The sequence below is a fragment of the Acomys minous genome (assembly GCF_964271855.1).
Source record: "Acomys minous genome assembly, chromosome: 2".
In the NCBI taxonomy this organism is placed as follows: Eukaryota; Metazoa; Chordata; class Mammalia; order Rodentia; family Muridae; genus Acomys; species Acomys minous.
Window position 1 is genome coordinate 27,916,924 of NC_140484.1, and position 288,358 is coordinate 28,205,281.

The window sequence follows — 288,358 nt, forward strand, 5'->3', positions numbered from 1 at the left end:
TGTGTGTGTGTGTGTGTGTGTAGTGTGTACACATGTTCATAAGTAGTTAAGAAGAGGGAGCTAAATTCCCAGCATCTAGATTTAGAGGCAGTTGTGAGCTACTTGATGTGGATGCTGGGAATAACAACAGTCCAAGTCAGAGAGAGGTAAAAGGGAGAAGCCAGGACACTGACTGAATATGACTTAGGACATAGAAGCTTTTGACTAAATGTCCAGGGGGAAAATCTAGAACACACTGGGGAATACGGAGTAGGGAACCTGGGGAGAAACTATGACAAATGAGGAGAGATCACAGAAGGAATAAAAGAAGTTCATGGCTTTGCTGAAAGAAAGGTATAATAGGAAACAAAAGATTTGGGTGGTAGGCCTTAGGGAAACAGTCACATTTAAGAAAAAAATATGAAAGTATGAGGATATAGTCCAGACAATATTATTACTAGGAAGAAGAAATGGAAAGTGTAGGAGGATGGGAAGGAAGAATTTCAAGAAAGTCCTGTTATTGGCTGTTGCAGAGAGTTTCAGGAGACCAGAGCAGAGTAAGCCTTTGAAACTTGAGACAGATATTTCCTAAGAATGACAAGAGTTTGCAAGAAATTAAGTTAATATGCTGGGCGAGTGAATATGGCATAGATACTGTGATGGCCGCACTGCGTCTGCTCACCATTCTCTCATTCTGGTAGCTTTAATTGGTTATTGGGAGGGAGAGAGAACAAGGCATCTGGCAGTTGAGATAGTGATCTGCTAAATTCTGTTTAAAGGGATGAGCTAAGCAATGTGTTCCTCATGTGTGCTCCCAGAAGGTACAGACATCTGACCAAGCCCCTTCCTCACAGATGTTGAAGGAACATGACAGCAAGAACTTGGGCAGCCATCGTGCCCAAAGATGGGAGCTTTGCGTTAAAGACAATAATGGTACAGAAAATACATGGGTCCCTAATAGTTTGGGATTGTCAAACAATCTTTGGGTTGTTCAATTCCAACTGATGGGAAAGTACATTTCCACAATAACATCTTACCATTACAACAGCCAGAACCTCAATTTCAATTAATGTGCTCGGTAGAGTCCCAGCAAGGCCATAATTTAGGTAATTTACTCAGGCCAGGACAAATATCAACTTCTTTTTGTAAGTGGATAAAATTAGAGGGGCAGATTTTACTAGCTGATTTGTGGGAAATGATATGGCACTGGCTAGTTTTATGCCAAGTTGACACAAGCTAGATCATCGAAGAGGAGTGGGAGAATGTGTCTGTAGGATCAGGCTGTAGGGAAGCCTGTAGGGCATTTTCTTAATTAGTTATTAATGAGGGAGGGATCAGCCTATTGTGGGTGGGGCCACCCCTGAGCTGTTGGTCTTGGGTTCTATAAGAATGCAGGCTGAGCAAGCTGTGAAGAATTAACCAGAAAGGCAGCACCCCTCCCTGGTCTCTGCATCAGCTCCTTTCTCAAGGTCCATGCCCTATTTGAATTCTTGCTGACATCCTTCAATGGTGGGCTACAAAGTGTAAGCTAAATAAACCTGTCTGGATCCAAGTTGCTTTTGATTTTGGTGTTTTTCATCCTGGCATCCTTACTACGACAGAAGCTGGTACCACAATCATGGAGCATCAATATGACTGGCCCAACCATGTTGGTTTGGGGAGGATTGTGGGAAGACCTTGGAACTTTGAGATAGAAAGTAATTGAGTGTTGAGAGCTCAGTGCTCTGTCCTCTAGGAGCTTGAATTTTGAGAGCAACGTAGATAGTGGAGGCCTGGCTTGGGAAGTTTCAGAGAGAAGTAAAGAATCTTCCAGGCCTTTAGTGTGAAGAATTTGTGGTGTCTGGTCAGCTGGAGGTGATGAATCAGCTGTGTTTATCAAGAGACCAGACCCACTAAAGTAGAACCTTTAATCAGCTGTGATTAAGGGGAGAGCAGCATCATTGCGGTGCTATTTTCTGCAAATCTTGAGTTAACGCCCAGAAGCTGTCTTCCAGAAGTGGCCGTAGTTGTACCTTGTGCTGGAAGCCCAGCTTGGGAGTGTAAGACTCACCCATTTGGTACTGGCTTTGAAGACATGAAGGGGTCATGGAGGGCAGCTGAGGGTTAGCGTTGTGAGATAGGGATGGAGTCCCTGAAGAGAGCCCAGAAGAGGTTATTGGCGAAAGTACAGGCCAGCTGCAGCAAAAGAAGCCAGTATTTTGGAGATGTTTGTGCGATGTCTTGGACTTAGGAAGCAATCTGTGTGAGCTACAGCATGTGGAGCCAGAACAAAAAGCCCTTTGGAGGAGCTCAGAAGATCGTGAGTAGATTCCAGACATTGGACATTACGTTATTTACACAGTTGGAGCTCTATTTTGCTTCGGTTTGATTGTGACTGTTCCCTGGTTCTTCCTTCTTGAAATAAGAAAACATTTAACTTATATTTGGTTTTATAGGAACCCATAGTTGAGAGACTTTGGTTTTAAAAGACACTTTGTTTTTGTTTGTTTGTTTGAACTTTTTTTTTTTTTACTTAAACGGCCTTTAATGAATGTTGTGTATCAGAGGCCTCTACTCCTGCATCTCCTCAGTCATTTCCTCCTCGTATTTGCCCTTCTCCTTTCCTACTTGTTGAGACTTTCAAGGATCTTCTTACAGTCTTCATCCAGCTTTAGCTGGTGATGATCACCTTACTGGAGTGGATGTCCACATGGATGGTAGTGCCATCAGCCTTTTCTCGCTGCACTCGCTCAGGGTAGATGACATATTTCTTCCTGTACACCTGGACCACTTTGCCAATCTGCTGGCCTTTGTAGTGTCCTCAGACAACCTGAACTTCATCATCCTGTCCAATGGGCATAGACTGAACATTATACTTCTCTCTCGGCTCTTGGCAAAGAGGGGAAGACATGGTCTTCCTCTGAATGTGCAAAGATGCATTGAAATGGTGGTCCTTGCTTCAGTCAGAAGCCATGAAGGGATTGAACTTCATTTTGGCTCCTGCAATCCAGTGATGGCCACAGAAGGACAGAGGTTGAGAGACTTAATTTTTAAAGTGTTCGAATTTATAAAACTGTGGGGCTGTTTAAGTTTGTAAACCGTTTTACATTGTGGTGTCAATATTAATGTGTGATCTAGGGGTTGAACAAGAAAGGAAAGGTTATGGCTTAATAGTCATGTGTTTGTGTGTCAGGATGACAGGAGGCTGTGCTGGCTAGCTTTACATCAAATTGGCAGAGGATAGAGTCATTGGAGAGGAGGGAACCTCAAATGAGAAAATGACTCTGTATGATAAGGCTGCAGGCACACCTGTAGGGCGTTTTCTTAATTAGTGATTGGTGTGGGAGGGTCCAGCCCGTTGTAGGTGGGGCCACCCCTTGGTTGGTGGTCCTGGCTTCTATTAGAAAGCTGGCTGAGCAAGCCATGAAGGGCAAGGCAGTAAGCAGCACCCCTCCACAGCCTCTGCATCAGTTTTTGCCTCCAGGTTCCTGTTCTGTTTGATTTTCTGCCCTGACATCCTTCAGTGATGGACTACAATGTGGAAATATAAGCCAAATAAACCCTTTCCTCCTCAACTTGCTTTTGGTCATGGTGTTTCACCATAGTGCTAGTAACTCTAAGACAGATATGGTGATATGTTTTGAACTCTGTATCTAGTATAAGCTTAATTGAGTTCCTCCCAAAGAAGAAAGTAAGGTCTTGCATCTGACCACCTCTCTGAGTGCAGTTTAATTTAGAAAGAAGGTCATCCTGGATATAATTTGTCTAAACGATGTTATAGTAGAGAAGGGTGCACTCCTAATCCAATAACCTGGTGTGTGCATAAAATAATGCCTTTCAAACAAATGCATGTGAGGAAAGGGAGGTATGACATTGAAGGCAGATGTCACAAGGATGTCTCTGTAGGCAAAGGAAGCAGAGATGCGGGCAAATCAGCACAGAGAAGGAGAGAGGTATGGAGCAGACTCTCTCCCAGTTTCTTAAGAGAAACTCTCCCTGATAACACTGATCTTAGACTTCCAGACACTGAAGCTGTGAGACAGTGCAAGCCACATACTCCACAGTGCTTTGCTATAACAGTCACAGCAGTAGACAACAACACAGGCCAGTGGGTTGATTTTCTCCTCTTTGAGAAGCAGCCAAAAGAGATTCTTGGGTGCCTCCCTATTTAAACAGTCTAAGAATTTGTTCATTATCCTACCCCCATAAGATGGACATTTAATATCAACTGATATTATATAATATTGTTAATCTATAAGGGCTGCTTATCACTGTGGAGAGCTTTAGTAAAACCCAAATATAATTTACATATCAAGAGAAGTCAAACAAATCTGTTGGACTGCAGCAGTAGCTAAAGTTTTTAGAGAAAGAAATTGAAATATTTTTGGAATTGATTTTATATGAGCAATGGATAAGACTATGAATATCTATTATGTACATTAATAAGATAGCAAAATCAGGGCAAATATAAGATGCCTAGTTGCTATTGAAGCCAGCTGGTCTCTTTCTTCCATCTTATAAAGATTAGTCACCTCTAAAGCAGTCAGGAAAAATGTCAGTTTATCTTTCCATTTACCTGGAGGCAAGCCAGAAACAAATCCCGATGAACTTAATGCATTTGGAATGGCCTGATTTTAAACGAAGGTGGAGATGGTGCGCCCTTATTTAGAAGATGCTACAAATAGTGTGACAGTACACATCTTTTCCTCCTTCAGTAACTCACGTCATGTTTAAAGTGAGCATTTTCAGTTTCAGGAAATGCTTTCAGGAATGGAGAAGGCGGTAGAAGCCCCATTGAAGAGAAATCTTCCAATCTTCAAGGGCACTTTAATTTGTTTTTTGGGGGTTAAGTAAGTAACATCTCAGTGACCATCTTTGGCATAGAATTTAGTGGAGTCCTGAAGGCAATAATGTAGTCCTTCTTGTTGGGAGACACAACAACAATCAGAAGAACCTAATGTTCTCCCTCATTCTTTCTGCTTCACCATGGAACCAGCAGAGCTGCATGAGAGCCCAGGCAAGAATTCAACGTTAGACTACTAGCACCTCGTGTTTCTTAGAAATTGTCTTATTATAGAAAATTTTAAACATGCTCTATCAGAAAGAAAATTGATGTGATGGCAACCTGCTTACCTCACCATGCCGCTTTAGAAATTTTATACTTTTTTTTTTTTATCTTGTTCCCTTTCTTTCCCATTTTCAGGGGGTGGAGAGAGGTTGACCTAAATATTTCTCTTGAAAATAGATAATAGGTTTTTCCTAACAAAGACTTTTTTGCATCACTTAACAACAAGGTCACTTTCATTTCTGACAAATTCAACGACTCCTTAATTCCATCTAATGCATAGTTTATGGTTAAATGTCTCCGAGTGTCTAAAGGATGTCTTTTTTTTTTTTTTGTACTGACTCTGTTTAATCAGTCCATTCTAATTCTGTGTTCAGCATTTTTATTTGCCTCTTATGTTGACCTTGTGATAAAACAGTTCTCACATCATTTTTCACTCCTTTACCTGTCACAAAAATCGTGTTGCCCAGTAGATTTTGATTATATTATGATCAATTCTTTCCTCACGGTTTAATTGTCATTCTGTCTTTAGTATTTGTAGAAAACAAACGTTTCCTTCCTTCCTTCTTTTGTGTGTGTATACCTGTGTGTCATGTACATGCAGTGTGTATGCATGTTCATGTATGTGGGTGCATGCTTGTGCACATAGTTCAAAGCCAGAGGTTGACCTCAGGTGTCCTTTATTACTCTTCACTTTATTTCTTGAGATATGGTCATTTGATGAGCTGGACCTTGAGGATTCTGATAGCCTGGGTACCAGCTGCCCTGGAAAATCCTCCGGAGCTAGGACTATGGGCAGGCTGCCATGCTTACTTGACTGTTATATGGGTTCTGTTGATCTGAAATGTGATCCTTATGCTGGCATGGCAGACAAAGCCTTCATCATGTGAGCCATCCCCAGTCCCTTAGCTGTGTATTTAGTCTTTCTTTCATACAGGATCTCACCCTGACCTTGAGTTTACTATATAGCCAAGGATAACCTTGAATCTGTGAGCCTTTTATGGCTACCACCCATGATATTACAGATGGGTGCCATGACAGCGCACCTGATTTAAATAGTAGTTGTAGCTTCATTTTGATTAGATCAAGTTACATAAAAGTAACTTTTATTCTCCTTGCACAATTGTTGTCTGGGAGGCATACTGCCTCCTACTAACCTAGGCCTAGTCCTGGAAGATTCTAGCCTCTGTATAATCTAACCTAGGCCTGGAATGTTTTAACCTCCGAGACTTAACTGCTTAATAAGATCACCTTTACTTGTTCTTTCTGAGCTCTGGGCTCGCTCGTTCAACTCAGCTGTTCTGGCTCAAACTTTTCTCTCAGCTGATTTATTTAATCTGGCTTTTTTTCTCTGCCCGGTATTGCTCTGCTTGGTCTCAGACTAACTCAGCAATCTGCTCTGATCTTCTGGCTTCTTATTTTTGGCTCATTCCATCTTCACCTAAGTTCTCTCTCTGTACCCCATCTCTCTATTACTGTTCTGGTAAAGCTGTCTCCTCTATCTGAAAAAAACCTGCCTCTTAAGTAGCTTCCCTTTTCCTCTCTCTTCTCATGAGAGTTGGGCGAATCCTATTCTGTCAAATCTTCTCTAATTCATGTCCTTTTCTGCAACTCAATTAGACATCACTTTTAAACATTGGCGCTTTCTTCTACAAACTAACTTTACCTTTGTTTGGGATTAAAGGCATGTATCACGATGACACCTAGCTCTAAGCTTTTCTTTACCTGATACTTGCCCTATACCAGGCTGGCCTTGAACTCAGATCTGTTTGCCTCTATCTCCTGGATTAAAGGCATGTTTGTATTCCAGCTGGATCACACAGACCTACAAGATCTTTGGATGTGATCTCTTGCCAGAAGAGCCATGTTCAAAATTAACATTCCTCTACAAGGTTAATTTTATTTCTTTTTGCCAAGAAGACTTTCTTGGTAAGCGTTGTTTATTTTCTATTTCATGAATCCAGAGACACACAGCATCCGTTTTCTCACTTCAGCAATGATTGACACTATATTCAGGAGCTGTCAGTTTGATCCATCTCTTTTAAAGATCTCTGTGAACCATAGAGTCAGACACGTCTCCAAAAATGGTTTGGTTCTGTCTCCTGGGAAAAGCAATTTAGAAATCACTATTTGTGGGGTACTCACCAGAGAAGACTGCTCAGACATGGGTTTAAGCTAATAGAAAGTCTTTATCAGCCAGCCAGTGACTACAAATCCCAGTGTAATTCCAATCCTTTTTCAGAGTGAACTTTTACACACAAAATCCTAGGAAAAAAAAAAAGATGCCAATCCAGGTAGAAGAAGCGTATAAAACTCCAAATGAACAGAACCAGAAAGTAAGATCTTATAAATATTATAGTTAAAATACTAAGAACACAGAGTAAACAGGGGAAGACGATGTATTTAGTCATGATGTGCTGGGGTGGGGATGGGGCTCCCCTTTTCTGAGGAGTAGGGAAGGGGGGACGGGGGAAGAAGGAAGGAGAGTGGGACCAGGAGGAGAGGAAAGAGTGGGCTATGAGTGGGATGAAAAACAAACAAACAAACAAACAAACAAACAAACACTTTTTAAGCAAAAAGCTCAAAAAACAAAAGTCAAGTCACTTATAAGGGCAGGCCCATCAGAATGATACCTTCTCTCATGCCTAAAAGTCAAAGCATACTGACTGGCATCCCTGTGCATGGTGGTGGACTTCCCTTTTCTCCATCTGAGACTGGGTCAGATCAACCAATTCTGCTCTCCGGGCTGAGGTGCCTGGCTTGTGCCCACACTGTCTTGGTTTCAAAGTAACTACTTCAGCTCCCATGTAGCTGGCTTCATCTTTCATCTTGTGACAGTCCTGAGTGAGCATCTATGGGTCGTTACCAGGCAAGAGGACAGCAGGATTGATGGTAGCGGCTTTCTCAAACTGGACTCAAGGATGGATCAGGGGTATGGCCTGGGACTGAGTCACACAGGGTCTAGACAGCCAGAGTTCTCCTTCTCCACAGAGGAGACCCTCTGGTGTGGAGTGCTGTGAGTATAAGATTGTTACCCAGGGTTAACTTGCTTTTTCCCTCATTAAACTGTCAGTAGCTGCCATAGCTCTTAGACAGGCAGGACCATCATTTCAACAGGTATGTCCCATTTCTTTGACCCCAAAGTTTAGGTTAAAACTCCTTTTGTCTTTTGTTTAGTCTCAGATTAGGGGCTTAGTGCCCTCTGACCCTTAGCTGATGTGTACAGGCCTTGCTATTTCTACAAACTTGAGTACCTGTTAAGGTCCAGAGGAAGCCTCACAAATCATTCAGACACCAGCCTCAGTTAGATATGGATGGTTTCTTGAACTCAGCACCCCAAGACTTACCATGCTTAGGGGTAGAGTGGCCTCAAGAGCCGAATTATGACAACCAATTTTCTTTAGGGACAGTTTATAAAGGCAAAAACTATAGTTAGCTCACATGAGGGGCTGGTGGAGGGAGACGGTAGACCAGGGTAGCCACCTTTGACTTAAACTGTTTTGGTAACTAGACAAAACAGTTCTCACTGACCTTTAGTTTGATTGGTCCCAAGTGGAGCTTATGCTTACAGCAGCTGAGCTTATGGTTTGGGGAATCTCCAGGAGCAGCAAGACCAAAGGGTATGCTGAACATAAACGTAACTTTTGGTTAACCTGACCTTACACAGAGAGCGTTTCCCTGTATCAGCAACAAGCTGAGAAGATGTGACCATTAGGTCTAAAACAATAATGGCTATAGTTATGTCAAAAGAACCAGACCTCAGTATTACCCAGAGGCAGCAGTATCTTGCTGCACCTGTCTCTCAGATCTCAAACTCTCAAACCTGTCTCTTAGTCTTTGGAACTGGGATGTGAAGGATGATGGTAGCCAGCCTGCTTGGAGCCTGCTTTTGCCTCCCCTCACCTGGTAGGCCAGACAGGTATTGTGAGTTAAAAAAATTGGGCTTTCTTAGCGGACATTCTGGAGCCTACTCTGCAACTCTGTCAGCAGTTGCTCAGAAACCATGTTCCAAGGAAATCTCTGATAGAAGGGCAGGAAGTCAGCATTTAGTATATTTAAATCATGGGCAAACTAGCTCATGTAAGTTGCCTGCTTTCACCTGCCACTGGGGATTGACTCACCTCTGCCAGTGGGAGGCTGAGGAATGCATCTTTCAGGTCCAAGACAGGGTAGGCCTGTTTCTCTGGAAAAATCACACGCACGAGAACCAGAGGCCCCAGGTTTCTTCATAGGCAGGAAAGGAATATTCCAGGGTGACTGGAAGGCCACCAGGATACCTGTCTCTTCAAGCCAGGCAATATGGGCTACAATTTCTTCTTTTGTTTCTAGGGTCATTGGGTTATTGATTAAGCTACCTCTGGACGGAGGTAACTGAACTAGTTAGTTGAATAATTATAGGAGCTTGATGTTGGGAGAGTTCGGGGGCAGGGGGTGTTTTCTTCTGACAGAGGGTAAGACACTAAAATCTTGCTGGATATCTGTTAAGTCTAACTGTTTCTCTTCATCAGAGAAGGTGATGGTCTTGTTCCAGTCAGTTCTCTGTTGTTAAACACTCGTTAAAGCTCCCTCCAGCAACTGGGATCTACTTATACCTTTACATTTTTTAACTTAGAAAATATATATCTGGGGCCAACTAGTGACAAAGGAAATCTTTTTAAGAGCTATCTTTCATCTCTTAAAAAGGGCCTAGTGAAAGCTGTTTAAACTTTCATTGGTCAGTGTTGGATAGAAGGGAAAATCTTTTGTCCCACCTGTGTTGTCTGGCTGTGATCTCCTTGCCCAGTCCAAGGGTGGTGGTTGTTGCTTTTGTTTGTTTTGATTGCCCCCCCTCCCAAGAAAATGGTGAGTTTTACTGACCCTTGGCTAAAAGGAAGACAAAAATCATAAATGAGTAAGGATTGGAACTTTCTCTTTTCCCTCAGGCTCAGCCCAGGGGAATTTCCCCTTTCCCTGATGCTGTCTAGGGTAGAGCAGAGGAAATGCTTCCCTGAGGGAACTATTTTTCCCTCTATGTGTGCATTCTGCTTACATGGTCATGGGCCCTGGATGAGAGGCCTGGCCTTTCCCCTCCTCCACACAGGGACCAACCCTGACCCATGAGCAGGAGCCAAACAACAAATGAACAAGCACTCCTGCCCCTGGAGTAGGACAGGTGGAGGTTTTGTAGGTTTCTCTGGGTGACCTGGCATAGCCAAAAGGATTCAGGTCCCACACAGGATGTGGCATAGATCGTAAGCCAGGGGGTTCTCACACTGGAGAAAGCCACTGGTCACTGCAGGGAAACAGAGCTGACAGAAACACAGTAAAGACAACCAGTCGTGTCCACCACACATTCATACATCTGAACAGACAGAAGGACCCAGTAACATCTCGTGTAGATCCCAGATACTGGATTAGTAGCTGTGTCCAGCCTCTCCAGCATCCAAACAGAAGGTGCCTTAATTAGACTTACGTCCGGAGGTGACAGACCTTTCTAATTTGTTTCCTTTTGGGGTGGAGGTGTCAGACCCCTCTGAAGTGTTAGGCAGTGATTGATCAAAGGGAGCCCTGGGGACCTGGAACATCCCAAGTTGTGCCCTCTAAGTGTCCCCTAACCAGCACACTCTTCCTTGCTCCAAATCTCAAGGTCTAGTCTCTGGGACTTTGATGGGACCTCCAGAAAAATTTCCTTTCTCATTGTGAGCTTTTAAGCACGCGCGCGCGCGCACGCGCACACGCACACACACACCATCTTTTAAGTTGACACACTTCAGTTAACAAGAACAGTTAGAAGTGGAACTACAGAAGCTAAAGAGCAAGGTTAGTGCATCTTGAGACTTTCCCAGAACTGTGGACTTCGATGGGTTGTCCTTTGTTTTGGCAGGTGGTGCTGTCTATCACTGAGTTTTACAGCCTGCCTCCATCATGGAGTAAGTTGTGCTAAGGTCTGGGGCCATGTTACATTTGGAGACAGGATGCCTAGTTAGTGCTCCTGGCTTATATTGCTTCATGGTCTTGTCGGTGGAGATAACCTGGACCTGGGCATATTTTACAAAGAAGGAAATAGGAAGAACATTCTGATGTTTCAACTGCAGCTAAAATGTCTCTGAATTTTATACTTGTATTAATTTTACACTGGAAACCTTAATTCCTTAAAGCATTAACATTTTTGCTCATGGTGAAAAAAAAATCAAATTTTTACTAATCATGAACTACTGTGTTGGTTAGCTTTTGTCAACTCAATGTAAACTAGAGTCACCTGGGAAGAGAGACCCAAAGTTGAGGAATTGCCTCCCATCAGACTGGACTGTATGCGTGTCTGCAGGGCATTTTCTTTTTTTTTTTTTAAATTTAAACACATTTTTTTATTGAAAAATAAAATAATTCATGTTATAGCTCATTTGCTATCCCATCCCATGCATCCTCCCATTCCTCCCTCCCTCCAGCTTTCACCCCATTCCCCTTCCTTATGACTGTTACTGAGGGGGACCTCCTCCACCTGAATATGATGCTAGGGTACCAAGTCTCTTCTTGGTAGTCTGCTATCCTTCCTCTGAGTGCCATCGGGCCTCCCCATCAAGGGGACATGGCCAAATATGGGACACATGAGTTCATGTGAAAGCCAGTCCCCAGTCTCCACTTAACTGTGGAGAATGTTCTGTCTCTTGGCTAGATCTGGGTAGGTCTTGATTGATGATTGGTGTGGGATTCTTGATTGATTATTGATGTGGGAGGGCCGGTCTCACTGTTGGTGGGGACATCTCCGGGGCCTGAGTGCTGTAAGAGAGCAAGCTGAGCAGAAGGAGAAAGGAAAGCATGAAATAAAGCCCATGGTCTCAGCTTCATTTCCTGCTCCAACTTCCTCTAAGCCAGATAAACTCTTTTCTCCCTCAAGTTGCTTTTGGTTGATATTTTATCACAGCAGACACTAACCTTCTCTGTCATTGTACTTGGGTTTGGAATAAAAGTAAGACAATTTTATCTGCTTTTAAGTTCTAAAATATTTTTAAAATCACCTTTGCTTCCTAGTGCCTACTGGGTTTCACTGTTTGCTTTCAGAAATACAGTGATGGAGATCAGCCTGGCATTGCTAGCTAAAATAAACACTCTTGGAAGTTGCTATTTGTCAGAAATAAACCTAGAACAATGACATTGTTCTGTTTTGTGTGGTGTATGTGTGTGTGTGTGTGTGTGTGTGTGTGTGTGTGTGTGTGTGTCTGTCTGTCTGTCTGTCTTTGTTTACAGTATTTGTTAATTATTGGTTAGAGTGTTGTATTCACCTTATAGACAGTATTTAGTAAATCTACAGCCCTGCTTCTTTTCCTGTACTTTCTTAGACCACAGGTGTGCACAGGATTGCCTGATCTGACTTCATGAAGTTCAATTCTGAAACGATCTGGGTGTGGTAGTTCTCATTAATTTTATCATTTCATTTCATTTTTTATTTCTGGCAAAGATCTTCTGTGATTTTTCTCTGTTTACCTTTACATATTGATATATTTACTCTTGCTGTCCTTGCTAATTTTGAAGAAATTGTTTTTCTAGGTCATCTTATTTAGATTGTTATTTTTAACAATAGGTTGTATACAGAATGCTATACCTATACCTATATATTTTAGGTATTTTTTTTTTTAGTTTGTCAATTATTTACATTTGTCGTCTCCTCCAGGTTGCCTGATCTTTTCAGTACTGATGCTGCTGTCCCCTTACCATTTAGCCTAGGGTTCCCTGCTTAGAGGATGGCTTTACCACTCAGGCTAAAGTAGCTCCCTCTCCTTTTTGTCTCTTGTCTATGCTGACTCTCTTCCTGTCAATTCTCTCTCCTGATGTTCACCCATGGAATCCTCTTGTATTTTGGTTGTGAGCCTAGCCTTTAAGGACTGAGCCATCTGTCTAGCCCAAGTCCTCTACTATGTCCATTGTTCCGGCCCCATTGCCTAAATATGACCTAACCTGTAGCTATTTCTGCCACATAACTATTAAAATGAATAAAAACCCAAGTCTTTTTTTTTAATGTATCTAGAACCAGGTAGCAGGTTTTTGGAAAGCAGAATCTGCTGCAGTTCTGTTCCATCTTTGGCACTTTTTCTGTAGGAACACTTTATGTAAGAGCTCTATAGCTTCTTCATAGTTTGCCATGTAAAGGTGGGTAAACCTTTTTTTAAAGGTGTTAAGAATCATTATATAAACTCTATTTTATTGAATTATTTTATTTTACTTTATTAAATATCTTATTAATTTATTCATATCACATCTCAATGGTTAGCCCATCCCTGTATCCTCCCATTCCTCCCTCCCTGCTGCTTCCCCCCCCAGTCCCCTCCCCTATGTCTGTGACTGAGTGGGATCTCCTCCCCCTGTATATGTTCATAGGGTATCAAGTCTCTTCTTGGTAACCTGCTATCCTTCCTCTGAGTGCCCCCAGGCCTCCCCATCAAGGGGACATGGTCAAAAATTGGGCCCACAGTTTGCATGAAAGTCAGACCCCACTCTCCACTTAAAGGTGGAGAATGTCCTGTCCATTGGCTAGATCTGGGTAGAGGTTCAAGGTTTACTGCCTATATTGTCCTTGGATGGTGCCATAGTTTGAGCAGGACCCCTGGACCCAGATCTGCATGTCATAATGTTCTTCTTGTAGGTTTCAAGGACCCTTTGAATCCTTCTATTTCCCCATTCTCCAATGCTTCTCTCATCTAAAGTTCCAATAGGATATCCTCCCCTTTGACCCACTTTCCTGATAAGTGAAGACTTTCATGAGACATGCCCCTTGGGTTAGTGTCTCGATAAAAGTGAATATATACCATTTGGCTCTTTTTGCTTCTGGATGAACTTACTCATTATGATAATTTCTAGTTCAATCCATTTGTCCAAAAATTTCGGGAATTCCTTGTTTTTAATAGCTGAGTAGTATTCCACAGTGTAAATGTACTACAGTTTCTTTATCCATTCTTCTACTGAGGGACACTTAGGCTCTTTCCATCTTCTGGCTATTATGAATAAGGCAGCTATGAACATGGTTGAGCATATGTCCCTGTTGTGTGGTGGAGCATTTTCTGGGTATATTCCAAGGAGTGGAATAGCTGGGTCTTGAGGAAGCTTTATTCCCAGTTTTCTGAGAAATCACCATATAGATTTCCAAAGTGGTTGTACAAGTTTGCATTCCCACCAGCAATTAAGGAGTGTTCCTCTTTCTCCACATCCTTGCCAGCATGTGGTGTCACTTGAATTTTTGATCTTAGCCATTCTGATGGGTGTAAGATGAAATCTCAAAGTCTTTTTTATTTGCATTTCTCTGATGACTAAAGATGTTGAGCATTTCTTTAAGTGTTTTTCAGCCATTTGATATTCCTCTGTTGAGAATTCTCTGTTTAGTTCTGAGCCCCATTTCTCAATTGGGTTATTTGATTTGGTGGTGTTTAATTTCTTGAGTTCTTTATATATTTTGGATATTAGACCTTTGTCAGATGAAGGGTTGGTGAAGATCTTTTCCCAGTCTGTAGGCTGTCACTTTGTTCTGTTGTCAGTGTCTCCTGCCTTACAGAAGCTTCTCAGCCTCATGAGGTCCCATTTATTAATTGTTGCCCTTAAGGCCTGGGCTGTTGGTGTACTGTTCAGGAAGTTGTCTCCTGTGCCAATGTGGTCCAGGATCTTCCCCACTTTTTCCTCTGATTTAATGTCTCTGGTTTTCTGTTGAGGTCTTTAATCCACTTGGACTTGAGTTTTGTACAGGGTGACAAATATGGGTCTAATTGCATTTTTCTACATGTAGACATCCAGTTAGACTGGCACTATTTGTTGAGCATGCTATCCTTTTTTCATTGACTAGACTTGGCTTCTTTGTCAAAAATCAAGTGACCAAATGTGTGTGGTCTCATCTCTGGGTCTTCAGTTCGCTTCCATTGTTTCTCCAGCCTATTGCTATGCCAGTACCATGCTGTCTTAATTACTGTTACTGTATAGTACAGCTTGAGATTGGGTATAGAGATTCCTCTGGAGGATCTTTTATTGCATAGGATTGTTTTTGCTATTCTGGGCTTTTTGTTTCTTCATATGAAGTTGAGAATTGATCTTTCAATGTCTTCAAGATATTTTGTAGGTATTTTGATAGAGATTGCATTGAATCTGTAAATTGCTTTTGGTAAGATGGCCATTTTTACTATGTTGATTCTCCTGATCCATGAACAAGGTAGATCCCTCCATCTTCTGATGTCATCTTCAATCTCTTTCTTCAGAGATTTAAAGTTTTTCTCAAATAAGTCCTTCACTTGCTTGGTTAGAGTTACTCCTAGATATTTTATATTGCTTGTGGCTATCATGAAGGGTGTAGTTTTCCTAATTTCTTCCTCTGCATGTTTGTCATTTGTATATAGGAAAGCTACTGGTTTTTTTGAGTTAATTTTGTATCCAGCCAATTTGCTGAAGGTGTTTATCAGCTGTAGGAGTTCTCTGGTGGAATTTTTGGGGTCACGTATATATATTATCATATCATCTGCAAATAGGGATGATTTGACTTCTTCCTTTCCCATTTGGATCCCCTTGGTCTTCTTTTGATGTCTTATTGCTCTGGTTAGAACTTCAAGAACTATATTGAAGAGATATGGAGAAAGTGGGCAGCCTTGTCTGGTCCCTGATTTTAGAGGGATTTCCTTGAGTATCTCTCCATTTAATTTGATGTTGGCTATTGGCTTGCTGTATGTAGCCTTTATTATATTTAGGTATGTAAGGCAGGTAAACCTTATGTCTAGGCTTTGTTGGTTTTGAGGTTGAATTGGTGTCATTCCAGTGCGTCACCCCTCATGGCGGGCTAGATCTATGAATAGGCGAGGCAGCATATCTCCAGAGGTGCAAAATATGTGAAAATAAGTCAGGAGCCTAGAGAACATGGATGCTCAGCAAGTTGTCTGCCATGTGTGATAAAACTAGACACAAGGCTCAGATGGCTCTAGTGGTGACTAAGTCTTTGGACCCTAAACCCCAGGGTCTGTGGCTAGCTCCCGAGAGAACTGCAGGGCCTCTAGTGTAGCTCTGACCTGAGTTTAGCCTGCTTTCTTAACCTCGAATGATGGCTGGGATGGAAATTAAATGGAGAAGAAACAGTCTTCATGAGAACCATATTTCCCCATTAAGTATTGTTAAGTATATGGAAAGAAATTAGACAAAATTTAGTTTTATTTAATAATCTTCTATAAGTATGAGTAAGTATAAAATTATTAATACATCAAAAAAAAACACCACAAGCCAGAAAGAATCAAATAATAACAATTATTTAAAAGGATGCATGAGTCTGTACTGCTGAAATTAAATCACCATTCCTAATCTGATGATGGTTCTAGTTGCTCTGTGTATTTTGAGTCTGCCCCTCTATGGTGGGTTGTCATTACTCACTTCTAACAATTAATCTTCCATTTGTTCTTTTGCAAAACTCACATTTGAGCAGACATGGTGGCATCCGTTCTTCTTTACAGGACACAGAATATCAGTTACATAAAAGCTCGTCTTGCTTCCTGTGATGATGGACTGGGACGCAGATGCTTAAGATGAAATAAACTCGTTCCTCCTCCAACTTGCTCTTGGTTGTGGTCTTCATCACAGCACTAGAAGCCCTAACTAAGACATAAGCCACTTGTTAAGCTTTGGATGGTTCTTAACTGCTCCGAGTTTTGTCTAGGATGTGACCTTGCAAGTCTGTGAACTCTAAGACAGGGATTGCAAATAGGTTTCATCTCCCATGTTTTGTTGACTGACATACAGTAGTAGCTGCTTGAAGAAGTATTATCAGAAGGCCTGTGAGATAGTGTTTGCGTCTGTGGGAAAATGGCTGTGATTGGAGAACACTGTTTCACATGGGCAAGGTCTGAGTTAGTGGCCAAGCCATGAGCTATGTCCTTCTCTATCCACAGCATTGTGTGAATAACCTCCTTTTTAAGACATGATTTTAATGGTGCATGATTAGGATACATTTTTCTAACAATTTTAAAATCTTATTAAATAATACAATTTTATTAAATTATATCTAATAATTTAAAATCTAAACATTTTAAAAATAAAAAAATTATTTTTGCTAAGCTTTTTTCCTCCCTGGGACATTATTTAAGTTACAAATGCTGGTTTTCAAATGGGTCAGATAAACAAATAGAATTTCCAGGAGGGACAGAAAATCATTCATTGTACAACTTGATCCCTGTTGTACTCCAACAAAACAAACAGCTTTCCCGGAGGTAGGCAGCAGACACCTCTGCTCTGGAGAAGAGGGCAGAGAAAAGAACATTCACCCTAGGATGCATGCCATCGCTCAATCTAATTTTCCTTTTGTTGGATCTGCAGCGCCATCTACTGAGCCAGAAAGAAGTGTACAGAGGCTTTGACTTGTGTGTGATGGTGGGGTGGGGGGGGGAAGGGGCAGGGCGGGATGCTGGAGGAAATCTTTGCTTTTTATTGAAAAGCATGTATTTTCATCCCATAATTTAGATTATTTGCAAGGCAATGTTTTGATTGAACCATTCTGAGAAGGTCTCACTGCTATTTTTAATTCAGTATAAAATATGCTGTCAATGTAAATTAAATTGTTTTGTTCTTTTCTTAGAATTAGTGTTCTTTAAAAAAAAAAAAGGTTAAAAACTGAAAAGCCCCCACTTCTGATGTCTTTCAAATTACAGAATTAAAACACATCATTTGAACTCCATTTAGGAGGCGATAAAGTCTGCATGAAAGGAAGGAGGTAAGCAATACTTGTTAAGTTTTATTCCAAGCTGGCATTCCCTTGCATTGTTGATCTCTCTCTCTCTCTCTCTCTCTCTCTCTCTCTCTCTCTCTCTCTCTCTCTCTCTCTCACACACACACACACACACACACACATACACACACACACACATATACACACACACACACACAGAGAGATAGACAGACAGAGAAAGAGAGAGACAGAGAGAGAAAGAACGAGAGAGAGAGAGAGAGAGAGAGAGAGAGGGAGAGAGAGAGAGAGAGAGAACTCCATGGTCCAAGAACTCTAAGAATCACATTCTACTGGTTTTGAGAAACTTCAGGCAAGACATCTTAGTGGCTATTTCTACTTCAATGTCTCTTAAATGTAGCTGGATTACAATGATTTTTTAAAGAGCACCTCCAACCCTTGTCTCTCCCACGACAGGTAGCAGGTGATGTGCTCTGTACAGGTACCCTGGTCTATACCTCATGGCAGCCTCCTGATTTTATCTCCACTTCACAAGAGAGGGAACTGAGTTGAGTGAGTGGAAAGCCACTGTGTGAAAGGTGCAGTTAGAAAATGTAGGCTATGATCACTTCCCCCTGGTGGGACGGCCTTGCCAGACCACAGGGGAAGAGGACGTAGACAGTCTTGGTGTGACTTGATAAGCTGGAGTGGATGGGAAGGAGGACTCCCTTTTTCTGAGGAATAGAGGAGGGGAGAGAGAGGGAGGATGGGACTGGGAAGAGAGGAGGGATGGGGCTATGACAAGGATATAAAGTGAATAAAAAACAAACAAATAAAAATTTAAAAAGGTGATTAATTGCAAAAGAAGAAGAAGAAGAAGAAGAAGAAGAAGAAGAAGAAGAAGAAGAAGAAGAAGAAGGAAAGAAAGAAAAGAAAAAGAAAAAGAAAAAGAAAAAGAAAAAGAAAAAAGAAAAGAAAGAAAAAAAGAAAAGAAAATGTAGGCTAGGATAAAAGAGAAGGCATGTCTGGTTTGTAAGACCACGATGCTCCTGTCATGGTCCCATCATGCTGCGCAGCTGCTCAGTGGGTCATTTCAGTTTTTCTTAGCTGAAGACAAGGTCTGCTTGACCAGGAGTCATGTGAGACCCATGCTCTGCTGGCCTTTCCCTGGAGGGACAACTCAAGAGCTCATGCTGCAGAAACAAGCAACTTCATCATGGATGTGGGAAATTGTGTGTCCTACCCGTGAAGGATGAAATAAGGTGGCTTATGCCTCACCCCTCAGCTGTCCGTCAAAGTCAACCCTCTGTCTGTCTGTCTCTCCCTCCCTCTTCCTCTCTCTTCTCCTCTTTCCCCCCCTCTCCTTATCTCTTTCCCCCTCGCTTTGCCCCCCTCTCTCCTGCTCTTCATCCCTCTCTCCATCCCCCTCTCTCTTTTCTCTCTCTTACTGTTCTTTCCCCATTTTCCTTCTTAGAAAAAAAATTCCTGTAGTGCCGGGGATGAACCCAGGGCCTTGTGCACGCTGGGCAGTCACTCTACCCCTTGTGTGCATCCCTAGGCTTTCTGGGAGATTCTGAATAACGTATAAGATGTATTTCCTACGATCCCTCCCCAGGTCTATACAAGGCTCCGGGTTTCTTAGTTATGAAAGTGAGATTTAATTTACCAAGATTCCATTTTCAAACTTTCTCTTCTAAAGAGAGCACAGGTTTTGCATTTTGTCAGTAAGAAACAGATACAAAATAACAGATAATCCCAGAAAGACTGCCTGGATGCCTGACCCATGATGTAGAATATATTTTCAGGACTGCCTCAGCTCTGTCTGCTTTCCCACAGCCAGAGATAAGCTGTCTATCCCAGTGGCTCTCCGGTTTTCCCACTTGCCTTTCAGCTTTTCCTCAACCAACTTTATTTTACATTATTCCTCTTTGGACTTTGATACGACTTGGTAGCTGCTGCTCAACTCTTGCTACCTTTGTAGGAAGTTTCCCCAAATGTCTTCTGACAAACTGAATTGTTGCAGCTGTTGCCTCCTCTGGGGCATCTTTCCAGGTTGGCAATGAACTACTCAGTAGCCAGGCTGCCAGCTGTGCGCTGGACAAGCTGCGTCTCTCATTCCATGTGGGCTGGGGTTCTCCTTACAAGTGGGTGGAGGAGGAGCCAGTCATTTCTTATTATGTTGTCCACTTTCTCTGATCACTTCTGCCCTCTGCATGTGTTTTTCAAGAATTAATTGCCAATATGGGTGTAGAAAAAAAAACTAAGTAGTGTGCATTGAAGATAGTTTTCTGGGTCCAGAATTGTGTCTAAATCCATGAATAATGGTAGACCTAGCCAGACAGGAGATGGCTTTTGACCAGTCTACTGATTATGTGCAAGGATTTAGATGTGGCGAACCCCAAGCCCGGCTTCAAGACAAAGTATTTAATTATACTGAGATATTCTCTCTCATTATCTTCCATTTTAAACCATCCTAAATTACATTAAGTATTTCTTTATCAAATTAAACATAGGACTTTAAGAATAATGTAATCTTCCTTAATGACCTCGGGGCTATCACTGTGGCCATTAATTATTACTCCAGGATACATAGGACAAAACCTTTGGAATTTAAAAGCTTTCAGATGTCTTGTCTCCTAGCTAATTGGTATTACTTACCCATTCAAGATTGTTTACACACACACACACACACACACACACACACACACACACACACACAGTGTGCATGCGTGTGCTTTAAATATTAGAATTTTTTTCCCTTTCTGTTGTCAGCTCTTGAAGCAATGTGTTCATTTGTACTTTCCCAATTTGAAGCATGGAGTCCCACTGGTAATTGCACACCTTCTAGGAAGTAAGGCAAAGGGCGTTTGACCACAGTTGAAGTCTGAAGGGTCTTGCCTGGAATTGAGCAGTATTTCAAGGGTGGACTTCTGACCATGGGCTCCAGCCCTAAGTAGCTCTTTCCTTTTGCCATCATTTTAATCTTCCTGGGACTCACTTCTACATTGACAAAACAGAAACTTGGAACTGGGGTATTGCAGTCCCAGAGTGGTACATGTTGCATGATATCAGTTTCGTTGACAATTTTAATATGCAGGCTTAGCAAAATAGATTAGCAAACTAGTTAGCCTCCACACCACTTCCTGTTTCTTTGTATTGGTGTGCGATACTATTGGCTTGCAGCACTGTGATGTATGGGTAAAACTAATAAGGAAGGTTCCTCTTCCCCACTTGCTATCCAGTGGATAAACCCTTGATAGTATTGGTTGCTTTTCTCCAGTTGACTGAAATCTTATCAAAGAGATGAAAAGACAAAAGATCTATTTGAAAGCATCTAAGCGTCATTAGCTAAACAGGCCACTGGATGTCACACTTGGTCTAAGTTTCCATAAAGAAACTCTCCTGCACACAATAGGGCTTTGGCAGTTAGAGGCCATGTACATAGTCTTCAGTCAGAGCAGAGTTGACCCCGTTGTATCCTGTACTCTGAATCCTGATGCGATGCCCCTTCATTTGTGTGACCCACCTTAAAGCTCCAGTGTGGGAGCCCTTCATCTCATTTTACAAAGAGAGTGCTTGAGCACCTGACACCGGTCACACTTTGATGAGGAAGTAGGTGAGGCCAGAAGTGAGGCTGGGACTAGGACTCTGGCTACTTGACCTTACAGTCAGTCCAAGTGTATGAAATAAAGCGTTGCAGAGAAGCATTGAGATCATGCACTATTAAGAACTTTCTAGCAGGAGCGAGAGAAATTGTTCAGAGTTTACGAGCCTGTACTGCTCCTCCAGAGGGACTGGAGCCTGGTTTTTGGCACCCATGTCAGGCAGCTTACAACCACCTAGAGCTACAGACGCAGGAGTTTCCAACACCTCTGACCTCTTTGGATACCAGCAATTACGTGTACCTAGCTCCCTCCACATAATTAAAAATATTAATAAGTAAATCTTTAAAAATAAATCTCTAAGATGCTTTGGTGAGGAAGAAGTGTCTAGATAAAGAAACAGATGCTATTACAAAGAAAGAGGAGGAACGAGCTGAGTGTAGTGGTGCACGTCTGTAATCCCAGCACTCGAGAGGCAGAGGCAGGCAAATCTCTGTGAGTTCAAGGCCAGCCTGGTCTACAAAGCAAGCCCAGGACAGCCAAGGCTACACAGAGAAGCCCTGTCTCCAAAAAGACACATGCACACGTGCGCACGCGCGCACACACACACAAAGAAAGAAAGAAAGAAAGAAAGAAAGAAAGAAAGAAAGAAAAAGGAGGAGCATAAACAAATGCCAAACAGTGCAGGGAAGAAAGGCAAGGTAAATGCAGCACAGCCTTGGGACTCCATGGGGAATGAAGGGAGTCATCCAAAAGTAATATTTTGACTTTATCTAACTTTATTTTTGCAAATTTTTATTATTTCATTTTATTCCTCTTCTTGCATTTATCTAGTTTGTTTATGAGTTTTTTTTTTTTTGACTATAGGGAAACCATTTCATTTTGCTTTCATTTCTGATTCTGTACTCTGCCCTTTTCTAATATTTTTATATTATTTTCTCTGTTTTTATTTAATGCTTCTTCTCCTCCACTTTTCACTTTTCCCAGTTCCCTTCCTTTATCTTACTTGTTTATTATTTCTACACTTAGTCTAAATAATAAACTTCACAGCATACTTTACATTATTTCACTATTTTTTGTTTATATCATTGGTGCTACTTGTAGTTTTTTTTTTAATTCCAGACTATTTCTATATCTTGTATGGCCTTTTCTGTAATGAATAGTACTAGGGATTGGATTCTGGTCATTACAAAGGTACCCACGTTAACATGGATGAGATACTCCCAAACTAATAGATATACAAATTGCAATGTGGAAACCCAAGAAACACGAATGAGCAAGGCCACATGCCATAGAGAAGGAAGCTGATGAAGGTACTCTAATATCAGATGAAGTAGGCTTCAAACCAAATTAGAAAAGGCAAAGACACTGTAGACTAATAAAAAGAACAATTCATCAAGATAAAACAATTATAAAAGTGTGTACAGAGAATGTTTGGGCTCTCAATTTTATAACATATAGTAATGAGCATAAACAGCCATATAAGTCCAGATGTGATACAAGTGGGGCATTTCAAGACTCAACTCTTATCCTTAGATAACTCATATTAGCATAAAAAATTAATGAACAAATTGCAGAGGTAAAATATGCCATTGATCAAATGGACTTGACATGTAATATCCAACCGATACAGAACATGCATTATTCTTAATAGTCCACTCACCTTCTCAAAACTCACATTCTTGGCCATAAAAGTAAGTGCAATCAAATACAAGAGTTAAAATAAATTTTTGTATCATATTTTTTCACCATAGAATAAGACTCAAATTGAAAGACAAAGCACAGAAACTATGACCTGTTGGCTTCATTTCAGTGGTGCAAGAATGGTTTGATATACCCAAATGAATGCATAAAACAGAATAAACTTAAAAGCAGGACTCAAACAGCCATTTCAATTAATCCACAAAATGACATTTGACAAAGTTCAGCATTCCTTCAGAATAAAAGCCCTGAAGGAAATAGGAGTAGAAAGAACATAATCTCAATGTAGGAAATGCTATGTATGACAAATTGATAGCCAATATTATATTAAATGGGAAAAACAGAATACAGTTTCTCTAAAATCAGATGAGACAAGTATGCCTACTCCCTCTGCTGTTGTTGAAAATCGGGTTTGATGCCTTATCTGGATGAATATGAAAAGAAGAATAGACCACAGGAATACAAATAGAAAAAGAAGCCATCAAATTATCCATTTCCAAGGGACATGATTGTATACTGAAAGTCCAAAGACCACCCACAGTCTCTCAGATTTGATAAACACTTTCAGCAAAGTAAGAAAATATAAAAACAGAACTTAGAAAAATACCAATAATGAACCTGACAAGAAAGAAATAGGAGAGTGCCATCAAATTCTCAACAGCATCCCCTTCCCAAAAAAACCCCTAGAAATAAACCTAACCAGAGGGGTGAGAGGCTGCTACACTGAACTCTTATAATACTGAAGGCACTAGAAGACAGAACTGCCACACTCATGGATCTGTAGAAGTAATACTACAATTGTATTGCAATAATACAACCTATATCAAAATTTCAACAGCATTCCTTACAAAACTAGAAAAATAAGCTCAAAGTTCACATGGAAGCACAAAAAGCTCCAAGTGGCCAAAGCAATCCTAGGCAGAGAAAGCAATTAAAGAGAACGATGAGAGCTGATCTCAAACCATCTCAAATAAGCAGAGTAACAAAGCCATCATGGCATGAGCATGAGAGAGACAGATGGGCCAATACAGTAGAAGAAAGGACCCAGAGGTACAGATAACTCACACAGCTATAATAACACAATGTTTGGCAAAGGTGTCAAAAGCATACACTGGAAAAAGATAACCCCTTTATCAACTAGTGCTGGATAAAGTAGACATCCACATCCTCCACAGAGATTAATTCTAAATGAACCTGAGAGAGAGAGAGGGAGAGGGAGAGGGAGAGGGAGAGGGAGAGGGAGAGGGAGAGGGAGAGGGAGAGGGAGAGAGAGAGAGAGAGAGAGAGAGAGAGAGAGAGAGAGAGAGAGAGAGAGCAAAACCCTTAGAGATCCAGGTAGAGGCATAGACTTTCTCAAAAGGTATCTAGCAGCACAGGAAATAATCCCAAGGATTAACAATTAGGAACATATGAAATTAAAAGATTTCTGCATAGCAAAGGAAGCCCCAAACAGAGGGAAGGGACACTGTACAGAAAGGGGACTATCTTTGCCAAGAATCCGTTTGATGGGCATTATTAAAGAACTCCTGATACTAAATACCACACCCATGATGTTTTCTCTGATTGATAGATATTCTGATGCAGTGAACAGACAGTTCTCAGGAGGGAGAATACAAATGATGAGTAATATTTGGAAAATGTGTCCTAAATTCTTAGCCATCAGGGAAATACAGATTAGAACTGTCTTGAGATCCCATCTCACTCAAAATGTCTATCACCAAGAAAGGCAAATAAATGAATGCCTTCAAAAAATATGGCAAAAGAAGCACCCCTATTCACTGCTTGTGTGAGTGTGAACTGGTACAACCACTGTTCTTCACTCCAGCCCCAGCTTGGGAGTTTCATCTCTTGGATATTTTGTTGCATCAACTTGGTTGGGATTCAGACTGTGGTTGGACACTGGAATGATTTCCAAGGCCCTTAGCAGAGACACATCAGCCTAACGAGGAAGTCTACCAGCTCTTAGAGGAAATCAGTAAGACAAAGCATGGGTCATGATTTATCCCAGCTCTTGTAAGAAAAAGGAAGCCAAGAGTTCCGTCTAAGAACTAGTCAGTTGTAATATGACTACATGTATGTGTGTGCATGTTCTCATACACAATTAAATCAGTGTGTGTGTGTGTGTGTGTGTGTGTGTGTGTGTGTGTGTGTGTACATGCTGCTCTCTCTTAAGTCGTCTCTGTTTTCTCTCTCTTCTCAGGTGAGTGGGGCATATCCTATTTTTGTCAAATCTTTCTCTGATTTGTCACTTTGCCTACCTCTCAATTAGACATCACTTTCAACATGGGTGCTTCTCTCTACAAAGTAACTTTACCTTCATTGTTTGGGATTAAAGGTGTGTACTAACCACATGTCATCATTCCAGCCAGATCACACAGACCTAGAAGGACTTTGGATATGATCAGAGACACCATGTTGCTGGGTTAAAATTCTTCTATACCATTTATTGCAGTTTTCTCTTCCAACCAATGGGAGAGATAAGCTGCGGTCAGTTAACTCAGACCATGAGCCTGAACTCGACATGTTCTCATAGGGAAAGACCCCTACCAAGTGTTATTTGTAGAGGTTTGTAATAGTCACAACATTTATTTATTTTGTGCACACCATACCAGGCAGTATGGTGAGTATGTAATTTCAGCTAACCCTATTTTTTGACTTATCTCCCATCTGTGAGGATGAATGAAAATAAATATCACCAGGAGTCATCCTTTTTGTTATTCTAGAGAGGTTGAAATTTAAAAGGCGGTCTTCATAACCTCTGAGAGGGCCAAGATCTCTGTCCCCATAAGCGCTCTTATTCCTCATGAGAAGTCCTATCATGTTTGGGGCATGGACATATGTTTGGGTGATGCAACTCACTTTACAACTGTTCTGAATGTTATTGGCTCTACTTGGATCAGGATTTCAATTCCCTGTGCTCTTGGTTCCTTATGTTTATTTTTTCTTTCTTTCCTTAGCAGCATCCTGGCTCTGGGGCCATCCATCCCTCACACTGCTTCTCTATGATGCTTTGTCTCAATTATTTTTGTTTTTGTTTTTACTCCTTCTAGCAGCCATGCCTAACTTTTGACATTGTAGATAAGCCATTGTCATTGTTTACAAACTTCCTGATGGAGAACCACACAATTGAGTGAGTCTCTCTCTCTCTCTCTCTCTCTCTCTCTCTCTCTCTGACACACACACACACACACACACACACACACACACACACACACACACAGAGAGAGAGAGAGAGAGAGAGAGAGAGAGAGAGAGAGAGAGAGACAGAGACAGAGAACAAGAGCAACAACAAACCATAATGCCATAAGTAGGTTTATGTTTTGGTTGGCCTTCATTCCTAGGTATTCTGCATGTGGCCTGTGGGCCTCGGGTAGGACACACCTGTCAGCCCACTGTAAATTATATTAACTACTAAAACTTTTGGTAAAACACAACCAGAAAGTTTCATTTTTGGCCCATACTTATACAGAAGCAAAGATAGATGGATGAACTTGCTGAGAAAAAGGGGGAATATGGTGAGAATAGAAGCAAATCATTACCTAAAATATTTGGCTAGTCACACAAGTGAAAGCATCTGTATTTAGTTTTGGAGAGCAGCACTTTGATTATTGGCTGCAGAAAGGTTTTACTTTTTAAAATAAACTGTCCGTAAGTAGTTTTTCAGTGATAACTTTAGCTTTCTGGGAGTAAAACCAAAAGCGCTCTCTCTCTCTCTCTCTCTCTCTCTCTCTCTCTCTCTCTCTGTGACTCAATTGTGTGTCTTCTGGAAATTTGTAAATGACAATGGCATGTTGAAGTGTCAAGGCTTGGACAGGAATGGTATAAGGAAATAAAAGGGAGGGTAATTCATAATTCATAGTGAAGAAAAAGCACTGTGGATAAACAGGGAGAGGAATGTGATTACAGAAAGCCTTGGGAGGCACTCCTTGAGCGTCATATTGTATGTATGTATGTATGTATGTATGCATGTATGTATGTATGTATGTATGCATGCATGTATGTATGTATGTATGTATGCATGTATGTATGTATGTATGTATTTAGAGACAGGGCCTCTCACTGACTGAGTCAGCTAAGCTGGCCAGCCAGTGACCCCCAGGGATCCATTCTATTTTTGTCTCCTCGGTGTCAGGGTTACAAAGGAGAATCTCATCTGGCTATGTTTTGTGGTTTGGGCATCAAACTCAGATCTTCCTTTGTAAACAATAAGCACTTTACTGACTGCTGTCTCCACAGCCTAGAATATGACGATTTGCTGTACCCCTATTAGGTGTTATACTGATCCATTCATAGTGACTATGTGAAGGGCTGAGATATAAAGGATTTTGAGGTTATTACAAAGATCAACAGAGACCAACTGAGTCAATTTCAATGTTTGCCAAAGGGCAGGGGAGGGGCCTGGCTGCCAGTTTGTACCCTGTTGCTATGCCTGGTGTATTGATTCATTTTGCTTCCTGTTAGGGACATACAAATGAGAAGGAAGTTTAGCATACCAAAGTAGTAGGCATTGTGATAATAACATGTTCACTTTAGGGACCTTAAAACAGTACTGACCCAGCAGAGGAGTGGAGGCACACACCTTTAATACCAGCACTCCTGAGATAGAAGCAGGCAAATCTCCGAGTTTGAGGCCAGCCTGGTCTACAGAGGGAGTTCCTGGACAGCCAAGGCTACACAGAGAAACTTTGTTTCAAAAACTAATAAAAAACAAACGAAGAAACAAACAAACAAATGATAGTATTGACCTGGCCACCACTGTCATCACATGGTTGGATAGTTATTTTTGGTCATAGTTTCTCAAGTCTCAGTCAAGTATTAAGAACATCCAGTCTACTGCACAATCTGCAAAGGAATCCTGAGCTCTTGGCTCAGCCATGACCCATTTTCCACTGAGACTCAATAGATTTTTATACGTTTTCTTAGGGGAGGGTTCTTTCCTCTTTGGTGGAACTTTTCTGGATCTTAAGTGGTTGCTGCTGTGAAGTGCTCAGAAAAAGGAAACGTGACTGTTTTCACTAGCCCTGGCTAGTCTCTCTTTCCCTCCTGTCTGCCTTCCCTTTTTTCTCTCTCTTTTTACATCCCCGCGGTCTGGTAGGCCAGGTGGTGTTGAGAACATGAAGTAGAAACTTGTCAAGCAGCTTGGAGCAGAAACCCAAGAAGCATTGTTCCATTCTTGCCATTGGCTGGCAGCTGGAAATGTCCTTGGTTCTGCCTGGAGTGCAGAGGGCGCTCTGGTTCCTTTACCTTTCTTTTCCTAAGTGGTCAGTAAGCCTTGTCTGGAAACATGAGCATATGACTGACACCTCAGTCCTGATGCTAATTCATTCTGGTGAACAGCTTTCAAATTGCACCTCTGAATGTCCGTGGTTGAAATGAGTTAAGTATACGCCCCAATTTTAGGGTCTCAGTTTTTGAGGGGGTTAGGAAGCCAGACAGGCATTATATTATACTACTTGAACGAAAAGACTCATTTGGGGGCGGGGTCAACTTTGGCTTATACCTCCCGTTTCCCCTGTAACGTTAGAAAGGAAAGCCCTTCCTTAGGACTTAAAGTATGATATAAAAAGGTGGAGGTGGAAGTATCTGAACTTGCTTGGTGTCCATTCGGGCAAAACTACTTCTGTCTGGTTAAAAGGATAGAATTCAAGTTCCACCTCTGGTTCACGGGAGCCCTGACATTCTCAGCTACTCAAAGCATCCCATACAATTGTCTTCTCCTTCTAAAGAGTTAATCTACCTGGGGCTGTTAATCACATGACCAAGACTTCACCCCCCAGGAAAAGTATTTCCTCTGAAGACTGAAAGGTAGAGGGGGGGACTGGTCACCCCAGGAGGCGATAACGTGCTTATCCTTCCTCCCAAAGTGCCTCCCTCAGGTTAGACAGAGTCAGAGCTTCCACCAGGGAGCCCTTCTTGTTTCCTGAGACCTCACTTGGAACAGTGTAAAAATAACTTTTCCCTTTCTCTTTTCTATCTCCCTTCCTTTCAGTGACTGCCCCTGGCACTCTGGCTTTTCTCACTCTTTCTCTAAAGCCCCATCTCCTCTGCATGGTGACCTCCACCGGTCATTTGCCTGTTTTCTTGAACTAACTCAAAAGATAGGACCTTCTCTCTTTCTTCTCCCCGTCTTCCGTCTACCGTCTGGTGTCAGCTAAGATTTATGGCTTTCCTGCCCTGTTGTTTTCTCTCAAACTCTAACACATTTGTCACTGAGCCCCTTTCTGAGTCCATTTTACTAAAGAGACTAAAAGTCTTCAATTTCCTCAGTAATAACAGGAAACATTTTAGGCCTTGTTGTCCATATATGATTGTTTAGCCACAAATTCTTGCTTTTTATCTTTTTCCTAGATAGTTTTGTGTGTGTGGGGGTAGGTGACTTGTTAAAAGCAAAGAAAACACTAACCAACCAACCAACCAACCAAATAACCAATCAACCATCCCAAAACCCAGCCCCCAAACAAACCAACCAACCCAACAAAACAAAACATTTTTCATTAAGCCCTTTACAAGGAAGTACCATTTGTGGCTGAGGGATTAATGAACAGGATTTATTCCCAGGGGACAATTTACTGGTGAATTTTCCTTTTCACCAAGGAACAGCAGATACCCCCAGGCAAACGCTGACTTCAGTGAACACTAGTCTGTCTGAGGTCTCTTTCTCTTTATTTTTAGTTTCCGGGTATTTCTTTCACTTTCCTGTTGGCTGGGAAATGACATAGACTTCCAGAACGTGTGCTATAAGAAAGTGACATAAACACAGAGTGCTGAGAACTAACCAAGTGCATGTTACAATTAATTATGCGCCATTTATATTTGGGATGCTTATTGAAACAAACAAACAAAGTTTTAGTTTTCAGGAAAGAAAAACATTAGCAACCCATGTTGATAATTTCTAAAACTTTATTACGGAACTGAAAAACTCAATTAAAACCACACCACTATCCTGAAATCCCACAAAATTGCACCATCTCTCATTTCATTTGATTTATGATTCTAAGATGATTGGTGTATTTGTATTTCCCAAAGCAGTGACCCTTTTCCCAATAAGAGAATGATATAATCTTAATTAATATAGTTAGGTCATATAGTTCTATAAAACATTGTACTCAAAGTACAAAAATAAATGCTTTTTGCACATTGTTTAATACTGTTTTTAACATATATCTTTCTTTTGGTACTTTAGATAAATCCATATAAATAATAATAAAAAGAAAAGGAGGAAGAATGTTAATACATTGGAACTGGAAGTAGTTTGCTTAAAACTTTTTTTCATTAAAAGATAAAATGAGAGATAATAATATCAGGCTATATAGTGGTCACAAAAATTGCTTTAAAAAAAAGAAATTTCTTTGAAAGAATAGCACTAAAAATACCAGTGGTTAAATAGTTAAAACAAGATAATGACGACTGATTTAAATGGCCATATTCACAGTTTGAACTTCCAAATATCTCTTAGGAACCATAATAGAAAATAACAAGTTTCAAAATAAAATTGTGTATTTTTGAAAGATACAAAGGCTGCGCCGCAAAATCACTGCCAAAACACAGAGATATGGCTAAAGCTCATTAAATAGACTTTTGAATTTTACAAACACAAACATATTTAATGAATTGAAATACTTAATGACCAAAACGTTTTCAAGTAAATAAGCCTGTTGTGGACTCATCAACTTAAATCACGGTGCACGTTCCTTATGCCCATAGTTTAAAGCTTCTGAGTAACTAAACCTTCGTTTTCTATTTTTGTGTAGTTCTTGGTATTTTTCTGGGTAGAAATACTTAAAAATTCATTTGACTTTAAAAACCATCATCGCTTATGTTGGGTGGTAATGGTGTAAATGTTAGGGTTAGGGTGGAACTGGTGTATTTTATGTTCAATTTTGAAGAGTGCAGACAGAATTTGTCCATTGTGGAGAGGAGCAGAAATATGCACGTGTGTATTCCTTGTTTCTGGAGTAACAGTGGGCACATAGTAAACAAAGAACAGTAGGCAAAGACATGCTCTGTCATGCATGAACAGGGCGGGCTAATCAATAAAGCTAGTAAAATTCTCAACATTAATAAAGGCGATAAATGAAAGGCAAGAATTTCATGACAGGGATCATAATCTGTTGATGCCATTTTTCCACTAGGAAGTGACGAAAGCCTTGCTGAGGAGACTGTGAAGAGTTTGGGTGAGGAAGGTGAAGAGCAACAGGAAGTTGCACGCAGAGGGAATTGTGTTTGGTGACATTCATAAAACAGAAAGGAAAGGGCAGAGTGGAAACATTTACATGAGACATTCTCTCTAGTTTGAGGTATCACCATCTTAACTGAAGGAAGGAGGGAACCAACAAGAGCTCCGAGGCTCTCCTGATGCTCTATGATTCTAGCTAGGGCAAGCAAACATCCCAAGAGCCATATTTAATCTTGTCTCCTGTCCAGTTTCTAAGGGCCGCTTCTTGATGTGCCCTCTTCTGTTAAACAAGGCATAAGAGAGGATAGAGCAAGCCAGGCTCTTCCTTTTGGTTTTTCTCTCAAAATGGAGAAATGTCTATTGGAAGAGGCAGTGTAATGTTCTAGATTTTACTCCAGACACATTTTGTCAATGCCATTTGGCTGCTCTGCTGACTTTAAGTATTTCTAGGAAGAACTAAGACCCATTCAGGGGAGAAACAGAGAAGTGGATTAGGATTCAGAAGGCCAGAGGGTGCTAGTGCTAATTTACTAAATCTAAAATAGCCAGAATGCAAAGCTAACCTTTTTTTTGACAATTGATCTTTTCAAAGATTGTTTTTGAGGCACATGTGGTCATTTAAGCCTGTGATCCCAGCACTTGAGGGGAAGGGAGAGGAGGATGCTAAAGAATCTTATGCTAGCTTGAGACATAGGGAGAGTCTGTCTTTAAAAAAATAATTCTATCCAGTGTATCAAAACTAACTTTATTTTGCATCAATATACAAAATTCTATACCAATGAATTAAAAATAACCTTATTTGTAAGTAACAATTACAGCCTTAAGTTGAGGAGTAGATTGAATAATCTATGTTTTGTTCTATCCTCCCTCTATATTTCTATATCCCCCTTTATTTCTTATCTTATCTCCTTACCTACAAAAGAAAGACAAATGAAAAGAGAGATATCCCTGAGTCCAACCTAGTTTTCTTTCTGTATAAGACCAATAATAACTTATAACCAACTCCCAATCAAAATAAGTATCTATAGCCCAAGAGAGCAAACAGAAACCCCCTTAGGGAAAATGGGGTATTGTTTCTTAAGGTTTCTTCAGGCTAATTTAGGGCAAATAAACCTTTGAAGGGGCCCAAATAAAATTGGGTAAAATGGTTAAATAAGCCAGGAATAGCATTTGTGGTCTAATTTCTAAATGTTGAGAAATTCCAGGCTTAGTAGGAGTCCTGTGTGGGACAGTCTGCTGAACCAATTGATATCAAAAGCTTTCTACAAAGCTGTCCTGTTCTGACAGGTAATGGCAACTGAAGTGCCTGGGCCTGGAACATGAAACTCTGCCAAGACAGGGTAAGCAAGTCCTCAATAGTTCCCACCTCGAAAATATGTCTGTCAGTTATATTGGACCAGAATGTTGAAGATGATGCTTCAAAGTTATAAAGAGTTTTGGGTGACTGTTTAGGCAGTAAACTGTCTCAGCCATTTTTTTAATTTTGGAGGTCGCTAATCTGCATTTCTGGTTCACTCAGGTAAATTAAGTTTTATTTCTTCTCAAGTCTCTGATGGGGTTGAAGACCAGATAGTTTAGTCTTATAATTAAACTTAGTTGGTGAGGGGTTATGATGTTTTTAGACCTAGATAGATATTTTAAGTTAATAGAGATGAGATATGATATATATGGATTTTCATTCAGAATTTTAGATTCAACAAGATAGGAAAGATGTTTCTTTCTTTTTTTTATGGTGAAAAAAGTGTGTATTTAGAATTAGTCAGCTGGACTCAGTTTAGATGATCCCAATCTTGTTGGCAACGTCCAGAGCATCATAATCAGGAGGCAGTTGAACATGCGCCTTCTTCTCTCCATCAGGCCTTATCAGGATATTAACTTTGGCCACATCAGTGTCGTAGTTTCTTCACAGCCTGATTGATCTGGTGTTTGTTAGTCTTGACATCCACAATGAACACTAGTGTGTTATTGTCCTCTATTTTCTTCATGGCTGACTCGGTGGTCAGGGGGAATTTGATGATGGCATAGTGGTCAAGCTTGTTCCTCCTGAGTGTGCTCTTTCGAGGGTCTTTGTGCTGCCTCTGGAGCCGCAGGGTCTTGGGCCACCAGAAGGTGGGTTACATGTGGATCTTCTTCTTCTTGTGGCTGTGGACGCCCTTCAGCACTGCCTTCTTAGCTTTTAAGGCTGTTGCTTTGGCTTCAGCTTAGGGTGGGGCAGGAGCTTCCTTCTTTGCTTTCGGCGCCATGTTGGCAAAAAGGATTGCCCATTGGAAAGATGTTTATTTCAACTTTGCCAAATACAAATAGCCAAATCACTAGGAATGTAACAGTTATATAATTCCTGATTGTTTCATGGTTCTTCCTGCTATATGTAGTTTATTTTATTTATGTGCAATAACATAAATATATATGTTAAAATATAATAATAACATAAAAAGAAAGGAAGGAAGAAAAAGAAAAGGAAAGAGAAAAACAAACAAACAAGCAAAAACCTAAATAAAACTCAATAACAACACCTCTACCTCAAATGACAACTCATTTGCTCCCTAGATTCAAACTCATTACAGCAAAACTTGGCTTGCCATGGTAGCAATACACTGATACTGTCTATGACATGTTGTAATGGAATTCAAAGACTTATCTATATATTACTAAAACAAATAAAATTTCAGTGCCACCCTTCCAGAAGGAAGAAGAGGAGAGGAGGAGGAGAAGGAGGAGGAGGAGAAGCAGTTGTATCCATCTACTCAGTAGTGTAAAAATCAGCCCCAGGAAGGCAGATGTCACAAATAGTTGTGTTTTCTCTCAAAATTGAGCATGTGTTGTCCCACTGACAATTTTCTTGACACTTGCATTCTTGTGTGTGTGTGTGGGTGGGTGCGTGTGTGTGTGGGCGTGTTGTTTGGATATATATTGTTGATCTCTTTAATGAGTGATGATGGTATTATCTGTACTAAGCACTTGTCTTCTCCTTTTAAATGGACCTCAATCTTCTACTGCATTTGTACCTCTCTTCTATCTTGAGAAAACATGTAGTGTGCCCTTGCTATTTATAGTTGAAGATTTTAAAGGAATGCAAAACTTTTGCAGGTAGAATTTTGAATGCTTTTTCAGGCTGAGGAGAAATTTACCTGCCCAGAGGATATTTGCATGCCAATGTAATTACTTTCTCAGAGCAAAACAAAAACAAAAACAAAAACAAAAACAAAAAAACCAGATCTGTTGTGAGTGTAAATTTGGATATAAGAATTACTTTAAGGAACATTTAACATTTTTTTCTCTTTAGAGTTTGGATTAAGAATTAGCTTGAAGCTAATATGAATTTCATTTAAACTCAGATTGTGTGTGATATGCTATAGCAACAACTATATGAATATTTGTGTTAACTAAGACAATGTATATGCATTTTGCATTTGGTGGAAGTTGAATTATAAAGGAAAGAATGAAAAAGTAAGACTGGGATCTATAAAGATCCTAACAGTCCCCACACCAAGCTATATATTCAAATGATCAGGAATGTTCACAGAACACTGACATCAGGCCTCACTCCGAGATCCTCTAATGTACTTGGCACGTGACCTTGGCCTTAGCTTATTGAAAGTTCTAGATATGATGCCAGGTTTGGGCGTTCCTGTGCTCAGGAACACAATAATCAGAGATAAAAAGCCAGAAAACCCAGAGCCATCCAGAGTTTCAGCTAGAGGTTCTCAGCTTTAGATGCTCTGCTGGAATTGCTAGAGCCTGAAGGTTATGGGCATCAGCTGTGATTGATGTTTCCCTGACTTTGATTGGAGTCTGGCCAGATTTTAGATTCCAGAATCCCACAAAGGAGGTGACAGTATTTTTTGCACCCCTGGGTTTGTTTTTAATTGAATTCTACAGACTTTCACAAGAACCAAAGGTTCTGTTTGTTTGTTTGTTTTCCCCTTAAATGGGAATTCCAGTGCTGTTTCTCCTAAATCACTAATAAGGCCAGGTCATATTCCATACTGGACTTTCGACTCTCTATTTTGGACATGCCTAATTTGAATGAGAGCATCATGTCTTTTTAATCTCCATTTCTGGATGTAGTGCTCCCCGCCCTCCCCACCCCCCAGCCCAATCACCATCAAATGTTCTAAATACCCAGGAACATTTTGGCAAGTAACAATCTCTGAACTCTGAAGCAATGGTCTCTAAGCAACCACGATGGTGTAAGGCTTTCCTGGAGTAGTTTCACTATAAAAGGATTCAGCCATGGAAAAGCCACCTACACATATTGAGAGAAAATCAAAAGAAGGGAAGGGCAGTGATTCTTGGTAGATTAATATGAAGTGGGTAGAAAATTTTAAGGTAACCTCAGATTAATAATACTACTTGGAGGTACGTGTGGTGTTGTGTATCAACAACTCCAGCCCGGTGGTAGGAGAGGCAGGCGGATCACAAATTTGAGGCCGGCCTGGGATACACAGTGAGACACAAGCCAAACAAGATCACTTTTCTCCATGAAATGTGTTTTTGGCCAAATTTTTGATTATGACAATATCATAGTGATTTTATGTAGATCTGATTAACTTTACAGTGTTTGAGATCAGCAAAACTGAGTCTGAGGCAATGGCAAATTAATATGGACAAGTCTGAATTTCCAGACAAGAAAACATCTTTTTTTTACTCCAGTACTCAGTGCTGGCACGGTTTCTGTGATTTGGAGATGCCCGGGTGGAGTAGGAATTCTGAAGGAAAACAGTGGCTTAAAGGATTGAATAAATATGGGCCCTCCTTGGATTTGTCTCAGGCATATTGGAAACACATCATATTGATTTCTAGGAGGTCTCCAGAGGCTGAAGGGACAGGAAGATGCTGATCTGTGACAGATGGATAGGATGGACATTTCAGACCGAAAGTGATAATGGAATCTATAGCGTTTCAGACCATTTTCATCAGCTCAGCCTGGGATCATACTCCACACTTCAGGTGATGCTGAAGGCCTCTTACAAAACCCCCAGCCTTCCTTTGGTCTCTTGATTCTGGGAGTGATGGAGTAGCTGTGAACTAGAGACTGAGGCAGCTGTGCCTTGCTACTGCCTGCCCAGTTGTGCCTCGCCCCAGCTCAGGGCCGATTTGTCAGGGTTTTATCTCCTTCCCCGGGTGCTCAGGATCCTGGAAAGAACAACCTTTGCTCTTCAGATTTAGGTTAAGCAAGAGGCTTCTTAACCTTTGATTTGGCTGAAGAATAATATTCACATTTCATGAGTAATACAAAGAGTAAGTCATGTAGTCTCAGGAAAGGCATTGCTTTGGGGGAAGGTATGACAGGATCATAGGAGATCTGGTTAGAGGGTTGTATCTTCTACAGAGCATTCTGTAAGGCTTATTCTTAGAAGAAAGGGGTCTTCAGAAGGCTCCATATGCATCCCCTCGGGTGCTCACTGCAAAAGTAGGGTAGACTTCATAGGTTGCATATGCTGCTAGGTCTTGTCCAAGTGTTACTGCTTGCTTGAGCTGGGCTGCAGACACAGGGGCGGTGGCACTGGGGACAGCATACCCTGGAGGAGGAGGCAGAGAAAATTTCATGAAAGGAATTCAGGTGTCCTCCCCCTTTTTGGCACATACAAAGTTTTCTTTTAGCAATGCGAAGAATTAGCATAATTTTTTAAAAAACAAATGAGCATATATGATGAAAGTATGCTCTGAGGAGACAGTATGTGGAATTAGTTGTGTTGAGTCAAATTGGTGGTTTTGTTTTATTGGTCTGTTTTGGGTTTTTCTTTTTCTTTTTTTCCTTTTTAGGTTTTTGAGACAGGGACTCTCTAGTCCTTGCTAGCTATCCTGGGGCTATATGTAGACCAGGCTGGCCTGGGCCTCATAAGGATCCTCCTGCCTCTGCCTCTGCCTCTAGAGTAACTGGGACTAAAGGAAAGCCCCACACTACCCAGCTGGAATAACACTGGAAGCATGAATATGACATTCTTCAGAAGGAATCAACTTCCTACACCAGGCTTACGTCATGCTAGCACACAGAGACACTGCAGAGGTGGTCCAAACAGAGAGGTACCTTCTGCTGCCAGCTTGCAACAAAAACATCCCCAGAGGTGCATCCGCAGGACTGCGGATGTGAGGCAGGCTGTTGAGGAGGGGCATGGTAGTGCTGGGGTCTGTAGATTGTTCTACAAAACAGTATGTTGGCCTAAAACCTCAGGCTTAAAAAAATTAAAAGTTTCAAGGCGTGGTGGGTGGTCCATGGCTTTAACCCCAGCATAGCAGGGAAGAGGAGACAGCAGCGGGAAGATCTTTGTGAGTTCGAGGCAGTCTGGTCGTCAAAGAGTTCTAGTACAGCCGGGACTATAAAGAAAGAGAGATTCTGTCTCAAAAATAATTAAAAATTAAAACCTTCTTTCACACAAGAAAGAATAAACAGAGACAGATATTCTAATAGAGGTGAGATTGTACTGTTTTAGAGAGTCTTAATGTATCACTATAAAAACAAGTGATTTTTTTTAAAAAAAGGAGACATATTTTGTTAAAACCTGCAGTCTGGATTATTTTCTTTATCTGTTACAAATCCATGAAATGGATTCCTCATCAAATGCTGCTACTGAAGGCAGTAGGACCCTGAAAATTAAACTTTCGGTTTGCTTTTAAGAAGAGATATAAATTATACAGTAAAAGTAAAAACCCTGTTGTAATGTTACAGTACCAGTTTTAAAAGTTCAGTGACTAATGGGGATAGCTTTGATGAATACATGGAGACCAGCAAAGGCCATTTAGGCAGTGAAAAAGATAGCTTTTTAATTAAAAGCTAAGCATCCTTTTCGTGGCACTCTGGGCCTTCTCACTTTCTCTGAAGCTCTTCTTGCCCTGTGGCTGTCTGTGGACTTTCATTGCAAACAGCTTGTTTTGCCTTACTTTTCTTCCTCTTCACCATTTCCCTTTTGGCAGCTGTTGAGATTTACAGCTTGCTTATCTATCTATCTATCTATCTATCTATCTATCTATCTATCTATCTATCATCTATCTAACTATCATCCACCTATCATCTGTCTGTCTGTAGTGAGAATTTTGTAAATTTGGTTTCCTTAAAAAGCACAGAAATGAGACAGGCATTGGTGGTGCATGCCTTTAATCCCAGCACTTGGGAGGCAGAGAGAGGCAGATCTCTATGAGTTCGAAGCTAGCCTGGTCTACAAAGCGAGTCCAGGATAGTCAAAGCTATACAGAGAAACCCTGTCTTGAAAAACCAAAAACAAACAAACAAACAAACAAACAAAAAACCCAACCAAACAAAAACAAAACAAAACAAAAAAACAAACAAAAACCAAAAACACCCCCCCCCTCCACAGAAATGTTACGGGAATATGTTTTCATTTTAATCCCAGTTTTGGGGATATGGGCTGTTTCACAGCAGCTGACTATGATTTGATCAAGTAGGACCATGGTTTTACTCACCGCAGATAGTTTCTGCAGATAGAGTGTGTGAGATATTTGGAATTATGGGAAGTTTTCAGAGGATATATAAATGCTAGAACCCTGGCACATAAATGTGTGGCTGGTTGGTGGTTGGATGCTATTGGTTGCAGCTGGCTGCAGCCAAGTGATTGTGTTCTGATGGCGAAGTTCAAACATTCCCCAGGAAGCTTGACACCCCTAATCAGTTTGACGTAGTCTGACTGTAATGATGCTCCTTTTCCCTTCTATCCCATTTTCTCTCCTGTCTAGTGTTAAGGTGTTGAAAGGGATCAAATAAAGGGGTAGAAAAGGGTGGAAGAGAGAAAGGGTCATTGCGGGGTAATATAAAGTGTGCTGAGCACCTCAGTGCTCATAGCAAGAGCTCAGTGAAATACCAGCTCACAACAGTACCAAAGTCTCTTAATGAGAGCGGAAACCAAACCACACCAACCTAGACATAGGAGCATTCAAGGTCTCACAGCTGCTCAAAGCAGAGGCAGTCGCCAAGTAGCTTAGGCTGCTCTGACTCAGTTTCCCCATCTCTTTTCCTTCTGCACAGGGGCACAGGTCAGAATTACTGTACTTGAGAGTTCTACAAAGAAGGGTATCCCCAGACAGTCTGCAGCCTGTAGTTTTTGGCACAGCTGATTCCCCCTGGCCGAGTACCTGGGAACACAGCGGCAGATGCAGTGGTGGCCGCCGTAGTCCCAGTGTCACCTCCTTCTGTGGGAATGCCTAGTGTCTGCAGAATGTGCTCCGCGGCATACGTCTTCGCTTCGTCCACATAGGCACTTAGCTTTGGAGGTGTGAAAGGGTGACTGGAAAGAATGGTCACTCATGTTAATTATTCAGAAAATTTGTACCCAGTCAGATGAAAACCCAAAGCCATTTTTTTAGCTGGTAAAGATGAGCTGACCTTGGCATTTTGTATAGGGCATTTATTTCTATTTGCCGTAAGAAGTTCTTGCATGTAAGGATACGCGGGAGTACTTGTAAATTGGTCTAGTACCTTGGCAGCTGATGGCATTCCTGGGGAACATGTATAATTTTTACTACAGGACTCTTCTAGGGTAAACATGGTTCCTAAAATATATAAGTGCAGCCTGGAGGTAAAATCCGGAAGGTGACATCTACTAAAGATCAGCTCTTAGATACAAAATTTAAAAGGTAGGACAGACGGTTATGCAGTAAAGTGCTGGTTTCACATGGGTCCCACTGCAGAAAGGAACCAGTTATAGTCCTCTGTTCCATTTTGATCTCTAAACATCTCCCCTATTCATTAGTCAGTTACCCAGAAAGTCTTCACTCTGTATGAAACATTGGGGCTCTTAGATGCCAGTCTGTTTACCAGCTGAGCACCTTGCCTTTTCATCTAATTGCAAAGGAGCAGGTGGCAGACTTGAGGATGTCATTTGAGTGATGATCAAATACACTTAACACAGGCTAATCTTATCTAAAAGCTCTGTAACCAGGAGCTCAGAGAAGGTACCCACATTGCAGGATTCTGGCTGGCCAGCGCTGGGATAGTTACTTTGTATAGGAATAGCTGTCTTTGGTCTTGTCCAATGGCCGAATGCAGCTGGTACACTGGTTGTCCCCAGTTATTTTTCTGGCAGATCTCTTCTAATATCTACAAGAGAAAAAAAATGATTTCTCCCTCAAATGTCACATTTGCATTACTTCTCAGCTTTTAGGTTCTGAGCTCTGAACTTCAGTTTCAATGGTTAGAAGAGAGAAAATGTCACATGGTTTAATGACTCATAAAATTTAAGTTGAACCCAATCTGAACTCCATTTAAACTGTGAACATTTATTATAGTCCATAAAATCAGTTTCACACCATTTACTCTAGTAGTTCCACTTTAGTCCATTAATATATATTATATAAAATACATTATATATATATAAAACTAAGAGCTTAACTTCATAATATTTATGTGTACTTATTCCAGTTTTTAGGAAATTGTGGCCCTATGTGGGTGGATTTGCCTGTTACCTCCGCTCAAGCCCTTGTTCATAGTGGCTTAAGGCACAGATAACCTGAGGATGTACCTTTGCTTCTTTCCACTTGACATAGGTCTTTTTTTTAACTGCACAATTTTTAAAAATCAGGGGGCCTTATGGCCCTCACCTTATCTTATATGTTTTTATTTTATGCATATGAGGGTTTTGCCTGCATGTATGTGCATCATATGTGCATGGTGCCCTCAGAGGCTAATGGAGGGCATCCGTCTGGAACCAGAGCCATTGTATGGCTTTTTGGAACCTGACATGTGTCGTCCACAAGAGCAGCAAGTGTTCTTAACCACTGAGCCATCTTTCCAGCCCTTGGGGCAGTATATGGTAATAAACACTGATAGGTATTTACAGTGGTGATTTATTTACTTATTTATTTATTGGCAATGTGCTTTGTTTAGCTATTTTCATGACAATCTGTTTTTATCATCCATCCATGAGTTTACTTTTTACTGTTTAATTACTGTAAGCTGAATCTTTTCTGAAAAGAGTCATGGTTACTTTGCCCTAAAGCTGGTTTTAGCAGTGCTGACGTCCTGACCCTCCATTCACACAGCAAATTCAGTGTCTGTGTCAGACAGGGCTTAATGCCAAGAGAAGAATGATGCAACAGAGCAAGGCCCTCCGGATAGCTGGAGCCTCTTAGCTCACTGCTCTCATGTCAGCCCAGCTGCTGTCTCTCATGACACTTTCCTATTTATTAATTTGAATATTGAGCTTATTTTTCCCATTATTAAAATGTGCTTAGGGACTGGAGAGATAGCTCAGAGGTTAAGAGCACTGGCTGCTCTCTTCCAAAGGTCCTGAGTCTAATTTCCAGCAACCACATGATGGCTTAGACCCATGAGATCTGCTGCCCTCTTCTGGAGTGTAGGTGTGCTTGCAAGCAGAACACTATATACATAATAAAATAAAAACTTTTTAGTGCTTAGTAGCCTCTTCTGTCACTTATAAAGCAAGTTTTGAGGTTCCTGAGCAAGATCAGTTAGCTTTTGCTAGAAGATAGGCTCTCTGCCCACTTACGCCAATTGAGCAAACACACTGAGGAGAGTGCCCTCTGCAGCTGCTGCTTGATCAGGGCACTTCTTGAGCCCTGTCTACTGGTTGGAGATTCCTCCCTCTCCTGTGGGGGTTAGTTTCCAGCCACATTGGCTGAAGTGGCATGGCCTTCAAATTTTCAACTATAGTTGTAGGAATTCAGAGACATAATAGTTAACTATTTCTCATTATAACCAGCCTCTCACTGGAGTTTAATGAGTAAGCCAGGAGTTTTGCTCAGAATGACTGTTTTCACCATGGCAGTTACCTGACTTCATTGTAATTATCTCTTTATGTGTCAGTATTATCCCACTGGGTTGCCATCTGATTTATGATTGCAAGGAGTTTTGTTGTATTCAATTTTATATCTCTAGTGTCTAACAAACAGGCTACCCTAGCGAAGCTCAATAAATGTTACTTTTTAAACAAATGATTCCTGTTTACCAGTGCAATAGACAGTCTTTTGTTAATTTTTTTCTGATAGCCTGCATAGAATTTGAAGAAAACTTACTTAAAAATATATAAAAGAAAAACACTGACAATACCCTGCTCCCATTCTCAGGTCAAGCTTTTAGATGTCATATTTACCCTTTAGTTGAAATCCTGAGGAACTTTTTCCCCCCTCAAGTCGGAGGTCTACCTACCCCCTGAGAGCAGGGATATTTCCCTTAGAATCTACAGACTGTCCCGCACCACTCAGCCGAAGTGGCTTCAGAGGGAGCAGCTCGTGACACATACTAATGGGATAGGATAACTTAGGCTTAACAGGAACTCAGTGTGTTTCGTTTTAATTAATTTCTAACATGGTATTTAGTTTCCCTACTTGAACAATCTCTAGAACTTTCAACTTCGACTAAAAAACAAAACAAAACAAAACAGAAACAAACAAACAAACAAACAAAAAACCCAAAGCCACACAGAAACACAGACTATAAGTGAATAGCAGCAAATAGCAGTTACCATCATGACCCGGGTACCATCGTAACACTGCCCAGTAAAGAGCATTGTGGAAGGCTTTATATGGCGGATGGCATTTTATACTGAAGGATTTACCTAGATTCCAGGTGGAATGTTTCTCTCTCTCTCTCTCTCTCTCTCTCTCTCTCTCTCTCTCTCTCTTCTTTCTCTCCCTGTCTCTCTTCTTTTTTTTTTTTTTTGAGATTATAATATAATTACAGTATTTCTCTTTCCTTTTCCTCCTGCCAAGACCTCCTATATGCTCCTCCCCACTGGTCTTCAAGTTTATGGCCTCTTTTCATTAACTGTTATATTGTACATGCAATATATATATATATAAATAACCTCTTTTGTCTGTATGATGTTACTTGTATGTGTGTATATTTTCAGTGCTGACCACTTGACACTGGATAACTAACAGGCGTCCTCTTCCCTGGGAAAGCTGCCTTTCCTGCTCTCAGCTTTACTCAGTTGCGTATAGTTCTTTGTGGAGATTGCAGTCTAGAGGACTTTTATCCATCTTGCCATTTTGGCATTTCTATTCGTGTTGCTCTTTTAATGCCATATTTCCAAGAAAAGTCCTAACAGCCTACTTAAGGTTCCCGGCTACTAAGTCCCCTTCTTTTCAGTTGCCAAGCACCTACTTTAATAGGAGTTTATTCTGAGCTGGGGTTTTTGCCTCATTTTATTTTCATCTATCATTTTTGGTTTACATTCTTTTTCAGGATTTTGTTTGTTTTTCATTTTGCTGGATTGTGAGGAAACACAATGAAGGTCCTTTTATAGTGCCAGAATGGTGGCTCCTCTGAGTATGTTAAGCTGATGTCACAGAACAGTAGCCCAAGTAAGGATCAACTGAAGCCATCTGAGCAATGGTCCCTGGCCCAGCTTAATTACCGCTGGTGTGATTTTACCTACCTGAGGAGCAAGTTTCATTCCTTGCGGTTTTAAAGAGACAGTATTCATGGGGGTGAGCTCCATCCCAGGCAGAAGGTCATAGAGTTTGTCTTCTCGCTTGTCTCCTTTGACCTGGTATCCACGCCCCAGGCCTGTGTATGCCAAATACCCACGGCCGCCCAGGCCTCTCACTCCCGCAGCCCCTACAGGGACATTCATGTAAATTTCTAGGAATGTAAGAAGGCATTAAACTGAATCAAACCACCAGAAAATCACCCTGAATCTTACTGTAATGGAAAAGTTAGCCCAAGTCACATTAATTACTGCCCTGAGGAAGGACGGATAACCTAAGATTCAAATGTAATGAAACTCAACATCAGCTAAGGCTCACTGTAGACTCTCTCCTTCTGAAAGCTCCTTTGCAAAGAAGTTGCCTTCATGGAGATGGATAAGTGCACAGGAACTTAAAAATTTGTCAGAGAGAAAAGTATTTTTTGTTACTCTTTTGTTAATGTTTTTGTACATTCACTAAGGTTCAGTATGTACTTATTAAAACATCCCAACATAATATGACCATTTGAATTATTGTTAAGCCTGGGATAGAGACTGTTACAGTGAATGCCACTCTGCCCGTAAGCCAGAAATGAATTTGATTATCATATCCCTGGTGAGTCATCAGAAAACCATTTAGAAAACATTTTTTTTTAAGTCTACCACTCTCTCTTACGCACTGTTGACATGAGACTTAAGTTTCTGTTGAGTTTCATAGATAGATTCCTTTTGATTTTTTCTTTGCTGTATTGCTGTGTTGATTTCCTATTGATGACATAAAGGAATAAACCATTGAGTTGATCACTTTCCACCCATAGATATTATTCATTGATTGCATTTTTGTTAATGCTATTTATTATTTTCCCTTGGAATGGAGTTTGCTTTTTTCTACATCACAACTGGTTGGTAACACGTAAGATATATGGATTAATTAATGATGTGTTTTATATGTATGCATAATTTTTCAATTACATAATTTGTTATAACATACAGACATAAAATCTTGATTATTACTTTTACATTGCAATTTTCATAGGAGTAGTTGTATTGTGAGCATAGACCTTTTAAGGCCATTGAAGAGGTCTTAAGATGCTCATTTCATTTTAATCCCTGAAAAATAATGCAATATAGTAAGGTAATTGTTTCCAAAATAATCTGGGTAGGCCTATTCTAAGTGATACTCAAGAGTGTATTTAAATACATCATTTTTCATTATTTTCCAGATTGCTGTCATGTGGGGAAAACAGGATTGGGGTTCAGATGATGTTAACTACAACCAAGAAAAGCTTCAGTAAAAGACACCACAAGGCAGAGACAAACTAGCTTCATATATGCTATTGAATTTACTGAGCTCAGAAATCTGCTCAAACAGAGAATTTGTGTAGGGTTTAAACATAATATATAGTCTGACAGTGAGATCAAATTCGTTTTTCTACCTTTAATTTATTTGGTTTCCTGTATACTAAAGAAAACCATTAATTTTATTAGTAGTTTGGCTTTTTCAAAGTTATCACACATAGCCAGAGGTGATACACATCTGCCTTAGAGCACTCAGGAGGTAGAGGCAGACATTGGGAGTTCTTGACCAGCATGGAATCAGGCTGGTGATAAGCCCCTGTCACCAACATACAAACAAACAATGGGCACAGCAGAGGTATAGCACACAATTCTGGGAAAGAATTTAAATGACAATGCCTCATGTGAGGTGATTTCCTTTGGGTCAGGCTGTTCTCCCTGGGAAGTTCTATAAACAGCATAACCAGTCACATATTAATATCATATGCTGGTCTGATAAGGAGGAAGAAGCAGTGGTTATAGAGCTGGGTTGTATTCTGTGCATATCTTATGGATCTAATTTGTATACTGGGCTCATTCACACCATGTTCTGACAAGTATTTTTTTAATAACCAGTTGTAATGTGAAAAAAAAAAATAGATTCCTATAAAACAAGAGATACATTTGATTTTAAACAAAGTTTTCTAGTCTTTTTCTCCCACTGAATCCATCCAATCTGTCTAAGGCCACTGAACTACAGTTTATCAATTATTTGAAATTTAGGAATTATATAGAGAGAACTAACTAGTGTTACCTCTGACAGAAGGGGCTCGGATGAGAGCCCTGTTGCTGAGATGTCCTTTGGTAGCTGGGAAATGAAGGCTTGGAATGGCTGCATACGCTTGCGGGGTATAGAAGACAGGAGCTCCAAGGTAGGCTGTGGTAGGGTCATAAATGTGGCCCAGAGGGTAGGCGTATTCGCCTTGCAGCATGGTGTTTCTGCCACCTGTGCCCCGGGTGTACCTAACGTAACTGTCCTTGTCCACTGGCTTGGCCAAGGTCACTTCAATTGGAGAGCCGTCCAGCATCTGTTGTAGAGAGCAAGGAAAAGCCAAGCTGAGAAGGCGTTCTGACATGTCATACAACATGTCTGCTGTTTGCTTTATGTTTGCTACCGACTTGCAATTCTTAATGTTTTGGTCTCTTAGCAGGTTCATGCTTCTGCGTCAGCTGACTGTTCTCTGAGTGGTCTCGTTGATAACTGCACAACATGCCAACAATGTCATGTTGGCTACTGAATGTATAGTACAGAGACAGTCACAGAGACATAAAATCATGCAGTGTTTTCTACTAAGTGTGGCACATGTGTTAAAAATTATGTGAGTATAAGAAGTTCAGACGAGCCAGGCATGGTGGTGCATGCCTGTAATGCCAGCACTCAGACCAGGCCAGCCTGGTCTACAAGCGAGTCTAAGACAGCCAAGGCTACACAGAGAAACCCTGTCTCAGGAAAAACCAAACCAAACCAAAACCAAAAAGCAAAAATGGAAATTGGAGAGCATTATGGGTGAAATATGAATTACCCAGCACAATAAAATGCAAGTGACGGAAACGAATAGAGAAACCTTATCATGTATCAACATCTTGGTGAGGAAGTTCTGCCAGGCCTCTCCCAATGGCTCCTTAGAACAGCTATGCAATAGGTATTTCCTGGGGAGGGAGAGGACCGTATGTAGACCCTACTCAAGGAAGAGGAATCTGGTAGATAGTTTCACTGTCCACATAAAGCAAATGTTTGCTCTGCTGAGAAGTTGGGAGCTACTAAACAGGGATGGCAGGGATTGAGATACAGCTGTGAGGGAGACCGAGAGCTCTCAAGTCAGGTACCATTTAAAACATGCCTTTAAAAATTATTACAGTGGCCAGGCAAGTGGCATGCACATTTAATTCCAGCTCTAGGGAGGGAACCAGAAGGATCTCTGTGAGTTTGAGGCCAGCTTGATCTATAAAGTGAGTTCCTAGACAGCCAGGACTACAAAAAGATGCTCTCCTTGTCTTAAAAATCCAAAGTAATTAACTTAGTTAATTGATTAACTTTCAGCAAGAAAGAAAAAGTAAAGAGTTATTACAATATGAGGGTGGAAAGCCTGGGTGTGAAGGTTAGGGAATAATTCTCTGTCTATCATGTAAGTTCTGTGGATTAAAATTGGACCATCAGATTCGGTACAAGTACCGTCAAGCCATCTTAGTAAACACCCTGCGCCTTTTCACTGGTCTCCTTAAATTTTAACATGATCGTTATCTTACAAAAGATCTCCTAAGTCTAACTTTGTCTAATAAATAAAAATACCAATAGGTATTTTAAGTAGCCTAGGAAAACTTATTTTTTATACTATGCTTAAACATAGCAGTTAATAGTATATATTTGTAACATAAAATGCATATTCAGCTTCATATTTGTAAACATTGTTATGAAAATGTCTAGGTACAAATAATAACAGCTTCCTGACTGGATACAATGTGACTAGCTGCCCCACTCTTCTGTCACTGCCTTGAGCTACTTTAGGAGAAAGTAGTTCATTCAAGTACAAAAGCAATTTAAAATTTTTCATGGAGAAGTATTTTTAAGTACTTGTGTTTGTTAATATTTTTTTCTGTAGATTCACAAAAGTTAAGTGTGTGCTTATTAAAATATCCCAACATAATGTGACCTCTTGATTACAGTTAGTCTTGGCATAGAGACTGTTACAGTGAATGCCATTCTTCCTGTCAGCAAGTCAGAAAAAAAAATTGACTACCTCATCCCCGTGCCTTTCCCATCTCTTCTTAAACTTTGAGCCAAAATAAAGTCTCCCTTCCTTATAAATTTTGGTAATAACGTGAACACTTTTCCACTAGAATTATTCCGGTGTGTTATTTAGCATTGGGTTAGATGGCTGGGTTTTCTCAGTAGAGACATGTACATCTAGGCATGCTTAATACGAGAAAGTTAACTTGAAAATTGCTTTTGAAGTAGTAACATAACAATCAATGTTGTATGATAGTAACATAACAATCAATGAAGAAATAAAGTTTTGGTCAGAGGGTCCATTTTACCATGAATTGACTTTATAGTTTTCTTTTTCTACTTCAGAGTCACCACTTTCTTCCTTCCCTACAGGACTCAGGAATGTTGAAGGTCCCTTAGGCTGCCTATATCCCAGGTTTCCCTGTGTCTGAAGCAACCTCTTCTGGGAAACCTTGCCCTTGTTCTCCAGATCCAGGCCCCACCAATGTCCAGCCCGCACTCTGGGGGGGGGGGTTATTCATATAGAGTTCCTCATCAGGGATCCTGGGACCTCTGCATTGCCATTGGATTTGGCCAAGGAGAAACCCTGCATATGAGGATAAGGAATGAGACAAGGGTTATTTTGGGTATGTTTTCCCAGCTCCCTCCCTGAGTGGTCATCTTGGACCAGTGTAGTCCTTGATCAGAGACCTTTCAGATAAGACCCAGAGGCTTTAGGATAGAGCGATTCTAGCTCAATGTTCCTTTGAAAGGAACCTGCTCTCCACAGCTCGGTCTCATTTTAGTTTTCAATCAACTCTCCAGAGCTCCTTCTCTTGTGACTTTACTGCCAGAAATCTATGAGCTCTAGCCTCTGACACTGTATTTTTGAGTCTACCTTACCCATGTTTCTGGAGTAAATTCCTTGCTACCCATCGTCTGCTGGAACCTGGATTGATAGAAGGCTCAATGGACAGAGCAGTCTCCCGTGCCTTGTGCTCTAATGCAACTTGCTGTTCTCAGATTCTCTCTTGATAGTCTCACATCCTGCCATTAAGACAGACTCTCCAGGCCATAGTTTACCTTTTGAAAGTATATCCAATTCTCATAGGTTCTTCCCCATAGAATCTTATTATCTGTGATGGTTTCTGAATGTTGATGACTCACTTCTCATCATTTGACCTTTCTACTTTTAAGCGCCTTCTAATACCACTCAACTGACTACTTTGCAAGGTGCTTGTGGCGCTGACTTAGTTCTCTCGACTCTCAGCTCTTTGACAAGCGTCTTTGCTTTGATTAACTTTGCATCATGGACATTACCAGCAGGTCAGTGGCCCATAGACAAGGTTCAGTGCTTATTTGATTGGTGCAAATACCACATAGGTTTCTGTAAACAAATAAACAGTAGGAATACAGAAGTTGATTTTTCTTCAGACTCTACTCTTGGCAAAGAGAAGAGTTCTAAGCCTCTGTGTTGGGAAGCTCAAATACTGACATCAGAATGACAGATATCTTGACATTTTTCTCACTAATGATCTTTAAATTACTGCATTATAAGCTACAATAATTAGAGATAGTTGGAACTTGAGGGATGCGGTGGCTTGAATGAGAATGTCCCCCATAGGCTCACATGTTTTTGTGCTTAGTCCCCAGTTGAGGAACTGTTGAGAAGGATTAGAAGGATTGGAGATGTGGCTTTGTTCGAGTAGGTGTGTCGCTGGGGGTGGGCTTTGGGGTTCTAAAAGCCTTCACCAGGCCCAGTGTCTCTCTTTGCCTGATGCCCACAAATCAGGATGTTAAGCTCTCAGGAACTCTGCCTGCCTGCCTGCTGCATGTTTTATGTCTTGATATAATGGACTTGCCTCTAAAACTGTAAACAAGACCCCAACTAAATGTTTTCTTACATAAGAGCTGCCTTTGTCACGGTGCTTCTTCACAGCTAGAGAATATTAGCAAGGGCATGGAGAAAATACCTTGAAAAACTTTAATCCCTTTGCAAGAAAAGTGAGGTCAGTGATTTGGTGAAGTCAGAAAAAAAAAAAAGCATTAGGATTTGTTTTACCTAGCCACCTCTTTGCTCTCCATATATTTTTCTGTTATTTCTGTCTTATGCATCCCCCCCAAAGGACTGCAGCTTCTGTGCCAGCAATGGGGAAAGGTGGGGGTAACACAGACTGTGGAGATCACTCTTTGGTACAGCACGCCTGTGGCATGCTGAGACGGATTTTGTACATATTTTCTTTTCTTCTACATTACCTTGCCATTTAAAGCTTTCATGGCTTCAATTGCATCTTCTCTGTTGCTGAAATGCACAAAAGCATAGTCTCGGATCTTCTTCACACGTTCCACAGCACCTGTAGATATAACGACAGCAGCACCATTAGCAACCTTGAGACAATGATGGGGCTAGCTTCCATGGTGTAAGCATCTGGTGAGGCTCTTTTGTGTGTCCAGGTTTAGAATTCTGTATAGTCAACATAAGCTTTTGCTTGCCATGAAAATAGTTATAATCTAATTTATTATAAGTTATCATAACATGAATTGTGTTTTCTATTTCCTATATTATAAGAAATTTAAGAGTAAGAATGGCATCTTAGTAAGAAGGTATAAAATATAAAAGGTAAGAACTATAAAAGATAATAATACTCTATAGAAGATAAAGTGTTATTAAATTGACTTGAACTCAATTAGGGTTACCTTATAAACATATATTTAACTCATTTACTTCAAAAGACTGTTCTGTCTGGGAGTTTCAAAGTGAGGTATGGGAGTAAGAAAGTGCAAGTGGAGCTAGAGCAAGGTGGTAGGAACAGGGGACTAGTACACACAACCAGGAGAGGAACATCTATCAACTGGCTGCTGAAGTCTTCCCAAGACTGTTGTGGAGAAGAAACAATGCTGTGCAATAATTCACGGATGTGGGAGAAAGCACAGTTTCCCAGCATATCCCTATTGGTCAAATTTCACCCCGGGAGTATTAGCTATGCCCCTGACCCCCGAGTCTGGGTTAGTGTAACTACTTGGGATGCTTGTTCCCATGTCCTGTGGTGAAGCATTCATCCAAGTCTGCTGGAAAGAGAAGGAAACTCTGGTCACACAGATAGCCAATGTCACAGTCATCTGCTGTAGTGTCTGGGACCCATCCTTTACAGCTCAGTGCTATTTTTCTTAGCTCTAAGATCACACAAAGCACAACATTTCAAGGTCATTTGCTGGTAAGTGATCATGATGTCAGTGTAGTCTGATCCTGCACACTGTAGAAGCCTGAGGTAAACAGTAACTCATGACCATTAGAGATGTCACACTCAGTCCCCTGAAACTACCCTATTTTACTTTCTCTATAAGAAAATTGGAATTAGGGGAGATTTTTAGGAATGTGGTCTGCTAATGTCTGTTTAATTAATTTGATTTTACTTTTGTGTAAATATAAGGAGGCTATGGCAGAGGGGGATTTATATTTCACACAGGACACAGCTAAGGTCTAGAATCTCATGTCCTATACCCTTAATTAATTCCTTTATTTTAAAAAATGTTGCTTCTGAAAGACCATCTGAAATCCCAGGTAATTTCGGCTTGTAGTATGGAAAGGTTGAAAATAAGTTAGATATCTACTAATTCTAACTTGTTTCTTCATACAGATGAGTTTATGGACATGCACAAGGATTTTCTTTAAAGACATCAGTATTTTGCTACTGTAGAAATAAGAAAGTAAAACAAGACACATTTTCTCAGAAATGATTAACTTTGATATATTTATAGAAACTTCATTGAGTCTTTAAAGAGCTCAGAATATACTTATGCATTCACATGGAAGTATCCAAACCCTATTGTCTGCTTCTAAAATGTATAACAACATAAAATATGAGTGTCTATTTTAAATATCTCAACCCACATATAAGTACACACAAACTCAAGTACCTCTATCCAGAGATACTGTGGAAAGGTGTATACCAAACTGATAAAAAAATAGTTACTTTGCGACGGAAGAGAAATCTTGGGGGGAATAAAAATATTTTATATATTTATTGTATTTTTAATTACATGGTCATGTGTGTATGTGTTTGTGTGGTTGTATGCATGTGAGTGCAAAACCTGTGGTGGCCAGCAGATGGTGTTAGAGCCCATGGAGATCCAGTTACAGGCAGATGAGAATCAGCTCACATGGATATTAGCAACTGAATTGGGGTCTCCTGCAAGAACAGTGCACGCTTTTATTACTGAATCATCTCTTCAGCCCCAAGAATGAAAACTTTTTTTTTTCTTTTTCAAGACAGAGTTTCTCTGTACAGCTTTGGATGTCCTGGACTCACTTTGTAGACCAGGCTGGCCTCAAACTCACAGTGATTGGCCTGACTCTGCCTCCCTGAGTGCTGGGATTATAGGTGTGTACCACTGTGCCCAGCTAACGTTAGCCAAGTTAGTTTAGTTTGTTGTGTAAAAACATCCAGAAGGCAGCCTACCTTATGTTTATGTAGAAAGACTGCTGTACATATAGATGGTATCATGTGAAAAAAAAGTTGTTGCACAAAGATGCTTATTGTTATCTTTTAAACATCCTGTTGCTCACTCAGTTTTCTAAGCAAAACTTTTCTTTAGTTGATGGTTAAGTGGAAACTTGTTTCTCTACCTCTGAGTACTCTGGTTATCTTCCAGCTCTCATTAACCTGGCATCTTTTTGAGAGGCTGGTTTTTCTTCATTTGTCCCTAGTTCTCAGAGTCAATGTGATATAACACAATTCTCAGGATGACTAGGAAGTGGAGAAAATCCTTTCCCTATCAGACTTCAGTTGTTCTCTCAGACTCAGGGTCACTAAAGCATTTAGAGCTCACATTCTACCACATGGTTCAATGACAGTGAATTACCTTCCTTTGGAACAATGGGAAACATGTAATCTAAGGATAATTTTTTTATTTTAATTGCAGTAGTTTTCTTTTCCCTCCCCTTAGTATCTAGCTCTTAGCTTCTTATGACAATAATTATACAGAACAAAATTATCTGGCCAGACTCAAAAATATAAATAAATAAAGGCATGTGAGCCTATGAAGCAGAGGGCATATAATTAGCAGAGCCTTTAGGCCAGTATCCCCATTCCTTGAGTGCTGGATGGAGTGATGACCATGAGCCCATTCCACACCTTGTCTTGGGAAATGAGAACTACAGAATCATCTGGGATGCCCTCCATACCTCCACTCCACTCTGCTCTTCTGATCGATAGTTTCCCAAGAGAAAATGTTTGTTTTAGCTGTACAAAATAGCATCTTCACTTACCTCTTACCTAGTGCCAAGGATACAAGAACTAGTGAACATACACAGTACCAACGTATTGTCAATTTCCATATACCCTGTCACTCATATTAGTTATGCAGCATTTACATTGATTTGAGTGTTCTGAAATTTTTGCTATATTGAAATCATTCTGCTTTCTTTTCTGGGCAGTAATAATCAGACGCATATACTCATGGAAAGCTTCATTTATGAACATCTGAGCATAGAGAGTAAATTAGAAAATAAGGGTTTGAGTAATACAACATGGATTTCTCCTGTCTAGGTACTACCTAGGTACAACCCTACTTGGAGACCAAACAAGACCCAGTCAGGGTTCAAATGATATACAGAGTCAGATTTTCAATGAATACTCAGGTTTCTTCAGAAAACCCAATACCTTGAAAAGAAAAATTTAATATTATTTTTCTCTTTCCATAACATTTTCTAATATAGCCTCGATACACTAGACCCTTGTGCTGGAGTAAATTTGTGGCTTTAATTTTCTTTTCTCCATAGGGCAGATAGCTGCTAGCTCTTTATATTCTTTAGCCGAAGGTGAAAATAAGGAAAATATAGTAGTGGCTGGAGACATGGGAGGACGTTGGGGGAGAAGAAAGGGCAAGGGACAGAAGGGACATGTTGGCATTCATTATTTACTTACAGTTTCTGTTGTACTAAAGTCTAGGCATATCTACCTTAAATATGCAGACCGGACTGGTCATCATTCACTATAAAAAAGAATCAGTCTTTTGGCAGTCTCATTCCAACCTCTTTCAAAACAGAAGCACCGTTTTAATTGGGTGGGAAAATAGGTATTATTCACTCTGGGAAAAACAATCCCCACCCCAGAACGCACGAAACATACACACATGCGTACAAGTTCCTATCCACGCACAACCCCATCGGTCTTCAGCAGTCATCTACGTGTGACCCCTCTTAAACACGGCTTTTCTCTGCGTTCCAAGAGGAGGAGGATTTAGCTATTACTTCTCCGTAAATGCCTTCCACACACACAGCTCACATCTGTTAGTTCCTCCTGCAGTGGGTGGCATGTTGGAGCTGCTGAGGGAGCAGCAGCTGCATGAATGAATGAATGCATGGAAAGAGGATGGACGCGTGCGTGGGTTTGTGAAGCTGTTAAATCTGGGGCCTGCCAGCTGCTAGCTGTGCAACTATCTTACTGCTCTGGGCTCTGTTTTTCGAGTTATAGGAAATAATAGACACCAAGAAGGAACCTCTGTGGTAGAGTTATTGTGATGAATAAACGGCATGTGATGTGAACACGCCCACTCTAATTCTAGCGGGGTTTTTTTTTTTTCAGTTTCTGTAGTAGCTATGGATTCACAGCTGTTGGTATGTAGCCACACCATGATACTAAATGTCAGGGAAGGCAGAGTTCTTGAAGCTGAAGGAAGATAAATGTTTGAGTAATCTTTATGAGGAAAAAAAAAATGGTACCCCTACCAATTAGCTGTAGAGTAAACCATACACTTATCGACCTGTTATACACGTACCATCATATCCACTTACAGTTGGAAACAGACAGTCTAAGACTGTGAATATTATCAGGAGGCTTAACATGACAGCACCGTGGCCTGTGCTTGTCAGCATCCTATAGAACTTGCCAGAAATGCAAGAAACTCTCAGTTGTGGGAAGATGTTTCCATGATAAACACAGTTGGTGTGACTGAGTACATTCTCAGACATACAAATGGAAATGACTGCAGATGCTTTTGGTTGCCCCCAGGACAAGTTGCTATAGCCGGCATGGGGTAGGCATAGACCTTGCATGTTGCTCAATATTCTGAAATCTATCAAGGATAATTTGCTCCATAATGTCATTAGCAAAGAGGTTGGGAAATCTTGTATTAGAGGTAGGACCTCAAACCTCCAATAAGAACCAAGCGTCATTAACATAGTAAATGTTTACTTAGTTCTTAGTCTGAGGGTCTGGGGACAGAGAGAGGCTAAATGAAGGAAGAAGAACTCAAAGAATTTTGTTTAGCAGAGGCAGTGTGTATTTATTAAATAACTATCCGGGTCAATATAAATCATACTATTCCTAAATGCTATAGGGCCACATGTCTCTTTTGGATCCCCAAAATGAGGAAATCACTGAACAATACACAACCAATTAGGAGAAAGGGCTAAATAAAAGCTATTCTCTTCAACATTGTGGTTAATGGCCTCCGTCACAAGTGCTTTCAAAGTACGTTTTGAAGAAGCAATTGCGCATGCGTCCTACCTGGTTTAATACTGTTGAATTCCTTTTCAATCATCTCCTCTGAGGTAGACAGCATGAGGTTCCTTACATACAGGATTTTCACTGAAGACATAGTGTCTTCATCAACTTCGACCTCAGGCTCTGCCCAGTCTACTGCGATAGGATGTCCCCACAACTGAATTCTTCCTGTTGACAATGAGGATCAGAAGACTGATTAATTATTTAGAGATCATCACAGCGTCTCAGCCCACGCTGATGGACTTTTAAACGGAACTGACCCTTAAGGGCTTAAATGACTAAGACCACTGAAAAAGATTATTATTGATTTTAAGACATTCAAATGATGCAAGAGTTGGACAGAAGAGACTTCCGTGTGTGACCAATGGCTTATGATAATGATTGAATGTAGAGAGAGGTAGGATGTGGTTTGAAATGGAGCAGAAGTGAGGAAGCGGTGGGCACATCTGACTCTCAGGACAGCTTTTTACAAGGGTGGGGGAGGGGCGGGGGATAGATTTTTAAGGTGAGATAATGAAAGGGGGAGAAAGGCAAAAAGTGGATTTAGGGTTTAGACACAAAGTCTGACTCCATGAACATTAAGAGGTCGCTTGGATGGCATCTGCTGTAGTTGGAATGTGTTGTCTCGTAGGCAGACACCACCACCCACACACACAAATGAATGGGGTGGGTGTGGCCAAGCATTCTTCTGTTCTCAGTCCCTCATACTTGATCCAGGATTTAGACCAACTGTGTCCCTTCCACATCCTCTGTCTGAATATAGGCAATGTGGGAACCCAGAGAGAATGTCTTTTTAAAAATCCCAGTTCAGAGAAGACATAGGAAAAAGTTGATGGTAAGAAATTTAACTTGCCAGGTGGTGGTGGCACACGCCTTTAATCCCAGCACTCGGGAGGCAGAGGCAGGCAGATTGCTGTGAGTTCAAGGCCAGCCTGGTCTACAAAGTGACTCCAGGACAGCCAACGCAGAGAAACCCTGTCTCGAAAAACAAAAACAAAAAAACAAAACAAAACAAAACAAACAAAACAAAAAAAATTAATTCATCTTAAAAGAATAGTTGTTGCCTGAATCAGTACATGTTCCTGAACCCCTACAGTCGTAATCAACTGGTTGTTTCCTCACTATTCTGAGTGTTTCCCATGAGCCCCTCAGTTCTTTCTTATTGTGACCTTGTAGAAAGATGCACAACACCCAGTTTTACAGTTTCAAAGTGGGCCACTTAACAGTAATTCCCTTTTCCTACTTCTTGCCCCTCTGAGTTTTGCCACTCCACAGCCACATCCCTGGAGGTTCTGTGTTGAAGTGATAGGATAAAGATGAGAAATAAACTCAATTTCCAAACTGTATGGAAAATCTGGTTTTTTTTTTTTTTTTGAAGCAAGCTGTACCTTGTAGGGAGCACAGACCTCAACGGAACAAAATCAGGAGTTATTAGTGTTGGGAAGGATTATTTGTGCAATTATTACACAGGGAAAACAAATATCCATCCTTTTATTCCTTAAAAAATCAATCATAGTCTTTGACAGAGGTGCCCACAGCATACAAACAGAAAGCATCGTTTCTTTAATAAATAGCACTTGGGGGGCGGGGGCATCGGCATCAGGCATAGCGGTACTTGTGAGGCAGAGGCAGGAGGAGCTCAAGTTTGAGGTCAGGTTGGGCTAAACAACAAGACTTTTAAAAAAGTACTGGGTAAAGTGACTTTCCTAATCCACATGTAGAAATCAAAGCCTTATTCTAAACCACATAAAAACAGCAGCTGCAAAGACAACCCAACAGTTACGAGTGAATGCTGCTTCCCTGAAATGACCTGTTTTTAATTCTGAAAACCTACAGAATAGCTCACAATTGTCTGTTAACTCCAGTTCCAGGGGATCCAGCACTCTCGTCCAGTGTCCACAGACAACAGGCACCCATTTGATGCACAGTAGTGGAAAAATAACTGAGTACAATGGCAAAATATTAAGTCTAGGTCATGGAGAGGCTAAGGATGGTCCTTCTCTTTGATTCAGAAGATTTGGCCACTGGATAATATGATATGGGAAAGCTTTGACATAGAGAAGCATCCATCACTTTAAGAGATTCAGCAGTTTCCAAATCTAACAGTCTTTCTCAAGCTTGGAAGCTATTGTCTAAATGCTGAAAGGTTATTTAGAGGACTAACTCTACTGCCATTTTGTTTTGTGCTTAAGATTGTATGCAGGAATTCAGGGACCAAAAATAAACTGACAAACCGATTGATACCTAATTGTTGACAAAGGTGACAAAGACATGTGGTGGCAGCAGAGGCAGGTAGGGGAGTTGGGGGTTGGGAGGCTCAGGGGGAATCAGGGGGGCTCAGGGGGAATCAGGGGGGCTCAGGGGGAATCAGGGGGGGGCTCAGGGGGAATCAGGGGGCTCAGGGGGAATCAGGGGGGCTCAGGGGGAATCGGGGGGGGGCTCAGGGGGATAGGGGATAAAGAGAGAAAACCTGTTCAACAAGTGACAATGGAAAAACTGGATATTCACATGAATAAAATTAGATCAGTGTCTTTCTTCTTGTCCAAAATAATCAACTCAAAGTGGATCAAAGACCTTAATTTAAAAGCTGAAAGCGCTAGTGGAAAGTATAGGGAATACATTCAAAATGCACGTGTAGGCAAGAGCTCTCTGAACAGACCTCCAGTGGCTCGGGAACTGGCCTAAGAACCAGCAAATGGGACCCCAGGATATTGAGAGGTTTCTGCATGGTGAAAGACACCATTGCTAGAGTGAACATAGCAGCCCACAGGCTGGTCAAAATCTTCACCAGCTATACTTCAGCAAGATGCGTAGTACTCTGAACTTGTAAAAAAAGCTGCAAAAATTAAATACTCTTCCAAACTGTCATTCAACAAAAGTGCTAATGAGTGAACAATTCTCAAAAGACAAAAGAACAAAAAACCCCAAATTAGCCCATAAGTATTTTTAAAAGGGTTCAACATCCCTAGGACTGCAATATGTATATTATAATTACTTTGAAGGATGACTGAAATGGCAAATATCAATAAATCCGACAGTAAACTCTGGCAAGCATGTGGGAAAGAGGAATCCTTATCCATTGCTGATGGGATACAAACTGGAAATTACAGAAATCACAGTGACAGCTTCTAAGAATTAAAGAGAGAACTATCATGTTATCCAGCCATATCACTCCTAGGCATCTACCAAAAGGACTCCACAGTCCACTGGACACATGGCTGTGTCTACTGCTGCTCTATTTATGATATCAAGGAACAAGACCCAGCCGAGAGGTCCACCAACAGATGATTGGACAGTCAGAGTATGGGATTTTATTCAGGTCTAAGGAAAAATAAAATTAGGGGATTTTCAGAACAACAGATGGATCTGTTTGCTCCTTAGCTTTGGCCAACTTGACAGGGACTAGACAAGTCTTGGAGAAGGGTATGACAATTAAAAGAACTGCCTCCATCACACTGGCTGGTGGATGTGTCTGAAGAGCGTTTTCTTGATTGCTAGTTGATGGAGCAGGGCCTAGTGCCCTGTGGGTTGGGATGCCATCCCTGGGCATGTGGTTCTAGGTTATATAAAAGAGGTAGATGGATGTGAGCCAGCAAGCCGGCTAGAAAATAGGACCTCTGAGGTCCCTGCTTCTATTTCTGCCTCCAGGATTCTGAGTTTGATGGACTGTGGAGCCTTTAAACCAAATGAACCCTTTCCTACTCCAGTTGATTTTGGTCAGTATTTTATTACCGCAACAGAAAAACAATCTGGAATATATGATATTAAAGAGGAGGACGCCTGCCTCTGCCTCCCAAGAGTTGGGATTACAGGTGTGCACTACCGTGCCCAGCTAAACCGCGACCTCTCAATATTTGCTTGCACTAGTCTGATCCAGGCGCCGTTGTTGGGTTATTAAATTAATGTACTGATGCTTGGTGCTCACATGTGTTGTTGGCGTGCCTAAGCAGAGCTGCTGAGGAAGAACGTTTATGTTTCTTATCTCCAATTAGAAGGAAATATTTGAAACTGAGAAATGCATTGAAAGCATGCCTGTCCGATGTCCTTGGGATGGTGTGTGTCTACACTGTGAAAGGTAACAGCCCAGTTTAACTAGATTGTGAGCATAAGCTATATGCAACTGTATATCTGTGATGGATTTGCTTAATTACTCTATAGGATTGCTGTCGATCAAAGCTCTCCTGATGCACAGATGTGTAACTTTCCAAAGCAGGTCTGTAAAAACTTTGGGGAACTGAATCAATTGTGAGGAAAAACAAGCAAGATGAAGAGCTTAAAGGCAGCCCAACAGGGAGGCTCAATCAGTGCATGCACGGGGCTGCTGTCTGTATGGAGTCCTGCTCAGGAGCTAAGTGTACCTGGGAGGAGCCTCCTCCTAGCCATTGCGGCTGCGCGATGACTCTCGTATTCCACAAAGGCGAAGCCCCGGTTTTTGGTTTTGTCTGCAGCGCTTGGGTAGACGATGACGTCAACAACTCCTTCTGTGACCTTTTTCATCTCCGATAAGATTTCTTCTCTCTTTTTGGTTTTGGGGATTCCTCCCACAAACAACCGGCAGTTGTCCACACTGGCACAGACGCCTAGGAGACGGCCATTCCTAAGAGAGGAAAAAGCAGTTTTCATACGTGAGACTCCATGTGCATTGGAGGGCAGTGGCAGAAGGTGCAAACGTGTAACACTTTCAAAGACAGTGTGGTTTCTCTAGAGAGGTCAGAAGATGTTGCGATATAGACTGCTACCTCTCTGCCTTTTCTTTTGTGGTCACAGGGCCTTGCCATGTGCTACAGAGATTCCACCACTGACTATATAAACAGTCCTGAACCTCTGAACTTCTTAAGAAAGAAAAATAGATTAAAAAGCTGGCTGGTACCTGGGCTCTTTAGGCTGGATGTGCGTTCACGCCTTGCCATCCGTTCTTTGCACTTCCGGATGTCCCAGCACCAAGGCAGCTATACCGGGCCCAGCTCCTCACTTCACCCACTTACCCTGTGCTACTGGAGTTTGCTGTTTTTCATGATTTGTGTAGATTATCACTAAGCCGGGAAGCTCTTCTGATATGATTACCATTACAAATGCACCCCTCCCTAAAAACAAAATTACAAAGAGCCAGCAAGATGGCTGAGTGTGTAAAGTTCCTTGTTAGTAAGCCTGGTCATCTGAATTCTGTCTCTAGACTCACACGGTGGGAGGCTAGAACGAATTCCCACAGGCTGTCCTTTGACCCCCACACTCATGGTGGGTATGTACACACACAAAACAAAGTGAAATTGAAATAGTCTCTTGTCTGTAAAAGATTTTCTTACGTTATCTTATTCATCCCATACAAAAGAGCCTGCAAGATGAGCAAAACAGATATTATTTCTATTTTATAGGCAATGAACTTGAGATTCCAAGAAATTAAGTGATTTGGTTACAGTCTTATTGATTCTGAGGGGTGCAACTGGCCCTGGGACCTCCATTTACTCTATGTTGCGGAGTTGCCTATTAGTAAGATGAAGGATGCCCTCATGGGTATGTACATAACTGTTGACTAAACAGTGCCCCTCTTGGATAGAGCCTAACAAACAGAGGTGAGGCCCTAACCGTAGGTATGAAGATGGGCACTATCAGTTAAAACCTCATCAAGCTGGAAATGAGCAGTGTCTCCCATCTCCACTGAGATGACATTTGCCTGTGCCTGGTCATGGCCTCATTATGAACCATAGTATATTATCCTTGGCTCTTTTAAGGTGCTTTTCCATTTTTACAGTTATGCATATTTTGCCCACATGTATGTATGTGTTTGGGAACCAAGTCATCTGTAAGAGTGGCGTGTGCCCTTAACTTCTGAGCCATCTCTCCAGGCCAACACCCCTGGTTCTTGACCAGTTAGTGCCAATAAACAATTGTCAGGTCATCCAAAATGTGTTCTCCTTTCTAAATGTCGCTTAAGAGTGGGCAGTGTTCTTCCCGAGAAACTAGTAAACGGAAGATGGACTTTCCCACTGAAGGAGGCTCTACAGCCACTACCAATAGTAGCAAAGAAGAACAGTTAGCATTAGGAGCACTTCGCATTACACTGCTCAGGTTTATTCATTTTTTAAGAATATAAGAATCAGTATGTTAGTTCATTGTGTTTTTAAAAATGTGTAGAAAATCTGGAAAGACTATCAAATATCAACATAGTATTTTAGGCACTAGGCTTATGGATGAATAGTTTAAATTGTTGTACCATTTAAAAAAATATTTCCTATATGTTAAATATTAGGCATTGTCAAGCTCATCTTACTCTTGCAATGTTTCCCAAGAAGGCTTCCTGTTGTTTGTTTGTTTGATTACTCCATCCTATTTTATTTCGTCAGGAGCTCATGCATCTCAGGCTGCTTCCAAACTCACCATTTGTCCAGCTATGGCCTTGAACTCCTAACCTTCCTCCTCCCTTTCTCAAGGGCTGAAAGTGCAATTGTATACCGCCATCCTGGCTTATATGATTCCTGGATCAAAACCCAGGCTTTGTGCACTCTGCCAAAGGAGTCCCACCTCCAGCCCCCAGCTACGTGCATTTTACATTTTACTTAGGAAAGCACAAATACTTCTCTCACTTCTTTAGAGACCGTTTTATTTTTGATGGTTAGTGGGCTGCTCTGGTATCAGTTGCTATCAGGAGAGAGTCTAGAGTTTCTAAATGCATATGGCTGGTCAACATCCTTTCCCAGAATTGCCTGGAGACAAAATACCATTTCTCACAAGCTAAGGACATGACTTTAATGTCTCCAGAAGCCAAGCATTTAGAGGATGCTCCGTGAATATTTGATGGGGAGGAAGATGATGTGATAACTGTGGGTCTTTTCTGGGTAATAGCCTCATCCATCCCCTGAGAAATGGTGGCTGACAGCAAAGTAAAGGTTATTGTTCCTTTCTGGAAGAAAGGCTTTCTCTCTGGCAGACTGACAAAGGCAGAGTCGAGGTTGTGAAGGTAGCTCTGCGGTCTCTTCCTGACTGGTTCACGTTGAACTTATCTTACCCCATAATTTGTAAAGGTTCTCTGTGCCTTTACCTTGCTTCCGGCTTCCAATAGGAGATTGGCCTGTGATCGTGGCCACTTTTTTTTTTTCAAATTCTGTATCACACTTTCTCCTTTCCTCCCTGTCCCCCATCATTCCCACAAGTGCCAGTCAACTTTCAGAGAGAGCACCTGCTCCTTCGAAGCACAGAGATTTAAGTACCTTATCTTTGTTACTTTGATGACACTCTGTGAGATAGGAGTAATTTCATCTGTTTTATAGAAAAGACAGTGAGATTTACTGAGGAGACTGTTAATGAAGTCATCCTGGTGGCATAATGATATTTTTCATACCTTCTATATTTTCAATAGCATTGGCAGGACCAGTATTTAATGATGGGTTGAATAGATACAGCTAGCTGTCAGCCTCCTACAAAGCCAGTTCTACGTACATTTCAAGTTAAAAGGTACTTTGGGATAGCCCTTACTGATACTGTGTCTATGTTTCATAGACTGGGGGATGGGGAATCTTCCCATTCCTGAAACCACATAACTAGGATCTATAGCCACAGTACATAAATTCTGCTGCCTTAATCTAGCAGAATGCTTTTTAAAATGGTATAATTTTTAAAACATATTTTTAATTTATTGTATTTTTAAATTAATGTATCCACTTTACATCCAGGTCATAGCCCCCTCCCTCCTCTCCTCCCAGTCCTATCTGCCTCCTCCCTCCCTCCTTAGGAAAAGGAAACCCCCTCCCCCCTCATACACCCCTCCCCCCCCCCCCCCCCCCCCCCGCCGCTCCCTACCTACCCCATCTCATCAAGTTACACCAGGACTGAGTTAATTCTCCTCCCCTGTGGCCTGGCAAGGCAGTCCCACCAGGGGGAAGTGATTGAAAAGCAGGCAACAGAGTCTATATCAGAGACAGCCCCTGCTCCCCTTACTGGTGGACCCACATGAAGCCAGGGCTGCTCATAGGCTACATCTTTGTAAAGGCCTAGGTCCAGCCCATGCATTGTCTTTTGTTGGTGTTTCAGACTCCGCAGGCTCCTCTGGGCCCTGGTTAGCTGTCTCTGTTGGTCTCCTTGTGGAGCTCCTGTCACCTCTAGGTCCTTTTATTCTTCCCCCGACTTTTCCATTAGACTCCTTATGCTTTGTCCAATGTTTGGCTATGAGTCTCAGCATCTGTTAAAACTTATTTTTTTTAAAAAAAATTATTTATTTAATTTTATATTTATGTGTGAATACCTGCACATGTGTATGTGTACCATATCTGTACCTGGTGCCTGAGACGCAATAAGATGAGGTCAGAGTTCTTGAAACCGGAGTGACAGACAGCTGTTATTCTTAGTGTGGATGCTGGGAACTGAACCTAGGTCCTCTGCAAGAGCTTCAGGTGTTCTTAACCTCTGAACTATCTCTTCAGCCCCGTATATGTTTTTGTTTGTGATTTCATTATTATAAAGTGATTTTTTAATAGCTGTAATGTTAACAGAGCAAGGTAAATTATAGTTTTTGCAATGCCCTTTCCAAGTTTGCCAGTGTATATTGTTTTTGTATGATATTTCCAGCATCTCTGCATGATGTGATCAAGTGCAAGGATAAAAGTTATGTTCTAAGAAGTCAAAAGTTTTACCAAAGGAAAATGCCCCCAGATTTTCTGATTGCGAATCCAGTCTTACACATACCACACAGATACTTTTAGGTCTACAGAAGCATGTGTGTAGGAGAAGGCCTGTTTGTGCTTCCTCCAAGACTGTTCTAGAACCCAACCTTGAGACTGACCATCTTAGGCCGCAAAGTTGCCGCACCCAGTCATTCTTCATGTAGCTAACGAGTTTAAGAAAAATGAGCTAGTTGTTAATTGCTTCACAGGATTATGAGGATGTTTTGTGACATATGTATTCTTTATAAGAAGTAGGGACCTCTTCAGTGCCCATGACACCTGCTACTAGGAGTCACCTTCCTATCCTCCCTGGAGACCACCCTGTTGTGGGTCTCCAGCTTGCCACAGAGAAGGCCCTGCCCAAGGTTTCCCTTCTCTGTGCAAGCCTTCCGTCCTCCCGCCCCTGCTCTCCCCAGGCCCGATACTGACCTTCATTTCTCTCTGTGCTCCCTCTCTTACCCTGTTCACTCTCTTTAACTAGTTCCACTGTCTGTTCTATTTCCACTTCTGAGTGAAATTTTTTTCTTTTCTTTTATTAATTAAACATCTTTTTTACACATACATTTATATTATTACATATATACACAATAAACTACCTATAGCAACAAGAACCATGATACAACCAGGAACTATATAAATGTTACATTCTTAGTGTTTTGGCTATTTGTATTTGACAGCCTTGCAGAAAACATCTTTCCTATCTTGGTGCGTCTAAAATTCTGAGTGTAGATTACTCCATGACAGTTTGTCATTACCAATTTAATACATCTATCTAGACCTAAAAGCATCTTAACCCCTAAACAACTGAGCTTCATTGTAAAACTAAGCTACCTGGTCTTCAACTTCATCAGGGACTTGAGAAAGAATAAATTTGATTACCTAACCATTTCCCCAATTTTATTTGGGCCCCTACTAGGTATTATTCATCTTCAGTCAGCCAGAAGAAGCCTTAAGAGAATGATACCCCAATTCCTTTAAGGGTGGTTGGGTAAGTTTTTGTTTGCTTTCTTGGGATATAGAGGGTTATTATCAATGGGAGTTGGTTACAAGTTATTACTGGTCCTAGTTAGAAAGAAAACAATATTAGACTCAGTGATGTCTCTCTTTTCCCTTATCTTACATTCTTAGGTTTGGAGATAAAGGTTGAAAAGAAAGAAGGGGGAATATAGAAATATATAGGGAAGGTAGAACAAAAAGTAGATTAGTGAATCTACTCCTCAATTTAACACCTCAATTGTCACTCACAAGGTTATTTTTAATTATGAGTAAAATTTAGATGTCCTCCCTTGGGTCCTCCCTGTTACCTTCTTTGGATCTGTGAATTGTAGTATGGAACTAGACACGACTCCTAGTGGAGGGAGGGGAACACCAACCCACCCACAAAAACTTCCACCCAAAACTTACCCTTCCTACAAGATATTTCAGGACTAAAAATAAAGCAGAGATTGAGGAAATGTCCAATTAGTGCCTGCCCCAACCTGAGATCTGCCCCATGGGAGACAGCCAACCCTTGACACAATTAACAATACTCTGCTGTGCTATGCCTAGCATGGCTGTCCTCTGAGTGGCTCTACCCAGCAGCTAATGGAAACAGAGGCAGAGACCCACTCCTAACATGGGGTGGAGTGCAGAGTCATGTGGAAGAGTCGGCAGAATAGTAAAACTCAGAGCGGACAGGAACTCCACAAGAAGACCAACAGAGCCAACTAACCAGGGCGCAGGGGAGCCTGTGGAGGCTGAAGCTCCAACAAAGGACAATGCATGGGCTGGACCTAGGCCCCCTACACAGATGTAACTGAAGGGCGGCTTGGTCCTCATATCAGTCCCTTACTAAGGGGTATAGGGCCTGAACTCTGATGACTGCTTTTAGGTCACTTTCCCCTAGCGATGCTACCTCTGACAAGCCATGGAAAAAGAGGATGTTCTCAGTCCTGATGCAAGGTGACATGCTGGGGTGGGTGGGTAGTGGGGATTCCCCTCCTCTGAGTAGTAGAGGAAGGGAGCTAGGGGAAGCAGGGAGTGACAGAGGGACTAGGAGGAGAGGAGGGAGGGGGCTATGACCAGGATGTAAAGTGAATAATTAGTAAAAATTTTAAAAAGAAAAAAAAATAGAAGTAGGGACAATACTAGAGAGGAGGCCACTCTGTCAGTGTTCATCAAGTGAAGATTCTGTCAATTTTAAGGTCCATCCTCATTACAGAAAAGGGATAAATGTGGTAACTTTTGTCATCTGTTGGCCACTATGTTCTAAACACTGCATTAAGTTTTCAAGACTCTTTGAATTATCTCTTCGGTTAAGCCTGGGAAATGGAGAGATGGGTCAGTATTTGAAGCAAGAAGCAAGTATTGTTCTTTCAAATGACCCAATTTGATTCCCAGGATCCTTGTAGGTCAGCTCACAACTATCTGTAAGTCCAGCCACAGGAGAACAGATGCCATCCTCTGGACTATTCAGACACACACACACACACACACACACACACACACACACACACACACACCCCTATACATAGGCATGCACAAACACACACATATTTAAAAACAAAGTAAAGTAAACCTTAAATGCAATTGAGGTACAAGGAAGCAACTGCTTGCTGACCCTCAAGTGAAGCTTGGTTGACCCAAAGATGTTGTTCCACTGCTGTGACTGGTGAAAGGATTTATGGCAGGTTTTTTCTCAAGTGATGGTTTCAGAAAGGCAATCTTATAAAAACAGATTGATGAGCATACATCCTCAGTTATGTCCCGGAGCCCCCCTGGAGTCTCATGGTTTTAAACGCTATAGAAATGTTATAACTACGACCCTTCTCCTTCCTCCACTCTCATACAGTTGCCCTATATCTTGCCTGAGGGGTCTGATTTTCACCTCTAAGGCCAAATGAATACCTCAACTAGAACACTTCATATGCTTCCTTCTCTCCCCTAGTCTCTCTAGCCCAACAGCACGTCCCCTCTCACAGATACCTGGACCCGAATCCCGTGTTATTTCCCCTAATTCTGGATGCAATCACATGTTAAACATGATATCTAGTCATTGCGTTTCCCCTGCTCCACCTTCCACGTATGTCTAGTTCTTAACTCTTTTGTTACTTTTTCTTGAATCACTGTCATTCCTTGTATAGATCTAGACTGTGCCTCAGCCTCCAACACGTCTTCTCTCTTTCAGCCCCTGCTCTACATAGTTCACCATGTGCAGCAGCCATAACAATGCTTTAAAACACATCAGGCCAATTAAGAATCTCTTCCAGATATAAGTGAGTATATACCATTTGAGTCTTTCTGCTTCTTTAGCCCAAGGGGCATGTCCCACGAAAGCCTTCACTTACCAGGAAACTGAGACAGAGGGGAGGACATTCTAGTGGGACTCTAGATGAGAGAAGCATGGGAGAATGGCAAAGTAGAAGGATCCAGAGGGTCCTAGAAGGCAGATAGGCAGATTTGGGCACAGGGGTCCCGCTCAAACTAAGGCACCAGCCAAGGACAATACAGGCGGTAAACCTTAAACCCCTACCCAGATCTAGACAATCGACAGAACACTCTCCACAGTAGAGTGGAGAGTGGGATATTACTTTCTCACATACTCTGGTGCCTCACCTTTGACCATGTCCCCTGGAGGGGGAGACCTGGTGGCACTCAGAGAAAGGACAGCAGGTTACCAAGAAGAGACTTGATACCCTATGAACATATACAGGGGGAGGTAATCCCCCTCAGGAACAGTCATAGGGGAGGGGAATAAGGGGAAAATGGGAGGGAGGGAAGAATGGGAGGATACAAGGAATGGGATAACCATTGAGATGTAACAAGAATAAATTAATAAAGTAAAAAACAAAAGAATCTCTTCCAATTCTAGGTCTTTATATAGTAAGTTCTGGAACTTCGGCAGGATGCTATTCACCATTTTTCTTTTTTCCTTCTGGATTTCCCCCCTGTCTTTCAAACACACCAAACAATAGGAACTTGGTACTTGCTCCTTGTTGCCTTTTTTTTTCCTTTGAATAACATTGTTTGGGTCTGCAGCATTCTTGGCTGAATTTTTCATCCAAAATGTCAGATTAAATTTTTTTTCTCATAGAGTATTTTCTTAAAACCACCACAGTAAAGTAGCACTCTCTCCATGCAACCTGACCTGTCCTTGGCTTTATGTTTTCAAGTTATTTATTTAACCTGTTATATATGTGCTCTGTGGGAACAGAGGACAACTTGATATATTTCATATATCTTGAATATTCAGTAATATCAATGACATTAGTTAATTGATAAATTTTATCACTTTCTATTCTCTTCTTCTTCTTCTTCTTCTTCTTCTTCTTCTTCTTCTTCTTCTTCTTCTTCTTCTTCTTCTTCTTCTTCTTCCTGTCTCTGTTTCTCTCTGGGGTACCCTTTCCCCTTTTCTTCTCTCCCCATGCTCATTTAATAAACTCTTCTACAACATAAAAATAAAATAAAATAAATTTTATCTCTGTAAACTTTAGTGCCTCATATAGTAATGAGGTTTAAAAAATGTATAACCTGATCATTTTTACCAAAGATCTAACATTTTATTCCTAGTTTGGCTAGCTTATGCACATACTTTGTTGTGATAGAAAAGAGGTGCAGGTGCATTTTGGACTCTGTTTGAAATAGTGGGTGAGGAACTTACCGGATTTCATAATTATTAAGCTGCTTGATTGCATTCTTGGCTTCCTGCTTGTTTGAGAATGTTACAAATGCATAGCCTCTGTTGTTGCCATTAAAATCCATCATCATCCTCATTTCATAAATTTTACCAATCTGTAATGAATACAAACAGACCATTACTATTCACATATTTATACTCCCAGAATGTATATATGCGCGAGCGCGCACGCACACACACACACACACACACACACACACACACACACACACACACACCCCACAATGCTTGCTGAACTGCCTCCTGCCATGTTTGGCATTTGTATCCATGAGGAATGGTTTGCATACTTTTATGCTGGCTTCAGATTAATTATCTAACTCCTGGGAAAAGCCAAGTTAAATACAGAAAATAAAGACAAATGGCATCTCAACCTCAGCTAACAAAATGTGCTTTTGGCCAAGCAAATGACCTTTTGTCATACAACTATCTGGAGATTTATGTAATGTCTTGGGGCCCCAAAAATGCATTTGTCATCAGAAGTAGCATTTCCTGATAGATTTGCCCATGCCTTCTGAGCTGTCTTCTAACGTCTCCGTGCTTTGACCTTTACTTGGTTATACTCTGTCACTGACATTTAAAACAGGAAACAAGGATGCTCATTTAGGACCTTGCTAAACTAACTTCCTGGCTGTCTTTTTCCCACTGCTGTTATGTCAGAATGAATAGAGCGTGTTTCGTAGGTGGTATGAGGAGCATTCTCATTTTATCAGTCTCTCTATTGAAAATGAATGCTGGCCTCACTACAACTCACAGAGGACCAGAACCTCATAGCAAAAGAGCACTTGGTCTTCATCCATCCTGCTTGACCCTAGTCACCTTCTGTACTCCAACTATCTTGACTAATACAGACCAAGCAGTTTATTGCCCCCAGCTTTTGTAAGCAGGGTGGTCCAAATATGTACAATAGGTGGTAAGAAAGGCCCATTGAGCCTGCACGGTACTTTAGTGCTTGGCTGCTCTCTGCTCGGCCATACTCTACCAAACTCCAAAGAACTCACTGAGGAGCATCTATTTCTTCTCAGGGAAAAAGCGAGCATGGTTTTTCACCTGTTCCATGTGTCTCCCATTCTCAGGGTTTTTGGTGTGTCAGCTGGGTTTCTATGCATAAAATCAGTGGCTCTGATTTAGAGGTTGCACATGGTAACACTTGATTTTGTCTTTTAGGGGGAGAGCCAAAATCTTATACTAAATGTGCTAGCTGGAAAAATATACCTGGAAAAGTATTACAAATTAACTTTCAGATTGTGTCCTTTCTATAACTTTGAGTTAATATCTACATCTACTGGGTTTCTTAGTAATCGTATAAGGACATTGATTAACCATGTCCTTATGTGGTAAGTAACTGTGTCTTACATGAACTGCTATATAAATTAATATTAAGATGTCAAATTGGAGCAATATCCTCCCATTGGCAGATTGCTACACTGTTCTGCATTGTTAGACACATTGGATTTGCAGTGATTCAGTTGCCAGTGGAGAGATTGAAGGAAGAGATATGAATTTGACAGTTGTCAGCAATGGTCATTCAAGCTGTCAGTTCAACAGGACAAAGGGCTGGGCAAAGGCAGTAGTAATAAGGGGACAGTCACCAATGGATGAGAAGATCTTAAGACTGTCCCCATTTGATGTGTGGGACTTGGAAGAGAATCATCAACTGGCCACTGGGGAGAAGGCGCAATGAGTAAAGTGCTTGCCGTGCAAGCCAGATGCAGGAGCACACATCTGTAACCCCAGGGCTCCTACAGTGAGAGTCTGAGACAGGAGAGATATGGAAGCTCATGAGCCCACTGCCCTTGTATATACATAGTGAACAATAAGAGACCCTGACTCAAACTAAATAGAAGGTGAAGACAGACACTGATGCTGTCCTCTTACCTCCACACAGGTGCTGTGTTGCCTTTGTCCACACTCACATGCATGAACATAAATGTGCCCACATTGTACACACACACTGTACACAGAGGTTTAATAAAAGGTGAAAAATAATAATAATAATAAAACAAACTGAAGAGCATGATAATTTCCTCCTGAAAGAAATTAAATTTGGACTTACTTTTTCACACAATGGTATGAGTTCATCCTCAAAAAGGTCCCGGGGAAGTTTTCCAATAAAAATCTCGCAGCCCCTTTCTGGAGGTGTAGCATCCCAGCCTGGTGGAGGACCACCATATTTTCTTTGTCCATTTTCCTGTGTGTCCAGGGAGGATGGTGTATAAGGGAGAGAAGAAAACCACAAAATCTTTATTTTCTTATTTTTGAAAAATAAGTTTAGCTAAGGACTATTTTAGGAACTATTTGACATAATAAGTAATAATAGTTGACCACCCAGAAGACAAAAGGTAAAGACCCGTCGCAGCACTTCTGCTTCAAAGGCTTGCTCAAGATAAACATGGCTGACCCTTGTGAAGGGCTGAAGAAGTTACTCAAGGATGCCCTCCCATGACTTCTCATCAATTACCACGTCTCAGAGTGAGAGCATGCACCATGAGACGGAGGAATGACTCAGAACCCACCACAAGGCTAGGGAGGGAGCCCAAACCTGTAGTGCTGCGTCTCTTCTTTTGTTTTAATAATTTATTATTTTTTGTCATTTCATTTTCCTGTGGTAGAACACCTAACTGCATCCCAGTCTCTTAGCAACTATGCAATTAGTTTGTCCTACTGTTGTACAAATAGGATCTGACAATAACTGAGGTCTGGGCCCTGATTTAACATCAAGGTTGTGTGCAGTGGCAACACTCTTAGAAGTAGAGTGTTTTGGCTCCGTTTATTCCTCACTAGAGCAGGACTTTAGGTAAATGACAACCTCTCAGCACCTTAGTTTTCTCATGTGCAAACTGCGGGCAACAGCAGCCTGTGGCCAGAGAGCAACCTTCATTTAATAGACAAGTCTTGGCTCTTGGCCCATAATCGGTGCTCAGCTGTTATTAATTCCTTTCTTTCCTCCTTGCCTAAGCCAAGCCAAGCAATGTAGAGACCCTCTAAATAGAAAAACATCAAGATTAACACTTGGAAATGTGAACTGGCTAATTTGGGAGATAGCTGCTGAAGGACTTAAGTCTGTTTTCCAAGTTGACAGGATGGTAGGCTATGTCTGCTAGTGGTGCCTCCTTACATGAGGAGCAACGGTGTCCTCGGTCCAAATAGAACTTACTTCCCTATGTCTCTCTTGAAGTAATGGATGTTCTTTTTGGAGAGGAGTGACACTGGCATTTTCCTCCAGTGCCAGGGGTTCCTCCAGGGGATAAGACCAATGTTTGAACACAATCCGCGCGACTTGCCTGCTGCAGTTCATTTGCGGGGGGAGGATACACAGGCACAGTGCACTCCAGCACAGCTAGAACTCTAGACCATCACATTTTACTGTGACTCTTAAAGGGGCCAAATGTTGCCATTCATCCCAAAAGTCACCATTAATACATTGGGCAATTTTGTGCCAGGATGCATGTAACAAACGTAATATACAGAGTAGAAAGAAAAACACCCCAGTTTTTCTACCCATCCTCAAAAGTAATTGCTGGCAGAAACTTTAGTCTCCCTTTCCCAGTGTTTCCTATTTATACTTTAAAAAGGTATGTTTTAGGGTAAGGACATTGCTTTTTGAGGTGTTTGCAGTATATTATTTAAAATAAAAAAAATAAAGCAGTTTGGAATGTCACTTTTAGTCTCTGTCTATACCAACTTCAGTCTTTTTTCTGTCCGAGTTTGCTCTAACACTCTAATCACAGTATTAAAAGATGCCTGTGATCAGGCTCACCTTTTTATTCTTAGCAATTTATGTGATGCTGCTTTAAATAATAGGACAAAAGGGTGCATTGCCTTGGTTACTTTTTTGCTTCAGGCAGTTGGGCAGATCTCATTGTATTAAACCTTTACAGCTTTGCCTACAGAGTGCTCCTCTAATTACTCACCCTACATTCTTTCCCTAGCAGCAAAACTTGGGTATCACTAACAAACTAGACAAATGACATAGTTCATCTTTCTCGTAAAGCAACAGAAAAGCATATGGCCGCCCTGAGTGCTGTATCTTTATACCTCAGCCAAGAGTTTTCTAAATGTATCAATTTGACATTGGTGAACATGGCCAAAGTTTTAATTTCTGCTTTTCTAACTAACATGTTGGAGATCAACTCCTGCATGCCACATAGTGTTCTGGCCTCAGAGCTGTGTCGTGGCCCAGGAGTCATCGATGTTCCATTTTACAGAAGACACAAGGTCAGTGAGATTATTATGTAGAGACTTCAGGGTCTGAACACAGGAAGTCAGCCTGAGCTCGTCAGCTTAAGACCTGTGTGTTATGGCATGGATGTTGGAAAGCCTAGGGACTTAGAACCAACACAGGCATCAAACCCAACATATAAAAATGTCCTGCCATTAAGCAGAGCGTGCCCCACTTCACTTAAAGCTCTTTCCAGCTCTTAGTTATTCAATAACACAGGTTTCAGGGAGAACATATCTCACCCTGATTGTATACAGAAGGGCATATTACTGATGCTACTCATCATTCCCTGGACCAAACCCTGCCATTTGGGTGATGGCTTTCCCTTTTACATTTTTTCCTCTGCATTTCAGACATTTACAACACCCGACTACTTATTGGAACACACAACATAAATTCGGCCAATATTTTAACCCCTCTGGTTGAGAAAATCAAATCCATGTTCCATAATAACAAAGGGGGCTCTTCTGGAATCTTCGATTTTTTTTTGTGTGTGAGAGTTTCCTTTGATTTGAAAAATAAACAGGCAGCGAGCAGATTGACCTTTTGAAGTCTCATTTCTATTGTCTTGGTAGCTGTAGTTGCTAAAAACAAGCGATGTATATTCTATGGCCATGAGAGTTCCATTTGCTTATGTGGTTCCGAAGTTTATTAATTGTGTTTTTGTGGTTTCTATAAACACATGAAAAAAAATGCCCAATAATAGTCTTGGGGATTGCAGAGTCCAACCAGTTTAGAGATGCCCTGAAGTTTCCGCCCTGGGAACCACCCACCAGGCCTGGAATGCACAAACAGGACAGGTCCACAGCAATTTGAAACAGGCACTGGGCATTAGTCACAGGGTCAGAATAGCTGTCCATTACTCCAAACGGACAGTGGGCTGATATTTCAGGCCCTATTTTTATAGTTGAGGAGTTTAAAATAGGTAAAGCCAGACTAGAACTGAGCTGTTCCCTTCTAGCTGGTATCCTCAGGGCCCCTTTCCTCAGCAACCCAAACATATTCATAGCTTAGAAAAGCAGACTAAAAAGTGAGAGGATGTTTTACTAAACTCTGGGAGTTTCAGCCTTTCTTTATAATCAGGTTTGCAAAAATCTTTTCTGTCTCTACACACACACACACACACACACACACACACACATAAATAGGCAGAAAGGTTTTAACTCTCTAATTAAAAACTAAAGATTTAATTCTAGCTAGAACGCTGTTTTTGTTTTGTGTGTTGCATGTTCAGGCTGCCTAGGAACTCAGTCTATGTCAGGAGTGTTTGGAATTTCCTCCTCCACAGATATTTCAAGATCTTCATGATGAAATTATGCTTACCATCTATCCCCCTGACCTTGGATAAAACCAGATCACTTTGTGTAATAGATCATCCTGGGCTTAGAATTAATGCTGAAAGTAAACTGTTTATTTTGTCCACCACTCATCATTGGTACATTTGGAAAAAAAAAAACAACACACTTCTGGGGGTTTAAAAAAAAAAAAAGTAAGCTACTTGCTTTTCTAGCTTCCCTTGCAAGTAGGACAGCTGTGATTTTAATAGTAATGATTGAGGTCTGGTACAAAATTTTAATAGTATGACTTTTAATAACATTTCAAACTTCTGTATTGAACACTTGGTGATGGCGGGTACATTTGCTTATCACCATAGGTCTGTGGTGTGCTTTTGGGTTTTTATCCAGAAGAGTTTTTCTTTAACCTGGTTATCAAAATCCAAACATTCAGCAGCAGCTAGGGGGTGGATCCTTGTGAAATGTAAATATACTCACATTTGAGCAACACTAAATGAATTCAATATCTTAACTATCTATGTATCTATCTATGTACCTATGTATCTATGTATCGTATCTCTCTCTATCATCTATCTATCTATCTATCTATCTATCTATCTATCTATCTATCATCCTTTTCTCTATATATCATCAATAATAATAAAAATGAAAAAGAGATTAGGAGAGAGAGAGAGAGTTGGGGATAAGGATATGAGAGAAATTGGAGCAAGGAAAGAAAAGGGTAGAAATTATGTCAATATAGTAACATTTATGAATTTCTCAAAAAATTTCAATTCTTAAATTTTAAGATACAGTTACTTTTTAAACAAGTTTTTTTTTTTCTGTTTAACTAGCCCAAATTACCTTGTACAGAAAGCAATGGCAACACAGCATTGGTTCACTGTAATTGAGTCAGGCACTATGTGAGTGCTTCAAACGGATTAGCTCACATAAGCCGCCCCACTTGGGAAGATGGGGAATCCAAGGCACAGAATGCACCTGTACTCATGTGCATAGTATTAGTGGCAGAGACACAAGTGTATCCTAGGGCTGTGCTTTTAATCACAGCATTATTTTCCATGGCTCATACATTATTAACCCATATAAATTCATTTTATAGGAGGAAACAGCGTTCAGAAACTTTTTTTTTATATAACTCTCAATGTTGGTGCTACCCTTATTAGTTATTTTCTTATAATCCATGCAAGGTATATGCTATATTTATGTGAAATATTATCTGCCTGAGGACTATTGGAGGTCTACTGCTTGGTAAATAGTCCCATCTTCATTTTAAGTTATTGGTAGCATCATAAGGAAGAAGACAGTTTTTAAAAAATCAAATTGACACTTTTAACAAAACCTCTTGATACTTCTTTACCTTTGAGTAGCATGTGTTGCAAGTTTCTCAGGTAATCAATATCTCAATATTTGAAGCATTCAAAAGCAATCTTTCTTTAAAAAACAAAACAAAGCAAAACACTTGTACCTTATAAAATTTTTGTCCATCCACAAGGATACTAAATTCAAGAATAAATTCAGAAACCAGAAAACATCTTCTGATTGTGTATGTTTGTTTCTGCCTAAGAGAACATGTAAAATGCTAACTGGTTTCTGAGAGCTGCTTGTATCTTGTAAAGCAATTTGCATTATGATGGGCAGCGAATCTTGCGTTTCCCTCTTGAGTCCTGGGGTTTGCTGTCTGTGGTCTGGACATGTGTCTTGATGTATTGCTCCAACATCTGAACGCTTCTTGGATTTTAGATATGAATTGGTGAAGGACTTTGCCAATGCAGTTGGGATGTGTTTTGGCCTTTTACATTGTGTTATTTAGCCAGGAGCCTCAGCTTGTTAAACGGCAGGTAGTGATTTTCATGTGGGGTTGTGTCAATAGACAAGGAGTCCTGAAAATTTTCATATCAACGAAAAGTTTCTCAACATTCAACAACTGAAAATGAATCCAAAATCAAATGCATGATGAGTTGTAGGTGTTTCTGGGAGCGCGCGCTTGTGCTGCACCCCGAAACCTCGCTGCAGCCTTGGTTGTAAACACAGCGTGCGCGTTGTCCCCGTGTGCACGCCATCACACTGCCCAATGCCAGCCAGTGAGTGAGTGCTGCCTAATGCACCAGGGCTCAAATTCAGAACTGTCATATGTTACAAGTTATAGTGGTTTTTACTTCCATGGAACAGTTTCTGGTTTGATGGAAACAAAATGGCTTAATTGTGGGAAATAACAATGTTTTCTTTAGGTTTCTTACCTCATCTCTTAGGATGTAGGCTTTTTGGTTTGTTTGTTTGTTTGTTTTTCAAGCAGGGTTTCACAGAGATCTGCCTGCTTCTGCCTCCCTGAGTGTTGGGAATACAGTCGTGTGCCACCACGTCTGGCTAGCACATATGTGTTAAATTAGTATATCTTTGGATTTTATATTGTTACGGTGTTTGACTTCCCAAGTTTTTGTTTGAGTTACTGACTTGAGTTTCATAAAATACTCATTAGATGGATTTTGACTTGCTTTTGGGACACAATTTCCAACAATTCTTGAAATGGCTGACCTCTGCTATTTTTGTACTACGTGTGTATATGATGAGGTATTCTCAACATTGGTGATTACAACATCATAATATCAGTAAGTTTTGAAAACTTTAATGATGTTCTGTGCATTTCAGTACCAAATGTGCAGCCAAAACTTAATTTTTTATGCAAAGCAAGCACATCTGCCCAGAGTGTCAAGTTGCTTTCATTTTTGATCAGTGTTAAAGCTATGTATATCAAAGGATATTTTTGAAATAAATTTGTTTTTGACTTATTGCCAATACATATTTGGTTCATATACCTATTTTTATAAACCCACATACCCAAGGATTCATAAAAGCTTACTAGGCAAAAAGGGGGTTGTGAATAGAAAAAAATTTAAAGACTCTTAAGTAGGTATAACTTTTTAAATCAACTACTGTAATAGCAGCTGAAGATCTAGTTAGATGACATGAACTGCTCATGGGCACCGTAAGGAAGACTGGGATTAGATAATTGGTCTTCTGTCTGTCCCTAGTTCAACCCATGCCAAGGGCTGTCTCATTTAACGCAGATAGCATTAGTTGTTCAAGACTTCCATAGAGTCTTCATTCTTTTTATCACACCCTTGTGAATTCAGTTCTCGGAAAGCTGAGGGATTTGAGGAGGCTGTGCTCAGTCTTTCTTGATTTTAATATCTTCATTTACTAAGGAGTGGCCTTTACTAGGTGATTGTAGTGGTCTTGTGGGAGTGTCAGGATGCTTTTGAAAAGGATCCTGAGTTTTAACACCATATTGGAATGTGTGAAAAATGCTCACAGAATGAGTGTAAGTTAGTCAATGGAAACCTTATGTGCACTATTCTTATAGTCTAACAAAAAAATCAGTGCATTTCCAGTTTCACATACATATCTATTCTGCTAATTACAAAATGACTTTCTTTGAATTGTCCCATTTTTGATATGTAAAGAAAATTATGCACTTAGATACATACACACACACACACATATTCACCGTAAATCAAGATAATTATAAAGACATTTACAAAACAAAAATCATGGTCGCCTTATTGGTTGACACCACTATCTACCTAAAGAAAGCTCAAATCATTTGTCCTGCTCTCTCTGAAAGATTAGCAGGGCCAAAGGATTAAGACACAACCACAACCTTCCTTATCACAAAGCTGAGTGAATTGAAAATGGAATAATTTTACCTCATACTGTGACAGCATTTCATGTAACACCAACCTCCAGCTTTTAGAAAATTAATGAAATTGCATGAAAGCAGAGTCCAAAGTTAAAACTCCTGTCTGTACCTCTGCACATTTGGATCATGAAGCTCACACTAATAAGCTGATGAAACAGACACCTCTGTTCTGTCCAGTCTGAGGGAAGGCACTGCAGTGCATAACTTGTGATGATGTTGGTCCTTCTGTTTGTGATCTCTTGGGCTAAGTTTCCCATTAGAGTATTTGAGGGACATTTCATCGCTGTTTGAAAACAGTTACAGGAGCATGTGCATTTCCAGGTATGATGAAGTTCCCTCAGATGTTGGACCCACTCACAGAGGTGCTCACAGAATTGTTCCTTCATCTGGAGGGTTCCACACCCCATCATAGCATCTCTATCTAGAAGAAGCAAGCCTCTGTCTAGGCTTTAAACTAAAATCGGCCTTTGAGTGCCTGAAGGGAGAAGCATGCAGAAGCTCATGCCTCTAAAACTTTGGCTCATCCTGCTCTGCACTCATAGAACTGACACACATGATCTCAGCTCTTGGAGAGCCCAGGAAAGGAGGAACCGGCGAGAACAGGCAGTAACAGAGCAAGGTCCAGAAGCTCTGCGTCACCACGGAGTCCACTCTCTCTCTCTCTGCCTTTAGGATTTATGTGCAGTGATGGAAAAGTCTGATTTTGCCACCTGCCTCTTTCTGAGCCAGGGTAGGTGAAGGCTGCTAGTGACCTCTGTAGTCCCCATGCTGTCCACGGCTATTACCGCACTATTTGCAGCCTTTTGTCAGATTGGACTCTTTGTCATTATTTGATGACCTTTGTCTTCTTTTACAGTTGTGACTTCATGGGTGACTTCATGGTGCCTATGCAACTTCTTGCATCTTCTTTGTCATAACTGCATGACTATCTTCCTGCTGTGTTGCTTTCAGCTCATAAACAGCTCTCAGGTGACCTGACTGCTGGTAAGAAGCATAGCGCTGGGTCTTGGGGTGTTCCATCCAGTCTGTCTTTTAATTCAAGATTTCAGTCCACTTATATCCAAGTAATTATTGGGTTTTAAAGACTTATTACCTCCATTTAGTTGCTCTGTAAATTATTTATTCCTTCCTTCTTTTACTGTCCTCCGCTTGGTTAAGTGAATTTTTCTCTGGTAGTGTATTTTCATCTCTGTTTTTAAATATATCTGTAATGAGGGCTTTAAGAAGAGATTAATTTTAACTTTATGTGTGCTCCTTAAATACCTTATGTCTATATATGGGTCTTCTGCTGTATGCATGTCTATGGATCATGTTTGTGCCTGGTATCCAAGGCCAGAGATGGGCACTGGATCCTCCTAAACTGGAGTTACAGATGCTTGTTATCCACCATTTGGGTGCTAGGAACCAAGCCCTAGTACTCTTAACCACTGAGTCATCACCTCTCCAGCTCCCCGTAATGAGTTTTTGTGTTTAGCAAGAGGCTCATAACAACAATTGTATAGATTTAACAGATTATTTTAAACCAATAACTATGATCATGTTTTTTAAAAAGTAATTGTTGATGTTACAAGTCACACCTTTGTGCAACACGTCTCTCATTGATCATATTAGGTCTCTAATTACTATCAGTAGGACTATTATTATTTTGTAGAGCTGGAGGTAGAATCCGAGGCCTTGCAAAGGTTAGACAAATAGTCTCACTCTGAGCTTCTTGTGTGTTCCTATTGTTATATTTAGAAATAATTTCATCTTTTATTCTTCACACTGAAGATATAAAGGATTTACTGTGATGCCCAAATCTTCTGTGTCATGTGACAGAATTGGGAAGAGGAAGCATTGACAGGGAGCATTTCTTCTATCAGATGGGCCTGTGGGTGTGTCTGTGGGGCATTCTCTTGACTGCTCACTGACTGCAGGAGGGCTCAGCTCACTGTGAGTTACCTATCCCTAGGTATGGGGAACTGTCTGTATAAAAAAAAAGCAGCTGAGCCTGAGAGCCAGCTCATATGCGTGCATGCATGCGTGTGTGTGTGTGTGTGTGTGTGTGTGTGTGTGTGTGTGTGTGTATTTTCTTAATATTATTTGCAAGCAAGAATAAAAGCATATAATTCCATTGAAACCCTCTTAATCAGGCAGCCTGCATGTAAAGTTTAAGGGTGAGAATTAAAGACAATTGTTACAGTAACCAGGCTCAGTCCTGGTTTACAGGAAGTGAGACTGGGCTCACATCATTTTAAACATGGCTATCTTTGGAAGAAAGGTCTTCTTCACCTCCTAAGGGGTGTTAGGCATTTGACAAATGTTTTGGTTAAGGTGTGGCTCCTCTTTCAGGGATGCTGGTATCTTCTTGAGAGCCTTGCTTGCTCCTCATCTTCTAAATCTCAGCTTCAGCGGCATGTTGTCTGAAGAAGGTCACCTGCCATTCTGTCATGCAGCCTGGCTTATGAATCAAACCCAAGGCACTTAGGACTAGTTTTTGTCACTGCTTTGTTGTTGTTGTTGTTTGTTTGTTTGTCTTGTTTTGGTGATTGCTTTCCAAGGAGAATAATCTTCACAAAGGTAGAAATTACACTTCTCTTTGTCAATCAACACATTATTAAATGGAGAGATAAAGGCTTCTTGTATGAATGGAGGAAATAAAGAAGATTACATCTGTTTCCCAGGACAGATGGCTTGCTGGGTGTCTATTTAACACATCAAAGCAGACCTGGCCACCAGGTTCTCCCAACATCCCTCAGTCCCTACCAGTTACAGGGTATGGCTGGCATACCCTGCCCCCCTACCTTAATTGTCACCAGCCCAGGGACTGGGCTGCCCTTCCCCCAGTGGCTCTTTCCTATGTAGTCTGGCCACTTTGGATATTCCAGTCTTTTACCCTTTTACTGTTTTAGCTTCTTGGCCCTGGACCACCTCTCTTGGTAGGTCCCTGGCTCTTCTCTTGCTCCCCAGCCCCCTTATGGTCTGGTTTAGTCTGCCAGCCATGTTCAGCCTGTACTCTTCTCTCTGCCTGCTTTCTCCCTTACATCCACAATAAAAATCACCATGCTCTAGGAGTTGTCATGTCCTCCTTTCTTTTTCATTCACTACGGTCTTTGGGAACATAATTTCCTATGTTGGAAACTTCCTTAAGATGTATGGATTAGCTTCTGGAACAGGCTTCCAGATTAAGATCGGCATTTGAGATCAGTTTCTGTTAAAGGACAGATAACTGACAGTTTAGGTGTTGTAACAAAATTTTAACCCTTTGAAGTGTAAAACCCGTTTGCACCCAATATTGAGTCTCTGTACAGTCTATAGCCATACTTGGCAGATATATCTGGGGCAGTTGTCTAATTGGGAAGAGAAGTGCTAGACTCTATCAATATAAAACAAATATTAAACATAGAGACTTGCCCAGTGACTCCATGTGCCCATTAGCTAGATGAGTTAGTGAAATTTCCTCTATGAAAATTGCCCAATTTTCCTAACTGAGCAATTATTGTAGTTTTTTTCTACTTTATGATATTTTCCACTCAAATAATCTACAGTTACTGTAGAAATATTGTTTTTTAAGAGGCATGAAAAAGTATCCTTAATTAGAGAGACTATTTTATTTTCCAGTTTTAAAATCATATATAGTTTCTTAACATGTTATTTGAAACATTCATGTTTTAAAACTGTGTTGCAGTGTAGACGCTTTTTTTCATGTCATATGATTTTTTCCCTTTGACTCTCAAACCAATATTTGCTGGCTTTAGAAATCTAGGAAGAGTAATTAGGAGTGGAAAAAAAGAAAAAGAAAAGGAAAACCACTCAATAACCTCACCACCCAGATGCAAAAGCAGTTTACATCTTAACACTGCAGCACACTTTACAAATATTTCCACATCACATAGCACTGCTATGCAGCTTAAAGTTGAACTCATTAGCTTTCTATAATCTTTTAGAAGTAATATTTATTTAAATCTTTGTGTTCTAAGGATGTTGCATTGAGTCTCTTTCTCCAAATTACTTTGATAAGAATGTTCAGGCACAAATATGCAAGTATATTCAGTTATATAAAAAGATGTAACAACTTATGCTTTTAATTCTCATAAGCACATGCTGTTGCATCAGTTGCCACATTAAAGCCTAGCTTGTGTTATTAAGTAACTTTGGAAATTCTATTTTTGAAAGCTGTGTTTGTCCTGCTGGTGATAAGAAAGCACAGATCTGTCACCTCCATGGTTTGAATTTGATTCCACCCTGGAAAGACCCAGAAAGGCAAATCCTTCAAATCAGAACTTAACTAACATCTTAATTTTTGTCCAGAGATGATTATTTTTTTAACTGATGCTGTCTTTTGTCTTTTCTCTATCAGTCACTCCTTGACTCCAGCATAGGAATGCAGAAGTATTAGCAAGACTTAGGAGACTTCCCTGAATCATTGGACCTGAGGCTTTGTCTTAATGCACAGGTCTACTCCTAAACAGTCCAATTAGGTGTCCATATGTACACTGAGCTGATACCAATCACAAAGTCCAGGTTAATGGTGTTGGGTGGACTTTACTGACATCAGGGGAATTTAAGGTCTCCAACAATTAGTTTTGCTTGCTGAATGCAATGGCTATGGACTCATAGTTTATTTAATCATTTCCTTACTTTCCTCTACTTAGGTTTGTGATAACAAGGCACTCAATGCTGTTTTAGATAGACTTTTACACACCTCTTTTATAGTATATACTATTAGTGAGGTGGACGTCCCTTTTGTGCCTTAAGGTTGACTAACAGATTTGAGAAGGTTTAAATGCTTTTCCATTGCCACTTCCTCTGAATAAATGTTTCAGGCCTGAGGAGAGATAAAAATAAAAAGAACTGATATAAAATCACCTTTGATTTCATAATATCTATGTAAGTATTTGTTTAAAAAGTAAGAAAAATATTTTTTCTTAATAAAGACCATCTTTACAGCTAACTATGTCTGAAGACATGTGAAAAACCCAGTTACATTAAATATATTTCTTTTGTAGACTAAATAATTTAGAATTTTCTCTGATTATTTTAGTGTAGTAAAATTTAGATATTTAAATATTTAAATTATTCATTAATTTTAGAGGTTAAAAATATTTACTGTTTACTGATTCTAAAATAACCCAGCTTTTAGTTAGTACTGAAGCAGATATCTCAGGTGTCTCCCTGAGTTGACTTAATGAAACTTTAAAAAGCCAACTATGAAACTTATGAAATATTTTAAAAAATAACTAGCACTCTTCATTGGGATGAAACATATCAAAACTTGAGGCATTATATCATGTATAACAATACATTTATTATATATAGAATTAGTATATGAGGAGCAAAGTTATGTTTTAAGTTTTAATTACTGTTCTTAAGAGATCCATGAAACAAAAAGGCCTCTAACCTGTAAGCCCCTTACCCAAGGACAGATAAGCCCTAGAACGCTGGAGGATGTTGTTTGTGGCAGGTGACAAGCCATGCTTTTTTTCCACAAGTTTATTTGACTCAACTGCATTGGATGTGCTTGATTGGATGCAGGCGGGAGGTACATAGGCAGGAAACACCCCAGGATGTATGCTTGTCCCTGATTGGAAATTTGGTCTCTCCTCATGGGTTTGCCTCTTCTTAAGCCTCTGCAAAAAAATGACTCGTGGCCATTTTCTGGGAACCCATGAGTCAACCTGCCATGAGTCCACTATCTCGGCCAGTATTTAATTAAAGCTTGTTTCAGCTTTGGCTCAAAATTGTAGTTGTCTTATTCTTTCCTGGTGGGATTAGCATAACATAGGACAGTTCCACAATCTACCAGTAGATAGCTAATAAGAGCAAGATGTGACAAATAGTATCATTACTCATATGTAACATTTGTACTTGTAATGGTAGGTAGATTTGAGGTCCCTGGAAATGTGCATGCATGAAAACCGATTGTTGGTGGATTTAAATATGTTGTCTACTACAAAATGGGGTTTTTACGTATCTAACACTAGCTTGTTCCTTAATATTAGCATATATTAACTAAGAGAAGTTATCCCAATGACAGTGATAATATGCAAATAATTCCTAATAATTAGGCTTTTTTGGTGGCCTTTGTGTTTGTTTTTCCCCAAAGAGCCAACATGGATAGAAGGTATTGTTATATACCTCAGACTGGACAAGCTGGAATAGTTAGGCTGACAAAGTGTTACCTTCTTGGAAGCAACATCTTGAAGTCTCCCTCATCTGCAGGGATCTCTCTGGAAGCCAAGGTTGTTATTCCTGAGGTTTTTTCCTCTACCAAACCGTAAAACATTAGCTAAGTTCACCTTCACTAAGAACTGGGGATCCTAGCTGCTTTTACATATTCTAAAACATTCTTTCAAAACTGTAATAGTCTCTATGACTGTGGATAATGGTTCTATTTTCAAGACATAAATTAAAGGTGAGTGGATAATCTAGGTAGAAAGAGCTGTACCTACAAGGTCACCTTCAGAGCTGAAGTATTCTCTTCTTTTCTGTGAAAGCCATCTCTATGAGAGCTGTACAGGGGATGATGGCTTTTTGCCTCAAGGGACTCGGTGATTTCAAGACTCCGGATTCCTCACTGAGCCTCAGCAGACATCACAAGAAGTTCCTACCTGGACCAAGCTATATCCTGTGCGCTGGACCAGTGCGCGGAGTGCCGCCTCCTTCTGGGTGCCGCTCAATCCATCCCCGGATTTGTGATTTGATTCCATTGAGAGTGATTATCAGCAAAAAATCAGGTTAATTAGGGTTGCTCACTGAAACCAAATTTAAGATAAATTAAGTAAATTACTACAGCCAAGTCCACATTTGCCCTTCGTGTGAAGAGCATCCTTAGGAGAGGCCTGTAAAGGAATCATGAAAGTCATAGCTGCTAACTGCCACGTTCAAACAAGGCTGGCCAATTGCTTGTTTTTAATCGTGTTTTTATAATTATATATAATTTTTCAATGTTAAAGCTTTAGAAATGAAAACTGAATAGTATCCACTCTCTAATTAGAACATAGCCCACTCTTTTCTCAGTTCAGTTACCTTAAGATATCACTAAATATACAAACAAATTAGTTCATGTCAATTAAAAGGATGTGGCAAGAGACGGCTTAGCAGGTAACGGTGCTTGGTGCTCAAGCATGAAGACCTGAGGTAGGAAGGAAAAAGTCTGGGATTGTCCTCCATTCATCTATTCTGTGTTTCCTCAGACACTTGTCTATTTATTCTATGAACAAACAAGACTGGTTAAGGGATTTTTAAACTCATTTGTGCGCACACACACACACACACACACACACACACACACACACACACACATTTCTCACATTTTTACATATATAAAGTCACATATATAAAAATTTAGAATAAATGTTTCAGTTTTCAAAAGTGTTATTTTTAAAAATACTTAAATTAATCAACTTTGGTGTGTGTGTGTGTGTGTGTGTGTGTGTGTGTGTGTACACACACATTCATGATGCTCACAGAAGTCAGAGGACAGTTGGAGAAGGCAGTTCTCTTCTTCTACCATGTCGGTCCTGGGGATTGAACTGAGGAAGTTAGCCTTGGCAACAAGTGCCTTTACCCACTGAGCCATCTCATCAATCCAAATGTTTTGCTCTTGTTTTTAATCTTTATTTTCTATCTTGGTTAGAAAATAAGTGTCTTTTACATGATAGTGATGGTTTGAATAATATGGCAACTCAGGTTAGGTAATGTAGCTTTACTGCCATAGTTGAAGAAGTACTGTTTCTATGGATACTAAAGCACAGGTAAATTGATGCCCGTGCTCAGTTTACAATCTTTATCAGTTTGTGGATACAGTTGTAGAAATTGCTATGAAGTAATTTTAAACATAGATAAAACTATAAGAACCATTTTTGAAGACTTACAAAAAAACTATTGCAAGAGTTATAGCATTTGTCTAATGCTAGTGTTTTTTGTTTGTTTGTTTGCAAATGTTATTAAATTTACTAAAAGTCATTAAAGTTGCTGTTTAATCAGAAAGCTCTCAGGTTCTCCCAGTGTGCCCAGCTTCTCCTGGAGGGCAAGCAAGGACATCAGGGATCTGATAAGGTTATTTTTATGTCCCTTAATAGCTTTGAAGGCAAAGTCTCCAGTTTGTTGGCCAAGCTGTAGTTTGTTCTTTGCTGAACTTCATCATTTCCATCAAAAAGGTAATAGTTCATGGCTACGTGGTGAGTTCGTCTTTTGCAAAATCTACTTTGAGTTTGGGTTAATAATTAGTAAAGGTTATTAAAGAAAATTTTGACATTGGAAAGGCCTTTCAGTTCAATTCACATACACTGTGAAGTTCTGAGAAGTCCTTTACAATATCTGAATCTTAAATCACTGTCAATCAGTACATCAAAATGAAACTTACAATTTGCAACTAAAGGCACTTCAGAGATTTGGTGTGTTTTCCAGTGGCATAGCACTTGATTAACATGTATGAAGTCCTAGATTTAAACACCAGAACTCCCCCCCAAAAAACCCTCAACCCAACCCACAATAAAACAAAACAAAAAAGAAAGACAAAGGAAGTATAGAGCTGAGGACATTTGTGGAAGAAGACACAGAGGCACAGTTATGCAGCACTGATTCTCACAGTGACTTTAGCTATCCTAAGAGATAAACTGAATGACAGTTAGACAGATATCCAATTCTGAACTCCAAGGGAGAGCTCCCGCTGGAAGACACCGACCTGGAGCCAGTGTATGACAGATGTTCAGTCTTGAGGCTGCATGAGCTCCTGTAAGGACTGGGTAGGGTGTGGATCTAAGGTGGGTCTCCAGGTAACCCCAACTTCTAGGAGCCAAGAGATAAGGAAGATCCAGCAAAGTAGGCCTGGATGGAACAGCGGAAGGATAAAAGAACCAGGAACTGAGGTTGTTCAGAAGCTAAGAGTTCTGGGAATGGGGGAGGTCAGCTACCCAAGATCCCACTAAGCTGGCAGAGGCCCAAGCCAGAACACAGACAGGGAAAAGTCATTATAGTTTCCCCCTTTTTTCTTTTTCTGCTTATCTCTTTAACTGTCTCAAGTGAAGCAATGGTGTTCTCTCTGGGTACTCTCTGGGTGTTATGAGAATAACATACTGACACGACTTTGGAAACGCTCCTGGCTTGTCGTGCCAACTAGACTATCTTTAGGCATAGCTTCATAGCATCCATCAGAGGAGGCAGAAGAGGCCATGGAATCAACAGGCACCTGTATTTTAAATTCCCAAGTTCTGCCTTGAAAACTTATGTTGAACCTGTATGGGCAAAGAGAAGAGTGAGGTAAAAATAGAAGTTGATGGAAGAAGGTCACAGACAGCACTACAGGGAAGGATCATACATTTACATGTTCACTGTGAACATCAGGCTTTCTAATCTGTGAACTGTAGTTAAGAAACAGGCTGTGGACACGCTGCTATAGTGGAGATGAATAAGAAAACACTTCTAATGTGTTTTGTTTAGGTCTAGATTATGCTAATAAGTCATAATGGAGGGCAGCTACGACATCCTGGGACAAGAGAATAATTTCAGAAAGGCCTTATCTTAGTTGACTTTCAAAGTTGCTGTGATAAACACCGTGACGAAAAACAATTTAGGAGAGAAACTCAACTTACAGGTCCATTGCTTAGTGAGTTCAGGGCAAGAACTCAAGCAGAAACAATGGGAGAATGCTGTTTCCTGGCTTGCCCACTGCATCCTGCTTAGCTAGCTGTGGTCCACTTGCTTAGGGATGGTACTGCCCATAGTGGACTGGCCCCTCTTGTATCAGTGAGCAGACAAGAAAGTACCACATATACACACCCACAGAACGATCTGGGCTGATGGAGGCAAGTCTTCCAATGAGGTTTCCCTCTTCTCAGGGTTCTAGGTTGTGTCAAGGTACAGTAAAAACTAAACTAGACAGACTCCCTTGACAGTATCCATTTGAAAAATATGAAAAGAGAGCATGATTTAAAATGTCAAAGACTTTCACTAGCACTGCCTAGCTCCCACTTAACAGTCTCTGATCAATGTCTCTACGTTCCCCATTTTTCCTTCACAATGAAGCTCTTAGCTCAAATGAATACTGTCCACTGAACTTAACTATATAAAAATGGACTCTTTGATCCAAGTGTGGTGGTCATATCTGTAACTCAAGACTATCAGGGAAGGTGCAGCAGGAGAATAGCAAGTTCAAGGCTAGCTTGGGTTACGTAAGGAGAGCCCATGTTAAAAGAAAAAGGAAGTGCCCCCTTTTATTCCTCTGCTTCCATACCAGCAGAAGGTCTTTGTGCCTCAATGTCTTTCTATATAAAATTAGGGTAATCGTATATCTTACTTTATAGTTCTGAGGATTAGACATTAAAGTAAACATCAAATATTCAAAATGGTCCCTGGCATTAATACCTGCTCAGTGTGGGTTATTATATCTCTACACAACTCCACGTGGTAGATACTGTCCCATGTCATCAGTATGGCACACACTGTTTAATACCACATCCTGGGTCCCCTTTCCCCATCCTTCACATGCCCTTCCCTTAACACTGAATGCTTCCGTAGGTCTCCAAGCTCATTGTTTACGCAGTCCCAAGCTGTGTCTTCTAAGTTCACTGTTAGGCTTCATTGATTCCATCGAGATTTGGACAAGAGCTGTCTACTCTATGATGCTTCCTTTGACAACCTCCCTGGGTAACATTAGATGCCGCCTCCTCAGTGTTCTCAGGAGAGCGTGTACAGCTCTATACAGCCAAACACAGTGCTGTAATGTTCCCCTGACTCTCATTCTCACCGAACTGTAAGCTTGCTAAACGGAAAGCCTATCTTGTACTGGTAGTTGGCCCCAAAGGCTTGATGTTATGCCAACTTCTCAGCAGACGCATACGGAATAAACAGAAGATTCAGGGTCAACAATTTTATAGATTACTGTGACTTGTACTCAATCAGAAGTAAAATGAACATATAAATCAAATGTCCTAGTACTCATTATTTCTAATTATTTCCAGTAGCTTTCTGTAGTCCTACCCTCGAATAAACTTGTTTTATGCGAGAAATTGATCTTTGATGCTTTCTGCACAATGTTATATTTATGAGACAGACAAACAAAGCTTTCTCAAGTGAAACGTTATTAAAACTAGAGCTTGGATGGGCATGTTTTCTCTTCCATGCATTTATGGTTTTGCTTTGGCAGTATCCATTTCCATTTGAGCCGCTAGGACGTAGAAGTTGTGGTTCAAGATTTCTGCTTCCCTCAAACGTGGGGGAGGATTGGACTATGCCTCTTATCACCTAGCTGCTTAATACAGTTCAGCCAGAGTTCACTGCTGGGAGGGGTCAGGTCTATTTGCTGACCCCGAGGTCTCTGGTGTCAGTGGGCCTTGGGTCAGGGAAGGCAGAAGGGGAGAGGAGGAAAAGAAGCAAAGGTACGGTGGAGAATATTATGACTTTTCCAAATCTAACCCATCAGGTGTGGAGACACACGATGCTCTGCAGTTATACCTCTGCCTATCGCAGAAAAGAGAAAATACATTTACTTGATGGTAAAGATTTGGTGCCACAGAGAGTTACAAGTTATAAAGGAAAATCAGGATGGGCTTGAAAGTGGGGATCTTTCCTTGTATTTTGTTGTCCTGGTAGAGCCTACACTGGTGGCCAGGGAGGCAGAAGAAATGGGGGAGCGAACTTTACTTTTGTTGCTTAAGTCTCTCAAAATGTAAATTGGGCAAGATATGAAAAAAAAAAAGTTGGAAAAGTACATGAGAGGGAATCGTGTTTAAAAAGCAAAGATCAAGAACTTAGAAAGTAAAAGAAGAAATTACAGGCAGAGAATGAAGAGGAGAGGCAGACAGTAGAAGTCAGTGGGCAGCTTGATTAAGAGGTAAATGAGACAGCTATCCTCAATGTTAATGAAGAGTTCAACAAATACTGATTTTTTTTCTATGCATTCCCATCTTGGGCAATTTAGAATTTGAAAAGAGTAGTTCTGTCATTATAATTACATGTCACCTACTTATTTGATACTTTGGAAGAGGTTGGACAAGAAAGCTAAATGGGGGAAAAAGACTGTTAGACTTGGTCAGTGGTGGAGAAGAGTCCTTCTCTTTCAGTAGGAAGCTCAGGGCTGTGGTGGCACCAGACCCTATGTGCATTTGAAGTTGTTGAAGGCTTCACTTGCTCTTTGGATGTCTCTAAGCCATATCTGTCTTTCTCTAATATTGTATTGTGATCCAGACTTGCACGATATAAGTGAGGCATACATTACCCTTAGGCAACACATCCAAATGGTTTTAACAAGGAATTCTGCCCTTTAAGGTATCTCCTCGGAATTTCAGAGTTCCAGAGTGTGGAGAAATGAAGGGTTTGTGGTAAAAGACTGTGCATGCTCTCGGTGATGCAAAGTAAATATCATCTTGCATTGTTCATAAAAGAAATATAAATTAGTTCCAAAGTTCAGCTTAGAAAAATGCTTATAAGCTGGATGTGGTGGTGCATGCCTTTAATCCCAGCACTTGAGAAGCAGAGGCAAGTGGATTGCTGTGAGTTTGAGGCCAGCCTGGTCTACAGAGCGAGTCCAGGACAGCCAAGACTACACAGAGAGACCCTGTCTCAAACAAACAAACAAACAAGCTTACAAATGAAAGCAATAGTCCATTTGAGCATGCATCATGAAACACAAGACAATTAATAGAGAATACACATAATCACACATTGCAAAAGGTTGCTGTAGTGATTACATGGACTAAAGAAATAAAAGCCATGCAGAGAGAGAGAGAGAGAGAGAGAGAGAGAGAGAGAGAGAGAGAGAGAGAGAGAGAGAGAGAGAATGGGGGTGCTGGGGAAGGAAAGAGAAGGAGAAAAATGATGTCGTTATATTTTAAATTAAAAAAAACCCTAAAAGCCATTTAAAAAATGTCCTTATGTGTCACCTTTTTATTTAAAAGTATGTCAGTAATTTAATTAATCAGAACCATCTTCCTGTTTTTAAGGTGCCAGTTAAAATACGATGCATTAATTTGGACCTAGATAATCTTGAAATAAAGACATAAAAGATGTTTTTAGTGACTGTGTTAATTGCACTTGTAACTAACAAAACCTTCTCAGTAGTGAATTCAGTATTGTTTGAGAAGAACGCAATGGCACTTCAATGTCTGATCTTCCACCATGATTTTAACTTTCTGAATACTGGTTTTTCTTTTTAAAAATATGGTATAAGATTATTGGTACCTTATTGAAAATCATAAAAACAAAATAACAACAACAAAATGATTGAACAGATAGGGTAGTGACTGGCATTTTGAGAGATGCTTATCTGATATTCTTTTTATGTTCTCTAAATTCTGCTTTGGTTGACTCAGGCACGTTTTGGGATGCTTTCATTGAGTGGTGTCCATGCCAGCCATTGTCTAGTGTTGGAGAGATGCAACTCTGAATGCATAATGCTGAGTTCCTTCAACAACTAATATACTATGATTTGTCCTTGTTCCAGGCAAGTCTGTAAGGCCACATGAATGTGTTTTTCAACTCTCACGGAGCTTGTGAGGAAGCTTAGGCATTGCCCGGTGACAGGAGATATTTAAATGAATAGTGGTAAAATTCAGGTTGATAGTCTAGAAAAAGGAGTCACTACTGAGGTATATTTATTTTAGAATATAATAGAAAGATAGCCTATAAAAAACAGTGTGTGGCCAAATATCATTTATGTTAATTTTATACTTATAGGTTTTTGCTTATAAAAGGCTAACTGGTTAAACTGGGTGGTAGATAAATGATTACTTTTTATTTTATTCATTTCTGCTTATTTGCTTTTTTTGATTTCTATGATATATGAGTTCTAAAACTTAAAATATAAAAATTCAAATTATGTTACCATGTAAATACTTGGAGAAAGAGAATTCTCATTACAATAGTAGGTCAAAAATCCTAACTTGAAAAAAATGTACAAAAAACAGAAATCACTGAAAATAAGCACTCAATGGAAGAAGGCAAGGAAGAATCATGGTGGTTAAACAGGGAAAAAGATAAAAGTAGAATTAATAAAGCAACATTCTACAGATTAGACACTAAGGGTAAGAGATGATAGGAAAGATGAGTCTACTTGAGGACTGCTGGCCGTCACCACCAGGTAAGAGAAATGAATTCTTAAAACGAGAGAGAATCCATAACCACAAGCCAGAGACTTCTCACAAATGAGAATCTATCTAAAAGTAATCTGAAAAATATAGATGCAATGGGCATTTACTTAGAAAAGTATGATTTTTTTGACAAAATTGTTCCAAGGGTAAATTAAGGTTTTATATAACCTAATAATTGTTTACTTGCACTGAAAAACATTCAATGTCTTTCCCCCCAAATAATCAGAAGCAGGTAGTTTAATTAGGCATATTCCATACACTATTAAAGACATTGGCCCTGGAGAGATGGATCAGGGGTTAAGAATGTTTGCCACTCTCAGGAAAAGATTATAGTTAGTTTCCTGTCATTCATGTCAGGATGCTCACAACTCTAGCAAGATCCAATGCCCTTTTGCGGGTGTGGATGCACACACACACACACACACACACACACACACACACACACACATGATAAATAAATAAATAAATGTGAATGTAGAAGAAGAGAAAAAATAACTTTTTAGTATAGAAAGCCAAAGAGCGAAACATTGTGGAAATTTATAAAATTATCTGTGGATATATTGCATCTCTGATATAAACCATAAAATATATAATAAAACAGAAAATTAATAGAAAAAATATATATGAGTTTAGGTGTGAACTGACAGCACAGCACTGAGATTACAAGACAGCATCATTATAAAATACAGATTACTAAACATTAGGGGTTCTGTGAATTTAGCTCTCTTCAGTAATGAAAACAAGTAAACAAATGGTACTGAATAAAATGATACCTGTTTAACTACATTAGTTTAAAGATAATGAAGCTGTTCACGAGTTAGGAATAGAACCCAATATCCTTGTGTTGATGAAGACACAGCAAATGTGTCACATTGGAGCAGTGCAGCTGTTCATGCCTACTCAGAATAAGTAATTCAGTCCAAGGAAACTATTTTACACCTAATCAAAGAATACTGCATGAGTAAGTATAAATGCTCTCTAAGAGAAATGAACAAGATGCAAGGAGAAAAACCAGACCAGTAAAGGGAAATAATAGGAATAAACATGAGAAGAAATGACTGACATCATATTTAAAAAATGATAAAATTCAACAGAAAATTAGGGCTGTTTAAGTAAAAAGTTTATTAATGAATGAAATTGTCCTTCAACGTTTTAAATACATTGTTATTTCAATTTAGATTCCATTATTTTGAAATTTGAGAAATCGTTCCCATAATTCTTCTGGCAATAAAAGAAAACCAAAGCAAAACCATGTGATGAATGGCACATAATGTAGTGAACACATGGAATGCTCCGGGGCCAGCCTAACCAATAGTAAGAAATTAAACAATCCTAGGAACAGGAAACTGATGTTACAGAATCAAAATCCTTAATCCATAGCTGTGCTGAGATTAGTATTTGCCAATAGATATTATTTTAGATCACAGAGAGGTCATGGCTAATTTGAGTAAGTAATATAGTTGGACTATCACCTAGTAACCTATGTCCAAGTTGTAAGAGGATTAAAGAGATAACCTTTCAAGGCATTACATAACTGCTAGAACACAGGGGAATATTCCCATACTCTTGTGGCATGGAAGGTCTTTCAAAGTAAGTGTAAAAATCCACAATAAAAAGACTGGCATAAAACCACATAAAAATCGCAGGTGCATGTAATTGCAATGTCACCTTAGCAGAGACTAAAATAAAATGATTGACATATAAATAATAGGTGAGAATGACATCTGTAAAATACAAAGATTACTTTTAAATCATTAACAGAGAAACTCACAAACCAGTGGACAGATGAACAAAGGGCAAAATGGGTCAAAGAAATAAAGATTTTTTTTTTTGGTTCTTTTGAGACAGGGTTTCTCTTTATAGTTCAGGCTATCCTGGAACTCACTCTGCAGACGAGGCTAACTTGGAACTTATAGAGATTCGCCTGCCTCAGCCTCCCTAGTGCTGGGATTAAGATGTGCACCACCAGCTTACACATGGTAATCATAAGAATAGTAAACAAGGTCAACATGTATTACATGCTAAGTTTCATATTCAAACAAGATTTACTTTATCCTCATAAGAATTCTGTCAAGCAGCTGTTAGCATTTCTGATTAGTGTAGAAGGGAGAAAGCCCAGGAAGAGAGAAGTTAGTTGACATGCCCAAGATGCCAAATAACTTCTGACAAATAATCTGAATCTAAAACACATGAGTGAAGGTTGAAGAGACTGTAGATCTACCTGGCTTCCTTCAGAGTACTGTGGTGAAGAACACAGGATACAATAGCAAGCCAGAAAGGGTGATGCTGCCAGTCAGCCTTCTCCTCCCCAGGGACATGTGGGCTCATTCAACTAGAGCATCGTACAGTTCCGTGTCTGGTCTGGACTGGAGATATGCTATTGCACTAATTCTGTCGAGTAGGCCTAGTAGATTGTGTGATAGTGCACATGGACCAGGTCCTGACTTCCTTTGTCTATGGTCCAATGTGAACACATGGTCATTGTCAGCCTTCTGTTATACCCTGGTCAGTTCTCATCCAAACTCTCCAGCAGGGGGCAGCACTTTCACAGATTGGCCCAGGGCATAACATTTGACAGGATGAAATATGGTTTGTGTATATTTTTATTATTTAATTTGAATTAAAGCACTAATTTCTTTCCATGGATCTTTACCTCTGCTAGACTATAGAAAGTCAGACAGATGGGAGTCAGCTATGGACCAAATGCTTTGATGTGGTAGTGTGATGTTGGGTCACTGACACCACAGGAGCTTTGAATGACACCAACCATGATTGCTTGGGGAGTGGGGTCTTGTCTTCTGTCAGTTGTAATTCCTCTTCCTTACCCTGTCTGTTGCTCTTATTCTTGACCCAGCTCCTCTGCTGATTGTCAGGGCTAAGAAGTTGCTGACGTCATCTAAGGTTTTTGGAGAGCAATGCTGATAGGCACAAGTTTCTAAAGAGACTTAGTTTTGCAAAGATGTTTTGGCCATTAATACTTTGATTATTGCTTGCTAATGCTTAAAAATACATACACCATGTGATTTGGAATCATTTGGTGTCTTACCTACAGTAACTTGAGCTAGCAAAACTAAGATACCGAGAAACTGCACAGTAATAAAATATCTACAGAGAAAAATAACTATATCGAGGGAGGTGGGAAACCACTGAAGCTGTTAACCTAGAGTTTATTGTAGGTAAGGTAAGTTAAGGTATATAAATGTAGGTTCATTGGAAGCAGCTTTTGGCTGTCATGTAAGGGAGAAGAGAGAGAGAGAGAGAGAGGGAAAAAAAAAAGCAAGAGCAATAAAATGTCCAGATTATATAGTGAAGGGGAGGAAAGCTCTGTCCTGAAAAGTTTAGGGTAGAGGGCAGGCTATGTCGGCCATGTCCTCCAGCAGATAGAGACCGAGGAGTGCTGGGAGAACCTGCGTCTGGAGCACACCATTTCAGCCTTTTGAAAACGGATAAGGGGTGAAGTAATTAATCATCCTTGACTGCTTGTTGCTGACAGTAAGGCGGTAACAGGGAGTTATTAACGGTGTTCTTAAGGGTTAGAATTCACAACACCATATGATTCACGCATAAGTAAAAACATGCATTTTCTTTATGTGTTTATGTTACTTATCTATTTTCCTGCAATGATCACAATTTCATTATTTCCACAGCCAAATAATAATCAGTTTTGCATATCCCAGACACATTTTTTCTGTTTTTACATAATTTTACCCTTCTGGTACATGATATTAAAATCCAGAGTATCTCATCTGACATTGCTTATTATTCATTCTTATCATGACATCATTCTTGATTGACTTATACTTGAAGGCTAAAGTTCTGCCACTTGACACTTTCCAAACTTGGGTCAAGTTGTGAGTTTGGGTCATAGATGCCTTCTTCACAGAGGTACAGTGGGGGTTCACCAGGCTAGGGAGAATATACAGCATGGAGCTTGGCAAAGGACACTCAGTGTTTACTTGACTTTCCCCCTTTATCTTTCTAGTGAGGGGGCTCTTTCACCCTAAAAATCAGTAATATTGTAACTGAATAATGTGCTTAACAATGTACTAGGTGTGAGAAACAAAAGAGAGAATAGAATAATTTTTCTTCCTTTAGGAAAACACCAGTTTGCCATACATAGTTAATAGGGAAACAGTTTTTAGGAAAATAAGAGACTTTGGGGAAAAGAGTGATTATTTTATCGCAGGTTGAAAACTTTGAGATAGATTCATAACTTCTTTGATTTTAGGGATAAAGTCATCCTTGCATACAACATTGCACTTAGAAAAAAATGAGCTTGTATGAGGAGGTGGTGGCACATGTCATCACATGAATTCTCAATGTGTGAGTTGTTATAATAACCCCAACTTCTTCAAGGGTGAGTGCAGCATCCAGATCCAACAGGGAAGTTGGTACCCACATATCATTTGCAAGAGGAGCATCAGCCCTGTGTATTTGTTTGCAAGAATGGTCAGATGCTATATCATTCAGAGCTAGGAATGGAGTGAAGATTTCTCAAACAGTGTTTAGGACTATTGGAACAAGGCAAACTGCTGGAATTCTCATGACAGAACGGCAGCATTGTGTCCCCCATAGAAGGAAGCATTTCCTTGCGGTCCCTTGGTGGATGCTGGCCTGTAATTCTTTCTGTGCAGTCCTGATGCTCCACTTGCACACCCTCATCCCTGCTCCCTATCTTCTACATTCCATTTTCTCTTCTGGGCCATGCTCTTCATGGAGTGCCTATGCTTGTGCTGATGGGGGCAGGGTAAGGTATTTAATGCCTATATTATTTTTTTTTTATCAGCGCTATAGTAGATGACCAATAGTCTTCTTAAACAATCACCTGAAGTTTTATAAGTGGCTTTGACTGCTGAGCACTTTTCTTTTCCTTGTTGTGACTAGGTCAGTAGCAAAGCCTGAGAGCTTGTGCTCTGGTGTAAAGATTTGTCTTTTTACTTTGCTTGCTTTAATAATTACCCAAGATCCTTCATGTCCAAAAAATAAGGAAGTCGTGTCAGCGGTAGAGACTATTTATCTCTTGAGAGAACTGCCACAGAACTGGGGGGAGGTGGTGCCAAGCTCACATTTGCAAACTGGGGATAAGGATTTTGTAAATTTCTCAGCCTCCTTATTTTACCCTAAAAACTACTCTCAATCTTTCTTCTCATGGCTTGTCTCTGGAGACCGTTTTCTTCCATCAAAGCATTGTGTTCTCAGCATGGAAACGTGATAAGAATTACAGCTGTGCTATCTAAGATTGGCTCACACTTGCTAGTATTGTCTTAAGCAGTTCACACATAAATTCTGTTCTCCTTTGCAAAACAACTTTGATCTTAGTAGAAGTTAAGTAATTGGCCTGAAGTCCGTTGGTTGGACCAGGGTATGAATCTAGGGATTCTCACTCTAGAATTTTCTGTTTTACCATAATATTTTCCTCTGCCATGTCAATGCCATGTATTATTGGACTATAACTAAACTTCAGAATTATGAGATAATGAATTATTATTATTAATGGAACATGTTTAATTTTATGTATTATTTCTGAAAGGCAAATAAGAATAAGTTTGTAGACATTATAGGTTTTTAAAATTTAAGCTATGTGTTTCTGGGTATTTGCCTGCATGTATATTTGCACACTAGGTAAGTGTCTGGTACCCACATAGGCCAGAAGAAGGTGTTGGATCTCCTAGAACCAACGTTTCAGGTGATTGTGAGCAGATGTGTGGGTGTTGGAAATTGAACCTGGGTTCTTAGGAAGAACAGCCAGTGCTCTTAACTGAGCCAGTTTTCTAGCACCATTACAGCTTTTTGACATATATTGTGTATATGTTTATATTAGTGTGTACAAGGTGGGCATATGTTATGGCATGTGTGTGGAGTCAGAGGATGATTATCAGGAGTCTGTTTTGTTCTGCTACCTTGACGGGTGTGGGCATCAAATTCAGGTGATCAGTCCAGCCCAGAAATATTCTTACCAGCCCCATTATAGGGTTTTCCCTATAGGCTGTCGTAAAGGACTACATGATAGCATTCTCAGGGTGACTCCAGTTCAGGCCACTGCACATGCAACATGTGTTTGTTACAGTGAAGGAGTGAGGGACACACGGGGGCCACTGTCTAGCATATGTGACTGACACAAAGTCATAATTGCTTAATAAGTTAACTCTTCACACAGACACGTGCTTCGAGTCTGTCGTTCCACTATCCCCACCTTGTCTTCTCTCCTATCCAGCTTTCTCTTTCCTAATTAGCATTCCTGCATAGATTTGTCAGGCTTATTTCTGTTTGGGTTTTGAATGGGAGAACAACGTATACTCTGCCTCCCAACTAATTTGTCTCTCCAGAAATCATTTGGAGGAAAATTCATTCTTATGCTAAGTGCATCATTTTCTATTCAGGTTGGTGAAGCTCCTACCTGGGAGCATTTGAGTCTCCATTTAAAGTCCCAGAGGAAGGTGATCTCATCCAGGACTCCCTGATACACATGACCCAGTTATTCTTCCTGCTGGGAGAAGGATGTGTTTCCTAGGAGGTAGCTACTATGTCATCTTCTTCCAGACACTACCAACATTTGGATGTGAGGGAGCTAAGTCCTTTATGAACACTGCTTCATGTTTTCAGTGATGCCTCTGTGGCTGGTCCTGCCACTGTGATAACAGTTACACACACACACACACACACACACACACACACACACACACACACACACACCTTTCTATTGTGAGCTGAACCTCATAGCTCCTAAGTTACAAGTAAGTCTCCTTTAATCGTTTCTGTCTATCAACCCGATCATAGAGAGGAAGATGAGACAGTAATAAATCCTCTTAACACTGGAGGACATGTGAGCCTGCCTCCTAGAATTTGCAGAGAATCAGGCTGAATCAGAGATGTGTATAGTAGGAGGTAACACAAAGCAATGGCCCTCTAGAAGGCTGGTGCTTTGTATTTTGATCCTTACTGTTTTTAAAAAGACGTTTTCTATTCTTGAGAGATTCACTTAGCTTTCCTCTTGTCAAAAGAGCTCAATTTCTTCCCCATTCCAAGCTGCAATACTTCTCAGAACTGTCCATCTGCTCTTGGTTTGCAAGCTGCTGCATGAGATGTGTTCTCGTTTCTTCATGTGCCTAAGCCTTAGTCTCTCTACTGGAAAACTGATAGAGTAATAATATCCATTTTACAGAGGATTAATCTGGTGCACTGAAGTGCTTGCATGTGGGAGAGCCATGGGAGAATGTTAAGGTTAAGTTATTAATATCACTATTCTCATAATTACAGCTTGCCACGTCTAGTTAGTTAGGAGTTAAATGTCTGCATCCTGTGGGGAGTGTGTGCGTGGGTGCTATTAAATGGCTCCAGATAAGAGGATTAGAAGATTCTTCTGCCAACACTGTTCATTCCCTGTGGTATCGGATTTAAATTCCTGACTTCCGGAACAAATAATCAGAAGCAATAGGGTTTTAGTACATCTAATAAGCTTGTTTGCTTCATGCTAATGGCCCCAACTGAGTAGATAGTGCTATGCAGAAACTCAGTAAAACAGCAAAAGGGAAGATTACTAACACTGCTAGACACAGAAAACAGTTCATCTGTCTGTGATGCTTTGCGCTCACCCAACAGTCTGCTAGAAGCTTTTATGATTGTCTACATCTTCATTTTCCCCTTTGCATTGTTCCACAGTAACTGAACTGTTCAGTTTGTTTTGTGACCACTTTCCTCTGAGGCCTCTGTGGTCCTGGCTTTTCACCTCAACATGTCCTTGCTCTATTGTTTTATTTAGCCTCTAACCAATTGATATTTTAGTTGATATCTACTAGACTAACTTAAGACCTATGAATCAGTACTATTCTGCATAAATAGAGAAGCGAAATTTCCTTTAACTACCTTGAACCCATGGAATGATCAATTATGACTCCTTTACCTTAAGCTCAAACATACTAAAGTGAACATGAAGAAATTTACCATTAAACTCATTTAAATTCTTCTATTTGAAATATTTTAAAAATATTTACTTGTTACTGGTGCTTGCATTGATATTCAACAACAATGCTGTCCCATGTGGGATACTTTTTTCAGGAAGTGTTGGTTAGGAGGCACACCCCCTCCCCCCCAGAAGTCTCTTCAAACAGTACAGGTTCCTGTCTTTCATCTTGGTTGCCCACCAGAACTAGGTGATAAGACTGTTTCTGGTGACACCATACACATTGGTCGTAAGATACAGAATGATCAAGCTGGAACTACCTAGATGCTTCACTTCTGGTATTTAGCTTGAAGGTGCCAGATGCTCCTACTTAGACTACTGGGGAAGGAAATACAGAAATGGTCTTACTCAACTGTCTACTTAATGAACCACTATACCAATCTATAAAGAAAAATATGCTCACATATACAACAGTGACATGACTCTTGTAGGGGTAACCAAACACTTTCAAGATGTATTAGAGGCCTGCTCTACCAGACAGAACTCAGGCATGGTACTATAAATTTGGTTAAAAACAAAACCAACACTGTCGTGACTAGAAAGGGTGTAGATTGTAGGGGCAAACTTACTGGTGATCTTTAGCTAAATAGACACAGTGCCAAACTGTCTTCTACACATGTATGTCTATACACATAGACAAATGATACTCTTGGTCCTACAGGGAGAAACCTCTCTTTGAGTAGCAGTGAAATAAGAGACTCATGACTACTCAAGATTTTGAGAATAACAGGTTGAAGGCCCTTCCCTAGACAATACGTTTTTATCACTCCCTCTATGGCTCAGGTATCATGGTTGAAGAAAGCCCGGGAAGAATATAGGAGCCAGAAGATAGGGAGAATAACTGCAAAATGCCATTCTCTAGAAATGACATGGCCATTGAAATCATGAATTCACAGGAACTACAGTCATTTGTATTGGGCCTTCATAAGACAGGCCCTACAAATAACCAGTAATAGATGGGGAAGAGGCTCACACAGGGCCCCGCTCCTTACTTCCGAACTGATATATCCTGGGAAAGTGGGGACCATTGTTTTCAGTCGTGTACCCATTGCTGAGACCACTAGGTGCCAATAGTTATTTCCAAACTCACTGTTATAAAAACAGCCCAGGTCAAGCTCAGTGGGTCACAAATAAAACAAAGTGACTTAAGTGTGACAAAAAGATTATCAGGACAATGGTGAGAGAGACAAGAGGCAGGTAGGGACAGTGAGGGGGTTGGAGAAATGATAGTTAATGCAAGAGATGTTTGGGGAAAAATAGCAGAACTTATTTTACAAGCTTCACATATACATATATTCATATAAAATGTCAAGTTGGAGTTACTCTACATAGAGGATGATGTTCTTCCAGAAGCCACATACTTTAAAAACAAACAAACAAACAAAACCATTTATTGCTAGGTAATATACCATCCATTGAGTTGTTAGATATCCCAGAGACTTCACAAACAATATAGGCTATTACCATTGCTCTTGGTTGCCCATCACAAATGGATAGGAAGGCTTTTCTGCTGAAGACATCACACACATTATTCACAAAACATGGAGAAATCACACTAATACTGACTAGGAGGCTCCCTCCCATCTAAAATGCTTTCATAGTACTGGAAGGTGCTATGCAGTCTACTAGAGGAAAAAGTCATCCATGGAAGATGAGAAACCTGTGAACTACATTAATGTCTGGCATGATAAGACATGGTACAATAGTGGCACAAATGTTATGGGTGTAACCAGTCACTTTCTGATTGGAGTTAAGGCTTGTCCCACAGAATGAAACTCATGGTTGGTACTACATAGCTGGCCAAGAACCCATGATTAGAAAACTCATAGACCTCAGGGTTAAATCCGACACTATTATTTTGCTAAACTGACAGAGTATCAAACTTACCTCTAAATTCGTATCTTTCTACCCATTGATTAGTGCAGTTCTCAAACTTCACCAGAAAACCTCATTGTTTTGTAGTGAGTGGACAATAGTTAACATAGAAACTCACATCTGGTCAAAATACAGAGAATATGCAAACATACAGTTGCATCTACAGTTGAGACATTTATATCACAATAACCCCTTGTAATTTGGGGGCCATTCTAGAAGAGGGGACAGAAAAATTCTAAGAGTAGAAAGTTAAAATGAACTGGAATGAAACACTGGCATAATAGGCCGCTGAACTCCTGAACTCACAGCATTTGAGGCCGCCTGTATAAAACATGCAGAAGACCTGCAAAAGATCAAGCCAGCCAATGCTCTAATATGGAGTGGGAAGGGGTTCGTGAGCCTCCCACCCTTAATAAAGAAACTACGGACAGTTGATGGCTTTTTTTGAGAATCAGGTTCTTTGTTTTTGTTTTTAAAGAATGTGATTTCAGAGGATGAGGTATCTCCTCAAAGATGGAATCTTCAGTGTATGACAGGAAAGTGAACTGAAAGATCAGCAATAAGAGTGTCTAACAATGGCCATCTTACCAAAAGCAACCGACAGATTCAATGTAATGCTCATCAAAATATCAACACAAGTTTTTATAGACCTTGAAAGAATAATTCTAAACTTTATATGGAAAAGCAAAACAAAACAACAACAACAACAACAACAACAACAAACAGAATAGATAAAGCAATCCTATATAATAATAGAAATTCAAGCTATATTACAAAGCAATAGTAATAAAAACTACATGATACTGGTATAGAAGTAGACTGGTCTATCAATGGATTCTAAATGGAGATATAGAAATAAACCCACACACTTATGGGCACTTGCTTTTTGACAAAGCAGCCAAAACAATGGGAAAAAGACAGCATCTTCAACAAATGGTGCTGGTCTAATTGGATGTCTACATGTAGAAAAATGCAAATAGATCTACCCTGGAGAAAACCCAAGTCCAAGTGGATCAAAGGCCTCAACATAAAACCAAATATACTAAACCTATTAAAAGAGAAAGTGGGGAAGAGCCTTGGACTCATTGGCACAGGAGAAAACTTCCGGAACAGGACACCAATATCTCAGACCCTAAGATCAATCATTAATAAATAGGACCTCATGAAACTGAAAAGCTTCTGCAAAGCAAAGGACATTGTCAATAGAATGAAGTGGCAGCCTATTCTTTGGGAAAAGATCTTCACCAATCTGACAAAGGGCTATCCAAATATATAAAAAGAACTCAACAATTAAACAGCAATAAGCAAAATAACCAAATTGAAAAATGGGGCACAGAGCTAAACAGAATTCTCAACAGAGGCATCTCAAATGGCCAAAAAGCATTTAAAGAAACCCTCAACATCCTTAGTCATCAAAGAAATGCAAATCAAAACAACTCTGAGACCTAAGTCAGAATAGGCTTTTTGTGGGGGATATGAGGGGGATTCTAGCTGAGTCTTCTAGTAGCAGTGGCTGTGGAAACTGAAGAGGTACCCTCTAAGTAGACAAGACTCCTAGTAGAGGGAAGAGAACACCAACCCACCAGCAAAAACTTTTAGCCAAAACTTACCCTGCCTATAAGAAGTACAGGGGTAAAGGTAGAACAGATAGAGCAGAGATTGAGGAAATGTCCAACCAATGCCTGTCCCATCTCAAGACCCACCCCCTGAGGAAGAGCTAACCCCTGACACTAGTAATGATTTTCTGCTGTGCTTGCAGACAGGAGCCTATCAGAGTTGTCCTCTGAGAGGCTCCACCCAGCAGTGGTTTGAAACAGATGCCGAGACTCACAGCCAAACATTGAGCAAAGCATAGGGAGTCTAGCATAAAAGTGGGGGTGGGGTGGGAGGAAGGATAAAAGGGCTTAGAGGTGACAAAAGCTCCACAAGAAGACCAACAGAGATAAGTAGCCAGGGTCCAGAGGGGTCTGTGGAGTCTGAAGGACCAACCAAGCACCATATATGGATTGGACATGGTCCTCCACATAAATGTAGCCTATGGGTCAGGCTTCATGTGGACTGTCTCTGACATGGACACTGTTGCCTGATTTTTGATCACTTCTCCCTGACAGGACTGCCTTCCCAGGCCACAGGGAAAGAGGACAAGCTCAGTCCTGATGTGAGTTGATGAGCTGAGGTGTGTGGGTAGGGGAGCTCCCCTTTTCTGAGGAATGGGGGAGAGGGGATGGAGAACGGAGGGTGGGGCTGGGAGGAGAGGGGGGCTACAACCAGGATGTAAAGTAAATAAATAAATAAATAAAATTAAAAAAGAATGTGACTTCTTAGAAGACAGGGCATCTCCTGAAAGATAGGATCTTCTATGTATGACAGGAAAGCTGAACCCATGAAATACCAGAAATATGGGTGTCTAACAAGACCAGAAAATAACAACACCAATTGACATCCCTATGTGGGATAGGAAGTCTCAGAAGGCCCCATCCCTAGATGATGGGCTACAGGCAATTAATGGAAAATGAGAGAGATAGAATCAATCTTCTCTAGGGATCAAATGCCTGATATGTCATCCAATTCAAAGTGATTAAACACATGTATATATGAGCAGCAATAAAGGAGCTCAGGAGCGTGTGTGTGTGTGTGTGTGTGTGTGTGTGTGTGTGTGTGTGTGTGTGTGTGTAACCGTATTAATTATGGAATAAGAAGTCATGACTTTGACAGGAAGTTAGAGGGACATGGGAATGAGTGGGAAAAAAGGATAGAGAAGAGAAATGTGAATAGAGTGTTTGTGAAATTCTCAAATATATATGAATAAACACATAAATAAAAGTATAGAAAAGGAGTATGGCCTCTGATAGGTCAACCATGGTCCTGTGCCTCATACCCCCATATGTATGGATAGCACAAATTTGATTTGATAGGTTATTAGTTATTAAACTAAAGAGAAGGACATGAAGGTGAGGGTCATGAAAAAGTAGGAGTGGATCTTGGGGAAGCTGGGGGTAAATCTGATAAAAATATAGTGTATAAAAATTTCAAAGAATGAACATAAATATTTTTCAAAAGAGGGGGTGGATTGAAAGCACCCTTACTTACGTATATTTACATATTAAATTGTCAAAGAACAGTTTAATCAATAAAAATTATTTATTATCATCATTAATAATAATACTATTATTCTGATTGTTGTATGCATGCATGTATGTGATACATGGGTATGAGTGTTAGTATGTACATGCCAGAGGAGAAATTTGGAGAGTTAGTACTTGCTTTTCATCATGTATTTTGGGAATTGAACTTGGGATTCAGCTTACACAGTTAGTACTTTTACCCACTGAAGTATCTTTGTGTGGCCTTGAAATACATTTATAAACTAGAATGTGCTATGACCGTGAGGCACTAGGGTGTGTAATTCCTATACTCAGTCCTAGCATTCTTCAAATCAATTGAGCATCCCAACCAATACTTATTTCCTAATTGTTGGAGGAAGTGAATCGTTACTACCAAATTGAAAATGGGAATCATATAGAATTTTAATGGTATTTTCTTATTTAGACATCGTCTTGTTAGAGTGTCATGTGTTAATTTTCATTTGACATATTATTTACTCAGGCAGGACACTCTGTAAGTACAGGGAGTTATCATATCTTTCTGACTCTTTCCCCCCCTCAATATTGCTCTTGGAACAAGCAAGCCTGGAACATGTCACATGATTGTGAGTCTTGATACACATAAAATTTCCTCCATAAGTCCACAGAGAAAAAGCTTAGCTTAGATGTCTTTCAAAACGTCAAATTAGAGGGCTGAGGATGTCAGCATACTTTAATGAAAACAATGATTTTTGCAAAAGTAAACATATGTGGACCTCTGATTTTGTGGCTTCTCTATCCATAGATCAGCTAACCACAGATTAAAAATATTTGAAAGGAACTCTTCTGTATTGAACACAAACAGACATTTATCTTGAATAATATATAAACAACACAGCATGAAACTATGTTAATAGTGTTTACAGTATTCAAGGGACAGGAAGTAGCCCAGACGTGGCTTGGAGTGTGTGAAAGGATGTGTGGACATTACATGCACACCGCACTGTTTTTACAATGACGACTCAAGTATATGAGGATTTGAGTATTACAAAAGTCCTGAGCCCAATCCCCTCATACTGTTTATCGGGTTGTGACTATATATTAGCCTTTTATTTGAATTCATCAACACAAGACTTTGGTGTATTAACTTAAAATGGTCAGTCCTGAATTTATTTATATAAATATCATATGGTGTGAGTAGATTGTATTTATATATTTAGGAATATTTATCTTTTATCTATCATCAATCTATTATCTGTCTATCATCTATCTATCTATCTATCTATCTATCTATCTATCTATCTACCTATCTATCATCTGTCCACCTAAGCTATCAATTGTCTTATCTCCATCTGCCTCCTCTCTCTCTCTCTCTCTCTCTCTCTCTCTCTCTCTCTCTCTCTCCACACACACACACACACACACACACACACACACACACTACCACCACCACCACCACCACCACTACCTTCACCGCCACCACCACCACCACCACCACCTAAAGATTTAGAGGCCATGTATTTGAGAAAGAGCAGTGTGAGGTTTTTGAAAAGTGCTGGGAGGAGGAAAGAGAAGGGGAAAATGGTGTGATTAAAAAAAAAGTCACAAATAAGGTTATTTTTAATTCATTGGTATAGAATTTTTTATATTGATGCAAATCATGGCCATGTCAAATACTAGTCTAATTTTATCACAAGAATATATATCCTAGGTCTAACAGATATAATTCTACAGATATATAAGGTAAAATAGTTAACTAAAGTCTTCAAAAGCCCCAGAGACCTACAGAATATGCCATTTAAAGATTTTTTCTTATTATTCTAAAGATTCTTTGACAAAAAGACAAGTTAACTCCTGGCAACACCCAGCCTGCTTCAAAGAGGATGGTGAGCATCAAAGAACCTCTTTATGGAGATGGCTTCAAATATGGCAAACCAGCCACTGGGAAAAATGTCCTCATTTCTGCCACAGACAGAATTCTGTCTAAAAATGGGCAAACTTTGATGCAGGCAGAGTCGATGGCCAAACTCTACCAAGACAGGGTAAGCAAGTCCTCAATTGTTCCTGCCCCCCAAATATGTTTTTCAGATATATTGATCCAGAAGGCCAAAGATGATGCTCCAATGGTGTAGAGAATGTTGGGTGACTCTTCAGGCAGTAAGTTGTTTCAGGCATTTTTTTAAATTTTGGAAGCTGCAAACCTGCACTTCCAGTTCACTCAGGCAATTAAGTTTTATTCCTTCTCAAGTCTCTGATGGGGTTGAAGACCAGATAGTTTAGTCTTACAATTAAGCTTAATTGGTTACGGGTTAAGATGTTTTTGGATCAAGATAGATGTTTTAACTCAATAGAGATGAGATATGATAGATATTGATTTTCATTCAGAAATTAGACCCAACAAGATAGGCAAGATATTTACTTCAAAATTGCCAAATACAAATAGCCAAATCACTATGAATGTAACCTTTATATAATTCCTGATTGTCTTGTGGTTCTTCCTGCTGTGTGTAGTTTACTTTATTCATGTGTGATAATATAAACGTATATGTTAAAAAGAAGCATAATTAAAAAATAAAATAAATACAGTTCTAAATAATGTCAAAAGCTCATAGACTGGTTGGAATAGGGTTGATGGCTTAAAATGATAAATCAACTTTCCTGATCCACTTGGCAGTAAATATTTGTTAATGATAACTGACTAGATTTGCAGTTTTCAGCTAAGGAGCAGATGGGATTTAGATGTTGAGTATGCACTGTCACTGCCGGCCTGAGGATTCTTTCCCAACTGCCTTCCTGGGGGGAGTTTGGACTGTTAGAGTTGCACTTGAGTGAAACCTAGTTACTGTGTCTATGGATAAGATAAAGCGATGTTGATCCTCTGCCAATCAATACTGTCTTGTTTGAACTTACTGAGTCATGTACAGGCACATGTGGTAATGGAAGCCATTGGGCAATAGCGCCCAGAGTATTACCCAGCATCGTGAGGGGTGCCAGTGTTTTCAGATGGTTACTGAAAAAGGTTTTAAACCAGCTGTCTGTGTACAAAACTAACATACACAGTGCCAGAGCCTGAAACTGTGGGTGTCAATAAAAACAGCTTGTTTTCAGTAGTAGTTTTGAAAAATAGTCTCTAACATAAAAGTGATGCTGTTTGTAGTTGTGTGTGTGTGTGTGTGTGTGTGTGTGTGTGTGTGTGTGTGTGTGTGTAGTGTATGTGTGTGTAGGTTCTGAAGAAGTGCAATGGCTTTTGTAAATAATGGATTTCTTTAGCTATATAATTTTCTATTCTGATGGAATTGTTTTGAGAAAGATAGTAGGTGGTAAGTTTGGATGTTTTTTTTTCCTGCAAAGATTGTTATAAGTGGGGAAATGGTAGAAGGGGAGCAACGGACTGCTAAACCCCAGAGCTCTGCTTAGCTGTCTTTATAACATTCTGCTGGTGGATCGCTGAGGATTTCCCAGCTGAGGATTCTGAGATCTCGGGAAGTCAAATAATGTGTACAGTTTCATAAGCCAGGGAGGCTTGGGGTCCGTGTTCCAGCCTGATTGTGTCTGTAGCAGAGCCTGGCACCCTTGCTATGATTTGTTTGAAAGCCTCTAACCTGGGCATGGCTTTGTTTGGTGAAAGATGATCAAAGTAAGTGATTTCTTAGAGGGTTTGACTGAGATCAACCCAAGTGCAATGATTTTGGTTGATCTGGTCATCAGAAATACCAGACATGGGCTATAGAGGTAATTTACTCTCAGCCTATAGCCTAAGGAGTATAAATTTAGAGGAGGTGTTGATAGACAAATGCTCCTGGGAGATGAAGTCCTTAAAGTAAGGTGAGAAAGCTGCACTACCTTCTGTGGCCAGTCACAATGATAAATGCTCATGTGCATATAGTAAATCTCAGTGGCTGACAACAGTGCACACATGCGCTCTGCAATTAGACCACCTGGCTGGGCACCCTGGCTCTGCCACTTCCCTTTAACATTGAGCCCCTTAAACAGTTTGTCTGCACCTCAGTCTAATAACAGTATGATACGTAGTAGCACACTATAATAATAGTTTTGGCTTCACGTGGATGTTCTAAGAATGACATGAGATTAAATTCATAGCGCGTGCTTAGAAATGCACTTGGTAATCTAATACTTAACAAATACTATCATTGTATTGGAGAGCATCCAAATGGTAAGAAGACCTGCTTTCCATTCCCTTACTCGGTTCGTTGGATTGACTATGGAGACACGAGTTTTTGACCCTATCACGTTCCCTAGGTGCAGAGCAGGTAATGTTGATACCTGAAACATCACAGATTAACTTGTCTAGTTAAAAATGGCTACTCATGATTTTGTGTCCATTATTCCGTTCTATGAATGTCACTTCGAACAACTTATTTCCAGCCAACTGTTATGTCTCTTTCCCTTATATTTAACGCATAGCAAATTGGAACAGCAAGATGTATGCATTTCTTAAGATGGCAAGTGCTAATATTATTCCAGAAAACATGGCCTTAAAAATAAACAAGAAGTGTCAACTTCCCTGCCTTAGCTGGAGGACCCCTAATTGTTTGGGGGGGGGGGAAGTAAGAGATTTCACTTTTATTTCCAAATCCCTTTTCCTCTGTCTGCATGCTGATCAGCACTTTAGTGTTTCAAGCTAGACCAACTCATGTTGATTCTCCTAAATACAACCGGGGTGAAAATTTACTAATATTTGGCTGATAAAACATCAGTCTCCTGGGATGTACAAATGATTTCTCAGTTTTCATCTCCTTGGAGACCCGCACCTCTAACCTGCACCAGTACAGAGCCATGTTTAACGGGGACGCTCACTGGCCATTGCTCTGCTGGTAACGAAGCAACAGCATTCAGCCAGAGAGTTTAGGTTTGTGATAGAACAGAAAATATTCCCTGATATATTTCCACCTTTAGAACCATCATGTTTTGGTTTTTAGCTATCTTTTAGGGGTGAGAAAAATGGCAATGCGAAAATATGTGCACTGTGCTGTTTGCTCAGTCTGTGACAGCAATCTAATGAGTAAACAGCTCAAGGTTGGGATTTAACACACTTAAAACCAGTCACATTTCTTTAAAAAATGTTTTCTTTTCTTGGTAGATTCAAAAAACAAATAGCTTAGGGCATTATTTTGGTTAGCGGGCGAATGGCAGAAGAAATAGCCAGGAATTCGTCCTGATGTCTTTTTTAGGGTGGTGGCACACAGAAACTAACTGAGTAAGTGCTATTTAAAGTGTAGAGGAGTTAGAACTGATACACAGAACTCATCTGCTGGAGATGATAAACTGTGTCTTTTGTTAGTTACGTTTCTGTTTCCAGGTCCTAGGACCCAGGACAGACAGGGAAATGCAGTTTTTCCTGCTACCTAGCTGGAGATAGGGTTTGCAGCAGCACAGGAGCCCCAGAGCCCCACTTGTGGACCGACAGTGATGACTCCACTTTGCACAGGTTTTGGAAACACACCGGATCAAGGGGGTACATCATGGCATTCACCTCAGCTTGCGATTACAAGCTCATCCGTTTTGCTTTTCATCTGGTTTCATCAGGATTAAAAAAAACAAACGACAATTCTCTGGGTTAGGCTCAGGGATAGTAAAGTGCACAAGCTGTTTTCATGCATTCTAACAGATACAACAACACAGAATTGAAAGAAAATACAAAAAGCATGGGCCATACCTGGGTAATTTCTGAGGTTCCCCACCCGGAAAAGGTTCCTTGATTATGGCAAATCCAGCATGCCACTTTGGTTATATTCTAATCATTGTATCAAACTCCAAAGGTTCAGTGGCTTTAGGTTTGGTTTACAATTCCCTGGAGTTAAACTTTAACTCACCCTGTCTCTTGCTTCCATGCAGCCCTTTGACCAGGTAACTGGGTCACTATGGCCTAAAGAGAAGCTACAAAAGCTGTTTTCCTGTCTTGTTTACAAAAGGAAAATGTATTTCGTGTTACAACCATTGGGGTCAATGCTATTTTGAACCTAGCTTATGGATCTAAATGTAAATGTTGAATTCATTCCGTTTTAGGTAACTAAGCTAACTTTATCTATTTAGCTATGTCAAAGTGGTATAATGGGCAAGGTAATTTAGGAGGATATTTCATTGTGTCATATTCTTTCTATTACTGTTTTACATGGATGTAAGCGTCGAGTTTTAGGTCAAGTATGCAGATAAATACTGGCTTTCAAACGGAAAGAACAAAAGCATTTATATAACCAAGTAGCTGAATTCAGGCCAGATCAGGTTGGGCAAACATTTCACTTGGTAGAAGCTGCTTGTTTGGATTTGAAGAGGTGCTTGCTCTTATGTAAGAGCCATTGCTGTTGTTCATTGCTTGAAATCTCAGTAGTAACTGTGCTTCTTAAAGCATAGATAACATGAATTTTTAAAAATCTAAAGTCTATAGTTAAATTATCCAACACAATCACGGACCTATACAAGAAACCTTAAAGGATCTTAAAAAAAATCTATTTACAACTTAAAAGGAACCCAAACCCCCTACTTTTGAGTGGATTTTGGTGTAAGGCTCCTAACACAGGCTGTGAAACTAATATTAAAGAATGTTTCTCCTTGGCTTCAGGTCAAGTAAGAGGAGTCTAATTTCCCAGGAACTAACTTAGGCCATTTTTTATCTACAGAAAAATGCGAAACAAGCCAGGGATGACAGCAATGAAGCATTCTATGTTTAGAGAGCAGCGGAGAGTCAGATCTATTGCAATGTTTGTTCTGCCTACAGCTTTAGTTACTCCAGCACGAAGCCTTGATTGACTTATGTTTTTTCCAATCAGTACATACCTGCTCTGACAGAAACACTTTGAGAATTATTGATGTGCCCTGGAACTGTGCTCACGGTGTGACAACTAAAGGTAGCAGTCACTGCTTTCATGTACAGGCATTCATAGCTACAAGCTTCTGCTGGTTTCTTCTAGGGAATGGGTCCTCTCACCAACAACCTATTGGTTTCCTCTGGAGAAGCTCAGTCTGGGCTTATTTGGCTCCCCACGGAGTGAGGAATCCTTGCTTGGAGTCTAAGCCAACAAAGCATTCCTGAGAAGGTAAGATGCAAGGTCCTGGCAGCAGGGAGTTCCTGGGATGTGACAAGTGAGGATTTAAAAAAGGAAAGCAAGGCCCCTTAGATAGTTGGTGGAGATGGCAAAAATACAATGAGAGATAGATAGATAGATAGATAGATAGATAGATAGATAGATAGATAGACAGATAGATAGATCTGGGATTCTTCCTTTTCTATTATAGCAAATTTATCCTCTGTAATTTTTTTTTAACTTTATTTATTCACTCTACATCCTAATCATGGCTCCCTCCCACCTCTCCTCCTGATTTCACCCTCCCTCCCTGTCCCCCCCTAGACTGCCTCTCCTACTCCTCAGAGAAGGGGACCCCCTATGCACCCCCAATGTATCAAGTAGCTTCAGGACTGAGAGCACCCTCTTGTCCTGTGGCCTGGTAAGGCAGCCTCACCAGGGGAAAGTGATCTAAAAGCAAGCAACAGAGTCCACGTCAGGGACAGCCTCTGCTGTCCTGAACAGAACACTAATAGCTCAGGCTCTAAGATCAACAATTAATAAATGGGACCTTACAAAATTGAAAAGCTTCTTTAAGGCAAAGGACACTGTCAATAGAACAAAATGGCAGCCTACAGATTGGGAAAAGATCTTTACCAACCCTGAATCTGACAAAGGGCTGATATCCAAAATATATAAAGAACTCAAGAAATTAAACACCAACAAGGCAAATAATCCAATTAAAAAATGGGGGTACAGAACTAAACAGAGAATTCTCAACAGAGGAATCTTGAATGGCCGCGAAGCACTTAAAGAAATATTCAACATCATTAGCCATTTGGGATTATTCCTGAACAACCCCCTTTTAGTTGAAAGTATCTCAAGTGAGTTTAAAATGCACTCCCATAGCTAACTCCTGGAATGTCACCACTTAGCCATTCCTCCTGACTGTGCACTGAGTGGGAGCTGTGACTTGCTGTTACTACACAGCATCTCTGGAGAGTTCCCTATGAGGCACCACTAGCAAGAAATCCAAATCTAAAATTCCAAGTATGGTCTCTTCTGGAACACGTGCCACTTTTAGCAGCCATTAGGTGTATCCAAGAGGAACCCGTGTGAGTTAGGGATGACCAATTTTAGTTACCCTCCCAGTTCTGTTTGCTGTAACAGAACACCACACAGTGGGCTGCTTCAATAGCTCTCACTTTCTCAGGGGTCGAGAGGCTAGAATTCCAGAGTCAGGCACCAAACAGGGTCTCTTTTCCTAGTTATGTCCGTACCTAACTTTTCTTGGTATGTGGCCATGAAAAGAGAGATTAAAAATATTTTTAAATTACTTTTTTTTTGGGGGGGTCTATGTGTGTATGTAGTCATATGCATGCCGCAGTGTGAATGTGGAGGTCAGAGGACAACTTACAGGCACTGATTCTCTTTCTACCACGTGCGTTATGGAGATCGAACACGGGTAGTCAGGTGTGTTGGCAGGTGCCTTAACTAGCTGAAGGCCTTTTTCTAATAAGGACATTCATACTGTCCTCATGACCTGCTCTACTCTAGTTACCTTCAAAAAAACCTATTTCCAAATGCCATCATATTGATGGCTAGTATTTTAATATGAATCTTAGAAAGAAAGAAAGCATTCCATCTATGACAGTTTCACATAAAAAAATCTATTGTCCTAGAGAAATCTCTACATTTCAAGGGGCAGGATATGCTCATGTCAAACCATAATCCATATGTTATTCGTAAGGGTCAGTGACAATCATGAATTTGATAGCATTGTTAGGTTATTGGTATTTATTTTTCAAACTGTTTTATTATAACAGTAGGGATTTGTTGACCAGAAGTAGAGTGACAAAGATCTAAGCAACCTCTTTTATGAAAACGGATCTGCAGTCCTTGGACAAAGAGTCCACCAGAGCAGAACAGGATCAACTCATCACCTGGTTTCCATCGGTCTAACCGTGTTTAGACAAGAGCAACACTTGTCTTTATTTTGTAAGAACAGGCACCGCGCCCAGAAAAAGACACATTTCCTACTACTTCCTCCTACAAATTACTTGAGCCTTACTTTTTCTTAGGAGCTTTTGTGATATGATAACTGTTTCAAGTGAGAGGTGGTGGTCTGGGGAGATGGCTCCACTTGGCACAACCTAGAATCTGAGGGATTGTCAAGATCAGCCTGTCCCATGGTCGTGTCTCTGTGGGATTGTCTTGACTGCTCTCATTGATGCTCACTAAGACCCACCCTGGCAGTGGGTGGCAACATGCCCTAGTTTGAAGCTGTGGGCTGTGTAAGAATAGAGAAAGCGAGCTGAGCACCAAGCACGCATGCGCTCATGTCTCTTGCTCTTGACAGAGTGATGTAACTAGCTGTTCAGACTTTTTGCTGTCTTGACTTCCCTGCTATGATGGGTGGTAACCTGGAATGGTGAGCTAAAATAAACGCGTTTTCCCCTACCCTAAGCTGACTCTTAACAGGTCACAGCAACAGAAATCAGGCAATGCTCTTTCAGTTGTCTTAGACTTATTTTATTCATGCATGTATTCAAATCCTTCATGTTCTGGATTTTTAGAGATGAAAGCATCAAAGATCAGTCAGAGGGGAGGTGACAGGTAACGAATGACAGCTGAGGTGAAAGTGGTCACATTAGGCATGAAATACGTGAGGTTTGGTAAAATGTGGAGGTGCTGAGGCATAAAAAGGACATGGGAACCGAGGAAGGATGCTTGGGACCTTTGAGAAGAACGCCCCAGTTGCTGGAGGATGATGTCGGCTGACATGGTGATGCTCCCAAAGGAAGGGTCTCACAGAGGAGTTCTGAATTGGATACGTTCCTTATGCGGTGGCTGTCCTCAGTCACTCATGCGGCAGTTACTTGGCACATGTTTTTTAATCCTGCTCTCACTCTCTGCTTACATTTAGACTAAAAATCATTGGTATTTTCCCCCACTGGCAAAAAACAAAGCATAGAGCTGTGGAAAAATCTGAAAAAAAAAAACAAAAACCGAAAACCCAAAGATTACCAACTATTAATATAAGAAATTTTCTTCCCTGCCAGCAGCCCCTTTCTCACTCTCCCACGACAATGAAATCTTTCTTCATTGATGTCAGCTTTCTAGGAACCTGACATTCGGTTTCTGAATGTGTGAAAGATGGGTGTGGGTATATAATTAACTGGAAGCAAGCATTATAAAGAATGGGAGTGCTGTGTCAGATATACTCTGCAGGGCAGGAACTTGGTTAATTTCCTTGGTTACTACACAGAAAGGTCACAGAATTAGACTTGGACTCCAGCCCAGGCCATATCACTTAGGGGCCTGCAGAATATTTCTGCTCCTTGGAGCCTCAGCGTCTTGGCTTTATGAGGAAAATGTCTCCATCTTCCTCACAGATTACTGGCCATAATTAGTCAAATGGATTCAGATAGGTGCCTGCAACTCGAAAGGAGCATAATACAAGGATAGAATAGAATAAATTCGTAGCAGGCTTTATCTGTGCTCCCTGCCAGGCTTTGTCAATGCGACCTCTGTGACTTTGAGGATTTGTGCTTGCTCTGTGGAAACTTATAACGGTTCAGATGAAAAGTCTCCATGCTATTTTGAATGTCTGCAAGACTTCGGGAGATAACCGTTTGGTTCGGTGGGTGAGAATCTGTCGGCTGGCAGAGTGGTTGGGAACAGGATTTTAGAACTTTGAAAAAGTTTTGGTTTTGTAGCTACAGCCATCTAGTGTTCAGTTGACTAAGCCCACACCCACTCTGCTCTGCATACACAACTCTACCTGCATTTAGCTTGCCCGGAATAGCGGAATAACATTTCACTGTCACAAAACTGAGGAGTAAATAAGAATTTATACGACGTCTATAGTCCATGTAGAAATCATGGCAATAAGGGGGAGCTCTGGGGATTCTGAGGGCCCATTTTAAACACAAGTTGGAAATCTTGTCCTTGTCAGTCACTGCTTATTAAGTCACTCCTCTGGCTAACAAATGCAGAGGTTTTGATATCACCCATGTTAAAGAATACTTATTGCCTTTAGGCAATCTTTATTGTTAATTTTTCAAAAGAACCAAACCAGGTGGTAGATGCACCCGCCAGCACTCAGGAGGCAGAGGAAAGTGGATCTCTGTGACTTCAAGGCCAGCTTGGTCTATAGAGTGAGTTCCAGGACAGCAAGGACTACATAGAGAGACTCTGTCTCAAAAACCAAAACAAACCAAAACAAACAAACAAACAAAAATTTTAAGTGTGTGTATGTGTATGCATGTGCTGTAGCATGTATGTGCTGTGGCATGTATGTACTGTGGCATGTATGTACTGTGGCATGTATGTGCTATGGTGTGTATGTACTGTGGCATGTATGTGCTATGGCATGTATGTGCTGTGGCATGTATGTGCTGTGGCATGTATGTGCTGTGGCATGTATGTACTGTGGCATGTATGTGCTGTGGCATGTATGTACTGTGGCATGTATGTGCTATGGCATGTATGTGCTGTGGCCTGCATGTGGAGGTCAGAGAACAAGTTTTGGAATTGAGTTCTCTCCTTCTGCTATGGGATCCAGAGCCTGAACTCAGGGAATGCGGCCTGCTCAGCAAGCGCTTCTATCTGCTGAGCTGTCTAGCTAGTCCTTGTGTCACTTAAAAAAAATGTAGTATTTTAAGAGCTCAATGAGCTCCAATATAGATACTGAGCCTTGTAAAATAAACAACTTTAGAACAAATCTAGTTAACAAATCTGTTATTTTCATCTAGTAATATTAGCAAATATGGGTCCCTTGGCATTTAATCTATGTACTGCTTTAATCTCTGTCTCTGTCTCTGCTTCTGTCTCTCTCTCTCTCTCTCTCTCTCTCTCTCTCTCTCTCACAGACACACACATATATTTGTGTTTGATTTTCTTATTAGTTTTTTAGTCTCCCTAATACTGGGTTGTACTATGACATTTTTAGGCAGACATATCATTGCTCTCTTTACTGTAAAGAAAATAAGCCCACAGGAGAGCATTCCTTGGGTTTCAGGGAAATTCTTGGGGAGAGGTTGTCACATACTCTTCCTCCTGCTTGCGATGTCATCTCTTTCTTTGACTTGATTTTAGTGAATTTTGTCAAAAAGAGATGCATTGTTTTAAAATGGTAGGGAACACGGAGAAGCCAAGTCTCAGCACAGTCATATCACATTGGGTCAACGAGACATTAAACAACATCCAACAGTGAGCCTGGGAGATTAAAAAGGAGCTATAGAAATTCCCATTGGCAAACGGCTTCACAGCCATTGTGATGTTGTAGTTCGATGCTTCATGGAGTTGAGGACACAGTGGTGTAATAAGCTGAACTCACCAGTCTAAAGTAGAACCCCACGGTTATTGAATACTACATAGAAAACTTGGTTATGATAAAAGCAACAGAGACAATTTCTTAGACTGCTTTCTGCCATTATTTTACTACTGCTTTCTACTTGATTACCAGAGGCCACATGGACAACAGCCTCAGACTGGCCCTTTTGGAGGCTTTCTGTAGGAGATGGCAGCTCCAGATGTGTTTGTCAACCTTCTATCACTGTGACCAAAAGCCCCACAGAACCAACTTTTTCAAATAATAGGTTTATTTTGATTCATGGTTTCAAAGGATTCAGCCCATGATCATTTGTCCCTGTTGCTTTGGGTTCATGGTGGCACAATATATCCCAATGGCAGTGCAAGGCAGAGAGCACAATTGAAACAAAGGGAGAGAGGAGGAACAAAGGCCCCATGTCCCCTCTGAGGGTACATGCAAGTGACACAACTTACTTTTGCTGGATATCTTTTCCGTAGACTCTATATCATCTCTTCACCTTTTTTGCATAAATATACCAATATTGCCGCATGCTGGGGACAATGTACACCTTTGAACATTTTCAGATATAGACCCTAGCACCTCAACAGCCTTTCTCATGGGACAAGATGAGATGGCAGAAGAGGAAGAAGCAATGATCCTGATGCTATCAAGGTCTCTCTCTCTCTCTCTCTCTCTCTCTCTCTCTCTCTCTCTCTCTCTCTCTCTCTCTCTCTCTGTGTGTGTGTGTATGCACACGTGCGTGCAGTTGCGTGTGTGTGTATGCACATGTGCGTGCAGTTGCGTGTGTGTGTGTGTGTGTGTGTGTGTATAGTGATTTTTTTAAATAGAAAAATGCCTAAACAAGGCTAATATAAATGCAGTATATTTTCATAGCTATACAATGTACATGTGTTAAACACTGTGTAGACAGACACTTTTAATGAAACCTAATGCCATGTGTTGGCACAGAGTTTAGTCCAGAAAGGCGGCTGTGGACAGCTCCCTACATGCCTTTGCCGGTCTATATATGGGGTCAAGAATGCAGTGAGAGTCATTGGCTGCAGAGTATACCTGCTGCACCATGACTGGAGCAGAGACTTTTGAGGATTCAATAGACGGACTTTTCCTTTCCCATTCTCCTCAGGGGGAGGCATGGCTAAGTATACTGTTTCTTTACCCTCATTTTTTTTTCTCCTGGTCCTCATCAATCTCCTACTTACATTGTTGTTCTCCTGAACTAAGCATCACAAGAACACAGCTTGGCTCAATGCACAGCCAAGTCCTGCCTGACTTTAGGAGTAAATGGCATCAGAACCGTTGGCCTCTGTTTACCCATTGTCTGCTACCACCCAGCTGTCATCATCCCCTTCATCACCTATTTCCTTCCTGGCAGTAAAAACCCATGGCTGCTTCTTTCTAAGACCACTGGTTCTAGCATCTCTTTGCATCTAGGCTTACACACCAGGTAGAATTAGAGATACAGGAAGTGTTTTCACTTTGATCATCAAAACAGGAGATTTGGTCTGCAGGAAGAGAGAGAGAAAAAAAAAACCCTTTAGAAACATCATCAGTTTGTGGAAATTGGGTCACAGAAAAAAGCTAAATAATCGGAACTAACCGAAGGTTCAATTTGGAATAGGACATGAAAAGACACGAATAAGCAACCTTAAATTTGGCTTCAGACCTTAAACCTTGTGCTCACACTTAGATCACACTGGGATGCTGTGGGCAGTGCCAAGGCTAAGTGCCTGGGGAGGAGAGCGAGGCACATTGACTGATGACTGAGCATTTTGACCTCTTAGGCAAGATTTCTTGATTATTTCCATTCTACATCCTCTACTTCCTGGTGAAATACTAATGAAATTATTCAAACTGCACGCGTGTGCGTGCGCGCGCGCGCGCACACACACACACACACACCCTTTTGTGATGCTAGGAACTGGCATGGGCCAGGTAAGTTCCCTACCATTGAGCTTTACACCTTTCAGATTTTCAAAGTTTGATGTATAATATCTGTGGTTCTAAAATAGAATATTTCAGGATTAATTGATGGAATTATAGAAAGTAAAGAATCTATTGTCTGGCATATAAGTGTACTATGGATGTTACCTAGACTATTGAAGAAAAAACATGATTTATTGGATATGGTTTCCTTATCCAGAAGAAAAATTGTCAGTAAAAAAGGTGTACTGGATAGTTGACACAAGCTGGGGTCACCCGAGAAGCAGGAACCTCAATTTAAATTTAAAAATGTCTCCATCAGATCCTGCTGTAAGTGATTTTCTTAATCTGTGATTGGAGGAGGGCCCAGCCCATTGCGGGTGGGGCCATCCCTGGGCTGGTGGTCCTAGGTTCTATAAGAGGGCAAACTGAGCAAGCCATGGAGAGCAAGCCACTAAGCAGCACCCCTCCATTGCCTTTAGTTCCTACCCTGAGTTCCTGTCCTGACATCCTTTGTGATGAACAGTGATATGGAAGTGTAAGCCAAATAAACCCTTTGCTCTCCAACTTGCTTTTGGTCATGATGTTTTGTTGCAGCAATAAAAACCCTAACTAAAACAGGAAGAAAAGTGAGATCACTTTATCCTGTTATTTAACAGAACTTAAAAGAGACATGATATCTCACATATTACATGTAAGCTACAACAAACCACAAATTAAAATGTGCTTAGCACAGAGGGTAGCACTCCTTTGTCTTATCCTGCTGTGGGACAGTTGGAGAGGAAGGCAGCTTAAGGTTGAGAGTATCTCCCAGGTTGGATTGGATTTGGCCAACTATAACACTTCCGGGTTTTCACTGTTAGAAATCTCTTGGCCTGGCTGCACAGGTTCCTCCTGATGTATTAACTCCACATGGTACAGCAATGTGGGCAGATGGATCCAGCTCACTATACAGTCAAGTCCAGTGCTGTGCACTAGCTTGGAAAATGAGCTCTGCCTTAAGGGCGGGTCCTACGGATTGGTTTGCTGCAAGGGAATGCACACACAATTCAGTGAGACCTACTTTGTGCCCTTTGTCTGAGTTCCAACATCTGACTAAGGACTTCATGGCACAGGCGGGTTCCTGTTTTTCCTTTTATTTATTTATTTTTTCCTTAAAAGAAAAATACATTTAGCAAAGAATCAGGACTTTCTTTGAACTTTATATATTCTATGTATCTGTGGCTAAGGATGGACTTCAATGAATGATTTTATCTCATTAAGGCCATGATCAGTGCCAGACAAAATGAGAAATAATTCTCGGTCATGCAAAGAAAGAAGAAGAATTAGAAAGATTGCAGCCTATGTCTGAGTTCTGGCAGGGCTGGTCCTTGGTAAATGAGAGTGGGGTGGGGTTTATCTCTATTCAGGCTGCTGTGAAGACAGCACAGGAGGGATGGGTACTCTGCAGTGGTTTGCTGCTATGCTGAGCACAGATACTGTTCTCCCATGTTGTTTTCCTTTACGGCCTGGGCGGCACCTTGAAGGGCGCTCAGTGTTAGAGGTCTTACATCACTTCCTAGCCAGCAGCCTTGTTGAGTCTACTCCAATGAATGATTGTTGTAGATGGATCTCCTTATCAGAAAGGCTTAGAAATAACAGTAATCCAAATAGCACCCACCTCCTCTGTATTCTACTAAAGAAATGAGTGATTAATAACTTATCTCAGTGTCTTAGTTACTTTTCAATTGCTGAGGAAAACACCATGACCAAGGCAACTTATAAAGGAAAGACTTACATTTGCGACTTGTGGTTCCAAAGGGTTAGAGGCCATGACTACGGTGGGAGCGCGGCAGCAGTGGGAGTGTGGCAGCAGTGGGAGCGCGGCAGCAGTGGGAGAGTGGCAGCAGTGGGAGTGTGGCAGCAGTGGGAGCGTGGCAGCAGTGGGAGGGTGGCAGCAGTGGGTGTGCGGCAGCAGTGGGAGTGTGGCAGCAGTGGGAGTGTGGCAGCAGTGGGAGGGTGGCAGCAGTGGGAGTGTGGCAGCAGTGGGAGAGTGGCAGCAGTGGGAGTGTGGCAGCAGTGGGAGCGTGGCAGCAGTGGGAGGGTGGCAGCAGTGGGTGTGCGGCAGCAGTGGGAGTGTGGCAGCAGTGGGAGTGTGGCAGCAGTGGGAGTGTGGCAGCAGTGGGAGAGTGGCAGCAGTGGGAGCACGGCAGCAGTGGGAGCGCGGCAGCAGTGGGAGAGTGGCAGCAGTGGGAGTGTGGCAGCAGTGGGAGTGTGGCAGCAGTGGGAGCGCGGCAGCAGTGGGAGAGTGGCAGCAGTGGGAGTGTGGCAGCAGTGGGAGTGTGGCAGCAGTGGGAGTGTGGCAGCAGTGGGAGCGCGGCAGCAGTGGGAGCGTGGCAGCAGTGGGAGCGCGGCAGCAGTGGGAGTGTGGCAGCAGTGGGAGGGTGGCAGCAGTGGGAGAGTGGAAGCAGTGGAAGCGCGGCAGCAGTGGGAGGGTGGCAGCAGTGGGAGAGTGGCAGCAGTGGGAGCGCGGCAGCAGTGGGAGAGTGGCAGCAGTGGGAGCGCGGCAGCAGTGGGAGCGCGGCAGCAGTGGGAGAGTGGCAGCAGTGGGAGTGTGGCAGCAGTGGGAGTGTGGCAGCAGTGGGAGTGTGGCAGCAGTGGGAGTGTGGCAGCAGTGGGAGTGTGGCAGCAGTGGGAGAGTGGCAGCAGTGGGAGCACGGCAGCAGTGGGAGCGCGGCAGCAGTGGGAGAGTGGCAGCAGTGGGAGTGTGGCAGCAGTGGGAGTGTGGCAGCAGTGGGAGGGTGGCAGCAGTGGGAGAGTGGAAGCAGTGGAAGCGCGGCAGCAGTGGGAGGGTGGCAGCAGTGGGAGAGTGGCAGCAGTGGGAGCGCGGCAGCAGTGGGAGAGTGGCAGCAGTGGGAGGGTGGCAGCAGTGGGAGAGTGGAAGCAGTGGAAGCGCGGCAGCAGTGGGAGGGTGGCAGCAGTGGGAGAGTGGCAGCAGTGGGAGCGCGGCAGCAGTGGGAGTGTGGCAGCAGTGGGAGGGTGGCAGCAGTGGGAGAGTGGAAGCAGTGGAAGCGCGGCAGCAGTGGGAGGGTGGCAGCAGTGGGAGAGTGGCAGCAGTGGGAGCGCGGCAGCAGTGGGAGAGTGGCAGCAGTGGGAGCGCGGCAGCAGTAGGTGTGTGGCAGCAGTGGGAGCGCGGCAGCAGTGGGAGAGTGGCAGCAGTGGGAGCGCGGCAGCAGTGGGAGCGCGGCAGCAGTGGGAGTGTGGCAGCAGTGGGAGTGTGGCAGCAGTGGGAGGGTGGCAGCAGTGGGAGGGTGGCAGCAGTGGGAGAGTGGCAGCAGTGGGAGTGTGGCAGCATTGGGAGAGTGGCAGCAGTGGGAGTGTGGCAGCAGTGGGAGTGTGGCAGCAGTGGGTGTGTGGCAGCAGTGGGAGAGTGGCAGCAGTGGGAGTGTGGCAGCATTGGGAGAGTAGCAGCAGTGGGAGTGTGGCAGCAGTGGGAGTGTGGCAGCAGTGGGTGTGTGGCAGCAGTGGGAGTGTGGCAGCAGTGGGTGTGTGGCAGCAGTGGGAGAGTGGCAGCAGTGGGAGCGCGGCAGCAGTGGGAGTGTGGCAGCAGTGGGAGGGTGGCAGCAGTGGGAGAGTGGCAGCAGTGGGAGTGTGGCAGCAGTGGGTGTGTGGCAGCAGTGGTAGCATGGCAGCAGACAGGCATGACAACGGAGCCATCGCTGAGAGCTTTATCCACAAGCAAGAGACAGAGGACTAATTGGAAATGGCTTGGGCTTTTGGGATCTCAAAGCTTGCACTCAGTTACAACACACCTCCTCCAACAAGGCCAGACCTCCTAGTCCTTGCCTAACAGTTTCAACTGGGGAGCAAGTTTTCAGACAAATGAGCCAATAGAGATGGTTCTTCTTCTAACCACTGCTGGGATGCTGTTTCAGTCTGCCTACTTGTGATGTCATCGCTTACCTGGCATGGGAAAGTGACCCAGCCCAGGGCCATATAAAAGAACAGACCCTCCAGGGGGCCTCTCTCTTACCCCTCTACTCTCTCTACTGTCTCTTCTTCTTACTGTCCCTGTCTCTGTCTCTGTCTCTCTCTGGGCTACCCTCCCCCTTTCCTTCTCCCCCATGCTCACTTAATAAACCTCATATAATATAATATCTGTTGCCTGCCATCTTATTATCTTATCACCTTATTTACTTTTTAATAATCATAATAACCACTACACCTAGTTGCTATCTTTTTTTTTTTGTATTGTTTTTACTATTGTCTGTTTTACTGAAGACGACATCAACGTGACAGTGTCAGTTTTGTTTGATTCTTTTCTCACCTATACTTCGGGGCTAGTAAAGGAAGAGGAACATAGGGAAGTGATGGGGGATGGTGGATCTGAAGTGGTGAGGGATGGTGGATCTGAAGTGATGGGGATGGTGGATCTGAAGTGGTGGGGGATGGTGGATCTGAAGTGATGGGGGATGTTAGATCTGAAGTGGTGGGGATGGTGCATCCTAAGTGATGGGGGATGGTGGATCTGAAGTGGTGGGGGATGGTGGATCTGAAGTGATGGGGGATGTTAGATCTGAAGTGATGGGGATGGTGGATCTGAAGTGATGGGGGATGGTGGATCTGAAGTGATGATGGGGGATGGTGGATCTGAAGTGATGGGGATGGTGGATCTGAAGTGATGGAGATGGTGGATCTGAAGTGGTGGGGGATGGTGGATCTGAAGTGATGGGGATGGTGGATCTGAAGTGGTGGGGGATGGTGGATCTGAAGTAATGGGGGATGGTGGATCAGAAGTGATGATGGGGGTGGTGGATCTGAAGTAATGGGGGATGGTGCATCTGAAGTGATGGGGGATGGTGGATCTGAAGTGGTGGGGATGGTGGGTCTGAAGTGATGGGGGATGGTGGATCTGAAGTGGTGGGGATGGTGGATCTGAAGTGATGGGGATGGTGGATCTGAAGTGATGGGGGATGGTGGATCTGAAGTGATGGGGGATGGTGGATCTGAAGTGATGATGGGGATGGTGGATCTGAAGTGATGGGGGATGTTAGATCTGAAGTGATGGGGATGGTGGATCTGAAGTGGTGGGGATGGTGGATCTGAAGTGATGGGGATGGTGGATCTGAAGTGATGGGGGATGGTGGATCTGAAGTGATGGGGATGGTGGATCTGAAGTGGTGGGGATGGTGGATCTGAAGTGATGGGGATGGTGGATCTGAAGTGATGGGGATGGTGGATCTGAAGTGATGATGGGGATGGTGGATCTGAAGTGATGGGGGATGGTGGATCTGAAGTGGTGGGGGATGGTGCATCTGAAGTGGTGGGGATGGTGGATCTGAAGTGGTGGGGGATGGTGGATCTGAAGTAATGGGGGGATGGTGGATCTGAAGTGATGGGGATGGTGGATCTGAAGTGGTGGGGGATGGTGGATCTGAAGTAATGGGGGATGGTGCATCTGAAGTGATGGGGGATGGTGGATCTGAAGTGGTGGGGGATGGTGGATCTGAAGTGATGGGGGATGGTGGATCTGAAGTGGTGGGGGATGGTGGATCTGAAGTGGTAGGAGATGGTGGATCTGAAGTGGTGGGGGATGGTGGATCTGAAGTGATGGGGGATGGTGGATCTGAAGTGGTGGGGGATGGTGGATCTGAAGTGGTAGGGGATGGTGGATCTGAAGTGGTGGGGGATGGTGGATCTGAAGTGGTGGGGGATGGTGGATCTGAAGTGGTGGGGGATGGTGGATCTGAAGTGGTGGGGGATGGTGGATCTGAAGTGGTGGGGGATGGTGGATCTGAAGTGGTAGGAGATGGTGGATCTGAAGTGGTGGGGATGGTGGATCTGAAGTGATGGGGATGGTGGATCTGAAGTGATGGGGATGGTGGATCTGAAGTGATGATGGGGATGGTGGATCTGAAGTGATGGGGGATGGTGGATCTGAAGTGGTGGGGGATGGTGGATCTGAAGTGGTGGGGATGGTGGATCTGAAGTGGTGGGGGATGGTGGATCTGAAGTAATGGGGGGATGGTGGATCTGAAGTGATGGGGATGGTGGATCTGAAGTGGTGGGGGATGGTGGATCTGAAGTAATGGGGGATGGTGCATCTGAAGTGATGGGGGATGGTGGATCTGAAGTGGTGGGGGATGGTGGATCTGAAGTGATGGGGGATGGTGGATCTGAAGTGGTGGGGGATGGTGGATCTGAAGTGGTAGGAGATGGTGGATCTGAAGTGGTGGGGGATGGTGGATCTGAAGTGATGGGGGATGGTGGATCTGAAGTGGTGGGGGATGGTGGATCTGAAGTGGTAGGGGATGGTGGATCTGAAGTGGTGGGGGATGGTGGATCTGAAGTGGTGGGGGATGGTGGATCTGAAGTGGTGGGGGATGGTGGATCTGAAGTGGTGGGGGATGGTGGATCTGAAGTGGTGGGGGATGGTGGATCTGAAGTGGTAGGAGATGGTGGATCTGAAGTTGTGGGGGATGGTGGATCTGAAGTGGTGGGGGATGGTGGATCTGAAGTGGTGGGGGATGGTGGATCTGAAGTGGTGGGGGATGGTGGATCTGAAGTGATGGGGGATGGTGGATCTGAAGTGATGATGGGGGATGGTGGATCTGAAGTGATGGGGATGGTGGATCTGAAGTGATGGGGATGGTGGATCTGAAGTGGTGGAGGATGGTGGATCTGAAGTGATGGGGATGGTGGATCTGAAGTGGTGGGGGATGGTGGATCTGAAGTAATGGGGGATGGTGGATCAGAAGTGATGATGGGGGTGGTGGATCTGAAGTAATGAGGGATGGTGCATCTGAAGTGATGGGGGATGGTGGATCTGAAGTGGTGGGGATGGTGGGTCTGAAGTGATGGGGGATGGTGGATCTGAAGTGGTGGGGATGGTGGATCTGAAGTGATGGGGATGGTGGATCTGAAGTGATGGGGGATGGTGGATCTGAAGTGATGGGGGATGGTGGATCTGAAGTGATGATGGGGATGGTGGATCTGAAGTGATGGGGGATGTTAGATCTGAAGTGATGGGGATGGTGGATCTGAAGTGGTGGGGATGGTGGATCTGAAGTGATGGGGATGGTGGATGTGAAGTGATGGGGGATGGTGGATCTGAAGTGATGGGGATGGTGGATCTGAAGTGGTGGGGATGGTGGATCTGAAGTGATGGGGATGGTGGATCTGAAGTGATGGGGATGGTGGATCTGAAGTGATGATGGGGATGGTGGATCTGAAGTGATGGGGGATGGTGGATCTGAAGTGGTGGGGGATGGTGCATCTGAAGTGGTGGGGATGGTGGATCTGAAGTGGTGGGGGATGGTGGATCTGAAGTAATGGGGGGATGGTGGATCTGAAGTGATGGGGATGGTGGATCTGAAGTGGTGGGGGATGGTGGATCTGAAGTAATGGGGGATGGTGCATCTGAAGTGATGGGGGATGGTGGATCTGAAGTGGTGGGGGATGGTGGATCTGAAGTGATGGGGGATGGTGGATCTGAAGTGGTGGGGGATGGTGGATCTGAAGTGGTAGGAGATGGTGGATCTGAAGTGGTGGGGGATGGTGGATCTGAAGTGATGGGGGATGGTGGATCTGAAGTGGTGGGGGATGGTGGATCTGAAGTGGTAGGGGATGGTGGATCTGAAGTGGTGGGGGATGGTGGATCTGAAGTGGTGGGGGATGGTGGATCTGAAGTGGTGGGGGATGGTGGATCTGAAGTGGTGGGGGATGGTGGATCTGAAGTGGTGGGGGATGGTGGATCTGACGTGGTAGGAGATGGTGGATCTGAAGTGGTGGGGGATGGTGGATCTGAAGTGATGGGGGATGGTGGATCTGAAGTGGTGGGGGATGGTGGATCTGAAATGATGGGGGATGGTGGATCTGAAGTGGTGGGGATGGTGCATCTGAAGTGGTGGGGATGGTGGATCTGAGGTGGTGGGGGATGGTGGATCTGAAGTGATGGGGGATGGTGGATCTGAAGTGGTAGGGGATGGTGGATCTGAAGTGGTGGGGGATGGTGCATCTGAAGTGATGGGGGATGGTGGATCTGAAGTGGTAGGGGATGGTGGATCTGAAGTGGTGGGGGATGGTGGATCTGAAGTGGTGGGGATGGTGGATCTGAAGTGGTGGGGGATGGTGGATCTGAAGTGGTGGGGGATGGTGGATCTGAAGTGATGGGGATGGTGGATCTGAAGTGGTGGGGATGGTGGATCTGAAGTGGTGGGGGATGGTGGATCTGAAGTGGTGGGGATGGTAGATCTGAAGTGATGGGGGAGGGTGGATCTGAAGTGATGGGGGATGGTGGATCTGAAGTGGTTGGGATGGTGGATCTGAAGTGATGGGGGATGGTGCATCTGAAGTGATGGGGGATGGTGGATCTGAAGTGATGGGGGATGGTGGATCTGAAGTGGTGGGGGATGGTGGATCTGAAGTGATGGGGGATGGTGCATCTGAAGTGATGGGGGATGGTGGATCTGAAGTGATGGGGGATGGTGGATCTGAAGTGGTGGGGGATGGTGGATCTGAAGTGATGGGGGATGGTGGATCTGAAGTGGTGGGGATGGTGGATCTGAAGTGGTGGGGATGGTGGATCTGAAGTGGTGGGGGATGGTGGATCTGAAGTGGTGGGGGATGGTGGATCTGAAGTGATGGGGGATGGTGGATCTGAAGTGGTGGGGGATGGTGGATATGAAGTGGTGGGGGATGGTGGATCTGAAGTGATGGGGGATGGTGGATCTGAAGTGGTGGGGGATGGTGGATATGAAGTGGTGGGGGATGGTGGATATGAAATGGTGGGGGATGGTGGATCTGAAGTGGTGGGGATGGTGGATCTGAAGTGGTGGGGGATGGAGGATCCGAAGTGATGGGGGATGGTGGATCTGAAGTGGTGGGGGATGGTGGATCTGAAGTGATGGGGGATGGTGGATCTGAAGTGGTGGGGGAGGGTGGATCTGAAGTGGTGGGGGATGGTGGATCTGAAGTGGTGGGGCATGGTGGATCTGAAGTGGTGGGGGATGGTGCATCTGAAGTGGTGGGGGATGGTGCATCTGAAGAGATGGGGGATGGTGGATCTGAAGTGATGGGGGATGGTGGATCTAAAGTGGTGGGGGATGGAGGATCCGAAGTGATGGGGGATGGTGGATCTGAAGTGATGATGGGGGATGGTGGATCTGAAGTGGTGGGGGATGGTGGATCTGAAGTGATGGAGAATGGTGGATCTGAAATGATGGGGGATGTTGGATCTGAAGTGATGGGGGATGGTGGATCTGAAGTGGTGGGGGATGGTGGATCTGAAGTGATGGGGGATGGTGGATCTGAAGTGGTGGGGGATGGTGGATCTGAAGTGGTGGGGGATGGTGGATCTGAAGTGGTGGGGGATGGTGGATCTGAAGTGATGGGGGATGGAGGATCCGAAGTGATGGGGGATGGTGTAGCTGAAGTGGTGGGGGATGGTGGATCTGAAGTGATGGGGATGGTGGATCTGAAGTGATGGGGGATGGTGGATCTGAAGTGATGGGGGATGGTGGATCTGAAGTGGTGGGGGATGGTGGATATGAAGTGGTGGGGGATGGTGGATCTGAAGTGGTGGGGATGGTGGATCTGAAGTGGTGGGGGATGGAGGATCCGAAGTGATGGGGGATGGTGTAGCTGAAGTGGTGGGGGATGGTGGATCTGAAGTGGTGGGGGATGGTGGATCTGAAGTGGTGGGGGATGGTGGATCTGAATTGATGGGGATGGTGGATCTGAAGTGGTGGGGATGGTGGATCTGAAGTGGTGGGGGATGGAGTAGCTGAAGTGGTGGGGGATGGTGGATCTGAAGTGGTGGGGGATGGTGGATCTGAAGTGGTGGGGGATGGTGGATCTGAAGTGGTGGGGGAGGGTAGATCTGAAGTGGTGGGGGATGGTGGATCTGAAGTGGTGGGGATGGTGGATCTGAAGTGGTGGGGGATGGAGGATCCGAAGTGATGGGGGATGGTGTAGCTGAAGTGGTGGGGGATGGTGGATCTGAAGTGATGGGGGATGGTGGATCTGAAGTGATGGGGGATGGTGGATCTGAAGTGGTGGGGGATGGTGGATCTGAAGTGGTGGGGGATGGTGGATCTGAAGTGGTGGGGGATGGTGGATCTGAAGTGATGGGGGATGGAGGATCCGAAGTGATGGGGGATGGTGTAGCTGAAGTGGTGGGGGATGGTGGATCTGAAGTGATGGGGATGGTGGATCTGAAGTGATGGGGGAGGGTGGATCTGAAGTGATGGGGGATGGTGGATCTGAAGTGATGGGGGATGGTGGATCTGAAGTGGTGGGGGATGGTGGATATGAAGTGGTGGGGGATGGTGGATCTGAAGTGGTGGGGGATGGTGGATCTGAATTGATGGGGATGGTGGATCTGAAGTGGTGGGGGATGGTGCATCTGAAGTGATGGGGATGGTGGATCTGAAGTGGTGGGGGATGGTGGATCTGAAGTGATGATGGGGGATGGTGGATCTGAAGTGGTGGGGGATGGTGGATCTGAAGTGGTGGGGGATGGTGGATCTGAAGTGATGGGGGATGGTGGATCTGAAGTGGTGGGGGATGGTGCATCTGAAGTGATGATGGGGGATGGTGGATCTGAAGTGGTGGGGGATGGTGGATCTGAAGTGGTAGGGATGGTGGATATGAAGTGGTGGGGGATGGTGGATCTGAAGTGATGGGGATGGTGGATCTGAAGTGATGGGCGATGGTGGATCTGAAGTGGTGGGGGATGGTGCATCTGAAGTGGTGGGGGATGGTGGATCTGAAGTGGTTGGGATGGTGGATCTGAAGTGGTGGGGGATGGTGGATCTGAAGTGGTGGGGGATGGTGGATCTGAAGTGAGGGGGGATGGTGGATCTGAAGTGATGGGGGATGGTGCATCTGAAGTGGTGGGGGATGGTGGATCTGAAGTGGTGGGGGATGGTGCATCTGAAGTGGTGGGGGATGGTGGATCTGAAGTGATGGGGGATGGTGCATCTGAAGTGGTGGGGGATGGTGGATCTGAAGTGATGGGGGATGGTGCATCTGAAGTGGTGGGGGATGGTGGATCTGAAGTGGTGGGGGATGGTGCATCTGAAGTGGTGGGGGATGGTGGATCTGAAGTGATGGGCGATGGTGGATCTGAAGTGGTGGGCGATGGTGGATCTGAAGTGGTGGGGGATGGTGGATCTGAAGTGGTGGGGGATGGTGGATCTGAAGTAATGGGGGATGGTGGATCAGAAGTGATGATGGGGGTGGTGGATCTGAAGTAATGGGGGATGGTGCATCTGAAGTGATGGGGGATGGTGGATCTGAAGTGGTGGGGATGGTGGGTCTGAAGTGATGGGGGATGGTGGATCTGAAGTGGTGGGGATGGTGGATCTGAAGTGATGGGGATGGTGGATCTGAAGTGATGGGGGATGGTGGATCTGAAGTGATGGGGGATGGTGGATCTGAAGTGATGATGGGGATGGTGGATCTGAAGTGATGGGGGATGTTAGATCTGAAGTGATGGGGATGGTGGATCTGAAGTGGTGGGGATGGTGGATCTGAAGTGATGGGGATGGTGGATCTGAAGTGATGGGGGATGGTGGATCTGAAGTGATGGGGATGGTGGATCTGAAGTGGTGGGGATGGTGGATCTGAAGTGATGGGGATGGTGGATCTGAAGTGATGGGGATGGTGGATCTGAAGTGATGATGGGGATGGTGGATCTGAAGTGATGGGGGATGGTGGATCTGAAGTGGTGGGGGATGGTGCATCTGAAGTGGTGGGGATGGTGGATCTGAAGTGGTGGGGGATGGTGGATCTGAAGTAATGGGGGGATGGTGGATCTGAAGTGATGGGGATGGTGGATCTGAAGTGGTGGGGGATGGTGGATCTGAAGTAATGGGGGATGGTGCATCTGAAGTGATGGGGGATGGTGGATCTGAAGTGGTGGGGGATGGTGGATCTGAAGTGATGGGGGATGGTGGATCTGAAGTGGTGGGGGATGGTGGATCTGAAGTGGTAGGAGATGGTGGATCTGAAGTGGTGGGGGATGGTGGATCTGAAGTGATGGGGGATGGTGGATCTGAAGTGGTGGGGGATGGTGGATCTGAAGTGGTAGGGGATGGTGGATCTGAAGTGGTGGGGGATGGTGGATCTGAAGTGGTGGGGGATGGTGGATCTGAAGTGGTGGGGGATGGTGGATCTGAAGTGGTGGGGGATGGTGGATCTGAAGTGGTGGGGGATGGTGGATCTGACGTGGTAGGAGATGGTGGATCTGAAGTGGTGGGGGATGGTGGATCTGAAGTGATGGGGGATGGTGGATCTGAAGTGGTGGGGGATGGTGGATCTGAAATGATGGGGGATGGTGGATCTGAAGTGGTGGGGATGGTGCATCTGAAGTGGTGGGGATGGTGGATCTGAAGTGGTGGGGGATGGTGGATCTGAAGTGATGGGGGATGGTGGATCTGAAGTGGTAGGGGATGGTGGATCTGAAGTGGTGGGGGATGGTGCATCTGAAGTGATGGGGGATGGTGGATCTGAAGTGGTAGGGGATGGTGGATCTGAAGTGGTGGGGGATGGTGGATCTGAAGTGGTGGGGATGGTGGATCTGAAGTGGTGGGGGATGGTGGATCTGAAGTGGTGGGGGATGGTGGATCTGAAGTGATGGGGATGGTGGATCTGAAGTGGTGGGGATGGTGGATCTGAAGTGGTGGGGGATGGTGGATCTGAAGTGGTGGGGATGGTAGATCTGAAGTGATGGGGGAGGGTGGATCTGAAGTGATGGGGGATGGTGGATCTGAAGTGGTTGGGATGGTGGATCTGAAGTGATGGGGGATGGTGCATCTGAAGTGATGGGGGATGGTGGATCTGAAGTGATGGGGGATGGTGGATCTGAAGTGGTGGGGGATGGTGGATCTGAAGTGATGGGGGATGGTGCATCTGAAGTGATGGGGGATGGTGGATCTGAAGTGATGGGGGATGGTGGATCTGAAGTGGTGGGGGATGGTGGATCTGAAGTGATGGGGGATGGTGGATCTGAAGTGGTGGGGATGGTGGATCTGAAGTGGTGGGGATGGTGGATCTGAAGTGGTGGGGGATGGTGGATCTGAAGTGGTGGGGGATGGTGGATCTGAAGTGATGGGGGATGGTGGATCTGAAGTGGTGGGGGATGGTGGATATGAAGTGGTGGGGGATGGTGGATCTGAAGTGATGGGGGATGGTGGATCTGAAGTGGTGGGGGATGGTGGATATGAAGTGGTGGGGGATGGTGGATATGAAATGGTGGGGGATGGTGGATCTGAAGTGGTTGGGTTGGTGGATCTGAAGTGGTGGGGGATGGAGGATCCGAAGTGATGGGGGATGGTGGATCTGAAGTGGTGGGGGATGGTGGATCTGAAGTGATGGGGGATGGTGGATCTGAAGTGGTGGGGGAGGGTGGATCTGAAGTGGTGGGGGATGGTGGATCTGAAGTGGTGGGGCATGGTGGATCTGAAGTGGTGGGGGATGGTGCATCTGAAGTGGTGGGGGATGGTGCATCTGAAGAGATGGGGGATGGTGGATCTGAAGTGATGGGGGATGGTGGATCTAAAGTGGTGGGGGATGGAGGATCCGAAGTGATGGGGGATGGTGGATCTGAAGTGATGATGGGGGATGGTGGATCTGAAGTGGTGGGGGATGGTGGATCTGAAGTGATGGAGAATGGTGGATCTGAAATGATGGGGGATGTTGGATCTGAAGTGATGGGGGATGGTGGATCTGAAGTGGTGGGGGATGGTGGATCTGAAGTGATGGGGGATGGTGGATCTGAAGTGGTGGGGGATGGTGGATCTGAAGTGGTGGGGGATGGTGGATCTGAAGTGGTGGGGGATGGTGGATCTGAAGTGATGGGGGATGGAGGATCCGAAGTGATGGGGGATGGTGTAGCTGAAGTGGTGGGGGATGGTGGATCTGAAGTGATGGGGATGGTGGATCTGAAGTGATGGGGGATGGTGGATCTGAAGTGATGGGGGATGGTGGATCTGAAGTGGTGGGGGATGGTGGATATGAAGTGGTGGGGGATGGTGGATCTGAAGTGGTGGGGATGGTGGATCTGAAGTGGTGGGGGATGGAGGATCCGAAGTGATGGGGGATGGTGTAGCTGAAGTGGTGGGGGATGGTGGATCTGAAGTGGTGGGGGATGGTGGATCTGAAGTGGTGGGGGATGGTGGATCTGAATTGATGGGGATGGTGGATCTGAAGTGGTGGGGATGGTGGATCTGAAGTGGTGGGGGATGGAGGATCCGAAGTGATGGGGGATGGTGTAGCTGAAGTGGTGGGGGATGGTGGATCTGAAGTGGTGGGGGATGGTGGATCTGAAGTGGTGGGGGATGGTGGATCTGAAGTGGTGGGGGAGGGTAGATCTGAAGTGGTGGGGGATGGTGGATCTGAAGTGGTGGGGATGGTGGATCTGAAGTGGTGGGGGATGGAGGATCCGAAGTGATGGGGGATGGTGTAGCTGAAGTGGTGGGGGATGGTGGATCTGAAGTGATGGGGGATGGTGGATCTGAAGTGATGGGGGATGGTGGATCTGAAGTGGTGGGGGATGGTGGATCTGAAGTGGTGGGGGATGGTGGATCTGAAGTGGTGGGGGATGGTGGATCTGAAGTGATGGGGGATGGAGGATCCGAAGTGATGGGGGATGGTGTAGCTGAAGTGGTGGGGGATGGTGGATCTGAAGTGATGGGGATGGTGGATCTGAAGTGATGGGGGAGGGTGGATCTGAAGTGATGGGGGATGGTGGATCTGAAGTGATGGGGGATGGTGGATCTGAAGTGGTGGGGGATGGTGGATATGAAGTGGTGGGGGATGGTGGATCTGAAGTGGTGGGGGATGGTGGATCTGAATTGATGGGGATGGTGGATCTGAAGTGGTGGGGGATGGTGCATCTGAAGTGATGGGGATGGTGGATCTGAAGTGGTGGGGGATGGTGGATCTGAAGTGATGATGGGGGATGGTGGATCTGAAGTGGTGGGGGATGGTGGATCTGAAGTGGTGGGGGATGGTGGATCTGAAGTGATGGGGGATGGTGGATCTGAAGTGGTGGGGGATGGTGCATCTGAAGTGATGATGGGGGATGGTGGATCTGAAGTGGTGGGGGATGGTGGATCTGAAGTGGTAGGGATGGTGGATATGAAGTGGTGGGGGATGGTGGATCTGAAGTGATGGGGATGGTGGATCTGAAGTGATGGGCGATGGTGGATCTGAAGTGGTGGGGGATGGTGCATCTGAAGTGGTGGGGGATGGTGGATCTGAAGTGGTTGGGATGGTGGATCTGAAGTGGTGGGGGATGGTGGATCTGAAGTGGTGGGGGATGGTGGATCTGAAGTGATGGGGGATGGTGGATCTGAAGTGATGGGGGATGGTGCATCTGAAGTGGTGGGGGATGGTGGATCTGAAGTGGTGGGGGATGGTGCATCTGAAGTGGTGGGGGATGGTGGATCTGAAGTGATGGGGGATGGTGCATCTGAAGTGGTGGGGGATGGTGGATCTGAAGTGATGGGGGATGGTGCATCTGAAGTGGTGGGGGATGGTGGATCTGAAGTGGTGGGGGATGGTGCATCTGAAGTGGTGGGGGATGGTGGATCTGAAGTGATGGGCGATGGTGGATCTGAAGTGGTGGGCGATGGTGGATCTGAAGTGGTGGGGGATGGTGGATCTTAAGTGGTGGGGGATGGTGGATCTGAAGTGATGCGGATGGTGGATCTGAAGTGATGGGGATGGTGGATCTGAAGTGATGGGGGATGGTGGATCTGAAGTGATGATGGGGATGGTGGATCTGAAGTGGTGGGGGATGGTGGATCTGAAGTGATGGGGGATGGTGGATCTAAAGTGGTGGGGGAGGGTGGATCTGAAGTGGTGGGGGATGGTGGATCTGAAGTGGTGGGGGATGGTGGATCTGAAGTGGTGGGGGATGGTGGATCTGAAGTGATGGGGATGGTGGATCTGAAGTGATGGGGATGGTGGATCTGAAGTGATGGGGGATGGTGGATCTGAAGTGATGATGGGGATGGTGGATCTGAAGTGGTGGGGGATGGTGGATCTGAAGTGATGGGGGATGGTGGATCTAAAGTGGTGGGGGAGGGTGGATCTGAAGTGGTGGGGGATGGTGGATATGAAGTGGTGGGGGAGGGTGGATCTGAAGTGGTGGGGGATGGTGGATCTGAAGTGGTGGGGGATGGTGGATCTGAAGTGGTGGGGGATGGTGGATCTGAAGTGGTGGGGGATGGTGGATCTGAAGTGGTGGGGGAGGGTGGATCTGAAGTGGTGGGGGATGGTGGATCTGAAGTGGTGGGGGATGGTGGATCTGAAGTGGTGGGGGATGGTGGATCTGAAGTGGTGGGGGATGGTGGATCTGAAGTGGTGGGGGAGGGTGGATCTGAAGTGGTGGGGGATGGTGGACCTGAAGTGGTGGGGGATGGTGGATCTGAAGTGGTGGGGGATGGTGGATCTGAAGTGGTGGGGGATGGTGGATCTGAAGTGGTGGGGGATGGTGGATCTGAAGTGGTGGGGGATGGTGGATCTGAAGTGGTGGGGGATGGTGGATCTGAAGTGGTGGGGGATGGTGGATCTGAAGTGGTGGGGGATGGTGGATCTGAAGTGGTAGGGATGGTGGACCTGAAGTGGTGGGGGATGGTGGATCTGAAGTGATGATGGGGGATGGTGGATCTGAAGTGGTGGGAAATGGTGGATCTGAAGTGGTGGGGGATGGTGGATCTGAAGTGGTGGGGGATGGTGGATATGAAGTGGTGGGGGATGGTGGATCTGAAGTGATGGGGATGGTGGATTTGAAGTGGTGGGGGATGGTGGATCCGAAGTGATGGGGATGGTGGATCTGAAGTGGTGGGGGATGGTGCATCTGAAGTGATGGGGATGGTGGATCTGATGTGGTAGGGATGGTGGATCTGAAGTGATGGGGATGGTGGATCTGAAGTGGTGGGGGATGGTGGATCTGAAGTGATGATGGGGGATGGTGGATCTGAAGTGATGGGGGATGGTGGATCTGAAGTGATAGGGGATGGTGGATCTGAAGTGGTAGGGATGGTGGATCTGAAGTGATGGGGATGGTGGATCTGAAGTGGTGGGGGATGGTGGATCTGAAGTGAAGATGGGGGATGGTGGATCTGAAGTGGTGGGGGATGGTGGATCTGAAGTGATGGGGATGGAGGATCCGAAGTGATGGGGGATGGTGTAGCTGAAGTGGTGGGGGATGGTGGATCTGAAGTGGTGGGAAATGGTGGATCTGAAGTGGTGGGGGATGGTGGATCTGAAGTGGTGGGGGATGGTGGATATGAAGTGGTGGGGGATGGTGGATCTGAAGTGATGGGGATGGTGGATCTGAAGTGGTGGGGGATGGTGGATCTGAAGTGATGATGGGGGATGGTGGATCTGAAGTGGTGGGGGATGGTGGATCTGAAGTGGTGGGGGATGGTGGATATGAAGTGGTGGGGGATGGTGGATCTGAAGTGATGGGGATGGTGGATCTGAAGTGGTGGGGGATGGTGGATCTGAAGTGATGATGGGGGATGGTGGATCTGAAGTGATGGGGAATGGTGGATCTGAAGTGATGATGGGGGATGGGGGATCTGAAGTGGTGGGGGATGGTGGATCTGAAGTGGTAGGGATGGTGGATCTGAAGTGGTGGGGGATGGTAGATCTGAAGTGGTGGGGGAGGGTAGATCTGAAGTGGTGGGGGATGGTGCATCTGAAGTGGTGGGGGATGGTGGATCTGAAGTGGTGGGGGATGGTGGATCTGAAGTGATGGGGATGGTGGATCTGAAGTGATGGGCGATGGTGGATCTGAAGTGGTGGCGGATGGTGGATCTGAAGTGGTGGGGAATGGTGGATCTGAAGTGATGGGGGATGGTGGATCTGAAGTGGTGGGGGATGGTGGATCTGAAGTGATGGGGATGGTGGATCTGAAGTGGTGGGGGATGGTGGATCTGAAGTGATGGGGGATGGTGGATCTGAAGTGGTGGGGGATGGTGGATCTGAAGTGATGGTGGAAGGTGGATCTGAAGTGATGGGGGATGGTGGATCTGAAGTGATGGGGGATGGTGGATCTGAAGTGATGGTGGATGGTGGATCTGAAGTGATGGTGGAAGGTGGATCTGAAGTGGTGGGGGATGGTGGATCTGAAGTGATGGTGGAAGGTGGATCTGAAGTGGTGGGGGATGGTGGATCTGAAGTGATGGGGATGGTGGATCTGAAGTGATGGGGGATGGTGGATCTGAAGTGATGGTGGATGGTGGATCTGAAGTGATGGGGGTTGGTGGATCTGAAGTGATGGTGGATGGTGGATCTGAAGTGGTGGGGGATGGTAGATCTGAAGTGATGGGGATGGTGGATCTGAAGTGATGGGGATGGTGGATCTGAAGTGATGGGGATGGTGGATCTGAAGTGATGGGGGATGGTGGATCTGAAGTGATGGGGGATGGTGGATCTGAAGTGATGGGGGTTGGTGGATCTGAAGTGATGGGGGATGGTGTATCTGAAGTGGTGGGGGATGGTGGATCTGAAGTGATAGGGGATGGCGTATCTGAAGTGATGGGGATGGTGGATCTGAAGTGATGGGGGATGGTGTATCTGAAGTGATGGGGATGGTGGATCTGAAGTGATGGGGGATGTTGTATCTGAAGTGATGGTGGATGGTGGATCTGAAGTGATGGGGGATGGTGGATCTGAAATGATGGGGGATGGTGGATCTGAAGTGATAGGGGATGGTGTATCTGAAGTGATGGTGGATGGTGGATCTGAAGTGATGGGGGATGGTGGATCTGAAGTGATGGGGGATGTTGTATCTGAAGTGATGGTGGATGGTGGATCTGAAGTGATGGGGGATGGTGGATCTGAAGTGATGGGGGTTGGTGGATCTGAAGTGATGGGGGATGGTGGATCTGAGCAGATAAGAAGTGATAGAATCAAGAAGAGAAACACAGGAGACAGAGAGGAGAGGGCAGAGCGCGGTGTGGCTCCAGCATGGAAGTCATGTGAGGCTGCAGGGGCAGCTGCTGGAGGTCCTGAGTTTGCACTTTTCTAACCAGCTCTCAGGTGGTGTCAAAGCTACGTGGGAGAAAGTGCTGATCACCATCATCACTACAGTAAGGCTAGGACAACGGCATCTGTTAGAGCAAGCTTACGAGGTGAGTAGGACGCATACCAAAGTCACAGAACTGCCGAGAAGGATGAGAAGAAATAGAGAAGTTAGCAGCTCGAGGGACCAGAAGAACTGGGATTCAGTGAGTATCAACAGAGCCAGAGAGACCAAGATTTATGTGTGACAGTGCAGACCCGGAGTGCTGAGATTCTCCAGGGAGAATATTATGAATTCTTATTTAGATGGAGGAAAAATGACACCTCTGGTGTTGATTTCAACATGATTAAACTTCACATTTCAAACGAGAAATTGTGTCTCATTTAACCTAAATCCTACATGCCCTGGCACCTCCTGAGGGCTTCAGGACTTTTTGGCAAGCCGTATCACAGATCAAAGAGTTTTTAGCACTGAGCACTGCTTTTTGTAAAGAACCAATTATGCCTGTCAAATAAAAAACATATCAGTGACCAAGTATCCAACCCTTCATTATAGGAATACACACACACACACACACACACACACACACACACACACAGACAGACACATACAAGCGTGTATGCACACATACATACACACATGCATGTACACACGTGTGTACATACAACACACATGCACGTTTACACAGTTTAGGAGACAGTGGTAGGTAGCACTTGTTTAGAATTCAGTAAGATTTCATTTTCATATTATGGATTCCATTTTTTGCAAGGTTGTGTTTGGACTGCAACATCAGTGTCTTAATATTACCCAGTAAAGATGGGAAGAGAATAAATTAGGTTTTCGGCCTTAGGCCACTGCTATATACTATTATTAATGATTTTAATGACAGAAGATCAGCAATTAAACTTGCAAAGCTATCAGAAATTATATCTTATGGAAAGATTCTAAATTCAGGTTATACATAAGGAACTGCTGAAGTGGCTGATTTATTCACTCAGTAAGTATTTTATTAGCTGATTATCCATCATATACAAGTGAATCAAGCAGATTCAATTCATACCTGGTGTGTCTTTTATGTAAAAGGTTCCCTTTTAGACACTGGGTAGAACATGGAGGCAGACATCTGAGTACCATCTTTACAGTACTTAAAGGCCTGTGTAAATGCTTAAGGCAGGTGCCTCAATAATTAAAGTAAGCCATGGGAGTATATATCCTACTAGAGAGCAAATAGGAGGCCAAGGAAGCCCTCAGGAAGTGAGGCTTTTTATCAGCCTGATTTATGGACCTGACTTTGAAATTCAGTAATTTCATCAAAATGTAAAATAGATACAAAATCTGACCCTGCTGTCACACAAAAGTTTTACTGCATCCATATGTTGATCAAAGTTCTATGGATCTTGAAATATCTTCTGTGTTTTAGTTCCATTTCAATGGCAAAGTGAACAATTAGCATCATTGTAAAACTTTGTTTTGTCCTAAATGAAACTCAAGTGTGAGCCATTTTATTAGCAGAGTTTGGAATAACACAACTGTTCATTAATAAAAATGCTGCTGGAGTTATTTTACAATGGAATATAAAGCTTCTAAGAATAGCAAGAAATATCTATGAACATGTGCCTCTGAAATATTAGGTGACAAAGATTAAGTGCAGAAAGCTCTAAAATATGTTGCTATTTATTTTCAATAGACACAGTAAATCTCTCTGCAGTTGGTAGTACTGGTTTTTTTGTTTGTTTTTCTAGGAGGGTTGGAGCACATACTTTATGGCTTAAATGTTTACCATGTGCGTTTATAACACTAAATAGTAAGTTAAAATGTAGCAACATCAGCCAAAACAGAGTAAATGAAGTCCATCTTTCCAAGAAGACTGCGTGGACATCTGTTTGGCTGTTGCATAAAGTAGAGGAATTTTAATCCAGAAACATGGCTGGTATGGAAAGGGATCACATTTAAAGACCTTCTAGGTCTATGTGTTCCTGCTGGAATGCAGACACACCCTGGATTACAGGATGATCTGGCTGGAATACAGGCACGCCCTTAGGATACATAATCCCAAACAAAGTGGTGAAGTAGAGGAAGAGTTGACCGAATGAGTCAGAGATAGGATGTGCCCAACTCTCATGAGATCAGGACAGGAAAGAGAGGCTACTTAAGAGCAATGCAGAGAGAGTAGTTATAGGAAGAGGAAGAAGAGGAGGAGGAGGGTGTGTGTGTGTGTGTGTGTGTGTGTGTGTGTGTGTGTAGGAGGTTTTAGTGGGAAAGCTTTATAGAGACAGATTGTAGAAAGAATAAGATAGAGATAGGTAAAGACAGAATAAGCCGCTAGGGGAAAGGAACCAGATTAGATCATATTGCCAAAGTTAGTATGAGGTCAAGCAGAGCAATTCAGTCAGAAACCCAGAGAAACCAGATTGAATCAGTCAGCTAGGAGAAGTTTTTGGGCCAGAGCAGCTGAGCTGAACCAGCCAGCGGGAGTGAATTCATTCAGCAGTAAGTGGGGCGGGGGGGGGGGGGGGGGAGCTGAAACATCCTAGGCATATGTTAGCAGATGAAGGCTGGACTTTGAAGCCTTCTAGGTTTGGGTTACAGAAGATTAAGTTGTACAGAGGCTGGAAGCTTCCAGGCCTAGGTCTAGTTAGAACAGAGAAAGAAATAATTTGGGCTCAGCCCAAGCTGTGTATTTGTATAGCTCGGGTAGGGCTCTTGTCTTAACCCCTCACAACATTTACAGCGTAACAAAGACTTGAGTCTGGAGTTCTTTCACGGGGACTTCAGGGCACCTTGGAGCATAAGGCCCTTGTTAGTGTCTGCACTTAGCAAATGGTAACCAGATAGAACCAGCGGCAGCAGGCTGCTTCTGCATTGAAGACTGTGGCCCCTCAGGAGACACATAACTGGGATGGCAGTGTAGTACAGACAACAAGATGAGGTAGAAAAAGTGTCATGTGACAGAGAAGAACTCACTGAAGCCACAAATACACTAGCTATAGAGGCAAGTTACAGAGGAAAGAGCCACAGAGATTGTGTGGAAATATGATAAATTTAATCAGGAAAGCAGTTATGTGTTTTGTTACTGGTAACATGTGTAAACTGGCTTGTAAAATTCCACTAACATATAGAAAGCTCCTGTCAAATAAAAGAACCCTTTATTATTCCATTAAAAAACTAATGTTATTCTGGTATAATTGACAAATAACTCGTGTATACATTTAAGGCATATAGCTTGAGATTTCAATATGTGTGAGTATCGAAAATGCTGTAATAGAGCAAATCAATGGCACTATTACTCCACATGTCGTCCATTTTCTCTTGTGTTGTTATTAGAACTTCTAATCTTTGCCTTAGCAGATTTCGAGTATGCAACACACTGTCATGTGGCCCTGCTGCTCTGTAGCACCATCTGGGTTTCAAACTGTGCTTACTAAGTACACAGCACTGAGGTAATTCTCGGTGCAACTGAAGAACGTTTTAATGAATTGGGTTTTACTTAATTTTTTTTTATGTTGGTCTATTTTTATTACTGTCTTTTAAAACTGAACTATAGTGATTATACCTTCTTATGGGATTTAAGGTGACACTTTGATACATGTACACAATGTGTGATGATGAGTGCAGAATAACTGTCATATCTGTCTCCTGAGATGTGCATCATCCCTTTGTGTTGAGACCATTTGAACCCCTATTAGGAATCTTTTGAAATACTGTTGACATATTCTTATACTCCTTAAACTCTCCTCTCCACCCCATGCCATGATCCTTCTAGGCTCTTGTTTATTATCTGTGTCTTTGAGATCAACTTGGCTTCCACATGTAAGAGAGAGTGTGCCATGCCTACTTTCGGGATCTGGCTCATTTCACTTAGCACAGTGTCTCCCAGTGATATCTATATAAACCATGTACATCTCATGGCTCTATAAACCTTCTCCTTCTTGATGCATCTGTGCAGAAGAGTGTATCTCATGTACTCAAGGGGCATAAGAGATATCATCATATTTTTTAAAAAAAATTCTTATTTACCAAGGTATGAGGCAAAGATAATCACTGGACCATAAGAAATGACCTTGGTCACTGTTCCTCTCCTCCTCCCATCCCTACCTGACACCCTCTCAGCTCTTGTGCCCAGCTATTCTGGGTTGGCTGCCCTGTGTCTGGCTCCTGAAACACATGAACTGATCTCCATCATAGCATTCATTGATCCGTCTTACAAATGTGCTCACTTGTTTCCCTTCTACCAGGCTGTTACTTAATTTGAGGCTAAGAACTATGTGCTTTTATTTGTATCATTATTCTAGATCACAGGCATTGAATTCCAATCAGAAGATCCCAGAACAATATTCCAGGTGTGACAAAAGTTTTCCTCCTCATCAGTGTAGTGCTGCTATTTCAGAAGCATGGAGTGGAACTAGGTCCTTTCAATATTTTCTGGTTGTTCTCAGCCTGTTGTGTCCTTAGCAAGATTCAGGAATGGCAGGCATGGTTTTAAAGACGTTCATAGGAGGCGATCTTGCTTTCTTTGCTGGACTCTCTTATAGTCTTTCTTTATGTTCACATTGTATGCCACTACTATCTCTGACAGTAATTGGAAGCACAAGCCACCATTCACAAAGTTTAGATGTGAAAAACAGACTGGGCTGAGCTTGTTTCACACACCACCCCCCCTCCCAGAGCAGTAGACTTACAGTAGCTGACTACACCAGAGATGTGAAAAGAGGTCAGTGACAAATTTAGGTTCTGATTAAATCAGGTAGCCTGGGAGGCAGCCAGCACATCAGGACAGCAGAAGGAGAGGGGACAGAAGGGCAGGGAGGACATGTTTCCTTCTAACCCTCTCTGCAGGAACTGTCTGTTCATCATTGCTGCATAAGCGCATGCACACTTGAGTAGTTTGGAGCACTTTAAAATGTATTCCAGCTAGTCAGCAGGTAGTAATGCTGAACCTATATCAGACAGTCCAAGAATCATTTCTAGGATTGTTTTTTTCTCATCTTAATGCCTTCACAAAGCAGCCAGGTTTTCCTACAGCTTGAAGTTCCATGGGCTGAGACACCAAAGATCTTGAGTAAGTATGCTTTTGAAGGGTCCTTAACACTGGGGAGTTTTCTTAGGACGAAGTGGGCCACTATATAACACAATGTCTGGAGCCAATTTATGAAGTCCAGAGATAAAGGGTACCTGTCACTGTGGCTCATTTTCTTAGGCTTAGATGAAGTAATTGTTCTCTTACCCTCTGGGATTTGACCCCATCTTCTCCAATGTATGCCTCAGGGCTTACTTACAGCTTATACGGTCTGTGGACAAGATGGAGGTTGGAGTCAATAAGCATCATGACCATCTTCTGGGCAGAGCACTGGAAACCCTGCAAATTATTAGACTCTCACACGTCACGTGGAATCCACAGTGGCTAGAGTGTGCTCGGTAGCCCTGCTGGTTTTGGCTCTCATTTTCCACGGCAGGTGTGATAATTTGAAAGAAAAATGTTCCCCCATCATCCCAAGTGTCTGAACACTTGGTCTCCACTTGGTGGCGCTGTTTGGGAAGGCCAAAGACTTCTTAGGTATGTAGCCTGCCTGGAGGAAATATGTCACCAGGATGGGCTGTGGGAATTCATAGCCTCATACCACTTCCAGTTTGCTCTTTCTGCATATGATTGTGTATGATCTTAGCTTTCTGCTTCAGCTGCCTGCCATCATGCCTTCCCCACTATTATGGAATCTCTGGAACCGTAAGCCAATTACCTTTTTCCGTAAGTAATGTTTGGTCGTGGCGTTTTATTACCGCAGCAGAAAGTAACTAACACAGCGAAGTATGAGCCACTCACAGCCCCCATCGCAGACCTCTTTCCTCAGTATCACTAGGGGACGGACTTTCCCATCTTTTGCTCTTCCCCTCTGCCCACTGCTTCTTCTCTGGTATCTCTCTCACCCAAGGTGGACCATGGTGGGAGGCAACACTGAGGAACAGGGTCATATCCCAGGTGTCACTAGCATTATAGTTGGAACTTGTTCTTTCCTCTGAAGATCACCATTCTCTTCGAATGCTTCTTCGAACTCCATTATCAAATGCCTCCACCCGCAACCCTTTCTTTCTAGGCCCTCCAAGAGCTTGGTCAGGAAGATGGACAGTTGATTTGTTGTAGGGATGAGCTTTTCCTTGCAATGCAAATGTGAACCTGACTGCTTGGTTATTCTTCCCTTCGTAGGTTAATTATATTTGTATAAGCTTCAAACTTCGGCAGTTACTTCTCAGAAACACAGATGCAGAGACAATAGAATAAATGAAGGAAAGGCAACTTAGCTTGAACATTTTCAAATATGTTTGGGTCAGTGTAAAACTAACTTTATTTTCCTGGCTTTATTGTTTTCTGGGAGGCTTACTGTCTCCTTCTGCTAACCTAGGCCTAATCCTGGAAGCTTCTAGCCTCCGGGACAATCTAAGCTACGTCTAGAATGTTTTAGCCTCCGAGACTTACTTAATAAGCTCACCCTTACTTGTTCTTTTTGAGCTCTGGACTGGTTGGTTTAACTCAGCTGTTTTGGCTCAAACTCTTCTCCCAGCTGACTTATTCAATCTGGCTTCTCCCTCAGCCTGGAATTGCTCTGCTTGGCCTCAACTTAACTCAGCAATCTGCTCTAATCTTCTGGCTTGTTCCATTTTCACCTGAGTTCCCGCTCTGCAACCCATCTCTCTATTACTGTCCTGGTAAAAATGCCTCCTCTCACTGAAAAACTACCTCTGAAGTAGCTTCCCTTTCCTGTCTCTTCTTCTGAGAGTTGAACAGATCCTATTCTGCCAAATCATCTCTGATTTGTCACCTTTTCTGCAACTCAATTAGACATCACTTTTAAACATGGCGTGCTTCCTTCTACAAACTAGTTTTACCTTCCTTTAGGATGAAAGGCATGTCTGCACCTAAGCTTTTCTTTACCATATACTTGCTCTATACCAGGCTGGCCTTGAACTCAGATCTGTTTGCCTCTGTCTCCTGGATTAAAGGCATGTTTGTATTCCAGGCGGATCACACAGACCTCGATCTTTGGATGTGATCGCTTGCCAGCTGGATCACATAGACCTAGAAGGACGTTGAATGTGATCTTTTGCCAGAACAGCCATGCTCTGCGTTAACATTCTTCTACAGGTCAGTATATCTGTGGACCCAGATTTTGCCTTGGCCTTCAACCCAATTGTCATGGCTCTAATTCCTGTGCCATGAGGAACAGGCTGCCTCATCCATCCTCTCTCAATGACGTATTCAAGCAGGGCAATACATTTTCATTTTAGTAATGACATTAACATTTTAACATAAAATTTAAAGGTGAAATAACAGATAATTTGTCTGGATTGAGCATGGTAATTGTTATATGCCATGATTTGGAAATCTACAGAACAGCATCTACCAAAGTTGACTGTGTAGAAGTATCTTGCCGAGAATTTGTTGAGACATGAGGTCCAGGACCCATGCCCTGTACAGTTGGTGCTTGATGATGCTGAGGTGGGGACCAATAATGTACATTTAGTATAGCAGGTGCTCCCAGTGGTGGGCCACCTTAACCAGTGCTGATGTAATAGCTCTTAGGGCAGTAGCTCTACAGCCTGACTAGAAAACTGGATCATGGTTAATAATACAGGTCACTGGGTCTCTCTGGGGAATGTGATTCTGTATTCCCTGGAGGAACCTGCAAATATATATTAGCCCAGGTAATTTCTTATTGTAACTCTGGGTTCATAGTCTCACTTTATATTGTTCTATTTTCCTGTTGATTTTGTTTATTTGAGGACTTAAATTTTTTTTTTTAGTTTCTTGGTTTTTCACTTTTTTAAATATATACAAATAGTTTACTTTTTCTTGCATTTAAATTTAAGTACTGATTCCTGGTTTTAATGATAATCTTTTTTTCCTTATATTTTGCTCACATTTTTTTCTTACCAAAAAGCTCTAGCTACACTTAACTTGCTATCCTGGCTTGGATAAGCTTTTGTCTGTATTTTTCTTTTACTTTTGTGACTTGTTTTGAAAGTTATGGCAGGAAATGTGGGAACTCAGAGATAAGGAATCAACTCCACCACAAATTGGAAAGATTTCATTTTTGCCAATTGTGCAGGTGTCACTCTCCACAAAGGTCATATTCTACTCAGTTTTAGTTCTCAAACACACATGCCTCACTAAATACAAACCAGAAGTACCTCTGAAGTATAATCATTGCTTTTTCTGAAATGTGGTGTGGGGCAAGGGAGCAAGGATGAGAGCACTTTCTAAAGTCGTGAATGACTGCTTGTTCTAAAGTCTTTAGCTGGCCTATGCATATACAAGGGGTAGCCAAGAAATTCAATCCTGCTCCATAGAGGTTGGAGTTGGTTTCCCCCAGCACCTCCAAAGACATAATTTCCTCCTTGGATGGCACCAGGGGTATCGGATGTGCTTATACGTTCTTTGTGAATACCAGCTGCCATTTGAATTTATTTTCCAAATCTGCATGACATCTGAAGTCTTGACACATTTCTTCAGAGTCACCATTTTGAATCTATACACAATCTGGTTTCTTAGTTGTGACCACGGGCTCTAAATCAAAACTAGAAAAAGATAATTTGAGATATGTTGGGAACAGGCTTCAGAAACTACTGGGAAACTGGAGAAGAAGGACCAGGAAGATGAGACACTGAAGGATTCGTGTCTGGGTTCCCCCTGCAGAGATGGTTGAGTTAGGAATCCAGGACTGCTCTAGCAGCTTTTCCATGGTGACTTTAGAACAACCTTCCTCAGCACTGAGATCTCAAGGTCTGTACAAGAGCATCCTGTTACCCGGTTATTAGCCCCCGTCTTCGATTTTCAGAGAGTGGAAAATGATGAACGGTTTATATATTTTTAGAGAGGATATTAAATTGACAGACAACTGTTGTAGATGTCCCTTCTTCCAACTGAGGTGTAGAGGCAAGAGATGACTGATGCCTATCTCCTTCTATGCTTTTCTTGCTATACTGTTCCAGCTTCTCACTAGTCTATTCTAAAGGCCAACTTCTTGAAGTTCACTTTATAAAATCACCTCTCTGTTGATTCTAAAGTTGTTTTCATCTTGAAGCTTTGACTGCTCCATCTAAAGCCAAAAAAAAGTCTTACAGGTAGTGGGTTCACTCTATAAGAATAAACATGTTTGCCTACAAATAATAGAATTCCACAATAAATATAATTTTTATGAAATGACTTCTGGGGTTGTAGTTTAGTAGTTAAAAATGTGAAGATTCTAGGCACCTAGAAGATGGCTCAGTTAGTAAAGTATTTGCTGTGCAATCACAAGGACCCTGGCTGTAGATTCCTACTACTCAAACAAAAAGCAGTGTGAGGTGGGTGGACACAGGATGATCCTGGGAGTCTCCTGGCCAGCCAGCCCAACCAAGTTGGTGAGCTGCAGGGAGAAACTCTGTCTCAAAAAATAAGGGAAGAATAATATAAAGAGGCATCCAAGGTCAACCTCTGGCCTTCATGCATTTATACTCAGTCATAACACACATACAGACACGCACACACACACTCACTCACACACATACATACTCACATGCACAACACACATGCACATAAATAGATACTCACATGCACAACACACACCATACACATATACTTACACACATAGACACACTTACACACTCATAGCACACTCACACAATACACATGCACATGCTCACATATATAAATACACACTCAAACACACTTACACAAAACACACACACACACACACACACACACACACACACACACACACACACCAGGACTTTGGCCTAGAGTCTATATAATTTGACCTAGAGTCTACTTGCAGAATGGCATTTATAACACTAGGCATGAAAATCTCCAAAGACACATAGTAGAGAATGTATTTTCAGTCCTCAAGTAAACCTTTCCAGAAAGGCCTCAGGTAGAATAACTAATTTTCATTTGTTAAGACTGGCAAATGGTTCAGGTGCCAAAAGTCCTAGCTGGACAGGATGCTGTGAATGGTTGTTCCTATTTTCATTATGAAAGATAAGCCACAGCATTGGCGGGGGTTGGGGAGGAGGTAGAAAATGACTCCTCATAACCAATAATGTTTTTTTTTGACATCTAACTTAGTACTTCACTGTGAAGGAAGCTGAGCCAGACAAAAGTCAGGCACTTGTAGAAATCACAGGTTTGGTCAATGACAGATTCAGCAATGGCACCAATGGAGCCTGCTTGTATGCTGTTCACGACCTAAGATGCAGTTTATTTCTCTTTACTCAAAAGCTTGTTTGAAGGAAAAGATTCCTTTTCAAGTTTTCCATTTGTCAAGCCAATTACTATAAAATGAGGTTGCGATATAATCTCATAGACTTGTTGAAATTTGTGGGATAGTTGAGGATTTCATAAGGGATTTTAACCATGGGACAAATATATTTTATACCTTCTGTGGCAGAGTTTTGGGGCACTGTATTGCGTACAAGTAAGAAATTTATCCACCTAGAGGACTTTTCGCCCATTAATTGTTAATATTTTGTGAGACAAGGCTGGTCTAATCTTGTCAGTTGAAGAGGGGACCATCTAGAGCCCTTGGCTCCTCTCCACATGCATGTGAAGAGCGTCTGTAAGCACTCTCCCCCTCTGCCTACTTGTCTCTAGGATACTCAATGTTCCGGGTACAAAGTACTGGGCAGATGGGGCCCGCATGAGCACCTCTTACCATGATTGCTCTCTAAGTGGGCAGTCATGGTGCTATGCTGGTCACGAGCAGATGTGTGTGAATTTCGTTTGGTTTCAGTAGCCATTCAATTCTGACAGCTGAGGATCTAAACAGAAGGTGAATAAAAGACACGTGGGAGGCAAGCAAGTGACATAAAATGGATATGAGCTGAGCAAACACAATAATTGAAGTGGAAAGGGGAAAGGCTGCCATACTTTATAAGGGTTTCACATATTTTATGGTATGGACACACAGAGGATTTGATTGGCTACGGATGCTTCATTCACAAGTGGTATCTAAAGACGCTGGCCTTATCATTGTGGGGAGTAGATGAGTGGTCCCCAGGGAAGGCTAGGAAGGGGTACTGAAAGAAGTTGATTATGGAGCACAACGGATAATCAGCTTAGAGAACAATTTTGATGACTATGGTTAATAATATTCAAAATAGCTTAATGCTTTTGCTACCAAGAAATGATAAATATGTAAAGCGGTGGGTGTTTTACATGTTCTGATATGAATATTACGTACCACAGTCTCTCTCTCTATATATATGTATAACCGAGTGACAAGAAAAGATATTTTACTTCCTTTCCCTTATTCACAGACATTTACATTTTTTCTTTCATCCAGAACCCATATAGATGTCCCTGTACATTTGGGTGCCTTGGTATTCTCTGGGCTTGGATAAATGAACCTAGAAAAAAAGGCCTTGACTATGCTGTGCCTGTGCACTGGTCACTCAGAAGATTGTATGGCTTTGCTTGAAGAGAGTAGTGGAACCAATCAAACTCTGGTTTACACTCAACTCTCCAATTTTCTTCCTTGTTCCTATTTGGAAAGAGGAACCAAGTTTGGCACTAGCTGGTGATGAGCAGGGGGTTGGAATTTTATGATGTGCACTTTGGATGTTGGCTACATTGAGCCTTGTGTAAGGTGAGTTAGAAAAGTCAGCACAGAGAGGAAAAATCTGCTAAGCTCAGAAGGAGGGACTAGAACCCCAAGAGAGAGAATGGGAGAAATGGACAGTTGCTTTTGAGGAACTTAATTTCTAAGGACAATGCCGCTGCTACAGGCTGGGGAAATGTCTTCAGTGAAATGCTTGCTTTACAAGCATGAGGGCCTGGACTTGGATTTCCAAAGCTCATATAAAATCTGAATACAGAGCATGTGCAGCTGTAACCCCAGTGGGGGGGAGGGTAGGCAGACACAGGGGATCCTGGGAGCTTGCTGGCCAGACTCACCCAACTGGTAAGCTCCGTGTTTAGTGAGAGACCTTGCCTCAAAAGCTAAGGTGGAGAGAAAAACTGAGGAAACATCTGATGTTGACTTTAGGCCTCCTGCACACAAACCTGTACAACGTGCGTGTAGCCACATGCATGGACACACACCACATGTCCACACACCTGACACTGCTGCTCATTTATTCTTTTTCTTCCATTGGTCCAGGAACTACTTATATTCCTCTCATTAATCCTAGTTTTTAGCCATGTTGCTGTCCCTTGTAACTATGAGAAACACAGTTCATGAGGGTTAAGATACTTGGTCACATGTCCCCATGAAAGGGGAGGCCTGGTGGCACTCAGAGGAAGGGTAGTAGGCTATGAAGAAGAGACTTGATACACTATGAGCATATACAGAGGGAGGAGGTCTCCCTCAGTCACAGTCATAGGGGAGAGGAGTAGGGGAAAAATGGGAGGGAGGGAGGAATGGGAGGATACAAGGGATGGGATAACAATTTAGATGTAATATGAATAAATTAATAAAATATATTTTAAAAAAAGATACTTGGACATTGAAGGTGATTGATGCAGATTCCTGTCCTATACTAAATTATATCCTCTTTCAGAGTCCTTTTGATAGAGAGATTCTGTGGAAAGTGGCAGTCCTGACTTCTTATATGTACTCGGCAGGAGTATATTCTTAGTCTGTAGAGACAGGGGAACTATGGGTAGAGGGAAGTAGAGGGAATTGGGTAGCCAGTCATGTCTTCATTCACATAGACGTTACTTTTTTTAAAAATTATTTTCATTTTGTGTGTGTAGGTGTTTTGCATTCATGTATTGTTGTAGACCCAGTCTGCAAAGGCCAGAAAAACAGGCCAGTCTCCTTCGAACTGAAGTTATAGACAGTTGTTAAAATGCCATGTGGGTACTGGGAACCAAACCTGGGTCTTCTGAGAGAGTAGTCAGTGCTCTTAACCACTGAGCCATCTCCAAGCCCTAGATGTTCCTTATTTCTAAGTTATATTATAGAAAAAAGGCTCTGGAGGGAACAAGGTACAGGAAGGAGAAATCAGGGTGGTAGGTTCTAAGAGTCAATGACAGTGATGTCATCATTCTGGGCAAAAGGGAACTTAGACTATAAACTGTTGTCTTGAAAACATGAGTAGAGTCAGTGAGCCTAATAGTGATTTACCTCTAGCAAATGCTCCAGAATTTTCAAATAACTAATTGAAAATAGAAAAAAATAATGAATTGGGTCTCTTTACCATTGACATGTCACAGGAAGTCCTCAAAGACCTTTAAATAGAAAAAAAATTGGAAGCTTTCTCATGCTGTCTTAGTGACATATCATGACCAAGGCCACATTTTAAACGTTTACATTTGGGGGCCTGCTTATAGCTTTAGAGGGTGAGCTAGTGATCATCATGGTGTGGAGTATAGCATCAAGCAGCCAGACAGGCACGGCTTTAGGGCAGTGACTGAGAGTTTATACCCTGAGACATAGACAAGGGACTGAGAGCGAGCTAGACAGGTCTTGCATGAGCCTTTAAGACCTCAAAGTCTACCCCTAGTGACACACCTCTAACGAGGTCATGCCTCTTAATTCTGCCCGGACAGTCCTGCTAAGTGTGGTCAGAGCATTCAAGCATATGAACTTATGAGGGACCTGTTCTCAGTCAAACCACCAAACACGTCTTCTCCTCCTCTTTTTTATAACTGGAGTTTGAACATCAAGAGAGAACTTTATAAAATGTTAAACTACGGGCCAAGGAGGACTTTCCACGTAAACAGCTTTTTCCTAACCTTTAAATAACCAAAAAGACTTGAGTGTGACTTGAATTTCTGCTACCTTTAGTGTGTAGAGAAGGCCAAGTGGCCCCCAAGACAGGATAAGTCTGAATTGTCCTGGATGTGGCATAATGATGTGTATTTTTTAAAAAAGCTATTGTATCCTCTGCTTATAAAACCTTTAATCTAGGCTGAGAACAGAAGCAACAAGTTTTAGTAGTATTATTAGCTGCCCAGTGCAATCATATGTTCTAAAATTATGATTCTAAAATTACTAGTACAGAATTTAGGACACTGTTTAGATTTCAGGTCAGTGCTCCCTCCCTCCCTGGTTTAGAAAATCTTCTTTAAGAAGTAGCAGCAGCCCAGATTCTGTATGAAGAAGACAATTTTGAATGGGTTCAAGCATCAGTGCATGAAGAATGAGTTCTGCCTCTTAAAAAAAAAAAAGATACAGTTTAGTCCATCTAAAGGTTATTCTTATCTGTTTGTTGGGTGTCAGTCATTTCAGGAATGTGCATTTAAAATGGCATGAGGGGACATACAAAGGAAGAAACAGACGCTGTAACACCTTAGCCCAACTAAGCTGATAGCTGGCAACCTTCCATGTGACTGCAGACTGATACACTATTAAAATATATTTTGACATCCAAAACAGAATATATTTTATACATTTATAGAGTTTCATTTATTTCCTCAAGGACTTTGCATTTCAAAAGCCTTTCTGGGCTGGAGGTGTTGCATAGAGGTGTGAAAGAGGGAAGATGTCAAGGAAGATTAAATGTATGTAACAAAGTGGTCTTAGGAAATCCCCAGTAATTATAGAATCACAAACTCCTTGAAAATTCTGGGGAATTTTCTCTGTTCCTCCTACCCCCAACCATAGAATCCTGGGATTTTTTTTTAAGGTTATAGAATCTGTGATGCCAGAAGAAGACAGAGTTGCAAAGTGTTTCAGGGTGACAAGTAGATGTGAGAGGAAAGGTACCAACATCAGAGGCGTGGACTGCTTCATCTTAATACACTCACTCTGATGCGATGATGCCTAGTTCAGCCACTTGGGAGTTCCCCAGCATGAGTGACCATTGATTAGGTAGCAACAAGGCTGTCCCTGACTATGCCAGTCTTTCAGTTATAACTTTCCTGCTAAAGTCAGGACTTTCTGACGACTGGGCCACAAACCTTCTATTTTAGGATTTCATTTTAAACTCTTCATTTACCTGTAAATCTGCTTGTGGACATCCTTGCTTCCTGTGAGTTTATTCAAATGAAGATGGCTATATTAATCCTGGGATGTTAACATTTAAATACACACACAGGAACCGGGAAAGCTGTTGAAGCAGTGACAGAATGCTTGCTCTTGGGTGCATGTATGCACTCACGACACGACAACTATCCTGATGACTTCTGAGGCTCAGTGGCTCCTGGTTTGGCTTCCTTTAATGGAGAAGAGCTGATACAGGGGGAAAGGAAGTATGCATACGCATCATGTAAGCCCCCATTTTAGTAGGCTTCCATAAACTAACCCTATCATTCCTCAAGACACCGTGAAGGGAAAAAACAGGGATGCTTGGCTTAGGGATGAAGACAATTGGGGCCTCAGGGAGCTAAATACTTTATTAAAATGAATGTGGCTTAGCAGTGGGAGAGCTGTCACATAAACCCAGGTGTGCTTCGTGTTTCTTCACTCATCCGTTCACTGCCTCTCTCATTCCTTCATAGACTCATCACATGGTGGGGGCCAAGGGTCACAGCAGCGCATAAGAAGACAAGAGTTTAGCCTCATGAACTTACATTAGTGAGGGAGGCAGATAATAACAACAGTGATAAGAAAATTATACAGGGCTTTATGTGATACACTACTATCAGGAGTCAGGATTTTGTTCCAAGTATTATGGGAAATTGGTGTTTGGAACCAAGGATGACACAATCTTGTTTCTAGTTAAAAAAAAAAAAAGGCGTAGGGAAAACTCTGTATAGAGAACAAAGATGGCCTTAGTCATGAGGCAATTGCTATAAATAGTGGAGGGGACTCTCGTGGACGAGGCTTGGAGCATGACGAGAAGTGGTGAGCTTCAAGATCGGCTATTGCTCACACATGGCATTGCTCTCATTACTTTACTAGCCTCCATGACAGAGGCTTCTCTATCTTCAGACCCAACGAAGAAGATGAAGGTGGGTAATCGACACACAGCTCCAGCGGGTGGGCTGGGGGCAGGAAAACCTTAACTGAGTACCATATAGAGGTTCAGAACTCACATGTCCCCTGATGGTTGTCTTATCCTCATTGTCTTTATTATTAACCGGAAATGGATAGCTAATTGCCATACCCTTGACTTAAGACTTTGAGAACAATTTTTAGATTTGCCCTTTGTGTAATTTTAGTTTCCAACTCTGTTTTAAGGCTTGGAAACATAAGCCTTTCTCGGTGCTGCTATTTCAAAACAGACCAAGATAGGACTTAGATCAGACCTTTCCCAGCACCAGGGAATCCGAGCTAGTCATTGTTGGCCTGAGAATGAAATGTGCTCATTAACCAAGAAAATTGGAAAGTAGGCAGCACTTTCCATTAGTGTGCTGCTTTCTGAAGCATTAATGGACCTTGCCACTGCTCCAGAAACTATTAATAATTCTCCCCTTGGTGCCTACTACAATACTAGTGATACACTGTGAGTAAAGCATGTGATTGATTTTCAAAAAAAATTATTCAGAAGGTAGATTGATAGGTATAATACTAATCAAAGTTATTTTAACTCTTAATATTAGAAACTGACGTAGCAGAAACAAATACCCAAGTTTTTACACAATTGGCTTTTGTATTTCGTTATTCAGTCACTCATGTGCTTATTTTTCCACCGCTAGGGCTGGAACCCTAGGTCTCATGCACGCCTATCGTGTGCTCTACTTTTGAACCATACCAGCAGCTCATACAATACAGCAGTGTTTTATATAACTGATGGGATTAAACTCTGCAGCTGGATCTTGGGGATCACAAGACTCAGAAACGAGAAAACTGTCAGGACCACAGGTATGTTTTTCCTCCTCCCTTCATCCAAGCTTTGCCTCTCAGCTCTGCCAAGTCCTCTACTATGGACTCAGGCTACAGGCTTTGGCTGTGACTATGTTACAGTTTGCTTTTCCCTCAATAAGTAGCAAACAGTTAATGTGATCAATTTGTTCCATTTGTCTGGAATAGCCTTGTTTTTGGCATCGCTAAGTCTGGTCATGCTAAGTGCTGTACAATTGTGTGTAATGTGGATTTTTCAGAGTACAAATTCAAGCTCAGAGGAACTGGGCCTTGGAAAGATCCAAACTAAGTGCTAATATATATACTTTATCTTGGCTATCACAGTCTTGTCTAGCTGTTGCTGTTTTTGTTAGGAATATGTAGGCAAAAAATCACATCTTCTATGAGGTCGCTTCCACATTATTATTATTATTATTATTTATTATTATTATTATTATTATTATTATTATTATTATTATTATTATTACTATTATGCCATCTCTATTGCAACAGACACAGTCCCCACTAAACAAGACAGTAGTCTCCCCTGCCTCCTTCAGTCCTTGAGAAAAGGTTTTACTGTGTAGCTCAAGCTGGTATTGAAAAATGTGTTTCTTCCGGCATAGCCTCTCAGGTGCTGGGATTACTCGGTGTCTGTCACTATGCTCAGCTGTTTTCCACTCTAGTAAAGGGATGGCGGATTTAAATCTGACACTACATGGTTTTGCGTCCATTACTTGGTCACTGAAGAGGAAGCTCTGGGATGTGACCAGCAATTTCCCATTCTATTCTCAGCTTTGTGATCTCAGACAAATGAAATTATCGTCAGTCTCCAGCGTTGCCTAGTTGCCACCTCACTCACCATCATTACGCAGAGATTCGTTTCTGTTTATTTGGAAGGTGGAAGATGAGACTAGTGGCCTTTTGTCTTTGTCCTCTACAGAATACACCCCCCCCCCCCATCTAAAGGTGTTAAGGCTCATTGTCATTGTTACAAGGCACAGAGATCACTGAGTTAAAAAACAATCGTGTATACATTTTTCCTTCTTATTTAATTCTTACTGTCACATATATACGTACACATGAATATATAACTACAATGTGCCAAGCCCATTACGTGCTGCTCATACATATGCATATGGTTTTAAGGCTGACCTCTTGGTAATAGGTAACCAATTAGTGCGTTATCCTGGAGGAGACTGATTGTCCCTCCCACAAGAGTCATTGTCCCACATCTCAGGAGTTACCCGCAGCTCTTGATCTAGGCGTGTGGTCTTATTGGTTCACACCTTGGCTGGCGTCGTCAAAGTTCAGGTCTTGTTTAGGCTACTATAGTAGTGAGATTTCATTGGTGTAGCTTCCTTGTTCTATATAGAAGACACATTCTCAGCAGATGTCTTGGGACTGTGGCTTGTAGAATCCTCCTGTCCCTTCCTCTATGATGTTCCCTAAGCTTCTGGTGTAAAGTCTGTGAGGAGGAGCATCCCACAGTCATTCTCTGCATTTTGACCCCTTGGGACTTTCTGTAATGACCTCATGTTGCTGGAAACAAGCAAGCTTCTTGGATGAGGGACAGGAGGTAGGGGAAACATTTATAATACTATTAGGAATTGTACTGATTTAGGAAAGTGACACAAGTAGGTTCTGATTTAGGTTTCACAGTCTCACCAAACATGGCTAGTTGGCTATGTCTACAGTACCAGGCATGAATTCCCTCCTATTTGAGTAGGTCTTAAGTCCTTTTAGACAGCTCTTGCTCTCTGGCGGATACCTTGCCATGCTGGACTTTGCTGTGATCCACAGACTTTACAGCTTGCTAGGGCTATTGCTCACTTTTCTCCTCTCCCAGTTAGACACCATCTTCCGGTACTATGGGAGCTAGTCCTCATGAAGGAGGCTGCTAGGTCAGTGATAGCTCAATTCCTTCAAGTCCTGTGACCTAAGTGTATAATGTGTTCAATGATATGGTGTTACCTTTAAACTCTCGTAGGCAGCCAAGGGCAAGAGAAATTGCCTATATTGTTTGGGCCCTTTCTTGGGCTCCCATGATCAAGAGCTTGAGATTCTCAGGCTTGGAACTGTGGTTTTTGTGAGATAGTCTGTGACTTTTTGAGGGAGCATTATTACCAACTTTACTTAAACTAAACATGTATTGGTTATGTATGTAAATACATATGTTATATATATCTATGTGTTTGTATGTATAACCATGTATATATACATATACTTAAAGTTATGTATAATTTTGAAAACATGAAATAATATTATTTCTTGTGCATTTTCCAAACATCTTTAGTGGTTTTTTTTTATCTCTCCTCCTTCTTCTCCTTCTGTAATGCCTTCCTTCCCTTCTTAATTAAAGCTCCTCTCCCAATTTTCCCAATCCTCCCTTCACAGTAACTGTGTCCTGCTATTTCCTTACCTAGAGCTGCCGTCCCCTCTGCCTGAGTGGTCATCTCTTATTTTCCCAGTTCCTGTGGTTGCTCCAGGTTATATCCTAACCTCTAAAGATTGAGCTCTAGGATTTACAACTAAAATAATATGGTGTTTGTCTTTCTGGGTCTGCAGCACCTTGCTAAATGCAATATTTCCTATTCATTTACCTGAAAATTGCATGATTTCTTTGTGTGTCTGTGTCTCTCTCTGTGTGTGTGTGTGTGTGTGTGTGTGTGTGTGTGTGAATAGAATTTCACTCTGTGTATACACACAGCTTCGTTATCAGCAGAAGAGCATTTAATTTGTTTTTGTTTTGATTTCCTAGCTACAAGATCATTTCATTTTATGTGACCCTGTACCTGAAGACTGAGATGCCGGTAGTTTTCTTTCTTGTTTTTCTCACTTTTATACTATCAGGAAATATAATCAATGGGGAATCTGGTTTTGTTCATGGCCTTCTTTCGGTGTCACCTTGTCCTTCTGAAACACAGATACAGTACGCCTCACACCGTCTGTGTGAACACAGCGCAGACGCCGTGAGATACAAACCACTGCAAAGGCTCGCATGCCAGTCATTCTCACTAGGGTGAATAAATAATTAGGACCCAGGAGGCGAGAACAGGTACTTTTTTTCCACAATGATGCTATTTATTTAAACTTTTTGGACAGAAATTTTAGACACCCCTAGTTGATAATAGAACTACATAGACAAATACAGACCGTACATAATTTTGATACAGTTTTATTCAAACCCAACACTTCTATTCACTTATATTTTATCTGTGACTGTTTTTATCCCATGAATCCCTGTATTATATCAGCCTAGAAAACCTGAATTTTTATCTGATCCTTTATAGGAAAATTTCACCTATTATATATTGAATATACATATATATATATATATATATATATATATATATATATATATATAGGATAAACCAGAATTATTCAATGGTTCTTGAGGATTTACTCTATGTGAGGCATAGTGTTATGCACCTCTACATCAATTTTACATTGATTAATTTGATTTCTCTCTCCTTTTGCAATCTTGAGCCTAGCCGTCATAAACAAACCCTCATCCTGTAAGAGGGCCATGCAGCCCTCAAAGGGGTCAGGCCTTTGCATGTCACTTTTATCTTCTGAATGTCTTTCTGTTTCTTTAGAAAACTCATCTTTCAATATATACCCCTCGTGATAGCTTTCTCCACTCTTGTCAAAGACAACATTGTTTCTTCATTTTGCCTTCTAGGACAAGCAAAGTGCCAAGGAACATGCTGGTCCCTCATGTCTCTGAGTTTTCCCAGTGGCTGACAGGAAGACTCAGACATTTATTCAAAAACATTGACTGAATGTTGTCCCAGGAGTATGAGATTATGCACTCCCTTGGTTTCCTTACTGAAGTGCTTGATCCTATGGTACCAGAGAAAAGCCTTGACATAGGTATAGACATCTGGGGTAGGAAGTTCAAGGCCTAGGTGTGCTACCTGAGTGTGGGGCAAGTCAATAACATCTACAGTTCTGTTAAATAGCACATTTGTAACAATAAGTTCATAAATGGGGAATTATACAGGTCATTGTGATATATATATACATCTCTCTCTCTGTGTGTGTGTATGTGTGTGTGTGTGTGTGTGTGTGTGTGTATGAATGCTTTGCCTGCATGTATGTATGTCATAACCCTGGATTGTCCTTTCTTATCAGACAGGGTGATTAATCTGCCAGAACTGCACAGTCCATATTGTCATCACCTTCAGATCTCTGTCTGAATGTCACCTCCTCAAAGAGACCAGCCCCATCTACTCTCTAGTGCAGCACCTTTACTTATTTGTCCTTCTGCTTTCCAAAGTTATATGTTTGTTTGTTTCAGTGCATGTACATGCAATTTCATATCTTTCTGCATCTCCTATTAGAACCTAGGTTTTAAGAGGACAGATTCTTTGTTAGGTTTGGGGCCTAGGTCTCCAGCATGCAAGATAGTGCTTGGTACATTGTAGGCACTTGATAAGCATTTCCTCAGTAAACGAGAGAAATAATAGTCATTTGTAGTAACTGTTAAGTTAAATTAAAGGCTGATTCATTACTTAATGGTGGAATTTGAAAGAAATCTCCTTCCTTCTAAGTGAATCTTGATGCAGAGTCTACAGAACTTTAAGGAATAGATTTACAGCTTTAACACAGTTTCATACTCTTGCTTGTCCCATGGGAAAGGACAGGGGACTCCCTAGCAGAAGTAAAGACTTCTAGTGTAGGTGCTGTGGAGGCTGCAGGTAGAATACTTGTCCCAGCAGGCTATGCGTCTGTTTCATGTCTCAGCTGGTGACAGGGGAGCAGACCACAGTGTCAGCAATTGCCACAAAAATGTTTCCAACTACAAATGAATGTGTGACTTGCCTTCCTTAGAAGGAGAAACTGGAGCTCTTTCCTGGAGGCCATTGTAGGTAGAAGGTGCCTCTTCCCCAGCAGCCTAGAATGCAAGTTCTAACTAAACTTTCTCTTAGAATCCATCAGAATTCTCCCAAGGTGTCCAGCTTTGTAAGAGCACTTTAAACATTACATGTGTATTTAAAATGTTTAAAGTGTTTAAAATGACTGCATTACAACTGAAGTTCAAATACCTTTTCTTAACAGATTTAACTAATTATCATGGTAACCTGTTTATTAAAATAGATACCCTTAATATAAGGTAGGTGTTTGCTCAAGGTAGCTTAAGTTCTACACAAAGATAAGTTCCCCCTCTGAATTCCCCACCCAGATGTAGTGCACTGGATAGATCAATATTAATTTGTAGAACCAGATTCCATCTAATTCACTCATTCTATATCTATCTATCTATCTATCTATCTATCTATCTATCTATCTATTGCCTACTTATCTTCTATCTATTTTATATGGGGCCTCAATATGTGGCCCAAGATAACCGCAAACTATTGACAATCCTCCTGTCTCAGCATTCAGAGTTCTGTGATTACATGCTTATGTTATCATGACTACTCCTCATTTTGTTAAGCAACCCTTGTGTTTGATCTGGATTTTCCCAGCATGCACAGTGCCTTAGTGAGCATTCTTATACATATTATTCTTCCAAGTGTCTTAGGGTAATTCTATAAGAGTCATTAAAAGGGAATCATCAATAGTGGAATGGCCAGATGGAAGATTCGTCTTATAAGAATTTGTGCTTCACTAACAAGTTTTCACTACCAGTGCATGGAAGTCCTCCATATATTGGATGCTAGATGCTTGCCTATCCTATGTGAAGACTTACTTAGGAATTTGTATTTCTAGTAATGACTGAGGTTAAAATGAATTCATGGGTTAGTTATATTTCTCTCTTGTGTGTGAGTTGCTTGCTCAGATACTTGTGTTTTTCTGCTTGTTCCTTTTTGGTGGCTGTAGTTATTTACTTGATGTTCGTTAGTTCCTCTGAACAGTGGTTCTTAACCTTCCTAATGCCGTGACCCTTTAATACAGCTCCTCGTGTTCTGCTGACCCCCAACCATAACAGTATTTTTGTTATTATCTTATAATTGTAATTTTGCTACTGTTATGAATCATAATGTAAATATCTGATATGCAGGATTTCTGATATGCGATCCCTATGAAAGGGTCATTTGATCCCCAAAGGGATCAAAACCCACAGGTTGAGAACCACTGCTCCAAAAGCACACTGAAGAGAGATTTTAAAGAAATCCTCATTCTCATATGATGACGATGCTGCTGCTGCTGCTGCTGCTGCTGCTGCTGCTGCTGCTGCTGGCAACAATAGTAGTAGCAGCAGTTATAGAAAGCACAAGTGCTTTGTTCTATTTATTCTTGGACATTTCTAAATGGTTTTTCAGTTTTCTAATAGTGATTTCATATTTAGGTTCAAAAGCCAAAGATCCCTTTGTGAGCAGAGTTATAAGCATTCATAAAGTCCCAGGAGTAAAAAAAGAAACAAAACAGAATGTCCAGTGTCCTACGTAAGGGCAACTTCCTGACATGATGTGTGGACAAGGCCCTATTATTTGTCAGAGCTCTTCTGGTGCTCCCGTTCCTTCTCAGTTGTCAAACTGTGTTTCGAAGTATGAAAACATCTCTTGTTATTATACCAAACAGTAGGGCCATCTTCTTATCTGAGAAGTGTGTCCTCTTCAGACTTTGGGAGCCTGTAGTCAACTGTGTGGCTCTTCATGGATGCTTGAACTCTGACACAATGGCTTTGCACATGCTTTAGCTATAGCATGACTTAAAACATGATTTTTAAAAAATATTTTCATTTTTTCAGGGAACTCTATAGCAAGGAGAGTTTAGTTCTTATTTTTACTTCTGAAACTTTCACATTTTACCCCTGATATGATGAAGAATCACAACCTCTGTGATTAACTTTTCTAAGTGGGATTTATTTTATTTTGAAGAGATCATTATGCACTAACTAGCAATATAGCCTTTAAGTTTAGGAACTAACTAGCAATATAGACTTTAAGCTTCACAGTGGCGATTTCAAATGCTTTTCCATAGGGCAGTTGAAGAAGGATTAATGTTTAATCCTTAATCCTATATGGTTAAGGTTATGAAACTAATGTTAGAAGGAATTAAAATAATTTTTATTATAAAGTTTCAAAACTATGAACAACCCATTTTTAGGTTATCAAGCTTTAAAAAATAAAGTGATAGCACCTTCCTTCAGTTTTCACCTCATATTACAATTATATCTTTTTCCATCTGGCATTAAATGTCCAAGGAGCTCCCCTGGTTTTTTTGTTTGTTTTAAATCAGTAACCCATCCCCCAACATGATACTCTAGCAGACTCATGTTGGGAACTGACTAGTTTCCAAATTCGGTTTATTTTCCTATATATAGATGTACATGAGGTCATTATTATTAAATTATGTATTACAGACTTTTAGCTCCCATCAATCACCCAAGTCTAAAACAAGAACTTGGCTTTTGTTCTGGTGTAGGTAGGAGACCTTTACAGAAGTGATGACTTGTCTCTTAAAAGAATGCTTGTATTACTGAAATATACATTTTTAATGGTATAACAGAGAGGAAGCCAGCTGTATAGGCTATGTCAAACTCAAATATATTTAAGACATGAAAGTAAAACAAATGTGTAGAGTTAATATATCATTAGATCGTATGTTAATGTATATGAAACCATGTGTTTTTGATGATAGGTAATTTTACCCTAAAATATTGAATTTTAATCACATAATCACATTACTACATCATCTTCCCCAAAGCACTGGCTTTCAAGTGTTTCCAGAATTCCCCACTAAATTGCACACCCCATTTGATATTGCTCATTCCACTTGATAAACTGTGATATGGTGCCTACCATTAAGCTGGTCAGTGGTGGCACATGCCTTTAATACCAGCACTGTGGAGGCAGAGGCAGGATCCCTGTGAGTTTGAGGCCAGCCTGGTCTACAGAGTTAGTTCGAGGACAACCAAGACTACGCAGAGAGAAACCCTGTCTCAACAAACACAAACACACTAAAAAACAAAACAAAACTTGTAATTTATGCTGGTAGGCATTGTCTTAAACACATATGACATGGCTACAAATATTAATTGTGCACTATGTGACTACTTGTCTACCAAACTACACATACCTCATTTCAGCTTTTATAACAATCCTTTAAGTAGGAGCTATTAGAAGTACTTCCCAGGGAGACTGAGGCATGGGGACCTAATGGTACCATAGCCTAAGTAATGTACACAAGAGGATGGTGGGGCTGGCTGGGTAGTTTGAGAATCCACACCATTAACAGTGCTCATCTTGACAGGTCAGTCATCATAGGCAGCTGGTTTTCACCATCTTTAATGGTGTCATTTGCTGCTATTCCTTCCATAAGAACCTACATTTTTGAGTTAATCGATTGATTCTCCCTCCCCGCCCCACACCAAGCAAGCAAAAATGAAAAAAAAAACAAAACCAAAAACCAACTAACCAGAGAGAAAGAATGATAAAAGTGTTTGGAGACCAGTAGCCAGCATGCTTTGCTGTGCCCTCTTCATGTTTAAAGTCCTTTGTGCATTTTGAAATATCACCCATCTTCTAAAAAGAAATGGCATTTTCATTCTAGCCAATATGTTTCTCCACTTTTCATCACATCCGGAAAAGTCACCGCTTTCTGAACTTTAACTCTCAAATTCTTTAACAGAGAGAAAATAGTCTCTCCCCCTTGCCAAACGAAAGTAATAACTAAGAAACCAACAGCTAAGACAAAATTGAAAATGGAAGAAAATTGTTCTGCCTTCAATTCACTTCTCAAAGCCCGAGTCCTTGGTTGAGATATATAATGAGCTTACTCTACAGGAAGAAATGAAATATTATTTTACCAAACTTAATGTGTTGTCCACATAGAACACATTCCATCCGCTGAAAGAATTCTATTGAGCCTGGTGACAAGAACATCTTTAAAAATAGGCAGGTGGTGATTATTTATGTGAGGGTCCTTCTACAGTCAAGTTTAATCACTTTCTTCTGAGCTGTCACTGAACACTTTTGCTGTCTTACTTCTTTTTATATTCCCAACAATAACATTAGAAAACTGGTGGAAATAAGCAGAAGGAGAAGCCAACGGAGCTCTTAAAAAACACATATAAAAAGACATAGCTGGAGGTAAAAGGAAAACAGGATTAATCATATAAGCTACAAACACATTTTACCAGGTGACACAAGGTGCTAAAGATTTTGTTCTTTGTTCTTAGAACTTATTTTGCTATAAGAAAGAAGAGGAACTGGGAACGTGTCTGATGTCTGTATCACCCCAAATCTGTCTTATATATGACGCATTAGTTTGTTGATTTTGTGGATGAAATTACTCTTGACTTTGACTACGTAGCATTCTATGCCAAGGAAGCAGACAGGGGCGGCTGCAGTCATTGATCCACTGTTTTTGATTAGTTCATTTTGTTGGGTTCTTACCAAGACTTACATCACTGTGCAAATCACACAACTTTCTGGAAGAAGCAGCGGCCTGCTGATCACGACAGATCCTCAAACATCTTCCTAACAGTCTATGGACTAAAGTACAAGTAAACACTAGGCCATGTAAGATGTGCAAGTTCATGCCTGGAGTAAACCTTAGTGTTCATTTACTAAACCTATTCATTTTACAAAGATAGCACAAAATATGATGCTTTTTTTTAAAAAAAGGTCTTATTTTAGTTAAAAAAATTTTATTATTTGACAGTTTCATACATGGACATAATGAATTTCAGTCATTTTTACCTCCTACTACCATCTTTTAGCCACTCTCCCTGTCCTGCAACACTTCTTCGGCAGAAGCCCCCCCCTCCACCCCCCTTCTGGTGTTAAGTATTTCTTTTGTGTGATCTACTGAGTTTAATTTGGATTGCTTGCATGAGCTTGGCTGGAAAGTTGTTTGCTACAATGTGGGCAACTTATGAGTGGCTTCCCTATGGAAGACAGTGATGACCTTTAACCCAGGCTCCATTAACTACCAAGAGGCCCTCAGACAAGATGGACCTCATAAGCCCTATTCCCTCTCATGATGGAATATTGGTCAACCCCATCTCATTCAAGGCTGTGTGCGAATCCACAGCTACAATGAGTTCACCAGTACAATGGCCATGGCAGGTCCAGAAAGCAATCTTGGCAACGGACTTCCCTACCCTCTGCCTCTTCCATAACGGAAGCGAGAGACAGAGAGGTAGAGATTTCTGAATGAATCTTTGCTTTTTGGACAAAAACTACAATGAGAAGTTGGTCCCAATGTGTCCAGAGACCCCAGCCTCACTCGTGAGCCCTAGCATCAGGGCCCATTCCTCAGTGTGCCTTCAGACCTTTCATAATGAGGATGCATTTATTGGCTCTTTTCTCTTTCTCTCAAATCATTATGGCTGCTGGCTGCACTGCCTTCCCCACAGTCTTTTCTCTAGTTGACAACTACTCCACTTTGTACATTTACTACTGAAATAGAGCTTTCCCAAGCAGATCTTCATGTCCCCAGGTTATACACCACTCCCATTTGCTTTCTTGATGCCCATGTTTTATTTGGCTGTTTGTTACCTATTACTTTCTCTCTGCTGTTCTGTCAGCCCACGGAGGGAGGGCTTTGCCTCCATGTAATTTTTCTCTGTTCTACCCCTGCATAGCACCTACACAGACCATATTCAGTCTGGTGGTCAATGAAGGTGTGCTGTTGATGGCTATGCTTATCTTTATGAAGCTGTGTCAGGTAAAGCTGTGGCTTATGGGTAAGGGAACTGCCAGAAGACATCAAAGGATTTTCCACTGGGAAGACAAACTTGAATGTTTTTGGTTTAGCCCCATTTCCTGGCTGGCTGCCAGTCTGGGGTCTGGAGAGCTAAGTTTCACCACAAATGGGACCATATACATGTGTGTTCTGTGGTAAGGATGTAGCTAGATTTGACTTCTCAAGAGCTCTCAGTCTCTTTTAAAAGACGTATTTGTTTTGTTCCAATTGCCTCTAGAATTGTAAATTGGAATACTTGAAACTCTTAAAAACATCTTACATTCTTAACACTAGATGGTGTGGTAGAGTTATCATACTAGCTGAAGTAGTGGGATAGAGCTTGAAGCAGATGCAAGAACTACGCCATTCATTTTACAGCCATCTGACGCTATCATGAGAGTAGTGTTGCTTGTAAAAAGATAGTGTAGGAAAGGACAGAGGTGGAAGTTGCTCAGTATCACTGCACAGAATAGGCATTGCTACTTAGGATAGATTTTCTTGAGATATGTTAGTGCACATTCATAAGTACTGGCTGCTAGGAGGACATATTTTTGAAAAATACCCAATAAGTAGCAAAATATATATTTTACCTAAAATTATACATTTTTATGATCATAAATTATAATTTTACCCAAAATAGATTTACTTAATCAATTTTAACTAGTTTATTATTACAGCTTTAGTTTGTGTTTGAGTTGTGCTGTTAAAACATTATTTAAATCACAATCATCAATAGCAATACTTTTTATACTTTTTCAATTGTTTATTTAAAATTTTTAATGTTGAAGAACACAAGCATTTGAAATGTGGACACTAGCACTTCCAAATTAGCTGAAGAATAATTTAGCTAGGTTTTTTTTTCAACTGCATAAATTTCACAAGTGGCCAATTTTTTCAACATTTAAACCAACATTGAATGTTCTCATTCACTTGATAATTTTTTAGTATAAGAAGGAAAAATTTATATTGCATTGTATACTTTTGCAGTTTTTTACACTTATAATTATTAATGAGATACTCATTATTTTTATTTTAGCATTTATTCTTTATTTCTGAGTTGGATGTTTGAGTGACATATTGGCCACTCCTTTGTGGTAGCTATCAAAGGTCCTATTGAATTCAAGACCTTAACCTTTTGTGTCTTTTGTGTTACAAAAATTTAAACAGTTTTTATGTTAATTGCTGATTACTATTTGCTATTTTCCTTGTATGTGCACTGTGACTTTGATGGGCTTCTCAGCCTCTAGAACTTGGAAAGTAGATGTTTAGAAATTACTTCATCTGTATTTTGTTCTAATGGCCCAAATGGACCTTGACATTCCTCAATGGGAAATCCTATCATTTCTGCAGTCCTATTCCTAAGAGTTGACCAGTGGTAATTTCTGATACATTTAGTCATCCACCTACCCATCCATCCATCCATCCATCCATCCATCCATGCATTTATCCCTCCATCCAAAACATATTCTTCAATACTTTGCAGGCACCAGACTCTGGAGATATATAATAGTAAATGGATAAACATGAACCTAGCTGATATACATAAATATTCAAGCTTGCAGAGGAAGTATATGCAAACATAAACCCATAATAATTGTATATCTCATGTTGCCTTTCCAAAGACACGACTGTGAACCCATGAAAATGTATAGCAAAGGATGCTGACAGAGACAGCCACTGGTAAAAGGTCAATCCTGACCATCGATAGAAGCTATCAGGAAGCAAATATTGTGGAGAGCTCTTCATGCCAGGGATGGGCTCACTGAAAGGAGTTGTAGGCAGAAGACTCTTGCGTACCCAAGGCTTTGAAAAGAGGCCAAGATAGATAGGTAGAACAAAAGAACACCATGCAAAATGAAGGTGAGGTGGACAGTGCTGGCTTAAACATGTGGGGCCACAGGAAAGGTGCTTTCTCAATTCAAGGACGATTGGAGAACATGGTGGGTTTTAAGGGAAAAAAAAAGCATCATGAGGGCAGACTTTCATAAACCTCACTAGTATTGTAGTGTTGGGAATGGATTGAAGAGGGACCAAAGTAGGAAAGGGGTAGGGTGTGGCTAGCGATAGAGAACCAGGGGAATAAGAGCTGCAGTGTGAAGTAGGGCTACAGCTGTAAAAGTAGGGAATACGGCTTTAAAACAGGCTGAGAAAGTGACACAGTAAGAAGGTGCTTTTAAAAGGGAATGGAAGTAAAAGGCTCTGTCGCTGGCAGGTTCTTCGTTAGTTAGTTCATGGCTTTTTGCAACTGAATGGACGTGAAAAGCCCTGCACCAAGGAAGCATGTTCTAGAACACAGGCATGCCTGAGGCAGAATGATAAGTTAAGTATAGAGCATCTGCCCCCGAGATGCCTCTGAGACATAAATGTGGACATGTCGAGCTGGCAGTGAGATTCAGACCTGGATTCCAAAGGAGAGATGCAGGCAGGAGCTAGTATGTCTGAAAAGCCATTGGCCCATGCCTGCAAAAACCACACCCAGGAACTGCAGCAGTGGAGGTGGCAGAGATTATAAGGAGGGAGAACGTTTGAGGAAAAGCACAAGGCCTGGCCATCAGCCTCAAGGAAACTCCAGTTTCCATTAATGCCTGGTCCGAGGGACATGAGCTTGAAAACGAGCACAAGGCACAGCCACAGAGGTGGTAGGACATTAGGAGGTTGTAGTAACCCAGGTCCAAGGGTAACTGCATCCTGTTGCTGTGACCACACAACCCAGATCACTGCTACCGGACAAGGACCAGGCATTTGATGTAAGTCCAGCTATCCTACAGGCTAGCGAGAAGCGCATGAGGCTTGCTGACACAAATATTCTTCCCAGCACCAGTTCTTCAGTGGATGGAGGGTGAAGAAATAAGCTGCATCTTCTCCCTTGGAGATGCTGAGTTCCAGACTTATGGAAGAAGAATGTCCTTAGGAAGGAGAGCAGATACCAGCGGCATGTCCTCCACCCCCAGGCAGAGGAAAGAGGGAAGAGCACCCCCAAGTCCCTGCTGCTCAGGGTGGAGGCGGAGGGGGACAACCTGGAGTGCAGGGCTATTTTGCATTCTAAACAAGCTATCATTCTCTGAATGATCTTTCCCTCCCGTGTAAAAGCCAAACTGCAGGCCTGTTTATAAGTTTGTATAAACACAGGTCCTTGATGAGCAGTCTCTCTGTTCTTACTTGGGTGTTCATTCTCCCAAGAAAACTAATTGCGGTAGCAACCTAAGAGTCTTGCAACTTAAGCTGCTGCCGGCTTGCTCTCTCTGTTTAGATTCTCCCAAGGGCTTTTGTTTTCCCAAGCTTACTTCACATGGATTTCATCCTCTCAGCCTCTACCAGCCTCGTTCTGATTATGTCCACATGTATTGTGTTGATTCTTTTATGTACAAGCTCCAGTAAAACTCAGAGACCGTGACCCACTGGCTCTGGAGTCCTGCTACATTTAAAGGAACATGGGCTGTTGCAATCTTATCTCTTTTAATAGGACCCAAACACTTCAGACCCCACCCTCTTGAATTCTCCAGCAAGGCCGAGCTCTGGACAGACTTCACCTAATCTCAACAGGCTGTGGCAACACCAGAGCATTACCAGAAGGGCTAGGGACCAAAGACTTTGTACCTGTTGGCTCATCCGAATCATTAATAGTCTTTTCTGATTTAAAGATGCCCAAGTTCAGACTGCAAATTTTGTGGTTGTCTAGTTTAATCTTGCTTCCTGTTCCCAGGATGTTCCAGCCACCTTTCCCCAGTGTCAATTTCTTTTTCTTCTCTCTCTCTCTCTCTCTCTCTCTCTCTCTCTCTCTCTCTCCCTCTCTCTCTTTTTTGCCAAGCACATTGAGTTTATTTAAGGAAAAGTCTTGATTATTGTTACTATTGAATCAATTTTTCTTTTGACAATAAACATGAAAACAATAATAAACCCTTAACTTGTAGAAATTAGACTTAAAAAAAAAAAAGAAAGGCCTCATGTGCTTTTATTTCCTGCTTCAGTTTTCTTCTTGTTTGTGTCATTAATTGCAGAACACAGTTTTATTTAAAGTGGCAGATTAAAAGTAAGTATAAGTTTTTTAAAAAGTACTTAGTCCCACTTTACTACTTATTGCTTTATTACTGATTATAACTATATCTAAAAGCACATACTCTTACAAAGAAATTTTTACATTCTTAACTTTTCTATCTTTCAATTGTTTCAGAGGCATGATTGTGAATATATTCTCTTACTAGGAAACAAGAATTCATTCTGACACCACAAAATGGACAAAGGTAAACACAGCATAATAACGAAAGCAATTAATGGGCTATAGCAGGGTTGCCATGTTTCTTTCAATGTTCTGCCTATGGCACTGCTAACAATTTCACAGTTGAATTGAATTTACTTTGTATGCTCTCTTACTGGACTCTTTCCTGTCACTGGTCAGAGCTGATTGTCTCTCTTCTATGAAATTCTATATTCCATCTGCTTCTAAGCTCTGCTTTCAAGGTACGCACAGCTCCTGCATTACATCCTCTGTGTGGTATTCACATCCTATGGAGAGGACAAGTCTCTGATAGTGCGTTATCTTGAAGGAATTCACTCTATTGTTCTTGCTGTCCTCTGAGTCAGGAAAGGGGAGGAGAGCTGGGAACCCCTACATGGTAGTACCTTTTATCTCCTCACATTCCTGTATTAGCCAAATCATTATCTTTGTTTCTGTAGCAAAAAAAAAAAAATCAATAGGTTATTAGTCATCTTAGAGAACAAGCCCTTTAGTCAATCCCTAAAGCATGGCCTCTCTTCGTTTCCTGGATTTACTGAATGGGGGGAGAGTGAAGGCTTAGAGCCAGGGTGCCTAGTGGGAGCGCTACTTTAACCCCGTACACACTTTGTCTTCTTGACCCAAATCTCAACCTCGGGGTGTCTTAACCATGAGGAACACAGCATCAGAACACATGTCACTCATGGGACTTCAGCACAGTGTATGAAGCATGTGCTTCATTAGTATTCTCTGTTTCTCATGTATGAAGTTTTTAAAAACTCTCTTCAGGGAGTGGAAGGAAATCTCAGCAGCTAAGAGCACTGGCTACTCTTGTAGAGAACGGAGGTTAGATTTCCAGTATTCATATGGCAGCTTGCAACTTTCTATAACTCTAGACCCCGGTGATGCAACGTCCTCTTCTGGCCTCCGTGTGGCCCACAGGCATACATGCAGGCAAAATATCCATACACATAAAACTAATAAATAATTATTTTAATCTTCAAATACCATAGCTGGTGCATTCCTTGTTTATTGCTTTCCTGGAAGGCAAATGCAGGCTTCCCAACATGGAGTGGCATAGAAGGCTCATAACTCGGTAATAACAGTTCGATAGATAGTTGCCATGACTAGAAGTCGGCTACCACTAACAAAATGCATATTTTCTGTTCTTTTCTTTTAGGATTTGTTTATTTACTGTCTGGTTAAGTTGTTTTAGGCTATATTTTTTTGGTATGTGTGTATGAGTGTTTTGTCTGCATGTACACATGTGCCTGCTGCTTGTGGAGTTCAGAGAAGCAATGTGTGACCACTTAATATGTAAAAAACGTATTAAGGACTTTGATGATGATTACTTTATCATTTACTTAACACATGAAATTTTTAAACATTTTGGATGGTGATATCAGAGAAAAATAGTAAAATGCCTCATCCTTCTGAGAGCATCAAACAATTAAACATGGTCTGTGTATTAGTAGATCCTTGAAGTCTCATTACTTGAAAGACTTTAGTTGGAAAATCATGAGTTCAAGGCCAGGGTTGGCTACAAAGTGAATTGAAGGTCAGCTTGGGTTACATAGAGAGACCTTGTCTCAATACAAACACACACACACACACACACACACACACACACACACACACACACACCACATGCACACACATTAAATAGCTTCAGAATTTCTATCTAAAAATAAAGTTTGGCATCCCAGGATGAAACCATGAGTCCTCTCAAGTGTTCCCTGCTCCAGACTTGAGCAGTTTTCAGAGTCAGCTCATTACGGGCAGATGGTTTTATTATCAGACCACTTGATTTTGTACTAAGGGAGTCTTATTTTAAAAATAAGTCTTTGTATATAGTTTGTCAGTCCATAGAGACTGTGGTTGTCATAAAACATCTGAGTGGAAAAGTTGTATCAGAAGGAAACTCGAGCAACTTTCTCATAAAACTCGTCTGCCTCACACGAGCTCCAAAGACCTGGCATTGTTGCTGTCAGTGTCTGTTTCTTCTCTAGGAGAAGAGAGAGAATAAAATGGCCTTGGAAAGTATGTGTGTGTGTGTGTGTGTGTGTGTGTGTGTGTTTTCAGATAACCATCATTTTTCTCTTAAAATTTTTATAATAAACAATTTGTTCTATTTCAATGAAAAATTTCCCTGCATTATACTTGTAAGCTATTTGAAAGACTTCAAGTGGCTACTTAGAGCATTTTATTTCCCACCGACTTCTTCAGTTGGTATAATTAACACATTATCACAGAGCATAGCATCATGACCTGTAAAGTTTGCATATAATGTATCTATAGTATTGGCCCCACTTATAGTCCTTTTCACAAAGCCCTGTGATAGGCAGGCTCTCTGTTTAATGTCTGTGTATTAGTGACTTTTCTTGCTATGACAAAAACACCATAGCCAAAGCAATGTATAGAAGAAAGAGTTTATTTTAGCATATAGTTTGGGGGGACATAATGGTATGGGATCCATGGCAACAAGGATCTGGAATGGAAACCTGAAAGATCACATTTTAAACTGAAAACAAGAACGGGCAGCAAATGGGCAATGAAGTTGACTGCCCACCCCCAGTGATGCACATGTTCCTGTAAGGCGGCAATTCCCATAGCCTCCCCAAACAGTACCACTCACTTGGTACCACATATTCAAATGCCCAAGCCTACTGGGGAATTTTTATTCAAACCACTTCAACCTGATAATTAATGTCTTAACTACAGTTGCCTGGATATCCCTAAAGGAGAGAATTTTGGCTAGGAGAAAAGTATGAGGCCAGGCTGGCCTTGAACTTACAGAGATCCACCTGCCTCTCTCCCCCTGAGTGCAGGGCTTACAGGCATGCACCACTGCGCCCAGCTCTTTCTAGATTTTTATGTTAATCTTATCTGATTTTGTCTTGTCTCTGTTTTACCCTCCTATGCCATCACCTGTGATCTGAATTTCTCTTGTGTTCCAAATTCTGTCATTTCACACCTGTTCTTCTTCCTTCTCTCTCCTTATGCTTTTCCTGAATTGCTACCATGCAGCCCACTCAGGGGCCATCAGTTTTTCTGGTGGCTCTTAAGTCTCTCTCAATTTCTTCATAAGATCTGGTCCTATGTTCCTCTTCATCTGCTCAGACACATCAACCTGAGGCCTAACCACAAGCATTGCAAAGTTGATATGTCTAAAATGAAAGTCGCCCACACTAGATTATGCAAATGTATTCATCTTCCAGGATCTCTTGATTTCAAATCAAGAAAATCTACCAATGCCATCCCCAATTCTAAATGTGTCAGAGACTCTCCATGACCTAGCCCAAAACCACTCCTGGCTTTTTACTTGATGGGAGTGGTTTGATTTTATTTGGAGCATCTGTGTGTCCAGTTGGAGAAGAGGTTGTGGACTGAATGTCTAAATGTTGGCAATCCCACTTGTTTTTTTTAGATGTTAGCTTGCCCCACGTTCTGCACTGACAAATGGCCATTTGGTTCACTTTTAGCTCATGAGAAGTAATGCAATATCATTCTGTGGCCTCTTGGGGAGCGGGTTCCTTTTTGATGACATTGGAATCATTTTGTCCCTGTTCCCTTTTGTTTTCTTCTCTGCCATGTAAGAACTTGATGCTTGGAGTATGGCAGATAGCTTTTTGCTGTGGAAAAAAGTCTTAGGATGAAAGCCACTATGGTGTGACATGGTGTGAAGTGAAGGCAGTGGCCAGCGGGCGGACTCCAGAAGGCCGCTGGAAGGACAAGAGCATCCAGACGATAGAGAAAAATGCCAGAAGATGCATGACATTGCATCAACTTTCCCCTAAGCAGTTATATTTCTCTGACTTGATTAGTGCTACTGCCAGCTGTGGCTGGAGAAACTCCTTTCTGCAGTGGTTAGCAGAAACTGCAGAAACTCATAACTGGTGACAGTGTTCGGAAAAAGCAACTGTTCAACTCCCAGCCACAAGCGAGACACCTGTGGCAAGCCCTCCAAGACTCATAAAACACTGTGGAAAATGGGCAGAAAGGATGGAAGAGCCAGAGGATGCTGTGGAGTTCTGTGGGATGCTAGCTTCCAGGGATGACATGACCATTGCATTCTTGAGCTCACAGCAGTTGTCATTGTCTTTTTGAGACCTGCATAAGATTGTGCCCATCAGTATGCTGTCATGGAGCAAGCAGGGACCTTCATGGACCCACCTCTCATGGAGGATCTCTAGACAGCTAACAGCTGCTGAGGAGGGAGAAAGATTTGAATTGCCAAGTAACCCATGCTCAGGTAAGCAACCTCTCACCACCTATGATCCTGTAAGTAACCCTGATAAAACTCACTGGGTCATCAGGAAAAAGAAAACAATGACCTTGAAGCAGAAGGGAAAGGATTGGGGAAGAAAAGAAGGATCTTTGGAAGTAGGAAGGGAATGAGGAATGGCAATGAGAAATTTTTCTCTTTTTCAACTTGACTAGTGTTTTCAATGGATCAAAGTGGAAATCTTTTCTTGACTTTAATTCTCCAGAGGACCCAAAGAAAACCACACACACACACACACACACACACACACACACACACACACACACACACACACACACCCCAAACAAACAAAACAAAACAACAAAAAAATAAGAAACAGAATCTATACAGCCTGAATGTGAATGCACTGAGGTTGTGACTAAGGTGATAATGTGATTTGTTAATTGGGAGATGAACTTCAAAGATGCTTTGAGAGGCTCATTAAGTTGTGGGCCACAGTGGGATGGGAGGGTTAAGACTGGTTCAACTGAGTCTTGTACTAGTCATTGTCAAGCAACCAGTGAGGAGGAGGATGTTGTTCACTAAATCAGCATATTTCAGGCCTCCTGGGTGGTGTTGTCAAAAGCAGCAGACATAGTTGCTACTGTGAGTGTACTATATTGTTTCAAGATCCAGTGAAATAGACTGAATTGCATTAATTAATATACTTTGGTAATGTGTACCACCCTTTTTATGCCCTTGGCCCTCGAGGCAGCCATACTCACTGCGCTGGAGTCACCAATACATGTTTTTCAGGATGGACCCTAGCTTTTAGACATAGAAAGCAAGACCTGCTTATCTTTCATTCTCCACCCATGACACTTCTTTGCGACATTAATCTGCATATATTGTGGAATACTCGAGCCTTTTGTTATTCTTTGCTCAGTTCTCTCCGCACTCTCCAGTCTTCACATGGCTAGTGTCTATTCAACCCTACAGTCTCACCTTTTTTTTTTTTCATGAAATAGAATCCCTAGAGCCATATACTGAAAGCTCCTTGCTGATTTCTTAAAGCATTAGTTATTCAGGCAGTGAAGGAAGATACAGACTTAGTTATTTTGGTCACAGAGCATCTTTGTTCATGTTGTATCACTCTTTAAGTTATTCAATAATTTGTTTCATGATGAGTTTACTAAACGGCTCCCATAACTGCTCATCCTCCTGGGAATCATCCAGGGCCTGGCTAGGGAACAAATGTCACCACAGTCTTTGTAATGAACCTCTTCTCCTTCCCCATGGCCTATAAGCACATGTTATCGATCCCTCTAGGCCTCCTGTCTTTCTCTTAGTCCCACACAAGGAGAGGGCCAAGAAAACCAACAGGTCTTGACTATCAGGTCCACTCTGAGTTTCAAGCTCTAGTGGATCTCAGAGACATTTTGGAAACACCTGCCATAAGAAATTTTACCCACTTCTAACATTTGGTTTGTTTGTTTGTAGGCAGGGTCTGTCTAGGTAGCCTTAGCTCCCCTGGAACTTGCTAAGTAAACCAGGCTGGCCTTGAACTCAAAGACCTACCTGCCTCAAAACTCCCAGCTGTTCTAACAGGACTCCCTCTTCTTTGATATCCAGGGAAGAAGAGACTCAAAATAAAGGAAATGGCTGTTGTGGGGGTTGAGGTGAGAGGCTCAGTATAATAGAAACAGATAGCACAGAGAAAAAAGACGCTTAAATATTTACCCAGGTAATGAGTAGATGGGAAATTTTTTAAATTCATTATTGTGCAGCACAGTCAATGGGGACCTTTTGAATTCTGAGTACGAATTCAGCATGGTGTCAAGGACAGGGAAGAAAACAGAAACAACAGGTGTCTTAAAGAATGTGTGCGTTCCAAAACCTTTGCACACTAAGCAATTGAAAAGAAAAAACCTTCAAGCACTCTGAGAATAAGTATTGTCTGAGGCTTTGAGAGGCCCTCACTTGCCTGGCGTGTTTCTGCTTTGCTGTGAGAGGTGGAAAAGAAATGAGTTAACTCTGCAAGTCAGACTCCCTACCACCTTTCTGGCACTAATGAGACTAGCATTCCAGCCATTCATTTCAAGTGTTAACAACTATAAATATAATTAAGCCTTTTGAGAAATATTATGTGACAAGCATCAGGTTTTTCTTCCTCATTGCCCCTGAGCTGTAAAATTAAGAACTACCATAGCCCTATCATTACAGGAAGGCTTTCAAGGACTGCTGAGAACATCTGTCTTACTCTCTGCTTTTTAATCCCCCACCCCCAACCTCTAAGCTTTCAGTGGATTTGCTAACTGGCATGAGCTAAAGAGAGATCCAAGCCCCTCTGGGGAGCTAAGTAATTACCCTTGTTATTCTGACTCCAGCCATCGCTTCTGCACCTTTGTGCAGACAACAAATTGATGTGCGAAGGCTTCAGCTCCCAAACTGGAAACGTCTCCAGGAGGAACAGTTTGAATGGAGAAGACAGACTTCGCATTTTTAATGACCCACTTGGGATTCCTAGAAATGCCAGTCATGAAATGATTGTGTGTGTGTGTGATGTCACTTCGGCACCAGGACTTGGACAGAACACAGCATTGTAGTTTAGTCACTCTGCACACACATGGTCACAGTGCAAACTTTACTGTGCTCCATGCTAAGATGCTGCCCACTAAGCTCTTCTTTGCATCCAAGTTTCACCAGATGAATGACCTCCAAGTGAATAATACACATTCAAGTAAAAGATGGGAGTATTGCCTCTTATGTCTCCCTTTCAGCCAGTTTTATAACACCATGTTCCTCAAACCCATCTGCTTCTCTCCGTCTTCACGAGCATGACTCTCATTAAGATCTTAGTGGTGTCTTGACAGGAGGGAGCAAAAGGGTCCACCAAGGTGTCAAGCTTCTGCAACTTGGTGAATCCCATCCGTTCTTTTTGGCAGAGTTCTCTCAAACACATCTTTCATTAATATCCTTTTAATGGACACTCTGAACGTGTACATACATTAAAATACAGTTATTACTAGTTGAAGACTTCTGTGACTTTGATGAGCCTACAAAGCCATTACCATGGCCAGAATAGAGACCCATTAATCTCATTTTCTAGTCTTGCCTCACACTGCTGCTTTGCCAGACCTGGTCCTGGGCTGCCGCTTAGCTGTGTTTCTCTTGGGGAATTTTTGCATTTCCGTCAAAGTCGTGTAAATGGAAAAGGGCAGCAATGGCATTTTTACTCGTACATCTTTTGATAATAATAACATATGAGATTCATCTATGCTGCTGAGTGAGTCAATATGACCCATTCCTTTTATCACTTGAGTAACCACCCACTTTATGCATCTATCCACTGACCTCCTGGTAAACATGTAAGTTGTTCCAGGCATGGCTGATTAGGAATTCTACCAGACTATAAACACTCATATGAAAATTAGTTTCGTATGAATTTATTCTATAGGGTAAATATCTAGGAGTGGGGCTGGTGTGTCATATGGTAACTATATGTAATTGCCAAGTTCTTTTCATAGTACCAGTCTTCATTCCGCCATCAACGTATGTATGCATTACATCAATCCACATCTTAACCGTCATTCAGTATTGTTTGGTTTGTTTTTAGTTGTGGAATATTCACTTCTCATGATATTCTGTAATTTAAAAACATGAGTGTTAGTTAACTACCAGAATATCTCATTTTAGACAATAAGAGGATAAGAAAGAAGATAAAAGTATTTATGCATGTAGAGGCATTACATATGGACACACTTGGACATTTCATAGTCATATAAAGCAAAGGTAGGTATGCCATTAACAATCCTAGTTCCTGCAATTAGTCCCACAGTTGTAGCTGTTGTCTACATAGCAACTAGCTCATTATATGTTCCACATTCCATTTGCTCACAGCATGTACTTCAGCTAATTATAGTTCCAAACCAAAAAGAAGCAGATTTTCATTCATGGAGGGCCTGGGCTGTGCCTACTTTGCATTGACATTAATCAGGAGATACTCTACAAGAAAGAGACACCATATAAACATTCCCATACCAGATAGACCCCTCCTTGCTTATGTTTTTAGTAGCATCCTAATTTCCCCTGTGTAATTAGAAATTGCTCCTGTCAGTACTGTCGCTTTTTCCTCTTTGTATTGATCTAGAAGTACGAGGAATCCATCATGCCTAGTTATGATAAGTGACGTTCATTCTTCCTTCTCTTTCTCCTCCTTTTCTTCTTATCTCCTCCTACAATCCATCTGTATTATTACCCAGGCTGTCCCCAAAACTCCTTATGTAGCCTGGGGTGGCATCAATCTCATAATTCTTCTGCACCAGACTCTTGAGTGCTGGTATTGCTGGTGTTCACCCTCACATTGGGCCCAAAGGCTCAACTTAATTTCAATATGACTGCTGCTTTCAAGTGAAATCAGTGCACGTTATGGAATTAAGACCTTTAGACCCGTAGAGAATATGCTTGCAAGGACAGGAAGAAAAGCATTTGGCACTATATCACTGAGGGTCATAGGAAGTGCTCATGGTTATTGACTGGCTCTTAGGTCTTCATATATTGGATGTCAACTCAAACTATTTAAAGCCTTCTGGAGATCTTTGTCCTAGCCCTGGAAATTCCCACTTAGTTGGCATTGGAAGTGATTTTTTACAAAGCCACTCCAAGGCCTTTGAGATGGCTCAGTTGGTAAAGGCTTTTGATGCATGGTCATACCAGCCTGATGACCTGAGCCGAGTCACTGGAATTTGCACAAAGGTGCAAGGAGAGAACAGACACCACATCATTGTCTTTTGACCTCTATATGCATGCTGTGGCATGGACATGTGTATGTGCCCATATGCACACGTTTTTTCTTTTTTTAAAAGCTACTCCACTGATCTGACAACACTAAATGGCTTTGGATGATGGTTATAGTCACAGCAATAAATCCCACAAGCATGAGCCACACATTCACAAGGCACATGTGCTTTCTCAGAAAGAGCACCTTCATCCAAAGAGAAATGTGCAAGATACTATGCTGATGGAGATGGAGATGTACTCCTTAAGGCCATAGATGGTTATTTTGGGAGGATGTGGAGAATGCAAATCCAAACTGGGCATGTGTCCCAATAGACCACAGTTCTGTGCTTCTCATAATAGCAATGGCTCTCATATCATTACCTTGCCATTATGTAGCTGTCCCATCAACTCAGGGAAAGGTACTAAATTGAAGACTTTATGGGGGCTTCACTGCTGCTAATTTGGCCAAGCAGAAGTAGGACTAGCCAGACCAACCCTGGTGAGTGCAAGTAGCTGGGATTCAGATTAAACTGAATGAATGGGGTGTCCCCAGCATAGCACTGGACCCAGAAGATGAAAATGTGACTGTCAAGAGCCCAGCCTCAGGACCCTCACCCTTCTTAAGATTTGCCTCTTCTTGTATTCTGACTCCATCTGGCTTTTCTTGCTGATTATCTGATATTCTTATTCCACAGTATGGAGATGGACATGACACTTTCCTAGGATTTCCACTCACATCCACAGAAAACTTGCACCTTGTACCAAGATGCAATCTTTCCTTTCTTCCTTTCTCTTTAATTTTCTTCCTTCTTTTCTTCTTCTTCATTTTCTTCTTCTTTCTTCTCTTCTTCTTCCTCTTCCCCCTCCTCCTCCTCCTCCTCCTCCTCCTCCTCCTCCTCCTCCTCTTCTTCTTCTTCTTCTTCTTCTTCTTCTTCTTCTTCTTCTTCTTCTTCTTCTTCCTTTTGCAAGACAGGGTCTCAATATGTAGTTCTGGCTGTACTCAAACTCACTATGTGGACTAGGCTGGCCTCAAACTCACAGAGATCCACCTGCCTTTCCCTCCCAAGTGCTGGGATTAAGTAGTTGTGTGCCACCATTTCTGGTTCTAAGATACAGTCTCCAACTATAACCACAAGTCTGGCACTAGAACTTTGTCTTAACTACTTCACATCCCCACTCTGAACAATCAAATCTAGACCAGCAAAACAGGTCCTTGTATATCAACAGAGAAAGAAGAGACTGAAAGCTATTGTAGCAGCAGAGAGAACATGATGGGTATAGGTGCATGCCATTTGTAGAGGAAGAGGCTAGTGCAGACAGATTGATAGCTTTCCATGACAGAAATCAGTCAGATGCTACTTGAAAATGCTGAGTGTAAGACTCAAGTTTTAATGCTCAGAACATATTATCTCAATGAGGAAATGTACTCAGAGTACCTTCACAGCTGCCTGGCGTATTATGTCAGCATGCCCTGCATCTGCTGTCCCCAGAGTAAAACCTTGCTGAAACATTGCTTGATGTCCTCCTGCCTCATCTGCTGTCCACAGTGGTTGTGAGTGTTTGATGAGGTTAAATAACAAATAGTGTCAGGCTGCTAGAAACTTGGGGCAGCACTCACTCAGTTCAGGCTCCCCTCTGACCTCCGTTCCGTGCTCCACACGTGCGTCTAAACCCTCATTGGGTGGATCTATGATTAATTCGTCAAGGGCATCTTGAAAGCAGTGTCTATTCTATAAAACTGCCTCGGTTTCCCGAGTTTTACCTTCCTGTGGCCACTCATCCACCCCATCAATCCAGTGTAGTCCAGAGGGCTGATCCAACATCTCTCTGTGTCTTTCTTCTCATAGCCAAGTTATCGCTTTGTGGACTCATCTTCCCACTCGGATCTCAAGCTGGTGTGACCATCATGTCTTTTCTGGAGTATGGCAATTGTATTTTATGCTGTTGTTCTGTTTCCTTCTCCCTCTCCGTCATATCCTCAGAGGAACAGTCAGAACAATCACTGCCAAACTCATGGATTTTTTTTTTCCGGTATCAAGATTTCTGAGAAGCTCACCTGTAGACGTGCCAATGAACAAATGCCCTGCTACTTTTCCCAATAAAAGATTAGAATCAATCTGGATTATTGCCAATCTTCATTTTCTTTTTCTGTAGTAAATTAGATTAGGTGTATTCCGTTCTGTAGGATAAGGTATGCCAGTGGCATTTTGTCAAAATAAGCATTTCTTGGAAAATAAAAACAGACCTTGCCTTACACTGTAGTATAATCTATTGCCATCTGAATTGTTCTGATAAGTAGGGCTTTAGTTTCAAAAATAATTAGGATGGTTATAAAAGTAGAAATTGTTTTATCTTTCATCAAGCAGCTATTAACCTATAAACATGAGACAATATTTGTATATTTTAGATAGAATAGATACATGGTAATTGAATATCATTTTAAACATACAAGCTTTCAAAGCACAAGGGTATTTAGGTATCTTTAGTTTTGTAAAAAAAATCACTATTGTAGCTAGTTTTACTATACTAGGAAGAAAAAGCAGGCAAAGCATTTGCTTTCTATTTTCTTGGATTTAAACTCACATTTTAAGATGGCACCGTACCTTCTCACAGGATCCATACTTATTACATAAAGAAAATGGACACTCTATAGTGGAGAAACCTTGAAATTATTTGTTTTATCACATGGTCAAAGTAATATCACTATTAATGAAACTAATTGACACCAGAGGTTTCCCAATATTATGGACTGAGACAAACAGCATCTTTGACTCATGTAAGAGGTATAAACCTGACCCCAGTCCTGAAGAGACATCAGACAGGACCAAATTGTCTGGCCTGTGTCCTTTAAAAAATCCCAGGTCATGAAACACAGTAATAAGTGAGGAACCATTCCAGATTAAAGGAAATTTAACTAGATACAGCTCATGGCCTAGGACCTTTTATTCATTTAAAGGACTTAATTGGACAGATGAAAAGCAAAGACTGAGGTTTATAACTTAGGTAATGGTACTGCTTTAATATTAGTATGATATGATTGTGTGATATGGATTATGACTATCCCAATAATGTAGACATCTTTAGGGAACCCAAACTAATCTATTCAGAGTTATTGTATATACTTAACTTTATTTCAAACCATGAGGGATAAAATACATCAGTGTATATATGTACACATGCATCATACATATATACACTGAGACAGCATACATAAGCAAATATAACAACATATATCATTCAGCTAATCTGCATAAAGGATACATGGAGATCTTTGCATCTACTACTCTTATAATTATACTTTAAGTATACATTTATGTCAAAGAATTGAAGAAAAATAGACTATCTTTGTTACAATATTATAGACTTTTAGAAACGTCATCTCTTTAAATTAAGATCTCCTCGGGTACCTGAGAAATGTTTCTTCTTGCAAACAATCAGTCTTTTTCTTCTGCCCTTCTTTAGTCAAACATTGTCTTTCATTAGAGACGTTAATGAGAGGCTCCTCTTTACCCAAGCCTGAATAAAAGGGAAGGGACTTTCTTTTGCTATTTGTGTGGTTTAACATGATTTATACAGTCCTTTGCATACCGATTTTATTTTTTGCCTTAGTAGTTGTATCTACAGAAAGCTAGGATTCCATTTGACTTTCGCATGGACAATTTATATTTATTTAATTTGTGGGGTTTTTTTTTTTGACAGTACTTGTATGCATCCCCTCCACTTCCACGGGTCATTTTCTAAGAGTGAAGAATAAGCATGTAAGTAGTGGCATTGTGCCTTCCTCCTGTTGACAGTAGATCTAGAAGAAGCCACACCCAGGCCAAGTTAGGTAGCCACAGAGAAATGGCTCAGCTGAAGGCAGATGATAAGCATATTACTGAACTATGAGCAATCAATCTGATTTAAAAGTTTGTATCAGTGAATCCTGGTGGCTTAGGTTTATAATTTCGGCTACTTTGAAGGCAAAGGCAGAAGCATCACAAGTTCAAAGGCTACAGTGTGTGAGTCCCTGAGACCCTAGCTTACAATAAGAATTAGTAAGAAGTTCGGGGATAAAGTGCTGGTCTGACATGGATGAATGCCAGGATTTGATTCCCACTTTAAAAAACAAAACAAAGCACCCACACCTGACTTTCAAGACTCCGATTCCATTTGTTGATGAGGGTTGAGAAAAACCATGAGCTCTGAGACCAGATTGGCTTGAATTTCAGTCACATCTCTGCTTTTCCCTGGTCTAAACGGCCCAGGAATGGTCCTCAGGCTCTTACGCTCAGCTTCCTCACTGGGAAATGAAGATTATTCCTAACTTAAAACATCTTGGAAAAAACACTGTTGGCAAATCACCTCATGTCAACTTTTCATTAAACAATGTGTACACAGTCGCCGAGAGTGCCATTGGCTTGCCTGTGTCAATAAGAATTTCAAAATCTCTAGCAACCATTAACAAAACCCAAAGATGTAAAACTGGCTTGGATGCCCATGAACAGATGAACAGAGAAAGTTAATGTTATGTGATATGATATGATGTGGGGTGTGTGTGTGCGTGTGTGTGTGTGCGTGTGCATGTGCGTGTGCGTGTGCGTGTGCGTGTGCGTGTGTGTGTGTGTGTGTGTGTGTGAGAGAGAGAGAGAGAGAGAGAGAGAGAGAGAGAGAGAGAGAGAGAGAGGGAGGATGATTACTTAGGTTTATGAAGGGGACTGATAGGAGAGGCCTAGCAATGGAGGGTAGTGGGCAGATAACACATACAGCTATGTGTGACATATAGCTATGAAAATATCATGACAAAGCCTATTATCTTTGTATGCTAAGTTAAGAAACTCATTAAGATATATATATATATATATATATATATATATATATATATTTAATTCTCTGCAAGATTCACAAATTGGATTCGTTGGGAGCTCTGCACATTACACCTTTGATTTATTGAAAATCTGGGCTCTTAGTGGGGTGTCTGTGTATTACCTACAAGTGTTTTAAAGCTCTTCTGCTTTGTAGGAATTTACAGAACCCCGCAGGTTGTGATTTTTCCCTCCTGGCACAGGGCTCTTCTAGCCCTAAGTTGGTTTTGTTTAGGCCTCCTTAGGAATAAAATGGCACAGAGCATGGGCTGTGTGTGTTGAGACACTAAAGGACAAGGGGAGGTCTGTGTAGAGACTCTATCTCACATGTTTCCTCTGTCCTCCCACTTTGAACATGACCTTCAGTTGTCAGGATTAACTCTAACAGTTTTCTTTGGCTGTGGAACCTAATTCTAATGAGTGAAAGGCTGTAGGACTTATCACAGATGAGGTGGTGAGCCTTTTGCAGAAACGTTCCTCCAAATAGACACTGTGGTTTAATATATCTGTGGCACCTAACAGCTGTGTGTCACTCCTAGAAAATTTAGCCCCCCAATAGAGATTACTTGTCACAGGATACAAGGTGTGTGTGTGGGTGGATGGATGAGTGGGTGGGAAGTCTGAGGTTTAAATTACATATATAAACATTTATATAGACATGAAATACTATGGTCACGAACAGTGATGTGGTGTTATACACAATTTGTACATTGAGAGCTGATTTTTTTGGGGGGGGAGGGGGCAACATTATTTCCAAGGAGAAGTTTCTTTTCACACATGAGTTTGAATAGTTTCAATATATTGTCTTAAACCAATCTTCAGTGATGCTTATGGTTATTCTTCATTTCCTAAGTTCACATTAGGCTGCTCAAAAATGACAGCAAGCACTGGAGAGACTGTGGCTTCCTCCCTCATAGGACAACGTATGGCTTTTTAAAAAGAGATACATTATTTTTATGTACGTGCATCTGTGTGTGTACTCTCCTTACGTGAGTGCCCACGGAGGCCAGACGAGAGAGTCAGATTCTGTGGACCTGGAATTGCAGGTTGTGAGCCTCCCAACATAGATGCTAGGAGCCAAACCCAGGTCCTCTCCAACACCACGGAGCACTCTTCTTCACTGTTGAGCCATATCTCTAGCCCAAGTTTACAGTCTTTAAGGGAAATTAAAACATTCCATGTGAAAACCTCATGCCTTTGAAGACACGCTTCCTTTCCATGGATTACAGATGCCAGATTGCAAATGTTGAAGGTCTTGGATGGGAGAATGGAGGCAGTGCTTACGTAGGAAGACGAGTATTGAGGAACAGAAAGGAAGATGATTACATAAGCAAAGAGTAGAGGCTGGTTCAATTCTTGGCATGTAAACTTTGTACATGTTGTATGCTACACACTCCATGTGATATTTTTAAATTATTAAACTGTTTTAGAGCAACTTCGGATTCATAGCAAATTAGGGAGGGGCTGACGTACACCTCATTAAGTTTCTGTATAAGCTTTTTTACACATCTAGGTTCTCCCTCCCTAAGAGACATCCCTGCTGGAGCTGGGCATTTGGTCTACTTGTTGGACCTACACAGATGCATCTTCGTCTATCATCAAAGCCTATGATTTATGTTAGGATTCAATCTATGTGTGTTCATCCAGTTAATTTTGACAGACGTGTATGGCAAACATTTGCACTTTTAGTCTCTTTACGGAAGAGTTTCATTGCTCCCAGAATTCATCTGTTCATCATCTCTCACCTCCTTCCTGTTTAACTTCTAGCCACCACTGGCCTCATTTTTGCGTTTTCAGAATGTAATGGATTTGGAGTCATAGAGTGTGTAACATGTCTAGATTGACTTATTTTATTTCCTAAGATGTGTTTCAGCTTCCCCTACATGTTTTTTTTTCTTTTGTGACTCAGTTGCTCTTCTCCTTTAGTCTTTTTTTTTTTTAAACCAGTTTATTAACAATTGGGGTTGTTAGCATAACTTGAGCTTATTTTGAAATGTAAGGTAATGAGGCTGGGGAGTTAGTTGTGTGTCATTTCTGTTCTCTCCAGAGTCTACTGTGCACACTCATGGTTATCTGGCTGGTTCCTTCCTTCCTTCTCCTTCCCTGCTTCACCCCAGACAGGGTCTTATGTAGCCCCAGCTAGCATCAGTACCCCGCCTCTCCCTCCCACCCTCCCCCCACCTCCCCCACACCATGTAGCTGAGGATGACTTAGACTCTTTTGATCTTCTCACCTTTGGCTCCTTAGTGCCGGGATCACAGGTATGTGCCACCCTGCACCTAAGTGCGCACAGCACTGGGAATGGAAGCCAGGGCACTCTTCGCACCAAGCTGCAGCTACAGTTTCTGTTGGCTTTGTTGTTGTTCCCCCCCCCCCTTTTTCTCTCTCTCTTTTTTTTTTTTGCTCCTTTAGTCTTGATAATAATTCATTGTCTGGCTGTCCTATGGCTTTACTTCTGCTGAGAGGGACACTGTTCACGTCAAAAAATCTGGACGCATCTGTGTACATATTTTTGAGTATGTTTTATTGTTCAATACATTTGAGTCACTGGGGAGATGCGAGGTTATTGGCGCATGTGTTTGCTTTCTATGGCTATGCTGACTCCATCACTTTTCCTGGATAGCTAAATAATTTTATATTGCTATCAACACTGAACAAGAGTTTCCTTTGCCTTCCAGCTCTGAAACTATTTGAAGTGGTCAATGTTTGGGACCTTGGCCATCTTGGTAGATGTGTAGTTGTAAATCACATGATTATGGTTGGTCAGTGGTGGTGGGAATGGAAGGCCTTGCATGTGCTAGGCAAATGCTTTGCTGCTGAGTCATCCCCAGTATTTGTTGTTTTGTTCTGAAATTCCCTGATGGTCCATGGTGTTGAAAGGCTTTTTATCATGAGTGTTTGCTGTTCTTGCGTTTTTTTTTTTTTTTTTTTTTTTTTTTTTTTTTTTTTTTTTAGTTAGCTGTCTCTTCAGACTTTTGTTCATTTATCTGTGAGGTTACTCATTTTCTTATTGTTGAAGTCTAAGAGGTTTGTATAAGTTTTGACTAGCTGTGGTGGCACTCTTTAATCCCAGCCCTTGGGAGGCAGGGGCAGGGAGATCTCTGTGAGTTCAAGGGCAGCCTGATCTACAGAGAAAGTTCTAGGCCAGCCAGGGCTACATAGTGAGACATGGTCTCCAGAAAAGAAAATTTGCATAGTTGCATATTACTGACAAAAGTCATTTGGCAAATATGTGTCTTGAATTGTTTTAATAGTCTGTGGCTGTCATCCTATCCTCTTTATCAGAGCACATGTTTTTGATTTTAATGGAATTTAGCTCATCAGTTATTTGTCTTATCTATTTTGCTGTTGGGTCCAAAAGGCCACAAAATACCCATGATCACTTAGATTTTTTCTTGACGTTAATATTCTAGGCATTGTGTAGCTTTACATTTTACATCATTATGTAATCTCATTGGTTGTTCTGCCCTCAGCTTCCTAAGTGCTGAGATTACAGGTATGTAACTCTGCTTTTACAGCTTCCATAAAAGCTTTGTGGTTTTCCGTACATAACTCGTTTCATATTCTGTTACACCTGGAATCATTAAGCTCTGGAGGGGGCTGATGTAAACGATGCCATGTCTTTACTTTGCATTCTACTTATTCATTGCTCGTATCTCAAAGAATGCTTGGTTTTCCTTTCAAATGAACTTGTATCCTGCAACCTTGCTGTAACTGGCAAGTGACTTCCATTTAACTCCAGAAGTGTTGTTAGTTTGAATTTTCTGCCCTGATTACTGTGTCATTTGTGAACAAGAACTTTTGTTTCTCCTCGGCAATTAAGATACTCTAAGCCTAGCCAGGGCTTCTACTTGTGATCGCAAGACTGGCTACAAGGGTATCTTTCCCTCTTCTTAATGTTAGCAGGAAAGTTTTACGTTTACCTTAATTAAACTTATATAATATTAGTAATAAATACTTTGTAATTATTCTCTATCAAGTTGAGGATGTATGCTGTTCTTTACTGAGGTTGTTTTTGTTTTCTTTTTCTTTTGGATTTCATCAAATGCTATATTTATAGCCATTGACTTATTCTTGTGACTTCCCCACCTTTAGCTTGGTAATGTGATAGATTATATTAAATGATTTTTGAATGCTAGACCAGCCATACATAACTAGATGTGGTATATCATTGATTTTACATGCTGCTGTATTTGATTTTTTACTTTTCTGAGGATTTTCACATGTGCGTTATTGAGGAATATTGTTGTATAGTTTTCTTTTCCTGTAAAGTTTTTGTTTGGTTTGGGTATTAGGGTAATACTAACCTCATAAAATGAGACAGGAAGTGTCTCATCTGTTGCTATCATCTGGAAAAGTTTGTAGAAAACAAATGTGATTTACTTTTTAACTGATATTATAACTCACTACTGAACCCACCTGGCCCACTCTTTTTTAGTTTGGGACAATTACTATTGACTCATTTTTTTTTTAAAGTAGATAAATGTCACTGTGACTACAATGCTTGTTCAATGCAAAGACATCTTAGATAAATACTCATTGAGTATGTACCTCTTTCTTAGCTTTTAAAGTGGCATACATGTGGAGGAAACTGTACTCGACGTTTGTGGTTGACTCTTCTACACTAATCTAGTATAGAGTAATCTAAGGCCCTTATGTTCATCCCATCCATCCTGCCAAGGTAGGTTTAGGTAGTAATGTGACCCAGCTCAGGCCAAGGAGGCATGAGAAAGCTACTGCTCATTTGGTTAGTGAGAAGTTGTCTTTTATTAGGGGGAAAAATAGGTAAGCAGAGAGGGCCTGTCCTTGTCCTTGGAATGCTCTTATTCAGGTATGAGTCACAATTGCTGTGACCTTCGTCTGGCCATGAGCAAGGTGAATGTTAGGTTGAAACTGATGCTGAGGAAAACAGGATGATGTGTTAGTAAAATATAGGCATTTGGGATTATCAGGGGTACCAGTATGCAAGGCAGAACCTCAGCCCGTCCTTCTCCTGGGCATCAAATTATGCAATGCAGCAATATTTCTCATATTGTTTATAGTAAAATAATGCCATGGTCATGTTTCAGGTATTTTATTTAAACAGTTAAGCTTGTGTCGGAACGCACATCTCTCTCGTTCTTTCCCTATGTTTTAATACTGCCTCTCATGTATAAATAGGAAACAGAATAAATGCAATTGACCACCATTATCTGTCTGCATATGCAGATGGTGCTCTAGCTATGTCTATTTCTCACCTACAAAATCATTCCACTTCTCCTAGTTGGGACTTAGGTTTCTAATGCCTTCTTAAGAGATGTGTGTGAGCAAGATGGAGAGGGCACACCTAAATCTAAGCCATTTATGCTTCCAAAAGGACATGTAACAATGTGAGTGGCACCAGATCCCCAAAACATGAAGCATAGGTACCAGGCATAGTCTTTGGGTATGAATTCGTTGTCTATACTAGTTATGTTTGCTGTTGTTGTCAAAATAGCCACCAGAGACAACTCAGAGAAGAAAAGGTTTACTTTGGCTTCTGGTTTCAGAAGTTTTCCCGTTGCAGCAAGGAAGGTGTGGCCACTCATTTCATCACTGCAGAAGCAGGTGGCATGGAGACAGTCAGGAAGCAGGACGCAGACCAGAATCGGGGTGCGATGACCTTCAAAGGTCTGCCCAGTCACCTGCCGCTGCTACCCAACTCCACAGCCTTCAAAACAGTTCCAGATGCTGGGATAGAGCAATCAAAACACAAAGGGAGGTAAGGGCGGACTGGAAGACATTTAAGATTCAAATCGTGGGCTGGAGAGATGGCTCAGCCGTTAAGAGCACTGACTACTCTTCCAGAGGTCATGAGTTCAATTCCCAGCAACCACATGGTGGCTCACAACCATCTATAATGTGATCTGATACATACTGTATACATAATAAATAAATCTTTAAAAAAAAAAAGATTCAAATCACAACCCAGGAGAAGGGAAAGGATGAGATTTAAGTCAAAGGTACTGAGATGAGATCATCCTCAGCTATGTTAGATACTAAATACAACTTTGCCTTCTCCTTACAATAGAAGACACAGGCACAACTAACGGAAGAGAACCTTGTAGGAGCACAGCAGAGACTGGAGCCATGCAGTCCCAGACAAAAGGAAACTTGAAGCCACCCAGACGTAGAATGGTCAACCTGTTTATTCAAGACAAGCTAGATGTTCTTAAGCAATTATGAAATACCACTTCCCTGCCCATAAGCCCTGGAATGGGACAGTCCTTTGAGTTACTTAGCCCCTCCACCCTTTCCAGCATAATATTTTTATTAATTATTTGGAATTCATTCAATGCATCCCAATCATACTTGCTTCCTAATTCTTTAGTGACGATGCTTTTCCAACAAATGACTGCGGAATACTTGCAAATTATCTAAGTGTTGTCAAAATGAGGTGGTAACTGTTTCCAGAGGTCAAGAGTAAGTACTATTGAAAATATGAAGTTGGTAATTTTTGTTGTTGCTACTCTAATTTCTGTTGATGCTGGCATTTAGTGGGTGGGGCCTGACATGCTAAATAGTCTATGTTCATGCTGATGTTAACGGCTATTGGGATTTGTTTCTAGTCATAACAAATATTTTGTTCACATCTCTTGGTCAGATTTCTTTGTGGGTGATGTGTGTACTAGAATTTCTTTAGGAAAATCAATCACTTACAAATTTTTATTTCTGAACAATATAAATTAAGCTATTTTCTGTTGTAACTTGGACACAGAGGGGATGAGGGAGGGAGACAGAAGGGAGAGAGAGAGAGAGAGAGAGAGAGAGAGAGAGAGAGAGAGAGAGAGAGAGAGAAAGAGAGGCATGCATGTACACATTGTATATAACTAACAAAAATCACAAGGTAATAGAATTGTTTTCTTTGTGTTATGTAACTGATCTGTTCTGTGAAATACAACTCATAACTTAATAATTGATTTTTAAAACTTATGGCTACCTTTACTGGGAAAAGCCAACCTCTAGAGTACATGACAGTAGAGAAATCACTCAGTCAAGATTATCTTTAAATGTAATGTTTTTAGAAGCACTAAACTATTTTCAAAGTTGTTATATTAACTTTCACCTGTGAAGAACAGGTAAAAGAATTTATAGTTTCATATACTTCCATTTAAATATTCAGAAAATATATATGTGTGTATCATATTATATGCAAATTTTAACATTTCAAAATTTAAAATTAATTAAGGCAACAGTTTCTAGTTTTACTAGTTGTTTTTAATGCAGCTGACTTTAAAATCATCCCATAACATTTCATTGTAAATGTAGGCTATATACTTTTGACTCTGTTGCTGACTGTAACTGTACTTTAAAGACTTTGGATAACTTTTTAACGAATCATTTATTAGAATCTTGAACAAATCAGTTTCCAGTTGTGTTTTAGGAGATATTCCAAGTGTTAGTATTACTGGGTCAAAGGCAATGACTGTGTTTATGGTTTTAGTTACATTTTTATATTGTTTGTCAAAAATTTGTATCTATCTAACTTTTGGTGAATCTAAGTTCTATTTTTTTCCTGAGTAAAATAAAACTTTACCGAACATACAATCTCAGACATTCATGTTCTGTTTATTAAACATGACTCTTAAATAGATTTCAAAATGTGTTTTCCATTCTCCATATTTAGAACTGTAAATGTAAACAGAAGTAAGGAAAGAATTTTCCTCCTTAACACTGTATTAATTCATTTCACTTTAATAGTTGTTTGCCTCACTGCAGAACGAAAATAACACTGTACTAGAAGTGTTAGGTTAAAAGAAGGCCTAACTTTTAATTTTATCCCTCATCCGTCATGCGACCATTAGCAAGTCATTTAACCTCCCTGATCCTCCCTGAATATATCAGTGGCTCTGCCTCCCTGTCTCACAAAATAACCCAGGAGAGATCGAGTCATAAGTGTTAAATTCAGTCAAGCGAAGCAATTAAAATCACAAATTACTACAGAACAATGTCACATCTACCCAGCTCATCTGCTATCAGAATATCAAACTTGTGGCACAATAGATTGAAAAGATAACATTAAAGGAAGAAATGGTAACAAATTCCCGAACCACATCCACATCTGCACCACATCCAGGAGAGATCATGAGTTCAGGGATCAGCAATAGGGTCTGGCTTGGTATGCCTCTAAAGCTCCTAGGTGACTGAAGTGTGCAGCTGGGGTTGACATCTTCCTACAACCATGCGTCCCCATGATAGTCATTAGCCACTGGGATTACATGCATTGAAATTCAAGCTGGTGAACTCACATTAAAACGTCTTTCTGCAGTCACAGCAGGCATGCTCCGACTGTTCACTTGACACTTGCTGTTAGGTTGCTAGACAGCAGAAAGCTCTATCATCTTTACAGAAAGTCTCTGCCCTGAATCCATGTGACATGGATGGAAAAGGAAAAAAACGAATGGCGGCTGAGACGTCCAATGCCCTGGTTTGTTCCTTTTACCTATGAGATGTATGCTGCGGACCCAATGTGTGTTGATCAATGTGCTTGGTTACTGTGCCTGGTTCAGCTGATACCCTCCTGACATTTGTCATGTCGATGAATACTTATTTTAAAAAGTAAACATTTTATGAAAAAAAAATGAGGCATCACCATCATTTGCCTTAGAAATAAAGAAACATTTTCTGCAGCTGTTCAGTGTAGATTTCTCACAGTAAGATCCAGTTGTGATGACCTTTGATTCTCTTACACAGATGATTCCAGCTAAGCCAGCTGGGGAAAATGGCTCAGTGAGAAAAGTGCTTACTGTGAAAGTATAGGCTCTTGAGTTTGGTAAAGCTGAGTGAGTGCCAGGTGCCAGAAACCCCAGTTCTGGAGAGGCAGACACTAGAAGATCCCTGGAGCTCATTGGCCAGGCATCCTAGCCTGACTGGTGGGTTCATCACAATGCTTATGTTATGTGTCCACATACGTGACCCCGAGGTACCAGATGAGTGGTGAGGTATTCTCTATATATGGCTGAGATTTACACTTGAGTTGCTAGGCTAAGTAAACCAACCTGCCCCCGAGAATGTGAGTGGTCCTCATCCAGTAGATAGAAAAAAAAAAAGGCTGAATACTTGGCAATCTGGCCCATCTGCCGGAGACGAGGATCTCCCAACAACTGGAGTGGGGGCCCTCTCTGATTCTGATGCCTTCCTTTAAATCCTTTTCCCCTAACTGGCTGCCTTGTCTGGCTTCAGTGGGTAAGGATGCACCTAGTACTACAGTGACTTAATGTGCTAGGATGGGTTGGTACCCATGGAGACCTCCCACTTCTCTGAAGAGAAGGAGAGGGGAGAATGGGGGAAGAGGTGTGTGAGGTGGTACTGGGAGTGGGGGGCTGCTATCAGGATGTAAAGTGAATAAATAAATAATTAATGAATAATAAAAGAAGGTGATAGATCACGTGGAACTATATTGGCAGCTGTCAGCTGCCATATTGGTGCTGGGAACCATACTCAGGTTGTCTGGAAGACCAGCAGTGCTCTTAACCACTGAGCTACCTCTTCAGCTCTCTGAGTTGTCTTCAACATTAGCTAGTGATGAGGGCCATTTTAAGGATTAATTAAAACTGTTCTACACATTAACTTTTGTAAAGTTGCAGGGTCTATAGTATCTACTGAAAGAATCACTTCTGGGCCAGGATTTTAAGGTACAAATGGCTTAGGCTCGAAACCTGACTCCATGTCTGTGGACTACATCTTTCTTAATTTGTAGTTTCTTTACTGGACATGACACGGGGAGACAGCTTAGTTCGTACATTGCTTGCTGTACAAACATGAGACCTGAATCTGCAGCTTCAGAGCCCACATACAAAGCAGGATACAGAGGGACATGTCTATGATCCTGGTATTGAGAGAACAGAAACAGGCAATCTGGCTGAATCTCTGAAGTGTAAGCTTAGTAAAAGACCCTATCTTAAAAAACAATGTGGAGACACTTCACATTGACCTTTGGCCACACATGTAGGCATAGTGTGTGCACGTGCACAAGCACTTCTTAGACACACACACACACACACACACACACACACATGAACAGATGCATAATCTAGTTCATGTGGCCATTGGAATGACAATATGAGAGCATAAGTCTCTGAGTCCAAAACTAAGTAGATGGCAGCTTTGATTGTAATGTTAACAAGAAAGATGTTTGGCACCAAAATAAATAAATAAATAACACCATGAGAATTTATTTACTATTAGAAAGATGTTAAAGAAAATCCTGGGGAACATACCCTTGCTTTGGTAGATTTTTTTTGGTGTGTGTGTGTGTGTGTGTATGTGTGTGTGTGTGTGTCTGTCTGTCTGTCTGTCTGTCTCTGCCCCCCCTTCTCTGTCTCCCTCTCTGTCTCTCTCCCTCTCTGTCTCTCTCTGTCTCTGTCTCTGTCTCTGTCTCTCTCTCTCTCTCTCTCTCTCTCTCTCTCTCTCTCTCTCTCTCTCTCTCTCTCTTTGTGTGTGTGTGTGTCTGTCTGTGTGTGTGTGTGTGTGAAGCTTATAGTTTCTCTTGTGTCATTTTCTCTTTATATACATTTCAGTGACTCTAAAAGTTTCAGTTACTTTAGGAATAAAAACCACAGGCCTAAGCCATGTTTTCAAGGACTTCTTGCAGGCAGATTACATTGCTGGTTGTTCCTTAAACTCATTCTGTGTAATTTTCCTGCAGCCTTTTCAGAATGTCCTTTCCACCAAAGGCTCCTAGTCTCCCGATTTCAAAGACATTGCTCGTGTCTTTGTGTCTGTGTCCTGTGAGTATCAAAGCTCCTGGTTCTTTGATACTCAGCTCAAAGTCTTCTACACTGAGGAGCTTTGCCTGAGTCCCAGTCAAGCTGCACGCCATCGCTGCAGTCTTAGAGTCTTATAATTCTCTTATTCCCTACCCCTTCCTAGGCTCTAGCAGATAAGACTCAGACCAAAGTTTCCTTTGAAAACGTTTTTTAGATGTGTTTAGTTGATGTGCTTGAGTGTTTCATTTGCATGTGTCTATGTGCACTGTGTGCATGCCTGGTGTGTCTGAAGGTCAGAAAGGTTTGAGCAATCAGCTGGAGGTAGAGTCATTGATGGTTGTGAGTCATCACATGGGTTCTGAGAACCAAACCCTGGTCCGCTGTAGGAGCAGCTAGTGCTCTTAACCACTGAGCCATCTATCTCTCTACCCCAGTTCTTGAAGACTGAATCAGGAGATAGGCTGTGTGGCTAACACCAGTCTGCTCCACCCACACCTTTGGGCTGTAGAGGTTTGGTTACTGATTAACCCTTTGTGGGCCTGATACTTTCCCCCCATTAGAACAAATGCTTGTCACCACGAGCCTGGGAGGTACTTTAACAAACAAAAACTCATCTGTACCAGTTTGCCAGGCCCTTCTAGACATGAATCTCAGCATCAGTGAGAGTTCTGTTCCCTGATGAATGAGCTCTGCTCAGTTGATATCACCTGGTCATGGCTGGATGGTAAGTGTCCTTAGGATACACTTTGTGTTCCCAGTTCTTGGGGCACAATGGGAATGGCTTGAAATAACAGTATCTGATACTTAACAAATGGGAGGCAATTCCCAGTATTTTCCATTCACTGGCTTGTTCAATCATTGGTAAAGTTCTGCAAGCAGATATTACTGCTGTTCCAGCATGTGAGCCACCATTTCCTTCTGGTACTCTGCTTCCATTCTCAGCCTTTTATCACCCACCATCAGCCTCCAGAGACTGGCACACAAGAACCATTACAGGGCTCCCTTCCCTGTGGTTTATAAAGGTTTGCCCATAGGGAATTCTTGGCAGGAGATCAGGGTGAGAAAAAGTATAGGGATGGGAGCTGAGCTAAGCTTTTTCCCAGCCCTTCAATGTGCTTTGCATCTTTCAGACTGGGACCCTCTTGGGTTCGTAATAGCGAGCTATTTATAGGTGCAGTGTCCTTCACTGTGTGTCCTGGTTCCCTGCACTAAGTCCTGTCCTTTGTAAATAATCAGTTTGGTTAAACCCTGATCTAACTACAACACTTTGAGTAAGTCATCCTTATCTCTCTGGTGACCTGAAGGCCGAGCGTGGTCCAGAAATCCAATGAGGATAAGCAAAGTGCTCAAGATCAGAATGCTGAGACGAAGATAAGTGGATCTGTTGCTAAGCCCGTTGCCTTAACTTAACATTGTGCACACACAGGAAAGGCCACACTGGGTGGTACAGTGCATGATGAGTAAGCACATTGCTATTGTAGTCACAGAGGTCGGGGATTCAAAAACTGGCTCCACAAGCTGGCTCCAGAATAACCTAGAGTAAGTTATGGTACCTTCTAAAGATTCACCTCCTAAATCTGAGAGATGGGGATGCCACCTAGCTTAGAATGATTATAAGGTTAAATTTCATGATCAAATTTACATACAATGAATGCTAGCATAATATCTTGGACACAATGAATGCTTCTTAATTATGAAAGATATATTAAGGGTATGTTTTAGAACTTTAAGAGAACACAAAGGAGTTTCGCACATAGCATTCAAGACTCAGGCTCATGAATGCACAGTAAGTCATAGCTTGTATCACATTTATCACATTTGGTTGTATCACTCTGACCAAGCCAATGGGAGAGGGTATTTTCCAATACAGCATGGACATGGGAAGGGATTGATTATAGACCTTTCTGCAAATGACCTGCCAGAAGAACTTGCCTCAGGATGCTTATGATAAATAGTAGAAGAAGGAAAATAATAGCATACAGGATGTTAGAACAGGCATCTCTTCAATGCAAGTGGTTGTTTGTTTGTTTGTTTGTTTGTTTTTCTGCACTGTATTCATTTTCTTGCCCTGGCTCTGGTCACTGCATTGAGTATACACAAACATCCTCCAGGTGGTGTGGTCTCAGAGAAGAAACCAAAGCCAGCAGGCTTTATCACAAGCCTCCTTGCTTGCTGGTAGTTCAGGTGGTGATAGCCACTGCTTCCTGGAGTGGCCTGCTTTGCCATTCGAGTAGAATTAGACAGGAAGGGGAGAGGAAGGGAACGCGTGTTGCCTTCTGATTGTCCCTCTTAAAAACAGTTTATGTTTTCAGTAGACAGCTGAAAACAGTTTTAGTACAGAGTTTGTACTATGTAAATACTTGTTAAGAAATGGACAGTGAGTCTGAACTTTGAGCTCTGTAGGGGGATGGGCGACGCAGAATAAATAATGAGTACCTTTTAAGGATGCAAATATTCCAAGTGTCAATCTAATCTATGGTGAAGTTTGTGACTACAAGGCATGCCTGTATTTCTTACTCACTATCAAAGCTGCTGATGAATTTAGAATCTTCAAGCATAGTACAGAAGACTAGGGATGCAGGTAAGCTGGTAGAGTGCTTGTCTAACAGGTATGATGCCTTCCTTTTTGTCCCGTGCACTACACACAATTGGGTGTGGTGGCACAAATCAGGGACACCAACATTCAGAGGCAGAAAGATCAGAAATGTGAGGTCCTTGTTAGCTGTACAGTGAGTTTGAGGTGAGAGTGATCTACATAAAAAAAAAGACAGTGTCTTAAAAAGTGTATGAATGAATAAACAAGCATAATATAGAAAAATTCTCTGCTACCTAGGTAAAGCACAAAAGGAAAGGCTTTCATGTTACTGTCCCCTGGAGGTTTCTATCTTCATAATTCAGTACTACCATCCAATGTTCATTATGGGATGAAACCGAAAAGGAATGGTTTCAATTCATTAGTCGCATTAATTATTTAGTGCTCTTGACAATATCATATTAGTAAACTACTATTTTTATTTAGCAATGTAAATTTAATATATTGGCTACATTTTAAATTATGACTAGTCCCCCTCTATGGACATGGCCAATTAGTTTCTGCTGTGTAACAAACCACTCCCAAACCAAGTGGCTTAAACCAACAGCTATTATGTTTGTAACTCTGTGGGTCATCAACTTGAGCTCAGCTGCTCTGGGCTGCATCTCAGTTGCCAGTGGCACTGATGGGGTTCACTCACATGTTTACAGCCACCTAGGGGCTGGTGATCTTGTGCTCATGGCTGGCTGCTGCCTCTGCCTGTTGGCAAAGACAATGGAGCTAACTGGGTCATGTCCCACTTACCATTCAACAGGCCAAGATGGCCTGGTTCTCCACGTGGTGATCACAGTTTTCTTCATGGCAGTGAAAATGACTGAGTCCCAAATGTATGAATACTCTTAAAGGCTCAGCTCTTTCACACTTGCTAATGTTTCCCTGACATTATACATTAAGACCAAATTATTAATGGATACATTAAGACCCAGTCATGATGCTGGACAATTTCTCCAAAGCATGCCTATAAAGAAGGAAGTTATGGTAGATGCTTTCTAATCTATCACAGGGGTGCATTTCCAAAATGGCAGTGTATGGTCGTTATTTTACTATTTTGTACACTTATGTTCACATCATGTTCCTGAAAGGACTTACTATTATGATTCTACTTAGAAGCTGCATGAGGCACGGTGGCTTACACTTATCATCCCAGGACTTGGGAGGCTAAGATAGGAGGACAAACAAGTTCGAGTCCAGCCTGATATGAACAATGATTCCATGACCTGTTTAGACTACAGGAAAAGACTTTATTTTAAAAAATAAAAATAAAAAATAAGAAAAGGAAAAAATCTACTTAGAAAATATATTGAAAAATTCAATGTTACTTCAATTAAATATAATGTACAATTGCTACTTTGATATCATCACTACTTGTAACATTTTATTTTCATAATGGCTGAATGATAAAGGTACAACTGTCATTCCTTCTTATATAATGAGTTGAAGACTCAAAGAAGATGTGGGGCTCCCCTGTATTACAATATCTGAGTTGTGATACATTTAGGGCATTCTAAGGATGTTATGTGTATTTATTAATAGCATCTACTCATAGCATAGGATTATATGGATATTATAATATTACTTAATAATGAGAACAAGAAGTTGCTTTATTTTTTAATACTTTTATTTTATTACACATGTATAAATCAGACTACATACAACAGGGAGAACCATGTGACAATCATGAGAATAATGAGTTCTATACATGTTACATTCATAGTGACTTAGCCATCAGCATTCATCTAGTTTGAAGTAAGTGTCTTTTCTGTCTTGTTGGGTCTAAATTTCCGAATGAGATTCAATATCTATCCTATCTCAACTCTAATAGCTTAACTTCTTTATCTTGATCTAAAACGATCTTGTCCCCTAACCAGCTAAACTTGGTTATAAAACTACACTATCTTGTCTTCAATGCCCCTCAGAGACTTGAGAAGGAATAAAACGTAAATTCCTGAGTGAACCAGCAGTGTGGGTTAGCAGCTTCCAAAATGTACAAATTGATTTAAAACAGTTTACTGCTTGACCAGTCACTCAATACACTTTATAACGTTGGAGCCTCATCTTCAGCTTTCTGGCCTAATATTTCTGCCAGACTTGTTCGCAGGGCAGGGACTATTGAGACTTGCTTATCCTGACTTGGCAGAGTGTGGCCGTCGACTCTGCCTGCATCTAAGTTGTCCATTTTTAGGCAGATTCTGCTTGTGGCAGGAACGAGGACATTTTGCCCAGTGGTTATTTTGCCACCTTTGAAGCCATGTCCATGAGGAGGCTCTTTGATGTTCATCATCTTCTTTGAGGTCAGCTGAGTGTTGTCAGGAGTTAACTTGTCTTGTCGAAGAAATTTAGGATTGTAAGAACAACTTTAAATACCATATTCTGTGTGTCTCTGAGACTTTTGAAGACCTTATTCCACTATTTTGCCTCATGTATCGATAGAGTCGTATCGATCTGTTAGACTTAGGATATATATTCTTGTGTTAAAATCTACCAAGTATTTGACATGCCCATGTTTTTTTATCAATATATTAAATTCTATAGCAATGACTTAGACATAACCTTCATTATAAGTAACAATTAAGGCCTTGAGCTAAGGAGTAGGTTCAATCATCTAGCTTTTGTTCTCTCCTCCCTCTATGTTCCTAAATCTCCCTTTCTTTCTTTTTGGGTCTCATCTCCTTGCCTCTGTATGCAAGATAAAGACAAAGAGAACATTCTATGTTGCTCCTAATTTTTTCTCTGTATAAGACCAATAATGACTTATGACCACCTCCGGATGAGAATAAGCATTTGTAGATCAAGGGAGCATACAGCAACCTATAAACCCCCCCCTCTTTGAGGGAATGGGGCATCATTCTCTTAAGGTTTCTTCAGGTTCAGTTGAGGCACATAATACTTTGGAGTGGGCCCCCCAAAATTTGAGAGAATGGTTAAGCAATCTAGTGATTGCATTTGTGGTTCAGTTTCTAAATGTTGAGAGATTCCAGGCTTAGTAGGAGATTGAAATAGTGGTCCTAATTGGATCAGAAGTTTTCTACAATGTTGTCCAGGAAGTTGTCCAACTCTCATGTGTAAAAGGAACAGAATCATCCGGGACTGGAACTAGGAAGATGCAAGATGTCAGTGTCCATCATGCTGGGAGGAATGATTCCTGTCAGGTCTGATCCAGCTGGTTATTTTGTTCTGAAAACATAATTTCTCATGAGTATTATACAGTTCTAACATTATAATTGTATGAGGCGTGCCGGATGCACAGAACAATTAAAGCTAGTTTTCTGGTCATCGTATGGGTCGATGTAAGGCATTTACAAATAAGAAGTTGCTTTATTTTAAAAGTCAAACCATGTATTGCAATAAAACTAAGAACTCTCTAATATTAGATTTCCCATCACAAACATCTCTGTAATTGGTTCTCTATTTTACTTTAACTGGAATTGATTGCAAATGCAATGTAAACTCTAGTTTTCAGAGAAGTCATATAATTTTACTCACTACTAAATAAATCAAAACTTTTAAGCACCATCCATTAAGCTATGTCATTAAGTCTGAAAATACATTACCAAAAACACTAAATGACTGGCTAAACTCTCCTTTTTCTTCGAGGACTGTAAGTTGAAATCTTTATCAAGTCTCTGTGGAAGTCAGTACTTATTTTTACTTAAAGCAAATGACTTTATTTGAAAGAAAAAGTTAAATTATATATTGAATATGTAGCATATTTGCAATAGTCATGTTAAGATTAAAAAAGTAGAACTGAAAATCCTGTGTAAATGAATCTTTATTTTTTAATTTATTTTTATGTATATGAGTGCTCTATCTACATGTACACCTGCATGCCAGGAGAGGGGATTAGAGTGTATAGATGGTTGTGAGCCACCATGTGGTTGCTGGGAATTGAACTCAGAACCTCTGGAAGAGCAAACGGTGCTCTTAACCACTGAGCCATCTCTCCAGCCCCGCAAGTGAATCTTTAAAGGATGTTGTCCTTGTTAGTCACCTTGCCGTCTTGACATACCTAGGAAGAGGAACCTCAACTGAAGAAATGCCTGAATTGGATTGACCGGTAGGTAGCTCTGTGGTGCCTTTTTTTTTTTCCTTGATTACAGGTTGAAGTGGGAGGGCCTAACCTACTGTGGGCGGTGCCACCCCTGGTGCAGCTTGCTCAGGCTGAGCCAATAAGTAGTGCTCTTCCATGCTCCCTAGTTTAGTTCCTGTCTTCCGGTTACTTTGGCTCCCTGTGACAGTGGACGGTGGCCTGTAAACCAAGGAAACCCTTTCTTCCCGAAGTTACTTCTGGCCATGGTGTTATCACAGCAATAGAAAATGAACGAGAAAAGGCAGCTTAGGAAAATGAGAGGCAGGTTCACACTAGACTTCGCGATATCCTTTCATATTCTCAAAGTTTAAGAAAATGTAAATGGCCACATGAAGTCATTTCCAGCAACACTCACCTCCAGGCTCAATAGGAATGGCTTATTAATTTTTTTGCTGCACTAGTCTCTGACAATGAACTTGAAATCAAAGTGTAAGGACCAGAATTGTCCAGTACAGTTTCCCGAGACCCCGATGGACAGGAGTGGCAGGGAAGGTGGGAATAGGCTGCTCTGACAGGAGTATATTGTTTTTCATTTCATTCTAAGGGCTGTGGTTCTGTCCTTTTAAGGGTACAGTGTGGCATAAACTACTTTTTTTCTGTGTCCACGTGTTTACTGTAAGCACGTATAAAGATTTGAAAACTCAGATAAAACGATGTTTTGTGCTATTCCAAAGAAGGAGTTATTTCGACGGTTAACTCTTAACATCCATGTGTCTACAAAAAATCTCAATCCAACTTACTTTCTATCTGCTCGGTGGCTATTGTCACTTGGTGCTGTCTGGAGATACTTTGGGTTGTAGTCATTGAAGATGAGAGACGCAACTGGCGACCAGTGAGTAGAGCCCACCCACAACAGCCCCACGGCGTACAGGACAGCCTCTCACAACAGTCAAGTGGCTCAAAATATCAGTCCTTGTGAGGTTGATCAAATTTTGATTTATATTGATTTTGTTACACTAGTTTCAACTGATTAAATAATGTAGTCACTGGTACATATATATGGCTCTCTCAAAGAATGTTAGGATATTTTCGTGTGTGAAGGAAATTAAATTAAACAACATTTAAAATTCATTAAGCTGCCTGCTTCCCACGTAGGCACCCATTCGGCAGCCCACGGTATTAATGAAAACTAGTAAACACAGATGCTAACACGTCTCTGGGTAATAGATAGTGCCGAGGCAGGAAAAAACAAAACAAAACACCGTCACTTGCCCCATGAAAATGTGTGTGTAGAATAGCTTGAGGATGAAGGACAAAGAAGGAAAACATTTCAGCTCTATTAAAATACTCTTCATTAGTAAAGCTTAGCCAATTTGTGATATTTGTATACTAAAAAAAAGAAGTTCCACAATTATTCCTCAATATCTATGACTTGGTATCTTGGCTGCAGTTACACTTTGAGGACTCTGATTGTATGGGTTACATGGGTCTTGGTTATTGTACCAAATACCTAGGATCATCAGCTTAGAAAGAGGGAAGGTTTATTCTGGCTCATGGGTTTGGGGGTGTCTGTCCATACTATCCCATCCTGGGATAAGGCAGGATATCATGGTCTGAGGGTCTGGAAGAAGAATCATGGAAGCTTCTGGTAGTGGTGATTGCAGAACTGTAAGTTGCATTTATTGCCACTGAGCAGTACGCTGAAAAGTGGATTAAATGGCAAATTTCATGTTACGTATGTTTTACTGTAGCTAAAAGAAGCAGAAAACATGATGCAGGTAAGAATATCGTACTTGAACAAACAGATATACATTATGTTAAAAAGTCACATAGCTCTCTTTTCTGTTTTAGTTTCATACTGTTTCGATCAGAGTGACATTGTAGTAAAGTGCAAAATAAAGGACTACAGTAAATTCCCCACCTCCCAAAAAAGGCACAGCTCTTTTCCTTAATTGGTTATCATCAGTCACCACTTCTATCATGCTATTTTTATATCAACTATGTTTCAACATAGCTATGGTTCGCTTTCCACGCTACATGATCTTTTCATTAACTGGTTTTCTTATTACTCATAATATTGGCTTAATTACTATGACCCTGTAGCACTCTTTACAGTTTTCAGGACAAGAGTTCCATTTTTTGTTGTTTTTCAAATATTTTTCACAATTCTGTAATGTCTATCTCGTGTAAATTTTAAAATTGATTCACTTCTACTTCTGAAGCTAAAACTATATTTAACTCACACGTAAATCTACCTGAGAAGAAGCAAACTTCTCAGGAAATTTTTATTACACTATTTTTAGATTATAATTATAGAGAAATTAATTTTTCACATGAAAAATACTCTTATTGGTAAAACTGTTTTATATTTTTTCATGATTACAACCTTTCTCTAATTACCCATCACTCGTGGATGTAAGTGTTCTTTTTTCCATTGTAGCAACTGAATGCTACTGTAATGTTACATGCTCACAATGTATCAACTGTTTAGTTCTATTATATCTTTATTTGTAAAAGAATTTAATTCTGTGAGATAAGATGAACTCTCTCTTCCCTGCAGGCAGAGCACTGGGCATTTAGGTCTTTATACACTTTCCTATCAAGCAAACATGCAGATTTAAATGTAAAAGCTTAGCTGTGTCATGGAATCTTTTGCTCTAAGCATAATATAATTATTTCAACCTAATTTTCATGGAGAGTAGATTTTTGCATCCAAGAGCAAGCAGCTTTTATAGGAGAAAAAAAGATCCAACAAGACTATAGGACCACATTGTTGATTCCATAGATAACACTTGGTTGTTTCCACATACGTTCCCGGACCACTCCACATGCTATCTACCCTGGCCATTTCTCAGTTATGGCATTTGGTTAAATCAAGGTCTCAGCAGATGAACTATTTGGTAGTTGGAAGGCATCTGGACTCACTGACAACATGTCTGGCCTTGCTCCACCCACACCAACCCCACCATCTCACTGGCCCTGCCTGCCAAAGAAGATACACAGGGAAGCTTCACCTCAGAGGGTTATGAAAGGTTTTGGTAAACTGTAAATTATAGAAATTCAGCTATTTCCTTGTTTAGCAAAATATATATATGTATATATATAAAATTGTTTGTTTAACAAAGGTGACCATGTGCCCAATAGTCTTTCTGTTGCCTTAGGATTTCTGTGACTTGCTTTTGCAAGTAAAGTTTTAGAAAACTAAGGCACTGCCCCAGCCCACCATGTGCACACACACAGTGGCAAAGAAGCACACACATAGTCTGTTGCTTTTCTGTGCCCCTCCTCTGTAATGACATAGCACTTGGGGAATCCGCATCGCATCTGCTTTATTGCAGTCATTTGCTTGCGGATCTGAGTTCCCTAGCACTGAGTGACACCCGCACCTTCTTGCAATCTCAAGAGTTCACTGAGGTCAGAGGCTCTGCTTTTCTCACCTCAGCCCCTCCCACGTCAAGCAGAACATCTATGAGCTATAGAACAGTGACCAGTAAGTAGTCTGTGGGATGAATGAAGCCAAACACTTCTGCTCAGGTACCACTAATATTTATTTTAAGTTTAAGTTATTTACTTCAAGGCAAGAATGTGTGAGTCCCATAATACTGATAATAAAAGAGATTGTTTAGCACAAGTGATCCCTCTCCTGTATCTTTCCTAGAATGCTAATTTGACATTTGCTTGGAAGATAGATCGGTCTGACTGTGGGGGGGCAGAAGCTGCAGGTCCTCGATGGAGAACCATCAGCTCTCAGAAACCGTGACATTTACAATACTTCTGTGTCCCCCTGCTTCTGTGCTTCACATGAAAGCCTCCGAAGGCTGTGGGTGGAGGCATTTAAAGGAAGAACGCTAGCTGATACACTCAAATTAGAGAAAGGAGTTATGAGAGGTTTATAGTCACCAAAATATGCATACATGAATACACACACGTGCCAGGGCACACAAAATTCACCAGCACCACTTTATGTCACCCTAAGGTATCCCGGGTAGAATTTCTTGCTGATGATTTTAGCTGCAGTCTGAGTCATGTCTGCTTGCCTGTACTGTAAAGTGATCTCTCTTTATTAGATGGAGTCTTGAATGGAGGGGTGGTGGGGACCGTGCCTTCTGAGCTCAATATTCTGTCTCTCTGCCACCTCTCTACTCTCTGCAGACTGTGTGTGTACGGGGTGGGGGTGGGGTGACGAGGATGCCCCGAGAGGGAGCAGAGTGCTGATGCAATGTTTTTTTTTCTCCTCCTTGTAGAGGCTTTTCATTAGAACTGGTATAAGGTCTAAACATTATTATGGGAAACTTCCAAAGTTTTCTTACTTTCTCACTTGCAGACTGAGAAACATCAATATGACACTTGGAAGCACGAGCTCTGAATATGGAAGTTCTTGCATCTCCAGAGAAATCATGGTGCTGGGGGACTATTTTTGGTAGATGTAAAGGTAAGTTACAAATTACTTTTACAGTGAATGTGTAGATATTCTGGCAAAATTATTTACAAACAAACATAACCTCAGTGAACTTGGAAGGATGGATAGATAAACAGTTGAAGAGGTGTGCAGTCAGATTAGAGATAAAGATAATTTTTTTGAGATAAACATAATTTTGATAGTTATAAAAATTGAGAGACTATCATGATAGAAGGAGCCTTATGCTTATCAATGGGTTGTTAAGTTTTATGTGTGGAAACTATTCATTTGAACTAGCCTATGTTGAGCATAGATTGGAGGTCTCCATTAAGAAAAAGCAGGTGAGGAGGATTAGAGAGTAGGGCTTTTTCTTTTCTCAGTTCCTGAAAAATATACACAGCTTGTAACATTTGGCTTGTATTCTTAAAGTATCAAACTCTTCCGAAGTTATTACGTGTACTCAGTGGAATAAGAAGTACCTCACATATTTAAAGTCAAAGAAAAGACTATAAATAAAGTTGAGGTGAAGAAGGGCCCCATAGTCTTTAAATGCAACAATGTCCCTGTCTTCTCAAGGATATGGATGGTGTGACATGCTGCATTTGACTAGCAGTCCTGAAAATCAGGACACAATAGTGCTTAGGTAGGTAACAGGCTGGCATCTGGGCAAGATATTGGATGTTTTGTCTGCATGGATGCAAGCTCAATACTAATGTGCATGTGCGTAACTAGAAAATTTCATGAGGGATTCGCAACTCAGTATCAGTGAGCAACTGCCTCTCTCAAGCGGGATAAAAGGGACCTCCGCCTGTCATTAGATATCCTTTGTGCTTTCAGAATTTTATATTGTTTGTAAACATATTCTACTAAGGCCGGGCATGGTGGTATACACATGTAATCCAAACACTTGGGGAAGCAGAGGCAGGCAGATTGTTGTGAGTTCGAGGCCACCCTAGTTTACAAATTGAGTCCAAGACAGCCAAGGCTATACAGAGAAGTCCTGTCTCAAAAGGCAAACAAACAAACAAACAAACAAACATTTTCTACTAAGAAGAATTTTTTTTTACAAGTTCCAAGCAAGTGAGTCTGTTTTTTTCTCATTAAAAAAAAATTCCAAATCAATTCAAATCAAAAGAACCCAGAAAAAAAAAATTTGTGTTCTCCTCTCTCCCACTTTTCTCAAATAATTGACATTAGTATTGGAATCTGGAAAATCATTATGTGGAAGGTTTTTTTTTTATTACTGTATGTTACTACTATGGCACACTAAATTCATGAACCAGGATTATATTCAAATATGTTCTAGATCTCGTATGAGAAATAAAAATACTACACAAGATGCTTATTGACATTTTACAGCTAAGACAGCTAAGACTTGGTGCGTTACTAATTGGCACCTGATTATGGAGTTAATCCACCACAAAGTCAATTAGAGCAATACCTCTACTTCGTAGTTATTCAAACTAATGTATGGCCTCAGTTCTTCCTGAATCCCATGGCTGGCAGGATTTACACATTAGTTACAATAATATACAACATTAAACATAAATGCAATTTATAGAAGAGAGTTTGACATGTTCAAAAGGTCATTTGTACTGCCCCCAATATGCTTTAATCAGTTGATAATTTATAGTAACATTTTATGAACTCAAGTATCCATTTGTAATAAAATAGTGCCTCAGAAAATGACACTTTTGGGAATCCAGGCTCTAAGGCTGGAAAAGGCACTTCTTAAATTTGTAATGGATGTCTTCTTTTAATTGATGGTTGAATCATTTAGTAGTTTTATCTCATCACTTAAAAAAAAATACCATAAAATTTGAGACTTACAATAGTATCCACTGATGATCTCACAGGTCTGAAAGTGACAAGTCCCGGCACAGCATGACAGGGTTCTTTGCTTGTCACCTCAGATGGCTGACATTCCATGTCATTCCTGGTATATTCTCATGGTGAGGCCCGAGCCTCTTCTCAGCTCATGAAGTTGTGGCAGGAACCACTAGTTTGTGGTTTTAGGATTATGCTGACTATTTGCTGCATTCCTTTCCATGTGTCTGCTCCATTTTCCAAGTTCACAACGAAAAATTTACTTTGAATCGAACTACTCTCCGTTACACTTGAATCCCTGTTTGAGAAATTGGATTAGACCAGGCTCGGCTCACCCAAATAATTGTCTTATCTTAAAGGCAAAAGGCTTGTGATGTCAATCATAGCTCTAACGTCCCATCACAGCTTTGTTTTGATTATTTTTAAATTAAGTAAGTGAGGAACGCCATGTGTGCTGCAGGGCTATGGAGGGGAAGTCTTGGGAATACGAGCAGTGACACGATCATTTAATCCAGGGGTTCTCCACCTGTGGGCCATGACCCCAAAGGGGTAGCGTATCAGACATCCTGTGTGTCAGGTATTTACATGGTGACTCATAACAGTACCAACAAAATAATTTTATGTTTGGGGTTACCGCGACATGAGGAAGTGTATTAAAGGGTCGCAGAATTGGGAAGGTTGAGAACCACTGACAGCTGTCCCTACCTCCGACACTCCCACATTTGAGCATTCTCTTAGGGGAATTAAAGCAAAGGACACAGAGCATGGCACTTTATTCACGTGAGTTACATTTAAGTGGTAAATGACAAGTTGCTTTGAGGACTAGGTAAAGAGCCGTTAGTGTCTCCCTACACACCCTTTATAGTTTGGATTCTTAAGCCTCATGGGGATAAAATTATTATCTTACAGAATTTGATCTCTGCAAATGATTGAACATCACAGTTTCCTGTTTGAGTTTTACATTTCAATATTTCTAAGAGGCTTTATTTTTAAAACATATGCACAGATATGGTATATAAAAAAAGACAATGGCCCCTCTGTTCTAGGCAGCTGAACAAGATGACTGTTTTTACAATAAAAAGACCACATTGCAAAAATGATTTATGTACACTTTTCTGCAGGGGAAGATTTTTTTTTTTACAAATCATAACTATTATTATTCTTTACATAAATTGAATAAATGTAATGTTATAAATTTAGAAGGTTTTAAATTTAAGCCGACGTGTTCAATGTGTTCTTTTAAATAAAGATGTTGGTGTGTGTGTAGACATAATAAGCTTGTGTGGTTGAATAAGAGATGACAACATTTCTTGGTCACTGGAACATGGCTGGTTCAAGAAAGAAAAAAAATGCTAAAGGCAAAATTCAGTAAAATACAGAACAAACTGAAACTAATCAGCTTCTAAATATCAAAAAAGTATGTTTTGCTCCTTATGGGGCAAGACATACTTGACCTAACCCTTCTCTCAAAATTCTAAGCCTGGGTAAAGTTGTAGGATGGATATTAGGTACAATGTCAGACTAATAATAGGTAACTATAGACCTCCTGGGGTGTAGGAAGGAGAAACAGACCCTTCGTCTTTTCTCCCTTCCTTCCTTCCTTCCTTCCTTCCTTCCTTCCTTCCTTCCTTCCTTCCTTTCTTTTGTATAAACAAGGAGAGTTAATCTGAGAATGTTGGGGCCTTTCATAAGCACCCAACTTGAACAATGACTGAACAGAAGCATGTATGTGGATCTTTTTATTTGAATGTGTCATTTGTTTTGGCTTACCAATGGTGTTGTAAGAAAATTCTTTTACAAATGCTTCTGTTTTTACCAGCATGAGAAGTGTTTTGATGTAGTGGTGTAGAAAAAAGACAGATAGTGTATAGACACTAACCCACTAACACTGCCCTTTACAAAGGTGGGACCCCTGCCTTGATGTTCACTTCCTCAACTGTCCTTTACAGCCTAGTGTGGCCACTCTTACTGACTTCACAAACCTGTACCTGATCATTTCCTTTGGTTTAGACCCCCTACAACAGGTAGCAAGATTTGTGTTTCTCCAGGGATGGGTTCCTTTGTCTCAACTGAGACTAATAGAATATTTGGGGGATGTTTAAATTATCATTGGATTTATTTTCTAGAAGACAGTGGCACTAAAAGTGGACTCACTTTTTGTCACTCTTAAAATTGTAAATATGTAATAATGTCTCTTGTGATATTAACACAGATTAAAAGATAGGCATCCCATTAGAACTATTTTAGTTTCTTTAGAAAATTTTCTATACAAAAGAGATAAAGGGATGGGAGAGACAAACCACAGCTATAACTTTTGACAGTAGATATTTCTTTTAGTTAAAACATTTGGAATTGTATATGAAATGTAAATCTCATCTTAAAGTGACATAAGGAAAACATCTTCAGTAAGACAACTGATGGCTAGAATACTGGATCCTAGCAGTGCCTCTGGGTTCCTATGAGATTTTAAGCTTAGCACATTCCCACAAACAAAGGCATTTTAGTTTTGTTTCTCCTTGTGTTCACAGAGATGCATACACATACACTGCTATATATTTCACAGGAAAGCAGGCTGCATTGGGATTCATATGGTTTGCAGCAAATCTAGACAATGCCAGCGAGACAAATCTGGGTAAACATCAGCAAATCTGTCCCTAAAATGGCATGGAGTGTGAGTGGTTAGCTCTTAGAGTCATCATGGGGATTAACGTAGACGGGCTTAGCTCTGTGCTGCACATATTAAAAACATGGAGGGCTAGAGAGATGCCTCATCTCTCCGTAGCTTAGGTACCTACTACTCTTCCAGAGGACCTGAGTTCAGTCTCCAGCTCCCCTGTCAGGTGGCTGACAACCACCTTTAACTCCAGCTTCTGGGGGATCCCTGCTTCAGGCATCCCTAGCTACTCACGCACGTGCACACACCCCTACACACAGACACAAAATTAAAAACAAGATAAATCTTTCAAACTGCTCCACATCCTTGCTATCATTATCCAGTGCCTACAAGAGATAAACTTAATCTCCACCCCCGCCCCCCTTAACACGATGTTCTTCCCACTTTCTGTCTCTCTTGGTCACGGAACAACAAAGCATTGCTGTCGGCATTTAAGGAAATTCCTTCAGCTTCATAGTGATCAAGATTGTTTCTCAGCAAAATTTTCTAAGGGCACTAGATGGCGACCTTCACCTTTTATTTAAGGGGGTGGGGTGGGGTGGAGTATTGGTTTCTTTACTACTTTTGCTCCCAGAGAAGCAGTGCTGTAGATTCAAAGGAAACAAGGGGAAGCCAAGTCTCACAGCTGGGTCCCTGGGACCCCACTCCACCCCTGGGTCACTGAGATCCCACTCCACCCGGGTCTCACAGCTGGGTCACTGGGGACCCCACTCCATCAGGTCTCACACCTGGGTCACTGGGATCCCACTCCATCCGGGTCTCACACCTGGGTCACTGGGATCCCACTCCATCCAGGTCTCACACCTGGGTCACTGGGATCCCACTCCATCCAGGTCTCACACCTGGGTCACTGGGATCCCACTCCATCCAGGTCTCACACCTGGGTCACTGGGATCCCACTCCATCAGGGTCTCACAGCTGGGTCCCTGGGACCCCACTCCATCAGGGTCTCACAGCTGGGTCCCTGGGACCCCACTCCATCCAGGTTTTCAGCTTTGAAGCTGGAAGCAGAACAGTAGAGAAACCAACATCATGACATCAGGAGCCTAGAAGCCTTAAACTCAGACTTCTCCACTGCCCTGAACATGGACAACTCTGCCACTTTCATCTTCCTTCTTTACGATATGAGGTCATTGAAATGGGTATGTTTATCAGGCTTTCCTTGTGATCTAAATTAAATATGTTTAAGCTAATAAACGAACATTTTTTTTCACCAGACATCAGCATTATTTAAATTAAAACTGACTCGCTCAGAAATAAGTTTAGTATCAGAAGAAAGTGGTGAGTTTAGAGTTCTGACACGCATATGGCGTCCTGGCTTAAATGATAATACTGTCTTTGTTGCAGATAGGATAAGACACGTGAAGAGGTCTCAAGAGTCCTTACGAAAATTTTTATTTTTCCATAAGTCATGTTGAAACTGTGCCCTAGTCTTTTAAACATGATAAACTTTTTTTGCATGTATTATTTTAAAATACCATTTTTAAGGTATTTTTAAAAAAGTATTATAGCGGATTAAGGATTAAGTTTTCACACACAGGGGTAACAGGAAAGCCACCAAGGTCACCAAGGAAAACTTAGTCCTATTGGCTTCCCTCAAGAAACCTGGCTGGGAGCCAGGGAAGGTAGCACAGGCTTTTAATCCCAGCACCCAGGGAGGCAGAGGCCAGCCTGATCTACAGGTGAGTCTGGGACAGCCAAGACTACATAGAGAAATCCTGTCTCGAAAAACAAAAACAAAAACAAACAAACAGAAGAGACAAAGAAACAAAAAACCCAGATGTTGTGCTTAATAATTCTAACTTAGTATAAACAGATGAGTACAGCTAGCACTGGGTAATAGAGGGATTTCTAAAAGAAAACATATTTTAGGGTGTATTTATAAACCAAAGTGCATGGCTGTTTTCCTCTTATGTAATGTGTCAGAGCAGGTAGTGAACTTATTTATTTTTTAAGTAGAAATCACACACTAATTTTTTTCTTTAAAGGAAAGAGACTTTCCTTTAGGAGAAGCTCGGTGGCTTAGTTGTATCTACTAAAATATGTTCACTTGCTGGTCATTACCTAGGGGGAAAAAGTCCCCCATATGCCAAATAAATGGAAAACAATGCTTTATTTTATAAAATATGCTCTCTGTGGTGTACAACGGATTTTTTTTAAGTGTAGTAATTACTAAATACTCAGGTTCAAAGGGCTATAATAATTCTGTTAGCACTGGCCGGATGATGGATGCACAGATAAGGGAGGAGCAAAGATGAACACAGTTGCAGTTTCCAAACTGAACTGGAAGGGTGTGCCAGCAGTTTAGCAGCTGTAGTAGCCGCTTCAGAACCATGAAAGATGATATGTGGGTGCTCAATACACAATATTTACTGGAGTAGATGAAATAAAACCCAGACCTTAAACTGCTCACCATCACTGCACACTGCCTTTCAATTTTCCATAAACACTTGGCTCATTATGATATGGTCATCCAACTTCCCCTCCAATCACTTCAATCCCCAATTTCCTTTAAAGTTAAATGCTACAACCACTCAGAATTGCTAGTGCCCTGTCACTCATTCTTAATAGTGAAGGTCTCAACTTCAGAACTTCACAGTGAGAATACACACACGCGCGCGTGCGCGCACACACACACACACACACACACACATACACACACACACACACACACACACACACACACACACACACACACACACACCCCTCATAACCACATCCAGGCTTGCAGAGTGGAAAAGAAGGACATGGTGAAAACAAAGATGGATTTCTCTAGGTTATTGTCTAAAGACAATTTAATATTTATGATTACTCTTTCACACACACACTCGTATTCTTCTCTCTCTCTCTCCCTCTCTCTCTCTCTCTCTCTCTCTCTCTCTCTCTCTCTCTCTCTCTCTCTCTCTCTCTCTCTCTCTCCCTCCCTTAGGATCCAGTTACAAGCACTGCGTCATCCTTGAGAGATCACATGGTAATTGTTGCTATTTCAAGGATCAAGTGTCATGAAGCACCAGATCCCACTCCCTTCTTTTGGTACCATATAGCATAGAAGAGTGACCGTGTGATGGAGTGAGCACAGGCTCTCTAGTCGAACCCTCTGTAGAAACCAGGCACTTGGTGGGGAGGCGCGCTCGCGTATTCTCACCAAGCGACTGGGAAAGGGGGACAAGGGAGGGGGGGGTCTCAGGGGAGGAAGGGCGGCTCTAATTGGTTTCTCAATGAAAGATAATCACCTATTCCCCAGAGACGCTAGGGATTAGCACTCTGCCTCTCCTCTCCTTCCTTTAGACGCCTCATCCTCCCCTCCGAGCTTCCAGTCCATTCAGCAGGAGCATTGGCAAGAGTGGGGCCGCACTTAGTGCTCCGGGCTGAGCGCCCCAGTCCCAGGCTCGCTGCGCTCCTCTGTCTTCCCAGCTGCCGCCTCCAGAGGAAAAGTTTCGTGAAGGAGAACCGGGCTTAACCATAAAAATGAGTGAACTGGAGGAAGACTTTGCGAAGATTCTCATGCTCAAGGAGGAGAGGATCAAAGAGCTGGAGAAGCGGCTGTCTGAGAAGGAGGAAGAAATCCAGGAGCTGAAGAGGAAACTCCACAAATGCCAGTCTGTGCTGCCGGTGCCCTCCACCCACATCGGTCCGCGGACCACCCGGGCGCAGGGCATCTCCGCGGAGCCTCAGACCTACAGGTCCTTCCACGACCTGCGCCAGGCGTTCCGGAAGTTCACCAAATCCGAGAGGTAGGAGTGGGGCGTCACCCGGCAGGGACCACTCTCTCCAGGCGTCTCTGGGGATTGCGACCCGGGCTGGGGGCTGCGGCCCCGGGACAGCGCAGGGCGCCCCCTGCTAGCCGCGGCGGTCCGGGAAGGGGAAGTGTTTATTTTTGTTTCTGTGCATCACGTGCTGTGGTTGTCTCCGGCGGGCTGGGAAAGGCGAGCTCTTTGCGGAGACGCGCCCCTGTGGTGTGGGGGTGGGGAGAAGGACCTCGGAAAGTTTGCTACCCTGCGCTCGAAGGCGCGGGCTGCTGTCTCTCGGGGCGTCCACGCTGGGAGTTAACTCTGGCCATCCGTGGGCCCGAGAGCTTCCCAGAGGCGATCCTGGGACTCAGGCCACGGAGTGACCTGAGGCTGGCTGAGGTTGAGTTCAGTGTAGGGACAGAGTTTGTCTGGACAGTGAGCTTTGCCAAGAGGGCTCTGGCCCGGGTTGGGGCGGACCGGGGGCTGGTCTTTGCCGCCTAGATCCAGCCTCTAGCAAGAGGGATGGATGGGAGAGTTATTCGCAGGGCCACTTTCAGGGGAGCTGTGATGTCATCAGGAGAACGCCACAAAACCCCACCTCTGGGTGCTCATTTGCCCTGCTTCTGTTCCTTCTAGAAGTACCACTTTTAGTTGCCCTGGACTTGGTGAAGGTTGGGTCACCTTGCACTAAAAGCAGGTTAGGAGCAACTGCTCAGGTCAGTGCAGAGGGGAACGAAGTGAAGAAGTTGGGGTCGGGGAGCTAAGGCCAGAGTTGTTTTTAGGCGCCACCTCTCTACCCACTTTCTTCCTCCGGGGCATTTTAAGAGGCCAATCCTTCCATTTCAAAGTTGTGTAGCTTCTTCGGAGCGTTCAGAAGAGGGTTGGTTGAATTTTGGCCACAGTAGGAAGATTGTGCACTCCTCCGTCCGCCGCCTTCTCAGAGAAGGCTGATCGATCGGTTGGGTTGCAGCGTTAAAGCCCTGTGGACATTAGGGAGAGGAAGTGCATACTCCAAAGCCCATTACTGGCTTTTAGTCTCTGGAAGCGCAGGGCCGAAAGTGCATTTCTCAGGATATTGAATATTCCATTAGGCTTGCCTTCATGCCCGCCTACCTACCCTTTCTTTCTTCTTAGATCATTTGGTGTCTGACTTCGGGGCCCTCGGGGGACTAGTAAACTAACCCTCCCCGTTCAACACACACACACACACACACACACACACACACACACACACACACACACCTACCTCTCTTGCTTTGAGGCTAGTTCTTCTAAAGAGCAAGCCTTATCATAGGTACCCCTGGGTCAGCTCCATGTTCCTGCCCTTCCATTGTACTATTTCTCCCTCCCTAGTGTATTGATCACAGTGGAGGCAGGCAGAACGGTCAACCCCGGTGTTCACAGCTGTCTGAAGCTCCAGAACTGGGAGTGGGTGGGGACAACCAAATATAAATCCCCCCAAAAGATGCTACTGGGGAAATGTGGGCTCCTCTGAGCACGGATGGATTTCAAGACAGCTTTCAGATACCCCAAGTCACCTTCCACTTTGAAAATGACACTGGTACCTTTTGTCCCAGCCTGCTTAGGGAAGTTCCTATTGCCGGGAACCAGGCCACACCCCTCCCACTAAGGCTCAAACTGCAAACAGAAGTCAGTCTTTGGCCTGGCCCTAGCTTGGGAAGTGCTGCCGTCCTGCCTCCGCCAGCCTGACTGCGCATTCCGCGGCGCTGCCCTGCCCGGCGCGCGGCAGCTGGAATCAATCTGCCCACCTCCTTAAGAAGCCACTTCATCAGCGGTCACCAGGCAGCTGCTCGCCTCCCAGGGCTGCCGGTTCGAGCTTTATCGCATTTTTGAAATTTCAGATTTCGTGTCTGGGCTGTGCCCTTGGAGTGAAAGAACTGTTTCACAGCAGTGGGGAAATTCTCACCAGGGTCTGGAGAGCAACTTCCTTCCCAGAGCCTACTCTTAGGCGCCAGCTTACAGGGACCTTTTTCCCCCCTTGACTAGAATTCTCAAAGAATGTGAAGTTTTTGTATCTACGAAGAGGAAATGGCTTATGTCTCATATGAAGTATCATCCTTTTTGATCCTTCACTCCCTCCCCAGCGTTTCCTTGTTGAAGTGGGAACTTTCATCTCAAAAGTGGCTCATGCATAATAGAGATTAAGGGCACATTTATTTGTGTTTTGGACACGATTCTGGAGTACTTTTCTACTTCCTCTCTGTTCTAGTTTACACTGAACTGAGGTAAACGTTTTCCCACGTGTGCTTACTTTCAAGTTTTTAAAGGGAAGCATGTAGTTTATTTTCAGTAAGGTGACTCATTAGCATTTAAAGAATTTTGACAGGGATAATATATGGGCATAGCATCCACTGGAATTAGGTACTCACTTAAAGAGACAGTGCTAAATTATCAACGGCAAGACACTTTGGTTTAGCTAAGAGAAAACAAGTATAAAGGCATTTCTAAACTATAAAGGTCAATATCAAACAAGATTGCTTTCCACAGAAGAGAATATGTCCTCTAGGTTAAGTATTTTGGTTTAGGAAGCAGATAGACTATCGCCAGTGACATGCTGTGACAAAACAGAGTGCTCTACAGCAAAGCTACCGTTCAATTATAATTTGAACGATAGTTATCAGAACTGAAATTGTATTGTGCATGACAGTTTTATAACCACAAGAAAATAGATTTAGTTTAAATTGGAAATCTGTTCAGAGAGAAAACTAAAAGAAGATTTTTCCTACCAATGTAAGCTTTAGAGAGAGTCAGTAGTCTAGCAATAATTTGCATAGCAGGTGACAAAACCTATCTTGAGCTGTTATCGTAGGGTGAGGAGATGGGAGAAATTTTCTAGTGCTGTAATCCACTCAGTCCAATTACCCAGATTTCCATGTGTCCATGGAGGATATAACGCTTGTTCTCCATTAAGAATGAGCCAAGCATCTAAGGAATGCTTAGATGAAAATGATACCAGGGAAGAGGAAGATCTAAGCTTGCAAGCTTAAGTATCAAGGGTGCTGTATGATGATCATGTTAAAAAAGAAAACATCTGACTTATTGCAGTACTCATTTGTAGACCCCTTAAGAGGTGCTCTGTGGGGATCAAGTGATTGTCATTGACAATTGCAGGCTCTTTCAGATGACGGGGACACTATTTTAAAATTACATTTTAAATATTTTCTTTTTGCCAACGAACTCCAAGTATTTCCCATAGATTCATCCGAACTCGATTCCCTGTATGCATATATTTTACATCCAGAATATCCAATTTCCCTCAATTTTTTTCCTTAATTTTTCATATGCTCGTAAGTTACTTATTTTGGCTGCCTCATTAAGTAGTTTATGCTCAGGAGACCACACACAAGTTTTAAATTAGCTTGAGCAGGGGCTAGAATCGATATTAACTTGTTCCCAGAATAAGAGCAGACAGTATTCCAGAGTGGCTGGAGCTATTTTTGTCTTGAATCCCTTGGTTCCTTTGATGTCAGTTGATAAACCGGAAGTTGAACTTCCATGGGACAGACATACCTTGGAGTGGATGCCCTGGAAATCCCTTGCTTTTTTGCATCTTTGATCCAATTCAGATGTAATTTGACCTTCAGACTAAGTCAAGAGGCATGGCCACATTTTGATATAAGCAACTTCAGTAAAGTGTGTTTTGGCTATATCTTGGGCCTATATCTTGGGTCACTTACCAACCATTCATATTGAAAATACACAGAGCTTGACATTATGGACAGCTTATCTTTCTGGTCTCAACACTGTGCTGGAAACTATGGCTACTGCATCCCTTCACATCTGAAGGGTACCTGTACTTCTCAGGGAAGGAAGTCCAGGCTTGCCATCTGGTGACTTGCATATAGATTCCCAGCCCAGACCCACCCCATGGCCGACCACTTTCCAACCCAAACTTTATAGTTCTTGGAGTCCACATAAAAGATGTTGTATTATAGAGCCACCGAGCAGGGCTCATTCAGTCCCATACCGTGAATGGGCCTGCTTAGCTGGGAAAACCTCTGGCAGCCACTCTCCTGTTGTAAGATGGGTTACTTAGCAATCTTTCCTCTTCCTCTTCTCCTGGCTTCTGCAGCTCAGCATCATGTTCAAGGCAGAGATGGTGAATAATAACATCGTGGCAGGCATTAGAATTACTTTGGTTGCCTCCTTTGTGTTCCTTTGCATTTACTGTGGTGGTGGTGGGGGCGGGTCCTAACCCTTTCACATCTTACCATACCTATAATCAAAGTGAATGATCAATATATTAACTTCTAAACCACTTTCTGATTGACGTCATAATATTCCCACATCAGCCTTGGGGGAGAGGTCATTGATTTCGCTGACTCAGAAGAACAGTATTTTGGGCAAGAATCTATGGGAAAGGAAGCTAATGGTGTCGGGGAGGAGTTTTAGGCAGAACAGCTGATGAACACCCTTGTGTCTTGCCACATGTCATTGAAAGGGATGGGTCTGAGCATTAGCATGTCATGTGGACTTGCAACCCAAGCTGTGCATGAGATAGACTGACAACAGAAATGAACACATCCTTGTATACATGCTTCTTAAAAGCATCTCAGAAATAAAAACAGAAGAAAGATGTCGGGTCTCTTGTTTGTGCATCTGTACCAGAGATGCCAAGTTGATATTTTGGCATGCCATTTACCTATATTTATCTAAGAGACATTTCTTTGAGCTCAGCTCTGGTTCTGGAACCAAGGATGTTTTCCAGATGGATCCGCCTATGCCAGGAGTTCCTTTTCACTTGGATCACTAATGTAATTTGAGGTCAGATACTTATATTCGGCTATGTATCCATTAGAAATCTGACCCTCCCAAAGCTATTTCCACCAGACCTGAATAAACAAGAGATGTCCTTTCTTCTTTCTCTTTCCTGTCTGAGAGCCTGTTTCCGAGCGGTCTCTTGACATCCTACACAAAGATGCTGAGAATGCACTACATCTTTTCTTTTGATAAGATTTTCAGGTGATTTCATAGCTGTACAGGGTATGAATAATTATTTTTGTTTCCCAATGAGAATTTTCTTATCAGGGTTCAGAGCCAGACATTATCAAGGTTTCTTGTAGGTTTTGGAAGTTACTGAGAGCTCTGAGATAAACCAGCGATAGCATATCCTGTTCCACAAAAGTGAAAGTTCGGAAGCTTGGGAATTGTCAGAAAGGACTATTGACCTTGACTCTGGCTTTGTTGGTGTGCTATGCTGCTGGTTCACTGATGAGAGAAGGGGGCAGAAAAAGAAAAAAAGAAAAGAAAAGAAAAAAGGAAAAAAAAGAAACTGGAAACGCATGTACGAGTGCAGAAGTACAAAGAACATTTGTATGCAGACATATATGAAATTACACCTGTTTCCATCACTGATTTACACTTACTATTGTAGTTGTTATTGCAAAGCTTGTTTAGGTTATCCCAAAAAAGTTCTTGTAGTCAAGAAGGCTTCCTTCTTACATCTGTTTCTATAAAGCTACTCATGATATCTTGAAGACTATCAAATGTGGTGCGTGCTATGGAGCACATAGCCCCGTGCTGTCACCCAGAGCCAAATACAAGGATCAGTGGTTGTCACTCGCTCTTCCATTATCCAGTGCTCTATTTTTTCTGTCCCTTTCTTTTCTTCCTGAGTTGTGTCTCTCTCCTTTGCATTTGTGTTTCTAGTTTCTAGCTTGACATCTTTGAGCCTTACCAGATCTGTTTGCTTGTAAAAGTCACAGAACAGAGACATGAAGTAGAAAAATACTTGGTTAAAGCCTGTTCTGTCAAAACAAAACAAAATGACAAAAAAAAAAAATCACCAACAGCCACCCTCCACCCCCCCCAACCAACACACCTCCTCCCAAATTGTTGGCACATGCCTTTATTCCCAGCACTTGGAGGCAGAGGCAGGTGGATCTCTGAGTTGGAGGGCAGCCTGGTCTACAGATTGAGTTCTAGGACAGTCAAGGTTACACAGAGAAACTCTGTCTCAAAACAACAATAATGAAATACAAACAAAACTCATAAAGCAAACTACTAGTTATGTCTTCATAACCTGTATGTTCATGAGTGTGCACATGTGTGTGTAAATTGAGTTCCTTAAGTTAGTAATATAATTATTCATATTGAAGATATGTAATACTTTAACATATCTGTTTAATAAGAAAATAAGATATCTTTAAAAGACATTCATATCTTTTACATGGATTTAGGAAAGGTGGGTGTTAGAGCTCAGCACCACCTCCTCCTCCTCCTCTTCTTCCTCCTCTTCCTTCTATTTCTCCTCCTCCTCTTTCATCTTTTTGGTTTTCCAAGACAGAGTTTCTCTGTGTAGCCTTGGCTGTCCATGACTCACTTTGTAGATCAGGCTGGCCTCGAACTCACAGTGATCCACCTGCCTATGCCTCCTGAGTGCTGGGATTAAAGGCATGTGCATCGTGCCTGGCTTGAGCTCACTTTCTTGTTTTAATACTTTCATTCTTGATCAACATATTCCTTTTGTGGAGGGGTTAATCTTCTCCATAGAGGCCACAGACATCATACACAGAGTACATGCATGTCCTGTGCTAATTTTCATATTGTTTTGCGGGTGAAGTGAATAAAAACGTATACTGCTTTACAAAATACCAATTTTATATTGACTAGAAAGTTAGAAAATAATATCAGAAATTTGCCATGTTTAATGTACTGGTTACATGTTCATTCCTTTGGGGTATATATTGATTGATTTGTTCTTGGGAATTCATAATTTGCTATCCTGGGATTTAATTTGGGCTGATTTTTTTTTCTTTGTGAGTATGACACGCTGGGATCAAGGTGGCGATATAAATGTGCTGATTCCATGCAACTGTTTATTTGAAAGACAAACCAGCAAGGTATCTACTGTAATTATTTTAGTAAAAACTAGCTTGACTTCCTAACTTGCAGGAGAAACGATGCAACCACAGCTACTAAAAATCGAGTCATGGTTACATTTGTTGCAAATTCAGAATCTCCTTTGAATCCAGTCTAATTTAGGGAGGGCTTCAAAATATATTTTAAATTCCCAGATTCATCTTCCTTTGAGCCCTCTGACCTCAAAATGCTACAAAAATACTTTTTATAAGAACCCGTTAGGGTTCCTAAAAATATTTGTATGTTTGCCTTTCACAAATATTCCTGGGTCTGTTTATTCAACGATATGGTGCTGTAATTGTCTAACAAGCGAGTAGTTTGGGTAAACGTTAGTGTTTTTCCTGATGTTTCTCCTAGCCTGCACAGTGTGGAGGGAACTCGTTTCATGTGTTACAGTCACCAAAGGACTTGTTTACATAGGCCTAAAATTCTGAAAATAGAAAATTCTTTTTTATCTTAGGCTGTAAACCCTTGTGAAGAAACCAGGTCTGTTTACAGGAGAAATTCCAACGAAATACAACCTCCAGCTTCACAGGCTTCTCCCTCCTGTGGGCTCCTGTCAGAGAAAAGGTATATCCTGACTACATTAGAAACAAGCCGAAGACCCTTGTGTCTTTCAGGGTAAAAAACACTTCATATTCAGTGATGTGTCCTTTTGTGTAAGCTCACTCTAAAAATACCCAACCTGGCATCTTCTCTTACCACAGCAGGTTTCAACCGGGACACCACAACAAAATGGTATGTATCTGATTGATTATAAGGTTAAAATGAATAAATGACTTTTTTAAAAAATCAAAATTCATGAATTATTCGTTTCTCAAAAAAAACAAGGCTGAGTGCATTCCCAAGCCTTTCCCCAGGGGAAAGCCATTCACTCGAGTTCCAATTGGCTTCCAGGATGGGGAGGCTTACAAATGTATGGCAGGAAATTACACATAATCCACAGATGGTCTAGTCTTTTCACAGGAGTATGTTGCACATGGGGATATCATCTGTCTTGTGAGTCACTGCAGGGAAAAAATGTCTAAGAGCCCCTCATCTGGTCTAAGGTTCTGAAAAATCAGCTTCTCAACTCTGACTCGTTAAGCTACTTATTTATAAACAAAGGCGTTAGGTTCCCTAGACTCAATTTAACATGTATATTTCAGAGCAGTGTCCCCAAGGTGTGATGTTCATATTATCAGTGCCAGAGGAAAGCTTCTAAGTATGTACAGGTTATATTATATTGTGCTTACTTTATAATATAAACTTATTTTACATTAATGGTTAGACTTTGATAAATGCCGGCAGAGAGCCTTTGACTAACACATGGGATGGACCCATGTTGTGTAGTTACATTGCTTAAAATAAGCTGAGTTTTATGGCTTACTAGCTGTTTTAAAGTAGAAAAATTCAGATTGCGTTTATCATAGATAAAGTCACACAGAGGTTTAGGAAATATTGTTTTAAAGTCTTTTTCCCCAAGAAGCGAAACACTGTTTTTATATTTGTTGTTTTGTTTGCTCATACCGTGTGTCAGAGGCCCTGTCTACCTGGGTTCTCGCTCTCTGTGTGCTCATCTTTGGATGATGTTTTTGTAGTTGCTTCTCAGTAGCTTCCAGTGAATTACATAGGGACATAGAATTAAAATTGTTATTGTTTATGAAATATACTTTAAGTGAGTTTAGTTAAAAGTTAAATTAACATGGCCCAGGAAAAACATTCGGGCTCCCTTCAGATTTGTGGTGTTTACTCGATAGACGATCATAAGAGCTCAGAAAAAACAATGGAGACTGAATTCCCACCTGGGTCTCTGTGGAGCTGGTTTTGCAAGACTGAGTCCACAACAGCAGCAATCTTCTCACCTCCATCCTCCCAGCAGGACTGGCTCTTGTTTTGGAGGACAAATGAGCACGGTGAAAAAAAGAAAATGTGCTAGACGTGGGACAAGAAATGTACCAAGCCCACTCTTTATCCCAGAGAATGCTTCAGGTCCTCTGCTGACCCGTTTAAGAAAGGGAGGCCTTCAGATTTCAGTGCATGGACCCCTTTGAAGGCTGTAAAACACAACAAAGACAAAAGCCTGAGAGGATAATAAGAAATATTTCAACAGTCGCCACAAGATGGCAGCTGAAGTATAATATTTAATATTGTGGGAGGCCACAAGCAATATGTAAGGACTTTAGGTGAATTTTAAAATGTATGTTAAGACATAACAGTTCTAACAACAGAAATCAAAGTTTGGAAAATGTGTGATGAATCATATATTGACTTACATTTTTCTAATCAGTGATATTTGAGGGGATGTGTTTAAAAACACCAAGTGAAGTTTTCCTCCAGCGTTTTTTTCCTGCAGAAAAAATGAACAAACAGGACAGCTTGTGTGGAGAGCTCTTTGAACATTGATGCCACCTGAGGGAAATGCCTAAACCCCTAAGAGACAAGACCTGTGCTCATATTTCTTGGAAAGGGGGAAATAGGGAGAAATAATGGACAATTAAGACTGGTTTGAAAATATATGGATGTGTGAGGAGATAAATGGAATTCCCCCCCCCTTCTCTCCCATGGAAAAGTAAAAAAATTATTAAAAGAAAAGTTAGATGATTATAATAGACAATTCAAGTAGATGCTTCCATCTCCTTGATAATTCTGCAATTCTATAATTAAATAACATAGCAAACAGTTTGAGGTCTCTAATCAATGTGATGTTTATATATGTGTATGTTTAAAATTAAAAAAAAAGAAAAAAAATGTTGTGAGATGTCCTAAGTATAAAGTGCTTCTCAGTTTGGGACATAAAAGAACTGAGGGTCATTTTGCCTTCCTGTCCTCGATGGATGCATTGTGGGCTGTGTGTAGCAGGCTGTAAGTTTTTGAATCAATATTCCCTTGGAAAGTGTCATTCAACCTCCTGCAAAAGGAGATTTTATTCACTCTGTAACCTCTAGCCATGTGAACCCCTCAGGAGAAAAGGAGAAATGTAGGGTTTTTTTTTGTTGTTGTTGTTGTTCGTTTTTTGTTTTTGGTCTGTCTTGGTGAGATTCAATAGCCAAAGGAGGTTGTGCCATTGCTAAAACAAAACAAAACAACAACAAAAACAAAGCAAAAAGCAACAACAAGAACAAAACAATTCAATTTTGAATTAATGCTTTTACTTAGTCTTTTCGATTGGACACCTTCCCTAGTACTGTGTCAGATGTGTCTTAAACCAGCAAGAAGAAAAACAGAAAAACTTCAAAACGATGCAGTTTGAGTCCTATTTGACAACAAACTGACTTTGTAAAAAAAAAAAAGAAAGAAAGAAAGAAAAAAAAAAGCCTTTTAGAATTTGCAACTGTCAGTATCAAAATACTCCTTGGGTCAGTAATCTATACTTTTCCTAGGCTAGGGACAGAAACTTTTAGCCAGCCTATGACTGCAGAGAAAATGGAGTCTGGGTCTGATGGAAGCCTTTCTTCCTGTGCGTGGGCGAGGTCTAGCAGAACCCCACCCCACCCCCCTTGCAGGCTAGACACAGAGAAGCAAGCAGCAAGCAGCAGTGCTAGCATTGCCTCCCCCTCCCATCTCTCCCTTTGTTATCTCCGCTGGGAAAATTCCTAAGTATAACAGCTGGCTTTGAGGTATCCTGCCTTAAAAGTGTCTGGTTATCTGGCCTTACTGTCTGCCTTCAGGATAACAGGCAGGCAGTGTACTCCAGGCAGGGCAGGCTGGCGACTCTGTGACCATGGAGAGGATGCTATATCATACTTACCGCACTAAGAACCTCAGCGTGCCTTCTTGATAGAGGCAAAGGCTACACCTCAGATCTGCTGGGTTTAATCTTTGAGTTTATGTGTTTCCTTGCTTGCTTCTGTTGTATGAACAGTGAGTGCTGGTTGTCAGGCATTAGAAATAATACAAAACTCATCTTCTGCTTAGTCTTTCCTAATCGTCCTACAGTAGAAAGTCAGTGCTGAACTCAAGTATGTTTACACAAGCCTTGATATAGAAAGAACACTTTCTCTGTTATAGAGCGGAGGTTTATTTGTTTCCCAAAAGTAGAGTCATCCCGTGACATTCCTCGGGAAACCACTCCTGTGTGATTAGCTCTAGTGTCTGGGCTTTTTGCCACATCAGTCCTTCTCAGTCTTTTTCATATCCATGTATTAGTCCCTTCTAATCACATACTTTCACTCAGTTGATAGTTGCTGTTTATTTCCATTGCTGTTGTTGCAAGCAGTACCAACTACGCAACTAATATTCTTGTAGAAAACATTTGAAATGCCATTTATTTATAGACGCAATGCTTACCAACAAAACAAAAACAAAACGAAAAACTCCAAACAAACAAAAACCCAGTAAATTTTCAGCTCAAATCTTTATATTTGTATGAGACTATGTATACTTGGTGTGGGAGAGACTATCTATAACTTTGTCTATTCAAAAGACAAGGCATGCTGGTGGCATCAGTAAGCTTTAACCCTATATATTAAAGACAGTTTTCTAAAAAGACATCAGTTATGTAACCATTGTAGAAGCACGGGGAAGGTCTGATGTGTTTTCCTACTTGAGCGATAGTCACGAAAACATACTTTCCTTGAAGCAACATTTGCACGCCCCCTTTACCATTCAGATTTATAGATCCATATTGCACTGATGCCTTTCAGTGTAGTTTTATATAAACTGAGGAAAAATCCTAAGGCCCTAAAATGTGACTTTGAAAGTCAGACTGAAATTATGTGTCTCTATCATTCTTATAACACAGGCTTTCTGCAGGAATCACAATGATTTGTTTTTCTTTGCATCAGAATAAGATTCGGATACTCGAAGGACTCTGAGGAACTTGCTCTCCCACTTGGGAAATAACAAATTCCAAGTCTCTCAGCTACATTTTTTTTTTAAAGACTGGTGGGAAGATTTGGACATATATGGTATTGGAGTCACTGAGCACGGTTTACTTTTTATAGGCTAGCATTTCCATTACAGCCTCTCTCTCTCTCTCCCTCTCTCTCTCTCTCTCTCCCCCCCCATCTTTGTTGAGATGTTGAACTAGATTTCCCAAGAGGTGTGTTTATTAGTATTTTTGTATGTAAATCTAATAATATTAAAGATAATCAATGATAAGCTTGGGTATTTTATTACATTTATTTAATTATTTAGTGTGTGCTATGTGTCAGCATGCATGTGACATGGTGCCCATGTGGAGGTCAGAGGTCAGTTTGCAGGAGGGGGTTATTTCTCAGGTTGTTTTGTCTTAGACAGAGATTCCTTTAACCACAGAGTCATCTCCCCTGCCCAATAATAACATTAAAGTAAGAGAAAGAAACTTTGGGAGGGTAGACAGAGGAGAAAGTTCATCTCAGCAGAACCCGGGAGTAGACAGTGGTCAATACACTTGCAACCTTGATGTTCACAGTCTTGAAAGATTCATTTGTGTACGCGTTGTGTGACTTAGACAAATTATTTATCTCCTTGAGGTTAATTCTGACATCTTTGCAAAATTGCGAGTGGCCTTTCCTTTAAACTTCGCATGCAAACACTGTGCTAGGGCTGTTTGTGGACTGCTGGAAGGTGATGGCCAGAAAGGTCTCAGTGAAATTGAAATTGCCAGCAACTGTGTAATGAAAGCTTTACAGGGACTGAGGGGTTTCCCAACGATTTGCTTCTGGAAGCTACTACTGCTTAGAAAGGATTTTAGGAAATCCCACTCTCCATTTTCAATTAACAAATAAAAACAGTTGTAATAAACACATCAAAGATCTAGACGTTCTGACGGGATCTGATGTGCCAACCACAGACGCTTGTTAGTGACTAAAGTGGGACTAGACCCCAAGTCCTTTATATCCCATATGAAATGTATCTTAAATATAAGCAGTGAGTGAACCAAGGAAAAGGAGGAGTGTGTAAAAGGAAATGGGCCAAGTAGAAATGACAAGGTAAGGTGCTGTACCCATGGTATAAAAAAACCATGGCTTAGTTATGCAAATGACATGAAGTGCCCACTACCAGCTGGACATCCCTGGTAGCTCCACAAGATTCCTCATAGGGGTTTTTTAGGAAAATTGCTTCTTGAAGTCTCTGGGCTTACAGGAAGCACTGCCACACATTGCTCATTAAGGGTATCTGTAAGGCAGTGGATAGCTTGTGTCCGATTTAGGGAGGCCACAGGTGCTGGAAGGTTGATCCGAGTGTGTGTCCTGTACAGCTGGGATAGGACTGTGGCCACACTGTGGGCAGTTGCACGTGTCCTTTCATGCTTGCTTCCTTTGTTTCCAGTTTTGTCCTGTCCTCTCACTATCCATGTATGGGCATGCCATGTATTGTCAGGTGCACTGGAGACAGGACTGAGGGGCCCTTCAGCCGTCCCACAGTCTCCCTACCTGACAGCCACAGGGACTAACGCTCTCCCGTGTGAAAGATCTCCAATTCACATCAAGCCTGTAACTTTGAGAGTTCCCAGTGCCTGCTTGCTGCTTAGAGACCGATTTTTTATTATATTTGAGTTTTTCTATGTGAACAAATATCATTCTGGAATTTGTTTCTCCCAGGGCAGTCTGATCAGCTTATATGTAAAAAGACATATACAAGGCATTTTGGAGATCAAAAACCACGTCCTGTGTTCTTAATCTGATGTTGTCATACAAGAACACTTCCAAAGCCTTGGCCTCTCCAGTTGTTTAAAAACCTCCCACGGTTGTTGGCAGGCACCAAGGAGCTCACGCATGAGAAAGAGTTAGCCGAGTGCCTTGTTCAGTGTAGTCAGTCAATAAATGCAGCGCTCGCTGTCATTGCTTGCCACATCTGACCTCATTCGACAAATACACGAGGTGCTTTTAACTCTGTGCCAGGAATGGACCCCTGCGTGTTCTGCCCATACTTCTCAGCCCACACTTGGATCTACTTCTGCTCTTTGGAGTAGTGTTGAACCTGCTTTAGAAGTCTTTTTGGGAGGCGCAGATGCAGCACTCTGGCATTGGCCATATTTAGGACTGACTTGATTTTCGTTCCTATCCATGGAAGAGTCTCTGTCCTGCTGCAGACATTTCACATGGACCCCCTCCCCCAGCACAGCTTTTTTTTTTTTTTTTTTTTTTTTTTTTTTTTTTTACAAACTTGTCATTCTAGGAAAGAATTCTAGAAGCTCATAGATAAACTGACAGTCTTAATCCAGAGCTGTGGTAGGGCCTGCTCTGTAGCTATGGGCTCTCTGATCCAAACAGACAGGGATTTTCAGGTTTAACTTGAGAGATTCTGCATCTGCATGCCCGAACTTTTGAAGACAACTGGCCGGCAAGATCTTAACCAGTTAGTTTCTTTGGTTCTTTCCTCTTTTTTTTTTTTTAAACTTTCTTTTCCCTTCTTTTTCTCCTTTCTTTCTTTTCTTTTCTTTCTTTCTTTCTCTATGCAAGTTTTCAGTATAAACTAAGTGCATTTACACACAGTAGTGGGAATCAATGTGTTAATGCCACATTAATAAGGACTGCATCATAAGATGTTCTCCTGACCTAGGAAAGCCTAGAGGACACATTCTTTCTCCTTCCAGGCAGTATATATGCTTGGGTACAAAGGAGAAGAGAGGGAGCTCTGGAATTACATAGGCTTCCAAGCTTCTGATAACATTCACTAGTCATATTGTTTAATGTCTTTGAGCTAGTTTCAGCTCTGTAAAGTTGGGTAAGACCCCTTCACCTTCCCAGACTGATACTGTGCTAGGAACCCAAATTAAGCATGAGGTAAATGACTCATGTGCTAGACAAGGGTTCAGGTTTGCTCCCAAGATGGGGATGTGACTCAGAGGGAGCTTTAGTCAGGATGACATGGTGCCATAAGAACTACTAGTTAACGCTTAAGAATGCACAGGAGACAACTTCCTGAACAGAACACCAACAGCCCAGGCCTTAAGGTTAACAATTAATAAATGGGACCTCATGGGGCCAAGAAGCTTCAGTAAGGCAGAAGACACTGTCAAGAGAACAAAGCGACAGCCTACAGACTGGGAAAAGATCTTCACCTACCCTTCATCTGACAAAGGTCTAATATCCAAAATATATAAAGAACTCAAGAAATTAAACACCACCAAACCAAATAACCCAATTGAGAAATGGGGGTCAGAACTAAACAGAGAATTCTCAACAGAGGAGTATCGAATGGCTGAGAAACACTTAAAGAAATGCTCAACATCGTTAGTTATCAGAGGAATGCAAATCAAAACGACTCTGAGATACCATCTTACACCCATCAGAATGGCTAAGATAAAAAAATCAAATGACACCACATGCTGGTGAGGATGTAGAGAAAGAGAAACACTCCTTCATTGCTGGTGGGAATGTAAACTTGTACAACCACTTTGAAAATCTATCTGGTGCTTTCTTAGAAAACTAGGAATAGGGCTTCCTCAAGACCCAGCTATTCCACTCCTTGGAATATACCCAGAAGGTGTTCTACCACACAACAAGGACAGATGTTCAACCATGTTCATAGCAGCCTCATTCATAATAGCCGGAACCTAGAAACAGCCTAAATGTCCCTCAGTTGAAGAATGGATAAAGAAACTGTGGTACATTTACACTATGGAATACTACTCAGCTATTAAAAACAAGGAAATCCTGAAATTTGTGGACAAATGGATAGAACTAGAAATGATCATAATGAGTGAGTTAACCCAGAAGCAGAAAGACTCACATGGTATATACTCACTTATAATTGGACACTAGCCCGAAAGGCATGTCCCATGAAAGTCTTCACTTACCAGGAGATTGGGATAGATATGAGGACATCCTACTGGGACTCTAGGTAAGAGAAATATAGGAGATGGGGAAATAGAAGGACCCAGACGGTCCTAGAAACCAACAAAAATATCATGATGGGTGAACCAGGGCTCAATCTATTGCACTAACCAAAGACAATACATGTAGTAAACATCAAACCCCTACTCTGATCTAGCCAATGGACAGGACATTCTCTACAGTCATGTGGAGAGCAGGGACTGACTCTGACATGAACTCTGGTGCCCCATATTTGATCAGGTGGGGAGGCCTGGTGGCACTCAAAGAAAGAATAAGCTGGCTACCAAGATGAGACTTGAGAGCCTATGACCATATAGTGGGGGAAGAGGTCCTCCTTGGTCATAGACCTAGGGGAGGGAAATAGGGTGAAAGTGGGAGGGAGGGAGGAATGGGAGGATACAAGTGATAGGATAAGAATTTAATCGTAATCTGAATAAATTAATTAAATAAATTAAAAAAAAAAAGAATGCTCTCTGAGAAGGCGCATCCTTCGTGTGAATTTATTTGTTCTTGTTCACAATCCCATGGCACTCTGCTGTGTTTCCAGTGCTTATTACCATTCTGTGTGCTCTGTGCACATTGGAGACAGAGTTCAAATACATGACAGGACATCCAAACATCGAAACACCCACTGAAGGAGAATGCTAGGATCTCGGAGCTCTCCCGCTGTACTGTGTGATAACGCACAGCAGGTGTGCAGGGCGAAATGGGAGGAAAGTAGACATTGTGAAGACCTTCTGATCCTCTGTAAATTGCAGTGCACATGAAACTACTTATGGCATCAAAAGTCCCAGGCTCTATTTTCAAGGGGAATTTAGGTACCACCCCCCCCCAAAAAAAGATGTGTGCCTGATCTCCTCAGGAGAGCTGTGTCTGTAGGAATGTCCACAAAGGCCATGTATCCATATGCACTATTTCCTGGGGCTCATGAAGTTAATGTGCGTATGTTAGTGAGCTTGAAATTTCAGAAATTTGTGCTTTCATACTTCGAATTCAGGGTGTCAGAAGGGATCTGCTGCCACTTAAAACCACTGGGGAGGCTCTTTTCCTGGCTTTTGGAGGTCGCTGACCATCTTGGGCTTTTTGTGACTTGTGCTGATAGCACCGCACAGTCAGCCTTCATGGTTGCCCAGCTGCCTTCCACAGTGGCCGTGACTCTATTTCTCACTTGCTGTGAGGGCTCTTAAGGCATTCTTTTCATCTGGAGTTTAAAAAGCCTGTTTCTAATTAAGTTCTAATTTACAAGTTCTGCGTGGGTGTAAACCTTAGGTGACAAGTATTTAAATCACAACACCATACAGTATGTGTTTATCTCCTGTCAGACCCCCAGTGCAAAGCTATGACTAAATTCTTTTTTTTTAAATTTTTATTAATTTATTCTTGTTACATCTCAATGGTTATTCCATCCCTTGTATCCTCCCATTCTTCCCTCCCTCCCATTTTCTCCTTATTCCCCTCCCCTATGACTGTTCCTGAGGGGGATTACCTCCCCCTGTATATGCTCATAGGGTATCAAGTCTCTTCTTGGTACCCTGCTATCCTTCCTCTGAGTGCCACCAGGTCTCCCCCTCCAGGGGATGTGGTCAAATATGAGGCACTAGAGTTGGTGTGAAAGTCATACCCCACTCTCCACTCAACTGTGGAGAATGTTCTGCCCATTGGCTAGATCTGGGTAGGGGTTTAAAGTTTACCGCCTGTATTGTCCTTGGCTGGTGCCTTAGTTTGAGCAGGACCCCTGGGCCCAAATCTTGAGTCTGCCGGGTCCCCTGGAAAAGAGAGGGTACGAGAGGGGGAGGACATGTGCACACGCCAGTGATGTAAGGTTTGTAGAGACCTTTTCACCTTGCATGGCGTTTTCATCTGCCTTTCCCTACTCCTTTCAAAGTCTTGATTTTTCAAAGGATGAGCTGCTACCTGAGAGTCAATTGGCTCAGAGGAGAACAGAACTTGGTTTAGAGCAAGAAGCCACTGGTAGTTTTCATTGATGTATCTTAGAGGGGAAAACCTTTTATAATTTACAATGCTGTAGTTCCATATGCTTTTGGTAAATTGTTTCTTTATGGTTACCAGAAAATACATGAAAGAAACCTTAAGTAAAATAAAATCAGATCACCTTTGGTACATTTCTCAAAGCAGTGTCAAATAAATACTAATTAGCAAAAGCTTTAAGTATTTCAGCCAGTTAAAGTCACACATTCTCAAAGACCAGGGTTACACTTAGGTGTAAATGGTTTTTAAGTTGGTGTTATTTTATGTTTAAAAGTAGAATTTAATGTAGTTCTCCTTACCCCAAGCTAAGAGATACATATTTTATAACCTAAGCACAGAGTTTTGTTAATTCAGGCGGTTCTATTACATTGTACCCTGGAGACCATAACCTCTTTATTATTTAAGAGAAACTTAACAATATGAACTAGCTAAATAGTATAATTAGTTGTTTACTTGTATATAAAATAAGCTATATAAAGAAGTCTAGTTATCATTTGAAAGGTAATGGAAATTGTGATAGTATGCACATATTTGGGAAAAAGTATATTAGAAAGTTAATGAATCACTTTTTTTTTTATAGTACTGGGCATTAAATCCCGGTCTCTGTACTTGCTAGGCAAGCATTTTGCAACTGAGCCCCCCCCCCCATTTGTTTTGAGAGAAGATCTTACTACATTCCCCAGTTCCATCCTATCATAGCCTCTAGAGAAACTGAGGTGATAGGTTTGTGCCACCAGATCCAGCAAATTCTTTCTGTATGAGCATGTATGGTTATGTGTGTATGCTGTGCTGCAATTGCTCATGTGTGTGTGTGTGCACTTGTGCATGCACGGGTGCACACCTGTGCATATGTGTGTGAAGGACAGAGGTCCTGCAGGTGTTTTCCCCTATTGCTCTCCACTTTATTTTTTGACATAAGAGCTTTCATTGCACCTGGAACACATTATTTCAGCTACAACATCTGGCTAGTGAGACCTTGGTACCTGCTTGTCTCTGCTTCCCCAGTGCTGGTTACCATGGCATCTCTTAGTGCATTCCATGTGGCTGCTGAGGATCTGAACTCAGGCCCTGATGCATGTGAGGCCAGTGCTTTAACCACTGAACCGTCTCTCTGAGCCATCGGCTGACTAGTAATACTAATCAAGATGCTCCTAAAGGCCTGGGTTTCTGAGGATAGCTTTGCTCTCCATGATGACAGAAAGTATTTAGGATGCACTGTCCAGTACGGTCTCGTAGAAGCTCTTCGCCAATGAGAATCTGGTGGAGCACAGTTGCTACAATTGTCTCCAGTGTTTTGCTTTCTCACTGTTGTAAGAATCTTAGGAGTAATTTAGCTAGCTGTTTTACTTCATTAAACGTTACTATTGGAAATGCCCAAGTGTCTCTATGAGTAAGAGGGAGGGTCGGCAAAGAGTAGCTCCAGTTTGAAAAAGTTATTGGTTCTCATGTTGTGGGAAGTCCCATGGGCTCTCTTTGGTGCCAAGTTGCTTTGAGGTAGTTAGTTTAAGAGGCAGATGTGGAATTCCAGGGAGTGAGCATGGAACAGTGAATTCCACTCCCTTGCATGTCTTTGGCTCTGTTTCATATTGGCTTAAGGCCACTTATTTGGATGCAGATATAAAGGGCATCTCTGTTAGATTTTCATAAGGCCAGATGCTATGAGGGCTGAGATTCCAAAAGGTTATGATTGGCAAGAGCACTGATTTTACAACCCCATCCATGCATGCAATGCCCTCTCCTTCATCACACAGATGTCCAATTCTCCATGATGACCCTCAAGTGAAATTCATGGGTAACTTCTCTGCACACGTAACTATTTGAAGGTATATATGGGTCCACAGTACTGTGAGTACAATGTAGAGAGTAATGGGAAATCGTACATAATAAAATGGTAAGTTTTAATACACAGGTTGGGGATTATCATTGGAAAAGAAGCACACAGTGAAGACCGCAAGTGTGTGTGTGTCTTCGCTGACATCACTTTATACAACAGCTGAACAGAATTTTTGAAACTCGGCTGAGTCTTGTCCATTGTAGTGTTGGCCACTGAGGTCATACCTGCCAAGTAGCTGGGTTTCCTAAAATAGTGACCAACTTTCTGTAAAGTTTCTGACAAAGTAAAGTACTTACGTCTCTCAATTTACACAGGAGTTGCATTCCCAGGGCAAATTTAAGTCAACTACAGCCCATGCAAAAATAAATACACCAATTATATGTAAAGCAGGTTGAAGCTCTAGGCTTAGATGGTTATGAATAAATTTCCCTCCTGCCTCAATAACCCTGTGGGATTTGAAGTTGTGTGGCTTGTGGAATAATTCATTAGTGTACAGAATTCTGTGGATGTTAGGACAGAGCGATCCAAAAGAACAACTTCAATTTTATAAATTCCCACAAGGGGGCAGTGCAGTCCCCACTGAAAGTCATTGAATAAACTTAACCTGGGAACTGGACCTGTGTGTGTGTGTGTGTGTGTGTGTGTGTGTGTGTGTGTGTGTGTGTGTGTGTGTTAACTAAAATGTCTTCAGACACTACTCATTATTCCCCGGCATCCAAGACAAAACTATCTACAAGTGAAACCACTGAGCTGAATGCAAATATTTTAAATAGTGACTTAGTAAACAAAAAGTTCCCTATGAAATATAAAGCAAAATTCATAGCTATAAATAACCTCACAGAAGCATTTTAAAAATCATTTAGTAGCTAACATGTAAGCCATCTCTGAATCAAGCAGGAAGTAACATTACTAAAAGTCATTACAGTTCACCGATTTCATCAATACATGAAAGTATTTAAATGTCTGTACTTATTTTGTTTTTAATGCAATTTTATTTAATAAGCCTAGAATGCCTAATATCTATAGGCATTTCAAGAAAAGCTTAAGATACATGATTTCCCTGTGCTTAATCATGGAGAACAAATAGCCACAGTGTTTCCATATTTAAGTAAAGGTATTTCATGGCTTCTGCAGGGTTCCTGGAGGCAGTTTGACAACAGATGGTTATCATGGGATTCCAGTTGGAAGGAAGAAAAATTTTATGATCAAAGTTCTTTGGTGTCCTCTGGGAAGGCATTGTGATACGTATCACATACACATATATATCAAATATATATATAGTTTAGCTTATGTCTACTTTGTGCCAGTCATTATTCTGAATGTTGAAGCTGCATTGGTCCCAGGCATACAGACCCTCCAGTGTAGTGATAAAGAAATATAACAAGTGAGGAAACACATTACAAAGTTCAGTTGTCAAAATCTGATAGATTCTAGGATGAAAATAGTTTACAATGTAATGGAAGGCTGCCTGAGGTCAGGTTGGCATCCGTGGTCCTTCTATGGCCGGGGACTGTGTTCATGTCTCATGGCCCATGTTACTATCCAAGGCCATGATTGTGCTACTGCCTGAGGGCCATGATGGTGTTCCATGCTGTGGCCAAGGTCATGTTGATGTCTGTGGTCTGTACTGCCACCAGAGACCGTGTTGAGGTCATGGTCTGGGCTGCTGCCAGAGGCTGTGTGGATGTCCGCGGTCCATACTGTTGTGAGAAACCGTGCTCTCTGCTCCTGTTGACCGTAAAGGGCAAGGAAGCTTCTTTTGTAGTTACGTCGATGACCACAGTCGAGAATGACCTACAAGGCTTCTCTATAACCCTCTGTTCACCCCAAAACAAACAGCCTAGACAGCAAGGCATCAAAGAGAACTCTTTAAAACTGTGACAGGAATGCTGAAGCGTAGCTCTTCACAGAAGATGGATCTTTTGGGGGTGAAGAGGATTCAGTTTTCTTTAAGGGGCTGGCCACTGAGAGTTTGGTCATGCTCCAGAAAATATATGGGCAACACAAATTGGACTTGGTATATATGTATTTTCTCCTTCTTCTTCTTCTTCTTCTTCTTCTTCTTCTTCTTCTTCTTCTTCTTCTTCTTCTTCTTCTTCTTCTTCTTCTTCCCCTTGCCGGAGTGGGAGGAGGTCACAGGTGGGCCTGGAAGGACTGAGAAGTGAGTATGGTCAGGATGCATAATGTGAATTTCCCAAATAATCAGCAAAAATTATTATATTGGAAAAAAGAAAAGAAAAGAAAAGGAGGGAGTGAAGAGACCAGTTTACATGCTGGAGGTAAACAGTCTGTTGTGACTTTTTGCAACTAGATCCAAGGGTGAGAAATAAATTGTTCTGACATGAGGAAGAGTCTCTTAGTCAGAACGGGTGTGTGCTACAACCAGGCATGGAAAAGACATCAGTGTGTTGGAGAAACTGAAGGGAGATAGTGTTTTGGAACTGTCAGAGACACTGGTAGACATCGAGTTTCTAAAAGTCTGCAGAGTGCAGCTCACAGGGAGGCAGGGAAGCTGAGCACAGCCAAGAACATGGTCCAAGGATCCCAATGGCATGAGTTCACCTAATACCCTTTAATTTTTACTTTTACTTATAAAATGAGATGCTGAAGCATATGCTTCTAAAAGGGCTTGTGAGAATGCAACATGTCACTTATGGAAAACGCTGGAAGTGGACTCACTTTTGTGAATGTTAACTGTTGCTACTACCATCAGCACGCTTCCTACTGCCTACCACCTGGCTGTGTAGGTCATGTTAAAGAATTTGGGTGTTTATCCTGCCACAGAGGGACTTCTTGGCTTTAGAAAAATTCTAAACCAGAATCAACAGTATGAACCCGAGACAGGTTGTGAACACGAAACGTGAACCCAAAACAGGCATAATTATTTATCATCAAGTGTTGAGTATAACATCTCTAAAAAAATGGATTCACTTATGAGTGCTAGCCTTTGGTCCCTCCAAATCCTCCCTTTGAATGATTTGAATCATTCACACAAACACGGACAGGCTTCTCAATAGTTGAGCAATTGTTGTTTAAATTATCTTAGTTAACGTCTCTCACCTGCACAGAGAGGGATGCCTGAATAATGACAAAGAGTTGAGTGTTGTAGCATGAATTTCTGGTGCCTCAAAATAGAGAGGACATTATGGATATTCCGAAGCACTGTGGAACCATGAAGAACCTTAATTCCTTTTGGCTAAACATATGGACAGTGCTATTGAGATTTTTTAGGGCTGCAGTGCTTGCTTTGAGCTTTGCTCTGGAATCCTCCGCACCAGGGTCTGACAGAAGTGGCCAGGGCTTTAGATCTGTTGATCCCTGTTGATGGAACACAGTGTTCCTCCTTCCAGGAACTGCTGCTGTGTGCAGCTTGCTTTCTTTTCACATTGCAGATGCCCCAGAGGACACTGTCACTTTCTCATCGTGTCAGCCAGTGGAAGCTGATGCTGTCTTTATTCGTATGAACTAGTTGTCTGCAGTAGCCTGGTGGGAAGTCTAATCATTCCTTAAGAGCAATGATAGTAATCAAATCCAGCTGTGCATAATAGAGATTTATAGGGAATCCAGACTTCGAACCCCTTTGGCTCTGCTTGTCAGTGATGAGGCGGGACGTGCAATGACACTTTGCTCTTATCCCCATATTAAGAAGGGCAGTGGAGGCTAAAGACCTGAAGGCCTGGGAAAGTTGGTGTATGATCTTAGACTTCCTCGTCTGATCCCCAGAGTTCTGAGTCTGACGCTTAGATATGATTCTGAGTTAAAAATAAACAAAGGCTGGCCTGGGATATTTGGCTCTTTTGCTTCCTGTTTTTCAAGCAACACAGAGTAAGGCTGATGCTCCTGTTTCTCTGTGTCGTTGATGGGTATTTGAGAGAAACTCTCAGAAATTCATGATTGTTTGTTAAACATAGGGCAAGACCATTTCTAACTCACCCAAGAGAGATCATGCCCATATCTCAAAAGAATGGCATCTTTGGGATATTCTTTTGTTGCTCTTTTTCTTGGGAAGGTCTGTACATCCGATAAAGTCTTTCTTGGGAGGAGATTGCAGTTAAACTGTTCTTCTCCCAGGCTCCAGGCTGCTGTGCATGGCTGCTTCCCTTGTCTTCATCAGATATTGATTTAGTACCAACTCTGTGGAAGGCAGTGTATTCAGAGACTGTAGTATATTGAGCATTTTACTTTCCTGTTAATTACCTATTCCAATTGCAGATTTGTAAAAGGAGATCCTCATTAACTCTGATCTCAAGCGGGCATTCCTAGACCCCAAGCTCAGTTTTATTCTGTGTCATGAAAGTTCAGTAAATAACAAAATGAGTGCCTCCTGTATCCTGAACACTCTGTCCTGTCTTGGGGAAATAATGCACAGCCAGAGACAGTTGCGGAACAGCTTGTAGATGTGGCTAGAGGAAGTTCTCTTGAGTCTTTGGGGTGAAGGTGGGGTTCTGATAAATACTGTGACTGAAGCATGCTGGTAAAAGAGGGAGGAAGACCTAGCCAGGGAAAGCATCCCTGATGAGAAGGGAAGGCCAACACAGCACCTTGGGTGAGATGATCTTAGTGACCTATGCACAACACACACATCTTCCTGTGTGTTTTCAGGACTTCAAGCATCCAGAAAACAGTTTACTACAACACATCCATCATTGACCAGCCATGCTTAACTTCAGAATACATTGCATTGCAGTACATCAAATGGACAGGAGTCTAAGTTGGGAGGTGAATGCGTATGGGCCCCACCCCTTTCCGTTTTTGTTCAAGCATTTCAATGTTAACATGCTGCAAAATATGAAATGTTCTCCCATTGTGTTTTTTTTTTTCTGCAATTTTTAAAGCCTTTTCTTTTTTGGTCCTCTTCTCTGTCAGTGAATCTTTCTTGCTTTTTCCCTTTGTTACCGTGATTGAACGTTTATTACTATGACTGAGTAAAATTACCAGTTCTTGACAGAAACACTGTACATATTTCAGGCTTGACTGGCTAAATACAACACCACTTCAAGCTCCATCATTTCTGTAAAACATTTGAAGCATTTTGTTACTTTTCTACTGTTATGACTATCATCTCTAGAGGTTGTCCAAAACCAACAAGATACCTTGTCAGTATTTGCATACTGTACCTCTATAAGCTATTACAGTCTTATAGGATTTTGTTTTTTAATTATAACTACAAAGCAGTAAAGAAGGCAGTGTCCTAACCCCCTTTACATCTGAGAAAACCGAGTCTCAGTCTGCTCAAATGAACCCACTCAACCTAGCCCTCTTATTCTTCCTGCCTCCTAGATAAGACTGCCTGTGTTCTGAGCACCAGACCAAATCATCTGTGCATTCCTATGAACTTCAAGGTTCTTTCACCCAGAGCAATCTTTATTTATCATCATTATTATTAATTATTATTTTACTGTTTCTAAGCTAGATTCTACTTGCAAGCAGCTTGAATTAATGTCATGGTCTTGTTCCCACCAAATCCCCCTAGCTGAGAGACCTTTCTCAGAGATTTCTTTCAGTGGTCATTTATAATGAGTTAAAAAGTTAAATAATTCAAGCCGCATTATAATTCAAGTGAGATAATATATGTAAAAGAGACTTATCAATGAACTGCAGCATGAGATACTTTTAATGAAATCATTAGGAACAAAATGTTCCACTAACACAGAGCTTCAAACTTTCTGAGTTTGTCTTCTAGTTCAAAGGTCATATTATTTGGGATGACACCATTATAACACAGTTGTACTGGTCTCTACAGCTTCCTGAGGACGAGTCTGGGAGCATTACAGTCTTTTTATTGGGAGTGTTATCATATCTAAACAGGGATGGAAAAGCCTCACTTACTTATTTCATTATTAGTTTTTAATATATACCTGTCATGCTCACTGTCTGTCAAGCATTGTTTAGAAGATTTTCTGTGTATAAATTATTTGGTTTCTTCAACAACCCCAGGAGATGGGCACTGTGATTAACTATATGTGGAAACTGTCATTGTTTTCCCTTCCCCGCTGAAGGGCATTTTTGTTGGCTGTAGAAGTCTCGCTTGTGATTTCTTACCTTTCTTACTTTAAAGATACCATCTTTATTGTGTTCTGCCTTGCATTGTTTTTGACACAAAGTCTGTGACAAGTTTTATGTTTTTTAACTCCATAAAATACCTTTGCCTCTTTGCTTGAAAGACTTTGATCTCCTCATGGATTTTTAGCACTTTGGTTAGGACAGCTTTGGAGTGTTTCTGTGACTCTGTGGAATCAGAATTCAAGTTCAAATATTTCTAGAGTCCAAACTCACACTGTCTCTCACCACCCCCCCTTTTACTTTTTGCTTTTTATGAGACACGTGCTTCTACATGTATCCATGGCTGTCCTGGAACTCATTCTGCAGATCAGGCTGTCCTTGAAGTCAGAGATCCTCTGGTCTCTGCCTCCTAAGTGCTGGGAGAAAGATGTATGGCATCAGCACCCTACTGAGTATGCTATCTCTTCAAGGTTAAAAGTCTGTTTTTCTTTGTTTATTTAATAGGTACATAGAAGCTGAAGAATGTAAAAGTGGGTGTCCTGAGCCTCAGGTCACTGTTCTCAATCCCTTAACACTTGGGATGCAATCAGAAACAATTCATTTATTTTTTTGAGAATTTAATATACAAGTACAATATTGATGAATTTTCTCCCTTCCCTGTCCTCCTACAAGTCTTTGTTTGTCTCTCTTACTCCTCAAATACATGGCCTCTTATTCTTTAATTATTATTGTTATACATACACATACATTTATAAATACAGCATGCTGAGTCCCTTTCATTTCACTCATATGCATATATATTTGGGATTGGATAACCTGTCCAGGGCATCATCACTGGAGAAGACTGATTTTCCTTCTTTCGGCAACCACTGTCTATAGCTCTTCACCTAGGAGTGGGTGGGGCCTTGCGAGATTTTCCCCATCCATATTGTCATATTATCGAGTGTTATTGTTCAATCTTTTAGGATACCATGTTTTTGGATTTTTTTTGGCAACAGCTTCATGTTGATATAGAAGACAAACTCTCACAACAAATCTTCTGACTTTGAAAAATGTTCCCACTCCCCCTTCTGAAATGTTGCCTGAGCCTTGGGTGTAACACTTATGTTATAGATGTATCAACAGGTGATAGGCACCCTGTGGTTAGTGCCCTGCATTTGGGCCAGTTGTGGCTTTCTGTAATGGTGTCTCTCTGCTGTGAAAAGAAGCTTCTTTGATGAGTAGTAATATCTACATTCATCTGTGGGCAAGTATTTGGGATGCTGTAGAAATTATACTGCTTTGGGAAAGTGGCAGTTGTACGTTTTCTTCTAGGGTCCACATCTCAGGTAGTTGAGTAAAGTTTACACACTTACATGGAAGGCATGAGTTTCTTCCTGTTGAGTGAGCTGCAAGTACAATTAAATATCAGTTGGTTATTCCCAAGATATAAGTGCCACTATTCACGATGGAATATTACTCAGCTATTAAAAACAAGGATTTTCCAAAATTTGTGGACAAATGGATTGAACTAGAAATGATCATAATGAGTGAGCTAACCCAGAAGCAGAAAGAGTCAAATGGTATATACTCACTTATTACCGGACACTAGCCCAAGGGACAGGTCCCATGAAAGTCTGCACCTACCAGGAAACGGGGATAGAGGTGAGGACATCCTATTGAGACTCTAGATGAGGAAAATATAGAGGATAGGCAAGTAGGGGAACCCAGAGGGTCCTAGAAACCTACAAGAAGAACATTATGATGGCTAGATCTGAGCCCAGGGATTCTGCTTGATCTAAGGCACCAACCATGGACAAAACGGGCAGTCATCATCAAACCCCTACCCAGATCTAGCCAAGGGACAGAACATTCTCCACAGCTAAGTGGAGACTGGGGACTGACTTTCACAGGATCTCTGGTGCCCCATATTTGGCCATGTCCCTTTGTGGGGGAGGCCCAATGGCACTCGGAAGAAGGATAGAGGACTACCAAGAAAAGACTTGATACCCTAGCACCATATTCAGGGGGAGGAGGTCCCCCACAGCCACAGTCATAGGGAAGGGGGATTGGGGTGAAAGTGGGAGGGAGGGAGGAATGGGAGGATGCATGGGATGGGATAGAAAATGAGATGTAATAGGAATTATTTTTAATTTTCAATAAAAATGTGTAAAAAAAAATAAAATTAAAAAAAAAATAAGTGCTACTATTATTGCACCTTTGGGGACATCTTGCCTTGCTGGTCACTGTGGTTCACAGACATCACAGTTGGATAGGGCTATTGATTGCTTTCCCCTTTCTGCAGCTGACAGAGCATCTTCTAGCCCTAGGGAAGCTAGTTCTCAGAGGGGAGGCTTCCAGTCAGATCTAGGTTGGTGTCTCCAAGTCCTCTGGCTTTTCAATTTCTTGGAAGCAGCCAAAAGCAATGTCGATAACCTATATAGTTTTGCTTGTTCCTACTCAACCAACAGCTAGAAAAGGCGTTTCTCATGTCTGTTTTGTTATGTAGTCTACAGCCTTTGGGGGAGCATTGTCATCCATTTGGCTTAACTTAAAAAAAATATATATATATACACACACACACATACATACATACATACATACATACATACATACATCCCCATATTATGCAATTTTAAGCAAACATAAAATGATTCTCTATAGTTTTTCAAGTTCTCTTACTGCTATTTATACACTTTCTCTCCTTCTGCATTTGCATTACACCTTGCCCAAGTAAGTTCCTGAACCCTCCTTATAGCAGCTATATTCTATTATACCATCTTTAGAGCTCCTTTTCTCCTCGCCTTGCCTGTTTTTCACTTTCCTAGAAATGGGTAACAATTTTAGCAAAGTACAATACACAAAATCACCTTATAAAAATCATTAGCCTTACCAAGAAGAGACTTGATACCCTATGAGCATATACAGGGGTAGTAGGTCCCCCTCAGTCACAGTCATAGGAGAGGGGAGTAAGGTCAAAATGGAAGGGAGGGAGGAATGAGAGGATACAAGGGATGGGATAACAATTGAGATGTAATATGAATAAATTAATAAAACATATTTAAGAATATCATTAGCCTTTCTATGTACCAACAACAAATATACCAAGAAAGATCATGAAAACACCCCCATTCCATATGTGTGTATGTATATATACCTATATATGTGTATATATATATATATATATATATAGTGTGTGTGTGTGTGTGTGTGTGTGTGTGTGTGTGTATTCATATGATATGTATAATGAACAAACATGACCAAGGAGGTGAAAGACTTCTACAATGAAAACTAAATCTCTGAAGAAAGATATCGAGGGAGACACTAGAAGAAGTAAAAATGTCCCTTTCTCATAGATTAGTAGAATTAATATTGTAAAAATGACCATTATACCAAAAGCAGTGTACAAATTCAATGAAATCCCAATTAAAATCCCTATCTCATTCTTTACTGAAATAGAGAAAAAAATTCTAAAATTCACATGGAACCACAAAAGACCCAAAGCAATTTGAAGCAAAAAGAACAAGCTGTGGGAATTATCATTCCAGAGCTCAAGATATATGACAGAGTCATAGTGTTAAAAACAACATGGTATCAGCACAGAAGTAGGCATGTAGATCAATGGAGCAAAATAGAGGAATGAAACATGCATGCACATGACTATAGTCATCTCATATTTGACAGAGATGTCAAAATAACCCACTGGCAAAAAAAGAACATATTCAATCAGTTGAGTGAGGAGGAAGCCCATAGAGTGATAGAGGGTTAATATTCAGAATAAATAAAGGACTCAAACAAAAGAAACAGCCAAGGATAAAAAGGAACATAATTACAAAGTAGGTTATGTATTTGAACACATTTCTTTCTTTTTTTAAAAACACATTTCTTAAAAGAAGAAATAAAATTAGCCAAGAAACATCTCAAAAGGAGTTCTTTATCTTTAACAATAAGGAAAATACAAATTAAAAGAACCTATAGAGTTCATCTTAGTCCAGTCAGAATGACCAAAATCGAGAAAATAATTGACAAGCAGTACTAGTGGGTGGGATTTCACAGTGGTATGCCCACTAGAGAAATCAGTGTGGACAATTCTTAGAAAGCTAAAAACAGGTCCACCTCATGTTCCATCCTATTCCACAGATGCTCAGCTGTGTTCATTGCTGATCTAGTCACAATAGTCAGGAAATGGAAACAAGCAATGTGCCCTTTAGCCAATAAATGGGTAATTAAAATATACTATGTGTACACTATGGAATCCTAGTCAGCTCTGAAGAAAAATGAACCCATGACACTTCTAGGTAAATGGAGTAAGGAAACCCAGACCAAAAAAGACAAACTGTATTGTTCTCTCTTATTTGTGTATCCTAGCTCCAAATCATTAGATGTGAGAGTATAGCCTCAGAACCCAGACCTGACATTGTCTAAGTTTTTTTTTTTAAATGTCTGGTCTTAAAACTCAGAGAAATGAATTCCAAGTTGATATCTCTGTGGCCACTAGATAATAAAGCTTTAGAGAGAGACTTTCAATTAAAAGTTACAATTTACCTACCTTTGCCTACAAAATGGTAGAATTAAAGGTATTTTCCACCACGCTTGAGGTAGAGGCAGGTGTATCTCTGTGAGTTCAAGGCCAGCCTGGTCTACATATTGAGTTCCTGAATTATTTAACAGTTTCATACTATGTTGGTTCAGTATCTCATCTGTTGTGAATAGTGTATCAATAAACATTGATGGGCAAGTGTATTTGTATGCTAAGTTAGACACCATTGGGTGCATACCTAGGAGTGGGACAGCTGGGTCATATGCTAGTTCTACTGTTTGGAATTTTAAGGGACCTTTATCCTGTTTTCTATAGTGGATGTACCAGTTTACATTCCTACCACAATGAATAGAGTTCTATTTTTTCTACACTGTCACTGGCATTTATTGCTGTTTAATTTATCCATAATTGTCCTTATGTTTGGAGTGAGACAGAATCTTAATGAAGTTCTGATTTTCATTTCTCTATAGCGAAGAATATTAAGCATTTGTTATATACTTTTGCCATTTGTATTTCTCTACTAAGAGCTGCTTAGTTCACCAATTGATTTTTTTTGATAAGAGGGCTATAACCATTTAATAGGAAAAATATTTCACTCTTACCACATAGTGCATAGAAATATGAATATTCATATGCAAAATAACAAAATGAGCTACTTAGTAAGTGACACATAAAAAACTAATTCAAAATAGATCAAAGAACACCATGATGCAAATACTAAAAGAAAACATGGATTCAAAGCCTCTTAATTTCTTAATATTGGGGTTGGAAATGGTTTCTTAGTTATGCCATGGAAGACCTAAAACTCAAAAGAAAAGCTGAAAAATTGAACTTCATGAAAATAAAAAAGATACAAACAAAAGATAATAACAAACAAGCTACAGAATGAGAGAAAACATTTGCAAACCATATTATCATTACCCCAAATTTGTAGAAGATTCCAAAGACAGCAACTGAAGCCACTGAAATGGGCAAAAGACTTGGATGGACATATTCAGTATGGATAAATGACATACCTATGTGAAGATTCCAACATTGTTCACAAACATGGAAATATAGCGCCAAATGACATTGAGATATCACCACAACTCAATTACGACAGCCGATGACAAAACCAAGAGAACAAGAATTCTTGAAGAAATTTATAATAGGACTTTCTTTGGAGTGCCAGCTCCTGAATTACATGAAGACGAAACCGTGACCTGAGCTTTGGCTTGCTCCCCAACTAGCTCTTCTTTAAATTGTCCCATTTATACTTATCTACGTTCTGCTATGTTGCTCATTAACTCTCCTCAGTGCCATATGTCTGACTTCCTCCACATCTGGCTGGCAAATCCTCCCTTCCCTGCCTCAGATTCCTTCTCAGAATTTCTATCTCTGCCGGAAGTCTTTCCTCTCCTGCTTCAGCCGTTGGCCATTGAGCTCTTTATTAAACAAATCAGAAAGTGTTGGAGGAGGAAGTGTTTACAAAACGTGATGCAGCCATACACAATGCACAAAAGATCATCCCAACATTTTAGTTCAATAAAAGGCTCTTTCTCCAACATAAATAATGTATATACAACAAGAACAATTATGAAAGCTATCAAGTAAGAATTACATTCACAATATTTAGTCTACTTGTATTTGGCAACTTTGCAGAAAGTATTCTAATATCTATCCTATCCTGGTGAGTCCAAGCTTCTGAACCTAAATCACTTTCTATTACTATTTATGCTTTTATATTCTTTAACGCTCATAACTTGCATTTAGCAACCTGAAAATAGCATCGTTTTTAGACCTTAAAACATTTTCTTAGATACTTCACAGCTTAAGCTTTCATGCCTCTCAACCTTTATACATTTTGCATTTCTTTTGTGATTTTCTTTTCAATTTGGTAACAAGGAAAACAGTAAGACTATAACTATCTAGTCTTCAACCCCATTAGAGTCCTGAGTAGGATAAATATTTCCTGAGTAAAATAAGAAGTACAGAGCAAGAAGCTTACAAAACGATAGAAAGGACAGAGACTTTTGGCTGTCTGAACAGTCAACCAAGGTTCCTCTGCAATTTTGGGGCATCCATAGTCAGCCTTACAGGACCAGAATATCTGACAGAATTTTCTGTAAAGCGGAAGTTATGAAGGACTGGCCTACCTTATCCAGGCAAAGTTTGGCAGTCGGCTTCCTCCCTGTCCTGCTTGTCCACAGCTTGTACAGCATGCTGTCAGCAGTTGAGGTAAGGGCCGTTTGGTTCCTGGTGGCTAGCCTTGTCACGTTTGAAGCAAACTCCATATGGTGGTTCTTTGATGCCCATCATTTTCTTTGGTGTAGTGTGGGGGAGTTGTCAGGAACAGATGTGTCTCACTGTCATGAAAAAAGCCTTTTATTATTAAAGCATCTTTAAATGTCATATTCTGCAGATCTTTGAAATGCTGGAAGACTGTCTATTTCAGTATATCTGAATATGTAAACATTTCTTGTTTCTGCTTTCCATCTGCTTAACTTTGAAAACAACTATAGCAGGATAAAACAAAGATCATTTCTGTGATTAACTAAGCTGGTAGCTAACATGACCATAAGTTTGATTGACTGACTATTAACTTGCAATTCTTAATTATCATAAACAGTTTGTAGAACTTCACAGTAAATTTTAAATGAGTCGCATAGGTACAACATCTTAAACAAGAATTGAAACATATATGCAGTATGTTGTAGCAAGAATAACATTAAATTTGTATCAATACACAAAAATCTATATCAATGTAAAATTTTTTTAAAAATATATTTTATTAATTTATTCATATTACATCTCAATTGTTACCCCATCCCTTGTATCCTCCCATTCCTCCCTCCCTCCCATTTTCCCCTTACTCCCTCCCCTATGACTGTGACTGAAGGGGACCTCCTCCCCCTGTATATGTTCATAGGGTATCAAGTCTCTTCTTGGTAGCCTGCTATCCTCCCAATGTAAAATTTTTGAGGCTTGTTGTTGCTCTGTAATTTAAAAGAAGATTCAATAATCTACCCTTTTATCCTATCATTCTATATCCCCCCTCTTTTTTCTTTTCATCCCTTCTCCCTCCCCTTCTCTCTAGTACTTGATAGGAAAGAAAGAAGGAGGGGTAATATAAATAGTAGGAGAGAAAGAAATCCTTGAATCTAAACTCCTTTACTCTGTCTCCTCCATGACCAAGACTATTAACAACTTACAGCTAACCCCTCTTTAATGATGACAAACACCCAATCACCCGTAGAATGACCAAATGCCACCTCTTAGGAATGGGGCATCACTCTCTTAAAACTGCTTCCTGGAATCTGGGGGTGACAGCATCTTTTGGGGCCCTAAAAATTGGGATATTGCCAAAGTCCTGAAACAGCTACCTATATCATTTGTTTTCCAATCTCTGTGTGAGGGTCCTGGATGGAACAGTCTACGGTATGAGGCTGGACCATCTTAGCTAGCCATTTTGAAGTTGTTCTATTCTGACTTTTTGAGGAAACAGTTACTGAGGCATCCTGTGAGGCTGGATCACCTGGGATACTTATCTTGTCTTCGTTGGTGTCTTGTCCTTTTGTTCTAAAAACATACAAACTTTTAAAGGTAATACACACATATATGGAATTTGCAGTGTACACAAATCAGCTAAAGATGATTCTCTGCTCTTTGAGCATGAGAAAGGCATCAAACTTTATATAACCAAATTGTAATAAAAATCTTCATCCATGCTATATGAAAGGATGGCATGTAATTATAAGTTATGGGGAACCTGTAGGCCAACAAGATTTACTGACTATGCAGTGACATTCATGTCGCATCCAGTTTCAGAGATGTTCCCATGTAGAGGGATCAGCATATATGTCACCTGTTTTGTTGTTATTCTTGGTTTTTAGTTCATGCCTGTAGCCAAGATTTTCAAGAGGTCTTCCACAGTTAGGTCTAATCTTAACTAACTTTGATGGAATCCACAGTTTTTTTTCTCCTGTGGAAACAAAGGGATAACATCTCCGCCATTCTGAGGTTATTGCATAATGTAAGTTGATTTAATTCAGCAGTTCTTTCTAAAATACAGTGCTTATCAGCAGTGGTACTACCTGTCTCATTGTCATTTTAAAAATGTAAAGCCAATAAAGCATTATTTGATTTATTTCTGGGAGATCCCATGTCCCCTTATTTTTTTTTTATGAGCATCTCCTTTAAAGCATAGTTTGATCCTTGTACAATTGCCAGGCCTGTAGTATTATAAGATATATCTGTAACATGTTCTAGATCATAATGTCTAAAAAATTGTTGTACTTAAATGCAACCATATGCCGGAGCACCATCAGCTCCAATCTGTAGAGGCATTTCCAGGATAGCCACAGACTCTAATAAATGCTATCTCAGAATCATCCTTTTCAGAATACAAAGCAAAATCCCACTGGAATTTTGAATATGAATCTATGATATGGTACACATACCTTAATTTTTCCAAACTGTGCAAAATGAAACACATAAGCTGTTTTATGACATTTCTCTAAGGTGGCATTATTAAATAGAATCTGTATTTTTAATTCAGCATATAGACCTCCACCTATTAATTGATCCTTGACAATATAAATATATTATGTAGCCTGATTATGTTGGTTCATAGATAAATTTTATCTAGCATCTCTATGGGCTGCCATCTTGTAATCTGCTTTAGCCTGGATTCCTCTGAACAGAAGGATTTTCCAATCTCCTTCTAGCACCTCTATTCTAGCATTTAGTTTTTCGGTCTTCTCCTCTTAGTCTGTTTTACTCTGATCTATCTTTAAAAGGCTATATAAAATTGCAATCATTACTGAAAATATAATTATTTGTATGCTGATAATTGAAACAAAATCATACAGGATCAAATGCACTCTGCCATTGTATTCTCCATTATTTTCAAACACAGAAAATATTTTCTTTTTAATCTAACTCCTAAGGAGACTTCATTTTATTATACACTTTCACAGAACATTTTTACTTAGTTTTTCTTTTCTCTCCCCTTCCTTCAGAGACTTTATTTTTTTTAATATTCAAACTCAGTATTTCTTTCCATGACTGTTTAGTTTCTTTCCTTTCTTTAGCACCTATGCACCTTTCAAACTATTTTTAAATCTATTTCTCTTTCTTTCTCCTTCATTTGGAGACTTTATTATCTTTGAACTATTTCTTTCTATGATTGTTTATACCTAGTCTCTGTTTTTTTTTTAGCACTTAAACACAATTCCAAACATACTCACCCAATCGGAGGTTCATCTGTGTTCATGTGTTTAGCTTTTCAGTCTGTGCTTGGAGTTCTTCGGGCGTGCTATCCCCGGAGCACCTTCTGAGCTGTTCGGCTTAGCAACTGGTGGTGGTGGCTGGCTTTGCCCTGCCTTGGGTCAGTCCCGCCCTCCGCTTGACCCTGGCTGCAGCACAGTCTGACTTGCTCATGCTGCAGCAGTGTTCCTTTGCCTGGTGCAAGTTCCCATGGTTACCACTGCCTGTTGCAGGCACTGGCCAGGAGCTGCACCTACCAGCCCAAGCTCTGCGGAAGTTGCTGGGTCTATTCTGAGGCAGACATTTCTACATAGCCTCCTGCCAAGTTCATAACAGAGTGTGACTCCTAGGGAAACATTTCTCCCACTTTTCATCTTGGACTTTCCTCAGGCTCTAAGCTTGGATTCTGTCCCCACGTCAGGCACCAAATATAATGGGACTTTCTTTGGAGCTCCAGTTTCCAAATAATGACACGGAGACTTTTTATTAATTATGAAAGCTTGAACTTAGCTTTGGCTTCTTCCCCAACTAACTCTTAACTTAAAATGTCCTGTTTATACTAATCTACACTCTGCCACGTGCTCAGTGCCTCTCCCCAGTACTGCTAAGTGCAACTTTCTCCACATTTGGCGGATGAATCCCCCTGCCTCAGATTCCTTCCCAGAGGTCCTATCTCTGCCAGAAGTCCTGCCTTTCCTCTCCTGTCTCATCTATTAAACCAATCAGAAGATGCTGGAGGAGGAAGTGCTTACAAAATATGATGCAGCCGTACATGGAGCACAAAAAGATCACCCCAACATGGGTTAAAAGATTTCTCTGTTTCTTGTGGGTGATATACGGTATAGAAACGGTGAAGAATGGTGATAGCTCCTCAAAACTTAAAAATAGACTTGCTATGTCGCCCAGCAATTCCTTTTCTGGTTTTAAAAACCAGATAATCAACACAATAGACAAGAAGGTCTCTAAGAGACATCCGCTTTGCCTATGCAAACAAATATATTCATTTACTCATTGTTTTTGGGTCCTACTGTATTGATATACAGAATATACTGGTGAATAAAATATGTAATACCCCTGGCCTCATAGCCTATAGAATACAATTAAATGGCTATAATGTTGACATTTCTAACAACTGTGAGAATGCAAAGAATACTGAGATTTAATTAATAGCCCTCAGCACTTCAGAGTGAATTCTATATTCTCAGAATAGCTCAAAGGTGTCTGTTGGCAATATTAACAGCTTTTTCAAAGATTCTCTTAATTAGAAGATGCTGAGATCCTGCCTCAGAGCTGAAGCCCTGTTTCAGTCCACTTTAGTCACCAGGATTGTCAACAACTTTCCTCATAAAGGCAGAGGGGGTCTCATGTGATTGCCTACGCAAATCTGGCAGTATAGAAGGAATCAGGACAAAGAAAGATCTCTAAAGAGCCCAGATGATTATCCAAACTTTCCTCCATATTAATTTTCGGGCTTATCACTGGACCAATGTTATTAGCAGAATACGAGTTAGATGAGCCCTCACATAACTAAGTGTCACCAGAAACTTGTAAGTAGTTTTGAACTGTGAGATTGAAATGAACAGAACAATGATTTGTAATGAGGATTTGAGCTATTATTTCACTAGTGCTATTAGTCAACATACTCAGCACCATCCAGTGTATACTACTCAATAGAACTCTCTCAATTTGGTTGCCATAGAACATAGAAAGTTAGAGGGGGGGGGTGGTGGAGGGGAGGTCAGATGCCAAAGTCTTCAAATGTAAAATCAAGGTTATTATGACATATGGCTGACTTTTCTGACCTTGTATGGCCAACTAGAAAAGTAGAATTATGAGCAAAATGTACTCCCAAACTTGCAAGATGTTATTAAAAGGAAAAAGAAAATCCCAGTATTGGGGGTATAACCAGCCCAGTTCTCTTTATAGGAGGCTTTACTTGAGGGATCTCTCCTTTTAAATTTCTATGCATTTTGGAACTTGTCTCTGGTGTTAATTTTGTGTAACAGGATTTATTCCTTTTTTCTTGAGTTCTGGACAAATAGCACCATGCTTATCCTAGGGCTTCGTGTACTTGTGCACAGGCCAATGATTTTCAGAGGTGAGGAGAACTCTGGGGTCATTAGGAAGTTCTTTTCATACTTTTGTGTCCTTAGCACTTTCTGCTTCCTTGAATGAATGCTTCTTTCTCTAAAGCAGCCATTTCTAAGGTCTCCCTCACATGCCTTTACTGTTAAATTTTTTCCTGTGGCAGATGGACTTGGTATCCTCCCCTCCTTGGGGTAGTGTCCTACTTAGGGTTTCTATTTCTGTGAAGAGATACCATGACCATGGCAACTATTAAAGTGAAACTATTTAATTGGGGCTGGCTTACAGTTTCAGAGGTGTAGTCCATGAGTGTCATGGTGGGCAGTGTGGTGACACGCATGTAGACATGATACTGGAGAAGGAGCTGAGAGCTCAGCATCTTCATCCACAGCAGGAGACTGAGACACGCTGTCCAGACTTGAGCTTAGAAGACCTCAAAGCCCGCCTCCACGGTTGCACACTTCCTCCAGCAAGGCTTCACCTAATAGTGCCACTCCCCATGAGCGTAGCATCATTCAATCACAGGAGTCTATGGGGGCCATTCCTATTCAATCCACCATAGGTAGTGACATCTGTGTTCATCAGTCATGTGTCCTCAAACTTCAGCATTGCCAACTCTAAGACACTTCTTCTTGCAGTGTCCAACATAAGAAATTTCAATGCCCAGCTCATCCCCGGTAAGGGAAAACCTTATGCGGGTCTAACACTCATATCATTTTCAAACTTTTTATAAATAGGTTTCCTTTAAAGTTTTTAAAACAGAAATTCATTAAGCCAGTTGTATAATCACTCTTATGTTAAGGTTTGAGTATGTGATGAAGGTATACAGCTGCATTAAATCAAATAATATTCAATGACTGAAGAAATTGTATTACTTATTTTTCTCACAAATCTGCATTATTTGTTTAATTCTGCCCATTTGTTTTCAGGTGTATGTTGGCTACCCCGGAGTCTATCTGTTAGTTAATTCTGCCTGCTAACTGCTTCCTCAGCTGTGAGTGTTGCAGGAGGGTCTTGATGTGGATGTCCTTTCTGCACAGTGTGGTCCCAATGGGAGATCTCCACTGGGACATGCTGAGATGACATCTCTCAGTGGATGGACGACAATGCCCCTTTGTTATAAAAGGTCGAAAGATGAGCTGTGCTCCTGACGACATCTTAGAAGTTGCCGTTGGCATTGGTGTAATTGTTGTCTCAGAGGCTGCCTCCGTTTGTTAACCTAGGCCTAGACCTGGAAGCTTCTAGCCTCTGTACAATCTAATCAAATCCTAGAATGTTTTTTTTTTTAGCACCTGAGAGTTACTGCTGCCTAAGCTCACCCTTTTTAGCTCTCTCCGAACTCTGGCTGGTTCAAGTCAGCTGTTCAAACTGACTGATTCAAACTTGCTCTCTCAGGTTCTGACTGAATTGCTTCACTTGGTCTCAAACTAACTCTAGCAATCTGTCTTAATCTTCTGGCTTCTTCTCATTCTCTGGCTCTTTCTGTCTTCACGTGTGTCTGTAAAACCCTTCTGGTAAAACTGCTTCCTCTCTGTCTGCTCCTGTGTTGCTCTTTCTTCAGTACCTCTCTTTCCTTTCTGTTCTAGTGAGAGTTGGCCATATCCTATTCTGTCAAATCTTTCTCTGATTAGTCACTTTGTCTTTCTTTCAATGAGACATCACTTTCAAACCTGGGTGCTTCCTTTTACAAACTAACTTTACATTCATTCATTGTTTGGCATTAACGGCGTGTACTAAGACATGTCTGAGCCAGGCGTGGTGGCACACGCCTTTAATCCCAGAACTATGGAGGCAGATGCAGGTGGATCACTGTGAGTTCGAGGCCAGCCTGGTCTACAAAGTGAGTCCAGGACAGCCAAGGCTACACAGAGAGAAACCTTGTCTCAAAAAACAAAAATCTAAAAAAGGACATGTCTGCATTCTAACTGGATCACACAGACCTAGAAGGCCTTTGGGTGTGATCCGAGCAGCCGTGTTTCTGATTAAAAATTCCGCTACGTCTTTGCTCTTTCTGTTTAGCTATTACATCAGACACAATGATCAATCCCCAAAACTTAGCAGTCTGAATGTCCTTATGAAGGTCCTGTGATGCGCTGATCCTTCATAACTTCAGTCCTGTTCATCTCTCTTCAGCAACAGTCCATTTCGGCACCCAGGTTTTCCAATCTGCCAGTCTGATGAATGATCTCTTTCTCCAGCTGCTAGTTGAGCTGTCTTCCTGCAGGAGGGATCTGCTTTCTGCATCAATGGCACTGCTGTCTTTCTATGTCTCTTTCTTGAGTTGTGCCTTTCATATGGAAGCTTCGCTTGCTCAGATCAGATCTTTACCAATTTTGTTGGAATCCATAGTCTTTCATCACCTGTGGAAATACAGACAAAACTTCATCCCCAGTGTAACACATCCCCTGACTTCCACGCTGATGTTTCCACAGTCAGTGTCTTTCACCTAATCTTATTCCCCCCTTCCATGCCAAGCTCTACACCATCAAGCCAAGCTTCTTACTCATTGTCAATGGGATGTCTATTTTGATCCTCAGTTTCATTAGGTACCACAGGTTTACAACTAGGCATTTTCTGTTCTCTTTCTTCCTCTGTCACTTGTCTCTCAAGCCTTGGTACTATCATAGCTAATTTTCTTGTTGCACCACTATTTTTCAACCTTTCTTTTTTTGAGATGAAATATATAAATATTGCAATTGAAAGTAGAGAGAGGTGGTCAAATTGCAATAAGTACTCTGATAACTTTTTCAAGTAACGTTCCTATCCTTTCAACTTCTACCCTTGATCTTAATGGATCTGAAATGGAGGAACCCATGTTTTCTTAATGCAGGGGAAGTCTGTCTATATAATTAAAATTGTCTTTTGGCTGTGGCTTTCTGTGATTTGTTGTCTCAGGGGCTCCCATGTCTTTCTTTACTCTAGGCTCAAGGCTCCCTCTGCTTTGGTATCATACCAAGTGTGATACCAGCCTTGAAAGCAGAGATGATTCCCAGAAAAGTAGAAGAATGTGTGACCTATGCCCTAATATCGTTCTCCTGCAGTCTCTTTGTTACTGGATAAATTCACGGAGATAGTTTTCAGTAAATCCTACCCTGAGTCTTTTAATCACTTATACAGAATGCAGATTAAAAATCAAAACAAATACACAACTGGGAATTTTCTCTGGGTCTTCAATTTTTACTGCATTTCATAGTTGTGTCTGATTTGAATGGAAGCCAGAGTTCTCTGGTTCCTAGCAGACTGTCTTTAGAGTTTAGATAACCCTGGTGTACTCTGAGGAAAACAAACAAAAAAGTAAGCCACATAGCACAAAACAATTTCTACTCTAAAAGTTTGCCAAGAACATTGAGAACTGGCAGAGACTCTGATATCTCAAAGATTTCCAGGAAACATCACGTACTTTCAGCATTATATTTGGAGTGGTGAAACATTTTCCGTGTTTTAATTGACACTGCCATTTTCAATGCATTAAGATAAGAGATGCATTAAAATTTTAACAGTCCCCTTCTCAGCCATAGCCTCCCTGTCAGAACTCCATGTGTCCAAGGAGCCAGATTCCCTCAGCATACTGCATCTGAAGCTTCATGTGGAGGAAACACAGCAGCTCTGAAACATGACCGGCCTCTGTTGGTCACAATCTCTGACTCATAACACTTTGTGATTGCATGAGTCATCAATTGGCTTTTCTGCAGAGGCCCACATGATAGACAATGATGCTCTGTCAGTTCTGTTGGAGGTCAAGGTTTACTATTACATACTTTTATCTTCTTCCCTTATCTACACCACAGGTGAGAGCTGTGACTCGCCATAACATGACATGTATTTAGCTGTACCAAGCTCTATATATTTGATTTACATTTATTTATTTTGGGGATGGCTTTGTGATAGAACATTTGTGTATGTTGTGCGTGTATGTGTGTATAGGTCTTTACACGTATATTGGCATGTTCAGGTATTTGTGCACGAGTGTATATGTGTTTGTGTGGTGGCCGCAGGTTGACATCCTGTGCTTTCCTCAGTTACCCTATACTTGGTTTTTCTGAAGCAGAATCTTCTGCTGAAGTAGGAGCTCGTAGATTGGGCTAGCTCCCTAGCCAGCTTGCTCTTGTCTCAACCCTCTGCTGGCAAGCCTTCTCAACTTTTCTGTTGATTCTCAAACTTGCAGGCTAAGCATTCTATCTACTGAGCCATCTCGCCAGTCTCAGTACAGACCCTTTAAATAAGGAAATTCAGGTTGAGAGATGAAGGGATCTGAAAAAGAAGTGTATATAGCCATCAACACTGACATCCTATATGCCATGGTGCTGTCCTCAGACACTATGATTATGTTAGATGACAGAGCTTTCTGGAAGGGGTGTGGGCAAAACCTTTCCCCACCTGTCACACCTTCAGAAACATGTTCCATAGTAGTTCTCCCTCTTTCCTGTGAAAAATCTAATGCAGACATCACATTTTTCTCGTCTCCTTCAATTATGAGAATAGCTTCCTTTTAAATATTTAAGATTTCCCAAATAGTGAATTATCAACTGTCTAAACTCCAGTTTTAAATGTCCCCATTTTCCCCACTTGATGTTCTCGCTGGTCTGGGAAAAGATGAGCATCTGGCCTCTTCTGTTGCTTACTCACTCTTTGCTCTATTCAACCACTGCTTTGTTCAATCAGGGGAAAGATCTTACCCGACTAGGTGTGGTGTCATGGGAGTTCAGATTAACTTGGACAACCAATGCTGACCTTGGGACAGTTAAGTCATCAAGAATCCTCAGAGATGCCTTTAAGTTCTTTAAGTACCCCTCTTAATAATGAGGGCTATCCCTGAAGCTGGGACTCTACCCATCATGCCAAAACTGTATGCTAGTGTTTCTTTGCCAGGGTTCTCATGATTGTTTGATATCATTTTGTTTTTATCTTCCCAGATCCACAAACTAAGGGTGAGTAACTTAATGACCACCTTTCACTAACATAAAAGCACAGTTCATTGTAGTGTTGGCATACTTGCCCCCACGCTGCCTAGCAACCTATGACATCAGCACCTGCCCACCACTAGGTGTGCCAGCTGCCTAGAATATAAAAAGGACAAACACAGATCTCTTTTTGTTCTTCCTTGCTCTGTCTCTATCTCTCTCTTTCTCTCTGAGGTGCCCCTTTCCCTTTCTTGCTCTTCCCACACTTCTACAATAAATTTCTCCATATCATATATGTTGCCTGGCATCTTTTTTTCATATTTAATAATCAATGTGCTCAGTAGTGTCCTCAAGAAGGCAGAAAGTTAGCATTTATTAAGTGCCTATGTATGCACATTTTATAAGCATCATCTTCCTTATTTACTACAATTGAGAAAGGATTAATATGCCCTTTTGCAACAAGGAAAAGAAGGGCTCTGAGATGTTATAAAAGGCATTTTCATTTCAGTAAGATGGTGCTTAAAACTCATTATCAAATTGATATCTGTGTGGATCTACATCTCTTACTTAAGATTGGTTATATAAATCATGGGCCCCAGCACAGGAGGAAAATCTGGAGATCTGTTTAAAAACTTATGAATAGTTTCAAGAGAATAGCCATAAAGCTCTGTGATTGCCCATGTTGTGCACCTGCTAAGCCCACCCTCTGACTGCGGGCAAATAGGTCATGGGTACCCGACAAGGTCTTCTTAACAGGTTTTAGGGGTTTTGTTTTAAAAGATTCATTAATGTTTGCTTTATGTGTAATAATGTTTTTCCTGCTTTTATGCAAATGTACCACATACATGAAGTGCCCAAGGAGACCAGAGGAACACATCAGGTGAGCCCTGGAGCTGGAGTTATAGACAGTTGTGAGAGACCCTACGAGCAATGTGAATGGAATTGGAATCTTCTGAAAGAACAGCAAGTGCTTTTAACTACTGAGTCATCTCACTCCTTTTAGGGGCTTCTTGATCCTTTGTGTTTTATGGGAGAAATAAAGTGATATCTTGTACTTTTCAAATGTACATTGATCTAGTAGTTTTTTTAAAAAAGATTTTTAGTATTTGTGTGCGTGCATGCGTGCGTGCGTGTGGTGGTGTACAGGTAAGAAGAGGGCATTGAATCCCCTGAAACTATGCTTACAGGCAGTTGTGAGCTTCTTGACAAGGGTTCTGGGAATTGAACTTGGGTTCTATGGAAGATCATTAAGTGTTCTAGACACCTGAGACATCTCTCCAGGCCCCTAGCATTATTTTTTAAGTGGTTGGTGTGCCATGGGTCTTGTGTGGGTGGGTACATCAGTTGCTTTTCTTGCTTACAGGCTAATGGAGAAGTTTAGGAATCAGATTGCTACATAATTTGTTGGGGGTACTTAACTCTTCTTGTCTCGTTCGAAGCTGTTCATTCATTCTATTAAAATTAGGCTCGTTTTGTCTAGAGGGATCTAAAATGCAGCAAAATTGTGTTTAGAAATCCAAATGATTACGTCAAGAACGTTCTTACTAAATGTTTTTGTTTTCAATATTTTTTGAAGTTTCAAGCAAATAATATCTAAAATGTATGTAGCGAATCCTAATTTGCATTGGCCTTCAGGGTTTCCATCAGCTGAGAAGATTATCCTCAAGTTTTCAGGAAGCATTATATTCACAGTTCAAATGGTCCCACACCTAGTACAAAGTAATTATTTATTAGCAGGGTATTTTGCTTTGGTTTTCTTGGGCTCTTATATGGGACTCAGGAGTGGAACTCCTTAATTATTCTCATCGTCAGCTCATTCTGAAAGCCATTCATTCTGGGAAATATCAAACTGAAAACTCCCGGTTGACGCAATTACACACAGTTGATTTCTCTCTGGTAGATACGGCTAGACAAAGGCTAAGCATTTATCACAGATAAACACTCACCAAAGCAGGGCTGAGACAACTGAGATGAATTATCTTTTCTCTTGTGCGGCAGTCTTAGTCTACTGACCTTATTTCTGTTATTCAAAACTAGAAAGGGGAAACTGATGAATATTTGAAAAAGACAAATATCTCTGGTGCCCCATATTTCTCCTTTTTAAAAAAAGGCTCCATTTTTTAAAAATCAGATATCCTAATTCATTAAAATGTAGACAGTCCAAAGGGAAAATATCTCTGAAGAAACCCCGACTTACTTTCTTTCTCACTTCAGCAATAAAACCAGGCAGATATCAGAGAGTATAGACAGATCCTCCTGGTCCTCCTTCCTCTTCCTCCTTCCTCTTCCTCCTTCCTCTTCCTCCTTCCTTTTCCTCCTTGTCCAAAGCCCTTATTTTAAAATCCAGTGACTTAGGTCAAAAACCAGGGCCATGTCAAAGTTGGGTAATACAGCGTCCCTGTGTGTCTGCTTGCATGTGAGTCTGCCAGGAACTCTCTGTTGATTGGATTTGGCTGTGTTTTCAACAAAAGCCTAGAATTTTAGCAAATAAGGAGCTTGGCAGGATGGTAGGGAAACAACAAGAACAAAATTACAATAATCTGCTTAATCTTATTGCTGGAAGCAGACTCACTGGGAAGAGGAGTCAGGGAAACAGAAAGAGTAAGATCAAGTCAGACAATGGAAAAGAAAGGGAAGAGTGGGAAGACAAAGGGTTGAGATATGATGTAAAAAAAAAAGTGTCAGGGGAGAACACCAGGGCATCTTAGATTTAAGCTTGCTTGCAGCAGCTAGGAGCTGCAGTTCAGTGTAGGGCTGGGAAAAAAGAGGCAAGACCATTGGAATTTGGTCCAATTTTTCTTTTCTTTATTCTTGCAACTGTCTTCAGTTACATATACATTCATTATGTCATATCAACTCATATATTAACAAGCTTTCTAAGTTAGTCTTTCCAACCAAATTTAATTGGCCTTCCAAGCTCCATAGGCATTGCTCTATCTACTTACTTACTTTGAATGTACGATCGGTTTACTGGACAATCATCAATAGATGATCAGCTCTCTTTGTGTAGAACTCAGGAAAATGTCCCGTCTTCCCCTCTGCTCATGCATTGACTGATAATGGAAAGATATCAAATAGAGTCACTTTGCTATTTCAAATTTAGGGCCATTAGTTAGATTTGTAGAATACGGTTACCCAAAAGTTTTGTGTCACTGTCATAGTACTTTGGACAAATTTGTTTCAAAATAATGAAAAAGAAAATGAAGCTTCAACTTTTCAGATCATAATTCAATAAGAGAGAGATGATGAAGGTCACAGGACTGTGTCGAGGTGGATCACACAGGTATTCATCTGGCATCACGTAGACGGAGTCATTATAGCCAAGAACTGCATCACCAGAGCATATCAGAGGCTTTGGGAAGAGGCCTGGTCTTTGCTCAGTGGTTTGTAGTTGAGAAGGTCTTCAGCACTCAGTGTCTAACCTACAACTGTTTGGCTCCTCGGTGTTATGAGATATTTACCCTGTGAGCCCACACCAGCTGTATTAGTGAGATGTATCAGGATGTGTTTCGCGGGAGGGAGCAAGGACTGCAGGCATAATATAGACCCAATGCAATGGACTTTGGTCCCCAAAGCTGTGGCTCTGGATGCCTTACTGAAATTTGTTCTTGGTCTGCTTGTTTGATATAAGTACCCTACCCTTTCCGTTTTGTAAATTCTCATGTGTATCCAAGGGAAAGGCTTTGGTGAAATGGAAAGCCCACACAGATGTAGGAGGGTGAGGTCTGAGTTCTGCTACACACTGGTTGTGCAGTTTGAAGCAAATAATGGAACGTCTCATGTGTGCAATGGAGACTATTGTCTCCTACACAAGTTTTGAAGATTAAATAGGATGATGCCTTCCCAGTAGTTATGCTTTTTATATCTAGTATATTTAAGGCACTGTCTTCTGTGGTGTCTCCTCCATCAGAGTCAATACTCAACTATTAATTGTTGGGTACATAGTAAATTGAAGGCTGCATTTATCTTTTAAGTCAAACCAATTACAACACCCCTCCTTTTTAGTGGAGAATCTTAGAATAAGTTATCTCTCAAGTCTTTTAGTTTTCAAAAATTAATCATGCTTTTTCTTTTCTATATTTAAAAGCATTCCGAGGGTCTAAACATGCAAACACTGTCTCTGTTTCTTTTTACCTGCCACCATGAGAGGAATTGACGGAGTAAAATGACATCATATGTCCGTGAAGACATTGGTTCAAAGGCTCAGATATTTTCTCCCCCAAAGACCATTGATCTTTTAAGTTTTGCTTATACTTTTTTTTTATGGTGAAAGATGTTTCCTGGTGCAACTTATTCTCCATTATCAGAGAGGGAAACATATATGCAAATTTCAAATGGATTTCACAGGTCTCCGTCTCCTCTATTGTTTAGAATTTGTGTCTTTGGTGGAGAAGGACTGCACTAACCACCCCCTACATGCTGTTCATGGAAGCGCACCCGCTTCTATTTGCATTTTCAGAAGTATTCACTGATGGCCTTTCTCCATTTCCTCTTCAGCATTCCTAAGTACACCTAACAGGCTTTTAGCTGGGAGTCTGGAACCAGAGTTTATTAGAATCAATGCCCTAGAGTATTGATATCTGAGGGGAAATTTATTCTGTTGGAACATGCATCATCTCTAATTGCTAATTTTGTGTCAAGGTTGATTTACTTAACTAAGTTGAAAGTTTCTTGAGGACAAACTCCATTTCATAAGCTTTGGCCGAAGACCAAAGAGAGAGATGCCAGATTTTCAATGAGCGCCGTAAGATGTTCTCAAACCAGGAGCCTCTATAGAGGTGGTATGCATTTTGCAATGGCATAACATAGGAAAATGGGCACTCTAGGGCCTGTGCTTTTCAGTATTTAAAAATGTTTTCTCTCATGCGATACATTCCACTGCAGCTTCTCTTCCCTCCACTTCTCCCAGTTCCACCCCCACTTCCCATCCTCCCCCAGAAAAGAGTAGCGCCCCCCCCCCCCGGGGCATTAGCTGAACACTGCATAAGAAAATGCAGTAAGACCAGGCATAAAACATCACATCAAGGCTGGGTGAGAGAATCCGGTGGGAGGATAGGGGGTCCCAAGAACAGGCAAAAGAGTCACTCATGGTCTCCCTGTCAGCAGTCCCAGAAAAACACCAAGCCAACAATCATAACATATATGCAGAGGACCTAACACAGCCCCATGCAGGCTCCACAGTGGTGGCTTCAGTCTCTGTGAGCCCCCATGAGCCCTGCCTAGTTGATTCTGTGGGCTGTACTCTGCCAGTGTCCTCGGCTTCGGTACAGTAATGCCTGAATTCTTGTTTAGAACTCTGCGATGATGATGATGATGATGAAGAGATTAGAAAGCAACTGTTATTCACCCGAAATGTTTGTCTCAAAGCAGGTTGGATGTTTAATGGGAAGAACTTAAAAGTTGGTGGGCTTTCCTGGCCTAGACTGGGAAACTGGCTTCTCATGAGAAATGACTGTGCTCAGTGTGTGCTCAGTGTGCGAACATGTCCAGCATCCTGAAGCAGCCACAGTGTCCCTGCATCTGAGCAGGGAAACAGGATGCAGGGTCAGCTTCACCTGCCTTCTGCAATTCCCTTCTGATGTTCCTCCAGCAGCTGCTCCTTGGCACTGCCCTCTGCTGGTGTTTGCTGTTGACAGTCTCAGCTCTGCGTTTCCTCCTAACCCTGTGCTCATGGCACTCATGAAGTAATGACATTCTCTGCTCGCTCAGATCTTTGTGCGTCTTGATTTTTAGTGTAATATTTTCACTGATTCTTTAGGAATTGCAGATGATGTGTTTTGAACATATTCACAACACCTCCCTCTAACTTCAGGACACATTTCCAAACCTTCATTATAATAGATCTTTTATTTCCATCAAGAGCAAAATAAATATGTATGCCCTGTGTAGTTTGTGGTACAAGTCCTTTGTGTGTGTGTTGTGTGTGTATGTGTGTGTGTGTGTGTTGTGTGTGTGTGTGTTGTGTGTGTGTGTTGTGTGTGTGTGTGTGTGTGTGTTGTGTGTGTGTATGTGTGTGTGTTGTGTGTGTGAATGTGTGTGTGTTTTGTGTGTGTGTGTGTGTTGTGTGTGTGTGTATGTGTGTGTAGATGGGTACACGTGAGTGCTCAATCTGAGACATACTATTTCCATCCTGTCTCTGAAGTGCTGTTGTCTTCTCCTGTCCCCTGACTTCCTCCATACGTTATTTGACGTTTGTGACTGTCAACTCTCTTGTTCTCACCTCCAGATCGCTCAGTCCCTGTGTCCAGCTCCTCAAGGGACATCTCCCTTTGCACCTGTTGTTCTTGCTTCACATGTTCAGAGCTCATGGCAAAGCATCCTTATGAAAGTGAGACCCCCACGAAAAGTTGTCTCTGTTTCTGACACTGGAACTGTCTTTCATTGTTGCTACAATAATAGACAGCAGATATTCATGAAGCACAGAGTGCCCCAGCCCTCGTCCTATCGTCTTTTGCTAAAGTGAACTGGGGTATAAAGAAAAAGACATTTTCTGAGTTCACTGCTAGTAGTTCATGGGATTTGACAGCATTCTCACTCCAGGATGTGTGACCTTTTCCTCCCTGCTTTCGTTGTTCCTTTTTGTTGAGTGAGAGAAATTAGCCCATCTCTCAAAAGGCTAGTAATAAAGGCCTTTAAAGACAGCTAATTCAGACCCCGGGAAGGGTCATGAGACGTGTGCTGTGGCTACTACACAGCTGTCTGTACACATTTCAGAGTGAGAATTGTTTAATTCCTGGGTGTCATGGAGGTATGGCCCTAAATTTTAGTGATTAAAGTTACTGGAGAAAAAAAATCTACCAAATGGAAAGCAATACTGGCAGAGTAGAAGCCATTTTTGTACTAATCTAATTGAGTACAAGGGAAAAGGAAGAAAGTGCATGCCCTAACTCACTGCGGGTAAACATTCCATCCCAGAACATCTTCAGTCTACGATATTACTTCAAGGCCATCCCTTTGCCTTTTTATCTCCTACTATCTTTGTTGCCCATATTAAGACTTACATCTTCTGATGGTACCCGCATTCTTCTTCTCACTTGGGCTGTTCTGTAAGGCTCAGCACTGCCTCACACCAGAGGGAATGAAAAGCTTCTACATAAAGATTGCAACCCAAATGGAAGACAGGAAATATGATTACTAATAAGTGGAGTGTGTAAGAAATCACATTTAATTGACTTTAAATATTTTTATTATGTGGCAAGCATTCTTCGTGGACTCAGAGTTTATAACTCGTCATATATCTCCATAACTTCCAATTGCTTTTTCATCTGGATTTGAAAAACGTGGTCATTGCCCTCTCTATTTCTGAGCAGTGGTGATGTTGAAAGTACATCGGACAGGGATTAATGGAAATGAGTTGATATCGTTATTGCACAGGCAATGAATAATAAGTAGTTTGTTGGTGATTTACGTTAATCTAAATATGAGACAGACAGAAAATTATCATGTGCTTTGCCGGCTGCCCTGCCAATGCTGTCGTATCTGGAAGCATACAATTACCCACATGTCTTCTTTTAAATTAAGGCTTAATTTGTACAGTCAATGGCATTTGGTCTTGTCCATAATTCATTAAATTGATTTTCTATGATGTCCCAATAAAATATGACCCAAATTAGAAAAATCTATTGTACATAATAAGTAAAATAAATTTATAACCTTTTTCTGAACAATCAAATAAACAAAATTATATTACTATATCTACCTATACATCCTTAAGATTTATATAAAATTACTCTATAAAATGCAATTTGAAAATCTCTAGTCATTCATGTGTTTCTTCACCATGTGTCTAATTGTTTTAAGAAGAGAATGTATTTTAAATAATGGTCTGATAGTGAATATACAGAATTTCAGAAATGACCCCCCTCTCCAGAACATTAATTCAGCCATGACTGATCCATCTCCCTTGTGTCCCAGCTGAGAGTCCCTCAAGCACTGTGTGATTTTGTGTTTCATGTGAGAATAGAACAGAGATGGTCATTATGATAACACAAGAGAAACAACAGAGTAGAGTGATCAGGAGCTTGGGTTCTGTGTTTAGCAGCATGAGTTTGAGTCCTGACTTCCTCATCTGGGAATAGAGCAGCTTAGGCTATGCTCGCGTGTTTCAGACACATCTACTGTGATTCACAGAGTTGCTTGATAACTCTGTGAGACAAGCGCCTGATAGAATTTTATTACTGCATTGTAATTGACAGATTAAGTTCCCCTGGTAATGATAATCTGGGAGCAGACAAAAACTTTCAACACCTTCTTGTTTCATAACTTGTTCCTGGCCTGTCTGCACCACAGTGCTTGACTATTCAAGAACAAGAGGGCTTTTCGTCAGCTCCATAGCTTCTCACTCAGTCCCAATCCTTATGCATAATAGATATTGATAAATATGAATTGCTCAGGAAATTTTCTAAAATGTGTATGTATGTTTTAAATTTTTATCTTTAAATGTGGTGTGTGTGTATGTGTGTGTGTGTGTTTGTGTGTGTATGTGTCTGTGTGTCTGTGTGTCTGTGTGTGTGTGTCTGCTTGCCTGCCTGCCTGCTTTAGGGGTATGTGTACATTACTACAGGTGCCTCAGAGCCCAGAAGAGGGCCTTAGATCCCCTGGAGCCGGAGTTGCACCGGCTGTGAGGTGCTAGTGATGTGAGTGTTGGGAACTGAGCTTCAGACTTGTGAAAGGGCAAAGTGTGTTTTTAACCACTGAGCCATCTCTCCAGGCCCTCTAAAATGTATTTCAAATTAAACATACCTTTAATATGTTGCAGATGTAACGCATAGCATACTTTATGTATACCATTTGGAGTTTACCGATTTACAGTTTTAAAAACGAATTCACTTACAATTCTGCCAATCACCGTTCATATTTTATTATGCATCTTTTATTAATTTTATGTATGCATATCATTTTATGTAACAAAACAATGAATTGTGCTGAAAATGTTTTAGTAGGCTTTAAAAAAATAAGATAATATACATAGCTCATACCTATTCATATAATTCCTTATTATTGTGAAGCATCATTAAAAGTAATTTAATATATATTGAACAGTCTTAATATGGGAGCAAAAGTTGTCCCAAACCTAACACTTTCTGAAGGCACCCATGATACTTAAACTTTTACATATTTTGGAGCAGTTCATATTTTGGATTCCTGGACTATGGATGCCCAACAGATCCCCCACTCCCCATTTCTGGCCCCCAGTAATTAAATCAGAAGCAGTTCTAGTGTGAGGCACTTATAATAAGGATACTCCACCTGTATAAGTTTTCTTAGGTTTATTCTTGAGCCTTTAGGCTATATTCCAATTCATGTTTCTATCTCCGAATGACTGCTGTGCATATTGGCATGTTCTGGCTGGCCCCGCTCCTCTCCCATGTGCTTTCCTTGCTCATCAGGGTTGCAGCTACTCTATAGCGTCCACCTGCGTGATTATAGACTTCTCTACTTCTTCTTCGTTTAGTTCCGTCTCAGACTCCTAATTCCAGGAAAACACAGGTCCTATTTTTACCACTGTGACTTTAGCCTACAAATCTGTTTGGCTCGGGAACAGTGAGTGCTCTGTGTGTTATGTGGCTAAGTCATAGGTATTCCTGTCGTTTGTAGGCTACAGCTAGGGGACTCAGAATGTTGTTTTGATTTTAGTGGTCTGCAGCTAGGCACACCTGGGACAGGGTCCTGGAGGAAGGGTATGACCCTTGGCTGTGGCAGGGAACATTGAAGAGTCAACTGGATTACTAGCTGAAGGATGGGAAAAGGTAATCTGTGGGAAGGAGGAAGTGAGGCTCTCAGTTGACTCATCTTTTCCCTTCATATTTTTCCCATCAAGGGCTTCGTTTTTTTCTTCATGACCTTTAGAATCAAATTCTTGGAAGCAATGGGAAAAACACAGAACCTCTGTTTGTTTGTGAGGTGATTAAGCACCTGGTGTGCCTTCTCTTATCTGAGATTTCTGATTTATATTCCAGAATCTAATTCTAATCTTATGATATGTTAAAGAAATTCCTAATCTGTGTGTGACATGTAGTAGCTGGAAAGGTAAACAGCTAAAATCTACGAGGTGCCTGTTGTATGTGAAGGGCCTCTCTGCACTATTGTAGTCTCCCTGGTAACCAGGGGGAGCAGGAAAAGTCAAGGGAGGAGGGAGCTGATGAACCAGAGACCTGTTTCCTCAATCTAAATGCTAGAGAAGAGGCCTTCTCTGATACGTAAAGAAAAGGCTTTCAGTCACGTGAATTCTAAGTCATGTTTAACAAGGAGTCTGTTTCCATGATTGCTTAGATATGTTTTGGATGAGTCTGACTTGCAGACTAGTTTAGAACATAGAAAATAAAAACATTAGTACTGGGGCCTGGAGAGAGATGGCTGAGCAGGTGAGATTATGTACTGGACTTGTGGAGGACCTGAGCTTGGATCCCAGCACCCACACCTGGAGGCTCACAGCCACCTGGAACTCGGGCTCTAGAAGATCTGACAGCCTCTTTTGGACTCTGCAGGCTCCTGTACTCACACGTATCCGTACCCACTCAACCCCCGCATATACACATATTTTAAAAAGCTAAAATAAATACTTAACAACAAAACATTAATGTATAGAAGTAAACCCATTTAAAGCCACTTATAAAAAGTTTAAAGAACATCTAGACTAAAATGTTTATTGATTTTTTTTAAAAGGTGCGTTCTTTAAAAACAAGGAATTCCCGAAATTTGTGGATAAATGGATTGAGCTAGAAATGATCATAATGAGTGAGTTAACCCAGAAGCAGAAAGACTCAAATGGTATATACTCACTTATATCTGCATATTAGTCCAAGGGGCATGTCCCACGAAAGCCTTCACTTACCAGGAAACTCAGAGGGGAGGACATTCTAGTGGGACTATAGATGAGAGAATCATGGAAGAATGGCAAAGTAGAAGGATCCAGAGGGTCCTAGAAGCCTACAAGTAGAACATTATGATAGGCAGATTTGGGCCCAGGGGTCCTGCTCAAACTAAGGCACCAGCCAAGGACAATACAGGCGGTAAACCTTAAACCCCTACCCAGATCTAGACAATGGACAGAACACTCTCCTCAGTAGAGTGGAGAGTGGGATATTACTTTCTCACATACTCTGGTGCCTCACCTTTGACCATGTCCCCTGGAGGGGGAGACCTGGTGGCACTCAGAGGAAGGACAGCAGGTTACCAAGAAGAGACTTGATACCCTATGACCATATACAGGGGGAGGTAATCCCCCTCAGGCACAGTCATAGGGGAGGGGAATAAGGGGAAAATAGGAGGGAGGGAAGAATGGGAGGATACAAGGGAGGGGATAACCATTGAGATGTAACAAGAATAAATTAATAAAGGAGAAAAAAAAAGAACAAAAAAAAATGTACATGGGTGTAGCACCATCCACTGAAATCTGAGTAGCCCACCAGGAGCTACATTCCTGAAGAAAAATGTCTCCATCTCTCCCTGTAGTCATCAACTGCCAATGGCCCCTCAGCTGAGATGGAGCCTTGTAACCCCCCACAGCCCCCCACTGCTCCATGCTGGAATGTTGGTGGGACTGATCTGTACAGGTCTTGTGCAGGCAGCATGGCTGCTGGGAGTGCCAAGGCCCTCTTATGTCCTGAAGTCACTTTTCTGTGACATTCCTCCCTGACCTCTGGATCTTACACTTTTTTTGTCCTCTCATCTTTAAATCCCCCTACCTTAAATTTGAGACCAGAAAACAAAAAACTTTATGTGTGGATGTATATGCTGTGTGTTTGTGTGTGTGTGTGTGTGTTTGTGTGTGTATGTGTATGTATGTATGTGTGTGTATGTGTGTGTGCTTGTATGTGTGTGTATGTATGTATGTGTGTGTATGTGTGTGTGCTTGTATGTGTGTGTATGTGTATGTATGTATGTGTGTTTATGCTTGTGTGTGTGTATGTGTGTGTGTGTGTGTGTGTGTGTATGTGTGTGTATGTGTGTGTGCCTGCCTATGTTGTGTTTTCTTCTGTTAACAGATTAGCAACTGGCACAGTGAACTATCCAGGCCTATGTCTACTTAAAGGCTTCAATGAAAACACAACTTCTTTCTCTTAGAGAAAACTGGGCTAAATTTGGAGATGTATTTGCAGTCACACAATTACAAATTCTCTCAATCTTCAGGTCACTAGCTCGTGGTCTTCACTGTTGTTGGCCATAAGCATTCCAATTCACCTTGCCAGCAGTTTCTTGTCCTACACATATCGAGAGCACATTTTTAAATATACACGAAAGATGGAAGCATTAATAGTGTTGCTAGAGTTTTGTGTGTGTCCTGGCCACTGGTCAGGTTGGAGGATACTGAGTTGGAATAGCACCAGGAGGATTACTGGACAGCAGGGGGATGGGGAGGAAGGACTTGTCCAATAGTGACTCTGGATTATGCTCCCTCTTCTAAAAGTATAACCCTGGAAGAACTCCTGAGTTGTTTGATCTCAAGGAGACTCTCTGGAAGGTGGACTGAGCTTGAGTTTCTGCCTGTTACATATCTTTCTGGAAGGGCTCTAAAAAGCCAAATGTCTGGGAGCAGATTTAGCTGACTTGTTTCCAAAGAAACATGTGATAAAATTATTAGCCTTTCATTGACGTTTCAGTGCATTTATTTAGTGACTCTCTGTGTGGCAAGAGAAGGGTGTTTTTCTTAAAAATAGACACTTTTATTCTTGGAGGAAAATGCTCTCTCTCTTAAACACTTTTCATATATTTACTTTTACTTAATTTTTATTTCTTCATATCTTAAGTGGTAAAATGCATAGCACTGAGCAAAAAGTCTTTCTAGTCACACGAGAATATACTACAAGTGTGAGCACTGAGCTTGAATATTATCATGTGATATTTAATTTCTTCTATATACATGTACCCCTATCCTCACTTTTTAATTACTGTGGAATATTTTAAATTTATAAACCAGCACAGTGTGGAAGTGTTTCTAATTTCCATGTTTTTTCTTGACCTTGTCTATGTTCACATATTTATACAGTTGTAGTAATAATCTCTATAAAATTTGAGGTTTCTCCATTTTAAACTTAATAGGGCACCATGAAATATTTCCTACATTATATAATTTATAGTTATAAGGGATTCATAATTCCCATTAAACCAATATGCCCGAGTTGAGTAAACCGTTCCCTTGTGGAGTAATATATTTATGATTTAATGAACTATTTTAAATCACCAGCAAATGTGTAGTTTGATTTTTTTTTACATTGAAGGCTTGAATGAATATCCCTGATGCTGAAATATTACAAGCACCACATGGCCACATAAGTTTCTGCCTGAAACGACTGAGCGATCATGGAAAGGCAGACACTCAACTTCAGCCTTACTGGCAGTTAGTGGGAAGACCAGGATCTGTTTCCAGCCTAAGAAATGCAACTTCCAAAGCCTCGAGTTTGCAGAGTAAAAGAGCATGTGAAAATAGTTACCTGTCCAAGTGGAGTGATGCTTCACGAAGGGAGCTCGGTTAGATCTGAAGACCGGGCTTCACCTTTGCCAGTAGTGGGTTTGTGATGGATAAGTGCGTCAAGTCGGCTTCAGATAATTGGTTGACTTGCTCTAAGGACTGCCTTTCGTCAGTGAAATCTGATGACAGAAGTTTCCAATAGGAAACAACAGCCCCTCCAGTACTGTGTCACATGACGAAGAAGCTGCATTCTGAGAAGAGCCTGAGTAGACCTCGAATGCACACTGTCGGAGTGTTTTGTGATAGCTGGTGTCAGATAAAAGTTTGCAGTGGACTGCAAAGAAAGCTCAGGATAGTGTCAGGATAAGAATCAGGCAATTGCCAAAGAATTTGAGTTCAATCTTTCCTGGGTGGGGGCGGGGGAAGATTTTAATGTTGGCAGCACATGCCCAGTCTGCAGATTTGAGCTAAATGTTGACAAAAAGACTACAGGTCTTAAGCAGCTGCAGCTGCAAGGTACATTGCACAGGGAGAGCCTGTCAAACTGGCAGAATGAGGAGGAAGAAACGAACAAACAAACAAAAGCAGGTTTCTGCATTTAACCTATGGGATCTTGTTCAGTCAAAACCCATGGGTGCAGTACATGTGTCATCCCTGGCTGGCAGGGCAAACTACTATTAGGCAGGGTATGGTCTCTGCAAATTCCAGGAAAAGACGTTTCCAGGAATGTTAAGCTCCCTTACTGTTGGGTGAGTTGTGCCTCTACTCATCCTGGCGCATGCTTGGACAATACTTTCCTTGGAAATAGCAGGGGCTGCCTGATCAGACCGATGCTCCTGGGATGAGTCAAGTGTTCAGAACTCAATGAAAAATAGCAGTGTTCTTTTCCTGGCATTTTTGATGGGGTAAGACAGCAAGGTGATATTGTTTCTAAGAAACTGGACTGTGATAATTAAGTGCAGAAAACAGTGAAAGGAAAACAAAACAAAACAAAACAAAACAAAACATTTTCTCCTGGGGAGTGTAAGATGCATCCTTTTGGGTGGACCCTTGATCTTTTAGCTGGTATTCTCTGAAGGAGACAGCATGAGGATCTGCAGCCCAGAATATGTACATACACAACGAGAGAGGAGGGAAGCCTTATAACGGGCTGGGCTTCTTCCCAATCCTTTCACTTATCTTGATCTTAAGGACAGTTGGTGACACTCTGCAATGCTCTTTCCTTATCTGTATTCCTGGGGTTATCGAGAAGGGCAAATGAAGTAATTCTTAGGAACTATTTAGATCATGCCCTTCTGGCCTGCTCCGTACTATGACATCCCTTATGTCAATCCACTGGATTGGACTAGGAAGTGGGTGTCGGGGGGGGGGGTCTATTTTCCAGAAAGGTGTCTGGGAGGGACACAGTGTTGTCTTAGTTTACTAAATTAAATTTATAGGTTTGTTACGGACGTATCAAAAGAAAAGAAGGACATTTTAAAGTTAACAGATTTCACACAAAATCTTATCCATTATAATTCCCTTAAAGAAAAGAAAAGAGAGGGGTTGGAGGGTGTCTTAATAGCAGATGTGGTAAGCATGATAGCAGCTGAGAAAATTCGGCTCTTTTTAGAAAAGGTCTCATGCTTTCCAGTTTACCTCAGCCTTCAGCATCCTCGGTCGCCTCTGGGACCAGACGCCAATTGCTACTTATTCATTGGTTCTTTAACAGTGTCTCGGGGCTCTTAAGTAAATCTTGTTTGCATGAGCTAAGAATCAAATCAAAGGTGTAGCCTCTCGGGGCACATGGATGTGGACCTTCCTGTGGGAAACGGCTTACTTCAGCTGAGATCTAGTCTTCTATTCAAGGCGTTAAAACATGAATGTTCTCTCAGACAAAGCCAGTCCTACAAAGTACTGCTTGCCAACAACAGTAGCTATTGCTATTAGACGGTTGGCCAACATGGATAATTAGTTTACCTTAGTGGGATTTGTGCTCTTGCCAGAGGATAATTGATCCAAAAAAAACAATCAATGATGGGCTGTACTGATATATATATATATATATATATATATATATATATATATATATATATATGTGAATTTGTATGCTGTTACCATGTTCTAATTATGAATCAGTGAGGCATAAGGCAAGGTTCGGGAGTGGTAACAGTCCAAAGCTCTCAGTGGCTTTTCACTGAGTAAAGATTTACTATTTGCTGATGGCAGGCTTGGTGGGGCTTTGGTAATGAACCAAGCTGCCATAGACTCTGACTAGATCAAAGCTTCTATGACCCACGGAAAAGGAGAGGAGGAAGGCTATGGTATCTAATGGTAGCAGTTTAATCCCTCTGCCTGGAAACATTGCATGCTGTGGCTCCTCAGTTTATAATCAACCAAATAAAACTTCGTGACCATGTCTGAGTTCCAGCAGGTAGGGAAATGTGGTTTTTGTCCTGTGCATGGAGAGAGGCTATTTGGGAGAGGGAGTATTTGGGAGTGTCTTCTGTTGAGTTCTTTTCTATAGCCTACTTAGGCGTGTGCATAACTCATCACTCATAACGGTCCTTAGAGTATGAATAACAGTGTGTGGCTTTTTAATTCATGCATCCTTTCAGCTAGTAAAAAACTTAATTTTTAATGCAGAATATTCAAGTCAAGCCACTCACTCTGGGGAATTTCTCTCCCCGTTTATGCCTCTCCTTCAATGCTCTGCTCTTTTGAGCATGGTGTTCATCTACTTACCCTCCTTTTTTTCTGCATTACTTATCTAATTTAGTGTAAATACTAAGTTTCCAGATGACCAGAATTTAACTTTTAACTTCTTTACCACTGCACAAAACTTCATGCAAAAACTTGCTTTGCTGTTTCCACAGCTAACACCACGAGCTTCTAAACTCTCTTCCCCACAGTGTGCAAGGTTTTTTTTTTTGTAATTGAAAATAGATTTTTTTTTGTGCATTATCTCTTTCAATACAGTTAAGATTTTATCCTTAATGGTGTAGTTCTACTTTAAGATCATTAACGTCCCAAAATAACCATATTATGCATGGCATGCGTGCTCTGCGCTGAACACACAGTATTGCACTCATAAAGTTAGGGTTCAGGCAGGAACACTTGCCTGCACTTATTGAACTAGATGGAGAGGTCCAGTTTCTTAGTCCATCCTTAGATTCAATCCATGAAGGGGCTGTTCTTCAGCCTGACTGATCTCAGTTTTTTTTTTCATATTCTTTTGTGTTCGATCTCAAGTGTGAAGTCATCTCTCTTCTATGAGTCTTCTTCAGAAAACCTTTATACACTTCATTACCCACTTTATCTTGCTGGTAATGATTCTAACACAACACCCGTACTTTTAGTAAACACGTATTATGACGTACAATATTATTAATGACGGGCAAAATACAATAAAGTAGACTTTATTCATCTTGCATAACTGACACTTTGTGTCCTTTCACTGATGCCTCTCTGGTAACCTCTCCTCTCAGCCCCTGGCAACTACCCTTCTGATCTGCCTTTGAGGACCTGACTAACTTAGATCTCTCCTGTGAGCAGGATCAGAGAGTATTTTTACCTCCTGTGGCATAAGTCACTTGGCACTATCTCCTCTAGGTCTGTTCCTGTTGTTATGACTAGCAGTGCCCCACCCGCAGGAAGTAATATTCTGCTGTTTGTATAGACCTTATTTTCTTTACTCAGTTGTCCACCCAACAGCATTTGAACTGTTTCCATGTGTTCCATTGTAGATAACAGTGCAGTGAAAATGAGTATGTAGCAATTTCTTCAAGAGTCTAATTTCTATCCCTATAGTTGGATCCCCAGGCATACGTGTCATATGTTGTGAGTATGCACGTATCTGCAGGTGCCTTGTCTGGCGTGCATGTTGAAGGCCAAAGGTCTGTGCCATTGTCTTCCTCATTCATTCTCTCCCTTGTATTTTGAGACTTTATGTCTCACTGGACTTTGAGCTTGCTGAGTCAGCTACCGTGATAGGCAAGTGAGCTTCTGAGACCCTCCTGTCTCTGGTCCCTGCCTCCACCCAGATTTTGGGCTATCTGGAGTCTGGGTACTCCCAAATTCCACTCTTAAAGCCTGCACAGAGAGTATTTAATTCACTGAAGCATCATCCCAGTTATGTTCAGCGAGTTTGTTGTAGTTTTATTTTTCATTTTTTGAGAGATCCAGATTCTGTTTTCCATATTGGCTATATTCACATGTCTACCAACAGTCTAAAATGTTCTTCAGATGCTACCAGCATTTGTTTTCTTTTAAATATTAGCTATTTTAATAGGGATGGCGTTTTCATTTGAATTTCCCCTATGATTAGTGATATTGAAAACATTCCTCGTGTACTTATTGCCCATTTGTTTATTATCTTCCTTGGAGAAAAGTCTATTTGAATGCTTCATACACTTTAAAATTCATATGTTCATCTGTCTGCCATTGCTTTGGGAGAATTTCTTACGGATGATATTAATGTCTTATCATGTATGGTTTGCAAACATTTTTTTTATTTAAATGGCTTACTATTTCACCTGTTGATTGTTCTCTACACTGGCCAGAAGCTCCTTTTTCATTCGTTTCCACTTGTCTGCTTTTGCCTTTTTCCCATTTTTAATGTCTGACCCAAGGAATCATCACCAAGACCACTGTTACTGTTTCCCTTCTGTATTTTTCTAAGGCGTGCTGGTTTGTTTGGTCTACTGGAGAAGAGGGAATTGCTACTGAGAGACTGCCTTCATCAGACCATCTTAGGACATGTGGTTTTAGGTAATGGGTGTGAGATGGCCCAGCCCACCACGGGCAGTGCCACCCCTGGGCAGGTGGTCCTGGGCGATCTAAGAAAGCAGCCGGAGAACCATGGGGAGCAAGCCAGGAGTCAGCACTCCTCCATGGCTTCTGCTATGATTCTTGCCTCTACTTCTGCTTGAGCTTCTTCCCAGACTTCCTTCATGATACACTGTAAACTGAAAGATGAAACATACCTCTTCCTCCCTAAGTGTAAGTCTTAGGCTCATCTTCGTTGGATTCTTGTCTGCCGCATGAGGCCATGATCTAAGTTAGGATGCCCAGTTTGCTAAACTCCACTTACTGAATGAGGTGCCTTCCTGTTGTGTATTTTTAAGGCATTTACCAAAGATCAGTTGACTCATTATTTCATTTAAAATATTCTCTCCACCTTCACACGTAACAATCACACTGGAATTATTTGGTCATCACAGACCTTAGTTTTTAATATATACTGTTTCCAGTTTTAAGAGGATTTAAGATTCTTGATGTGAACCCTTCAGTTCTAAATAAAGTCAGGATGTCTTTTTTAAAACAATTCCTCAGAATTGATCAGCCCTTAACATTTTACATGAAAAATAAACACTACTTGATTCACATCATAAATGTGCAGCTTTGTAAATAAATTAACACATTCCGGAGGGCTGAGAGAAATCCATCTAGGGATGATAAGACCACAAATAAGTATTAAGGCTGACCCTCATGAGTAAATTCAGTGACATGAAAATATTTGACAAGGTAAGGCCAGTACTTAAATGAGTTTCTATTATTGGCAAGAAAATAAAAGTAGAGATCTTAGTGAATCATGCTGGCTTGAAGTATGTGTTTAGAAGTGGTTTATAGCAAAAATACATATGGATCTAATAATACAATAAAAATAAAAGGCAATAAATCCATCTCATAAGATTATATTCCTCCTAAAAAACATTTTAATGAATAGATTTAGATTTCTTTCACCAAAATTCGATTGCCAATGATCAGTGTTGAGTTCCAGGCATTTTATTTCCTTTCAGCACTGAGGGTAATAAGTCAAATGTAAAAATACGACCAGAGATAGTATTTTTGTAAAATTAAACTTCTCTTGGCAAGAATGTAACCGGAAAATTTTCTTATTAATAAACAAAGAGTGTGTTTGGTGTGCTGGATTACATTGTGCAGGCTTTCCCATGGACATCGCCCAGTAGGAGTAGTCTTTTTCTTGAATACATAAACAGATGTGCACAAATTCTTTTTTTGTTGTTGTTGCCATTTTCATTTTCTTTACTCAGAAGCTTTCCATAGAATGTTTTCCAAATAAAGTATTGAATCCAGAAACATTTACTCGGAATGCAAATATGCCCATTTGTCTTGATTCACCCAGCCTTAGCCCTCGGTCACGTTCCCTAGTTCACATTGCTGAGGTGCAGCACACACATAGCTGTTCCAAGTACAGAGACTCACATGCTACAGAGTAATTCTTCTTTAAAAATCATTTCTGTCACTGAATGCTTACGAGGTCTGTCTATGTTTAGAAATCTCTATCTGTGATGACAGATTGTAGAAATGTCACTTTCGTCTAATTGTTCTCTACCATACCCTAAATTGAATACCTAATTCAGCTCATAATTACTGTGGCCATGTAATACTACACATGGGCTATGACAGGTCGACACATAAGAAGTGGCCCATCATGTGACTGTAAGACACATATATGTTGGAATTGGATTTATTCTGGAAGACTTGAGCATCCTAGGTTATGCAATACTAGCTCCCTATAGTAATCTCCATTCCCAGAAAAGCCATTTTTTGGGTCGTGTCTTGGGCCATTCCTATCTTTACAAGTACAAGCCCTTCATCTCCCACAAAATCCTCCGCATTTGTCACCAATATACCCATGCAGAGTCTTTCCATAAATAGCAAAACTATGACAAGATCTCAACTTTTGAAAATTACAGAAAGTCAACTTTATTTTTTTTACAAAGGAAACACTGATAACTTATTGCTTTAAAATCAGAGAAATTTATAGAAATATTAAAAGATGCTATAGTGTACTTTCAGTTTTATAACTAGAGGACCACACAACATTATGGTATTCAGGATTTTTTTTTTCACTTAACTTCTGAATAGATTGAGACATTGTGGAGCTGAGGTTTGGAAAAGTTGGTGGTTTGCGGATTTGTGGATTGGCAGCTGACTCTTCTCAACCTCTCCACCTCCCAGTGAAATGAACTTATTTATTACTTCTGCTCTACTGTGTTTTGTTTTATGTTGAGTCCAACTCACAGTTTCCAAAACTGAGTACGGTAAAAGTGATGTAACTAAGTAGTACTTTTTTATCAGAGGAATACACCCCAAGCCAGAACTTTTTCATAGAAATGTGCTTTATTCTAGTTAGAAATATCTTTCTGTTTTTGTTGTTGTTTGTTATAACATTTGGCAAGTTCTGGCTCTGATATGATTCCTTCTGTTAGACTAAACCAAACACACACACACACACACACACACACACACACACACACACACACATGCATCTTCACTAAGTTTTCATAGAAGAAAAGGTCTTAGAGAATTCTATCTTTGAATAGCATGTTTCTGTTGTTTTGGAAATGCAGTCACATAAAAGGCAGCTGATTGTCTCCTCCCTGAGGACTAGCTTTCATGGTACCAGAATGTACCACACAAACCTCCAAAGAGGGGAAGAAACCAACAGTCCTACTCAGCTTTGATGCCTACGGATCACAACAAAAATTAGCATGTCATGCTAACCCTCAGCATGCAGTAATAGCACACATACTTTGGTGGTAACCATCAACTTTTGAATTGGTCTTAAGACCACCTCAACAAGAGGGAAATCGTGCCTGGTGCTGGAAGCCTAACCAATTACCTGGGGCTAGTGCAGTCATGGATCTTGGAGGAGAATATACAGTCACCACTTTACTAAGCCAACATAATCCCTAACCAAATGCTAAATATGTATGCTAATATTCTAAAATGCTAAAATAAGTCCTTACATTCACAGATACGTCTAGTCCTTATCTCAAAGAAACTTCTTTTTGCAACGGACAGAGATCACTACTGAAAATCACAACCAATCAAAATGCAGAGTGTGGTGCCCATTCCCAGTGGATATATTTACAGAACACTCCAGCACCTAAGGCTCAGGGAACATTGCAGAAGAGGAGGCAGAAAAATTAAAAGCCAGAACATCAAGCAGTTTGCTGTGACACTGTGTTTCCTAGCAATGTCAGGAGCTACACCCATAAAGTTCACCAACATCATTGTCTAAATATGAGCTTAACAAGGATGACAGCAGTAGACATGCCAAAGTGGACAAGAGAAAACCCATGAGGCCTCAGGGCAAACAAAGAAGAGACAAAATAGTTTTACACACACACACACACACACACACACACACACATACTACATATACACACAGACAGACACATACACACAGAGACACACACACATACACAGACACACACACACAGATAGATGCATACACACACAGACACAGACACACCCCCCCCACATATACACATAGACACACACAGAGACAGACACACACACACACACACCCCACATACACACATGACACACACAGAGACAGACACACACACACCACATACACACATAGACACACACAGAGACAGACACACACACACACACACACACCCCACATACACACATGACACACACAGAGACAGACACACACACACACCACATACACACATAGACACACACAGAGACAGACACACACACACCCCACATACACACATGACACACACAGAGACAGACATACATACACACACAGACACACATGACAATAAATGAAGGCAGAGGCCATGAATTTGAATGGAGCCATGAGGGGGTATATGGATGACAATGAGAGGAAAGGGGATACGTTATGTAATTATATTATACTCTCGAAAATAAAAGAAATAAAACTAGAAGTGGAAGAATAGAGAGTAAAAATAAACTCCTTAAAGTGTTTATAACTCCCAACTTACATTCAACACCTGTTTTAACAGAAAATTAAATAGTCAGAAGAGTTGATGTTGGGGAATATATATGTATATGTTTGTGTATATGCATATAAATATGTATATATATGTACACACACGTGTGTGTATTAGTTAATTCATGCCATGAAATAGGCTCTATAATCTAAGAGAGTTAGCTACAGAGATTTAGTGTACTTCAGAATGAAGCTAAATCTGCATTACAGTGATTGGCCTTGTTACTTTACATGTGATTAACATCCTGAGAAAGTGACTGTTTGACGTTGGTGAAAGCATAGTTTGGCTGATAGGTCTATTCAACACGCCAAGAGTGCATATCACTCTTTCATTCTCCTTACAACTGAAACCACTTGGACCACTGGACAGTGAAGCACCATCTGTAGCTATGAATGCCGACGCTCTAGAGTTAACTATTTCTAGGTTTGAGGCCCAAGATTTAATTTACTATCTCTATGGCCTTCAGCAAGTCACTTAAATGTTGTACTTTTTACTTTTCTCACTTTCCAAATGAGAACATTATCAGAAATGGCAAGTTGCCAGATTTGTGAGACTTGACATCATCTAAGTGAAGCAATTGGGGCAGTATTTTAAATAATGGAGCATATTACTCTATATTATATATACTAGCAAGCATTTAATAAATATAAGATACTTCAATACAAATTGTGATTTATTTTCTTCTTTGATTTCTCCTTGAGTCCTAGACCATAACTCGGTTTGATGAGTGTCATTCACACAGCCAGTCACAGCTGTGCGTACAATGTCTGTGGTCCTGCTTTGTTGTGTGAGAAGCTCAGAAACAGCATCCATCACCCCGGAGCGTGCACTGCTACCAGGGCTCCATTTGCCCTCTGCCCTGAGGTTTGGTCATGCTTCCTAGAGTTTGTCCTCTCCCCATTTCCTGCCTAAACTGCTCTTCAAAATCAGGGATGGAGGATTCCCAGCAGGGAGTGGATGGATCCTTTCATGAACTGACTTCAAATGCAACTAATGGCTCCTCTTCCTTCTCTTAAGTTGTTTTCATTGTCAGCGGTTCATTACAGTGCAGAGACACCATGACCTAAGCAACTCTTATAAAGAAAGCATTTGACTGGGGCCTTGCTCACAGTTTTAGAAGTTAGTTCGTGATCATGGAGGGAAACAGACAGGCACAGTGCTGGAGCAGTAGCTGAGAGCTGTATGTCCTGATCTGCAGGCAGCAGGCAAAGAGAGACTGGGCCTGGCATGGGCTTTTGAAACCTCAAAGCACCACCACCCCGCCCCAGTGACACACCTCTATCAACAAGGCCACACCTCCTAATCCTTCCCACACAGTTCTACTATCTGGGCCAGAGGCCAAGAATTCGATCATATGAGCCTCTGGGAACCAATTTCATCCAAATCACCACATAGACCATTGTAATCCCCTCAGGCCATTGCGTGTACTGTTCATGCAATAAGGTACATGTGCAATAGCCAGACAGTCATTGAAAGTACACTGCTTATATTTTTAAAATATTACAAAGGAGGTGACGTACAAAGTTCACTTTCTTCCTCAAATTCCTTGCTTTTTGCCCCTAAACCTTTTTTTACTTTGTACTGTAACTGCAACTCTCCTCTCCCCATGCCACTGCCATTTCCATTGGTGATAATTTCACTGCCATGCCTTCCTTCCCTTCTTCCTTTCCGTTCCTTTTTTAAATCCTGTGCCACATCAGGGCCTGCTTTGTGGTCCAGTAAAAGCAGGTGGCCTAGGAAGCCTGAGACGACCAATTCATGTGTCAGCTGGCACCTACAGTGCTGTGCTTAACATGGCTTCTTTGAAGGACAAAAGAAAACGCCGAGTCCTGAGATAGGCTACAGAGCTTACAAAGCAGTGGTCCAGCCGGGGCAGGATGGAATGGGAAGAGGACTGATTCTCACCAGGAAGAGCCAACTGCTAAAGCTGCAGCGGATCCAGGTGCTCTCTCTCTGGTTACATTTCACATACACAGCAGTTTGCAGGAATGATGACTTGAGAATGCGTATTTACTTGCGGGAGCAGTTAAAGTAGGTATTTAGGAGTGAATATGCTCAAGAGTTATCTTTGGCTGTGTTTTCCCTTTTCCACCCCAATCTCATAGCTTGATTACATATTCAGTGCTGCACCCTCTTCCTGACCCATCTTTGACTTCGCTCTGTAATCTCCAGTTCCCTTAACGCCATGCTGGGGGTGGGGGATGGGAGGTGGGGGGGTGGGGCTAATTTTCCTGAAACACTTCTTCGATTAGGCCACTTCTCTTCAGAATTTAGCACCCTTTCCAGCCCTGACTGTACATAGTTGTGTCAGCCAGTCAGCTGTCCCAGCACTTTTGCTGCTTTCGTCTAAGCTCTTATCCATCCCTTCTCTGCCCCCTGAAGCTCCCTACTCTAATCAAAGTGAACCTCCAGTCTCAGGTCTGCTTTGCACACGCCACACCTTTATTTATTTTTTTTTTAAAAAATACTCTTTCAAACTCTTGAAAATATCTTTCTCCTTTGCATGTCCAGATTTTGTTTTATCTTTTTGCAATGAAGCCAAATGGAACTCTTTTTTCTGTTTTATCCCAGTTTTAAGGCATATTTCTACCAAAGTGGTTTTTTTTTTCTTTCTCATTTGTTGGGAAAAAAATCATGAAAAATACAAATTTAGTAATTTATTTTATTAAAACATCTAAGATATAATGAACCAAGATTCTTTGTAATATAGAATAAACGCACAAATTCACGCATATCACAAGCCATCTTAAGCCTATGTTATTTTGAGTGTAGGATATATGCTCAATTAATCTTTTTTCTTCAAAATCTCACAATTGATTGTTCAGAATAAATATCAGATGGTAGATTGGGCTTGGAATCTTTAATCATTATGACTGGTCCATAGAATTTGTAGCTATTAAAAATAATATTTAGTAGTTTTTGTCACTTGTCACTAGATAAATAAATGAGGCTTTTGCTTTAAGTTTTCTTAGTAAAACTATATGACATCTAATAAAAAGTCATGAGGTGAAAAATATGAGTTATATTTATTCACCAGTATCGCCAAAACTTGCATTAAGGAACAGAACGTTGGCAGCGTCCAGCAGCCCTCCTTCCAGCATTGTCCCTTTTCAAAAATTATGGCTTCGGGTCATCCGTTTGTTTTATCCATGCAGTATGTACTCATGTTGGCTCTGGTTCCTTAACAATTAAACTTTACTATGAATGTATTAAAAGAAGGCACCTTCCTTACAAGCCAACTACCCTAAACAGGAGGGAGAGGAGATTAAAGAAAACAAGAAAGAAACCTTGGTATCAGTTCTACAGGGCGAATCCCTTGGCATAATTCTCCGGGAACCTAGCAGATCCTCCACCTGACAGAAGAAGCCACACCGTCTGTGGACTGAATCTGGAGCCCTCTCTTTCATGCTCTTGTCCAACCCCATCCTGACCCCCTGCACAGTCAAACCTCTGACACCTCTCTCTCTCTGTCTCTCTGTGTCTCTGTGTCTCTCTGTGTCTCTGTCTGTGTCTCTATCTCTGTCTCTCTCTCTCTCTCTCTCTCTCTCTCTCTCTCTCTCTCTCTCCCTCTTTTTTTCCATCCTCCCATAGATTGTCATTGTGCAGTACAATAGCCCGGCCAGGTCCCCCCTCCTTTTCAATGCTGGACACATTTTGTTCCTCTCAGTCTATCACAATGTTATCTAGTGGGGTATCAGTGAGGTCTCCATGGCCTCAAGCCACCGGAGACAGCTTTCACCATGGGCACAGTCTGAGGCAAGGTCACATTCCTTCCACATACTCATGCATGTTTAGTTTATTTCAATGAGTATCATTCATGGGCTTGTTGCTACCATTACCTATGGCAATATTCATTTATTTGTCTTGTCATTTACATTTTGTTGTACGTGTGTGTGTGTGTGTGTGTGTGTGTGTGTGTGTGTGTGTGCTGTTTCTCATGTTGATAGATATTTGTGTTGTTCTCAATTTAGGATATTTTGAATTGTGCTGCTTGAAGCATTTTCACACACTTCTTTTGGTGACAATATATTTGTACTTTTCTTGGGTATGTACTTTGGATTTGAGTTTATAGAGTATAAGATTTCTATGTACTAAAATTAAGTGTCTAATGCCTCCTAAAATTTCTCAAGGGGTCATTCTAGGTATGTTCCTTCTTTTCCACACTCACAGTCCCATTGTTAATAATAATCCAATATTTGCTTTGAACTTTTTATTTTTAGCCATTTTGGTACATATGTAAATTGTGGCTTTGGTCTATATTTCCCTAATGCTTAGGGGAATGAATAATTTTCTTGTGTTTATAGACTGAGTTTCATCTTTTATGAGATATCTATTTATTCAAGTATTCTGATGACTGATCTCCAGGATTGCCTTAGTTCTGAGTTTGGGGATTTATATGTATATTCTCCATGTAATAAGCCTTTTCAGATTGAGCATATGTAAAATTATTTTTCCTACTTTGAATGTTGCATTTTGATTCCTGGTATTACTGTTGATGGCGCCTTTCTTTATTTTTCAGAATATACATTATTTTTAGAACAGTTTTAAATTCAGAGAAAAATTAACTAGAAGTTACAGAGATTTCTCAAATGCCTTCAGGTTACATGTGCAAGCCTCCCACAGCACCAACTTTTCCCTCCAAAATATTAACATATTCTCACAACCTCAAATCCATAGGCTGTTGTATGTCCTATGTACAATGATATACATCGACCCCAGCTGTCTTTTAGTTGTAACAATTTCTTTTTTAATATTTTTTATTTTTTACTTATACATTTATATTATTATACATACATAAAATAAACTACATACAGCAGGAAGAATCACGAAACAATCAAGAATTATGTTAATGTTACATTTGTAGTGTTCTGACTATTTGTATTTGGCAACCTTGAAGAAAACATCTTTTCTGTCTTGGTGACTCTAAAATTCTGAATGAAGATCAATATCTATCATGTCTCATCTCTGTCCACTTAAAACATCTATCTAGACCTAAAAACATCTTAACCCCTAAACCACTAAGCATAATTGTGGTCTGATCTTCAACCCCATCAGAGACTTGAGAAGGAATAAAATTAAATACCTGAGTAAACAGGAAGTGAAGGTTAGCAGCTTCCAGAGTGAAAAGAATGACAGAAGACAGTTTGCTGCCTGAACAGCCAGCCCAAACTCTCTATAACATTGGAGCATCATCTCCAGCCTTCTGGCCCAGTATATCTGACAGACATATTTGTGAGGCATGAAATATTGAGGACTTGCTTAGCCAGTCCTGGCAGAGTTTGGCTGTCACCTCTGCCTGCATCTAACCTTGCCTATTTTTAGAATTTCTCAACATTTAGAAACTGGACCACAAATGCTATTTCTAGCTTGTTTAACCATTTTCCCCAATTTTATTTGGGCCCCAACAAAGATTTTATTCATCCCAAATCAGCCAGAAGAAACCTTAAGAGAACAACACCCCATTTCCCTTAGGGGGGTTGGGTACGTTTTTGGTTGCTTTCTTGGGTTATAGATGTTTATTTTCATTAGGAGTTGCTTATAAGTTACTATTGGTCTTATTCAGAGAGAAAACAAGGTTAGACTCAGGGATGTGTCTTTTTTCCTTTATATTTTTTTCTTAGGTTTGGAGATAGGGGTTGAAGAGATAGAAGGGGAATATAGAAATAAATAGGGATGATAGGACAAAAAGTAGATTATTAATTGCGTCTCCTCCTCAACTTAAGCCCTTAATTGTTGCTCACAAGGTTATTTTAATTCATTGGTATAGAATTTTGTATATTGATGGAAAATAAATTTAATTTTGATACATTGGTATAGAATTCAAATTTAAGATTATTCTCCACACACGTTGTATGTATGTCTACTGTAATGTGAGGTATTGTACCCGTAGAACTCAAGTAGACTACAAGGTTTACCTCCAATACATAACAATTACTTATGTGGTTTATTTGACCAATTTCCCCTCTTAAGACGAATGCCTTTGTTGCTTATTTCAGACGTCCTTACTCACTCAAAGGTAATGAGTCTCTCTCCTTTGTTATGCCTCAGAAGATTTACTATTTTATCTCTCATATTTAGATCTATAATTCACATGAATTGAATTTTGGAGATGACATGAAGACCCCAGGATTTATTACTTAAAACCTCTATATTTCATTGATGAAACACTGTTTATTGAAAAGACCTTATTTATATAGTGTCACATTGGTTGTAGATCAAATGGCATGAGCATGCATAGCTCAGGGCTCTCTAATGCACTGGTGAATTTGTTTATCAGTATACTACTACTGCTGTGTGCTTGTCTTGGCACAGAAATATGATTTTAAAACTTTGAAGTGTTAGCTTTGCTCACCCTGCCAAACAAATACACTCACCTTGCCAAACAAATTCACTTAGTGATTTATTTATAGTTCTTGTTATACAACTATGTAACATTTTCTAATATTTAAGCATTGTTTCTTTTCTTATCATATATTAGGATCCAGAACCTTAATTAAAATGATGAACAGAAACAGTATTATGGGAACCTATTTCTTTTTGTGATGCCAAATTTATAGGGAAAAGCATGCATTTTACCACAAAGTATAAGATATTTTTTTAGAAATCACAGTGTGTGCATATATATTTCTATCACTTTATCTTTCTTAATGATCCAATTTTTAAGGATTCTGAAATCTTGACTGGACTTTGTGGATTACTTTGTGTTCGTTTAGATAAACATTACACTTATTTCCTGTTTAATTCTTCTCCAAGACATCATCTCAATCCTTTAAAGTTTGTTGGTACTTGTTTTATGGTTTAGCACGTGACCAGTTTCAATGGATACTCCCGATGTGCTGTGTAGAAAGTGGCATATTCTACAAATTGGGGCTTCAAAGTTCTAATGTTTAAGTTAGGCCTTCTATTTTATAGACAGTTTGAATTGTCTATAACCTGGTTACTTTTCTGCCTGTTAGACTCATCAGTTATTCTAAGAGTTGAATTACAGTCTAATAAGATGATAGATGTTTCTATGATATTTATTTTTTTTCCTGAGTTAAGTGGCTAACATCCAGTACCATGTAGTTTTAGAGAATACACAATGGTTTTCTACTATTTAACTTTTTAAAAAGTGGGGAAACTCAAGGTATAGGAATGTATTCCAATTTTTGGCTTGGAGGAATTGGATCTTTTCCTTGTGTTTGGAAGGTGATTGATGTCATTAGTGAGGGTGTAAGGTAACCAATGTTTCAGGTTATATTTCCTAATCAACTTTTCTTTCTTTCTTTCTTTCTTTCTTTCTTTCTTTCTTTCTTTTTTGGTTGTTGTTGGTGTTTCTTTTTTTGGTTGTTGTTGTTCTGTTTTGTTTGTTTGATTGTTTTTTGAGACAGGGTTTCTCTGTGTAGCCTTGGCTATACTAGACTCGCTTTGTAGACTAAGGCTGGCCTTGAACTCACAGTGTTCAGCCTGCCTCTGCTTCCAGAGTACTGGAATTAAGGGCATACACCACTATGCCCAGCACCTAATCATCTTTTAAAAAACATTTTTGCACAACTAACTTATAAGGGATATTTTTTATTGTATCGTTGAAGAAAATTTAAGCATACTCCAGTAATGTCAAAGGAAACCGATGTGACTTGTCTGTCACTGTGTGATGAACATGTTAAATAAACATGCAGCGCTTTGCTTGATGTGGTATAGAAAATTTGGACAGTAGAGGGTGCAATTGGACCTTTAATTCTGTATTTTGTGCTTTAGAAAATAGTTGTTCAATGGCTAACAAAAACGTGAAGAACGTACCGTTTGCTATATACTGTTTATGGAAGTACACTTACAAAAACGAACCATATAAATAAACATACACTTTAAAATCCTGTAATGCTTTAAATTTTTACTTATAAAATGGCATATCTTAACTGGGAATTACAAAAATAATTAAAAACGAGTAAAGACTGTATTTTCAACATAAGAAAGTATAGATGGCATAAATTCATAAATTGATTTTCTTTCATAGTAACTACTACTGTTCACATGCATCTTTCCATTTTTTTCAAATGTTGTTTTAAAAAAGAATATGCCCATTGATAGCTGCATCAGTCGAAAGACCCCCTGGGTAAAGGATGTGAAGCCAAGACATTTTTCAATCCAACCATCTGTTACCATTCATGTTTTCTCATTGATCCAGAGGTTTCTTATACTTGTAAGTCAAAATTTGAAATTTCCACTTAGATACTAAGACAAGCATATACATTTGTGTTTTAAAACTTCATTTATAGAGACACGGGGGCGTTCAGTTGTCAAAGCCTTTAAGGCTTGTCCCCAGATTTGTTTCTCATAGACAAGATTCTTATTTTTCATTAGGAAAAGTTTACACTTAGCTTATTTTTTATGATTGACAAAAGTCAATTTTTCACAAAGTATTTTTTCTTTTTTTTTCTTAATTGAAAAATAAAATCGTTCATATTACATCTCAATTGTTATCCCATCCCGTGCATCCTCCCATTCCTCCCCCCCTCCCGCTTTCACCCCATTCCCCTTCCCTATGACTGTGACTGATGGGGACCTCCTCCCCTTGAATATGATGCTAGGGTATCAAGTTTCTTCTTGGTAGTATGCTATCCTTCCTCCTAGTGCCATCAGGCCTCCCCATCAAGGGGACATGACCAAATAAGGGGCACCAGAGTTCATGTGAAAGTCAGTCCCCAGTCTCCACTCAACTGTGGAGAATATTATGTCCCTTGGCTAGGTCTGGGTAGGGTTTTGATGATATCTGCACATATTGTCCTTGGTTGGTGCCATAGATTGAGCAGAACCCCTGGGCCCAGATCTGCCTATCATAGTGCTCTTCTTGTAGGTTTCTAGGACCCTCTGGATCCATCTATTTCCCTATCTCCTATATTTCTCCCACCTTAACAAAATACTTTTTAAATGTAATAAAGTTGAAGAATTTTCCAGAACTCTTTTTCACTTTTAAAAATGAATATAAAACTCTTGACTTAGGAAATATTGATTGTTTAACATTAACAGAGCATATAATTGTTCTTTGATTAAATGGAATGGCTATTTACCAGTGTTACAGCTTTAGAGTTACCACTAACACTCAAAAGCATTAATGTTCAGTTGATTATGGAATTGATTTTTATTTTGTTGGAATGAACAAATCTAACATTATACAGTGAGAAATAAAGAAAGCAAAGCAAAGCCACCAGTTGATGTAGCATGTGCCATACTGAAAAGTGAAGAAAAGAAATGTGTATTTGTGCTGGGTGTGGCAGTGTATACCTTTAGTTCCAGCACTGAGGAGGCAGAGGTAGGCGGGGTCACTGTGAGTTTAAGGACAGCCTGTTATACAAACAAAGTCCAGATTAGCCATGGCTACACAGAGATACCCTGTCTTGGAAAAAACAAAAACCAAAAAGAGAAAAAAAATGTGTATTTTACAAATTGAAAATAGATTCTTTTCTCTCTCCTGTGTTTTAAAAACCAATGGGGAACGGGGAATGAAAAATACTTGAAGAGATACATTTGCTTCTTGCACAGAAATTCGCTTTGAGTCTTTCTTTATTCTGAACTTCCAAAGCTGCTATAAATGAAGTGATTCCATGGAACACATGGGTTAGTTGTTGATCACGTAGGTAACTAGTGTATTAGCTGGGAGCTCCTGCTTGCAACATTACCTCACATAACTTGTAGGTTTTGGAAAGAAGTACATAGCAAAAAAAAAAGATGACTCCAAAGAGGCAGGAACCTAGTCAGCCTTTAGAAGGAGAAGCTGAAACTGTCATAGGCTCCTGTGTTTCTCTTGTGGCATTGGATATGGCTATCTATTGGGCAAACTGTGGAGGTGAGAAGAGATGTTGTTACCTGGAGGTGTTGTTGGCAGGACCAGGACTGCTTGCTCTGGTTCCAGATAGTGCTGTGCACAGAGAAGCCACAAGGACTCGCACAAACAGCGGGGATGTGTAGAGTTTGTACTAAATTGTCTGGCTTTCCTTTAGAAGGGTGAATAATATGAAACCTGAGAGGTCCAGTAAACTTTGAAGAAATATTTTAATTTTACAGCCTTTCTTATAGGAAAACTCACTCATAAATGAAAGCATTACACATGTAAATTAACAAGACTCACGTTTATGCAACTCAGCAAACGTTAATAACCGCATAAACATAGGCAAAACAAAGGAATGGAAGTGCTGAAGCCTCACATGTGATCTGAAATATTCTTTTACTGTCTTCTGTTTGCTGTATCATTTTGAATATCATTTTCACATATTTAAAATCATTGCTCTTATAAAATATCAATGACCCATGGCCGGTCATCTGATGACAGGGACCCAAACAAGTCATAACATTTGAGTTCAAGGAGTAGGTGCTACAAGCTATTGAAACAAACTTGATTTTTTTTTTTTTTGGTAATCATTATTTTTTACATTTCAACGACTTTAAAGACTTTGAAATGGGCAGAGGGTTGAGTCGTATCTAAAGAGAGATAAAATGGGATGGCTACTCTCTGCAAATTTCTTTGCCCAAGAGTGTGAAGTATAAATAGTTTGTATGCCTCTGCCTCCTTTGTCCACAGAAAGGGTCGTTTTTTTTCTCCGTGGTGTGGTGGAAGTGCCTGTCACGTACACTGCAGGACATAGGTGCAGAACACTCTGCATCTTTTAACATCACATGGAGTCTCACAGCAGCACAAAAAGCTCTCTGGTTCAGGGAATTATGCAGACACTT

The 288,358-nt window shown here is 41.4% G+C and overlaps 2 protein-coding genes, 2 long non-coding RNA genes and 1 pseudogene across 7 annotated transcripts in view; 2 read left to right on the forward strand and 3 right to left on the reverse strand.

The window, feature by feature from the left end:
* Positions 1-17,668: 17,668 nt before the first annotated feature.
* Positions 17,669-154,553, forward strand: LOC311590425. The gene is made up of 3 exons (XR_014776875.1): positions 17,669-17,720; positions 144,923-145,047; positions 154,468-154,553. It is a non-coding gene; the product is annotated as an uncharacterized lncRNA (long non-coding RNA).
* On the reverse strand, positions 29,858-33,394 carry LOC311592330 (large ribosomal subunit protein uL23-like; annotated as a pseudogene). Its single transcript has one exon. The product of its transcript is annotated as a large ribosomal subunit protein uL23-like (transcript).
* Positions 29,858-110,371, reverse strand: A1CF (APOBEC1 complementation factor). Of its 3 annotated transcripts, XR_014777383.1 has the most exons (13): positions 110,286-110,371; positions 84,212-84,355; positions 70,464-70,598; positions 68,375-68,505; positions 59,440-59,678; positions 55,085-55,249; positions 49,830-49,927; positions 45,621-45,894; positions 43,502-43,707; positions 40,067-40,203; positions 39,240-39,391; positions 34,349-36,673; positions 29,858-34,317 (listed from the first exon to the last, which is right to left on the reverse strand). XR_014777383.1 is itself a non-coding variant. In XM_084772601.1 (12 exons), exons 2-12 carry the CDS (start codon positions 84,308-84,310, stop codon positions 36,522-36,524), a joined length of 1,764 nt encoding a protein of 587 aa, XP_084628727.1. In that variant the 5' UTR covers positions 84,311-84,355; positions 110,286-110,371; the 3' UTR covers positions 29,858-36,521. The 3 variants fall into 3 exon arrangements, 2 of the variants coding, with proteins under 2 accessions (XP_084628727.1, XP_084628726.1); XM_084772601.1 differs by having other exon boundaries at positions 29,858-36,673; positions 43,502-43,683; XM_084772600.1 differs by having other exon boundaries at positions 29,858-36,673.
* Positions 154,554-212,546: 57,993 nt separating the features above from the next.
* PRKG1 (protein kinase cGMP-dependent 1) overlaps positions 212,547-288,358 on the forward strand; it is a 1,157,800-nt gene continuing 1,081,988 nt past the window's right edge. Inside the window, exon 1 of the mRNA XM_084764176.1 lies at positions 212,547-213,277. Coding sequence (XP_084620302.1) covers positions 213,012-213,277 — 266 coding nt within the window. The 5' untranslated portion in view covers positions 212,547-213,011. The remainder of the gene's footprint in view (positions 213,278-288,358) is intronic.
* Positions 233,402-248,549, reverse strand: LOC311587428. Its single transcript, XR_014775861.1, has 3 exons — positions 248,474-248,549; positions 245,381-245,590; positions 233,402-234,877 (listed from the first exon to the last, which is right to left on the reverse strand). It is a non-coding gene; the product is annotated as an uncharacterized lncRNA (long non-coding RNA).

Coding starts and splice junctions, on each gene's coding strand:
- A1CF (XM_084772600.1), bottom strand. CDS start 84,310: ATGGAATCAAATCACAAATCCGGGGATGGATTGAGCGGCACCCAGAAG. Junction 55,250..59,439: donor TAGGAGGAGGCTCCTCCCAG/GTACACTTAGCT, acceptor CATTGTCAACAG/GAAGAATTCAGTTGTGGGGA. Junction 43,708..45,620: donor CCGAGCCCCTTCTGTCAGAG/GTAACACTAGTT, acceptor TTACATTCCTAG/AAATTTACATGAATGTCCCT.